At 38.9% G+C, this 223,480-nt stretch overlaps 4 protein-coding genes and 2 long non-coding RNA genes across 14 annotated transcripts; 4 read left to right on the top strand and 2 right to left on the bottom strand.

Moving 5' to 3' along the window:
• Positions 1–3,946: 3,946 nt before the first annotated feature.
• On the top strand, positions 3,947–63,348 carry atr (ATR serine/threonine kinase). Of its 3 annotated transcripts, XM_008106206.3 has the most exons (47): positions 3,959–4,300; positions 6,721–6,812; positions 8,391–8,540; positions 9,045–9,931; positions 11,984–12,168; positions 14,719–14,907; positions 15,356–15,555; positions 16,952–17,104; positions 18,584–18,779; positions 20,179–20,438; positions 21,507–21,697; positions 21,782–21,882; positions 22,101–22,272; positions 24,095–24,265; positions 25,939–26,133; positions 26,690–26,875; positions 28,167–28,259; positions 28,764–28,894; positions 29,084–29,227; positions 30,244–30,337; positions 31,755–31,880; positions 33,976–34,182; positions 34,528–34,641; positions 41,126–41,241; positions 41,783–41,903; positions 42,015–42,152; positions 42,917–43,124; positions 43,560–43,738; positions 44,649–44,813; positions 46,900–46,991; positions 47,583–47,674; positions 48,695–48,872; positions 49,764–49,940; positions 51,499–51,658; positions 53,768–53,947; positions 54,384–54,526; positions 54,734–54,831; positions 55,471–55,703; positions 56,326–56,460; positions 56,686–56,886; positions 57,318–57,461; positions 58,095–58,245; positions 58,497–58,653; positions 58,857–59,010; positions 60,592–60,743; positions 61,513–61,618; positions 62,858–63,348. In XM_008106206.3, the coding sequence occupies exons 1-47, from the start codon at positions 4,242–4,244 to the stop codon at positions 63,029–63,031; spliced, it is 7,950 nt and encodes a 2,649-aa protein (XP_008104413.2). In that variant the 5' UTR covers positions 3,959–4,241; the 3' UTR covers positions 63,032–63,348. The 3 variants fall into 3 exon arrangements, 2 of the variants coding, with proteins under 2 accessions (XP_062832706.1, XP_008104413.2); XR_010004731.1 differs by lacking the exon at positions 62,858–63,348 and having other exon boundaries at positions 3,954–4,300; positions 60,614–60,743; XM_062976636.1 differs by lacking the exons at positions 57,318–57,461; positions 58,095–58,245; positions 58,497–58,653; ... (2 more) ...; positions 61,513–61,618; positions 62,858–63,348 and having other exon boundaries at positions 3,947–4,300; positions 56,670–56,804.
• On the bottom strand, positions 43,725–47,583 carry LOC134297854 (uncharacterized). The gene is made up of 2 exons (XR_010004732.1): positions 47,246–47,583; positions 43,725–45,054 (listed from the first exon to the last, which is right to left on the bottom strand). It is a non-coding gene; the product is annotated as an uncharacterized LOC134297854 (long non-coding RNA).
• A 2,368-nt stretch (positions 63,349–65,716) lies between the features above and the next one.
• xrn1 (5'-3' exoribonuclease 1) lies at positions 65,717–122,512 on the top strand. 3 transcript variants are annotated; one of them, XM_062976632.1, is made up of 43 exons: positions 65,717–65,940; positions 79,850–80,082; positions 80,934–81,031; positions 81,973–82,082; positions 82,166–82,276; positions 82,510–82,592; positions 82,752–82,839; positions 82,926–83,094; positions 83,564–83,631; positions 84,766–84,894; positions 85,742–85,811; positions 86,502–86,607; positions 88,279–88,368; positions 88,620–88,776; positions 89,614–89,733; positions 92,732–92,901; positions 94,560–94,680; positions 94,778–94,876; positions 95,188–95,291; positions 96,530–96,661; positions 97,285–97,447; positions 97,857–97,970; positions 98,225–98,323; positions 102,676–102,791; positions 104,572–104,718; positions 104,949–105,038; positions 105,382–105,517; positions 107,465–107,521; positions 108,128–108,260; positions 110,358–110,427; positions 110,794–111,019; positions 111,402–111,503; positions 112,967–113,056; positions 113,140–113,251; positions 114,980–115,041; positions 116,079–116,186; positions 116,928–117,050; positions 117,206–117,353; positions 117,476–117,657; positions 118,541–118,654; positions 118,759–118,876; positions 119,507–119,667; positions 120,559–122,512. In XM_062976632.1, exons 1-43 carry the CDS (start codon positions 65,866–65,868, stop codon positions 120,601–120,603), a joined length of 5,049 nt encoding a protein of 1,682 aa, XP_062832702.1. In that variant the 5' UTR covers positions 65,717–65,865; the 3' UTR covers positions 120,604–122,512. The 3 variants fall into 3 exon arrangements, with proteins under 3 accessions (XP_062832702.1, XP_008104417.2, XP_008104415.2); XM_008106210.3 differs by having other exon boundaries at positions 65,718–65,940; positions 110,794–110,911; positions 119,758–122,512; XM_008106208.3 differs by having other exon boundaries at positions 65,718–65,940; positions 119,758–122,512.
• LOC134297853 (uncharacterized) lies at positions 103,106–127,200 on the bottom strand. The gene is made up of 3 exons (XR_010004730.1): positions 127,063–127,200; positions 104,925–105,019; positions 103,106–103,529 (listed from the first exon to the last, which is right to left on the bottom strand). It is a non-coding gene; the product is annotated as an uncharacterized LOC134297853 (long non-coding RNA).
• On the top strand, positions 126,921–162,014 carry gk5 (glycerol kinase 5). Of its 3 annotated transcripts, XM_062976634.1 has the most exons (17): positions 126,921–127,280; positions 134,636–134,729; positions 138,532–138,607; positions 142,677–142,770; positions 144,027–144,158; positions 145,834–145,909; positions 146,338–146,399; positions 146,488–146,561; positions 147,832–147,892; positions 149,691–149,817; positions 151,250–151,354; positions 152,409–152,503; positions 152,801–152,904; positions 154,232–154,291; positions 155,630–155,763; positions 157,639–157,771; positions 161,895–162,014. In XM_062976634.1, coding segments are annotated over exons 1-17 (1,773 nt in total). In that variant the 5' UTR covers positions 126,921–126,935; the 3' UTR covers positions 161,896–162,014. The 3 variants fall into 3 exon arrangements, with proteins under 3 accessions (XP_062832704.1, XP_062832703.1, XP_062832705.1); XM_062976633.1 differs by lacking the exon at positions 161,895–162,014 and having other exon boundaries at positions 157,639–160,841; XM_062976635.1 differs by lacking the exons at positions 126,921–127,280; positions 161,895–162,014 and adding an exon at positions 127,538–127,643 and having other exon boundaries at positions 157,639–160,841.
• A 3,372-nt stretch (positions 162,015–165,386) lies between these two features.
• Positions 165,387–212,853, top strand: tfdp2 (transcription factor Dp-2). Of its 3 annotated transcripts, none has more exons than XM_008106215.3 (11): positions 165,387–165,605; positions 173,138–173,227; positions 190,575–190,696; positions 192,342–192,389; positions 195,184–195,346; positions 197,232–197,375; positions 199,184–199,252; positions 200,015–200,166; positions 204,498–204,664; positions 208,430–208,523; positions 209,200–212,853. In XM_008106215.3, the coding sequence occupies exons 1-11, from the start codon at positions 165,402–165,404 to the stop codon at positions 209,363–209,365; spliced, it is 1,419 nt and encodes a 472-aa protein (XP_008104422.2). In that variant the 5' UTR covers positions 165,387–165,401; the 3' UTR covers positions 209,366–212,853. The 3 variants fall into 3 exon arrangements, with proteins under 3 accessions (XP_008104422.2, XP_008104421.2, XP_062832701.1); XM_008106214.3 differs by having other exon boundaries at positions 197,229–197,375; XM_062976631.1 differs by lacking the exon at positions 192,342–192,389 and having other exon boundaries at positions 197,229–197,375.
• Positions 212,854–223,480: the final 10,627 nt, after the last annotated feature.

Below are 223,480 nucleotides of genomic sequence, written 5' to 3'. Positions count from 1 at the left end.
GTCTGTTGGAAACTAGACAAGTGGGGTTTATATATCTGTGGAAGGTCCAGGGTGGGAGAAGGAACTACTATATTGTCTGCCTGAGGCAAGTGTGAATGTTGCAATTGGCCAGCTTTATTATTTATTTATTTATTTATTTAATTTATATGCTGCTCTTCTCCCCCAAGGGGACCCAGAGCGGTCTTACATAATGGCAAGATTACTGCCACATATAATACAAAATATAGTATATATGTACTATATACAGTAGAGTCTCACTTATCCAACACTCGCTTATGCAACGTTCTGGATTATCCAACGCATTTTTGTAGTCAATGTTTTTCAATATATCGTGATATTTTGGTGCTAAATTCATAAATACAGTACATAGCATTACTGTGTATTGAACTACTTTTTCTGTCAAATTTGTTGTATAACATGATGTTTTGGTGCTTAATTTTTAAAATCATAACCTAATTTGATGTTTAATAGGCTTTTCCTTAATCTCTCCTTATTATCCAACATTATCCAATGTTATCCAATGTTCTGCCGGCCCGTTTACATTGGATAAGCGAGACTCTACTATATAGGTAAGGTAAAGGTTTTCCCTGACATTAAGTCCAGTCGTGACCGACTCTGGGGGTTGGTGCTCATCTCCATTTCCAAGCCGAAGAGCCAGCGTTGTCCATAGACACCTCCAAGGTCATGTGGCCGGCATGACTGCATGGAGCGCCGTTACCTTCCCGATGGACCGGTACCTATTGATCTACTCACATTTGCATGTTTTCGAACTGCTAGGTTGGCAGGAGCTGGGGCTAACAGCGGGCACTCATTCTGTTCCCGGGATTTGAACCTGGCACCTTTTGGTCCGCAAGTTCAGCAGCTCAGCGCTTTAACACACTGTGCCACCAGGGGCCTCAAAATATAGTATAGTATAAAATATAGTATAGCACTGAATAGCCTTGCAGCTTCAATTCAAGATATTCAGATTTTCTTAAACTATCGATAATAGTCATTCGCTTATAACTCTCTTAAATACAGTACCCAGAATTTTGTTCCTTTTCAAGGTTTCCTCCTTTCTGTTGAAATTGCCCTCTCTGTTGAAACAAAAAGGGGGAAACCATGAAAATGAACAAAATCTAGTTACCAGTATTTAAAAAACTCTAAAATCAGGACAGTAAATAAAACAAAAACTCTGAAAACAGAGGGGTTCCAGACAGGAAACAAACAGGGACAGCTAACACCTCCCAACCAAGGATTCCCCCAGGAAGGAAGCAGCCAGGCTTTGAAGCTGCAAGGCCATTTGATGCTAATCAAGCTGGCCAATTGCAACATTCACACTGGCCTCAAACAGACAAAAGAGTTCTTTCTCCCACACTGGACATTCCACAAATATATATACCCCACTTGCCTAGTTTCTAATATACAGTACCTCACATGATTAGCTGGCCCTGATAGTTTCCTGTCTAGAATTCCCCTGCTTACTGTTATGGCTGACTTCTCTGGTTGGAAATATATATAATAATAGTGTGTGTTTTGCGTTAGATTCCTAAATTATATTCTGCACAGACTGAGCAAACCCAAAAGCATGCTGTTGAAAATATTGCCAAATAAACACTCTGGGGGTGCATCTACACTGTCAAATTAATGCGGTTTAACACCACTTGAACTGCCACAGCTAAATGCTAAGGAACCGTGGGATTTGTAGTTCAGCGACACACCAGCACTCTTTGACGGAGAAGGCTAAAAAACTTATAAGAACTTCTATAGCTCCCATGCTTCTACAGCACTAAGCCATGGCAGTCAAAGTGGTGTCAAACTGCATTAAATCTACAGTGTGGATGCACCCTTTTCTTCAGCCTTCCTAGATACCACAACATAGTGTATATTGAAGCACAAGCCTGACAGAAATTAATTCATTTTTAGGATGCTGGTTGCTGAATGCAGCTTTCCACCTCAGGCCCCCCATCTACACTGACCTGTTTAATGCAGTATAAAACCAGCATTGAAGAAAATGGTTTCGTTGTGCTCGTGATTACATAGGAATTCCTGGCATCAGTTTGAGGACTGGATGGCGATTACGCAAACCACAGAGTACTGATGCATATTAAAGGCTTTATTTCACAAGGTTTTGTAGGAGTTTCTTTGAAGTTTGAAGCTGGCTTCAAGCTGTATTAAATGGTCAATATAGACGAGACCTCAGCACTCTAGTGTGAAGCAGAAAATCACCCTCCAGATTGACTCTGGAGGGTTTAATCATTCCCATCCTCCTCTTCCTCCTCCACATGATGCGAGTTCAAGGCCTTCTTTTGATACTTTTTTATTTCATAATGTCCAGTGAGAGTCTCTTTCTCTTGTATTTTCTGCTTTGAATTTCGGCAGAGGAAATGGGAAAAGAAGAAGAAAATCCACTTCTCTTAAAGAGATCAGTTTGTACAGAGAAATATGCTAATAATAATAATTAGGGTTTGACTCTTGAGGAGGCAGTACAGATTTATATAGGTGCGATTTGATCTTGGATGTGTCCCCACTGTAAGAATTAATGCAGTTAATTAATGGAGTTGTAGTTTGCTAAGGCACAGACCAGGCCTGTTGGGTTCCAAAGACTTAAAATTCCAAAGCATTGAGCCATGGCTGCTAAAGTGGCATTGAACTGTGCTAATTTGACAATGTAGATCAGGCATAGGCAAACTCTGGCCCTCCGGGTGTTTTGGACTACAACTCCCACAATTCCTAACAGCCGGTAGGCTGTTAGGAATTGTGGGAGTTGTAGTCCAAAACACCCGGAGGGCCAGAGTTTGCCTATGTCTAGTGTAGATGCCCTCTTTGTGTTACGGTTGGCATAGCTTTTGGAAGATGGACTACTGGCGTGTCCACACTGTGGGATTAATGCAGTTTAGCACCACTTTATCTGCAATGGCTCAATGCTATTCAGTCATGGAAGTTATAGTTTTGGAAGGCCTTTAGCCTTTTCTGCCAAAGAGTCTGGGTGCCTCACCAAATAGCCCAGGGTTTCATAGCATTGAGCCAGGGAAGCTAAAGTGGTGCCAAACTGCATTCATGACGAAGTGTAGACACACCCAATGACTCCAGCCTAGGGTTTGAGTTTCCTGCAAGTCTCACTCTCTCAGCCTCATAAGAACCTTGCGTTAAATTCGCCATTAAGTCGGGAATGTCTTGAAGGCACACAACAACAAAGTTAGTAAACGCAGTATGAGTCTATTTCGAAGTATGTCCTATTGAAAAAAAATCCCATATTATCTGCTTTGAACTGGGCTCGGGCTGTGGCGCAGGCTGGAGAGCAGCTGCAATGAATCACTGCAATGAATCACTCTGACCAGGAGGTCATGAGTTCGAGGCCCGCTCGGAGCCTATGTTTGTCTTGTCTTTGTTCTGTTAAAAGGCATTGAATGTTTGCCTATATATGTAATGTGATCCGCCCTGAGTCCCCTTCGGGGTGAGAAGGGCGGGATATAAATGCTGTAAATAAAATAAATAAATAAATAAATTGGAATATATGGCAGTGTGGACTCAGATAACACAGTTCAAAGCAGATATTGTGGGATCTTTTGCCTTGATATTCTGGATTATATGGGTGTGTGGATAGGTCCAGAGTTCAATAGCACCTAGGCCCCTTCCACACAGCTGAAAAAATCCCACATTATCTGCTTTGAATTGGGTTAAATGACAATGTGGACTCAGATAACCCAGTTCAAAGCAGATATTGTGGATTATCTTCCTTGAAACTCTGAATTATATGTCTGTGTGGAAGCACCCCTAATCTTCAGTATAGAGTGACACTGCTATAGCTCTATGTTCCACTTTAGTTGCCACGGCAACATTCTGTGGCATTCTGGGTTTGGTAGTTCAGTGAGGCCCAAGGCCCCTTTGGCTGAGAGGGCTACGTGTCGGTCGCTAAACTCCAAATCCCAGCGTCCCAAGCGATGTTGCCATGGCGATGAATGCGGAAGCTAGCACTGAAACAGCTTAATGGGATAGAAGGGGATCTCCAATGGAATATTGTGTAAAAAAATCAATGAGTGAGATGAGGCGATAGCAGAAACAAGAGGCATAACATCCTCTATTAATATCAATGTAAAACGGTGTCGTCGTGTCTTCTGTGCAATCTCTTTTGAAAGGGAATCGGCTGAGAGGGAGAGAAGCGAAACGCCTTTGTGGGAAGTTTGGCGCCTGTCAGCCCCCGTCCTGTCCTGCCTAGAGGAGGAAAAGGAGGCGGGAAACGGCGCGGAGTCGAAGCGAGGATGGGCGACCAGGGGCTGGAGATGGCTTCGGTGATCCCAGCCCTCCGGGAACTGGGCAGGTAAGTCCCAAACCCTCCAAAGCCGTCCAAAGGGGCGGCTGAGACAGTGGCATCTTTGCTGTTGGGTGGTTCAGTGTACACAAAGTGCGGAAAACTATAACACTGTGTGTCACGGTTTTTGTTCCCGGGTTATAAATGTCATTTCCTAATTTGTTCTATCATAAAAACATAAGAAAAGCTTATTAAACTGCAAGCACTTTGCTTTTGCGGGACATCCTGCAGCACATCTGGGGCCTCTTCCACACAGCTGAATAAAATCCCACATTTTCTGCTATGAACTTGGATATATGGCAGCACGGACTCAGATAACCCATTTCAAAGCAGATATTGTGGGATTTTCTGCCTTGACAGGTAACGGTAAAGGTTTTCCCCTGACATTAAGTTCAGTCGTGTCCGACTCAGGGTGTTGGTGAAAAATTGTTGATAATAGCAAACCTTATTGAAATGAACAGCTTCTGCCAGCAGTTACCATAGGATTACTCTGGAGAAGCTAGAAAATTCCTATAGAGGCATCCTGTCTAGGAATTTGCTAATTCCTCTAGTGTGATTCTGTGATAACTTCAAGAAGAAGCATACCATAGAATAGCCTGGAAGACATAGGCAATGCCATGAACTGATATATATATTGGAGGCAGGTAGGGGAGACGGTGAGTACCTCCGGGGGGGGGGGGGGGTGTCATATTATATATATATATAGTTGGTTTTATAGCTAATAGAAAAAAATTACATATAAGGAATCTGTAGAATATTGTCATCTAGCGATAATAAGTCAATGTAGCTATATGTTTCTTGTTTATATTTTATTATTTGGTTTTATATATATGTTAGGCATTGAATTTTGCCATTATATTGTAAACTGCTTTGAGTCCCCCCTGGGGTGAGAAAAGTGGTATATAAAACAGCAAATTAAATAAATAAATAAATTGGTGTTCATCTCCATTTCTAAACCGATGAACCAGTGCTGTCCATAGACACCTCCAAGGTCATGTGGCCAGCATGATTGCATGGAGCGCTGTTACCTTCCCGCCGGAGCGATACCTATTGATCTACTCACATTTGTATGTTTTCGAACTGCTAGGTTGACAGAAGCTGGGCTTACAGAGGGAGCTCACCCCACTCCGCAGATTCAAACCACTGACAGCAAGCTCAACACCTCAGCAGTTTAACCTGCTGTGCCACTGGAGGCTCCTGCCTTGATATTCTGAGTTATATGGCTGTGTGGAAGGGCCCCTTGCTATAGTTGTTTCAATGAATATTTATTTACTCTATTTATATCCTGCCTTTCTCTACTGCGAAGGGCGGCTTAATCAATGCCTTAAACACATGCAAAACATTAAGCTTAAAATATTAAAATTAATACCTATTAAACATTTAAAAACATTACATTAAAATTTAAAATCACACCATCCAGAAATTATAGTCTAAGGCCATTCCATAGTCATTGTACGTATTCTAAAGCTATTATTGTACTGCAATATTCTCTGAAAACCCCATCCCAGAGCCAGGTTTTTATTTTCCTTCTGAATTCTAGGAGGGAGGGAGTTCCACAGCCGAGGGGCCACCCCGCTAGTTGTGCTTGCAAACTATGTTAATCTCTCCCTCACAGGGGCAACCACTGAGAAGGCCCTGTTCTTCGTCACCACCAACTGCATCTGCAAATAAGGCAGGACCGAGAGCAGGGCCTCCCCAGACGATCTTAACCTTTGTGGTGGTTCATAGGGGGAGATACGTTTGGACAGGTAAGCTGGGCTTTATAGGCTAAAGCCAGCACTTTGAATTGTGCTCGATAACAGACTGGCAGCCAGTGGAGCTGACGTAAGGGGGGTTGTGTGCTTCCTGTACTTCGCACCAGTTATAAATCTAGCTGCAACTTATTGGACTACTTAAAGCTTCTGAACAGTCTTGAAAGGCAGCCTCACATAGAGTGTGTTGTGGTAATCTATTCGGGATGTAACAAGAGCATGAACTACCATGGCCAAGTCTGGCCAAGGTACGGGCGAAACTGGTGCCCAAGTTTTCACTGTGCAAAAGCTCTCCTGGCTACCATCGAGACCTGAGGTTCCAGGCTCAGTAATGAATCCTGGAGAACTCCCAAGCTGCAACCCTATGTCTTCAGGGAAAGTGTAACCCCATCCAGCACAGGCTGTAACCCTAAACCCTAAGCAACAAGGTTAGAGGCAAATCAAATTGTAAAGCTACAAACATAGATGAAATGTAAATTGTTGTTTACAAATTAATTATGATGACATAGACATCCTCACTACATTACTGGTAAGTCAATTCCCACCAACTGTGAAGTGAAACCCAAGTTTTGATTAAAGCCACAATGGATAGAAATGAACTGCTAGATAACTTGTGGCATTCATAATAACGTGTTAAAGTTGAGAGACAATGCTAATTGTTAAATACATTAATTCCAGTGCGACCCCAGAGGAATACAATACTGTTGTGCAGAAACCAAGACAAATTCTCTGCCAGTTCATTGATCGAATTCTAGTGGATGTAGATGTTGGTAAGTAAAACATAACTGTTAAAGAGGCCAACTTTTGAAACGTTACTCTGTTGCCCAGTGTCCAGTCCATGAATTTTGATAAGGGAGCAAATTCTAAATACTAGGTAATATAGAATATCTATATTGAAGAGTAATAATGTGATGGGGAAAAGTAAGAGCAAAGGATATTCAGGAGGAGAATAGAGACAGATTTTCATCCAGTGCAGAAATAGGAATCATGCAGCTCTTAGAGGTTCTTGGGCTACAGTTCTCAGCTTCCACATCATTAGCCATGATGATTGGACCTACTTTGCAATCAAATAATATCTGGAATGATATTATGAAATTACAGATTCTGCTGGATATTATCACAAAATATCTTTGTCTGTGTATTTCAGTCTTTTTCACTGATTACCAAGTGGATGAGAAATTCTAAGTGGAACAGACGCATAGATATGCTTTCAAGTCTGTCACCAGTAGTTTCATTCAGGGAAATGCTATCGTAGTGCACAATATATATTAAGATATATGTTTTCACAAGATTGTGTGTGTGTGTGTGTGTGTGTGTGTGTGTGTGTGTTATCAATTAGTTAAAAATTTTCCTAGAAGAAAACTCTTGGCTTCAGAAGCAACAAACACTTATTTGAAACCATCATTTTCCACACAAAAGGTAATAAATCACCTAGCAGAGATATATGTGAATCAACACATGCTTATCATGCATTGTTTACTTTAATTTATTGCCAGGATGCTTGAATACAGTTGTGATATTTCACATCCAATTTTGCTGAGTCCACCTGTTACCAAAGATATACATTTGTGCCTGTGTGTGTGTGGCTTGAACCTTTATTCCATATGTCTGAAATTGATTGTAATCGACAAAAGCTGATACTGAAATAAATCATCCTGATGCTGAAATAAAGGGTGCATCTATACTTTGGAATCAGTGCAGTTTGATTTTAAATGCCATGGCTCAATGCTTTGGGATCTTGGAAGATGTAGTTTTACAAGGCCTACTTTGACAAAGAGGGCGGATCCCTTACCAAGCTACAATATCCAAGATTCCATAGGGTTGAGCCATGGCTGTTAAAGTGGTGTTAAACTTCATTAATTCTATAGAGTTGATGCATCCAAAGTATGCTCACTGCTGTGTTGTTGAAGGCTTTCATGGCCAGGATCACAGGGTTGTTGTATGTTTTCTGGGCTGTATGGCCATGTTCTAGAAGTATTCTCTCCTGACGTTTCACCCACATCTATGGCAGGCATCCTCAGAGGTTGTGAGGTACTGTACCTCAAAACCTCTGAGGATGCCTGCCATAGATGTGGGCGAAACGTCAGGAGAGAATACTTCTAGAACATGGCCATACAGTCCGGAAAACATACAACAACCCTATGCTCACTGTTCTTTGTTGTTATGGATGAACAGACTAACATAACTACTTCACAAATTGCTGTTAAAAATATGGTGTTTAACATGTATGAAAAGCGTGAATTTTATTTACATTATTTGCACTTTTACTGAACAAATGATATATTTATTTTGAAAAGGAGAATAATATGTGAAATTACCATTAAGAAATATGACTATTTACTTTTCAGTTGCTCTAGAACTTGTTAAGAAAACTGACTCACAGCCAAGTTCTGTAATGTTGCTCGATTTTATACTACATATTATGAAATCATCCCCACTTGTATTTGTAAATGTGACTGGAACTCATCAGCAAAATGAAGCAGAAGCCAGCTGCGTTGGTGAGTTTTCTCAAATGTATCTTTGGCATTTTTGTAAATCAACAAATTAAAAATGATGAGGTAGTAATTTTGTAATGGAATAGGTTTATGGATTAAAGGAAGTAATAGTGCAATTGACACAGAGAAAGAAAATACTGCTACTAGTAATAAGTTTGTATTCTTATTCATATATTATATTATCTGTATTCTTATATTACAAGGATAATGGAGAGATGGCCCTTGCAACCCCTTCTAATGCATTTTATATGATTTTGGAGTGCTTATTAGGTTCATTTCCTTCTTTAGGACCTGCAACCTACTCATATGCAGATTTATTTTAGAAATAGATGGACCTGGGACCCTCCAGATATGACTAGGGTGCAGTTGCCATCAGCCAAAGTCAGTGTAGTCATTAGTCACAGATAGAGATTTTCAATGGTTGGGTATTCAGTGGGACTTACTCAACAGTAAGTTGGTATAGAATTGCAACTATAATACTATACCTCTCTTCTTTTCTCCTCCTAGAATTCAGTAGTTGGATCATTGCAAGACTTCTGAGAGTTGCTGCCACTCCTAACTGCCACGTGTTACATGAGAACATCAGTAATGTCATTTATTCTTTATTATGCCTTCTCAAAGTGAAAAACAGTGCCATATTTAACTTGTTGACAAGAGAATTACTGGATATCCTTCAGGATCTGATTTTACTCCATGAAAGAAGTGCAGAAAGGTGCCCCCAAGGAGATTTACTTAGTTGGCCTGTGACTGTGAGCCGTTTCACGTGCAATCCCAATATAAATCTGGGCTGTTTAAGTTCTGTCCATTTTCAGTTAATGGGCATGAGCAATGTGGAGTGCTTGGAGATAACTTTGATAAGAATTCTCATTGATCTAGTTCCTTATATTTTTTTTAAGCGACAGGACGTTATCCTTTGGGGAATAGGGTGCTCGCTATGGGACTATGGCACTCCTAAAGTTAAAGTTTTGAGCATGACCTTTTTAACAGAATTGGTACAGCTAGGAGGACCTCCAGAAGAACTGGCCAGCAGCTTTTTCTCCATTCTTTTTGGAATCTTGCAGTCCATTCCTAAAATGAGTGCTGAAAAGTTAGAACTCTATGAGGAACCATTGTCGGTACTCGTGAGGACTTTGTTTCCATTTGAAATGCATTCCTGTGAGAATATTGAACCTATTTATCTCAGCATATTATTGGAGAAACTGCATGCGTTGTTTGAAGCCGGCGTCCTCAGAACTCTTCAGTCTGAGGTGATGAAAAGAGTCTTATGTCACATGTTCCAATATTTCATGTGTGTGCCAGCTGGATTTGAATCTGCTGTTCCGGTTAGAAAGACCAGCATTGACAGCATTTGCAGACTGATTGTCTCAATCATTGGAACACAAGTGGAGCAAGAGGTGAGTGCTATAAATTATTTATTTATTTATTGCTTGCCTCTCTTTATGGCTCAAGGCAGGGTACACACGGTTAAAATGCATTATCATTACCCTATTTACTTGAATCTAATGCTCACCTTTTTTGGCTAAATTACCTCTCCAAAGTTAAGGTAAACATTAGATGTGTTTCATACTATAGCCTTAGTGCTGAGCCAAAGCAGAAGGGAAAGGTGCTTCAGGAGCAGCTGGAGCTCCTGTCACCTCTAATTGAATGGCCATGGCTCAATGCTATGCCATCCTGGGATTTGTAGTTTGGTGAGGCGTCAGCATCCTTTGGCAGAGAAGTCTCAAGGCCTTGAAACTACAGCTGCTATGACTATTGCATTGAATCAAGGCTATTAAAGTGGATTCATTCTACAGCAGAGGTGCAGTCCAAGGTTTTGCTTTCCATTTCTGGGAGCTTTAGTGTTCCAAGTGACAAAGACAATACTCGGCAATAAATATTTTTTTGGTTTCAGGGTTCTGAAAATTGAGGTGCGCGTTAGATTAGATGATGCATTAGACTCGAATCAGTACAGTAAAATACATTCAGTGGAAACCTAAATTAAAACATATATCTATAAAAACACATATTAAAATAAATAGAACAATGATTAAAATCTAACAGACATAGAATGTGAATTTATTATTTGCATTGTGGTTGCATCCATGCACATTTAATGCTTATGCTCTTGTCTCATGGATCTCTGAGTAGTAGGAGTATGGTAAAATGTGTGCATTTTTACTATATGCACCTAATATGAACAAGTGTATGTCTGGCACAGTCAAGTACTGTATATATTCATGTATAAGTCTAGAATTTTAGTAAAATCAAACCACAAAATCTGGGTTGACATCCATGATCAAAGTAAGCACTGTACATTAACTCTTACCCCTCTCTGAGTAGAGTGGTGAAATGAAGAGCTTAGTCTGTCCCCTTTAAGAAGAGCCTAAAAAAATACCACCCCCCTCAAATCCTTATACTAGGCATGGGAAAACTTTGGCCCTCCAGGTGTTTTGGACTTCAACTCTCACAATTCCTAACAGCCACCAGCTCTTAGGAATTGTGGGAGTTAAAATCCAAAACACCTGGAAGGCCTTGTACTCTGGCATCAGTTCTGGCTTTTTTTGAATGCCTGGGCAGGAAAGTGGCAGTGGTGGAGGCCAGGGGCAGCTGGCACTTTCCCCTCTCTGGAATGATTCTTGAATGATCCATGGATCATATCAAAATTCACAATTTGTACCCCAGTTGAAGATTATTTAGCCCCTTATTTATGGAATGCCTTGCCAGTTGAAACTTGAACTATCCGAGACCTATTTGCCTTTCGGAAAGCCTGCAAAACCTTTCTCTTCCGACAAGCTTTCGATGGGTGAAAAACTCGGGGCTATGTCTGTTTTTATTATTTTAAAGCTAATTGTATTGTTTTAATCTATTTCTGTAAACCGCTCCGAGCCAAACTGGGAGTAGCGGTATACAAGTCTAATAAATAAATAAATAAATAAATAAATAAAATTAAATTATGAAAACACAAATAATGACCATAGATTTACATAACTTTAGAGTAGAAGATGAAGACATCAAACGAATCCAAAATTTTCCATACTTTGACTCAGTCATTAATCAGAAAGGAGGCTGCAGTCGAGAAATCAGAAGACTCGGACTTCAAAGGGCAGCTATGTAGGAACTAGACAAGATCCTAGAGGGAACTAGACAAGATCCTCGAGTGTAGAAATACATAATTGATACTTAAGTTGAGATTGTGCATTCTTTCATATTTCCAGTTTCTGTGTGAAAGCTGAAAAGTTTTCCCTGTCTATTACAGTCACCTGTGCACCTTAAAACTCTGGTTCCATTGGGGAATTTCATTTCTGATGTCCAGGGGATGTCTGGAAATGGGAAATAACGTAGTATGTTCATATTGATATTTGAACTGTTCAGTTCTCTATAAAGTTTGTGAGACCTTAAATGAATGTATATTTGTTATAGAGAAAGTTGTACAGCATTACTGAAATGTATATCTTTTTTTTTCTTAGTATCTTAAGAGTCCACTTTATGCTTCCTTGAAGACCGAAGTCACGGATATCATTCAGGAGCTGCAGCGTAGTCATAATCCAGAGGACTCTGATACTGATGGGGGAAGCAGCAGTAGTGATGAAGTTCCTGAAAAAAGGCTACGTCTGTCCTTGAAGCAACCCAAAAAGTCCTCTATGCCAGCACAGTATGAGTTTTACTGCAGTTTCTATAGATAAAGCTAACTGCCATAAGTAAATGGTAGAGCTGCTAATTACAGCTGACCATCCACATTTGTGGGTTTGACTTATATAGATTTGATTACAATGTTCTGTCTAGGTCTCCCAGCATGACTTTATGATGACTTACCAAAAGTTACCTAGAGAACTGTTTTCTCTAGGCATTTGTAGGCCTTCCAGTATGATTCTGTGGTTAAATTATAGCGATCTAGTGGAATTCTGTGGTAAACCTCTGGTAGAAGTTGATCATAGAGTTATATTTGAAGACCTATAGGTTTCTAGAAAGATGTTCACTCAGGTTTAAAAAGCGGTATTTTTATTTATGCTGTTTCATTTTCACTGAGGATTCTGTATTACTAATCCCAGCATATGTGGAGGACTTGATCGTTTTAAGGTTTAAAATATAGGGCAACCCAACATTATACAATAGATGAAATTAAATTGATATGGCGCAACAACTTAATTGATATGGCATAACACCCCCCCCCCCCCCCCGTAGCGCAGCGGGGCTGGCGGTTCGAATCCCGCTGTTAGTCCCAGCTTCTGCTAACCTAGTAGTTCGAAAGCATGCAAATGTGAGTAGATCAATAGGTACCACTCTAGCGGGAAGGTAATAACACTGTATGCAGTCATGCTGGCCACATGACCTTTGAGGTGTCTACAGACAACTCCGGCTCTTCAGCTTAGAAGTGGAGATGAGCACCAACCCCCAGGGTCAAACACGACTAGACTTAATGTCAGGGGAAAGCCTTTACCTTAACCGTAACAGCAACTTATTCCACTGCAAAACATCAAAAAAGGAAGTTCTTCAACTTGATCATTTTCTGCTACTGAGTTTTTATATGCAAACCAATCGCCTATCTAATTCTCATGTAGCAGAACATCTTGATGGGGTATTATATGGGATATCTACCTTTTTTCCATCATTAGGTAAAGAGAGGGAAAGAGGTGGATATAAGATGGAGATAGCAATACTCCTTATATTGTGTGCCCTCAGATTGTATCCAGAAGTCTCCATACATACTAAAATCAATGGGAACTCTGTACCCTATGGTATACATTCTATTATGTACAACTGTGTAATAAAGTAGCATTCCTTATATAAAATGGTAAAAATCATGGTTTACATTTTTTCTTTTTTTATTCCAAATATTTTTGAGTTGTAGTTAGTTGGATCTCTGGGTGCAGAATCTGTGAGTAGGGAAGTTTCATGTGTTTGCTAGAAGAGGTGAAAAAAAGATGAAGTGCATTTGTTATGATGTTTGACAGCAGTGATCCAAGGAAGTGTTGGAGAATGTGATCATGTGGCACAACAGCAATGAATGGAAGTTTAGGAGCCACATTTTATCTTCTGTAGATACCTCCTACACAAAGGGTTCTTGGAGACAAGACACTATGAAAGAGCTGTCTTGGAAAATTTGCCTGTATACAAGTGGTTTCCCAAACCCTTAATCTGTAGTGCTTGGTTCATGTAATCCCTCAGACACAAGTGCTGAAGACATAGCTGTCTCTGAACCAACTTTTATTTATTTATTTATTTTATTTATTTACAGTATTTATATTCCGCCCTTCTCACCCCGAAGGGGACTCAGGGCGGATCACATTATACACACATAGGGCAAACATTCAATGCCCATAAACACATCAAACAGAGACCGAGACAGACAGATGCAGAGGCAATTTAACCTTCTTTTGAGGGGATGTTCGATTCTGGCCACAGGGGGGAGCAGCTGCTTCATCATCCACTCTGACGGACTTCCTCATTCCAGGTCGTAAATTAGTTAAACTTGCCTCCCCACTTTTATAAGTGGTACCTTATTTCCTACTTGATAGATGCAACTATCTTTCGGGTTGCTAGGTCAGCAACGAGCAGGGGCTATTTTTTATTTTTAATTGACGGATACTCACCCTGCCACGGGCTGGCCTCGAACTCATGACCTCATGGTCAGAGTGATTTATTGCAGCTGCTCAACAGCCTGCGCCACAGCCCGGCCCCCTTTTAGAATGGGATCTCTCATTTCTATTATCACTCTTCTGTCTACATAACAATATCTTAGGATGCATCTACACTGCACAATTAATGTGGTTTGAAACCATTTTAACTACCATGGCTATGCTATGAGTTGTAGTTTTATAAGGTCTTCAGCCTTCTCTGCTAAATAGTGTTGATGTCTCATCAAACTACAACTTCCATTTTACAGTGTAGATCAGGCATAGGCAAACTTTGGCCCTCCAGGTGGACTTCAACTCCCACAATTCCTGACAGCCACCAGCTCTTAGGAATTGTGGGAGTGAGTTGACGTCCAAAACACCTGAAGGGTCGCAGTTCGCACGTGCCTGGTGTAGATGGACCCCTAAATGCCTCCAAACATGCACACTTAGACTGTAAGTCTGCTTTTGAGAAGGTTGTGGGCTCTTGTGAACAGTTATTTTTGTAGGATACTGACCACAGAGTTTGACTTGCACCGTTACATTTTTTTAAAGGGTTTAACTTTCTAAAATGGTATATCAATTTTTAGCCCCAGTCCTGTGAACATGATAGCGAAGAGTGTGGTGTGGAATTCAATAAACAAGAAAGCAGAATCTCTGGTGTTACTTCTGGAACAAGACATTCTGCCACAGGAAGTTCTGCAAACTGTTGAAGGAATTGCTTTGATATTTCAGCTGGCTGCTCTGTGCACAGTCCACTCCGTGCCAGAATTCAGCAGGTAAAAGAACCCCAAAGTTTCCATTTTGTACTGAACCTATGGAAATGGGCAGGATATATGTGAAATTACTTTTGTTAATGTCCACATGCCATTGTTACAGTCACTGGGTTTTTTTTTTTTTTTTGGTTTTGTTTTTTTAAGAAAAAGACGAAATTGGAATGGCAACAACACACCAAGTCGGAAAATAAAGCATTTTTGGAGATGGATCTTCCTCCTTTTTTAATATCCAGCTCTAGAAGTAGGATTAATGTATTGTTGAATAAGTAGTTTGGTGACAGAGTTTTGGAGATGCTTGTGTTATGCTGCAAAATGAGCCGGATTGTGTCAGGATTGTTTTCTGACCCGAGAAATGGTCCGTCTCTATTTCACATGTGAAAAAATGGTTGTATTGAACTGAAGATCAAGCCATTTCAGTGACCAGATTATTTCTTGTTTTTTTCCCTCACAGCACAGGAAACAAACAAAATAATACTGTTTGTCCTTCGGAATCAGGACAGCGTGTCCGGTTAATCTGGATTTCTTCAGAATTGCTTTTGAGAGGAGTGAAAGTTTGTTGGAAGTTGTTAGATCCTGCTGCAGGCATAATTGAACTTGAACCAGTAATTCAAAGAGTCGTGAAAATAACAGATGCTTTGCTTTATATGCAAGGTGAGATGTTAAAATACCAGCAATTCGCTCTGTCTTGTTTTAAACTTGTTGTAAGTGCCTTCACATCTATGTTTAGGAGGAAAGCAGAAAAAAAATCAATAAATGAAATAATTAAGTTAGCACATGCACTTTAAAGTGTTCCTGGTTGCTAACAATTAATAAATAAAAGGTGTGTTTACATTGAGCCTTCCTGATACATCATTCTTTAGCATTTCACAGTAACCTTTAATTGGACTTCTAGGGTGCTTCTAGGTTTTATTTTGCAATTGCCATGACTTGTCCACAGAATTGTACAGAAAGTCCAGATGTCACCACCATCAGTGGTGGGTCTTTTGCTGTTACTGGAAATAAAATATTAAGAAGGAAAACCAGAACAGCTGCACAAGGCATTCTAATTGCTAACCTGAGGAATCCTTCATTTGGAAACATGTCTGATTATCTAATTCATCACTGTCTGTTGCTGACAAATAACTGTTGTCCAAGAGCTTTAGCAAAGAACTTCCTCGACCTTATTTATTGATAGTATTTCTGTGTTGCCTCTCAACGCATAAGGGCTCTTCAGGCAATGAATAAATAGAAACCAATTAAAACAATAAAAAGATCAAAATGTTTTAAAAACACATTAAAATGCTCTTTTTAGAAACTCCAGAACAGTAGTCTAAAAATCCTAGAATCTAGTTTTGAAAGGGTTGAATTATTATGTTTTCGTTATTATTAGATACACAACAAGATTAATACACAGCAAACAAGATCAATATGCTGGCTTTTGTATTGGATCACACATCAGACACTTCCCAAGTGTCTAGAACAGTGGTTCTCAATCTGTGGATCCCCAGGTGTTTTGTCCTACAATTCCCATAAATACCAGCCAGTTTACCAGCTTTAGGGATTTTTGGGAGTCAAAAGCCAAACATCTGTGGACCTACAGGTTGAGAACCACTGGTCTAGGACGATGTGATGTATTTATAAGTAATGCATGCAGACCTGAAAAGGGTGGCCTTTTGCAGCTAATAGATGGTAATTTTCTCTGCGCTGATTATTTAAGTGCTGACCAAGATCTTTGTGTGACCCAGTGTGCCGATCACCACCTTTACTTGCTTGTGCCAGAGTCTGTGCAGTTCGACCTTTAAATCCTCGTATCATGTCAGCTTTTCCAATTGCTTCTCGTCAATTCTGCTGTTGCCTGGGATAATTATTATTATTATTATTATTATTATTACTATGTTTATTTATATCCTGCTTTTTCTCTCCTTAAGGAAACTCAAAGTGGCTAACATTAAAGGCATTGCAATACAATTTAAAGTGGCTTGGTATTGCTATTTCGTCAGCAAACAGTTTACTGAATATTTAAGCTATCTGAATTAAATTGTTGCAAATGTGTGTTTTCCTCATAAAGCAAACATCCAGTTTAATGATGAGATGATTGAAAACATAATTGGATTGCTCTCTCTGCCATGGGTTTATAGCCTTTCTGATGACCCTTCGTTCAAACTGCCTGCTCTTAATTTGGATCTTTTGGCTTTAAGCCAACATTGTAAAAACCATATTTGTAAGTAAATTGAATTTTATTTTGTTTTTATTGAAATGAAATTGAAATTGTGAATCCTTCTATTCCACTTTTCAGTCTGGACGTTCTCAAAGTGCCCAAAACACTCCCAATTAAAATAAAAGTATTTTTAAAGAGTAATGTCTGCAATATGCTTTGGATAAACTAAACTATAATAAATGCTATACTTGTAACAGGTCTTCACCTTGCACTAAGAAATGTTAAACCTCATATACAAAAGTTAACTGTTTTGCCACAACACCCAGAATCCTCTAGCTAACATAGCCACTATTGGCTAGGGAATTCTGGGAGTTATAGTTCAAAATTAGCTTTTCCAAACTATGATCTGGTGTCATTACATACTTTATTTGTAAAGATGGAGCCCACTGTGGCACAGTGGGTTAAACCCTTGTGCCGGCAGGACTGGTGACTTGAAGGTTGGGTTGCTGACCTGAAGGTTGCCAGTTCGAATCCAACCTGGGGAGGTGAGCTCCCTCTATCAGCTCCAGCTTCGTGCAGGAACATGAGAGAACCCTCCCACAAGGATGGTGAAAACATAAAAAAAAAACATCTGGGCATCCCCTGGACAATGTCCTTGCAGGCGGCCAATTCTCTCACACCAGAATGACTTGCAGTTTCCCAAAAAAAATTTGTGTAAAGATGAGGAATTGAAGAGAGCACATCTGAGGTTTATGCATAAGAACAGAGATGTTTATTGACTTAAAAGTTAGAATCTGCACTTAAAGTTATGCCTCAAAATCTGCTGAAGTCTCTTGGAGTTGTTTTCAAAACTAGTGTGGCCTTTCCATTCTCCCATTCCAATCATTTTTTATTGTATTTTTGACCAACAAAATTTTCCAAACATTCTTCAAAGGCGGTCCAGTGACTGTGCAATTATCCAAACATAATGTTGCCAGAGCAAGGCCATCTGTGGCTATTTATATAACTCATTTTCTCTCTTTTAAAAATTATATTTCCCAACTTCAATATGGTTTAAATAAAATCTTTGAACTACATACACTGGTATAGGATGTTCAGCATAAATAGCCATTTAGTAAAAATTATTATAGATATTATTATTACCTTATCCTGATTTTTCTCTCTAAAAAAGAGCTTCAAAGCGGCTTACAGTAAAACCAATACAAGATGTTATGTTTAAAATGTTGGTAGTGCTCCTGAACTAAGGTGTGGTTTGTATGTGTAGGTGTCACTAAAGGGTGTTTCTGCACTGTGGAAGTAATGCAGTTTGACACAACTTGAACAGCCATTTATCAATGCTATGGAATCTTGGTAGTTTTGTGAAGCATAAGGACTCTTTGACAAGGGAGGCCAAAGATCTTATAAAACAACTACTCCCAGGATTCCATAGGCTTGAGCCATGGCCATTAAAGTGTGATCGAACTGCATTCATTCTACAGAATAGATGCACCCAAAGCATTATAAACTATTAACAGTATGGTCTTTATGTATATTTCCCTTTAGCTCCTGAGACTCAGTCGGATTGTCTATTTCTTCTTTCTTTAATTCCAAAAAGACATCTCAAGTGGAGAAATCATATTTATCAGCATTCCCTGCAAAGTCCCCATGAAGTTATCAGAGCAAACTGTGTTAGAGGATTTCCTATCCTGCTCCACCAGTCAGGTGTAAAATCCTGCACCACTCTGCTGGCACCTCTCCTGTATGTAGTACTCGAGTATTATAAGCAAATTTTGTATAGAGAAGAGTATTTAGCAGTAGTAAATGTCAGAAATTTGTAAAATAAATATTTCAGTATTGGTTATCTCTTACGTGTTTCTGGTTCTGAAGTACAAGGGAGCAACTAATTGGATCTTAGCTCTCTGTTAGGCTTACTGAAACATTTGGGTTCGGTTTATACTAAAATGTCTGTTGAAAATCATATATGTCACTTACTGGTCTTACACTACCTTCTGCCAGAATATCTAGCCTGTCTTCCATTGCTTCTCTCATGCTGGATTATTTGGCATGCGTTATCTGAGAGATAGGGTCCCTTTTTTCACCAATTTCTTACAGCAATGTGGGAAGGACAGGGAAGTCCAGTAAATGTAATTTAACTTAACATTTGTCCTTAGTTTGTATTGCATGGGGGAGATAATATCTGAAGTTGTTCATGGTTTGAAAGTTGGAGAAGGAATGTTCTGGGTCAAATATGAAGAGTTAAAACATATAAAATCCAAGAGTTTTGCTTAACATGAATACATTAGGGAGATATTTAAAAATGCAGCAAGACCCAAATTAATTGTATATTTGAAAGTGCTACATCAGGCGGTACGTACTGGCCTGGTGTGTACTACCAAATCCTGCCTTAAGCAGCCAGGATAGACACTATTTCTATATCCATTTGGGCTCATAGAACAATAGAGTTGGAAGGAACCAACGATCTCCATTTAGGAACCCACAGTTCACTATTTCCCAAGATAGTCCAGTCTATTATTGAACAACTATGACTATCATGAGATGATTAAACGTTTAGTTAGAATTTTCTTTCTGGTGCTTTAAATCTATTGGATTTGGTCTTATCCTCTGGAATAGAAGAGAAATACTTTGCTTTGTCTTCTGCATTACTATGCTTCCAATATTTGAAGATTGCTATCACATCGCTTTTTCTTTTTCACATGCAGCCTCTTTAATTCTTTCCTCCATATCACTGAATAAAGGAGAGATATAGGGTCTCTTTTTTCAAAAACTGCAGTTAATGATAGCTGCCTATTACACCATGTAACACATTTTTTGTTCCTGGGTTAGAAATGTGATTTCCTAATTGGTTCTATCAGAAAAAAAAATATGGAAAAAGTTTATTAAACTGCAAAAACTTTATTTTTGTGGGACATCTTGCAGCACATTTTACTATAGTTTTTCAATGAATATCTCGTAGAGTCTCAACCAATTCAACATAGTTTATGGCAGCCACAAAAAGTTTATGAAGTACAACAACTACTTTCATAGTAATTACTACACTATTAAATAGGAAATAACACTTTCAAACCAGGAACAGAAAAGTACTGTAACTGCAGAAAACTTAAGCCACTAAGTTGTTTGTTTTTTTAAAAAAATTTCAGAAACAACATAAGGGATGAATCTCTGCTAGTCCAGAAAGCTTATGCTGGTATCATTGGAAACTTGGCTTGCTGTCTTTCTGGCAACTTGAATTTAAGGCCTGACGTGATTCAACCTGACATGCAGCCCAAAAGTAATGGCGTCCTCTGTAACAGTCTTACAGTGACTTCTTCTGGTGAGGAAATGCGTGCAGTGAAGGCTGATGTGTTTAAGCCATTTTTATATCTACTTGAAGACAACATAGCAAGTACAGTGAAACTTGGTAAGTCTTAAACCTATATTGGTGGGTTTTTTTACATATCAAGTGGGACCTATAACAAAATGCTACAGTGCTGAGTGTTGATGTTCCGTGTTCCAGCCAACTGTGCTTTCTTTCAGGATAAGTCCCCAACTCTAAGCTTTCACCTTTTTGTGGCCTGTGAGCATGATCATGCCTTAAATAAATAAGTAAATAATAATAATAATAATAATAGGAATGGAATAGGGATTATTCTTTGAGGCATTGGACCAATGTTTATGTAGAGTTTGCTGCTTATAACTGTGTTCGTTCTTCTGGATCAAAACTTGTAATGGTTTGATTCCTACACAGCAAGCAAGGGCAAACTTTGGCCCTCCAGATGTTTTGGACTTCAACTCGTACAATTCCTAACAGCTAGTAGGCTGTTAAGCATTGGAGGAGTTGAAGTCCAAAACACCTGGGAGGCCAAAGTATGCTCATGCCAGCTACATAGATTCCATATGGCATAAATGTTTTATTTTATGTAGCCAGTGTTGTTTTATGTGAGGAAATACATAATTTTGTCCAGAGATATTTTTTGAATGATATATTGTAGAGTTAATAAATTTGAACTTTTCAATAAGACTAGCATCTTTAGGATTTCATAGAGAAAATGTTACTGTCATGATGAAACTATTTTGTTTTTCTCTAATTGTATTTTTGTAGCTATGCCTAACTGTTTGGGGGGAAAATTCAAAAAAGGAAAGAAAAAAAAAAGAATCGTCAGAAAGTACTGACTAGCTATTGGGGCTTCAGGGTTCCTTCGATCCTTTTCCATAATTCATTGTGAGGGAAAATGCATGTTGCTTCCCTGTACATTATAACTGTCCTTTTTCTGAATAAAAAGCCATCAGTTTTGTCCTTCTAAATCTAGCTGGGCAACTAATGGATGCCCACTGGATATTATTTGTCTATACCCGAGTAATGTGAAATGAGCCTGAAGTGTAAAGAAAGATGTTTCAGTTTTATAAATATAGTGTTGCACTGTTTCATATAGATATTGATCGTGCTCCAACAGTTTTGAATATATTGCTGTTGAATCTTCTCTTCCAGTTTTAATAGAGAACATTCCCCTGTTTTGCAAACATCTGGACTTCAAAAAAGATGGGCTAAATGTGAAAGCTGTTGTTGAGGCTTTCTTAAAGCTAATGGAAGATCCAGACAGAGATGTAAGAGTGGCTTTTAGTGCCCGCATCAAGTACATATTGGATTCTTCCGGCTCTGAGGAAGGATTCATTAAAGAGGTGAATTACTTAGCTATCTTGAAATCTGTTTTAAAAAGTGCTGTTTTGGAACATGAATACAATAGTTGCTTTTTTTTGTTTCAGCTACTTGTTTCCAGAATGAAAGAGGCCTATACAAATGCTAAAATATCAAGAAATAATGATCTGAAAGATACGCTGATTCTCACAACGGGGGATATTGGGAGGTATGTTGCTAATAGTACATTCCGGCTTCTGTAAGTCAGCTTCTGGAGCTTTTCATGCAAAATTCCGAATTGTGGAGTTAAGACAATGGAAGTGTAATTGCTGAATAGACTAAATGGGATATAGAGTGGAGGAAATTTTCATATTCTGTCATTTGCATAAATTGTCTTGTGATGTAATACTAATTCTGATAATGTCTGGTCCTTTTTCCCCCCATAAGGGCAGCAAAAGGGGATTTGGTACCCTTTGCACTCTTGCACTTGCTGCATTGCTTACTGTCCAAGTCGGCTTCTGTAGCTGGAGCGGCTCATACAGAAATCAGAGGTCTGGCTGCGTCCAAGTCTTTGAAGCTGCAGGCCTTTTTCAGTCAATACAAGAAACCCATCTGTCAGGTAAGAAGAACTGACAACATTGGGCCTTGATTATTAGGGTGTTGTGGGTCTCCGAAATGTCTCTTTAATAAAGACTTTTGTCTCCCTCTTTTGCAACTTAAAGTGACATTTATTTAGATTTTTCTGGTAATAAAAGCCTGGTATTCTTCATTAGCTTTGTTAATTCTGCAGCTCATCTACCTGTTCCATCTCTTTCTAAGACAGCAGTCCTGAGCTACAGAATTCATTGTGTTTTGTAACTAGAAACATAAGAATTGTTGGCTTCCTCTGAACTGTGTTGCTCCTGGAAATCACATGCTATTTGTCTTTCACTGTATTCCTCCTACTTACTCTCCTAAAATTTCTTGCAGTCTTGAGTAATGATGGGTGAGTTGATAACAGCTGGCAGTTGTGGTTTTAGTTGGCCTGCTTGCCCACTACTCACCAGTAAATTAATCAAATTAACATAAAGACTCATAAAAAATAAATGCTTTGTGGTGAACAGGGCACTATTTTCCATTTTAAAAAATTATCACTCCTAGAATATGAAGCGATTCCTAAGGAGATTCCACCTGAACATTAGGAAGAACTTCCTAACTTTGAAGGCTTTTCAGCAGTGGAACTCTCTGCCCTGAAGTTTGGTGGAGGCTCCTTCTTTGGGGGCTTTTAAACAGAAGCTAGATGGCCATCTGTCAGGGGTGCTTTGAATACAATTTTCCTGCTTCTTGGCAAGGGGTTGGACTGAATGTCCCACGAGGTCTCTTCCAATTCTATAGTTCTATGATTCAAAGAGTAGCAAGTTTGAAGAATCAGTATGGGCATGTTTGTATTATATACTGAGGGGAATATATTTAGTGATCAGTTATAACCATAAGTTGGAAGTCGTCTTTTCCCCTTCTTTTTTGTTTGTATTGTAATGTTGTTATTGTTGTTGTTGTATTTATTTATGCCCCACTTTATCTCTCCTGGAAGGAACTCAAAAAAGCATTAGCACACAATTTAAATTATACAAACATTAAAACAGAATTAAATACAAACAGTATTAAAATTCACAGTTAAAATCCATTCAAACATATTCAATTCATATTCAAAGTTAAAACCACAGCACCCCCTGAATTGATCTTAAAAACCTTATTGTAATCTGTTAGTGTAATTTTTATTAAGTTTTGTAGTTTAGTTACTTTATATTTTGGGGGGGGTTTTGGGGGGTAACTTTCTCTTTATGTGGGATTTTATGATAAAAATGTGTTTAATAAAACAGCTGTCTGAAAACAATAACGACTGTGACAAAAACAGCAGGTGCCAATCAATCTGTGGATGATAATGAAGTTGCCATGTAGAATTTTAGTCTATTAGGGTAAAATTGTCCCTGGTTATAATCCAGATGAACTAGGTTGCCCTTTTTTAAGCTAAAAGACAACCCTGAACTTAACTTTTGAGATCATGAATTTGGGGATTTGTTTCCCTTTCTAGTTGATTTTGGGGTTCCTTCAAATTAGAATAGTACTCTCACTCTTTTTTTTTTTTTTGGTGCTATAATGTGGCAGAATGAAGAGGAGTCCAAGAGGAGATTAGTTTAGGTTTTGATTGGTATGGACTCCTGCCTGACTGGGGGGTAATGCAATATAACTCCTTATGGAGAGAGAAAGTGGAGTATAAATGATGATGATGATAATAATAATAATAATAATAATAATAATAATAATAATAATAATAATGATGATGATGATTTGTAGGGGTCTCCTTTCCTGCAATCCAGAAGGCAAATACCATTTTTTCCCTTCCTTCCTTTCTTTTGGAGTCTGCTTTTTAATGACAGTGAAATGTATTTATCAATCCTTAGTTTTTAGTGGAATCCCTACACTCCAGTCAGTTGGCAATGATTTCTAACACACCATACCAAAGCAGTGAAATGCAGAAACAAGAGATTGCTCATCAAAGGGAGGCAGCTCTGGACATGTTATCTGAAATTGCCAATGTTTTTGATTTTCCAGACCTCAATCGTTTTCTCAATGTAAGTTTGCAATACTATTATTTCAGAGTAACAACAAGTATTTCCATGTCTTTGAGTTTACAACAAATAATTCTTGATTAACAAAGCTTTACGTTTCTAAATTGTTGATTTCTTAAGATCTGTTGGGTTGTTATACCTGTTGGTCTCAATGAGAAAAGAAATCTAAGAGGAGGACTGAGGCCTCTTCTACACTGCCATATAATTCAGATTTTCAAAGTACATAACCCACATTATCTACTTTGAACAGGATTTTATCAGTTTACACTGCCATATAATCCAGTTCAAAGCAGATAATCTGGTTTTTATATGGCAGTGTGGGTATGGCCTGACTTTCCCTTGAGGCCTCTTTCCCTGACAAGCTGGTCTTTCAACCTTCTTCCAGATTTATCTAGAAAGCCTTCTTTCATCTGACATTAAAAGATGTTTTGTGATTTGAAACTTTCAGCCATCAGCTGAATAAGTAATTGGATTTTTTACATAACATTTCATGTAAAACCAATTTTTAAAGTAAAAAAATCAAGCTATATAATACAGGGAGTGGAAAATTTAACATAAAACATATTCACATATTATACTCATTTGCATTCAGGTGAGAAGGATGATTTTTTTAAAAAATTGAAAAGACCTAAGCATTTTTCTACTCCAAACATGCTATGCTGTGTTACATGAAGCACCTAGCCTTCGGTTATTTCTAAAATTAGAGAGAAATGTGTTTGCAGCAAAGGAATGAAGCAAAGTAAACTAAGATACTTACCTCGGTAACATATTTATTTGTCCTCTGTGGAGTAAGATGCTTTGTTGACTGTAGTGTTGCTACTGATAGAGACTCCAAATCACATAGGATTTTATGGAACATCAACTCATTTGAAATTTCCTGGAGGAAAGTTATGAGAGATGTTGCTCAGTAGGAAAAACAATAATGCTTATTTAAGTGAAAAACAGAAAGAAAAAAAGACCACATCGCAAGTAGATTGTTCTCAGACAAGGAAGCCACGATCCTACTTTCACAAATCTGAGCAGGTCTACTGATGATGACTGAGGGTCATAGAAGTTTCCCATTCATGAGTCCCCACATGTCAGCAAAGCTAAGGAAATGTTTCAGAAAGAAAGAAATAGTCTAGATTTGTTGGGTGACTTTTTAGTGGGGAGGCTAAATAGACTAATAAAACTTATTGACTGTAAGGCAGTTTAAAGGCTGGCTCTTCATAGTTTTTTCTGGTTTTGAAAAGTAGTTATCTGAATTAGAGTGTACTTTTTTGTGACCAAAACCTTAGAGCACTTTTTTCTTAGACTAGTATTCTTCAGATGTGCCAGACTACAGCTCCTATAATTACCAACTAGCATGGTCATTGAGCTTGTGTCTCTAGATGATGCAAATTGCTGTACAATATATTGGAGGTTGCCAGGTTAAGGGAAGATTAGATTAGAGCAGGCATGGGAAAACTTTGGCCCTCCAGGTGTTTTGGACTTCAACTCCCACAATTCCTAACAGACTACCAGCTGTTAAGAATTTGTGGGAGTTGAAGTCCAAAAACACCTGGAAGGCCGAAGTTTGCCCATGCCTAGGTTAAAGCCTGCTTTTGTTCATTACAAGGAATAGCCTCACTTTTAAGTGTATTTTACTGCAATGAATTGAAAAAGTTGCTGTTCAAAAAATATCTTTATTTTGCCAGAGGATTCTCCAAGTTCTTTTGCCTGACCTTGCTGCCAAGGCTAGTCCTGCAGCTTCTGTGCTGATCCGAACAATAGCAAAACAGCTAAATGTAAATCGCAGAGAAATTCTCATCAACAACTTCAAATATATCTTCTCTCATTTAGTCTGCTTCTGTAGCAAAGATGAGCTGGAGCGAGCACTTCACTATCTCAAGGTAATTTTGAGCATTGTGCATAATGCTGGGTCGGTGAGATTGCTTGAGTTGTGAGTTGTATTAAAATACAAATAAGTAACATGATATTTTCAAAGATAACCATTCATTTATAAGCATATTGAATCTTTTAGGTGCACCTATAATGTTGTGTTCTCCCTTAATCTGAAAGACAAGCGTAACATTCAGGCCCCCAAAGAATCCACAAGTTGTTTGACTGAAAATGAAAAAAATTACTGACTGCTGTTGGAAACTGATTTTCTTCTGGAACACTAGAATATTCTCATTTGATGGATTAATGGTTTGTTGTTACTCTGTTCCAATTAATGTTTAACATGGGTTGCAGAGTTCTTCTGTTGGTTGACCAGCTTATAGCATTCTCCAGATGTTGAGCTACAGCTACCATGATCTCTCAGCATTGGGAACAATGGGATTGGAGTCCAACAATATCTAAAGAATTGCCCACTCTTGCTCTCCTGCAGTCTCTCTGTGTTGTGCATCTATATAATATGTGTGTATATTGCAAATTAAAAATTTTCCCCACTGATTCTATTCATAGAATGAAACAGAGATAGAATTGGGAAGTTTGCTGAGACAAGACTATCAAGGATTGCATAATGAATTATTGTTGCGTTTGGGAGAACACTATCAACAGGTTTTCAATGGCTTATCAATTCTGGCTTCTTTTGCTTCTAATGATGACCCATATCAAGGACCCAAAGACATCACATCTTCTGAGCGAATGGTAAGTATGAGTAAGATCACAGTTTCCTTTGTACCATTTAGAGAGAGCAAGTGGCTTGTTGAGAAATCGTTTTTATCAATTTCATGAAGAAAATCAATGGAATGAATTAGCTACCAATTGTGCCTCTTCTCTGTATAGGTGACAGGTTTTTCCTTATACCTATATATCGAAGTTGAGGGGGAGCAACTTTGAGATGATAAGGGACTACATGAGTCAACAAGAAGATTTTGGAGGGTTGCATCCTTGCAAAATTATTATGATTATATTTATAGCCCACTTTATCTCCCCCGCAGGGGACTCTAAGTGGCTTACCATAAAAGCATCAGCATAGCCATTTAAAATATACAAATAGACAAACATTAAAACAGGATTAAATATAAATAGTATTTAAAATTACCAGTTAAAATCATTACAACAAATTCAAAGTTAAAGTTAAAACAATACTTTATTTTGCCAAAATAAATGTCTGTTACAGTGGGGGGACATTTTTGCCATGTTTCGAGACCTTCTGGAACATTTTAGTCCTGGGAGAGACCTTTTTATTGCATTCTTTTGCCATTATATATTGATCTTTGTACCCTGTGTTTGGGGTGTGTGTGTTTTTAAAATAATGGTTTGTTTTGATATATGTATTTTATGGTAGGTAATTTATGTTGATATGTTTTGACTTTGTTTTACCCCGCCTTGAGCTATTAGGAGAAATGGGTAACAAATGAAATATATTATTATTGTTGTTATTGTTATTATTCTGAATGAAGAAATTATCACTGGGTGCTTCCTGTTCACTTCCAGAAGTACCTCAAACCTTCCTCTCGTGGTGAAAATGCAATTCACAGCTCCTAAATGGCATTGGTGTGCAAAAGGTTTTTTGTCTTTTAAAAAAAATTAAAATTTGATAGGTAGTGCTGGTGGCCACACTTTGCTTATCTTTCCTATGTATTGTGGTAAAAAGTGATTTTTATTAATGTTTTCACATTTCTTGAGCAGATTATGCTTATAAAATGGAGGATTTTTAAAAGCAATCTTACTGTGATTCAAAGGAGTTAATAGAGAATAGATCAACAATTCAGCAAAACCTTACTTTTTCCAGAGTAAATGCTACAAATATTGTACTTATAGATTGAAGTGCCCCCCATATCCGGTGTTTGCCACCCTTCCCATTGCCTAAATGAGGTGGAGATGAATGTTTTATCTTAAACTGTTTTCTGTTAGTAGAAGCTGAATGCACATTGGAATATTGACAGTATTACCAGAGAGTCTCAGAATATTATTCTTTTAAATAAATACTTAGGCTGATTATCTACAACCAAGATTGCTGGGCATTTTGGCCTTCTTCAATATGCAGTTATTGAGCTCTAGTGTTGGGATTGAAGATAAAAAAATGGTGAGTCAACCTTCTGTCAGAGACACTGAAGCATTCTGAGCTTTTGCTTTTCAGGCTTTTTTCTTTCTGTCTTCTGCTATAAATCAGGATGGGTGGCACTAAACAATTAGTCTAGTGTCAGAAACTTTGTGACACTGAAAGTTGAAATGTAAGACTATCCTAGTTAATACCAAAAAGATATAAGCCCCAAAAATCAGCATAAGTCCCTTTTTACTTAGATTTTCTGTCAATGTGGACTTTGAATGTATAAATATTTATCTTTTTCAGCTTTTAGAAATTTTCTAGAGCAGAGCTTTCTGAACATTTCATGCTGGTGACACAATTTTTAGTGATAGCCATTTAACACAGGAATAATACCTACTATTAAAAAAGTGTTAATTTTTAAGAGCCATATAGAAATAGTTTCCAGCACAGATTTGTTACCCATAAAAATCTGTTAACCATAATAGCTCTGCTATTCAACTTGATGGATGTTTCAAGCAGTTCATGGTTTTTCCATTTTAGGCCTTAAATAGTTTGATGGCTTTAATGACTCTTATGGGTCCAAAACACATAAGTGCTGTAAGAGTGAAGATGATGACAACACTCAGGACTGGACTGAGATACAAAGATGATTTCCCGGAGCTGTGCTGCAAGTAAGAAAATGATTTGTCATCACATTTCTGTGCTGTATGGGGTTGTCTAATGAATCTACACAGTTCCAAAATTAAAATTAAATTATTCTGGTACAGTCATTTTGTGATTAATTTCAAGATGGATGTGTATCATGTTCTGATGTAGCATATGATAAATTATGTGGGGGTTTTTTCTGTTCCATTATTTAGATCTTGGGACTGCTTTGTCCGATGCTTGGACCAGATTCATCTTGGCTCCCTTCTCAGTCATGTGATAGTGGCTCTGTTGCCCCTCATACATCTTCAGCCAAAAGAAACAGCAGCAGTTTTCCATTTTCTTATAGTTGAAAACAGGTATTATAATATGAACTATATTATATTAATGGTTTATGGACTTTTTCTACTGTTTTTCAGACAATAAATAGCAATGTACATAGCAATAACCTTTAAATAGCTGTTTTTTTTTTAAAAAAAAATCAGAATAAGCAGCCATGGGCTTAAAATATAATTTGGTTAGTACAAAAAAATTCTACATAAACTACTATAATGTTAGAAGGATGTGGGGAAAATCTTCTTGGTTAAAACTAGCTTGAAATAAAAGTTCTACTTCTTCTACCGGCTTGGTATATTTTGGTTGAATTTAGCAATTCAAATACAGGGAAAGCTAAAAAATATATGCATTTGGCTGGAGTTATACTTAAAAAATGTCCCTGTTCTGACTTACTTACAAACTCAACTTAAGAACAAACCTACAGAACCTATCTTGTTCGTAACTTGGGGACTGCTTGTCCCCAGACCAATATAAATTATGTAGATTATTTTCTATTGTGCTTTGTATTGTAAACTTTTCTGAGGATTTTTATTAAACAAAAAGGTTAGGTAAACAGTTTCCAAATACTGTTAAATATCTGTATTGCATTTCTCTCCCCCCCACACACACACTTGTTTTCTATCACATGAGCAATCATTTCAAACATTCTTTGAAGAATGATGGAAATATTTGCTATGAAGTTTATGTGGTGTAGACCAATCACAGCAGTTAATTTCTGTTTCATCATAATATTTTAAAAAAGCTTTTTCAGGAAGAAATAAAAACAACACATTGCTCAGTTGTTCATATGAGAAATAAATCCTGTATAATCCTGGCAAGAGCAACAGTGCTCCCTAATTTCAGAATTAATATGGATTTCTGCAGTGGAAACTATTACTGTTCAGGACACAGTTTTAAGTCTTTCCAGCTTCTGAATATGTCATCCTCTGTGCATTTCACTTCCATTTGTTTTTTTTTCTCCATTATTAAACTATACTGAGATTTTAATTTTAAAAAGATGTGTCTGTGTTTGCAAATGTGTTTTTCTTTTGTTGGTTAGAGATGTGGTGCAAGATTTCCTTCATGAAATATATTTTCTACCAAATCATCCTGAGCTGAAAGAAATTCAAATTGTTCTTCAGGAATATAGAAAGGTATCTTTTAAATTTTATTTTTATGTATTTAAAAACTGAAGTTGAAAATGAATGGTTGGGTATGACATTTTGTAAGACTTTTAGTAAAGTATATAAGCTTGCGGCAAGCATTAATGCTCAGATTTGTAATAAAATTATAGGAAAAATATTTTGGTTCTTTCATACTTCATAGGTAAAGGTAAAGGTATTCCCCTGACATTAAGTCTAGTCGTGTCTGACTGGAGGTTGGTGCTCATCTCCGTTTCTAAGCCAAAGAGCGGGCGTTGTCCGTAGACACCTCCAAGGTCATGTGGCCGGCGTGACTGTATTGAGTGCCATTGCCTTCCTGCTGGAGTGGTACCTATTGATCTACTCACATTTGCATGTTTTCGAACTGCTAGGTTGGCAGGAGCTGGAGCTAACAGCAGGAGCTCACCCCATTCCCCGGAGTCAAACCTGGATTAGTAGTAGTCTATGATAGTTTATGTTTATGGATTGTGCAATGTACAATGTCGTGGCTGCTGAAAATACATATTGTGGTATAATTAATAAATTATATTGTGAAAACCAGAGTTACATTTCTGTAAAAGGACTTATTTGGAAACATTGTGTTAATTCCATTTACTCAGTCTCCCTAACATAATGGGGTGGCTTGAAAGATAAAAGGGAAAGTGTATACATAACATCCAAGTTCATAGGAGGAAAGGCAGGATAAAAACTGTAGCAATAACAGAGAGCAAGGAGATACATGTTGTTACTAATACCTAACCCTGATATAAAAAGCTTTTATAAACTATTTGGAAAGATGTTGTATCATCAATTAGATATACACTTCAATTTGAAGTACAGTAGAGTCTCACTTATCCAAGCCTCTGGATTATCCAAGCCATTTTTGTAGTCAATGTTTTCAATATATCGTGATATTTTGCTGCTAAATTTGTAAATACAGTAATTACAACATAACATTACTGCGTATTGAACTACTTTTTCTGTCAAATTTCTTGTATAACATGATGTTTTGGTGCTTAATTTGTAAAATCATAACCTAATTTGATGTTTAATAGGCTTTTCCTTAATCCCTCCTTATTATCCAAGATATTCACTTATCCAAGCTTCTGCCGGCCCGTTTAGCTTGGATAAGTGAGACTCTACTGTATTTGGCAGGGTACTTGGAATAGTGTACATATATTTGGAACTAAGAACAGATATGGTTCTTTGCAAATATAATGTAAATTATCCCCACTCAACCAGTAATATTGAATGAAAACATGCATTGGATTTCTTCTGGCACAATCATGTTTCATAAGTTGTTCAGTTAAGAGCATTCAGCCATCTCTGGAGCAGAGAGATTTCCTTTACACAATCTGCTCTTTTGGTGCATTGAGCAATGAACTGGAGTACCCAGAATGCATTCTCTGTGTGTTCTTGTTCCCCTTAGGAGACATCCAAAAGCACCGACTTGCAGACAGCGCTGCAGCTTTCCATGAAAGCTATTCAACATGAGAATGTAGATGTTCGGATTCATGCTCTCACCAGCCTCAAGGAAACTTTATATAAAAATCAAGTATGTTAAACTGAAGCTCAGAGTTTATATGCAAGGTAGCCTTCATGAAAATGAAAGCAGTTTTAATTCAATTTATATATTTTGTCCCAAGAAGTAACCCAGCAGGAGTAAATGCTACTCTGGTTTTTGATCTTATTTTTTCTCTTACAGTTAGTAGCAACCTACATGAATTAATCTTTGAATTAACAACGTCCCTTTGAATTAAAAAGAAATATGTATAAAATGTTTTCTCCAGAGTGTTAAATATCTGTATTGTGTTTCTGATACCAGCAAGCCCTTTCCCCCTTCCAGCTGATCTTTATCAGAATAGAACTCTGGCGCTCTCAACATGAAAGGAAAGATAGAATTTCTGTTTTATAAAAGGATTCACAGCACTTGTTTCCTTATTCTTGTGCTTTGCTGACTTTTTTCTTCCTTTTCTCTTCTCTGCATTGCTGAGAAAGATGATCCATGCTAGATAAATTATTTGATATTCAGTTACCTATCATGCAGTAAGTGAGCTTGTCGTTTCAATGTCAGCCTGATGAGAGAAGACAGATTTGTATGTGGTGCATTCTTTCTCCCTGCCTTTTAAAAGTATCTGTTTCTTAATTCCACCTTAATGGCACATGTACACTTAATTACAGGGTAATTTGTGGACAATAGGGAACTTCCCCACACACATCCTCTAATGCCCATCATTGTGTTTGGAGTCTGCACTTTTTTTTTAATTGACACTGATTTGCCATGGATAAGAGAGAACTTTTCTAATGTATGAGCCTCTTACACTGCTTGCCTATTCATCCTTGAACTATCTTTTCTTTGTGGCAACTGCTCTCCAAGCTTTCGGGAACATACGTATTTTCCCAGTTTTGTTCATCAGAAGCCCAGGTTTGAGTATGCAAGCCCTGTCTGCAACAGTAATGGTCAAAACATTTGAAATATGTGAATAACTAAATTATACTCCGTCCACAAAAAATGTACAAAGCCTGCAGAGGAAATGTGGCACTTTGGGGTCCTAGAGAGCACCAAGCTCTTTAGAAACTGAAAGTAATGAACATCAGAGGCTGCCTTGTATCTGTTCAGGCTATTTCCCATAGTTCTCCATCATCTGCTGTCTCAAATCTCTTATTTCTATAAGTAAAGCATGTGCGCAACTACAAAGCCACAGTACACTTCTTGCTCACTTACCAGCAAAAAAAACCCAGTGCAGATCATTAGGTGTCCTCCTCCCATAGCATTACAGCCTTTTATATTGCATTCTGTTCTTGGCAACCAATATGATGAAACAAGACAACCCAAAACAGCATGTCACAACATCAGATACATTATAAGGCAGAAATTGAGAACCTTAGATGTTGAACTAAATTTCCATCATTTTAAAAAATGTGATGTGAGCTGATGTGAATTGAACATGTCTGAATGCCCAATCACCATCTCCCAAAGCAGTTACTTTATTCTCAGCTCAAGAACGGAAAATGGAATGTCGGTGGACAACAAAAGAGATTTAAAAATGGACTTAAAGCTAACCTTAAAAAATACGAAATAAACACAGAGAACTGGGAAGCAGTTCTCTGCTTCCATAGCAGTGCTATGGAAATGTGCAGAGTGGAAGGCACATCAAGCAAACCCTTGTCATGATCATCTTCCATGTGGAAATTTGTCTTCATTTTGAAAAACCACATGGATCCAGAATAGGTATCTCTACAGTCACTTACAGGCCCATTGCAAAGACTCTACCCTTGGAAGACAATCGTACTTGGCCATGAGGGATCGCCTCTGGTGATGACAACTGAAAAAAGGGGCAAGCTCCTCACCCACAGAAAAGGAAAGAACTCAGTGGAAAGGGCCGTATCCAATTAATCCTCCTTTCCAGCAGTGAAATAAGTGTGTTTAAGGGATCCTCTGGAAAAGAGGGTGCAGGAACTTAAGGGGGAAAGACTGAGGAAAGAAGGAAAATGTCCTGTTGCACAAAGAGACATCTGCTCATGTCACTTCTGCAATTTATTTTATTGTTATTTTAATTGTGACACTGCACTATACAAAAGGCTGAGATGAATCGTAAAACTGGAATATAAAATATGCTTACTTATCCTTTCTGATTTTCTTTTCTTAGGAGAAACTGATAAAGTATGCAACAGATAGTGAAACAGTTGAGCCAGTTATTTCTCAGCTGGTGACCGTACTTCTGATTGGCTGCCAGGATGTGAATTCTCATGCGCGGCTGCTGTGTGGGGAATGTTTAGGTGAACTGGGAGCCATAGATCCAGGCAGGTTGGATTTCTCAACAAGTGACAGTCAAGGAAAAGGCCTTACATTTGTGGTAAGGAATGTTAATATAATGTATCTAATGCTATATTGACTCATCTTTTTAAAAAACGGAGAATATAAATCTATATAGTAAGGGGAATATAAATGCACATGTTTTTGTCTCACCCACATTCTAATGTTTATGCAACATGTGACTGATCACACAAAGGAGAAGTGGGAAGCTGCTGTCTTGTCATAGTGTGATAATGCTTTGATTGAACACCTTTTCAAACTTTATTGTCTTTTTTAGAAGTCAAACCTTTCTATGCCTGTTTTCCAATTACACTAGGCTTTGATAGTAACAAAGCTGAGAATAGTAACAAAATTGATCTAATGAATTTAACTTGCATTTTATTAGACTGGTGTAGAAGATCCACATTTTGCCCACGGATTATTCATGGAGCTGACAAGAGCATTCCTTGCATATGCTGATAATGTTCGGGCTCAAGATTCTGCTTCATACGCTATTCAGGTAGGATTGGCTTAATCTTTCTACTTCAAGAAAAAGTACTTGAGGTGTGACATAATGATAAATTTTTAAAAATAACAATAATCAAAACAATAAAAACCACATTTTAAATTCCAAACCATTAAAAACAACAGAAGAATGTAACATCTATCTGAACTCTTTTATTGCTCAGTGACGGTCCTGTTGAAATGTTGACTTAATTTTACTGAACAGCTTGCATTGTCTAATCTCTTCTCTGTACATCATAATAATAATAATAATAATAAAACTTTATTTATACCCCGCCACCATCTCCCCAATGGGGACTCGGGGCGGCTAACATGGGGCCATGCCCAGAGCAATACAACATAATAAAATATAAGAACAACATATCATAACACCATTTAAAATACAATAAATAATAATAAACAGAACATCAAGAAATCAAAAAAAAAACAAAAAAACTATAAATCAAGGGCAGGCCGCTTGAACACAAAGATAAAACCCGGAGTGAGAGGGACAGAGAAGTACTCCACTATGGGCAGGGACATTTGGAAGGGGTAATCTAGAGGATAGAAGTTCGGAGGGGAGTAATATGGAGATATATGACAGACATTACTCACCGAAAGCACAATGGAAGAGCCATGTTTTTAATTCTCTCCTAAAAGCTAACAGAGTGGGAGCTTGCCTTATTTCAGTGGGAAGTGAGTTCCACAATCGGGGGGCCACAGCAGAGAAGGCCCTCTCCCTTGTACTTACAAGGCGAGCCTGGGATATAGGCAATGGTGATAACAGGGCCTCTCCGGATGATCGCAAGGAACGGGCAGGTTTATGGAAGGAGATACGATCACGGAGGTAGGTGGGTCCCAAACCGTTCAGGGCTTTATAGATGATGGTCTGCACCTTGAATTGGGACCGGAAGATGAACGGCAGCCAGTGGAGCTCCTTAAACAAGGGAGTGGATCTCTCCCTGTAATTTGCCCCCGTTATTAATCTGGCTGCCGAGCGTTGGACCAGTTGTAATTTCCGGGCCGTCTTCAAGGGAAGCCCCACGTAGAGTGCATTACAGTAGTCCAGTCTGGAGGTAACTAGGGCATGGACCACCGTGGTCAAATCAGACTTCACGAGGTATGGTCGCAGTTGGCGCACAAGTTTGAGTTGTGCGAAGGCCCTCCCGGCCACCGCCGACACCTGAGCCTCAAGCGTCAACGCTGAATCCAGGAGGACCCCCAAACTGCGGACCTGTGATTTCAGGGGGAGTGCAACCCCGTCCAGCACAGGTTGCCACCCAATACCCCGATCCGACGCACGATTGACCAGGAGGGCCTCTGTCTTGTCAGGATTGATCCTCAGCTTGTTCCTCCTCATCCAGTCCGCCACAGCGGCCAGGCACTGGTTCAGCATCCGAGGGGCTTCCTTGGAGTCAGGTGGAAAGGAATAGTGGATTTGCGTGTCATCTGCGTAGAGATGGCAACGCCCTCCAAAACTCCGGATGACCTCTCCCAGCGGTTTCATGTAGATGTTAAATAGCATGGGGGATAAAATAGACCCCTGCGGAACCCCACAGGTCAATGGCCAGGGGTCTGAGCAGGTGTCCCCCAGCTTCACCATCTGGGAACGACCCTCCAGGAAGGACTGGAGCCACAGCAGAACCGTGCCCCCGAGCCCCATCCCGGAGAGCCTCCCCAGAAGGATACCATGGTCGATGGTATCGAAAGCCGCTGAGATATCCAGGAGAACCAGCAGGGTCACACTCCCCCTGTCCAGCTCCCTGCGGAGGTCATCCACCAAGGCGACCAAAGCCGTCTCGGTACTGTGCCCAGGCCTGAAGCCCGACTGCGAGCGGTCCAGAAAATCAGTGTCATCGAGGAACCCCTGGAGCTGCGTGGCAACCACCCGCTCCAGAACCTTGCCCAAAAATGGAAGGTTGGAGATTGGTCTGTAATTGTCACAAACCAATGGGTCTAGCGAGGTCTTTTTTAGCAACGGTTTTACCACCGCTTGCTTAAAACAGGATGGAAATGACCCCTGACCCAAGGAGGCATTTATTATGGCCACAAACCACTCCAACAGCCCATCTTTGGCCAGTTTAACCAACCAAGAGGGACAAGGATCCAGAGCACAAGTGGTCGCCCTCACAGACCCAAGAATCCCCTCCACGTCATCAGGAAGAACAAGCCGGAAAGAATCCCATAAGATGGAACCGACAGGTGCCTCGGTTACCTCCGCTGAAACCACAGTCAAGCTGGAGTCCAACTCATGACGTATCTGAGCAACTTTGCCTGCGAAATGGTGTGCGAAATCGCTACACCGAGTTGCCAAGTCATCGGGAAGCTCCTGGGCCTCAGGAGGCCGCAGGAGCTCTCCAACAACTCGGAACAACTCCGATGGCCTATTGGCTGCAGACGCTATGCGGGCAGTCGTGAAAGCTTTCCTGGCTGCTCGCAGAGCCACGGAGTAAGCCTTAATAGCGGCTTTAGCCCGTGCTTGGTCGGACACATCCTGAGATTTTCTCCAGATGCACTCTAGTCCCCTCCTCGTACGCTTCATCACGGCCAGCTCCTCAGTGAACCAAGGAGTCGACGTGACTCTACGCAGCGAAAGGGGACGTTCGGGAGCGATCGTGTCAAGTGCCCTTGCCAACTCGCTGTTATAACGATCAGCCAGGACATCGACAGGATCGCCAGTCTCCAGAACAGGAAGATCCCCAAGAGACCTCAGAAGTCCATCCGGATCCATCAGCCTCCTGGGGCGGACCATCTTAATGGGTCCACCACCTCTGCGGAGGTTAGAAGCCACGGCGAAACTTAAACAGATCAGATGATGGTCAGACCATGACAATGGAAGAATATTTTGCTCTTCCACTCTGACTGTCCCACTGTCCACAATAAAAACCAGGTCCAACGTGTGTCCCGCCTGATGTGTGGGCCCAGATATAACTTGAGTCAGCCCCATGGTCGTCATGGCAACCATGAAATCCTGAGCTGCACCTGTTAATGTGGTCTCGGCATGGATGTTAAAGTCTCCCAAAACTATGAGTTGTTGGGAGACCAAGGCCGCATTAGAGACCACTTCTGCTAGCTCACGCAGGGAGACTGCTGGGTCGCGGGGTGGACGGTACACCAACAGAATCCCCAAGCTGTCTCGGGCTCCCACCTTCAGCAGGACACATTCAAACCCCATAGATTGTGGAACGGTGCATCTGATCAGGGCGATAGACTGCCGGAAGATCACCGCAACTCCACCTCCCCGCCCCTCCACCCTGGCCTGCTGATGGACCCCGAAACCCGGTGGACACAGCTGGGTGAGATTCACCCCACCCGGTTCATCCAACCAAGTCTCGGTAATACATGCCAGATCCGCCCCCTCATCCAGGATCAAATCCTGGATGATAGCTGTCTTACCATTGACGGATCTGGCATTCAGAAGCAGGACCTTAAGGTTGAGGGGTCTGTCCTGGAGACTACCACACCTATTCCTCTCCAGGGTCGCAATAACTCTGTTGCGCTTCTCCCTGGGTTGTTGGTGACCGTTCTTCCTTCTCCCCCACACCACCTCAATGGGCCCCCCCACGTGAGAACCCTCCTCCTCCTGAGGGATTGGCTTGTTGAGATTGCCAATTGAAGGGGATAGTCAGCTATCCTGGGATGAAAGGCCTCCAAGTGTATTTGATTGTTTAAAAGAGAGGCTTATCTCCGCTGGTATGAGAGAGGAGGAGTCATCTAATATGATAACATCATCTAATGAGGGAGGGGGACTAGGCACAGCTAATGACTGATGACAGGGCTGGGGGGTAGAACAGACATGGCTTGAAATTAGAGACTCTTGTATTTCACGAGTCAGTCCAATGTCTAGGGGGCGGATCACTGGGTCTACTAATACCCTCTTAAGAATGATACCCCATTGTTGGAGTTTAGGCCCGTACAAAAACAGTTCTTCCAGTAACATTCTATCCTCCAGTCCAATGAGAAGACATAAGGAGCGGTTCCAAGATTGATAGTCTCTGCGAAGCCAGTCAATGGTCTTGATCTTCACTTCCGACCGGCTCATAGAAAGAATTTGAGAGAGAGATATATGGACAGCTCGCTTTGATGACCATCTGCCTCTATTTAGCAAAGAGTCTGAGACTTCCACTGCCACCTTGTTGGTTCGCAACAGATTGCAGGAAGTATCTCGAGATTGTCCAAACAGTTCTGGGGACAGTGTGTTGTTTGTCCTTTGGGAGACTCTATTAATTTCCTTCAAGGCCACCCTCCCCTGACCCTCTTTCCCAGATACTAGCCCATCCCCATCCTTGGCCACTTCCAAATCTGATCTATTAACTACTTTCTGCTCCTCTAGCTTTATTTTTCCATGGTCTTCCAGAGCGTTTAGTTCCTCATTGATGTTAGTGGAACTGGTTGGTACAGTTGTTATAATGTCTATAGGAGAAGGGTTTGTCGCAATCAGGGAGATTCCCTTGAAAAGATGATCAATTTTCTTGTTCAGTGTTTCCAGTTGATACAAAACAGTGCTGAACGATTTTCCCAACAAATCACATAGGTGAAGTAGTTCATTTTCCTTCGGAAATTCCTGCCAACTCATTCCTAATACTTCCTCAAAAACCTTCCTATAGTAACCACTCTAATCTTTCAAAATTAACACACCGTTCCTACTGACTCTTTCCACTCAGATGTATATCAACCAACATGCGCACACCATCATTCACATTCTAATACCAACAATATACCAGACAATTAACTTCCTGGAACTCACGAATCCTATGTGATCACTTCCTATGTTTAAGTACCAGATACACAGATCCACTTCCTATCAACAATCAAATCTGTCTTCCTGCATCAAGATAAAATTTTCTCACTCCTATCTAAATACACACACATACACACTCAGAAAGGGGAGGGGAGAAGAGAGAGAGAGAAAATAATAATAATAAAAAAATAATAAAATAAAATAAAATAAAATAAAATAAAATAAAATAAAATGGAATAAAATAGATGGCGGCTTCAGCACTGAGGATCCTGACAACGCCGCTTCATACAATCCCCCTGTTCAGTAGAGCCGATGAAGAGGGCCCAGCTGTCTCTCTTTGAAAACTGAAGGAGAGGGTTGGGAGAACCGCCCGGTCCGGCGCGGCCCCAAAGCTCAACTCTCACCACGAAGAAAGCTGGGGAGGAGGCTGGGAGGCAGCACAACAAGGCAGCGGCAGAAGCAGAAGGAGCACAGGCCGGCGGGAACAACTCAGAGGGCCATCCAACGACGCAAACCACCGCAGGCCCAAATGTCTTCTCTCCACCCAAGCCGCTGGTAAGGCTCAAGGAAGCTGCCCGGATCGGCGCAGCTTCCAGGGGCTCGCGGTAACTTTAAAGGCCCAGGGAGGAGGTTGGAGACGGGGGGGAGGAGGCCGCCCGGTCCGGCGCGGCCTAGATCTTGTTGTGGGGGCCTACCAGGGGTTGCAGGAGGGCCGGTAGGGAGTCGAGAGAGGCCGCCTGGTTCAGCGCGGCCTCCACCGTCGAGGGAAAGCTGAGGACGGAGCTAAGGGTGGTCGCCCGGTTCGGCGCGGCCACCCAAAGACAAAGGTGGGGGTCGAGGGCCGCCCGGTTCGGCGCGGCCTCCGCCATCGAGGAGAAGTTGAGCAAGGACCCAAGAACAGGTCTCGTAAATCGTTGGAGATGTCCGCTGGCGGCCGCCCGGATTCGGCGCGGCCTCAGTTTCCCCAACAAGAGCTGGAAGCAGTCACCAGAAGCCTTCGGAGGCTCTCAGCTCTTAGAGGCTCCCTCGGGCCGAGCAGATAAGATGGCGCCCAGGCTTCTTCTCCACTTCTCCCTCTCGGTCCTCTGAAGCTCCCGTCGGCAGCACTTACGGCCCTCACGTACCATCCAGGACCCCAAGAGTAAGTCAACAATCTCACCCCTCAGGCGATGGGAGCGACGGGGGGTCCACAATAGTATATATAATAATTTTAAATTCCTCGCCAGTGGAGCTGATCATGGGGGCTGTTACTATGCCGCCATCTTTAAAAAAAACAAAAAACTAGTGGGATTAAACCCTTTCTGTGTAGACAAGGTGGGCAGGCCTTCTTTGTGGTAGCATCCTAGTTACACTGACCTCATTTCAATGCCAAGTTAAAACTTAGTTCTTCACTCAAATTACATTAATAACTAAAATTTGTTACTGTTCTATTATCCAGGCAGAGGCCACTGGGGGTCACTAAAGAGAGAAGGATACTTCATTTTATTGGGGCGGGGGGAACTGAAGGAGGAATACATTTTCCCATTTTCGCTGGTTATTCTCCTCCCCCCTTTTCATATAATAAACGAGGGTTGATTCCACGACGAGGACCTGAGTGGGGGAAAAAACAGGAATAACTAATGCTGCACAGTTTCCTTTTTTCTTTAGTGATCCATAGATCTTATTCTTCTACCCCCCGTAGTGATTTTCAGATTTTATTTCAAAAATCTTACTTTTAATGCCATTTAATATCTTTATGTAATCCTTTTTTCTTTTTAAGGAGTTGCTATGCATCTATGGTTGTAGGGAGACAACTACTGACTGCTCAGGCTCCAAACTTTGGAAAATGTTTCCTGATCATATTCAAGAAATATTGGAACCTCATTTAAATACACGGTAGGCAATAGTAAAAAAATAAATGCAGTATTTTAATTGGGCTTAAAATACTTTAATCACTCTGCAAGCTATACATATGCATTTTCTGCTATCTTCCATTGATTGTAATTGTATGAAGCAGAATTTTTTTGACAAGCTATTTTGGTATTTTTACTAAGATGTGTGACAAACCAACAAATCATTCAGAGATAAAGGCTTTCTAATTTTTTAAATTAAAAAAATGGAAGTGTAGTACAGCCACCTTTTTAAATAGTAAATTAAATTGTTTTCTGTACTAATCATTTTATACAAGAGCTATACTCCTTTCTTATGAATGTGTGTGGATACTTGAAACATGGCTTTTATTGTTTGCTGGATCCAGTTCTCTTAGTAGCAAGCAGTATGATGATATAATCTGTAAAGAGAAGTGGTCGTGTAGTTGATGCTATAATGTTGGTTATAATGTTAGTATAGTATAGTTAGTATAGTACTGTTGGTTTACTATACTTATTTTGCTCTTGAAGTAATACATAATAACAATTTTTGAAAATTACATTTACAGATACAAGAGTTATCAAAAGGCTGTAAACTGGTCAAAGGTTAAAAAGCCTATTTACTTGAGTAAATTAGGCAAAAGATTTGCAGAATGGTCAGCAACCTGGGCTGGTTACCTTGCAACTAAGGTAAGAGGAATGATTGCATATTATTGATCAATTCGTTTTCAACACCAATACTAGTTATATCGATTTTGTCTGTCAAAATAAACTTAGATTGACATATAGTTTCTACTACAGGTGCGACATGATCTTGCCAGTAAGGTTTTTAACTGTTGCAGTATTATGATGAAGAATGACTTCAAGGTGACCATCTATCTCCTTCCCCATATTCTCGTTTATGTCCTTTTGGGATGCAGTCAGGAGGATCAGCAAGAGGTGAGAGCCCCTTTCCCTGTTTATTGTCCTAAAAAACAATGTTTGCCTCAGTTGCTGTCTTTGGCCAATACACCATTGTACAAAATCTGTACATTTCTTCTTGCAGTTTCTGTTACAAATCAATTATCTTCTTTGCAGCCCATCTTTTCCCCCTAAGATCAATAACAACTTAGATAACACTTACGTAAATTCCATTGATTCTACTCTAACTATGACTAACAACTAAATTTAGGCCAATGGAACTCTATTAAGAGTTAGCATTTTGGTCAACAACTATGGTTCTTCCTCTTCTCTTCCTCCTGCTCTGTATTGTTAACAGCCATATTGATGGCTAGCTTTCTCTGTGTAGCAAAAATCATGAGTAGAATATATGGGAATGAAGACGAAGGGAAACAATGTACTGTACACATATTTATTCCAGGATGGCAAAGTGAAGACCCATGGGTCCCCCAGAAACCCCTTAAAGCCCATAGATCTCGGTCCAACTGAGATGATTTTTACCAGACTTTTAAAGTAGTTTGTGCAGTCACTCCAGATCTCACAAAATTACTTAAGTGAGTTGATTGATCTCTTAACACTGCATTTTTGAAACAGTTTTGAAACTGTGACTCTGGAGAACAGGGAAATATGTCTTTATATGTTACTGCTATCTGTTCCCTGGAGGTAACATGTAAACTTGTCCTACATCTCTGCTGAAATTTTGTCAGTTTTCACAATAGCAGTAACAATTTTAAGCCCCTTGTGTTTTACTAAACACTATCCAGGTTTATGCAGAAATCATGGCTGTACTTAAAAACGACGATACCATTTCAAGACCATGTGAGGATAGCGCATCAGATCTCAGCCATTTAAGCACACAAACAATTTTCTCCATGCTTGATCATCTGACACAGTGGGCTAGATATAAATTCCAAAAGCTGAGTGCTGATAAGGCTTCTATCAAGCCAAGTAAGGACCTAACAGAACAACAAGGTTAGTGAATCCCTTTTGTTTCAGATGTATTTGCAATGGCACTTTTTATGTATCTGTTCATAAATCCCCATTAAAAGAGAGAAGAAAATAACCTTCTTACTTGGCCAACTGTCAGGGAGCAATGGAAGATGATACATGGAAGAAAATTGCCTTTTAAACTCCACTGGCCTATTTTCATAAGTAAATTTAAATAGAAGTCATCACAGCGGTTGTGAAAATCTCTCAGTCTCAATATCTTTGAGTTGATTAAAAACCCACTTTCATTTTCTTCCTGTTGTTTTTTTAACAAATGAATACTGAGTCTCCATGTTTTCTTCCTACCTTAAACTTTATTTTATTATTATGCATTTTAATTTTGATTTTAAAATTAATTGCAAAATTATAAATGTTTAAAATTAGTATTAATTATATCCTTTAAAAACCTTTGCTTTACAGCACCAAATGAAGAATATAGAGAGTACCAAAGTGTAGTCCGCTTTCTTGACCTCATACCTCAGGACACATTGGCTGCCGCTTCCTTTCGCTCGAAAGCATACACAAGAGCAGTGATGCACTTTGAATCATTCATCATTGAAAAGAAACAAAATATTCAAGAACATCTGGGATTTCTACAGGTTTAATATTTTGTTTGTTATGTAAACAATCCAGACTTCAGGTTCCTCATATTGTTATATTGTGAGTCTCATTTAATAGAGAATTCTTATCTCTTATCAAGTAACATATCCACAGCTTTCTACAAATGTGTTGTTTTAAGTTGCTGTGAAACAACTGGAATCAATGGACACATCTGTGGAAAAAGAATAGGGAATGAGCTTCCACTCCTGAAGCTTTCAAGGCTTCAAGATAGGAGTCCTGGCACTAGTACAGCAATAAATTTAGCCCAAAGCAACCGCTTTCAGTTTTATAAATTGAGACTATTAAGTAAAGTGAAAAATATGTTAGATTACTTAATAAATGCTTAAAATATACTTGAGTTGGCTTATCTGTGAATCTGATTTCAGGTAATTCATGTCATGTTTGCAAGAAAGTCAATAGTAGATAAATTTAATTGTTGATGCATAATGTGTGGCTTCAATTCATTTCAGACTTATGGCAACTCTAAGAAGGATATATCATGGGGTTTTCTTGGCAAGATTTGTTGCCACCTTCTGAGGCTGAGAGTGTGTGACTTTCCCATGGTCACTCAATGACTTTCCATGGCTAACCAAGGATTTGAATGCTGGCCTCCAGAGTTGTAATCCCAATTTAGAACTGTTCTATAGTAAACTAAAAATCCAATCTAATTCAGCGTTTTAAAAATATTTGAAAAGACGATAAAGCAAAGAAAAAGAGATTACTTCTTTCCAGCGAACAGTGAGAAAATGTGATTTTTCTAAATTTTATTGATAAAGTGATGAAATCAAAATCTTTATGACACCCTTTGAATATTACCTGGAGAGATGTTAACAAAATATTAAGCTAAGTGCCTGACAAACATGCCGCCAAATGCTTTTTGTGATATATAGTTTTCTTCCCCCTATAAAGAAACTGTATGCAGCGATGCATGAGGCAGATGGAGTGGAAGGAGTGAGTGCAATACGGAAAGCAGAGCCATCGCTCAAAGAACAGATCCTTGAACATGAAAGCATTGGATTGTTGAGAGATGCCACAGCTTGCTATGACAGGGCGATTCAGCTGGAGCCTGAGCAGGTAACAGTCATAACATTCATACTTTTCTTTGGGGTTTTCTTGAAAGAACCTTGCAGTCAATAAAGTGAGAAAGGAAATTCTGTATCCAACTTCATAGGCACCTGTAAGGTCTAGTTATCCAAGCATTGTCACCAAGTGGCAGGGCTTTCCTTTATCTTCACTTCTGCCAGCAGTGATAAGGCTTTCTCCTGTTCTGTCGTAGTCACCAACTTTACAGATCTCCTACATGCCCTCGTGGTTCCTGTATAAGATATTCAAATAATAATTAATTGATGTTTTAATAATTCATGTTTTAATAATTCATGTTTGAATTTTAGGTTTTAATGTAATTGTTTATTTGATATATGTGTATGGCATCATATTGCTACCTGTTGTGAGGCTGCCTTGAGTCCCAAGGTTGAGAGAGGTGGAATATAAATGTGGTAAATAAATAATAAATACTATATCTCCCCTGGACATCGCTCCTCTTTATTATGCGATTCCACTGCAGATTATGTCTGAGTCAAAGCTTTCTAATATATAATGTTCCTGGAGACCAAAAACATAAAATACCAAAAAAAAAACTTTTGAACAGGACAAAATATAATTACTTAATACTTTTAAAACAAATCTTACACTCTGATCTGCTCACTAACTCTGGCCTTCTCTAACTCTCCTAACTACTCAAACTCTTGAATCTCACTCACTTGCTAGCAAATCAGTCAAATTATTCACTCTAACTAACCTTAAAAGATTACATTCCTCCATTCCTTCTCATCCAGCCTTATTCAAATCTCCCCAATATTCCACCAATCACCATTCACTTCCAACATTCCACCCCTAACATAGGCTACAGTAGGTAGCCTATTGAATTTTATCTATTGAATTTTATCTGTTCAATAGTCACCAGAGAGCTACAATAACAAGGAATAATCTTGGATTAGAAATAAACTTTCCAAACTGCTCTTCTAGCAGGAAATGGAATGTGATTTTGCCTGGTCCAAACTGATGATGTTCGTTATGTTTGTTAAAAAGCTTATCTGGAAATTATCCAAGGACACAAAGAAATACAGAAAGAATGGCAGATAATGAAATTGAAGCATCACTACCTTATGGGAGTCACATAGGTTATTGTAAGAGAAGGAATGGTGACAGTGCACCCCAAAATGCAATACTTTCCAAAGGTGAAGAATCTTTGTTTGACCTCTTCTGGATTGGCCTAGCAAAAAGTTAACACATTTGACATAACTGGATCATGTCTGAAGAGATCAGAAACCTTCAGGTAGGAGCAGATCATTGCTGTGTGCCATTGGGAGCTGGTCCTACCAATGGCAATGTTGAGGTGCCTGTCTCACCAGATGTTTGGGGTGAAGTGGCATAAAGCAGTGACAAGATGTTGGGAAAACAGACTTTCATACTTTAATATACTGCTCTCTGCTGCTCCTCAGAGTAGTAGACAGTAAGCTTGTGCAACCTGGGCAAACCTTGATCAGTTTCAATGTCCCGGATTTCGGTAGAGCCCCCAATCCGTTTTTCAAGAGCCTCTCGAATTCAGGAGGACAGAAACCCGTTTTCGATTCGGGAAGCTGAAAGATTCGTTTTCAGTCTGACCCATTGACAGCAATGGGAGGGTGAGCTTCTCATGTTTAAGACAAGGGCTTAACAAACTCCCCTTCCTGCAATCCCTCCCCTTCTCTCTTTAGAGAAGACCCAGGTTTAAGGCAAGGGCTTAGAAACCCTGGCGGTGGAGCATATGCTGTTAGGGTTGTTCAAACTAGCCGAATACTTTTTTTGAAAAAGGATCTGTGCACAAGCCTAGTGGACAGCACTATAATATTTCTAATAGTGAACTGCTAGTTCACTTCTGTATATGAAGGTAATGTTTTCCTGACTGGCTTTGCAGTGTGATGGTTAAAGAGTACTAGAAATGGCATCTATAAATCTCACTGTGCCATCATGTCTTACCATAAACTGAGGTCAGAACAATAATTCAGAAGACTGCTGTGTGGATATAGTAAGCAGGGAAACAATACACTTGTTTGCTGCTTTGGGTTCATTGGAAGAAAAATTGTATACAATATCTCTCATTTTCTTTTCCTTTTTTTAGATAATTCACTATCATGGTGTGGTGAAATCTATGCTGGGTCTTGGTCAGTTCTCTACTGTAATCACTCAAGTGAATGGAGTACTTGCTAAGCGGTAATTTTGTTCCTCATTTAAAACTGCTTTCTATGCACAGACACACAACCTGTATGAGTCTGGTGCAGATATAATGCTAGCCTTCTGATTAAAACAAAACAAAACAAGTATTTATCACTTTCAGCCCCTTGGGGCTCCCAAGTTGATCTATGAAGGAGAAGGACAGTTAAAAATTTAAATATAAATATTTAAAATGGATTAAAACAACTCTAAAATAGCTTTAAAACCAGAGTCAGATAAAACAGAACACCCACCTCTGGTTTTAAGAACTGAAGGCCTCATCAAACAACACAACGCAAAGGATGGAACCAGCCTGATTTTCCTTGGGAGAGAATTACACAGTTAGAGTGCTGCTATAGACAAAATCTTGTCATGTGAACTAGCCAACATGGTGTGGTGAGACACACAACATAACCATTAACAATTCAGCTTCTCACTCATAAAGTTCTTCTGCCTGTGGACTTTAAAAAATATTTCAAATATAGTGTGTGTTTAGTTTAATTGCTACTTCATTATAAAATTACTCGTAGAAAAAAAATAAGGTTTTTGTCTTCTGTGTATTGACATATGTTTGCTTTCTACCTTTAATAGACCTGAGTGGACTCCTGAATTAAATACCTACAGAGTGGAGGCGGCCTGGAAACTGACCCAGTGGGATTCACTAGAAAACTACCTAGCTGCAGGTTAATGTTTTAGTCATGACTCGTAGTATCTTTGTCTAGAGAAGAGATCAGTAAAAATGTGAAAGGATCAATTTTGGGGCATTAGCCTAACCTGTCATTTTTTGTGCATTTTGGAGAACATTGGAGGAGGAAGATATAGGGAGGAGAAGAAATATCTGGAAATCACTTCCCTTCCATACTTGGTTGGCAGATGCCTTTCATCTGCAGGGAATCATCGATTGGATGTTAACTTTGGTATATAAATTGATGCCAGTTTTACATGTTTTAAAAATTAGCCATCCCTTTTCTCCTGCTTATGTTGTGTTTGGTTTTTTGAAGAGGCCCTAGCTAATATAAAATAATATGAAAATTCAGACATACCTTTTGCAATCTGAAGGACAAAGCATGGCACATCCAGTCCATAGTATCTCTAGCTGGGGCTGGAAACTCCTCTGTTCTGTAATTGCAGAGGGCAGCAGCCAATTCCTGTGGACTGATTGTTTTCAACTTCTCAGAATTTTATCATATGAGTCCTCTCAGGGAGATAGGGCAGGATATAAATAAAGTTTTATTATTATATTATACATATCTAAATGTATACCATATTGAATTCCAGTTGAAGGCAAATGGTGCAAAGCCATGGTTCCCAAACTTTAGATCTCCAGTTATTGTTGATCTGCAGTTTCAAGCGTCTCACCTTTGCCCATGCTGCCTGAGGTTCAGGGATTTGTTGTCCTGCAACAGATTTTGATCCAAGTTTGGAAATCACTGGTATATAAAGTACTGATTTTAGGTATCTGCTTGTCTAGTGAAGTAAACAGAATCTTCAGGCATGTCAATTGTAAAAATAGAAATAGCTAGGCATGTATTCATCAGCAAGATTTTCACTTGCACATATAATACTTAACACTTCTATGGCCTTTTTCCATATCTAAAGACTTCGTTGCAATTCTGACAGAAATGTACACAAGTTATCTTTAACAGGATTATTATCAACTTTAATTTAAACAATCGTTTAAATGTTTCTTCTTGGCCCATTAGATGACAAGTCTAATACTTGGAGCGTTCGACTTGGACAGTTGTTGCTCTTTGCTAAAAAGAAAGAAACTCCCACTTTCTATGAAATGTTGAAAGTTGTCCGAGGAGAGCAGATAGTTCCACTTTCAGCAGCAAGTTTTGAAAGGGGTTCATATCAGCGAGGATATGAATACATTACAAGGTATAGTTTGGCTTTTCTTTCCTTGTTTCCAAATCAGAGCAAGAATTAAAAAGAAAGAAAAATACTATAAAATATTAGTCTTAGATCAACTGGATCACATTTGTGATCAAAAAGGTGCACTTTACTAGTAAATCTATTTGATTCATTTGCTAAATGCTTTGTTTTAAATGTTTGAAATTTCATTTTTATTATTTTTCAATTTGAACGGAATATTTTTTTAATGTCACAGGTATTTGAACTGCATTAATTTCCTTGATCTGTAAAACTGTCTTTGGATGCTTGCAGTTTTTAGATAGTATTTGGGAGGAATGGGTTGGAAATCATGAGATTCCTGATGAAATATTATTTTGTTAGGCCTCCTATGATGTCTACATCAATTTATATTACGCATTTTAAAACATTCAGAATGCTTCAGCCTTATAGCAGTCTTATAAGGAAGGTCAGTGGTATTAATATAAGCTCCTCCACCTGCATTATGTAGAGAGTAATATTATGCAAAGGTCCATCTAGCAAACCCCCATATAGCTGAGATCTGAATTGCCTTTATGTTGGTGATATTATATTTTGCAAGGAATTTCATGACTTTTCAGGCACCCAAAGCACAGCATTGTTCCCTATCTGATGAGAAAAACATATCCAAGACAATGTGTCTTAATCTTCCTGCTGTCCAGAAGGCTGGGATCAAATAATCGTAATTTCAACATTATTGGTTAAAGGTGAAGAAATCTCCAAAACAAAAATGAGATCTCCAGTGGGAATAGAATTGATCGTGTCTACCACTACCAGGATGCTTTCTTGCTTATGTTAAAGAAGAAATTGCTCAGATAGACAGTAAAATGAAAATGCAAGGCACCTGCTAATTTTTAAATTTTCGTTTATTTTTAAATCAAGGTTACACATGCTATGTGAGTTGGAGCATCGTATTGGACCACTGCTTCAACAACCTGGTAATGAGAGCGGAAAAGATTCCTTGAACTGGCACGCGCGAATAGAAATGACCCAAAATTCATACAGAGTTAAAGAGCCCATCCTGGCACTTAGAAGGGCTTTACTCAGCCTCAATAAAAGGTGAAATTATATTTATTTTGCATGTTCTTTCCCCTGAAACTTAAGCTTTCCCTTTTCTTATTCCGTCTACCTTTTAGGCTAAAATTAATTAAATGTCGTAATTAAAAACATCTCATTTCCAAATGCTTCATAAACAGGGTGAACTATGTGTTGAGATAAACTTTGGGGCTAATCCATTTTATTTTTTTCAACAATCTTGTGAAAGAAAGGCTAGCAGGTGGAGAGTCTTCAAGGTGGAATGGCGATTTGGACCTACTTCATATTGAATGTGTTGGCCAGAATTTGCTGATATGCCCAGAACCCAATTTTCCTGTGTAGACATATTGTATTATTTTATATCACCTACAATACACAGATCTATGAGTCTGTTTGTCACCTAAGAGATCTAAAGGCAACTGCCTAGAAGAAAAACAAATCAGAAGTGATTAAGTACTTTCAGAACTATGAATACTTTGACCAAAAGTATAAGCCTGCTAGATCTGGTCAAAAGCTTTAAAATATCTGAATAAAGCACAGGAAGTTATAAATGTTAAAATATACATTCCAATAAAAGGCTTAGCGACACAAGGTTAATTAAAACAATAAAAAATCATTGCCTCCCATTAACTAAGAGATAAACTAATTGAACTTAATCTCTATCTTCTTCTCTCTGTTACTTTTCTTATTACACTTTATTAGGTATATTGTATCCATATTAAGGTAAAGGTTTCCCCTGACATTAAGTCCAGTCATGTCTGACTCTGGGAGTTGGTGCTCATCTCCATTTCTAAGCCGAAGAGCAGGCGTTGTCCGTAGACACCTCCAAGGTCATGTGGCTGGCATGACTGCATGGAGCGCTGTAATCCATATTACAGTACTGATATCATAATTGTGTGCCTTCAAGTCATTTCTTGAATGAAAATTATTATTATTATTATTATTATTATTATTTCTGACATTAAAGTAAACCTATCAAAGGGTTTTCTTGGCAAAATTGTTTGCCCTTGTCTTCCTCAGCCATAATATTGTAGTAAATAGTATATTTTGTGAGAGTGTGTGTGCATGTATCCATATATATTCTTAAACTTTCTATCGCTATATATACACACATGCACACTAGAGAGGGAGTATATTTCATTTAGTCCTTTAAAATTGCTCATAAAGCCATAAAACTAAAAATAATATTTCAAAGAATAAAAGTGTCAAATGAAATGTAGTTACAGTAAAACATCTAAATTACACCAGATGCTTTTGTAAACAAAAAGTGGTGCACCACTTTCTCTATTCTCTTTAATAGTGGGGTTTCTTAATGTCAAGATTGTTGTAAAAAAGGTTAGGTCGCATGCCCCCACATGATAAATAATATCAGAAAAATGTATAGGGGAAGATGCACAGGAACCACATCCTTGTAGAGCCCTCTAATTTTAGACTGGTTGGTTGAAATAGGTCTGGAAGCTAAAAGGTAGTAAGTGCATTTCACTTTAAGGTGACTGTGAATTATAGAAGTAGAATCATATAGGATTTATTCTTTGGTAAAGCTCTTTGTATTTTTGACCATATAAATCACGTCTTCCTACAGTGAGGATTATAGTGAGAGGATGGGAGAGTGCTGGCTCCAAAGCGCTCGAGTTGCCCGTAAAGCTGGCCATCACCAAACGGCATACAATGCTCTCCTCAATGCTGGGGAATCTAAGCTGTCTGAACTCTATGTGGAAAGAGCAAAGTGGCTGTGGTCCAAGGTAAACAAAAGAAAACCTCTATCTTGAGGAGCTACTTCTTGTTGAGAACATGTTAGTAGGTATCATTCATAAATGTGTTAATAAGGATTTTCATGCTGAATCAAATTGCAAGAAAAGATCACTGTGCAGATCCTATCATTAACTGCACATAGAGAAAAATGTTACACCGCCACATTTAATAATGCTTTGCTGAAGCCTTGTTCCCAGACCAGATGGTATTCATTTAAGGGAGTTTTGCTTATTGAACTGTAGAGACTGCTCATATGGAAGTTATTTGTTGTGCTTCATCTAAGTCAGTGATTCCCAAACTTATTTGGCCTGCCGCCCCCTTTCCAGAAAAAATGACTCAGCACCCTCTGGAAAGGGGGGCGTGGCTTAGAGGGGTGGGTGTAGCTCCTGCTCAGGAGGGCAGGGCTGAGCCTCTCCCCTAGTCCAAGATGCAGGGCTGGGAGGGGGAGGTGGCGTGGCCACCAATGGGCGGCCAGGACTGGGGTGGGCGGAGTTACGAGCTTTGAGGCAGGGCAGAGCTGTCCCTGTCCTGCGGCGCCTGCCAGGACACAGGGGGCGGGGCTAGAAGAGGTGGCGGGCCCTCTATACCCCACCCCCGTGTTCTAACAAGCACCTCAGGGGAGGTCTACAGAGGCTCTTGGGAAGAGCCCCCGCCCCTAGTCCCATCCTTTAGTCCTAAAAGGCCTCTCAGGAGAGGTACAGAGGATCAGCCCTGTCTTGGGCTCTTGGAAGGAGGCCCCGCCCCCTTCCCTAGCTCCGCCCTCTGTGTCCCAACAAGTGCCTCAGGAGAGGTATAGAGGCTCAACCCTGTCTCGGGCTCTTGGGAAGAAGCCACGCCCCTCTCCTGGCCCCGCCCCCGTGTCCTAAAAGGTGCCATCACCGCTCCCCTGGATTGCTGCAGCGCCCTCCAGGGGGTGCTGGCGCCCACTTTGGGAATCACTGATCTAAGTGATAAACTAATTCCAATTATGTGATATTTTGCTTTTAAAGCAGGAGTGGGCAACTCATATTCCTCAAGGTATCTTTGGATTCCACTTTCCATGGAGGATCTGTTTAGTGGTGATACAGGCATACCTTAGTTAACAAAGGGTTTTACACAGAAATCCTTTTTTGCAAAGTTTTTATGCCCCTGGTCTTCACTCCTTATCTCCTATCTTGCTCTAAATCTTTTTTAGCAGCATCAGCACTGAGAGGATGGTAAAGGAAGGTTGGAAAAACACTGACTTTCTATGTCAGTTTGTGGGATCATGTCTGAGACAAACAACACGATGCATGAGTTAAGCAAAATGGGGTTCTGTTCTAGCCAATCATATTGTTGCTGTGTGTCCCTGCCTGCAATAGACAAAATAAGCAGCCTACAGAATCCATTACTGAGCCTGGGTGAACAGCAAAAAGGGGATGAATAAGAAATCAGATAAAACAGCCACACCAGCTATCTCTGCACATGAAAGAAACATAAATCTCTAAATGATTTGTTTATTTTTTAAGGGTATCTGACCTGGTTCTTTCATTTCACCTGTCCATATTGTGCGTTTGAATGACAATATTCTTCCTTTTTTTGTGTGTGAAATAGGAAACTATTCTTGCCATGTTTTTTCCGCTCCATTTTGTTAACTGGGGCATGCCTGTACAGTACTGAATAGCTGTTAACAGACAACATCCTTTTAATTTAATTTTATGGTTCTATAATAGATTTTTATAGAACAGCTTGATTTTATATGGCTCCACTACTTTACTTGGAGAAATGTTAGTGAAAGATCCCTTGTGACAAATATGGCAAATATGATTTTCTCCTGGAAGAAAATAAGGGGTGGTCTGCATTTTGTTGAAATAGCTGCCAAACATTTCCATAAACTGCTGAATTTATAGTAAACATTTCTCTTTCTATTTGCATTCATATATACATCATTCAGTGAAGAAAACAACATTTTTAGCACAATACACATGCTGAAAATAAATTTTAAGTAAATGGGCTTTTTACTTGCGCAATAGGTCTTCTCTAACTGAGTTACAGCATATTTGTATGAACATAAAAGTCATAATGTTAATGTTAATAAAAGGAACTACTGAATTGTTGATCTTAATTTCTTCTTAATTTAGGGTGAGGCTCATCAAGGTCTTATCATCCTTCAAAAGGGGGTTGACCTTTGTTTTCCAGATGGCCAGGTACCATCTGGCAGTAAAAGTAAACTAATTCATGGGCAAGCTCTGTTGCTGGTGGGCAGATTTATGGAAGAAACTGCCAACTTTGAAAGTAATGCAGTCATGAAAAAATACAAGGTAAAAACTAAATGTACAGCATTTAAGTCATATGGTTTAACATTCCTGTATACCAATGTACTGAAGTAGATCACTGGCAAATAAACAAAGGTTTTGAATATTTCAGTTATTTTGAAATCTTTATTATTTAGTGTGTACTCAATGTGACCAGTTGTTCTTTACTGGCTGAATGTTTTTCAAAACATGGTCAAGATGTCCCTCTGAGGTTTAACAATGCAGTACTTATTTACTTCATCAAATTACTTGAAAACTTGATATTTGACACCTTCTCGGAGCAGCTTAAGGAGAATCATGCTGGACCCTAATAAAGGCCTTTATAGCCAAGCATTTTTCCATAGTGGGCAATCAAATGCATATGGGAGGTGGACAAGCAGAGCATTGTTCAAGTGCTAGTGATTAGGTTTAAATGTTTTGTTTGCTTTTTTTCTCTCCTCAGGATGTCACTGTGTGCTTGCCAGAATGGGAAAATGGACACTTCTACCTCGCTAAATACTATGATAAACTGATGCCTACGGTGACAGAAAATAAGATGGAAAAACAGGGAGATTTGATTAAATATATCGTTATTCACTTTGGAAGGTTAGAAGACACCATTCCTTTTCAAATATATAAGTAAACAACTGTTGCTGTGTCATGGATGAATAGATTGTGTTCATTACAGGGTGCGGGTTTGGGGAAATTAATGTAATGTCTTAGTCATGATATGTAATTTAAAATAAAATAATCAGAGCAGTAAAGGAATATATATATAGCAGGCAGCTAACAAGTTGGTACTTTTAATTTCAGATCTTTACATTTTGGAAACCAGTTCATCTATCAGTCAATGCCAAGGATGTTATCACTGTGGCTTGACTTTGGAGCAAAAGCATATGAATGTGAGAAAGGTAGTGTACTGAAAAATAATATTAACTGGTTATGTTACCTTGAGGCAATTTCTTTAATTGCCTGCATGTATTAATTTAATGCTTTCCTCTTATATGTCATACATTGATATTGAGCCATGGCAGTTAAAGTGGTGTTGACTGCATTAATTCTGCAGTGTAGATGCAGCTATAGTCTGTTTCACTTACAAACAGCTCTAACTGTGAAGAAGTTAATATTACATAAATTCAATTGATTCAGGACTAATATGGATTTAGACCATGGTATTATTTCAGTTTAATAGTACTGTCACTTCTTGTCAAATGGAGACAAAATTCAGCAATGCCAGGTTCCTGATAATGTTTAGTCCTCCTGGTGAGTCCATTGTGAACCTAAAATTATGAACAGGTTTGACTGACTCGAGTTTAAGACTATAAGAAAAATGCAAAATAGAAAAAATACTTTCTTGATATATTACCCAGAATCAATTTAAATCCCTAAATTTCAGTTGATAATGAATTTAGGATCAGTGAAGATTTTCTCAGAATTTCCATGTATTTTGAATGGAGTGTTGGGTTCATTTGTCTGCTTTTCTTTGGTTTTTTTGTGTGATTTTTTGAGGGGTGAAATAAAATACTGATATTGTGCATTGTATTACCTAGCTGGTCGTCAAGATCGTACTCAAATGAGAAATGACTTGGCTAAGATCAACAAGGCGATTGCAGAGCATACGCAGCTCTTGGCACCATATCAGTTTTTAACAGCTTTCTCTCAACTGATCTCCCGAATTTGCCACTCGCACGATGAAGTCTTTGTGGTCCTTATGGCAATAATTGCTAAGGTTTTCGTAGCATACCCTCAACAAGCAATGTGGATGATGACTGCAGTTTCTAAGGTGATTTCACAAACATTATTGTTTCTTGTTTCAGTATACTTCCCCTCGCCTTTTCAGAATAAAGTCATACTTGCAGAATTTTGCACAAATGTTGCTTCTTCCTTTGATGTATTTCGTGGATCTTCTGGCCTTATCTATGTCCACGGTGGGCCAGAATGAAAAGAATCGGGAAGATGGAACACAGTAATTGCCTATTGCTGTTACAGCTTTCATTTTCATTATCTTTTTGTGATTAATGATAATTGCCATGATTGCAGCATGATTGCATGCAGTCATTGAGTCATTTGTTTTGGTTAGCAGATATCGTTGAGTTACCAATTTCATGTTTCTTGGGATTTAAGCAGCATCTTCCATCTGAACTGGAGTCTTTCTCAGAGGCCTCCATCTGATTTGTGATGGGATACTCAAGGAAAGAAAGCCTTTTTGGTGATGATGCCTTCCTTATCCTTGAGAACAAACATATTTTATTTTCCCAAGATTTTAACTTCTGGGTTAAGTTTTCTTTTGATAGTTTTAGTACTGTTATTTCAATAATTTATGTTGTGTTGCTATTATGTTAGTATCGTCTGCCCATGAAATGTAGAAGAAAGGCATAGAAATCTGGTACATTCTTCTTTTTCAGTCATCTTACCCAATGCGTGTAAACAGATGCAAGGAAATCTTCAACAAAGCTATTCATATGAAGGCATCTTTGGGGAAATTCATTGGAGATGCAGCTCGCTTAACAGATAAACTCCTTGAGCTATGTAACAAACCGGTAATAATCTGTATAAAAGCTATTTTTTCCTATTGGTTGATTCTGTGCCTAATTCTGTAATTCACATTGCACACCCCAATATTTTTTGTGGATGGTGGAGTTCACTTGTGTTTCACAAAAGTGAAGGAATAGCTGGAACCCTTTGTCATTTTCTTTGAAAATGAAACCACAGGAACTCTTTTAAGATGGCAGATTAATTTGAGAAATAGTTTTACACTTTTCCAGGTTGATGGGAGCACCAACACTTTAAGCATGGGAGTTCATTTCAAAAGTCTCAAAAGGCTGATAGAAGACCAGACATTCAGTGAGATCCTTATTCCTTTGCAATCTGTAATGATACCAACTCTCCCTTCGGTTCCTGGAACACATTCAAATCATGATCCGTTTCCTGGATGCTGGGCTTATATTGCTGGCTTTGGTGATACAGTTAGTACTGATTTATTTCTACTTTTATATATATTGACATGAGTTTGATTTAAAAAGTAAGTGCTGTTTGCTTGGCTGCAGATGTGCATAATATGTGAAACAAGCGGGTGCAATATGGCTTTATGCAGCTCCATTGGGTTCTTTTCTAGACAAAAAGGAGTAGCCTGCCTCTCCTCATATAGCCTCCAAGATCTATATTTACATTTTAAATAGGCAGCAGGATCACATTGCACTGTATATATTGGACCCCAGACCTATTGCCCACCAAATACACAATTCAAGGAGAAAAAAGACTTCAGAAATGGAGGAGGTTCATGATGGATCTCTGAGTAGCCCCCTTTAGCCATATGTTAAGATTGTATGAATTATATAGGTGAAACCGTACATTTAAGTATACACACCTAACTAACTATAGCTGTCTTTCTCTCAAGGTTGAAATTCTTCCATCGCTTCAGAAGCCAAAGAAGATTACTTTAAAAGGCTCAGATGGGAAATCCTATATCATGATGTGTAAGCCCAAAGATGATCTGAGAAAGGACTGTCGACTGATGGAATTCAATTCCCTTATTAATAAGGTTCATTTATTTTTAAGTGTATTTTTAAAAAACTGGATATTGGTGGTCTCCATTTGAACTAGCACTGTTTATGGACAATGTTCTTTTTAAAGTACTTATAAAGTGCATGAATGAAATTAAACACTATCTGTGCTTGTATATGCAGATTTGTACATTGTTCCCACTTGTATAAAACGCAAGGTTTCCCCCAACACTTTGGCTGTAGGAACTTCTTTTAGAACTCCTTCTCCTTTATCATTGCACCAATATTATTTTCCTCTCTAGAATAGTACATATACAGCAACTACGCACTGTACATGCATATATGTGCATCTATATATATGTATATATGGATGGTAATTTAAAAAGACTGTTTTTATTCCTTATAGTCATGAAGTATAGGTAGCTTTTGTCAATTTTAAAATGATGCCAGCTATATATCAGTAAAAGGTTTTGGAGAAGTTCCTTTTTACTCCTTGAGTCCTGTTCTGTTGTTTCTCTCTTTGACAAAAATTAATAAAGCAAGTAATATTGGCATACTAAGTTTGTAGACATTCAGGACCTGTTTGAGTTGTAAGAGACAGAACATTGACATAAAAATGAAACTATCTTTTTTATATTGATCTCACGGCTGGTAATACGTTTCTACAATAGTGTCTAAGAAAGGATGCAGAGTCACGGAGACGAGAACTCCACATCCGGACGTATGCTGTTATTCCTTTGAATGAAGAATGTGGAATAATTGAATGGGTGAACAACACTTCTGGCTTAAGAAACATCCTGATCAAGTTATACAAGGAGAAAGGTAACAAACGACTTGTTCTAATTGGTGAAAAATATATCTGCAAAGGAAAACAAGAGTAAGTAGAAAAAAAGAATGGGATGTACAGAAATCCTTCAAAACACAACATTCTAGTCTGCTTTTATTAATTAATTAATTAATTTATAAAATAATGTATACAAGATTAAGTGTATAGAAGTAATGTTGCTTTGCTAGTATAGTTGGCTACCATAGCTGAATGGGGCCAGTTTGACTGATTCTCTCTTTTTGTGTAGGTATCTATATGACTGGAAAGGAACTGCGCCAGTGCATGCTTCCAAAGATAACACCTTTGCCTGAAAAGCTGAAAGTTTACAAAGAGACTCTACTTCCCCGGCACCCTCCAATCTTTCACGAATGGTTTCTGAGAAAATTCCCTGATCCCACTTCGTGGTCAGTTGATAGTTTGTTGCCAGCTGTTGTAATTAGGCTGCTGTAAAGTGAAAAGTTTACAAAGAGGACTAATTTGAATGCAGCACTAGATATAAAGGCAAAGAAATGTAGTTATTTTCTCTATGCACAAACCTTTCTTCTCTATACATTATTTCACCAGTGCCAAAATGACACTAGCATCCCATGGTATTTGTTCTTTCTAGGTACAGCAGCAGATCAGCGTATTGCCGTTCCACTGCAGTGATGTCAATGGTTGGATACATACTGGGCCTTGGAGACCGTCATGGGGAAAATATTCTGTTTGATTCTTTAACCGGTGACTGTGTGCATGTGGATTTCAACTGTCTTTTCAATAAGGTGAGATATTAAATCTGCATCTTACCGTTTCTGTTTCATTTAATTGTTTTGTCTTTCAAATGTTTTACTGCTGGAAGAACTTACACAGACATCATCCATGTTCACAATTAATTGATAAGTGAAACAATTACACTATGTAACTTGATTTTTGTTCCTGGGTTAAAAATACCAGTTCCTAATGGGTTCTATCATAAAAACATGGGAAAAGTTTATTAAACTGTAAAAACTTGGTTTTTGCAGGACATCCTTCAGCACATTTATTTGGAAAATGGAAATCTCCATAATCTTTTTTATGATTTTTGGAGAGACATGAGCTTGTTAGAAGTCGTAACCTTTTGAAAAAAATGCCATTACACAAAAAACACACATATATCTATAGCAGAGTTTCAGAAGTGTTCATTCAGTTGCCCAAAATATCTACTCTCCCTTAAAACATCTTGGTTTAAATCATGATCTCAAGAGACAAAAAGGTAGACTTCTTTAAAAGTAACATAGTTGGTTTACTCACAAACTTCATGTATTCAGCATACAGGTACTTTGTATCTGTAACAGCATACAGTTACAGATAGGAGTTGAAGTAGTTTCTCTATGGAGGTAACACAGGGTATCTTTCTCATAATCAGCAGTCCATAATCTAAAACATCTCTCTGTTCTGTGAGTTTAGTAGAGTATTTGTCTAGTCTGAAAATCCAATGGAGTCTTTAAGCATACAGTTCCTGCTGAAGTCTAAAGCTTACAGTTCCTACTGAAGTCTAAAGCATACAATTCCTGCTGAAGTCTGAAAACAAAACTGTTCCTACAAAGTCTAAAAGCACACATCTCTTTCTAAAATGAAGTCTTGAGTCCTGAACAAGCCTAGATCTGATCACATGGTCTGCAGCCCTCCCACAGCATGGAGTTAAAGAAAACTCCAAACTACAATACAGTAAGCAATCCAAATTATATACATAACAAATAACTAGTGGAGGCTTGAAGAAGGTTGCTATTTCCAAGAACTTTTTGCTATAGTTTTTCAACGAATATCTCACCACGTTTCAACCAATTCAGCATAGTTTGTGGCATGTGTAAAAACAAAATTTCTGGAGTATAACAACTACTTTCAAGATAAATACCACACAATTAAAAGGGTATTTAAACCAGGGTAAATAAAAGGGTATTTATTCAAACCAGGAACAGATTTTTAAAAATTTTGTTACACAGTGTTATCTTTGAACTTACGTTGTATTATGAATGTGGTGGTGTGATTCCTTCTGAAACAAGTTTAATTTTCAGCTATTTCAGTTTCACTCAATGATTTGCCAAAAAGATACACAAGTTTGATTTCTATCCTATTTTCCCCATACACATTATATTTAAAGGCAGTTCACAACAAAATGTGACACACATCAAAAACACCAATAGGATGTCATTATCCATATACATGAAAATTCAGAGCTTCTGTTAATTGTGAATCGGAAATGCTGTGATAGCGTACCATGAATTTTACAAGAGTGCAACTTGAATATACTATAGTAGAATTACTTCCATTATGAGAAAAGACTCATGAAATTCCAGAATAAACTTTTTCTTATTCATTTGAAGGGAGAAACTTTTGATTTTCCAGAGGTTGTCCCATTTCGCCTGACGCATAACATGGTCAATGGGATGGGTCCAATGGGAACTGAAGGTCTTTTCCGAAGGGCTTGTGAAGTTACATTAAGACTTATGCGTGACCAGAGAGAACCACTAATGAGGTATTTTGACAGAGTAGATTATCTCACTGATAACATAAGCTTTTAAAACCAGTGTAATTTTTCTCTATCTAATGAAAAAAAATGTGAGATGCATACAATTAACCCAAGCTTTACCTTGGAATTTACCAATTTGCCACAATGAATTTAATATAGGAGTAATACTGAATGCTTTTCAGGTGTTTTAAAGTTGGTGGGTTTTATTTGAAAGAGCTGATTGTGTGCAGAGTGGGGAATGTCTTACTTCTAGTTGAACCTATGTTGTTCTGAAGGATGTTCATCTCTTTATCTAGGATCAGGGATATGTTTACACTTTTCTCATAATTCTTAAGATCTAATCCTTATTATCAGCTTCATTTTATACACACTGGCTTAGAAGGGAGCTGTTTGTACTTTTGGGTAGTTTTTATATCGTTTTACTGTCAGTGTGTGATAAATTAAAATAAAATAAGTATAACTCTTAAGAGCAAAAATTAGATTTCTAATCTGAATCAAATAAAGTGTCATGGCTTGAAGGGCATGGCAGAGTTCTGCTGCTGGAATTGAACAGAGTTGTCTTATTAGGTGCATAGATAGAGAACCTTTGGGAACAAACAGGTAAGTTACTTAAAGATTTTTGAAGGAACAGTCAAATGTATATTTTACTGAGATATATAATGCAACATAGAGGTTGTGATGTATATATAAAATGTTTTACTTTCATCATAGTAGCAACTGTAATTAAATATATTTTCTCAGACAATTGATTCCCATTTTTCAAAATTTTATCTAGTGTTTTGAAAACTTTTCTCCATGATCCTTTGGTGGAGTGGAGTAAACCAGCAAGAGGCAGTTCAAAAACCTTAGTGAATGAAACTGGAGAAATTGTCAATGAAAAGGTGAGCTGAGTTGGGGTTCAGGTTACCATAGATAAGAATATTGACTGAATAACATTGTTCGGTTTTCCTCCTAAATCCAGTATCTGAAGCTGATAGGCAGAGTGAATTCTTTGACAAGAAGTACATGACTGTCAGCTGTAATATAGATAGAGAGCCATATCAAATGGGTGATGACATCTTTCTGTGCGGACTTTTGTTCTTCTTTGTACAACTATTGCCCATGCAATTATGAGGTTTAATGAAAATCTTTCATTTATCCATTCTATCATTTAGGAATAATGGATAAAACACAGCTGTACTTTAAGTCCTATCATTATGCCATTTAATGTCAAGGAGTATCAGTCTTGTTGACATCAGCTCAGATTTCAGTATGATTGCATTGACCTTCAAATTTCACTGGGACTAAAGCAATTACAATCACTGTTATTGCAAAGGTTTGGACTGATAGGAGCTGTCATGGATAAAATACAGTAACTTTGTCCACAAAGCCACAGAAATATAAATTAATATACAAAGAGCCTTGTGGCACCCTAAAATCTTTAAAATATATTATGGTGTAAGTGTTTTGGAAGGCTATTGAGCTCCACCAAACTTGTTAACTTTTTAACTCTGCTGCAAAAGCAATAAACAATGTAAGACAGTGGAGTAGTTCTATAAAGTCGTAAATTAGAGCTATACTTCACTTCACTTTATTTCTTAATTAGTCGCTCTCCACCAGAGTGCGCCGAGCGACTTACAATTTAAAATATCATTCCACAATATAAAAAACATTCAACATAAAAACATTCAACAGTAACTATTTGGCAAATTAGATCTGATTTACTTAAATGCACAACCAAACAGCAAGTACAAAAATAAAAAAATAAAAAATTAATACTTATAAATAATTGAAAACCCCAGTCTTCCGCTGCTAATTAATACGCTTCTCATTTAACTTCCTAACATTTACTGACAATTCTGATTCTTTCTACTACCAAAATACTAATGTTTCTTTGTAACTCTAATAAAATTCTAAAGCACCACATACCTTTCAAATTTCGTGTATCAAATTAAGTTTTGTTTTAGAATTGAGTTCTTCAACATGACGAATTCACAAATCATGTATTAAACTGGAGTTAGAAATAGGTTAGACCCACTATTTCAGTTTTGCTGGGAAAGGAATGAAGAGACATAGAACTGTCGTTATTGAAAAAATGTGAACATTTTGTTAACAGTTGGCTGCTGTTTGCTTGTTTCTAGGCCAAGACCCACGTCCAGGATATTGATCAGCGACTACAAGGTGTAATTAAAAACAGGAATAGAGTAAAGGGCCTGCCTTTGTCTATTGAAGGACATGTTCACCATCTTATCCAAGATGCAACTGATGAGACCTTGCTGTGCCAGATGTACCTTGGATGGGCTCCATACATGTGAAATGCTGCCATTTGCAAATTAGTTGCAGCAACTGCCATTTTTGAGAGATAGAAAGAGCTGTTTCTACTTCATAAGTTTCTGCCATTGCAAGTCTATTTCATTGCGTACATGGCTTTGTTTATACTGTGTACTTGTATGTTAATATTTTCTACTTGTATATTTGAAAACTCATTTATATATTTGAAACACTGTCTTCTGTTTTGTACCTAAAATCACCTTGTATTAAATACAATATGCACAGTGATATCACAGTGGCTGACATATCGTATTACTGCTTTGCAGAGTAAAAAAAACATGTTAAAGTATGTGCACCAGGATAGTGGTGGTGATGCTTTATTTAAATGTATCATCCTTTTATGGCTGTAAGTTGTGTTTGAAAGTATCATAATGTCTATAGGGAATGCAATACCAAATAGAAATTCTCTCCCAAGTATATATTTCTGTATCTCATCTATAAAAATGTTAATAGGATTCTGGATAGGTAACTAGAGGTAGAGACAGAGTTAGAGATACATGAAAGTTTGTTACCCTTTTGGTGTTCCTGATTGGCTACATTAACTTTACCATGCAGTCAGGAGCGTGCCTTCTAACCAGAATGTCAGATTTGGTCAGATCTTTTGTTTGCGTGGCATTATCAGTAGCTGGACTTGCAGAAATGAATACAGTAGAATCTCACTTATCCAACATAAACAGGCCGGCAGAATGTTGGATAAGCGAATATGTTGCATAATAAGAAGGGATTAAGGAAAAGCCTGTTAAACATTAAATTACATTATGATTTTACAAATTAAGCACCAAAACATCATGTTTTACAACAAATGTGACAGAAAAAGCAGTTCAATATACAGCAATGTTATGTAGTAATTATTGTATTTACAAATTTAGCACCAAAACATCACAATGTTTTGAAAAGATTGACTACAAAAACATTGACTACTATAAAAGGCAGACTGCGTTGGATAATCCAGAACATTGGATAAGCGAATGTTGGATAAGTGTGAGAGACTACTGTATGTGAAGCTTTCCACAACACAAACATAACATCCCATATCTGTTAAAGGGCCTTGAAAATTCTCCAAACCAAGCCTGCAATCACTTGAGTTTCGTTAACCACAATGGCTGATAACTTCGTTCTAGGTATAATACATTGTTGTTGCTGTGTAAATAGCTTTACATTAAAGCCTTGCCAAAGGAAAGGACACAGTGTGTACTCAGTTTCCTACTTCACAGAACAGGAAAGAATAGAAGCTAGACAGCGAGGTCAGTTAAGTACAGCTTTGCCGTTGTTATACCATTGTTTCCATAGAGAAAAAGTGTTAACTTTAAGGCACTTTGAGGGCCCTTCCACACAGCTATATAACCCAGAAAATCCCACAATATCTGCTTTGAACTGGGTTATCTGAGCCCACACTGTCATATTCCAGTTCAAAGCAGAAAATGTGGGATTTTATTCAGCTGTGTGGGAAGGGGCCTCTGATAACCCAGTTCAAAGCAGACATTGTGGGATTCCTGCCTTGATAGTCCAGGTTATATGGCTGTGTAGAAGGACCCATAGTTACAGAAATGCCCCATTCATAGAAAGCCTTTTTCTACAGAGCCTTTTATCTTGAGCCCCTTCCAAACAGCTGAATAAAATCCCACATTTTCTGCTTTGAACTGGAACATATGGCAATGTGGACTCAGATAACGCAGTTCAAAGCAGACATGGGATTTTCTGCCTAGATATTCAAGGCTATATGGCTGTGAAGAAGGGCTCATAGTTAAAGAAATGCCCCGTTCATAGAAAGTCTTTGTGGTAAAGGTTTCCCCTGATGTTAAGTCCAGTCGTGACCGACTCTGGGGGTTGGTGCTCATCTCCATTTCTAAGCTGAAGAGCCGGCGTTTTCCATAGACATCTCCAAGGTCATGTGGCCGGCATGACTGCATGGAGCGCCGTTACCTTCCCGCCGGAGCGGTACCTATTGATCTACTCACATTTGCATGTTTTCGAATGGCTAGGTTGGCAGGAGCTGAGCCTAACGGCGGGTGCTTATTCCGCTCCCGGGATTTGAACCTGGGACCTTTTGGCCCGCAAGTTCAGCAGCTCAGTGCTTTAATACACAGTGCCACAAGGGGCCCACCAGGGTCTTTGTTATACGGAGCCTTTTATCTTAAATATACTTTTGATACTAAGTGAAGTAGTTGTGGCACTGAATGTTCGCCGTTTATATGTATGTTAACCGCCCTGAGTCCCTCTGGGAAGGAAGGGCTGCCTAGAAATAAAGTTTTATTATTTTTATCATCATCATCATCATCTCGGGCTCCTTCCACACAGCTGAATAAAATCCCACATTTTCTGCTTTGAACTGGAATAGATGGCAGTGTGGACTCAGATAACGCAATCCAAAGCAGACATTGTGGGATTTTCTGCCTTGATATTCTGGGATATATGGCTGTGTGGAAGGGCTCTTGGACGTCAAGCAGCAGCAGCAGCTTGCTGGCATCTTTTCTTCCTCCGCTTCCAACAGCAACAGTTTCGTTTCCAGCTGGATTAGTAGTTGTTTTTCTTTCCACCAGCTGGACTTGAGCTCAGTCCTCCCACAAGGCTGCAGTTCCCACAGCCGCCGAGAGGGGGTGCCCGCGAGCGCGCCTTGTTTGTTTTATTTCCGCCGCCATAGCCGTCGCTCATTGGTTGAAGAGGCCTGGGCGGAAGAAAGGAAGAGGAAGCGTCGAGGAGGAAGAGGCTGAGGGAAAGGGGAAAGCCGCTTGGCGTTTGTGGGAGGCGGAAGGGAAGAGTGGAGGAGGGGTCTTCTTCTGGGGTTAATTGAGGCGAAGAAGCCGCTTAGCCGTTCGCCATGGGAGTGCCGAAGTTTTACCGATGGATCTCGGAGCGATATCCCTGCCTCAGCCAGGTGGTGAAGGAGCACCAGGTGAGGAGGAGGAGGCATGGGGGGCCTCTGTCAGCAGCTGCCCTATGTGTGTATATATACACACACATACATACATGGCCCTTAGTTGTACATGTATATCTGGAGTGTTTATGTATATGTGTCAGCATACAGACATACGTGAAACTGATTTTCTCTATTTGTGTATATAGTGTGTGTGTATACCAGGCATGGGCAAACTTGGGCCCTCCAGGTGTTTTGGACTTCAACTCCCACAATTCCTAACAGCCGGTAGGCTGTTAGGAATTGTGGGAGTTGAAGTCCAAAACACCTGGAGGGCCCAAGTTTGCCCATGCCTGGTTGTATGTATATGTGCATATGTATGTATCTATATAGTAGTTGAGTATGTACATGCAGTTCCCATGTTACGAACGTCCCACTTCATAGTTAAGAACTGGAGTGAGACAACAAGTGAGAGGAATCTACCCCTCGGAAGGGAGGGCAATTTACTCCTGGAAAAGTTATTGTCATGGGGGAAAGGTGTCTCCACTGAACAACAAACCAAAATGTTCAAAATGCAATTGTCATAGTGCGGTGAAATCTTCTGAACAGCGGCACAGACAGCAAAACAAACACCATAGGGGGTGTTAAGCCTTCCCTATGCTATCCAAAGCCTGTATGTGTGTGTGCGTCTGACATTCCACTCAAAAGTGTACCAGTTCTGACTTACAAACAAATTCAACTTAAGTTGTGCATTATCTGGGCTATGTGGCCATGTTCCAGAAGCATTCTCTCCTGACGTTTCTTCCACATCTATGGCAGGCATCCTCAGAGGTTGTGCATACTTAAGGACAAGCCTACATGGAGATGGCCTGTATATGTAGGGTTTGTCTGTGTATATATATGTCTATGCACGCAGACCTGAATGTGCATATATATCTGCATATATGTATATATAGAGAGAATGTATATGCATGCAGGCACACCTGTCCCTGAGTTTGAGCGTGTGTGCATGCACATGTATATATCATGGTATACATATACAATGTGTATGTGTGTGTGTGTGTATATATACACATATTGTGCAATTGTGGAGCAGAACAAACAATTCAGCATCTGTATGCTTGCCCACAATGCCCTGCCTCATTCACAGAGGAAGAACTGTTTAAAACTACAGACAATGGCATTGCTGTTGCTTGTTTTTGGCCTAAAATTGTTTATCTGCTTGGGCTCCCTTTATTTCATCGATTTTATACTTATTTATTTGTGCAATGCTTTTGACACTAAATAAATACACACACAGAGAGATACACATACACAGCCCTGACTTTGTATGTGTATATGTATAGTGTGCATGTGTCTGTTCACATAAATATTTACACATATATACATGACGCAGAATTTGTGTATGTATATCTCTCTCTGTGTGTGTGTGTATATATATATATATATATATTGTTTGTATATGATTATGTATATGCACACAGACACACATGGTTCTGAGTTTGTGTATGTTTATCTTTGTGTGTGTGCATATAGTGTTTGTGTTTGTATACGCATATACTCACATACATATAGGGTATATACAAATATATGTATATACCCTAAACAGCTTAAAATTCTGGAAGGCCATTTTTCTAAAGTATATTTGCACTCTTAACAGGACTATTCCAGTCGTTGCATAGTTAGAAGGGAAACCTTTGGTGAGGTTGTGCGAGAAGTGCATGGCTGACAATGTAAACACCTTACCTAAAATAGTAATTTAATGTGGAATTTGTTACTAGTAATTAAATCTTTATTAGAACATTGATTCTTCAACATAAACATATTTCTTTGGCCTTCAAACTCAAACTGAGCAATAGATATTCGCTGTTAAATGTATATTTTCTGGGAACACCTTGTATATGTATATTTAAATACCCAGGTATATACACATACATATATACATTTTATAGGACATATTCTAACACAAGAATTCTTGCTGTGAACATATAACATACGAATATTTTCTGAGGGAGTTTTGAACCAAGGAAAGCTGATCTTTGATAAGGCTATTGATTTCTTTCAGACATCAACTTCTTAGTTTTGAATATGTTTTAATGGATTTTAACTGTGAAGTTTTAATACTGTTATGTTTCATTCTGTTTTAATGTTTGCATATTTGTATATTTTAAATTATGTGATCATACTTTTAATGTAAGCCACTTTGAGTCTCCTTCGGGAGAGATAAAGCGGGGTATAAATAAACATAATGATAATAATAAACAACACTAACTGACCGCTGTAAAGAGCTGAAACATCTGGATCATTTCACTCAGCCCTTTGAAATATTTGACACGATTTCTATATTTCTGCATACTGTTACATTCTGTCCCACTTCCACAACTGTAGAAATATGCTTTGTACCTGAGATCTTGAGAGCACTATACACCACCTGAAGATAAAAGCTCATGCTAAAATAAAAACCAGTTAGTCTTTAAAGTGCTGCAATACTGTATATTTTCTCAGCCTTTCTACCTCCTTTTTTATGTAAAAGAGTAACATTACTTCTTTGGATTCCTCTGGGAAACACTCTGAAAGCCTTGCCTGGATACATCTCAAGCAATAGCGTTTTGCAGGAATCTTCTGTTCATGGCTGGACTTGGTAGATGGTCCTGGTTATCAGCCTAAAACACCCAACACACTTTCAGCACATATGTACTTTCAGCACATATGCATGAAATGATTGGCTGGAAGCTTTGGGCAGTGTCTGTGAACCTCCATAATTGTCTAGAAATACAGCTGTAGCTGCTTAATTCTGTGGCCGCAGAGATCCTTTATTCTGTTTGAGGAAGCAGCATTATAGTATGGGAGGAAAACTTCAGTGCACAGAATTTCTAGTTAGGTAGCTACATAAAGGAGAAGGCAGGGCTTCAGTGCTTTTAACTGATACATAGTAGCAGGCATTGTGGTGTAGCTTGCACGGTCTTCCATGGTGGGCAAAAATTCCTTTTGCACACAGCTATTGTAAAAGCCAGTATGGTGCAGTGGCTTGAATTTTGGACTAGGATTCTCACAGACCAGGGTTTGACTCCACAGTCAGTCATAGAAATTCAGTTGGTGAGGTAGAGCAAATGACAGTCTTGCAGCCTCAATGAAGGCATATTTTGTCCAATCCCCCTGTGTTTGGATTGCCATAAATTAGAAACAACTTGAAACCACACAACAACAACATCACTACTAAAGTTACTCCTTTCCTCTTTCTCACAGGGCCACTGTCCTTGGCATGGATTTGGGTGTATTGGGCCCAATAAAAATATTTCTCTTATTTTTTCAGTTAATCTTGCAAGAATGCAGAAAGCATATGTTGGATTTTTAAAAAAATAATTGTTACGGAATAGTTTAGGACAAGGGTGTTCAACCTTTTGGCTTCCCAGAGCCACACTGGAAGAAGACAAATTGTCTTGGGCCATACACAAAATACACTTACAGCAATGATAGCTGATGATTAAAATGTCATTTTCCTGCTTCTTGGCAGGGGGTTGGACTGAGGTCTCTTCCAGCTCTATGATTTTAAAAAAGGTTGTGCATAATTTTTGTAGTATCCACCACCACAGAAAAGCAGAAAAAGTCCTCGCATTAACAATCCTAATTATGCACTGCCCAGTTTGGAGGTTTTTTTTTTTAATCATTGAGGTCTTCAGGCCAAACTGTTTGCAATTATAATGCAAATACTACGATATTTGTGGATGTAAGATACTCTGATTATTTCATTCTGTTCTGTTGTCATCTACAAGGTTCACACTTGAGAATCGCACAATTGAGCTACCAAAAAAATCACAAAAAACTCATGTTTTAAATAAGTTTACAATTTTACTAGCTATGCCCGGCCACGCGTTGCTGTGGCATTGTCTGGTGGTGTTGGTGAGAACTTGTTGAGGTACTGGTGGTATTGAATGTCTGTTGTATGGCTGTCCTTATGTTTAGTGTGCATTTGGTTGTTTGTGGTCTGTGAAAGTGGTGAGGGTAGAGGGGGTCTATGTCCCTGTGTAGTATTGTATAGTATTTATACGTTGTCCATGTGTTGTGAATGCTTGGATTGTGTCCTGCTGCATAGTAGAAAGGGTTGGGCTGGATGGCCCTTAAGGATCTCTCCAAACTCTTGTGCCTGTCCCCTGGGCTGAGTGGGTTGCTAGGAGACCAAGTGGGTGGAACTTAGCTTTGTAACTGGCAGCAATTGGATAAAAACAATTATTCCTCTCCCTCTAATTAGGACTTTATTTTTCTTTTCTTTTTGTTGTATCAACGTAGAGCCGTGGATGATGGGTTGTGTTGTCAAATTTCGTGGTTGGAGGGCCTGTAGTTTTGTTGTTTTGTCCACTGCCCTGATGCCATCACTCTTTTATATATATAGATATAGATATAGATGTTGGGCAGCATTCATAGGCATCCTAGGCATCCTGTGGCTAATGGGCTACAGGTTGAACAAGCCTAGATTAGAACATTAAGACCTTCATTATGTGTACGTTACTACTGGTAATACCTGACAAGGAAGAGGTTGAAGGGCGGTAGAAGATGTTCCAGTCTTGTTTAACAGGGAGAGACTGGTAACAGCACATTGGGAATGGGTTTGTCAAAAGCCATTAGTAATGCTGGCTTATGCAAATTTACCTGGGAATAAGGCCATACTGAACTATGGCTTCTAAACAGGCATTTATAAGATTACCCTGCGAGTTGCTATTACTTACTATCCTGAGTCTCCTAAATAAAATCTTAGTTAAGCAATTGTGCCTTTAAATTTCATGCATCTGCTTAAGTGGACTTTAGCCCATGAATGCTTATGTCACAGTATGTTTGTTAGCAGTGTAATGAGTATCATATTGCATAATTGGTAGGTTTCTGAAACAATCACTGTAGTTTAAATGTTATTTGTACACTTTCTTTCACTTTATTTTCAAGGAGTGTATTTATTTATGTTTTTAATGATTTAAATGTTTTTATCTATTGTGTATTGTCCCAAGAGCTCTAGCAGGCGTAGATGTGACACATAAATGCTCAAATAAATAAAGCTCAGCAGCTGTCTGATTTATTGATGCTTTTACATCAATTTTATTGTAAAGTAGTATATATACACTAGTATTTACTTTGTTCTTGTGATATGCCTTCAAGCCAACGTTGATTTATGGCAGCACTATCATAAGGTTTTCTTGACAAGAGTTGAGCGAGCTAGTGAGTTTCCGTGGCTGAGCATCTATTAGAACCCACTTCTAGTATAACATTCAAACCACTTCACCATTACTGATAAGTAAATTTCCTACCACTATGCTGTGCAATACTTAAGAGATGTGCTGTTCTGTTTAAGGTACTGGTCTTGTTTGTAAGTTACTGTAATTTAATACACGCATTCCCCAAGTTATGATCAAGATAGGTCCTTAAATTGAATTTGCATGTAAGTCAGAACAGGTTCATTTTAAAGTGTAACTTCAGGCAAAAATAAATATATTTGAACTTTCAATAACATAGAGAAGGATTAACACCACTGTGATGTGTGTTTTGCTGTCTGTGCCCCTATTCTGATTATTTCACCCCACTTTCTGTTCGTGTGATAATTGGATGTTGAAATATTTGGCTTGTTGTGGAAACAAGAATTGGCGATAAAACTTCAGTGGAGACACTTTTTCCGCATGGTAATAACTTTTTCAGGAGTGAATTTCCGTTCCTGAGGCGGAATCTACACTGCCCTATATTCCAGGATCTAATCCCAGGTTATCTGCTTTGAATTGGATTATTTGAGTCTACACTATCAGATAATCTGGGATAAACAAATAATCTGGGATCAAATCCTGGGATGTAGGGCAATGTTGATCCAGCCTGAGAGTAGATTTCTCTCACTTCCTGTTGTCTTATGAGTTGTTTGTAAATCTGATGTTTGTAACTTGGGGACTGCCTGTACTCATAGAATTATAGACTTTATTTTATAATTCTTAGAAAGTATTATGTTATTTCTAATATTATTTTTAAATGGATTTAGGGTGCTATCTTAAAGCCATTCATCTCTAATTTGGATTTACTTCTGAGTGTGTATGTATAGTGAACAAAACTGCATGTGCCAGCTTTTGCATCAATGAGTGAGGTTATCATTTTAGTTCAAACAATTATCGCAGTACTTCTGTGTCATTCTCATCTTTTAAGGATATAAAGAGTTAAGTGAATTATGCTTATGGATGATAATGTATTTAAATCCTCTAAATTTAAACCGTCAAATGATCATTTTAAATAAAATTATAAGAATAATTTTGTGCTGCTTTTCAGTAAATACTGAAAGTAGCAAAAATTGCAAATCAAAAGACTAAAAGTCTTAAAATATTTCACACCAGAAATATTATATCTGCATATTGATACATCATTTGCTGTAAGCAACTTGGAATGTCTGCTTTGGAAATGGAGCAAGTAAATCAGTATCGTTTATAAAACTCTTGTTAAATATGATAATAGGAATGATTCACTACCAGTTATTGCAGGCTCTGCGGCAATCTAACAAGTTACTCACTTGTATAAGTTAGATAGGAAAAGTACAGGTGGATGTTGCAAAATACAGTAGAGTCTCACTTATCCAACGTTCTGGATTATCCAACGCATTTTTGTAGTCAATGTTTTCAATACATTGTGTTATTTTTGTGCTAAATTCATAAATACAGTAATTACTACATAGCATCACTGCGTATTGAATTACTTTTTCTGTCAAATTTGTTGTATAACATGATGTTTTGGTGCTTAATTTGTAAAATCATAACCTAATTTGATGTGTAATTGTTATGATTGAGCCTCATGGCTCTGTTACTGACAGACGTGGGCGTAAGACTCCTCGAGAGTCAGATACTCTCGAGGAGCGAGAGAGAAAAAGACTGCGAGACATATTTGCAGCACCATCTGACGAAGAATCTTTCGAAGGGTTTACGGAGAGAATGGAGGAGGGGCTGGTTAGCTCAGAGGAGGATGAGATGGATTGGACTCGGGTAAGGGAGGAATTGGGTGCCACTGGCCATGATGGGACAGAAGATGAATGGGGACCTTCAGGATTAGACCCATGGCTTAGCTGGAGGGATGGGACGGGATCCACAGCTGGAGATGCTGTTGGGCGTAGTCAGAGGTGTTCCAGCTCTGACGAGGAAAGTGATGAGGAAACGCCCGGGTTAAGGAGGACAGCTGACAGTGATGAAGATTTGTAACTGGCATAAAATGGGGCTTGGGAGCAATTGCAAATTGCGTCGGGCAAGGTAATCTGGGCAAACGCTTGGGATCCGTGTGTGTGTGGGACGCTTCCCTGAAGACTTGTGTGCTTTCCTGTGCTGTGACGTAAGTTGATTGAAATCCAGGGTCAGACGGCGGGAGGGATTGTGTGGGCATTTGTTTGTGCAAACCTGTGCTTACTCTTATTAGCTTGACCTTCCGTCGTCTTTCTGACGGACGCCATCTCCTGCTTTGAGAACCCGGACTGAACTGACCACGGCTTGTCTTCCCCCCTTCTTGGACTTGGAAAAACTACAAACGTCTGCTTCTGGCTTTGATTTACGGAACGGAACTGGTCTACTCTACTTCTACAATCCTTGGCTGAATTGCTCGTGTTGGAGATCCTGTCTACTGTGTGTGTGTGGGAGCGACGCAAGTTACTCTAAGCACAGTGCTGGCAGCAGAGAGGAATCTGCTGCCAATTAGTTGCATTCTTTGTATCTTTTGTTCCTTGGCTTTCGTTCTGTTAATACCTAGGCTGAAGCAAGCAGTTTGTTTTTACCCGGATTAAACTCCGGTTTAATCCGGTTTATCTTTTGAACATTTACTTTTGTCCCTTTTTGCTCCTAAAGGCAAAAACTGCCTGGCCCTTGTGTTTTTACGGGCATTTTTGAGTTCTGTAATCTAATAAACTCTGTTACTTTGAATCTTGTGGCGTTCTGTCCTTGACAGATTGCCCGACGCCCATAAAAAGTTTATTGCAGCAATAAACCCGTCAGGAAGACGATGGATGAGTTAAGAGCCAAAGTAGACCAATTGCAAACGGCCTTAAGCCAAACAGCTTTTGCTGTGAAAGGACATGTTTTGACTCCTGAACGCTTTGACGGAACCAGGTGCAAGTTGCCAACCTTTTTGGCACAAGTGGAGCTTTATTTTTCTCAGCTCAGTGCTCATGCTTTTCCTACTGACACTAGCAAGGTGGCTTTTATTTTGAGTTTGTTGACCGGTCCCGCAGGACAATGGGCCACTAATTTAATTTTGGGAAATGACCCAGTCAAGGACAATTTGAATAATTTCAAAAGGTTGTTAACTGATACTTTTGGGGATCCTCTCCGCACGGAGAACGCTGGGTGGGCTCTGTATCGGTTGAAACAGGGAAAGGGGACTGTTTTGGATTACTTAAATAAGTTTAACCTGTATCGCCACCAGCTGGATTGGGGGGAAAATGCATTCATGCTTTTATTTACTGCCGGGTTAAGTGATATGCTCCAGGATGAATTAGCACGCTTGGAGCCGGCTGAAAGCTGGGACGCCTTAGTAGCTAAGGTGTTGCTTTAGACGCAAGGTTCGAGGCTCGTAAACACTCAAAAGCAATGTGTGCGCCACCTATGCATGTAACCAGGGCACCTGTGGTGATGGGGGAAGAGCCCATGGAGCTTGGGGTCTTTAAAAAACTGTCTACAGAGGAAAAGAGCCGTAGGAGGCAGCTGGGCTTGTGTTTGTACTGTGGGAATGCTGGGCATTTTGCCAAAAATTGTAATGTGAAACCTTCCCAGCTTTCGGGAAAAGGCCAGCCCTAGTGCGACGTGAGTCCAACGCACTAGGGCTCCTCAAGCAGTCAACTGAGGGGAGGAAGCATGTTTTCGTACCCATTACATTATCTGTTGGGGGAAGGGAACTTGTTTCTACTCTGGCACTGCTGGACTCAGGAGCTACGGTCTCCTATGTAGATATTGAGTTTGCTAAGAAGCATGGCATTCCTAGAGTGCGCAAGGCATGCGACGTGTGGGTGGAGGGAGCAGATGGGAGACTGCTGGAGACTGGGGTGGTTAACCAGGAAACCTCAGCAGTAACGTGGGAGGTGCAGGGAGTAACGGGAACGTTTGTGTGGGATATTACGAGCTTGCCTAGATATGATGTGATCCTGGGGATGGATTGGCTAGCTGTAGTAAACCCACAAGTGGATTGGGCAACACGTAAAGTGATCTTAAAGAGGCAGGATTGTTGCACTCTAAACGTTACTCATGCTGATATGGAGGGAGTGCCTGCTGAGTATGGGGAGTTCTCTGATGTATTTTGTAAAAGAGAAGCGGACAAATTACCACCGCACAGGCCATATGATTGCGCCATCAAGTTGGCAGAAGGTGCGAAACTGCCAGCAGGGAGGCTGTATGCCTTGACTGTACCGGAAAGGCAAGCTTTGCGGGAGTTTTTAGATGACAATTTAGCCAAGGGGTTTATTCGCCCATCTAGTTCTCCAACTGCGGCACCAGTATTCTTTGTAGCCAAAAAGACTGGGGAACTTAGGCTGGTCTGCGACTATCGGATCCTAAACAAATACACCATTCGGGATAGGTACCCGCTCCCTTTAATCTCGGAACTGTTATCAAGGGTGCAAGGGGCTAAGGTCTTTACCAAGCTTGACCTGCGGGGGGCCTATAACTTAATCCGTATACGGGAAGGGGATGAATGGAAGACGGCATTTAACACGTGTTTCGGATGCCACGAGTTCCGAGTCATGCCTTTTGGGCTTTGTAATGCTCCTGCGGTCTTCCAGAGGTTCATGAACGATGTGTTCAGGGACCTAATTGACCAATTTTTAGTGATTTATTTGGATGATATCTTGATTTTTTCTAAGGACGAGAAAGAACATCGTCAACATGTCAAGCAGGTTCTGCACCGACTGCGGGCTAATGGGCTTTTCGCCAAGGCTTCCAAATGCGTCTTTCATGTGCCTGAAGTGGAGTTCCTAGGTCATGTAGTGTCAGGTAGGGAACTTAAAATGGACCCACATAAGGTTGACGCCGTCAACTCATGGCAGGAGCTGAAAACTAAGAAGGATGTACAAAGGTTCTTAGGTTTTGCTAATTACTACCGGGAGTTTATTCCGAATTTTGCAAAGCTCACGGTACCTTTGACGCAGCTTCTGCGCAAGAAACAGCCATTTGTGTGGGGGCGGGAAGCTCACGAGGCGTTTCTACAACTTAAGTCTAGTTTTCAATCAGACAACATACTAACCCATCCTGATGTTGACAAACCGTTCGTGGTAGAAGCGGACGCTTCTAGCTACGCGTTGGGGGCTGTATTGTCTCAGAAAGATTCCTCAGAGACCTTGCGTCCCTGTGGATTTTACTCGCGGCAACTAACACCCTTCGAGCAGAACTATACCATATGGGAGAAGGAGTTGTTGGCGATTAAGGTGGCGTTTGAGGTGTGGCGGCACTGGCTTGAAGGGGCACGGCACCAGATCGTGGTCAGATCTGATCACAAGAATTTAGAGCACTTGCAAACAGCAAAGAAGTTAAACCAGCGTCAAATCCGATGGGCTTTGTTTTTCTCCAGGTTTAACTTCAAGGTGCAGTTCGTAGAGGGGAAGGCAAACTTGCGGGCCGATGCTTTATCCCGCAAGCCGGAGTTTAAGACCAATGAGCAGGTTGTATGTCAGACCATCTTGCCTACTGCCTCTCTGTGTGTTGTAGATAATGAGCTCGGGTTACATGACCAGATCCTTGAGGCTCAGAGGGATGATGTGTGGACACAGGAGCAACTGATGCTGCTCTCAGCAGGTAATCGTACCATACTGCCGCATCTACAAGATCAAGACGGAGTATTGGTACGCAGGGGGCAGGTCTACGTACCAGTGGGGGCCCTCAGGTTGGAGGTGATTAGAGCTCACCATGACGAACCCATGGCTGGGCACTTTGGCAGATTCAAGACCGTGCAGCTCATTACCAGGAGCTATTGGTGGCCAAAGATGCGGCAAGACATTCTGCGCTTTTGTGACAGCTGCGCCGTTTGCCAGCAGAGTAAGACGCCTGTTGGGCGCCCTAGAGGGTTGTTGTCGTCTTTACCTGTTCCGGACAGGCCATGGCAAATCATTTCCATGGATTTCATTTCAGATTTGCCTAAGTCTGGGGGTTATACTTGTATTTGGGTGGTGGTGGATTTATTTAGTAAACTGGCTCATTTTATTCCTTGTTCAACCATTCCGGCGGCCCCTACGTTGGCCTTACTATTTACTAAGCACATCTATCGTTTGCACGGAGCACCCGAGGTGATTATTTCAGATAGGGCTCCGCAATTTGTGTCACGCTTTTGGAAACATTTCCATGAGTGCTTGGGGACTAAGTTAAACGTTTCTTCAGCCTTTCATCCGCAAACGGATGGACAGTCGGAACGGGTTAATGGGCTCTTAGAGCAATATCTGCGTTGTTTTTGTTTAGATCAACCCACGGCTTGGGTGAAGTGGCTACCGGTGGCGGAATTTGCTTACAACAATGCGGTGCACACATCTAGTCAGCATACGCCGTTTGAGCTAACTTATGGTTTTCACCCACGGGGAGGTGTGGCGCCGTCGACCAATGTGGTCTCTTCGGACCCTGTGTACCGCTCTACGGAAATGGCTGCATTGCATGATGTTGCCCGTCGCTTACTGCTGGAAGCTAAGGCAACGCAGAAGACTCAGGCTGACCGCCACAGGCAGGCAGGGGAGGAGTTGGAAGAAGGGGATTTGGTGTGGTTATCTTCCAAACATATTAAACAGGCTGGGGGAAAGTTTGCGCCTCGGTATTTGGGTCCCTTTCCTATCGTTAAAAAGATTTCTTCCGTTGCGTTTCGTTTGCGTTTACCGTCTAGTTTAAAGGTCCATCCAGTCTTTCATCGTTCGCTGTTGAAACTTGATACCTCTAGTCGTCGTGATGCTATAGCGGAGGGTATCACTGCCACTTCTCCGCCATCGGGGGAGGAGGCCTTTGTGAGAGGGGATAGTGTTATGATTGAGCCTCATGGCTCTGTTACTGACAGACGTGGGCGTAAGACTCCTCGAGAGTCAGATACTCTCGAGGAGCGAGAGAGAAAAAGACTGCGAGACATATTTGCAGCACCATCTGACGAAGAATCTTTCGAAGGGTTTACGGAGAGAATGGAGGAGGGGCTGGTTAGCTCAGAGGAGGATGAGATGGATTGGACTCGGGTAAGGGAGGAATTGGGTGCCACTGGCCATGATGGGACAGAAGATGAATGGGGACCTTCAGGATTAGACCCATGGCTTAGCTGGAGGGATGGGACGGGATCCACAGCTGGAGATGCTGTTGGGCGTAGTCAGAGGTGTTCCAGCTCTGACGAGGAAAGTGATGAGGAAACGCCCGGGTTAAGGAGGACAGCTGACAGTGATGAAGATTTGTAACTGGCATAAAATGGGGCTTGGGAGCAATTGCAAATTGCGTCGGGCAAGGTAATCTGGGCAAACGCTTGGGATCCGTGTGTGTGTGGGACGCTTCCCTGAAGACTTGTGTGCTTTCCTGTGCTGTGACGTAAGTTGATTGAAATCCAGGGTCAGACGGCGGGAGGGATTGTGTGGGCATTTGTTTGTGCAAACCTGTGCTTACTCTTATTAGCTTGACCTTCCGTCGTCTTTCTGACGGACGCCATCTCCTGCTTTGAGAACCCGGACTGAACTGACCACGGCTTGTCTTCCCCCCTTCTTGGACTTGGAAAAACTACAAACGTCTGCTTCTGGCTTTGATTTACGGAACGGAACTGGTCTACTCTACTTCTACAATCCTTGGCTGAATTGCTCGTGTTGGAGATCCTGTCTACTGTGTGTGTGTGGGAGCGACGCAAGTTACTCTAAGCACAGTGCTGGCAGCAGAGAGGAATCTGCTGCCAATTAGTTGCATTCTTTGTATCTTTTGTTCCTTGGCTTTCGTTCTGTTAATACCTAGGCTGAAGCAAGCAGTTTGTTTTTACCCGGATTAAACTCCGGTTTAATCCGGTTTATCTTTTGAACATTTACTTTTGTCCCTTTTTGCTCCTAAAGGCAAAAACTGCCTGGCCCTTGTGTTTTTACGGGCATTTTTGAGTTCTGTAATCTAATAAACTCTGTTACTTTGAATCTTGTGGCGTTCTGTCCTTGACAGTAATAGGCTTTTCTTAAATCCCTCCTTATTATCCAACATAATTCGCTTATCCAACGTTCTACCGGCCCGTTTATGTTGGATAAGTGAGATTCTACTGTATGAGTTTTGTAAGATAAGGCTGTTTATGTCTTTCTTATCTTAAAACTAAGTAGCTTGGAATGCAGTGTGTAAGAAACTACAGCTACATTTAGAAAGGTTTGGAGTGTAAAAAAATCCCACTGAAATTTCAAGTACGAAAGGTGTACTCTTTAATGTAGTTGTTGTTGTTCCCTTTCAGGCCTCCATTATTAGGCATTGTCTAAATTGGAAAGCAATACTGTGAGATCTTAAGATAAGAAACAGGATTTGATTACAGTTTGTATTGTCCCAGTAATTCAGTTAGAGAGAACACACTGAAAGTCCTATCTTAATCTCACTGAAATATCTAGCATCAAATTACTATGTAAATTCAAGAAAGATAAATGTAAAACTTTTTATAGCTTTACCAACTTAAAGCTAACAACTTAATGCACATCTTGTTAAAATTTTATCCAGGGAGTCTGCTATTGTCTCCTCTCAGGCTGAAAGAATGTAACGTTCCCAGAGTCACCTAGTGAGTTTCCATGGCCAATTGGGGATTCCAGCTCTGGTATCCTTGAGTCCTAGTGCAACACTCAAACCATTATAGCATACCAGCGCTCAAAACGAACTGCAATTAAGTTGGAAGTCCCATTAAGGAAAATGATAGCGGGACAGTCTCACTGAGAAGACACTAGGGGCGGATGGGACATAATAGCTTACCTGACATCTGTCTTGGTTAACAGTCTTAATTTTTTCCCCCCTAGATTCCAGAATTTGATAACTTGTACCTGGACATGAACGGTATCATTCATCAGTGTTCACATCCTAATGATGATGATGTTCACTTCAGAATTTCTGAAGATAAAATATTTGCTGACATATTTCACTATTTGGAAGTATTGTTTCGCATTATTAAACCACGGAAGGTTTTCTTCATGGCAGTCGATGGAGTAGCTCCAAGAGCAAAAATGAACCAGCAGCGTGGGAGGCGTTTTAGGTCTGTGTGCTATTTCTTACTTTTAAACCCTTACTTCCTGCATACAAAAGATTGTGGCCATTGTCTAGTTTCCATAGCTCACTCAATATTGCAAATTCTGTAAATGTTGTGGTTCTTCCAGATATCCAGAATGTTTGGCTGTTTTTACTGCCAAAATTTGTAGTCACCATCTCATGACCCCCCCCCCTCCTTTTTCTTAAATACCAGAAAGCAGTTTTTTGTTTTGGAAATGATATACTACTCTCTCCACCCAGTTCTTCTCAACAAAAAGTGTGGACTGTAAGTTGATGCTTCCCAAATGAATGTGGACCAACTTTGAGTGGTACTCCAACCCACCCAGTCTTTCCAGGGAAAAGGTTGGAGGGAATACAGTGTCACTATATGAGAGATTTGGAGAGCAGTGGTTCTTCTGTCGAACATAGGGAAATCTCTAGTGTATACTACGATTGTGTGCATTCATGTCATTTCTGACTTATGGTGATTCTAAGATGGGCCTATCATGGGATTTTTTTTGGGAAGATTTGTTGGAAACAGGCCCGAACAACAAATGCTGTTGTTCCGAATAATAGCCCAGTACTCAAACCACTGCTCCACAGTGGCTCTGGGTTCATACTTAATATAGATGTATATATTTGAACCTAATGTCTACCTGTACTTGAGGAGTTAGCAAACTACTATTTCTCACCTTCATTCTCCTGCCACCACACCTGTAGTGTGCAGATTGGAAGCCACTTCATTTTATGTTAAAAAGAAAAAAGAGATTTTCATTAACAAATCAAAATAATGTGTCTGAAGCTTTATAAGATTGTGAAATTATTGAAATACTAGATACGAAGTGATTTAACTTCTAGGTCAGCAAAGGAGGCAGAAGACAAAATTAAAAAGGCATTGGAAAAAGGAGAAACTCTTCCTACAGAAGCCAGATTTGATTCCAATTGTATTACCCCAGGTAGGGGAGCCTCTTCAGCTTCTTATTTTGTTGCTTTTAAATACTAAGTAGTCTTTTAGAGTTCTTTCAACCTCTCCAATGACTCACTTGAAATTAAGGTATAATGTTTTTTAAAGTTCCAGAGGGCTAAATTTTCAGACTTTTAATTTACTGGGAAATAATCTGAAATTTACGGTATTGTTAATAGTTCATTGTTTCATTTGAGGCTGTGTTACAGGGAAACACTCTAGAAACTAGATAAGTATGTGCTATACAAGATAATCATATCTGTCATTAATTGGTTGAAGTTTGGCTACTAAACTAAATTGCATCTTTTTCATGTTTCAAATCATAATTTAAAGCAATTTCTAACTTTGCCTCACAAGGTAAAATATGTTGATGCTTTTTAAAAAAAATAATGATGAACATTCTAGTTATACATTATTGTTTATGGTAAATCAGTTAGGTCACTTCACCTTATGGTTTAAAGGTGGTTTCCATGCCCAAAATGAAATAATTCCTCTGCTTGCCACAACGTTGATGATAATTTGTGTAATGCTATTGCTTTGAATAGTCATGTCCCACGAAATATGTTTAGAAGTCTTGCAGAAAAGGTGTTTGGATTGCACTGTTTTGATAGAGACCACATTTACTTAAATGGCATCTTTCGCCCATTTCCCATCTCTGTTTTCTATCATGCTACCTCATGTGCTAATCATACATTTCATGGATCAGGCAAAATTCAATGTAATAGTTTTCTTTGGATATTGAGACCAGTAATTCCTGAGACCGAAGAATAGTTGAAGCATTTTTTTTAAATGACAATTAATTTAATTTTAGCATATCTGTAGTATTGTGTTTTTAAAATATTGAATGAAATATTATTTTATTATTTATGAATATAGTGAAGATTTTTGAAATTTAATTGTATGAAAGTGTAACTTTTAGATTTCTGTTACTAGGGACTGAATTCATGGCCAGGTTACATGAACACCTGAAGTATTTTGTAAATATGAAGATATCTACAGACAAATCCTGGCAAGGCGTGACTGTTTACTTATCGGGCCATGAGGTTACTTCTTTCATTAATAATGACTTCTTAAATTAGTTTTTAACAAATCAGTATTTGCTCATTTTGTTTTACTTTTCATTCAGACACCAGGAGAAGGGGAACATAAAATTATGGAGTTTATCAGATCTGAGAAGACAAAACCCGACCATGATCCGAACACAAGACATTGTCTGTATGGGTTAGATGCTGACCTGGTAAGTTGGGTGAAAATTATGTACATTACTTATTTGGGAATAAATGAGGTTTCTATTGATGTTTTCCAAAGAGTCTTTCCTGGCTGCACTGTTTATTTTCATTTCTGCGCCAAAATTCCCGCTCCCTTTTCATTTTGCTTGGGGTGTAAAAGCAGCTTATTCAGTACTTTGGCATCTAGTTTAGATGTTGTTGAAATGGTTGATTCTAGAAAAGAAAATACTTCTTTCAACAGATTATTCTTGGACTAACAAGTCATGAGCCACATTTCTCGCTTTTAAGAGAAGAGGTCCGATTTGGTGGCAAAAAGTCACAAAGGTAACTTGGTGTCAAATATTTAATTAGTGTAAAATAATAAAATTAAATAAAACCACAGGAAACTATGTACAATTTTGTTCAAATGTTTTATATTGAATGAATTGGTTGGGTATTACCTGCAGGAAAGGAACTTACTGAGTTGTGTTCAATAATTTACAGAGTATGTGCTCCAGAAGAAACCACTTTCCATCTGCTGCACTTATCATTAATGAGAGAATATATTGACTATGAATTTTCCCCAGTTAAAGTAAGTATGAATAGACTACATGCATTCACATGTTGTGATGGCATTCACATATGAAATTTGACATGGGGTTTTCTATTTTTTATCAGACCAAGATTAAATTCCCCTATGAAATTGAAAAGATAATAGATGACTGGATCTTAATGGGATTTCTAGTTGGAAATGATTTTATCCCTCATCTACCTCATTTGCACATTAACCATGATGCACTGCCAATGCTTTATAGAACATACATGGCTGTATTGCCTGAACTCGAAGGTAAGCAATCTGTCACACATTTATCACTACATATATCCTGGAACTACAGCAAAGAAATGACATAATAGAAAAGAAAATGATAGTTTTTATTTCAGTGTTTTGTTGGAAATTTCTTTTTTCTCTTTACGTTGCCCTGGGCATTTTATTTTGGATCCAAATTTATAATATGGGGAAGTCTGCTGACATTAAAATCTTCCCGATACTATCTTCTATACTATTATAAATTGCTGGTGGGGAGAGGGCTGAGGGGCAGCATCAGAATTTGAGGAAATTATGCTAAAAGGCTGCAGGGTCAAGAGTAAATGGGTGGAACTACTGTCCTGACATCTCATTCCATCAAGTAATTCCCACTGGATCCTAGTTCCCTCTGTGAACAAAGGAATTCCTTCATGCAGTTGAATGCAAAAGTCATCTGTAGGAGATGTAGGGTCTTCACAACAAGCATAAATCATAGTCTTCCTTTTGTTAGGTTACATTAATGAAAAGGGGCACCTCAACTTGCCACGCTTTGAGAAATATCTTGCAAAACTGTCTGATGTAAGTATCTGTGCTTTGCACTTCACAGATCTAAAACCACAATTTGTCAGTTCCCTCTAGACTTATGGGAGTCTCAGTTTCTTTCTGTTCTTTTGTCAGATGTCTTGTTTTTTTGAAGATATGCATTTGCAAATATTGAAAGTAGTGACTGAAAACTTCGGAGCAATTCCACAAATTCAGAAAATAGAAATAATCTAATATGAGACATTACATGCAATAGGTACCCTCAAGGTCTAAAAAAGACAAACCGTTATTTCCTATGCTATGGCATATGCTTGTAAAGCAAGAAAAGAAGGGAGATGAAACATAACTGATCTCATAATCATTGAAATGCATAGAGAATATTTTTTCTCTATCAATATGACAATATATTTTATTTACTACAGTTCTACCAAATATCAAGGTGTTATACATAACAGCCTTAACAATTGTATTTATGTTTTATGATACATTTCACTTTCATTCAAAAGGCTGTTGACATAAAATCTTATATACATCATTTTTAAAAAATTAACAATTAACTAATTTTTTAATATTAAAGCCACTGTGCAAGCCACCTCTCATCCCTCCCTCAGACCACATATGTTTTTTAAACTATTTATAGAGAATATGAACTGTTCCACATTTTCTAAAGTATTTCAAATATTATAGACAGCAACTGAAATCCACAGCAGTTACATTAATGTGATGTACTTAAAAGTTGTGGTGGTCAGGTTTTTATTACTTAAAGTACACAATATATACAATCACAAAAGTACATTCCATTTTAAAATTGGAAACCCTTTGTTTTGGTAACTAATTATGACAGGAGAGAGGAGGAGGTGAACATGAAGTTCTAGGCCCATTCTTTAAGCTAAAGGGACAAATCAGTTTGATCTGGGATGAAGTTGCTCGCTATCCTCATAAGTTAAGATAGTGGTGACATTTTGAAGAATATTTTTCCCCAACTAGAAGTTTGAAAGATATGGACTACTATAGTACAAAGCAACCTGTAGAACAGGAATAAGCAATGAAATCAAAATACCTAGTTCAAGAGATTTATCTAAAAATAGAGCTTTTTTAAAAGTCAGGTTCTGTGGAATTTTCATTATCTTGAAACTGATTGTTTTGTTTTTCTTCCATTTGTGTTAACAGTTTGACCGTGAGCACTTCAGTGAAATCTTTGTAGATTTAAAGTGGTTTGAAAGCAAAGTGGGCAATAAATATCTGAATGAGGCAGCTGGTAAGGCAGCTGAAGAATCAAAACAACATAAGAAACACAAGGTTAGTAGTTCAGTTTGTCTCAGTCAATCAGTACAAAACTAATTTCAGAATTGTTAAAATTCAAAAATAGATTTTCGTTTCTTCACAATATGTAAATGTTTTCATTTACCAGCTGAGATTGTATGGATGGATATATGTTTGTGTTTTGAGAAGAAGGTGTCAGGAATTGTTGCTTATAGCATTTGAGAGAGGATTTAATCTGTGCATCATATCACTGTGTTGACCATAAGTGGAAAGCATACAAGTCATCAGGTTTACACTAATAGGGTAGAATCTAAAAAATATAATTGCTTCTAAATCAGGCTTTCTTATTGTTTTGAATAACTAGGAGATGTAGATGGTACTATTTACTTTATTTCTTCTCTGCCTTTCTTCAGCCTGAACTTCAAAAGAGCTAGGATCTGACAGAATGAGTACATCCCTCTAAGACAATAATTTAAATTTGCCTAAAACATAGTTCATACAGAGAACAGATTAATCTCCTTCATTAATGCCTTTTTCTTTTGTGCCTTTTACTAACACATTGTTTAAGGTGGAATTGAATGATTTCTTTCTTTTTGGTCATAAACCAAATTTTTGCCTCTTAGATTATAGCTGAATGTGTGCCCAAGGAAGTGTATTTCAGATTGTAACCCAGATGCTCAAACTATTCATCTGTTTGAAGTCAGTGTCCTCACACTGATAGGTTAGGACTTTTCTAAATGCTTTTTGTGATAAACCACTGCATAAGCACATAGCTCTGGTTTTTATGCCATTGAAGTGGTATTATTAATGTTCACTTTACATTCTTATATAAATGCTTTTATGAGCTTTTTGTTATTTCAAAACTGTTAATTTATTTTAACAGGTTCAGGAAAATTCCTTATATTTGGCAGCTTTAGAGAAACCAGATGGTGGGAATGGAGTCATTTTGAAAAGTGAGTCCAAAATTATTGTGATATGATAGTAGCAACTGATCTGTTTGGATAAAATATTTGTGAGAGTTTGTTGTTATTTGTATATCTTACAGTTTAAGTGAAAGTGGAAAATATTTCCATAGGAATATTTGTACCTGTATTAAGCAGTGAGCAGCAAGGCTAATGCAATATGACTCCTGTTTACATTTATTGCCTCAGAAAATCTGTTGTAGGATAGTAAGGGAAATTGGCAAAAGAAGTTGAACTATACTTGCCTCTGTGAGTATAAGCTATGATCCATTGTTGGGGATAGAACCTCATGAGCGCTCTTTCCAGACAATGGGAAACAAAGTGCCTTAATATTAAAGGCCATTAAACATTAGAAGCCTGACATAACAGGATAACATTTACATTGCAAAAAAAGTGATTTGCTTTTATATATTTCCCTAACTGAATAGTTTGGTCTGGTAGAAAATATTCAGCACGCAAAATAAATGTGATCTAGTCTTCAGCATTCCTAAATGAAAATCACATATGCTGGCTAAACTGATTTAGAACAATGAAAATAGTTCTTGACAGACCACAGCTTGATTTAACTTTAAAATCAGAATACTGACTTCACTTTTCTTAGTGTACAATGGAAGCTTATGTTAAATCTGGAACACATCACAGTTAATGCTCAAAATATTTTCTATTTTAATTTTATTGTAGCTACTTTAGAAGATGAACCAGAAGAGGATGATTTGTTTGAAACAGAGTTTAGACAATACAAAAGAGCCTACTATATGACAAAGATGGGTGTGGAAGTAGTTTCAGAGTAAGTAAGAACCCTAACATATCTTCCATTTTTAAACCACAGATGAGAGAGAAAAATGTACAGAGAACTTATTTACGTATTATTTTAGGTAACTGTAGACACTCTTATTTGTTAAGGTAAAGGTTTTCCCTGATGTTAAGTCCAGTCATGTTTGACTCTGGGGGTTGGTGCTCATCTCCATTTCTAAGCCGAAGAGCCGGCGTTGTCTGTAGACACCTCCAAGGTCATGCGGCCGGCATGACTGAATGGAGCGCCGTTACCTTTCCGCCGGAGCGGTACCTATTGATCTACTCACATTGGCATGTTTTTGAACTGCTAGGTTGGCAGGAGCTGGAGCTAACAGTGGCCGCTCCTGCCGCTCCCGGGGTTTGAACCTGGGACCTTTCGGTCTCCAGCTCAGTGCTTTAACATACTTCACCACCAGAGCTCCTCTCTTATTTGTTAGCAAACTTAAAATGAGTTAAAATGATGTTTTTTCTCTCATTTTTTGGCATAACGCCGCCGCTATTTTAAAAGTGTTTTGAAATAGTTTCATTCTTGATTATTTTTATAAGTAACTAGCTGGGGGACCCGATGGTGCCTGGGTCATTTGAGAAAGGCATTGTTTGCCTATGTTACAAGTGTAGTCTAAATCCAATGTCAGCTGGGTTCAGTGGGTGCGGGTGAACTACAAATCCCATATGGAAGTCCCACCGTCCATGGTCCAAACCCCTCCAAACAGCGCCAGGATGTAGAGTGGGTCATGGGGGCTCTATGTGCCAAGTTTGGAATTGATTCATCATTGGTGGGAGTCGCACTACTCTGAGAAAGTGAGTGCAAGTCCCATTGTCTATGGTCCATCCCCCTCCAAACAGCGCCAGGCTGTAGAGTTGCTCATGGGGGCTCTGTGTGCCAAGTTTGGTCTTGATCACTCATTGGTGGTCGCTGTGGTTTCAGAAAGTGAGTGAAGGTAATGCAAGTCCCATCATCCATGGTCCATCCTCCTTCCAACAGTGCCAGAATGTAGAGTGGGTCATTGAGGGTCTGTGTTCCAAATGTGGTCCAGGTCCATCATTCATGGGGGACATAGTGCCCTGTATGAGGTGAATCAGGGGAAGGTACTGTAAATCCCATAATCCTTGGCCCATCCTCCCCCAAAGTGCCGCAGCATGTAAAGTGTGTCATTTTGGGATATGTGTGCCAAGTTTGGTTCAGTTGTGTCATTCCTGAGAGTTGCAGTGGTCTCAGGAAGTGAGTCAAGGTACTGCAAATCCCATAATCCGTGGTACATCCTCCCTCAAACTGCACCAGGATGTAAAGGGGATAATGGGGGTTCTATCTGCCAAGTTTGGTGCCGTTCTGTCAATGGTGGGCGTCGCAATGGTCTGCGGAAACCGAAGCAATTGAAAGTACTGCAAATCCCATCATCTGTGGTCCATCATCCCCCAAATGGCACCAGGACATAAAATGAGTCATGGGGGTTAAGTGTGCCAAGTTTGGGCCAGGTCCGTCATTCCTGGCGGTCACAGTGGCCTATGGAAGTGGCAGCCATTCAGAAAGCTGCCACATACACAGCCGCAAACATACATACATACACACATACATACATACATACAAACACTGACTTTCTATATATGTAGATAAGAGAAGAATATTTAATATAAAAACATGATCTTTTTATTTTTGCTTCAGTGACTTTCTGGCAGACCAGGCGAAGTGTTATGTTCAGGCAATACAATGGATTTTGCATTACTACTACCATGGAGTTCAGTCATGGAGCTGGTAAGTTGTTGTCAAAGGAGACTCCAGGTCACGTTTGAGGTCAAATGTATTTTGTGTTAAACATTTTGATCCCACATGACATACACAGGAAACTCCAACCAGTGTTTTTGAATGCATCCTGGATAACACTGGTCATTATTTCAGGAGTTTTCACTGCTTCCAGAGTATTAGAATTTATTTGTAATATATATATGTGTGTGTGTGCTTTTGTTTATTTTGAAGAAGTAAAATATCACATTCCCTTCTTATAGGTACTATCCCTACCATTATGCACCTTATCTCTCTGATATTCGCAAAATAGGCGACCTGAAGATTTATTTGGATTTAGAGAAACCGTTCATGCCATTTGAACAACTTCTTGCAGTATTGCCAGCAGCTAGCAAGGATTTACTTCCAAAATGCTACCAGGTAAACTGTGTGATACTTCTAAGAAACATACATATCATTCATACACTATATTTCTGTTGTACAAACTGATTATCAGTCATACTATCCTGCATTGTATGTCCTAGATTCTTTTTGCAGTGAGTGCTTTAACACAATACCTTTGGAGGTAGTTATTTGCCTCATATTTTGAATACAGGTTTCTCTCAACACAGTAAATGTGCTCATGAAGATTACTTTTTTAACAGAAAATTTGATGCTAGAATAAAAAATGAAATATTTGAATAGGGATGGGTTACATTATTGCAAAAATTAAAAGCAGTTCCACAAGCTTTTGTACAGAATTAACAATTTTTACAGGAAAAAATGAAGTCTTCAAAATAACAAAAAAAAATTCTTTCACCAATCTTCACTTTTCTGCTTATTTTCATTTTAGTAGCCAAGCACACACTTTTTTGTTTTTTATTCTATTCTAAAGTTAGCTGGAGACACAAGTTTCTCTGCTATCCTCTTTTCTTTTTGTTTGGCATTCCTTCACGGGTAGTGAGGGATTCTGTGGCGACCTGACATCAAAAAGCTATGTGTTTTCAAGCCCTGCTTTACCACCATTCCAATGCTGATGCTGCTTTAAAAGCTTCTGTTTAGACAAAGGACAAGGAAGAAGGGGAATCTAGGAAAAGACTTTGTAAAAAGGAGCTCCATCAGAGGTTTTGTTAATTGAGGTGTTCATGTATTTCTTCATTTCTATTTTGGTATTTCTGGTGTTTAAGGCTATTTTGCTTCTGTTAGCATTGTTTTCAAGTTTTTAGCTTTCACGTTTTTTTAAAATATCATCTGAATTGTGGCTTTCTTTTTTCTTAGCATTTGATGACCAGTGAAGATTCTCCCATTATTGATTATTATCCAACAGAATTTAAAACAGATTTGAATGGGAAGCAACAAGAATGGGAAGCTGTGGTATTAATTCCATTCATTGATGAGGTAAAAAAATTGTCATTTTTTATCTTGAGATGACTTTTCAGACTGCCACTGTTTTTTTAAAAAAAATGTATATCTGTACCAGTTCTTCCTGCAGGGAAAGATATTTTCTTCACTTGGAATAAGGTCATAGTAGAGCTGGCATTAAATATGTAGACGAAGGGAAGCTGAAATATTTAATGTTACAGATTTATCCCCAAATACTAGTTCATGCTTTTATTTTTATCTTAAATGGTGGAGGAAATACATTTTATATAAAAAACATCTGTCTAGAATTTAATTCTCACAGGTAACACTAAATCCTGTTTTCTATAGGCTAAAAGTTCCCTGAAAAGAAACCAAAAAATAACAAAAATTGGAAATAAACATTAGGAAACTGTTATGCACAAATCTCTAGAAAAGATGACCACATATCCAAATATGTATCCATGTGAATTCTGATATGATACATCTGATACAAAATCAATTGTTTGTTACACAATCAAATGCTTAATATGACATGAGGTCCTCAATCATTGAATATTATTCAGGCACACATACACACACAATATATATTTCTTTTAGCCCCTAAACGATCTTCAAGAATCCATTTCCTTTTATCAAAATTTAAGTTTCAGGGTGTGAGAAAATAATTATAGAATAAAAGTAGGCCTGCAAAATTCAAGGATGATAGTAAAATGAGATTAATTTGAATAGTCACTTCTGTCCAAAAGGAAGCTACCATTGGGCATAAGCAGATAATATTTTTATAGATCTTCATAAGGGGAATTGCCATGCCATGTGCTCAAACTTTGGTTAAGTAAACATTGTAAAATCGAATACAATCAGAACAAGATTTTTTTGCTGGGCAAAGTTTGAAATCCGTAGAAACAGCAGCAATGGGAGCCACTCCCATCTTATTTCTCAAAGCCATGTTAGAGAAATGAGTTGACAAATCAAGAATTAAACAGTCTGATATACTTAACTATATATAATAATCATCATAACTTTATTTTTGTATCCAGCCTCCATCTCCCTGAAAGGACTCGGGGCTGCTCACATGGGGACAAGCCCAATCAAACATAGATTAAAAACAAATCAGTAAAATCAACAACCTTATAACCACATAAAACAACATAAAAACATCAACAATCAAAAGCCTGAACAGTAATAAATACTGGAATTCAGAGGGTACGAGCTTGTGCATAGAACCTCCCGGCAAGGCTAGTTAAAAGGTGCAAGGACAATAATAAAATTAGGGCTAGAGGGCAATGTCAGTTAAAACGCTAAACCTATAGGACAAGTGCAGTCGCTGATAGTGAGTTTTTGGTGGTGCCGAGGAATATATATATATTCCTTTCAGAATATAGTTTTACCTTCTACGGGAAAGAGCAGAGGCTCAAAGGCTGCTAACCTGTATATCTGAGGCCAGTACTGAGCAGAAGACAATATGTCCAAACGGCCTAATTTTGCCTGGGTTTTATCTTTTGCTCTAAACTTATTGGAAATCAGTTAGCTAGGTAAAACTTAGTGTAGAGTAAAAGAAATGTGTTTCATGCAACAACAAATATATAAAGCAAGGTGATTCTCTTTTTTATTCTTGTGTATATATGTGTATGTATATATGTGTGTGTGTGTGTGTGTGTGTATACTAGCTGCGCCCTGCCACGCGTTGCTGTGGCCAATTGGAATTGCACTGAATAACATCACTGCTTCTAAACCTGGGCGCTTTCTATATAGGGGCCTCCTTATTTGGGCTGGTTGAATGGAACGGAATGGCCTGATAGCTTGAAACATGAGCGTTTTTTTATGTAGGGGAATATTGGTTTGACAGGTTGAAGAGGAGTGAGTAGTCTTGGTGGTTTGAAGCCTGGGTGCTTTCCACCTTGTGGAATTGTTGGTTGGCCAGGTCGAATAGGAATGAATAGTCTGAGTCCAGGAAGTATGAATGTTGCAATTAGTTACCTTGATTTGTATTGAATGGTCTTGGAGGTTCGAGGCCTGGCTGTTTAGTGGTTGAGGGAATCCTTTGTTGAGAGGTGTTAGCTGGGCCTGATCGTTTCCTGTCTGGAATTCCCCTGTCTGGAATTTCCCTGTCTTTTGAGTGTTGTTTTGTAGTTTGTGTCCTGAATTTAGAGATTCTATTGTTATGTTTTCTTATTAGACCACAGTAATTATTACATACGATATATAGTAATGTTATGTATTAATTACTGTTTTTACGAATGTAGCACCCAAACATTGCAACATTTAGTTCCAAAACATTGAGTACTAAATGGTAGACTGCCTTGGATAAGTGAACCTTAGCTAAGTGAGAGTGTACTGTGTTATTTGTTTGGAGGGGAAGTGTGAATGTTGCCATTGGCGAGTTTGATTAGCACTGAATGGCCTTGCAGCTTCAGTGCCTGGGTGCTTCTTGCCTGTGAAGGTGTTGATTATTATTTTTGTGGTTGTGATTGTTTTTATTATAAGTGAGGAGTAGAGGAGGAGAAACTGAAAGTAATTGAGGGAGAACTCTTCCTACGTCCCCCTCCTCCTCCTTCTGGCCCCCACCCCTCCATACCTCCGTGGCGTCGGTGTGCCTTTTTGACAGGGCGACGTGGGCCAGGCCCCTCCCTTCCTCCCTCCTGGCTTTGTTTCCCTCATGACAATGAGGAGGAGGAGGCCCCGGAGGAGGGTGGCCGGGGAGGAGGTCTGCCCACCGTGCCCTCTCCTCGCCGCGTCCCTTGGCCTCGGTTCCGGCCAGGCCTTTCCGGAGGGCGGCGGAGGGGGGCTCTGTGCAGGCCTCGCTGTTCCCTCCTCTCTGGTGCCACGTTGAGGGCCGGTGGGTGAGTTTTTTTGGTGGGCGGTGCCTCGGGCATTTGATAAAACACAGTGCACATTAACATACAGGCTTTTTCCATGACATCTGACTTTAAGTAAGGCTGTATCCAGCCCAATATTTATTTTTACACTTTTTTGTAACTCTGTGGTTGTTAAGATATAAAGTGTGCAATGCATCTACTACTATCTTTTAATTTAGAAACAATTGTTAGAGGCAATGGAACCTTGCAACAAGTTATTGACAACAGAAGAAAGACAAAGAAATAGGCACAGTGAATGCATAATGTACTTACATGATAAAGATATAGATTTCCAGTACCTTTCACCATGGCCAGAGAAGTTCCCTTCCATAGAACACTGCCATACCAGGTAAGACTGAAAGGGCATTTATCTACAGCTATGCTTTTTTGGGGTTTTATAAGGAAATGAATTTCAAAGTCGTATTGGTTGAAAGCAATATAAGCTGTTGCTATTTCATATTATCTAGTAAGAAATTGGTTAATATATTTAAGTGTTCAAATAAGAATCTTCAGCATGTACCTGATAGTCTTTTTAGAATTCTGCCTATTGAACTGAACCAGTGCTTGGTAGCTGTGACAGTCTGGATGAGGGCGAACAAATTGAAATTGAATCCAGACAAGACAGAGGTCCTCCTGGTCAGTCGTAAGGCCAAACAGGATATAGGGTTACAGCCTGTGTTGGACATGGTTACACTCACCCTGAAGATGAGTTCTCCTGGATTCATCGCTGAGCCTGGAACCTCAGGTTTTGTCAGTGGCCAGGGGAGCATTTGCACAATTAAAACTTGTGCTCCAATTGCGCCTTGGGAAGTCAAACTTGGCCACAGTAGTCCATGCTCTGGTTACATCCCAAATAGACTACTGCAACACACTCTACGTGGGGTTATCTTTGAAGACTGTTCAGAAGTTTCAATTGGTCCAACGGGCAGCAGCCAGATTTCTCATCAGAGTGACGTACAGGGAGCACACAACCCCCCTGTTACGACAGCTCCACTGGCTGCCAGTCTGCCACCAAGCACAATTCAAAGTGCTGGCTGTAGCCTATAAAGCCCTAAACAGTTCCAGCCCAGTTTACCTATCCAAATAGATCTCCCCCTATGAACCATCTCAGAGTTTAAGATCGTCTGGGGAGTCCCTGCTCTTGATTCCGCCTCCTTCACTGGTGCAACTGGTGGGAATGAGATTCAGGGCCTTCTCAGTGATGGCCCCTCGGATGTGAAATTCCCTCCCTAGGGATATTAGATTAGCCCCCTCCCCCCTGACCTTCTGTAAAAGAGTGAAAACGTGGTTTTATTATCAAGCCTTTGGAGAACTTGTGCAATAGATAGATATGGAATTTGTGCAATTGACTATTGGAACTGCCTGGATTACGATTGTGGGTAGTGTGGTTAGTAGTGAAGGTATTGTTTTAAATATTTTTAAATATTTTAATATATTTTATAATTCCATTTTAAAATGCTTATTTGATTTTTGCATTGTTTTAAGGCATCAAATAGTTGCCTATGTGTAAAGTCACCTTGAGTCCCCTCTGGGGTCGAGAAAGACGGGATAGAAGTGTTGCAAAATAAATAAATAAACAAACAAACAAACATGGACAGTATGCTTCTGTGAGCTTCTGTTAACTGTAATGCACAATGTTTTAAAACATTTATTTTAAAGACAATGTTTACGTTCTCTGGGAAACAGAAGAGCAATTTACACAGAGCAGGTTTGTTTGCCTTTGTATTACCTGGAGTCAAAGACATTAGTCACATAACACCTAGCTCTTTCTTCAGAAATCATTGTCCCCTTCTTTTAGTTAATTTTCTTTCTTGTTCACACAGAATGGATTAATTTCCACAATCCTCTCTCCTTTCCCCCCTGTATCTTGTCTTTTACTTTGAATTTTTGAAATCCAGCCATTTCTTTCCTATATATATTTCCCGTGTTTGATTATTTTCTTTGTTGGTGGTATTGTCATGTCCATGTAAATTGAAAATGTTTTGACCATGTGCTCTTGCTTTGCAGGTATAAAATCTTATCCTTGGATGCTTGGCTTGTAGATATAGCCCATAATGAAATAACCAAATTGGATTTGGAGAAGGTGTATTTCTGTGGTTTTCCTACTTTGAAGCACATTCCCCATAAGGTAAAGTGTTGCTTTTATTAACATGGACACTTTATGTCAAATACTCATTCTGCAGCAGCTATTGATTATGTGTACTGTCTTTCTTCTCCCATCCTAGTTCTATCTTAAGAAATATGGGGTCCAAGTCTTTCAGCAGAGCAGCCATGGAGAAAATATGCTTTTGGAAATTATGGTTAGAGAAGATTCAGAGGAACTGGTTAGTGCCTTTCACTTTCAAGTTTGTTTTGTGTTGTTTTCTTTTTGGAGAGGTGGTAGAATGCCCAGTTCAAACTGATATTTTTTTATCTTTTGCCCACTTCAGTGTCTTTACTAAGTACTTCTAACTTCTTAGTAGTTCAGGAAGCATTTTGAAAATATATTGATCAGGGTCTCTATCCAAGTAGGCTGGTTGATGCCTTAGTTTCAGTTACTATTTAACTGCAGTTAACTTTTTGATGCTGTCTAGCCAAATGCTTTAAAATTTGCCATGTATTTATTTTGAACTGCTTTTTTTGTTTGTTTATTTAGAACATAGAAAATATAGCCAGTTCAGTGCTTGGCAAATCTGTCTTTGTTAACTGGCCACACCTAGAAGAAGCCAGAGTTGTTGTTGTATCAGATGGTGAAACAAAGTAAGAGCCTGCTTTGGAACACTGCTTGCTTTCTTGATTTTGAAGTTGTCTCTTCTTTAAAAAGCAAAACATTATGCGGCATGATCATAGAATAATAATGTCTGCTATAGTAATCTTTCAAATAACCGTATTAAAACCCTGGGAATTGGAACTTTCCCCCCCTTTTTGGAAGAGCAAAAACTTAATTACAAGCATACTTGAGTAAATGCCTCTGATAGTGATGCTTTTTACACTTTTTTTCCTTACACTGGCCCATTCCTCTTTTTTTTCTACTTCTCTTACCTCTAGTTCAAGCATGGGCAAATTTGGGCCCTCCAAGTGTTTTGGACTTCAACTCCTACAATTTCTAACAACCTGGAGAGCCCAAGTTTGCTCATGTCTGCTCTAGCTGGAAGTAGTGTCATCAGCATTATAATAGAACAGTGGTTCTCAACCTGTGGTAAACTGGCTGGGATTTTTGGGAGCTGTAGGCCAAAACACTTGGAGACCCACAGGTTGAGAACCACTATAACAGAACTTGTGTTGAGGAAGCATGGGATTCTTTTCTAGATGATTATACTACTGATTATACTACAGAATTCCTAACAAAATAGAGAGGAGAGAGGAAAGAAGATAAGTCTGCCTCACTAATTACCACCTTAGTGTCATTAAAAAAGCCCAAAACAGATCTAGAAGTTTGTCCACCAAAGTTGAGGCTAGCGAAGGAGTCTTTCAGGTGATCTCTGGAAGCTTCGCAATGTTTTGTTTATGTAGATAGGACTTACTAGACCTTGCTGATTTCATGTGTAAATATTATTAAATTTTGAATAAAAAATTTGGTGAAGCACATTTAACTACTCTTCTTTCATGGTATATAAACTATCCTTGTTCCCCCTACATTATTTCTGCTCCAGTATCAGAATTTATTTTAAAGCTGAAGTGCCCAGGAACCCATCTATGTTGTTAAGTGAGGTACCTGTGTTACTTTCTTCTCTGATAATGGGGAAAAGGCATTTAATCTATATAAAATTGAGGGGGCCTGAAGAATATCTGCTAGTTTCAGTAATAGCAATAGTTATTTGAAATAAATCACATGTTTTTTTTTAAAAAAATAGAAATTTAGAAAGTACATTTCTGATTTTTATATAAATGCGTAAAAAGTCTTGTAAGTCAGTTTCAGAGAAATAATAAAAATCCATTTAAATATTACTGATCTAGAAATAGACACATGTTTAATGTATTTAATGCCTATATTTCAGGTTTAGTTTAGAGGAGCCTCCTGGAACACAGAAGCTCTACATGGGAAATGCTGTGCCACCAACTAAAATAACATATGCTGGAGATAAAGAACAGAATTTATGGAAGAAAGATATCCAGGGAATTTCAGAACAGTAAGTTTCTACCCATGCTAATCTCTCAGTGGGCTACATTGTAAGGGAAGATAGTTTTATGAGTAATTCCTTTAAAAATACATTGTAATTTTATGTGATATATAATCATAGATTCATAGAGTTGGAAGAGGTCACAAGAGCCATCCAGTAATCCCCTGCCATCCAGGGAAAAAAATAATTTGCTTACTTCCCATGCTCGTGTAACACTTGTGCATGTAGTGGACATTAAACTGAAATAGCCATTTTATTCACATGATAGCATCTGTTGTAGTTTTATCCTTATAAATACAGATGAATGAAAATCTGTATATCTGACAGCTGTTTATGTCTTTGTCCAATCCTTTTTATTTTTAAACAGGAGTAAAATACACTGTAATTTAAATAAATAATACCTATCGGATCTTATGGTTTATATGGTGGTGACAGAGACCTAGTATGAAGATTCTTATGTCATTAAGGAATGAGATATTCCCTTGAAAACTAATTGCACAAAACTTAGTTACTTTACTATTATGGAGTAATGACATTAAAATTGGTAGCAAAACTTGAGACAAATTATATTTCCTTTTTAAGAAGAGCACACACCCTTTTAATTTGTTGTGCAATCCTTTTTTTTCTTCCAGCTACCAAAAAAGGAAAGGAATTATCATTAACGAAACATCTGCCATTGTATATGCTCAGTTACTTACTGGACGTAGATACCAATTGAATCAAAGTGGTGAAGTGTACTTGGAGAAGCAATGGTCCAAGCAGGTTCTGCCTTTTGCATACCAAACAGTTGTCAAGGCAAGTTCCTAAAATCGTCTTTTTTCCCCCTAGTTGTTTTCCTTTAGTGTCATTTCTAGTCTAGGATAAAACATCTGTAGTAAAATTCAGATTCAGATATTAAGTTTGAATGTTTGAATACTCTAGGATGCAATTATATGCTTAATGCCAGGAGCTATACATGAAAGTGTGCTGTATCTCTATTACAACATTTCTGGTTCACAATCTGTTGTGGAACTGGGATTGGAAAACAATAGTAAATTCTGTGGTTTGCTAGATCTTTTCAAAATGTGTTTCAGTTTGTGTATTTCCTGGTGAGCAGTCAGATATGAGTGAGTTCTTATTCAGCACAGCATTGTTTTGCATTGGTGCATCTAATTAATAAATATAAATTAACCTTAGATGATAGATTTTCTACTTTTTCACACAGGATATAAAAGCTTTTGATTCCCGCTTTTCCAAGTTGAAAACTTTGGATGATCTTTTCCCTCTTGGATGTACAGTCTTCATGCTGGGAGTACCTTACTATGGCTGCACAGGAGAAGTTAGTTTTTAATCATTGCTATTCCTTCAAAATCCTTCTTCAAGTCCTTTTCCAAAAATCATGTATTTAACCAAACCATAACTAAACCAGACTGGAATTTTGGTACCTAGAGCTATAGGTCCCATCGTAGTTTGCACATATCTTCCATTTGCTAAATTCTATGTTGGATTCATTCTTTTGTATAGGAACATTTCCCTCAGTGAAATGGACTTAAGTCTGTCATTTGAGTAACTTTATAAGTATTCATTTTTAAGGTTCAGGATTCTTCAGATGTCATCTCAGAGGGTCGAATCCGTGTTCTTTTCAACATTCCATGTGAACCTCAGTTAGAAATCTTGATACAGAATCAACATGTAAGTCTTCTTTAGCTTTGTTGCATATTTCACAAAAGACCTGTCGGGAGCATAATTGATAGATTATTGGAACATCTTTAACCACATAGTTGTTTTCTCTGACTGGGTTTATTTGTATTCATAGTTCTTATGTACATGTAAGCTAGAATGCAAAGAATTGTTGGGGTCATGTAAGAGACTTTAGTTTGTGTCAACCCTTTGATTTTTTTTTAAAGCATTAGGTGGTTTTGACCTAGAATTATATATATTTTTTTCTATTATTTGAGAAAAAAGTGGCCAGTGGCTTCATTAGCAGAGCTTGTTCCATCATTCTTTTTATTTTGGCTACAGTTTTCTGACACAGATTTTGTGACTGTAGATTAACTGTTGGGTCTCATTTAAGACTGATGTGATAAAAATTTGAAAAACGTGGAAGTAGCTATGTTGGTCATTGAACAACATGCAAATCAAACATTGCTGTTATCTTTATTATGTCAATATCTTCCCCGTGTCAACAGTCCACCAGAGTGTTACTTTGGATTTTGGAATTTGCTTAATGGTCAATTTCTTAGATTTAAAGGTCACTAACTTAGTTGCAACTAGGAAATTCCAAACAGAAAATACTTACTGTTTATCATTTGGTATGGAGATTTGATTTTCAAGAATAAATGAATAATAAGAATAAGAATCTTTGTCTGATATATAAGGTAATGAATCTCAAATGCTAACAAATTTTTTGCACATCTACAAAAATCCTGATGTGGATTTTGGATTATGAAGATTGATTCAGATCTAGTATTTTGTATTTTACAATATTTAGAAGTTTGATTTGATCTCGCAGTCATACATGAATAACCTATCAGTAGTTGGAACTCACAAATTTCAGTGTCTGTGAATGATAGTGATGTTTATCCCCATTTATTCCCACATTTTAGTGAATGCATATATTTTGACATCAAGTATTTGTATGCAGAAGGCTTATTTGTAATTATGACAAACAACGGGCCCCAGATGTTGCAAATAGAGCTGAGGCTGCATGCTACTTATGCTCTCACACCCAAACTGCTTTAAATGTCTTCAGCGTTAACGTGTCCCAACTTTCTATCAGCTTGGGGTATGCAGGAATGCCTTCTTGTTTTTTTTTTTTATAACTTTTATTTATGCGTTTTACAGTACATGTGATACAGTAAAATAGAAAAAAGACCAGAAGAGAAAGGAAAAAAACAAAACAAAAACCTTGGACAATAAGCAAAATGAAAAAAAAAGAAAAAAAGAAAAAGAAGGAATAAACCATAGTAAAAAGAACCCCCCTAGTTCTCCTTCCGGTCCTTTTGCATGACAATACCCTTTATGTACAAAACATTGTAGCGGCATCCTTAGTAACAGTTAAGTCCTAAGTTAATTACTTACTGTATATTACATTTAGATCATATTTTCTTTATTCATGTATTCTTTATTCATGTATTCATGTATTCACTCAGAAGAGACCAGTTTGTCTCTCTTCCTGTGGCACCATCCTGCTTAAGAGTTTGAGTAAATAAATCCATGTTTTTGATGTCCAAGAGCCTCAAAGTCCAGTTTTCTCTCGATGGTATTTCTTTTGTTTTCCATACTTTGGCCAGGCATATCCTGGCTGCCGTCACCATATATGTAAAGAGTTTTTCTGTGTTGCAGTCCATCTTGAAGTCTAATATCCCTAATAGAAAGTATTCCGGTTTTACATCGAATTTCTTTTGAATTATTTTTTCCATTTCTTTATGTATTGTCTGCCAGAATTTTTTGACTTTCTTGCACTTCCACCACATGTGCATAAAATCTCCTATGTGCTTCCCACATTTCCAGCATTTGCCATCCCCTTTTCCTTTATTCATTTTTGCAAGTTTGTCTGGAGTGAGGTACCACCTATAGAAGGTCTTATACCAGTTTTCCTTTATTTCTACCGCGTATGTATATTTTAAGTTTTTATTCCATACTCTTTCCCATTCTGACATGTTAATCGTGTGGCCTACCTCTCTTGCCCATTTTATAATTACATCTTTGACCTGTTCTTCTTCCGTATCCCACATTAATAGCTGTTGATACAATATTTTTATAGATTTCCTATCCGATTTTAGTATTCTGTCCCAACAGGTCTCATTCTTTTCAAATCCTATTTTTTGGTCCTCTCTAAAGCTTCCATTTATTTGCCAGTAATTTAGCCATGTCATTGATGGCTCCAGTTGTTTTATTTCCTCATATCTTTTCAGGCTATATTCTTGGTTTCCTACATTCAACAACTGTCTGTATGTTAGCCATCTCTTCCTTGGTAATTCCCTCCTATGTTCTGCTTCCATCAGTGAATACCACATCGGGACCTTAGTGTAAAATCTTCTCTTGTACCTATCCCATACTTCTATCAACGCTGCTCTTATATAATGGTGTTTGAAGTTCTTTTCCTTTCTAGTTTCTTCTTTACACAAGTAACTGTGCCACCCTTTATTTAGACCATATCCTTCTAAGTCCAGAATTTTACTCTCTTTTAGATTCGCCCAGTCCCTGACCCAACTTAAGCTCGCTGCCTCATAATACAACAAAAGATCTGGGAGACCCAGGCCACCTCTCCTTACATCATCCTTTAGATATTTAAAGGCAATTCTGGCTTTTTTTCCTTCCCAAAGAAATTTGTTTATTTCTCTCTGCCAGCCTCTTATAGTTCTCAAAATTGGTAAATTCTGGAATAGGAATAATACCTCAGACAAAATCTTCATTTTTACTGCTGCTATTTTCCCTAATAAAGAGAGTTTGAGAAATCCCCATCTTTTCATTTTATCTCTCATCTCCCTCCATTTCTTTTCATAGTTGTTTTTTTGGAGTTGCGCATTACTTGCCGTTAGCTCTATCCCTAGATATCTTGTCTTTTTTACTACTTCTATGCCCGTTACTCTTTGTAGATTCTCTTTGTTCTTTTACGACATATTCTTTGTTAGGATTTTTGTTTTTCCCCGATTGATCTTTAATCCTGCCACCTCCCCAAAGTTCATAATTGTCTCCCACCATAATTCGAACTGTTTTAAGGGGTCCTCTATCAGGCAGACTAAATCATCCGCAAAGGCGCGTGTTTTATAGCAATGACTTCTTATTCTTAATCCTTGGAGGTCCTTGTTCTTTCTAATTGATTCTAGTAGTACCTCTAATGTCATAATGAATAGTAGCGGAGATAATGGGCAGCCTTGTCTTGTGCCTTTTTAAATATTTATACTGCTGGATAATTGTCAATTTGTTATTATTCTCGCGGTTTGTTTGGAATATATTGCTTTAACTGCATTTGTGAAATAAAACCCGGCGTCCATTTCTCTAAGGATCTCCATGATGCAGAACCAGTTAACATTATCGAATGCTTTTTCAGCATCAAGGAATAGAAAAGCTATTTCCTTTTGAGAATTTTTATCGTAATATTCTATTGCGTTCAAAATGGTCCTAATGTTCCCTTTCATGTGTCTACCCGGTAAAAATCCTGCTTGGTCTTCTTTGATCCTGTCCTTTAGTACTTTCTTAAGTCTGGCTGCCAGAATGCTTGTAAAGATTTTATAATCAGCATTCAACAGCAGGATTGCCTTCTTGTTTGAGCAAGGAACCCCACAGAATTAATGTCCACACTATTGCTTTTTAAAAAATGATAACGATTTATTAATTGGTATTGGGCCTATCTCCATCCAGGCACTATCTTGATTTCCCCACAAGAAAGTCCATACTTAAAGTTTGAAGGAAGGTTGGTTTGAATTGGTTGTTCTTAAAGTTGCTGGTTGTGGATGATTCTGTAGACGAAGGACAGATGAAAGTTTCCCTTGCTTACTTTCTCTTGAAAAGGGGCCTCTGGGGCACCCAATGCCCAAGGTGGTCAGGCCGGAGCTAGAGAGAGTAGGTCCTTCCTATTGAGGCCTGGCACCTCACTGAAGGTGCTGGAAATTCCACAGACTGTCACTGACCAGTGGTAGGCCGGTATAGCCGAATGTGTTCCCAGATTACTTAGTTTATTAGTTATTAGTTTGAAATGGCTTGTCCAAGCCTGGATCTCGCTGAGACCAACTGCAGGCATGTCTGGCTTCCAAGATTCCCTGGTGGTAATAACCCTAAACTAAAGATTGCTCTCTTTCCCTGGGCAAAAAAGAGTGGGCAGACTTATTGTTCCAAACCAGGAGGTGTCTCCTTAAGCTCCACCTTCATAAAACTAACAGAAAAGTGACTGTTCTTAAGCTGTGGGTGAGGCAGCCTAACAAGAGAAGCTAGGACTTACAGTTCCATTACACTACTAAATACTATTCATGTGGAATCTTTGCATCCTTTGAAGTTTAAAGAACAACATTTTTTCTACCATAAATTTTTTATTGTTGTAGAAATATTCAGTGAAGTACAATCCCGGATATGTGTTGGCCAGCCGTCTTGGAATAAGTGGCTACCTTGTATCAAGGTTTACAGGAAGCATATTTATTGGAAGAGGATCAAAGAAAAAGTAAGTACTCAGAAGGGAGATATTCAATTCATTAGTGTACTCAGGCCATGTCTACAAAAGTGTTGCTAGTCTGAGTGTATCATTATCATCTTTTAGCCTGTTTTTTTTTTTACTTTTGTCTTTTAGCTTTTTAAAAATTATTTTGAATATTTTATGGCTTTAAATTGGATACATTGCTGTTGTTGTTTGCTACCCTGAGATGTATGGACAAAGGCTGGGATACCTATCTATCTATCTATCTATCTATCTATCTATCTATCTATCTATCTATCTCCCCCAGCATTTATTTATAGGAAATCAGAAATTATCCGCACTCCTGCTGTAGAATTTATTTTCATCAACATTCAGAAAATACAAATACATAATTGTTCCAGGCAATCTTACTGCTTTTCTTTTTTTTTTATAAATGATTTTTATTGAAATTTGATACAATCAATTGGGGACTAAAGGGAAAAAGTAGGGTAGATATGGGTAGGGAAGTAAGTGGGTGGGATGAAATGAGTTAAGGTGGGAAGGGGTTAGGGGGCTCTCATCGGGGGGTATAGAATGGGTGGAGGAGTTATCAGGAAGGAGCGGAAGGGAAAGGAACTGGGAAAAGTTGTCATAATTGTTCCAGGCAATCTTACTGCTTTTCAATACACTTTTGTCCATTTGTCGACAAGCTTTTGTATTAGCTAATTTTGACTTGCCCTCGTATAAAGTTTCTTTTCTGGAGTCCAGGAGGAAATGGATCACACACTAAAAGATGACAAAAGAAACTCTTCAAGTAATTAAGGACAGATGAGAAGTAAAAGCTAAAGGTGAAGGAAGAGGAGTTAGAACTCTGAATGCAACCACAGATTGTAACTGTAGAATACTTGTACAAGATCGTTTAACTGCAATTTTTTCAAATAGGTCTTCTCAAAAAGAAATTAAATCAGAAAACAAGTTTGTAGTTGATAAAACTCACATTATCTGAACAGTGATAAATTACTGAATTGATGACTCCTACTAAAACTGGATTGTATGTCTTTTTATATCATAAAATGCTACAATTCAGCAAATAAACTATCCTTCTAGGCTCAGCATTGAAACATTTACCATAGCAATATGTTCATAAGAATAATTTGTCAGAAATATTAAAAATTAACTAGGTATTTTTAATTACAAGAATGTAAGTCAAGCACTGAAAGGGTTAAATAAGCTAGCATCGCCCTGAGGAGAGTGAGTAGGCTGAAGTTAGAGTTAGTGAGCCAGAGCTAGTGTCCTCCTGAGGAATATGAGAATGCTTCAGTATGGAGAATGCCTAGTGTGAGGTAGGCCTTGTGTGTGAGAAAGTCTGGTGTGTAAAGCTTTATGTGTGAAGCTCCAGTGAGAAGCTGCTGTGTGTAAAGCTCCTGTGTAAGATTGATGTGAGAGGAAGCTCTGAGAGAGCAAAGCTAGAAGCTGTTTTATCTGCATGAGAAAGAAGCCCAGCGTTGAAGCAAAGAAGGAAGTATAAAGAACTTCATTTGTGTTATGGAAACCTTGTTTTTGTAAATAGTGCAACCATATTTTATTACAAAGAAAAGCCTCCTAAGCAAGATATAACATTGGTCTGTGCTTTTTTGTTCTTTTTTTCACTTTTGGCTACTGGTGCTAGGTCACACTGCTGCTAATAAGTTCCTCTGCTATACATTTGTGGGGAGGGCCTTTTGTTAATAAGCTCACTCACTTGCCCAACATAATTGCCAATTAAAGCTTGGTAATTCCTTTGTAAAATATAATCAGCACTTTTTTGAAATCCTAACTTTTTTTTCAGTTCACATGGAGATCACAAAGCAAATGTGGGATTGAACTTAAAGTTCAATAAAAAGAATGAAGAAGTCCCTGGTTATACCAAAAAAGTTGGAAATGAGTGGATGTATTCCTCTGCAGTGGAACAGCTTCTTGCTGAATATTTGGAAAGGTAAGGGCTAAAAGTAAATATTGCCATTGATGTACCTTATATTGTAACAGTTCATACTGTACAAGCTTGAGGTGGGCAACAATAACACACACAGTGGAAAGTGCTGCCTGCAGGCTGACATTATTATTATATTTTGCAACTGAAAAATATCAGTGGGTGATTTTTTTGGAATGTATGTAGAGAGATGACACATCTACTGTACTTACATGTATTTGTTTATTTGTTATCAGGGTTCCAGAACTTTTTAGTTACGTAGCTAAAAACGGTCAAGAAGATATATTCTATGAAGATGACATTTGGCCTGGAGAAGAAGAGAATGGGTAAGAAGATCACAACATTTGAAATAATGTTAGATAAATCCCACAAAATTCAAATCTGTATAAAGACCACTATTTTGGAATAGTACAATGTACTTTACAGTATTTGGGTTGCCCTAGCTGACCCAGAAAGATATATAACACTTGTTTTAAAGGAATTGCTCATTTTAAGCCCCTGGGAAGGACCAGTTTTAATACCCCTACCACATCCATTTCAATAATATTCTTTGCTGCCTACTGTTTATCTTCTAAATGTGAGAATCTTAGAACACGGTTTGGGCTATCAGATACCTGTTCTACAAAGTTTCTGGTGATTTTTATTGACATGAAATCATCTTTAACATAGTGCTGAGAAAGTTCAAGAAATCATTGCATGGCTGAAGGCTCATCCTGTTAGTACCCTGTCACGTTCTTCTTGTGATTTACACATTCTGGATGCTGCTATTGTTGAAAAGATTGAAGAAGAAATAGAAAAGTGCAAGGTACGTCTTTAAAAACTTAAGGGATAACTCACATAATTAAGATTGTAATTTTTTTCTGGATATTCCTATGATGTTCAGTGAACTGACACAATAGTTTCAGCTTCATTTTAGATTTTAACCTGCTTTAAATGTTATTACCAAGGAGTTTATCAGACTTACATGACAGTTTGACATATCTTTTACATAAGTTCTAACATAATACATCTGACGGTTCTTTGGGAAATGAAACACAGTATCTAGTACAGAATGTTGTACTTTATAACAAGGGTGGCTTTTTTAAAGTACTTGTTTTCAGATAGCAGCTCTACCTTGCAACCAATATAACAACACATTCCTTTATTATTGTAATATTTCCTGAGATTTGAAGGGCTCCAAAAAGAGATTTTGAAATTAATGTTGAATATATTGTGTTCTCCCAGAATTAGAGTGCATCCCATGAGCTAGCTAACATAACTCTTTGTCTTTTTAATACATTGCTGTCAAGAGTCAGACGCCAGTTAACAAACAAAACAGAGTTTATTCAGAAGATAAGCCAAAAGTAACATAAACACAGAAGGTATCCTTGAAACACTTTACTTATCAGTGTTTCAAGAGTAGTTTGGACAAAAATAACTCAAAAACAAGCCACGCTATTTTCCCACGCTGGCATTCAATAAAAACTAAAAGACGCTTCAATTCAGCTTTGGAGAACAAATTGAGTTGACTGCTAGAAAATATGCAAAATAAACGAAGGCTTGAAACCTTCCAGAAGCTGCAGAGTATAACTGAAAATGCAAAAGCCTCTTCTGGCTCCAAACCGTTTCTGAAAACAGACAGCCGGCTCTGCGGATTTAAAGGGACAGTTCCCAAAAGAAAAACAGCAAACTGGCTTGAAAACAAACAAACTAGAAGAGCAGTAAACTGCTTCCACGGTGCAGATAAAGCCGAGAGCTTCAAAGGGATGATGAATAGCCGTCGTCAGGAGAATCCAAGGTCAGGTCAGGAGGCAGCAGCAAATTCCGAAAGGCAAACCAGTAGTCAGAAGCCGGGAGTAGTCGTCAGTCAGAGGGCGAAGACAGAAGCCAGGTCAAATTCAATCCAAAGTCCGAAGAGGGTGCAGTCATCCAAACCAGGTCCACGATAAGACACAGAGAGCCAAGCCACGATATATCAGCAGATCCAAATCATAGTTCAAGTCCAGTCTTCACGGAAACACAGAGATCCCAATGGCGCCTCAGCAACACCTTGCCACACGCAAAGTGCAGTGGCCAAACATTCCCATTTTATTCCCCTTCCTCCTGGGTGACCAAACACTCACACCCAAACACCAGGTGTCCCAAATCTACTCAGAGTCCGAACTCCACACAGCTAGAGCTCGTGGATCCGGAGTACCTAGCAATTCGTCGGAGTCCCAATCATCCTGCCCACACTTAGCCCCATGGACACTTAAAGAACCATCCTCCCTTCTCCAAGCATCCCAAGTGGGATCTGCTCCTGCAGAAACCCCAGGTTCAGCAGTATCCATAGGCCCCAAATCCCCAGACATCTCCGGTGGCTGTGCCCATTCAGTGCCCACTTCCCCAGCCACCACCTGTTCCTCAGCATCCATTTCCCCAAACTCCCCATCAGAATCTTCCTCAGAAGATCCCCCATATAGCTCTCTAAGTCGCTTCCTGCGCAACTCCTCCAGTGAACCCTCATCACGAGGGTTTTTTCTTCCTCTTCGAATCCCATCACCATCAACCATAATCCCCGAAGGCGCAGTCACAACAATTGCTCAGGTCATGAATGTGTGAAAGTTAAAGAATATCTTTCCTTAATTAGACTCTATTGAATGTAATGAATATAAATTGCATTGTGTAGAGAGAAAGGGTGAGGATAGAGTTTTGAATGAGAAGGTATGTTCTAAACTTTTGTAAAACTAATAATCCAATAATATTTACCTATTCATTTTTGTATTCCTTATAGCAAAGAAAAAGTAATAAGAAAGTGCGTGTGACAGTGAAACCTCATTTGTTATACAGAGTAAGTTTTGCTTATTTATAAAATACCAAATATAGTTCTTAAATGAAAGTCTGAATAAATTATTCTTGTAAAAGAATTTCCTGCCATTCCTTAGAATAATCAACATTTAAGTTAAAGTCATTATTTGTATAGTCAAGCCTTTCTATCCATAATAATTAAAGATTGAGAATAACAAGTACTTCACTCCAGTTCATACTTAGGTTTCCCCCCCCAACTATACATATATTCTGAAATGGTTACATTAATTATAAGTATGGTGTAGGCAATCTGGTATTCATGGAGTAGCCCAGGTATGAGCAAACTCCGGCCCTCCAGGTGTTTTGGACTTCAACTCCCACAATTCCTAACAGCCAGTAGGCTCTTAGGAATTGTGGGAGTTGAAATCCAAAACACCTGGAGGATCAAAGTTTGCCCATGCCTGGTATAAGATCATGTTTGGCTTTGGTCACTTTGAGCCTTTCATCATTATCAATCTAGTCTCCATATTCTCTGTACTCATGAAACATGTAGGGTTGATATTTCTAGAAATAATAAATCACTGATGTTGTTTCAGTGTCTCACAGTTAAACATATATGAATACATCTATCCCTTAAATCTTATCCTAGTCTTTAGAACAACAGCATGGAATTATACCAGACCGCGATGCAGATTATCGTCTCTTTGACCGTGTTGTTAATGTGAGAGAGAACTTTTCAGTTCCCCTTGGACTTCGTGGGACCATTATAGGAATTAAAGGAGGTTATTACTTGTCTTTGACTTATAGTCTCTTTGTTTTTAAAATACTGTGCAAGTAGCTTAATATGACTGGAACACAAGAATGCTTTATTTTAAAAGTATTTCATCCAGTGTCATGAAGGATGAAATTAATTTGTGCAGCAGGGGTTTTTCAGTTCCTTTTTTTTCCACTGCATGTCATAAGGGCCTTCTGGAGAGTTGAAATAATTCTGAATAAGTATGAGCAGTTATGTATGAGTTTGTACATAGTGATGACTAAAATACAGCCTGCAGGGCCCATGTGATTCTCAGTGCTGCCCCATAGGATCCCTTCCAGTTCCTATTATCTCCCCTCTCCTAAAATGTCTGCCTGCAAAACAGCAAATCACAGCAGAACAAATCTTGGAGGAAAAGGATACATTTGCTCTTAAATTGTAGTACTCCCTGCCAGTATGTTTTAGGCCTTGAAACCATCTGGAATATCTCCTCAAAAGTCCAGAAAAGGCAAAAATGGCTCCTAAATTCTCAGAAACTTTCCTGCCCTACTGTGGAGAGACAGGAGAATTGTCCAAAATCAGGTACATTTTGTTAACATAAAATGTAAAGGTTGCATTCCACAATTGTCATTTTCTTCATGAACCTTGTGATCCAAATAGTTATTATCTTAAACCCATGTTTGCTTATCTTATATGAGTAGCAATGTTAATTTATTTTGTTTTGTCGAAGGCTTTCATGGCCGGGATCACAGGATTGTTGTATGTCTTTCGGGCTGTGTGGCCATGTTCCAGAAGTATTTTGTAGTGCTACTGGCATGTGCCAGTTCTTTTAGGCATCAGAGAATGACGTAGATAGAAAATAAACTATTTTATTCTGGCAAAAGCCATGGCCAATCCAGAAAAAAATGTCATCCCTATGAAGAGCTCCGCCACTAGTCATAGCTTTGCCTTTTAAAACATTTTCCAGCAAACTTCTCCGTTTGCTTCTGATGGCTCTTCAGGAATTTGCTTTGGACCTTTTTTTTTTCTCCTTTTGTCAGCTTGTTGTCTAGTCATGCAGGAGTAAAATCCCCTTTCAATACATTTGTTGAAGGGATCTAGGAATAGTCACATTGGGTATTGTGCATTCCTGTATTTTGAAAATTCTCTCCTAGAAAAAAGGTACTAAAGTTCCCGTGAAACTCCTGATAAGATCTACATCCAGACTTCATCCATTGACCTACTAGATTCTTGCCTACACTTCAGTTAAACCCATCAGCAGCTTAAGTGGTGGTGCATTTGACTTAGTGCTGTACCAAAGCAGGAGCATTCCAGGCCTCCGGATGCCCCTGGGATGAGTGTGCTGATGTCAGTGCTTATGGCAACTTAGCAGGAGCTCAGTCTCAAAAGGCTGCTGTTCCCTGACGTTTTTCTTATTCTTCAACCCATCACCCTCAGGAAACAAGTAGCTACTCTTGAAGTTTATTCAAGGATAGATGGTGAAACAAGGAATGATCTCCATTCAGAAGTATCTATGCATGTTTTTTGGTCCTGAGCAAGTAGTCCAACTCCCAGACCTGAGCTGTGCTTTTGGTTAATTCATTCTCCTGTAAGGTTCAAGAAATTATTTGTTCCAGATTTTTTCCCACTCCCTCTCATCCCAAATTTAAAAGATGTGCAGCAGGCACTATGAACAAGCCCCATGTACATCCAAAGATAGATAAATAGATAGATAGATGTGCTCCAATTGCATTCTATAAGGTGTGAACATAGAAGGAAATGATCCCAGCTGCTGTGTTGATCAGGAGGACCATTAGCTAGCAGTGGTGTCAAATTTGTGGCCCTCCAGGTGTTTTGGATTTCAGCTCTCAGAATTCCTGGCCATTGGGCAACCTGGCTAGGGCTTCTGCGAGTTGGGAGACCCAAACATCTAGGGGGCCACACGTTTGACACCTCTGAGCTAAATAATGTTTGAACTGCAGAATGTGGCAGCTCCTAAATGGCATTTCCAATCCCCTGTGTGTGGCTCTGACTGGCATAAATCCTGCAACTTAATATGTTAGTATTTGGATAAAGAAATGATATTTCTGTGATATCTTCATTTGTGTGAAATAGTGGTTGCTTATTGTCCATATTTCTTTTCCAGCCAGCAGAGAATCTGATGTACTGTATGAAGTCCTGTTTGATGAAGAGTTTCATGGCGGATTGACAATAAGGTTTGTTTGAGAGAGCTACATCATTTCCATCTTTTTTGTACATTTTTGTAGGACCTATAGAAAGTGTAAACATTGGATAAAAAATGTATTGTGAGCAAAGTTATTTACCATTCATAGTTCATTAATCTAGCTACTGCAACACTTTAAAATGATAAATTTTCATTTTATAGATTGGAAATAGAGGTCAAGAGTACCTTCAGTAGGTCAGCCAGTATTCTTCATGAAGATGGGTCTAAGTCAGGTTTCTTGGGTTAAAGTTATGTGTGCATTATTCTCAGGTTCATTTTCTAACATGTTCATGTTTTGCTATTTTGCATCACTGGCATAAATAAACTAACTTTCATCAGCTTTTCTTTCTTCCTGTAGGAGCTCACCTGCCAGAGGTTATCGCATGCCATCAAGTGCCTTAATTAACCTTTCTTATGGCAATCGGTCTGAAACAGGAAATCAGAAGCTAACTGCCATAGTCAAACCTCAGCCAGCTGTGAGTCCCTACAGCTCATATTCACCTGAATCATTTTCTGTATCTTCACAAAAAGCACATCTAGGAGGTCTGAATCATTCCCCTCGTTCCCTCTTTGTTCCAACTCGAGTAAGTTCATATTTAGCTATTCCTGAAATTATGTCACTGAAAATGAAGCTGTTGCTAAAAGTAGATCTCCATGGATGTTAAATACACTTTTTCATGGTAAAGTTTAGACAGGATGAATGCTAATCAACTAAACCACATTTGAGCAGATATGCATTAGAATGTCCCGATATAATTATGGGTGATGAAAGAGAGCATATTGTATATATAGCCAATAGATACTCTTCTCAATAATCCAATTTGATTCAATAAATAATAAATAAACCCTAGCCATGTTTATTTGGCATATTGTTATGTTGGCCAAAAAGGTTCTTAGCTGAGTAAGGAATAATTTAAAGACCAAGAAGAGTGTTGAGAAGTTATTCCATCTTGCTCTGTTATCTAGCAACTGAATGGAAGGCAGCACAACAGTCTCAAGGTTGAAAACCAGGGCGATTCTGGATCCCTCCAGAAAGGAGCATATTTAGGTGGCAATGAAAAATATAAAGTAAGTTGCATGTTGTTTATTTTCTTAGTGTATGGAAGTAGATCTGTATTGCATTTGGGTGAGAAAGAAGTTAGGAGTTTCCTACAGAAAAAAAAACCTTGGTGTGTCTACCTGTATTAAATTGTATTTATTGTTATTATTATAATTTACCTCATTTTTCTGTGCCTTAAAAAGAATAGCGAAAATAGAAAATTGCATGATAAAGTGAAAATGCAACACTGAGATATCTGTAAATATTATTATTACAAACAGAAAAGCATAAAAATCACAACCAGTAACAGTAAGCAAATGTAATACTGAACAAAATCACTTATCCATGTAATAATCAAGGTGGTCTTGATTTCCCCTATGTATAACTGCATATCTATGAAAGATATGAAAGTGCATCTTTCATATTTACTGCTAAGGCTATTATTATTATTATTATTATTATTATTATTATTATTATTATTATTATTATCTTTGTTTATACCCTGCCTTTCTCCCTGTGGGGACTCAAGGTGGCTACCAATGCTAGGGCTATTGTTGTGGTAAATACTTTCAGTCAATTTTATTGGTTAAATTAATGGTAAATATATACCCTGCTTTTCATTGATAGCCTCCCAGGGCAACCTAGCAAAAATCTATTCCAAAGCACATATCATTAAAAAAAGTTATTATTTTGTACCTAAGAGGTTTGTTGTATTGATTGGTCTTGCAGTGGTGACTTAGAACGTAAGGGTTATATCCAGAATATGCTTATATTCTAAGCATACTAATGCTTGGAATAGTTCCACTGAAATCAGTAAGAGTAAAGTTGACCATCACCAACTAAATGTACCAATTAATTTCCCAAGTTTCCTAGTAACTTCATAACCCGAAGAATGGAGTAGGGCCAGTTGAATTTTAAAATAAATCGATTAACCCCATATTGGGTCAATTAAAAATTTGTGGCTACTTCAAAATAGAAGCCAAATGTTCTATGATTGAGAAAATATTTCCCACTCAATTCTAAAAGCTAGAAATGACACAACAACAGTAACAACTAGTTCTAACCCAGCTACTACATGTAACCTTTGGATATTTGAAAAGGAAATAGAGATAGAGGATCTTGTGACTAATAGAGGTTCTTGGGTCTTTAAAAAGAGAGAGAAAGAATAGATAAAAATTCTAAGAGAAGAGTTTGGAATGTCTCGTCAAGTAGATCCTTTTTATGTGACAGTGAATTTAGTTATAGGCCATTGTGGTTCAAAAATAATGAAAGAATGAAAATAATGTGTACTAATACCCCTTGAAAAAGGGTCAGGGTGGAAAAGTTATTAAGCTATCTAAGTGGAAGTTACCTGGCTGGCACTGTGTTAATTCATTTCTGAACGCAGCCTGTTACTACATGAAGCTACAATCTCACTTTTTCTCATTTGGTGGAATTAATACAAAGCAAATTTTGCTTACATTAATCTGTTATTTTTTCCCAACAACCTCAGAATAAACAAGATGATGAATTTTGCAGCATTTGGCAAACTTTGCAGAGCTCTGGGAAGCCTCACCCTACTCAACAAAATAGGCACGAAAAGGTTAGTTTCCATTGGGAGGTGGATGTGAAGTGGAAGTGACACGGAATGTAAGATGTTGTGCTAAAATAAATCTCTTTTCCTAGGGTGGAATGTTACCTCAGTCTATAAAGCTAAATACCAGTGGCCAATGCAAACCAGGCTTTAATGAAAGTAGCTTCAGAGGCCACCAGAGAAAACAAGAATTGTTTAAGACATGTAAGTGTATTTATTCAAATATTTTGATATTCCTTTATTAGTTGGAAGGTTCAGTTTTAGAAAGTATTTAATTTTTGGAGATACATCCCACTGCTATCCCAAGTGATACTTGATGTAAACAGGTGAAATTGCTTATATAGCCCTAACATTACTAATTTTAAGAAACACCTGCCATATTCCCTTTTTGCTCATGTAGTCAGATTGACTTCATGGCTCAACCAAAAAAAAATCCTTGGTGTCTTGGTTGTTAGGCCTGTATGGTTACATGGAGCACTGATTCAGAAAATTCAGGGAAACTGATGCCATTTTTGAAATCAGCAAATCAAATACAGTAGAGTTCCGGTTATTCGACATAAATGGGTGGGCCGAATGTCGAATAACTGGATCTGACAGATAATAGGGAGGCCCTATTATCCAGCAAGCTGGTTGAAGGAAGTGTCCCATGCACGTTGCTAGGTAGATAGCAAGCTACCTAGCAACGTGCAGGAGCGCTCTTCTCCGCCTCTTGGGAGGCGCCCGTGTGCGTTGCTAGGTAGATAACTAGCTACCTAACAACACTCAGCGGTGCTTCCTCCGCCCCTTGGGAAGTGCCCGTGCGCCTTGCTAGGTAGCTTGCTATCTACCTAGCAACGCGCATGGGCGCTTCTCTGCTTGCCGCCCTGCCTCTTGGGAGGTGCCTGTGTGCGTTGCTAGGTAGATAGCAAGCTAGCTAGCAACGTGCATGAGCGCCTCCCAAGGGGCCTGGGACGTCGGATAATACGGAGTGTCGGTTAACCGGAAGTTGGTTAACCGGAACTCTACTGTATATCCAGAAAGAGATCTAGCATTTGAGTCATCAAAATGTATGTTGGCCAGTGCTATTTTTAACTCATCCTGCTTTCTGTGTTTATTGTAGCATTTGTATTCTGACCACTCCCTAGCTCTTCTTGCTCAGAAGTCGCACCTTAGAGCTGGAGTCCTCTGCTATACCTTTGCACCTAGATTTCTTCCTTGTACGTATGTATTTACGTACTTCATTGGTGTGCCACCTTTTCCCCAGAAAGGGACCCAAAGTGGCTTCGAGCAATAGTTAGCTAAAATCATTTACAAAATAACCCTGAAAAAACAATAAAAATCACATTGACATCATTTGACAAACAAAGAGAAATTAAACAATCCCAATACTGCCCCCTCCTCCCTCCATTATGCATTAAAGGTTATTTTAATTATTTGCCTGCCAGAAAAAGGAAAGCAGGGAGGAGACCAGCCTAGCTTTTCTTTACTTTGTTTTATATCCCGCCCTCTCTCCTTCATTGAGGGACGCAGAGTGGCTAATAATCAACAACAATTCAATGCCATTCAAACATAAGGCAATATCAACTCGAAATACATAATGATCACATATACAAAAATTAAAACAACAATACATTGTAAAACAATATTAAAACTGACAGTATTAAAAACCAGCTCCATGGCTTTCAAGAAAGTGGAAGTAAATACTCAAAAGTCTGTCTCTCGTTTCCTTACCAAATCTGTGATGGTGCTTTTACCAAGAGAAAGCCTTCCCCCAAAGATTCCCAATCAATTCAACTATTTTCAAAGCAAGTACTGCTCAATTAAACAGGAAATAACACTTTCAAACCAGGAACAGAATTTTCTTCAGATTTTGTTACATAGTGCTATACGATTGCTTTAGCAGTCTTTTTAACTCTGGTACAATGAATGATATCATGAATTTTGTATTTGTAGCCAAAGAAGAATCTAAAGATCCAAGAAATGAAGGTCAAACCCATAAAATATCAAATAAACAGGTAACTGTAACTGTATGCAAACTCTGATAAATATAGCCCTGTTAATTTCTATCCTGGATCACTTTGTTACTTTTCTGTTAATGGAAGAATGTATTTATTCAAAGCCTTTTGAATACATAATTCTAGTGGTTAGTTTGTTTCTCAGAACCATTTCTTAAATGACTCACAGTGATGTTTCCAGTTCTCATAAATCTTGAAACAAGATGGATCAGTCTCCTTTCTCCAGTTTCATGCCCTGTAGCATTACATTTTTGACAGCAATTTGATAATATGTCATACAGTAAGAAACGATACGAAGAAAACAAAATGACAACAATAGAACTTTGACATAAGAAACCATTTAGCTGTTTTTAAAGTACATCCTTGGATTTGGGATATGGTTTAGATAGGTAGATGGCTTTAAAGATCCCAGCTAGAATGACAGAATGAATGTTTCTGTAATAGGTATACAGTATATTAAAAATTGCAGCTTCGGGGATATGACCTATGTAAATACCTGAAATAGGAGTTGTATAGATCCGGCTAATGAAAATGAACCAAGTGGTGCAGTCCATTGAGGATTGAACTACAACACTGGGGAGATCAGGGTTCGAATCCCCACTTTACTATGGAAACCCACTAGGCCAGTGGTTCTCAACCTGTGAGTCCCCAGGTGTTTTGGCCTGCAACTCCCAGAAATCTCAGCCAGTTTACCAGCTGTTAGGATTTCTGGGAGTTGAAGGTCAAAACATCTGGGGACCCACAGGTTGAGAACCATTGAACTAGGTGATCTTGAGCAAATCACAGTCTTTCAGCCTTAGAATCAACTCCTCTGTGGAATAATCTTGCCAAGAAAACCTTATGAAAACTATTTGAAAGCAGATAACAAAATGGTTTTAAAGTTGGTTCTTCACTTAGCATCTGGTTTATGACTACTTATAATAGTCGTAGCATTAAAACTAACTTGTCATACCTCTCCCCCAACATAATAGAATCAGATTTTAAAAGTCTGTTTGCTTTTTTCTGAATTACATTTAATCTAACCTCATCTGTTTCAGAATGTTGCAGGTGCTAACAAGTATGTGAAGCTTTTGAAGAGGAATGAAAGTACAAATATCCCAGTAGAACAAAAGTTGGATGTTGGTGGTCCCAGTAAAACAGAGAAGGTAGGACACAGCTAACTAAACATTAGCTTGTCCTTCAGGATATTTGGGGGAGGAGGACACAATGCAGTAGGAGTATTACATATTAATCACTGAAAGATTTTGTTTAGTTGCACCTAACTCTGAATTTAACATTTTGTTTATGAGCATAATGTGATGCTTTTGAAAAGGAGTTGGGAAATGTTGTAATGATTGATGACAGGATCTTTTATACAGTTCTAAATGTGATTATGAACCTTCTTCCATGTTTTTCTTCCATGTTTGGCATTAGAATGTCAAAGAAACTTTTAACTGCAAGGCCATGCTGCATTCAATTCCATGATGGGAAAAAGGCAGGATATAAATCAAATACATTAGCAAGTAAATAAATGAATATATTATTGGACATTATATACACACAGACTACACTTTTGTAAATAGGGTTATCTTTGATACTGGCATGGAGAAAGCTGTGCTGATTATGTGCGCACAGTAGAACACATGTAAACCACGTTCAATGTCTTTCCAACAAAGTCAATATTTTGAAGAATTCTCTTGGAGAAAACTGTACTAAAACTGTGATTGGGGAAAACTTTATAAGTAATATGAGCCATATTACTTATGAGTGAATGGATCTTAAGGCCAATCCTCAGTGAATGAGTATCAAGACCACCAGTTCAGTTCTGTTAATTTTTGGTGAAATTTGGTCATATCTTTTCTTGATTGTGTACTTCTGATTAGTATCTTTCATTATGTATTCCTTAGAATGGATCTGAACTTGAAGACATCTTGGCATCTTTGAAAATATTCAAAGAAAAGGAAGTAAAATCATCTTACTCTGAGGAGCCAACAAATGAAGAGCACTTGTCTCCACAGTCTTTTGCTATGGTTTGTATATGATGCTGTATTATTTACATAATTAAGAGTTAGTTTCCTTGGTTTATTTTTAAACTGAAGATAAACATCATGCATAGATAGATTAGAATGATAATGCTCTCAATTTTACAGTGTCTGTAGCTCTTTACTTTCAATTTCTTTTGAAGAAAGGGACACAAATGCTCAAAGAAATTTTGAAGATAGATGCTTCTGATACAACTGAAGGGAAGACTGCAATGAAAGAAGTTTCTGCTGCTCCTAGTAGACAAGATTCTTACGGATCTGCCTCGCAACATAGGCATCCAAAAAAGATGGGTAGGTTCAAACATATTTTTCTATAATTAAAATATTGGAATTACCTGATGTACATACTTAAAAGTAATGTTAACTTTATTATGTAATGTTGTTCATACACTGTTGGTCTTCTTCATTGACAGCCGCTTTCATGAGCAAATCGCCCAGCACAGGAGGGTTTCCAAACACTCAAGGCATGGAAACTGGAGGCCACCCTCCTCTTGGACCACCGAACCCATTGTCCACGCCAGTATCTGAGCTGTCTCGCCTTTGTTCTCTTTTTGGAATGCTGCCCCCAGAGTTTTCATTCCTTAGAACCCCACAGGTAAGCTCAGTTGTAAATTATAGGCTCTGCTGAAAAGTGAAGTGCCAGGACCTGCCATCCAGGGCCTACATGCTGCGCCTACGAGCATCGAGCTCTTGGCACTCGACTGTAGGCCCTACGAGTTGGGCCTAAGAGTGGTGAGCTCTCGACGCTTGGCTATAGGCCCTGCCAGCCAGAGGCTATGGCCAAGCGCCAAATATCAGCCGACTAAAGGGCTACCGTTCCCCCTTTTTTTCCGTTTCACAAGAAGCTGTGAAATGGAAAAAGGGGAACGGTAGCCCTTTGGTCGGCTGATATTTAGCGCTTGGCCGTAGCCCCTGGCTGGCAGGGGCCTACAGCCAAGCGCCAGGAGCTCGCCACTCTTAGGACCGGCTTACAGGGCCTACAGTCAAGCGCCAAGGGTTTGATGCTCGTAGGCCCTGCATGTAGGCCCTGGAGGGGGTTGTACCATTTTGTGCCATCCAAATAGATGGAACAGTACAAAACCACAGAAGAAACAGATGAAACAGGATTGAGGCCCATCTCTACTTATTAAGTCTGCATGGAACTAGGATAGACACTTCTAATAGAAGAGATCCTATCTCACACAAAAACGTGGCCATAGTTCCGTTCTAAAAGGCTGGAGAAGTCTCTTGAGTAGATCTATGATGTGTACATGAAACATAACCAGGGAGCAGGAAAAATGGGGAGTCCCACTACATGAATAATAGTCAATTTTCTCATGACATTAGGTGTAGCCTTTCATATGTAATTTGGTAAACTGCTATTCCTTGAGAAATCTTTGGTAAGAAACAAAGAGATTACTAATGTGTGTGTTTTAAGTATTTTTCTATAGCAATTTGTATAAAAACAGTGTCAACATCAACTTGTTTATATTCCATAGACAATGACAGTTTGTCAAGTAAAATTGTCAAACGGCTTATTAGTACATGGACCTCAGTGCCATTCTGAAAACGAAGCCAAGGAGAATGCTGCATTGTTTGCTTTACAACAGTTGGTGAGTTCAGTCGTCACAGTGCTTTACCAAACCTGGGAATGTCTTTCTTCCTTCATTAGGCGCTTATAATAATAACTTATCAGCAAAATCCTTCTTTTATGCAGAGCACTGTTGGGATGAACTATCCACTGCCACCAGCAGCACATGTATTTCCGAATTATGCACCTGTTGGAGCTCTTGTGCCACCTGGATCTATTCCTCCAGTCTTCACCCAGCACAGTGGTAGATCTTTCATTTTAACTTAGTGTTTATGTGCATTTGGGGAGGGGGGAGCTGCGGTCCCTAGTCCTGTTTGCAGACCTCAGTCTAAAAGCGCTCAATTTGAATCAGTCTGTCCAAAGTTAGATAGCATCTGACTGTACTTGGAGAGAAGAAGAAAAAAGGGGGCTGGCACAGACACATTGCAAGGAAGTGACAGAAAGGGCATGTTTTTCCCAGCAAGAAATATCTAAGAACATGTGGATCTCAACCTAAAGAAGAGTCCTGGTCCCTCTTGTAAATTATAAGAGCATCCATATGTCTCTAATGTTAAATTCACAGCCTCAGGTGTGGTGGAGGCTCCTTATCTGGAGGCTTTTAAACAGAGGCTGGATGGCCATCTGTTGGGGGTGCTTTGATTGTGCTCTTTTTGCATAGCAGAATGGAGTTGAACTAGATGGTCCTTGGGGTCTCTTCCAACTCTTCTGTGATTCTATGAAGACTGCACTGTGCAATCACATTGAAACAAAATGTGTGTATTTTGTGGCAAAGATCAAGTCAGATTCCTCCAGAGCTGAATCTGAGAGGGTGGGTGAAGAGAGCTACTTTGTCAAGTTAGTATCATAATCTAAAACAAGCAAATTGTTTTCACAGCTAATATGTTCCCTTCACCAGCTCATGCATTTGGCTCCATGCCATGGGGAACTCCACTGCCCGTTCATGGCAAACCTTATTATGCCAGTCCGTATCCTGGAAACATGCCTTTAATGACTGGTATAGCAATTGAAACACACAACCAGTTTATACCTTTGCAGGTAAGTTTCGCGATGCCCACACCCCGCTATATACAAAATTTTCCACACTTCTCACATGTTAGAAAGGTAAATGTAATTCTTTTTTAAAAGGTAACTAAAAAAAGGGCTGCAAACAAGATGAACTCTGAATCCAAGGAGTTCCCAGTTTCTCCTCAAGACCCACAGTTAAAGAATGAGCATCTAGTATCTGACACCACAAAACTGCATCTCCAGGATGGTTTTTCAGATTCTTTAAGATCTCCGACGCAAACTGCTCTGTCAGGGATGTCATTTCAAGAGAAAATTGCTTCTTCAAACACAGTTGCATCTCGTAAAAAATCAACACCAAATGTTTCTACCAAGAGAAAGCCAAGAAAATTAGCTGTGAATTTTGGTGTACCCAAACCTTCAGAATAAGCATGGTATCCTGGTGACTTTATTTTTTCATTATGTTGAAAGACAATATTAAAAATTTAAGCATAATGAGGCAAAACATGTTTTGAATTGTGAATATCTCCTTTTACTTTTAATTATTTTCAATAAGTATTTATGTCCATTGAACAGAGTGGTTTAACCTGTTTAATATCCATGAAATATTGAGTTAAAGAAATTATTCTTCTCTATTGTGCCTGTCTCGGACAAGTGGTTTTATGGATCTGCCCCAGGAGATGAGCAATAATATTAAGATGGCAGTTCTAATTGATAATTGCTTGGTTTAAATGGAGAATTTGAAAGCATGATTGTTGATGTTTTGTCTCCCTGTTAGTGTTGCTATAACTTCTTTAAGTGGTTTATTTATGGCACCTAACATTTTATCTCTATTTTTCAGATCCTTCTGATCAATTACAGTATGATTAGATTTTCACTGTTGTGACACTGACAGCTTTGTTTTTGTGTAAAATTTGTTTCTAGGAATTATGCCAAAGCAGCTTAAGGACTGGGAAATTGTCTGACTAAAATTATTGTAATAAACTGTCTTTAACAAACTGGCACCATTAACAAGCAACTGATGAGGAAACCAGAGTAGATATCCTTCAGGAATGTGCAAGTATGTCCCATGCTTTTTGGAAGAAGTAATGTGAATGAATGACTTCGATACCTTTTACTGTAGTTCTGGTCTTATCCCAATAACCAAAATGAACACATCCCTCTTGAGGATCTTTTAGTACATTTTTAATCTCTAAAAGCATATACAGTATTATTTGACCTGGTATGTAAAAAGCATGAATACTGAATAGTTTGCTTTAATTAATAATAAGTAACCTTGTCAATTAAGTTTCTATGTAAGTTTTACATTATTAGTTTGGAAGATGCTGCAGCACAGTTTCATACTAAATAAAAAACCCTGTCCTGTTTGAGTGTTTAACCTTCAGCTCAAATATGTGACATATTTAGAAACTGAAATAATGCTATTCTATTACCAGCATTAAAAATGTCACAATTGTATTTTTTCACCCACAACGATCTTGGTGTGTCGGTTGTCAGCGCCTCACACATTGCTTTTTCTAAATTAACGTCCATGTAAGAAAATAATGTCTGGAGAGTACCATCCTGAGTCTCGGTGTATGCATCACAAAGTTTTCTAAATTTAAGTTTGTGAATGTAAGAACGTATGTATACACCCAGGCGTTATTACCACTCTTCAAGTATGGTCCTTTCCCCACATTTAAATTGATGTTCATGTGCAAGCAGTAGAATATTCCTTACTTTAAGGAGATTGCCACCTTGTGAGGTAGAAAATGAGCATATGTCACAAAATCATAGGCACAGTCCATCAGTAAGAAATGTTTTCCTCAGTACAGAGATCAGTGGGTTTTAAAAGGTAGTTTAACTTGAGGCACAGTCAAATGTAATTCCACTTATAGGGTCTGATAATGTAGTTTCATTTCTGTGTCACCAGTTAAGTTCTCTAGTACTTTCATCTCTAGGCTATCCATGTGGTTACAGATTTTTATGAAACTCATTAAATGTGCCAATGTATCTACATACATTACTAAATATTTTACTGCTGTCCCTCCACATTTGCAGTTTAGACATTTGGGGATTTCATTATTAATAGATTTCATATGTTGTCTCTAGTCATCTCTGGGTCTGCTCTGTTTAATCCACTCTTAATCCAGATACTAGCATTTACTTTTCCAATTTCACAAGGTTTACATTGATTTCTGTATACTAGAACTAATCCTATGGATAGAATTGTGAAAAAGCTGTTTTTTTCAATCAGAACCAGCAGAACTATCAGTTTATATGGTTATTTTATACATAGGGATTTGTGATCTCAGTAAAACTGCCAGTCAAGTTTTCATCAGCTTGGTTCTCATCCCTATGATGTATTGTATCTCTTTCACTGTGTCTTGCTTTAATTTGTTAATTTGAAGGATCAGATTGGCATTCATTTCCTGTATCCTAGGTGCCCAGTTTCTAAACGTGTATTTTCTGAGATATAAACAATTGGTTTAACACATTTTATTCATAATTTCATTCTGTTTTTTATATAAAAATAATATGGCTCATTTCTCTCAAAAATGTATTTTGTAAATGCTGGATTTTTTCACTAAGACCTTGTATAGAATAGTATTTTATTATGATCTGAAAGGGAAGACTTTTATGTGCACATTTTATAGTTTCTTTAAAAATGAAAAAGAACTTTTGTCTATCTGCCAAAAGAAATATTTAAACCTGGCATGAATAGACTACATCGTTGTGTATATTGTTGAGCATTTCAGAATTCTAGAATTAGTTGTGCAAAAGTATTTTAAATTTGAATGTAAAATAAACCAGAAAAAAATCCTATCTGGAGAGCTTTAATACAATAATTTTATAAAGACTTGCCCATGTCTGCTTGCATTAAAAATGTATACAAACATTTTGTGTCCAACAAACTTGTGTTTTCATTGCTAGTGGACTTGTCTTGTGGGTTTTTTTTAATTGTTACTTTTCTTTTTAAAAATTACAATGTTATGATAGGACTTGTTATTGTGTATTTCCAAATAGTTTCTCACTCATGGTGGCCCTAAAGCAAACCAATCATGGGGCTTTTCTTGGCAAGATTTTGATCAAATGAAGTTTGCCTTTCCCACAGTTTAATGCTCAAACCATGATATACTGCTGGCTCTCTGTGTCTTATTTAAGCACATTTACATAATCCAAAGATCTGAAGCAGACACCCCCATTATCTGTGGGGGAGCTAGACTTGAATTGGAACCCCAGTTTTGTAAAAAGGTGACAGGTCACAAGGCCTCTTCATTTCCAACACTTTGCCACCATCGCTCAAGTGTAACAAGATGGAAGAAGTGGCTGCAATCATCAATGTGTACAACTGGTACTTTCTGCCGCATACAAAAATTATTTTTTAGAAGTTAGACTACTCAGCTGTAAGAGATTCAACTCTGCAGTCCATGCAAGATGCAAACTAATATAGGAGCTGTGATATACTGGGAAATGTGTTGTCAAAGGTTTGCATGGTCGGAATCACAGGAGAGAATGCTTCTGAAACTTGGCCATACAGCCCGGAAAACTCACAGCAACCCATACTGGGAAACATCTCATCCAGCAGTTAGATTTGCCAAAATGTAAGTCTTTGCACTGATTATTGGGAAATTGCTATTTGAAAAACTCTCTGTATGAAATACAATAGGAACATTTCCTCCTGTTTCTTTTCATTTCCCACCTACTAAAATTATTTTTAAAAACAGCATAGATAGATGATAATAAAAATAATCTTTATATTCTGCTCTATCTCTCCGGGGGGACTCAAAGCGGATTACAGGTACATATATGGCAAACATTCAATGCCATTATACAATTGACAAAGACACACAGTACAACAGAGGCAAGGCTTCCCTCTTTTCCTCTCTGGCATCCAGCTGTGCTCGACTCGGCCATGGGGAGGTGCTGTTTCATTTTCCACGCCAAGGAGCATGTCATCCATGGACGCCGCCTTAGTTGGATTTTGCTTCATCGTTTTTCAGGGCACCTTTTACCTCCCTGCCAAAGCAGTACCTATTTATTTACTTATATTGTTTCTGAACTGCTAGGTAAACAGAAGTTAGGCGTCTCGAGCTCACCCCGACCTGGGCTTGAACTGCCAACCTTCCGGTCAGCAGGATCTTCTATAGCTGGCGGTTTAACCTGCTATGCTAGCCTAGCTCAGTTGACTCTGTTAACCGGAACTCAAGCAACCAACAAAAAAAGAAGAAATAATACTGTAAATGAAAATTACGATAAAAATATTTTTTCATAATATAGTAAAACTGTGTGGCATTAAGTTTGTCTTTATTTGTTTTTAATATTAATATCAAGTCAATACAGAATTTATGGTATGGTATAGTATAGGCTATAACAAATATTGAAACATTTTCTGTTCCTTGTCTTAAACTGTTATTTTTGTTTAATTGTGTGGTACTTACTTTGAAAGTAGTTGTTATACTCCAGAAACTTTGTGTTTGTGGCTGCCAAAAACTACGTTTGAGACTGATATTCATTGAAAAACTATAGCAAAATGTGCTATAGGATGTCCTGCAAAAACATTTTAGCAGTTTAAAAAACCTTTTCTATGTTTTTATGATAGAACCAATTGGGAAATGACATATATAACCGAGGAAAAAAAATCGTGTTACATAGTGTTATTTACAAGGACAAAGCAGACACAAGCAGTAATAGCGAGGAAATAGGCAGCCCCTGGCTTTCAGAATAATCTTATACATACGTTCACACATACATGTGCTCTCAGTGGTAACAAACTTAATCCTACAGTATAGATGCCCCTGCTGAGGCCTTGCATGCATAGCACAGACCAGTCATGAGATTTATTTTCCCAAAGTGTTCATCACGACACTGTCGAATTCATAGTTTGGACAATGTCAGTCCAGGTTGACGTGACAAGAGTGCTTACTGTGTTGTCGAAGGCTTTCATGGCCGGGATCACAGGGTTGTTGTATGTCTTTTGGGCTGTGTGGCCATGTTCCAGAAGTATTCTCTCCTGACGTTTCGCCCACATCTATGGCAGGCATCCTCAGAGTGGCAACTACCCGCTTCGGCTGATATGCCAGCTGTGTGGCAACTACCGCTTCGGCTGATATGCCAGCTGTGCCCCTTCCTAGATTTGGAGGACCTGAAGATGGTAGTGCACGTGCTGGTAACCTCAAGGTTGGATTTCTGCAATGCACTCTACAATGGGCTACCCTTGTACCAAGTTCAGAAACTCCAGCTGGTTCAAAATACAGCAGCTGGCCTGGTTAAGGTAACATCTAGAAGTTACACCGATCCTAAAGTCACTCCACTGGCTGTCAATTAGTTTCCAGGCATAGTACAAGGTGTTGGTTTTTACTTTTAAAGTCCTACATGGTTTGAGTTAGGTTACATAAAGGATCACCTCCTGTACAATCCGCCCCGAGCACTTAGGTCCTCTGGGGGCAGTTACTCCAACTAGCCAAAACCTGACTGGCAACCACCACCCTAAGGACCTTTTCATCGGTCGCTCCATGACCTGCAGTTGAGCTCCGACAGTTTGAGCAGACATCAGAACTTGAGATATAAGTGAAGACCTATCTCTTCCAGCAGGCTTATCCAGACAGTTTTAATTATGGATTTTAAACTTCCGCTGTATGCCTCATTTTTTTGTGTATTTTAATACAGTAGTCTCGCTCATTCAACATAAACGGGCCAGCAGAACGTTGGATAAGCAAAAATGTTGGATAATGAGGGATTAAGAAAAAGCCTATTAAACGTCAAATTACGTTATGATTTTACAAAGTATGCACCAAAACATGATGTTTTACAACAAACTAACAGAAAAAGCAGTTCAATACGTGATAACGTTATGTAGTCATTACTGTATTTACGAATTTAGCACCAAAACATCGCAATGTATTGAAAAAGTTGGTTGCAAAAACATTACTATAAGGCAAACTGTGTTGGATAACACCAAAGGTTTGATAAGCGAGACTCTATGTATTTTATGGAAGTATGTATTAATATATGTATTTTTACGGAGTGTTTTAAAATTATTATGTGTTTGTTTATGTTTTAATAATGCTGTAACCCGCCTTGAGCCGTGAGGAGAGGCGGGCAAGAAATACAGCCACTATTAATAACAATAATAGTAATACAGTAGTCTCACTTATCCAACATTCGCTTATCCAACGTTCTGGATTATCCAACGCAGTCGGCCTTTTAGTAGTCAATGTTTTTGTAATCAGTCTTTTCAATACATTGGTGCTAAATTCGTAAACACAGTAATTATTACATAACATTGTTGTGTATTGAACTGCTTTTTCTGTCAAATTTGTTGTGAAACATGTTTTGGTGCTTAATTTGTAAAATCATAATGTAATTTGATGTTTAATATGCTTTTCCTTAATCCCTCCTTATTGTCCAACATATTCGCTTATCCAACTGCCCGTTCTGCTGCCCGTTTATGTTGGATAAGTGAGACATCTTTAAGTGGGTTTCCTTTTAATTCTGAGATACGGCAGAATAATAATAATAAGGCAGGTTGCTGTGAGTTTTCTGGGCTGTATGGCCATGTTCCAGAAGCATTCTCTCCTGAAGTTTCGCCCACATCTATGGCAGGCATCCTCAGAGGTTGTGAAGTCTCAGGGTTGTTGTATGTTTTCCGGGCTGTATGGCCATGTCCCAGAAGCATTCTCTCCTGACGTTTCGCCCACATCTATGGCAGGCATCCTCAGAGGTACAACAACCCTGTGATCCCGGCCATGAAAGCCTTCGACAACACGTTGTGAGGTCTATTAGGAGACTAGGAAAGTGAGGCCCAGGGTGGGAGAAAGAACTCTTTGTCTGTTGGAGGCAGTAAATAAATAACAAAGATCTGAAAAACGGGGGAATTCCAGGCATGAAACAATCAGGGCCAGCTTTTTTTTTCCTTGTCAGGAGCAACCTGAGTTGCTTCTGGAGTGAGAGAATTGGCCGTCTGCAAGGACGTTGCCCAGGGGACGCCCGGATGTTTTTGATGTTTTTCCATCCTTGTGAGAGGCTTCTCTCATGTCCCCGCATGGTGCTGGAGCTAATAGAGGGAGTTCATCCGCGCTCTCCCCGGGTGGGATTCGAACCTGGCAGCCTTCAGGTCAGCAACCCAACCTTCAAGTCACAAGGCTTTTATCCCCTAGGCCACCGGAGGCTCCATCAGGGCCAGCTAACACCTCCCAACAACGGATTTCCCCAGGCATTGAAGCTGCAAGGCTTTTCAATGCTAATTGCAACAGTCACACTGGCCTCCAACAGACAAGAGTTCTTTCTCCCACCCTAGACCTTCCGGGAGGCTGTTAGGAATGGTGGGAGTTGAAGTCCAGAACACTTGGAGGGCCCAAGTTGGCCTATGCCTGCTCCATAGCATTGCAAGCGGTGTAGCGGCGCGGGCTCCTCCTCCACCTCCTCCTTCTCCTCAGCTCAGCCTACCTTCCGGGGCCCGCCCTTCGTGGAGGCTCAGCCTGCCTGCCTTCCTTTCCTGGGCCCTTTCCTTCGCCTCCATGGAGGGGGCGGCGGGGCCCGGCGGGGCCTCTTCTCCCTCTCCTTCCCCGGCGGGGCTCGTCCTGGGCGTCGACGTGGGCAGCACCGTCCTCCGCTGCCATGTCTACGACGCCGCGGCCGCGCTCAAGGGGTCCAGCGCCAAGCCGGTGGGTGAGCCTCCTCCACACACACTCCAGAGTCATCGCAGCCGGACTCAGTGCTTATGGGATCCTGGGAGAGCCAGGTAGTGGTTAGGAAACTACACCACTACAACTCTCGCGATTCCATAGCTGGCTTGGGCCAACTTGGGCCCTCCCTCAGGTGTTTTGGACTCCAACTCCCACAATTCCTAACAGCCGTTAGGCTGTTAGGAATTGTGGGAGTTGGAGTCCAAAACACCTGAGGGAGGGCCCAAGTTGGCCCATGCCTGATCCACAATACTGAGCAGGCATGGGCAAAGCTACACAGCAGATGTATTAATTCCTTCAAAGGATCGTGGAGAAAGTAATGCTGGGAAGATTGTAGAAAAGGTAATTCAGGAATTATTATTATTATACAGAAACTCTCTCACACACACACCAAATGTATACATTCGTTAACAGAATAGTGGAGAAAGTAATTCTGGAATTATTATTATTTCTATTATACTGAAACTCTCTCACACACACACCAAATGTATACATTCGTTAACAGAATAGTGGAGAAAGTAATTCTGGAATTATTATTATATTATATTGCATACACACTCACCAAATGTATACAGTCCATATCTTAACAGGATAGCGGAGAAGATAAATCTGGAATTATTATTTATATTATTACTAGCTGTGCCCGGCCACGCGTTGCTGTGGCTTAGTCTGGTGGTGTTGGTCAGTCTACATTAGGTTGTATTGATGCTGTGACCTCCACCTTCTTTATACTCACATTAGTAGTAGTATTTGAAGTCTGTTACCTTGTTCAATTTTTGTGTTGATTGATAATTGCTTGAGATCCCTGTTGTCTTTGGTTTGTTGTTAATTGTAATGTCTGATTCTGCTGAGTGCGGTTTATATTTTTATTGTGGTACAATAGTCCTTTTTTTGTTTTGCCTGTGTAGGTGTTTATTATTGTTGTTGTTGTTGTAGTGGTCATGAAGGTTGGATAAGTTAGATGCTACTGTATTGTTTTTTGGAGGCCCAGTGTAGCACTGACTGGCCTCTCAGCCTCAGTGCCTGGCTGTTTCTTGCCTGTGATGGTGTTGATTCTTATTGTTGTCGTTGTTGTTGTCATTGTTATTATTGTAATTGTTTTTTTGGAGGCCAAGTGTGAATGTAGGGATTGGGGAGGTGGATGAGTTGTGTTGTTAAATTTTGTATTTGTTATAGTCACAATGTGTTGTTGTGAGTTTTGTGGGTCCGGATTATGGTTTTGTGGTGTGGTTGTGTTGTTACAACTGAGAGGCAAGGCTTTTGTGTTGTGTTGCCAAGTTTTGTACTTCTGGGGCATTTAGTTGTGTGCCAAGTTTTGTATTTCTGTGTTGTTATAGTCACGATGCATTGTTGTGAGTTTTGTGGGTCTGGATTGTGGTTTTGTGGTGTGGTTGTGTTGTTACAATCGGGAGGGAAGGCTTTTGTGTTGTGTTGCCAAGTTTCGTATTTCTGGGGCGTTTAGTTGTGTTGTTATAGTCATGATGCGTTGTTGTGAGTTTTGTGGGTCCGGATTGTGGTTTTGTGTTGTGGTTGTGTTCTTACAACTGGGAGGCAAGGCTTTTGCGTTGTGTTGTCAAATTTTGTATTTCTGGGGCGTTTAGTTGTGTTATAGTCACGATGCATTGTTGTGAGGTTTGTGGGTCCGGATTGTGGTTTTGTGGTGTGGTTGTGTTGTTACAACCGGGAGGCAAGGTTTTTGTGTTGTGTTGTCAAGTTTTATATTTCTGGGGCGTTTAGTTGTGTGCCAAGTTTCGTATTTCTGGGACGTTTCGTTGTGTTGTTATAGTCACGATGCGTTGTTGTGAGTTTTATGGGTCCGGATTGTGGTTTTGTGGTGTGGTTGTGTTGTTACAACCTGGAGGGAAGGCTTTTGCATTGTGTTGCCAAGTTTCGTATTTCTGGGGCATTTAGTTTTGTTGTTACAGTCACAATGCGTTGTTGTGAGTTTTGTGGGTCCTGTGTGGTTTTGTGGTGTGGTTGTGTTGTTACAACTGGGAGGCAAGGCTTTTGCATTGTGTTGCCAAGTTTTGTATTTCTGGGGCGTTTAGTTGTGTTGTTATCGCATGATGCGTTGTTGTGAGTTTTGTGGGTCTGGATTGTGGTTTTGTGGTGTGGTTGTGTTGTAACCTGGAGGCAAGCCTTTTGCATTGTGGGGTTGTTGTATGTCTTTCGGGCTGTGTGGCCATGTTCCAGAAGCATTCTCTCCTGACGTTTCGCCCACATCTATGGCAGGCATCCTCAGAGGTTGTGAGGATACCTCACAACCTCTGAGGATGCCTGCCATAGATGTGGGCGAAACGTCAGGAGAGAATGCTTCTGGAACATGGCCACACAGCCCGAAAGACATACAACAACCCTGTGATCCCGGCCATGAAAGCCTTCGACAACACATTGAACATCTCTACGGGGAGAAATTGTTCCAAGACTTTTGCATTGTGTTGCCAAATTTCGTATTTCTGGGATGTTTAGTTTTGTTGTTATAGTCACTACGCAAACAACTTCATCATTTTATATATATAGATATTGCACACACACACCCCCCCCCCTCAAATGTGCACATTTCTTAACAGGATGGTGGAGAACGTAATTCTGGAATTATTAGTACAGGATAGCAGAGAAGATAAATCTGGAATTATTATTTATATTATTATATTGCACCCCCTCCCCAAAAGGTGTACATTTCTTAACAGGATGGTGGAGAACGTAATTTTGGAATTATTAGTACAGGATAACGAAGAAGATAAATCTGGAATTATTATTTATATTATTATATTGCACCCCCCCCCCCCCAAATGTGCACATTTCTTAACAGGATGGTGGAGAACGTAATTCTGGAATTATTAGTACAGTAGAGTCTCACTTATTCAACGTTCTGGATTATCCAACGCATTTTTGTAGTCAATGTTTTCAATACATCGTGATATTTTGGTGCCAAATTCATAAATACAGTAGAGTCTCACTTATCCAAGCCTCGCTTATCCAAGCCTCTGGATAATCCAAGCCATTTTTGTAGTCAATGTTTTCAATATATCATGATATTTTGGTGCTAAATTCATAAATACAGTAATTACAACATAACATTACTGCGTATTGAACTACTTTTTCTGTCAAATTTGTTGTATAACATGAAGTTTTGGTGCTTAATTTGTAACCTAATTTGATGTTTCATAGGCTTTTCCTTAATCCCTCCTTATTATCCAATATATTCACTTATCCAAGCTTCTGCCGGCCAGTTTAGCTTGGATAAGTGAGACTCTACTGTACAGTCATTACTACATAGCATTACTGCGTATTGAATTACCTTTTCTGTCAAATTTGTTGTATAACATGATGTTTTGGTGCTTAATTAGTAAAATCATAACCTGATTTTATGTTTAATAGGCTCTTCCTTTATCCTTCCTTATTATCCAATATATTCACTTATCCAACGTTCTGCTGTCCTGTTTATGTTGGATAAGTGAGACTCTACTGTATTAGCATTATATTGCACACACATACACCAAATGTGTACATTCCTTAACAGGATCATAGAAAGAGTAATTCTGGAATTATTATTATATATTTTTATCGTGTCAAAAGTGACTTGAGAACATACTGCAAATTGCTTCTGGTGTAAGAGAATTGGCTATCTACAAAGGCGTTACCCAGGGGATGCCTGGATATGTTACCATCCTGCTGGGAGGCTTCTTTCATGTCCCCACAAGTTTGAGCTGACAGACAGGAGCTCACCCCGTCTCATGGATTTGAACCAGCAACCTTCAGGTTAGCAACCCAATCTTTGCATCAGCAGTTCAGCTGGCACAAGGGTTTTTTTAAAAAAATTATATTGAAACTCACCCACCTCCCATCCAGTTTTTGTTTCCATTATATAGAAAGTCTCAAGCTTCATTATCACAGGCTTTTCTAAAAACCAAACATAAATTATGAAAACTGTAAGACAGAGCCAACCATGCAAATGTATTACAATATGTTTGGGTGTTTGTACCCTACCTTGAGCCACAAGGAGAGGCAGGTAATAAATTATTATTGTATTAATAATAATAATAATAATAATAATAATAATAATAATAATAATAATAATAATAATTATAATGGTATGGGTTCAGGAGGTGACTAAAGTCTCAGTTTTATAGAACCATTGCTTATGAAATCATCTTTGGTTTTGGAAGATTGTAATGGCTATTGCCCACCTTGGGAACAAAAAATTCAGAAGATTAGTAGCAGAGTGCAGCTCTTGGCATTTTCTGATAGAATGGTGTATCTGCACTTTTAAAAATACAAGATGATCCCCTTATCCACAAGGGATACATTTCTGATCCTACTGTGGAAATTTGAAATTGTCTAATAGCAAACCCTACTGAAATGAACTACTTTGACTGGAAGTTACCACGAGATCGTGCTGGAAGATTTAGAAATGCAACGTTATTTTACTGTCCAATAGAAGTATGCCACAGTATTGCCTAGAGGAGGGCTTCTTAAAAATTTCCCACTGTGACCCCTTTCTGCCAAGGAAATGTTTAGGAAACCACAAGTATATAGGTATATAAAATTGGAATAAAAATAAAATATTTGCTGATAATAAATCAGTAATTGCAGGGCTTGCTAAACAGGCTGATTTTTATGAAGTACAGCTGAAGCATTTTCTTCAGAGTCCATTATAAACATTGCAAGTTCATGCTAACAGAGTTGTGTAAATGTCTAAAACAGTAACTAGCTTTACTGTTGCCAAATTTTTGCAACCTTAATATTGAGCCAACGGGATTGCGTTTGGGCTTGGGTTTAAGAAGCAGTGGCTTACGTAGAAGACCTAGAAAATTCCAAGAGAAGACATATCTTGCAGGTAGGTGAGACTGTAGGTATTGATCCCATGAGCCTGGGTGTTGTACTACCAGTTGTAAGGTAAAGGTTTCCCCTGACATTAAGTCCAGTCATGTCTGATTCTGGGGGTTGGTGCTCATCTCCATTTCTAAGCCGAAGAGCCAGCGTTGTCCATAGACACCTCCAAGGTCATGTGGCCGGCATGACTACATGGAGCGCCGTTACCTTCCCGCCGGAGCGGTACCTATTGATCTACTCACATTGGCATGTTTTCGAACTGCTAGGTTGGCAGAAGCTGGAGCTAACATCGGCCGCTCATGCCGCTCCGGGGTTTGAACCTGGCACCTTTCAGTCTGCAAGTTCAGCAGCAAGTTGTAAGCCACTTTAATTCCTTTAAAGGGAGAGGAGGCACGATATCTATACATGAGTAATCCATTATACCATGTCATCACAAAGAACCGCGCTATCTCAGTGTTAAAGCTAGCACCCAGCGTTAAACTGACTACTCAAAACCAGGTGCACTTTTGATTACATTTCAAGGTTCAGATTTTTTATAATTTGTTTAAGTGTTTTAGTTTGTCTAATCTCTCAGCCTGTTTCATTTCATTTCATGTTTGTTAGCTTTGTGTTGCATTTTATTTGATTCTTAATAATGTGTTAGCTACACTGTTGTAGGCTGTGCTGGAATGTGATTTGATGATAGTATGGAAATGTCTTAATACGGATGATGACAGAGAATGTTTGTTGGTTACTAAAGCATTCCTCATTGGCATGTTTGCATTTTGCCTGTGCTTTCCAATGCACTTTTTGGGACCACAGCAAGTTTTACCTTCTTTAGCTTCGGTACAATGGTTGCATAATTGTACTTTGTGTAGTAAGAAAGCCTAAACTTTAACTGAAAGCAAGATCTTGTATTCTTTCAGTTATTTGTCCTCTGTTCTGAGCCAAAACAAAAGAGCATTGTAAATAGTGAGAACTTAATCGGATCCAGATGTTATTCCATCATCAATGGATATGTCACAGGACTTCATTCTGGCTTTTCATATTTTACAAAATGAGTATGATGACATTTTGTACCTTTAAAAGGCTAAAATAGAATTAAAAGTTTAACATTAAACTACAGTAGCTTTATTCTTTATTAAATTGTCAGCTACTTTGACTGTAAAAGAGTACAGCTATTCCAGATAACTACACAGACATAATTATTTCATCAGTGACAGTGGGGAATTTCCACCTCCTCCATGATTACATTTGGACCTATGGAGATATGTGTTAGTACATTTATTGTTAATTTCTTACGTTGCGAATTTATGAACCAAAGATTTCATATAAACCTTGAAAATGTTACTTTTTCGGAAAAATAGCATACAGTGCCTTGTGAGTTTTCTATTTGTTGCCTTGCAATATTGTTACATTGTACTTCTGCTTTGCATTGTGAATAACATCTAAAAAAAACACCTATACAGACATATCTGTTAGCATAGCCTCTCACAAATACACAGCTCTTTATAAAATAGTCTTTTTATGCCCCTTGGCTACCCTTTTTCTCTTAACTAATTGGAAGAATTAAAAAAACGATCAGAAGCATTGGGAGAATGCTGAAGGAGAGACATTGGGTACTAGGATTGCAGTAAACAATGCAATAAATCTTGAGTTGGGATTCACCAAACCTGTTCTAGGCATGTAGATTTGCCAACAACAGAAAAGGTAAACGGCAGCTGCCTGCAGAATCGCTTACTGGGTATGGGCACGTCTACACAGAGCTATTTCCAGAAGGAGGGGGTGAATCAGTCTGTGATGGCTGCATGACTCATACATCTGATTCAGATTAAGGTGGATCTGAACTGCATTAACAAAAGTTTTGGGTTGCTACAAATTTTCCCTACGAACCCAGAGCAAACCGTGACTTCAGGTTCATATAAAACAGTTGGGCTGGATCTGAGATTGAACCAGCCTCAACTGTTTACACAACCACCATGTTCCAGGGACACAGGATGACATGTATCAGCCCAACCCCTGGTCTTTGTCATAGCAGCAATTTCCAGGAATATCAACAATTTAAGATATGCAGATGACAACGTACTACTAGCAGAAGATAGCAAAGACTTAGAATGATTACTGAAGAAAGTGCAAAGGCAGGTTTACAGCTGAACATTAAAAAAACAAAAGTCATGGCCATTGCTGGTTATATTGCAGATGGATAGATTCAATCAAGGAAGCCACAACACTGAATCAGCAAGGTTGGATAACAGAGTGACTTGGAGGTCTCTCATTGATAGAGTTGTCAAAAGTTGAAGTTGAGTTAATGGCAGTTAACAATACATCAGTAATTTGTGATGTTGTTAATAGAATGTGAGTTACAAGTATACGAACTAAGTACATAAAAGAGCAGGCAGTATACAAATTTTGCAACATGTGAAGTGGTGCTTTTTGGCGGGTAAAGTCATCAAGAATGCTAAGATGGTTTGGATCTCCTTGTTTAGTAACTGTCTGGGTTTGTTTTGTTTTCTTCATAGGTAGAAGTTCTTCGTCCTCAGCCAGGCTGGGTTGAATTGAACCCTGACAGTCTATGGACACTGTTTGTTGACGTGGTGAAAGAGGCAGTTCAAGGTAAACATGAAATTAAATGGCTATTGCGAAACAGAATTTTCGGCATTGCTGTTGCATTTATTTTACTGTGTCTTATCAGCATCTAGATTGTTGTGATATAGCTCACAAGGTATAAAAAAACAATACAGTAAAATACATTAAATAATAATAAGTCAGGGGGAACCTAAATAAACAAAAATATGATGCCCATCATAATCCAAACCTAGGCAAGGTGCTTGGTTTGTCATTATGTTCTGAACGTAACCCATAACACCTTCAGGTGTTTGGCTTTTGGAATCAGATGAGATCCAGTGTCTTTAGAATATTTACTTGTAGACAACATTCCTTGAGGAATGGGACAGACCTTCAAAAGGGAGTGTTGCTTCATCTTGTTGCAAATAGTAATAAATTGTCTACTTCCTACTCACTGTCCTCAACTTCTTGTGAACAGGACTGTGGATACACAATCAGAATCAATATCCTTTTGTCCAATCCTTCAATTTTGTGTCAGGCCACGATCAGCCAGCTAGTTGTTCATCTGTTTTCTTGAAAGATTGGAGAAACGAGAGAAGCTAAGGGTTGTATTAGAGTGAATTAGGATGGTCAGGAGGAGGGAAAATAAACTGGTTTCAAACAATAATCATGGTGTTATTTTATGTCTGTTTTTAAATAGCTCCCACTCTGTTTGGAGCTTATTGTTAGGAAATTGTATAGAGTTGTACTTCCATAGATAAATGACACGTCTTTAAGTGCCAGGTGGCTGTTTTTTTCTTTCCTCCCACTCTTTCCTTTTTCTTTAATTACTGTCCATGTTCCTTACTTGTGCGAGATACAATCTTTGAGAGGCAAGATGATGACTTTTCTAAAGTTTACTAGTTCCTTTAATTGATTTTTTTTCTGTAGTGGAGTGAAAACATCCATAAAAGAGGTAGTCTCAATTGATTGTAAGAGTATATGCTTGTTTGCTTCATGTTCTTCTTCCTGGGCTGCTCTTTGGCGGTGGTTGAAGGAACCATCAGAATGTCATATTTCATGAACAGTTCCTTGGATTGCCCTTTCCAGTGAGACTGAATGTTCCACAAGTGCTTTTCTCATGGATCTGTCTGTTCGTTCATCTATCTCTCTCTTCATAGAGCAGGGATAGATAAAGTGTGGACTGTGAACTGCATGTGATCGTCTACGTCCTTTTTGTGCCCCCGAAGCCTTTCCAACCCAAAGGATGCAAAATAACTGCTGACAAAATTCAAGAGCACATATCCCCCTTGAAAAGATTCCTCTGTCTCTTTCTCACTCACTTTCTGTGTCTTGTTCCTGCTGGACGTTACAAAGCTAGCTTGGATACTGTATATACCAGGCATGGGCAAACCTCGGCCCTCCAGGTGTTTTGGACTTCAACTCCCACATTCCGGCTGTTAGAAATTGTAGGAGTTGAAGTCCTAAACACTTGGAGAGCTGAAGTTTACCCATGCCTGGTATATACTCATGTATAAGCCTAGACATTTTTAAAATTTATCCCAAAACTTGAGTAGATTTATTCATGGGTTAATGTAGATATGTAAATATTATACTTTCACTTTTATCAAAAAAGGAACCATTCCCTTCTACTGAGAGAAATAAATGATTCATTTTTTTAATAAGAGTTATTGCTGCACCTTAAGTTTTATCCAAAAGGGAATATCCCCTTCTTATGAGTAGTGTGACAAAAGGCAGCTTTAAATGCAAAGTACAGTAGAGTCTTGCTTATCCAACATAAACGGGCCTGCAGAACATTGGATAAGCAAAAATGTTGACTAATAAGGAGGGATTAAGGAAAAGCCTATTAAACATCAAATTATGTTATGATTTAACAAATTAAGCATCAAAACATGTTTTATAAATAGTCTGCCACTTGTTTGGGAGCATGTCTACACATTGTTGGCCCACTGCGCATTGCTGCCTAGAGAAACAGCTGTAGATCCAGGTGGGGGGCAAACTGCGTTGGATAATACAGAACGTTGGATGAGTGAAGGTTGGATAAGCAAGACTCTACTGTATTACCGGTATGGGTTTTCGGTCTTGTTACATTTTCTTTGCAAAATTCTCAAACAACTGCATGGCTTTTTTCCACTTGAAACGGCCTAGTGATCTTTGTTCTCCACTTAATGCTTTTTTCCCAGATAATTTTACTTACAGCCTTCTAAGCTTTTTGCAAACATAGCCCTTCATACTGAAGCTCTTGTCTTCTTCATCCTTTGTGTTTTGGCATGCAAGTTTGCTTTAGCTAAGCTTTCTTAGTCTTGAAGTGATTGCATTCCAGAACAAAGTATGCATTTTTTTTCTTTTCTTAAACTTTGAAGAAATACATTTCTTGGTTCAGTTCTTGATAGACTCACTGAATTGCAATAAAACTACTATCACTGTCACCAATATAAAGCCAGCCATTCCTCCCCTCTTTCTCTAACTTCACTTCTTCTTCATACAGTCAGATAATGACAGCACTGGATCAGGCCACGGTGGCACAATGGGTTAAACCCTTGTGCCGGCTGAACTATTGACCTGAAGGTTGAAGGTTCGAATCTGCAAGACAGGGCGAGCTCCTGTCTGGCAGCCCCAGCTTACCATGCGGAGACATGAGAGAAGTCTCCCAGCAGGATGGTAACACATCCGGGCGTCCCCTGGGCAACGTCTTTGTAGATGGCCGATTCTTTCACAGCAGAGAAACACTTCAAACAGATGTTGTTGTTTGTTTTGCTAAAATGTGAGTCTAACTAGCCTAGTAAATTATATATGTAGCTTTGAATTGAATCAAGACTGAGAGTTTTCCTTCCAGAAGGTACTGGTAATCTGTCCTGTTACTGTTTAACCTGTGTTATTCAGAGCTCTCTTTTGCTTCACGAATGTTCCATTGTGGGACGCAAAGCTGTCTACTGAGATCATATGTTTATAAATCAATTTTATAAAATGGGTCATAGTCAATGTCTGCCTCCATAATTAAGGAGCCAAGCCTTGCAAAAACTAAACAACTTATTGACTTGGGCGGGAGAACTTTTAGCTGATGAAATGTTATTCGATTTGGAAAGAGATTGTATATTTTTATGCTTGACCTAAATCATTTAATAAGTTATTTGTAATATCTGAGTACCTCACTCTTGTATATCATTTTTAAGCCATTCTGCTAATATTTAAAAGCACAGGAGCATTTTTGGCTGTCAAATAACTATGCCAGTTGATACCAAAAAATGAGCTTTGTTATTGTTTTCGTAATAATAATAATAACATTAATTTTATACTCCGCCACCATCTCCCTGAAGGGACTCGGGGCGGCTTACATATAGGACAGAAAGTCCAACATACATACATACATACATACATACATAAAAGCAGCAATCCATTAAAACAAAGCCGCCAATAAAATAAAAGAATCATAAAATACACAATCAGTTTATTGCATATAATATAATCCGTTTATTGCATATAAGAGAAAAACAGCAGCATTGAGACTCCATCAGACCGTGTTCAACAAGAACCAATGACCATAATTATAATAATGGACGTGACCAGGCTATAAATGGGTCAGGCATGGGATAGTGCAAAACAACGTACGATAGGGCCGAGGAATGAATAAACTGCAGAGAACAGAGTAGTATCTGGTGACCTAGGGACTGGGCATTTATATCTAGGGACTAATCATTCTCAAATGCTTGTTGGAACATCCAGGTTTTCAAATCCCTGTAGTCATACTGTTCTTCTGAATTAACAAACAGCTTTTATTAAGGTGTTGAATTAACTTTAATGTTATTCTATCTATTTTTTCAGTGACTTAGTGTTCAAACATTTCTTTTAGTTGCAGGAATTCAAATGCATCAGATTGCTGCTCTTGGACTCTCAACGCAGCGATCAACTTTCATTACATGGAACAAGTATGTAGCATACGATGGATATGCAGATTGATCTTTGTTTCTGTTTTGTTGTAAATATATGTTTTCTGAAAGAAGTAACATATAAGATTCTCTATTTGGCCTAAGAATATTTGATTAGTCATCTAGCTAGATGCTGAACAACAGTAAAATATTTGAGTATTTCTTTATTTATTGTGTCAGAAGCAAACCAAGGGTACAGTTGTAATGTATTTTTTAAAAACACAAACAAAGTTAAAAACTTGGCATTATACTAAATGTCCTTTGACCAGTAGCTGGCCACTTGGAGTGCTTCTGGTATTGCTATAAGATGGTCTTCCGTTGTGCATGTAGCAGGGCTCAGACTGCATTGTAATAGGTGGTCTATGGTTTGCTCCTCTCCACACTCGAATGTCGTGAATTCCACTTTGTGGCCCCATTTCTTCAGGTTGTCTCTGCATCTCGTGGTGCCAGAGTGCAGTCTGCTCAGAGCGCAGTTTGAGTATTAATGTAATGAAACAGTAACCACAAAAAAGTCATGCCCAAAGTTCCTTTGGGGAAATGGGGTGGGATATAAAAATACTATTATTATTATTAATAATAATAATAATAATAATAATAATAATAATAATAGGCGGCTGAGGGGGAAAGAAATGGCCTGAGGCTGTTAGGAATTGTGGGAGTTGAAGTCCAAAACACCTGGAAGACTGAAGTTTGCCCATGTCTGGTTTACACTGATGATATATTGCTGTTCAATTTTCATTATAATGGGGCTTCAGTTTTCCATCAACTGGATTCCCTCGAATCTTTCATTAGTTCACAAGTTCATCTACGCGCATGGATTTCTTTTAGGGGTAACAAGGAAGCCATTGTTTCTTTTGCAGTGTGATATAGCAACAATCAAGGCTGGCAAGGGTTTCGCTTCTTTGCTTGTTGTTGCAGCACATAATGAGCATCCACTGTTTCTTTCTTGGAAAGGGGAAAGAAGAATGCTCCTCTTTAACTATGTGAACTTGCTGGAGGAAGTATTCTTTATTTCTTTTTTTACATTTTGAAACAGATCTCGTAAGTCAATTGACAAGAATCCCCAAACTGTATTGCCACTAAAAAAAACAACAACTTTTCTTTAAACATAAGCAAAAATGAAATGGAAGTAAAATGTATGCTGCTACATAAACTTCACAATTACCATTCATATTAAGGATATGAATATGGCTATTTCTTCGGTTCTCAGTGAAGAAATTTTCTGATTACAATCTCAACCATTATAGATTTTTTGGGAAAAAAATAGATTAATAAACTGTATCTTTGGATGAGTTTTGGCAATACATAGTAGACTTAAGATCAGCCTGACTAAAACACCTAGCTCTTTAAGAACTTTTGTAGTACAATTATACTGCTCAAGTCAATTGCAATCCTCTTCGGAAGTGATCGTGTAAATAATAGCCCTGCTCCCTGAACAGACTAAATGTCAAGTGGTGGAACGGGTTCTTCTATAGAAAGACGAATTGCTTAACGTTAAGACTAGTGTGTTGCCAAAGGCTTTCATGGCCAGAATCATTGGGTTGCTGTGAGTTTTCCGGGCGGTATGGCCATGTTCCAGAAGCATTATCTCCTGACGTTTTGCCCACATCTATGGCAGGTGTTCTCAGAGATTGTGAGGTCTGTTGGAAACTAGGCAAGTGGGGTTTATATATCTGGAATGTTCAGGGTGGGGAAAATAACTCTTGTCTGCCTGAGGCAAGTGTGAATGTTGCCACCTTGATTAGCATTGAATAGCTTTGCAGCTTCAAAGCCCGGGTGCTTCCTGTCTGGGAGAATCTTTTGTTGGGAGGCCTTAGCTGGCCCTGATTGTTTCATGTCTGGAATTCTCCTGTTTTCTGAGTGTTGTTCTTTATTTGCTGTCCTGATTTTAGAGGGTTTTTTTTTTAAATACTGGTAGCCAGATTTTGTTCATTTTCATGTTTTCTTCCTTTCTATTGAAATTGTCCACATGCTTGTGGATTTCAATGGCTTCTCTGTGTAGTCTGACATGATAGTTGTTAGAGTGGTCCAGTATTTCTGTGTTCTCAAATAATATGCTGTGTCCAGGTTGGTTCATTAAGTGCTCTGCTATGGCTGACTTCTCTGGTTGGATTGGTCTGCAGTGCCTTTCATGTTCGTTGATTTGTGTTCAGGCACTGCGTTACGTGGTCCCTATGTAGTCTTGTCCACAGCTGCATGGCATATGGTAGACTCCTGCAGAGGTGAGAGGATCCCTCTTGTCCTTTGCTGAATGCAGCATCTGTTGAATATTCTTAGTGGATCGTTTGTACGTTGTGTTTCTTCATCTGCTTCCCTATACGGTTAGTGGTTCCCTTGATGTATGGCCAATTGCAACATTCACACTTGTTTCAAGCAGACAAGAGTTCTTTCTCCCACCCTGGACATTCCACAGATATATAAACTTCAGTTGCCTAGTTTCCAACAGACCTCACAACCTCTGGGAATGCCTGCCATAGATGTGGGCGGAGAGAATGCTTCTGGAACATGGCCATACAGCCCGGAAAACTCACAGCAACCCAATGATTCTGGCCATGAAAGCCTTCGGCAACACATTAAAATTTGTGTTTGTTACTTCAGTGGAGCTTTGTTGGTTCTTCACTGAGAAAATAAGTAGCATGGGCTTTCATTATATCTGTAAACACTATGCATAGCAGTGAGGCTTGTTCATAGATAAGTGTAGGGAGACATGCCTTCAAGTCTCCTGTTAACTTAATGTGCACGTTGGATGATCCCCACTGGGCTGCAGAGGAACAAAGCAAGTTACAGTGATCCAGACAGAAGTTTTCTTCAGGATTATGTTCATTGATGGGAAATCAGAAATTTATTTATTTATTTATTTATTTACAGTATTTATATTCTCCCTTTCTCATCCTGAAGGGGACTCAGGGCGGAAAACAATGTAGCTATACATGGCAAAAATTCAATGCCATTAGACATACGACATACAGACAGAGACAAGGACACAGAGGCAATTTAACATTTCCAGCTTCATGAGGGTATGCTCGATTCCACAGGGGAGCTGCTGCTTCATCATCCACTGTTACACAGATTCCTTGATGGATAACTTCCTCATTCTTCCGTACGCTGCTAAACGATTTTTTTATGGTGTCATTAGTTAAATTAGCCTCCCCACATGGGCGGTACCTAAATTTCCTACTTGATAAATGCAACTATCTTCTGTCAACAATGAGCTAGGCTATTTTTAATGGTAGGGCGCTCAATCCGACCCGGGCTTCGAACTCATGACTTCTCGGTCAGTAGTGATTTATTGCAGCTGGCTACTAACCAACTGGCTACTAGCCGCAGCCTGGCGCATGATACAAAGCCATTTAAACTTCAAAAGCAAAGCAACAGAGCTGTGTTTCACTTGTTGCCTGAAGCTCTATTGAAGTAAGAGACCCAATTTCATTCAAGAGGGATGGGAGTTATTAAATATGAGCTGGGACTCAACCTTTCAGATTGAATACCAGCTAGGAGGACATGTACTGTATAAGGAAACAGGAGTTTACCATTATCATGTCTGTGAGTGCATCTACACTATATAGAATAAATACAGCTTGACACTAATTTAACTCCCAGGGCTCAATATTATGGAATCTCGGGAGTTGTGCTTTTACAAGGTCATTAGCCTTCCCTGTGAAGAGTGCTGGTGCCTCACAAACTACAGCTCCCCAGATTCCATGGTATTGTTCGATGCCAGTTAAAGTGATGTCAAACTGCATTAACTCTGCATTGTTAGATGCACCTTGTCATGGTGCTATGAATTTGTTTGCCGGGGTTTCAGCAAGTTAATATTCTAACGCGGCCTCCAGTTCACTTTCAGTCCTAATTTCTATAAAATGGGGCAATTACACTATTCTGTTATAGAGATAAATACACCTAGTACACTTACCATCCATTGTAAAATTCAAATGTATAGCCATGTTAATTTAGAATAACCTTAGAAACAGAATGAAGTTGACAGCTTACGTTTTTGTAGACTGCTTCCTCAGATGCCAGATCCCTTTTGCACAATACTGTAAGGTTATCTATCTCTTTGTTATTTCAGGAAGACAGGAAAACCTTTCCATAACTTCATCAGTTGGCAAGATGTGAGAGCTGGGGAACTTACAAAAATCTGGAACAGATCTTTTTTAATGAAAGTAAGTTCTATTTCCAAAAACTAAGGAGGGGTAAAAGTATGTGTGTGGATGTGTACAGTTGCTTGAAATAACCAAAAGAACAAGTGTGATTTATTGTAGTGTTCCAAAGAAGCATGTTAAGTATGCCCAGCACAATAATTTACTACTATTACGTCTTTTTTAAAAAAAGGCTTATACTAAATGAACATTGGACGATTTATACTGACCATTCATTATTGCTTTCATTTTCCTTCTTCTGGGCAGTGAAAATTCTTGCCTCTTACCAGAGAAATTCCCAATCAACTTTGCTTCTCAGTGAGTAGCGTAAGAATAGTTGATTGACCAATTTTCTGCAAAGCAAAATATCTTTGAGTGTAGTGTGGCAAATAATTGTTTTGAGGGCCCAAGTTGCCTACAGATTCCTTGAAAAGTGTTCCATATGCTTTTTGCCAATCCATGCGGAAATTGCATAAGCATAAATGCTTTTGGGTTGCTGTGAGTTTTCCAGGCTGTATGGCCATATTCCAGAAGCATTCTCTCCTGACGTTTTGCCCACATCTATGGCAGGCACCCTCAGAGGCTGTGAGGTATGTTGGAAACTAAGCAAGTTGAGTTTATATATCTGTGTAATGTTCAGGGTGGGAGAAAGAACTCTTGTCTGTTTGAGGCAAGTGTGAATGTTGCAACTGATTAGCACTGAATAGCTTGGCAGCATCAAAGCCTGACTGCTTTCTGCCTCGGGGAATCCTTTGTTGGGAGGTGTTAACTGGCCCTGATTGTTTCTTGTCTAGAATTCCCCTGTCTTCTGAGTGTTGTTCCTTATTTACTGTCCTGATTTTAGAGTTTTTTTAATCTTGGGATTCCCTCAGGCAGGAGGCAGGCAGGCTTTGAAGCTAAAAGGCTATTCATTGCTAATCAAGCTGGCCAATTGTAACATTCACACTTGCCTCAGGCAGAAAAGCGTTCTTTCTCCCACCCTGGACATTCAACAGATATATAAACTTGGCTAGTTTCCAACAGACCTCACAACCTCTGAGGATGCCTGCCATAGATGTGGGCGAAACGTCAGGAGAGAATTCTTTTGGAATATGTCCATACAGCCTGGAAAACTCACAGCAACCCAGTGATGAAAACCTTCAACAACACATAAATGCTTTTATTTAACTAGGTTACTTTGTCGATTGCATCTATGGTTATCATACTTCTTTTTAAAATGAATCCCTGTGGAAAAGTAATTCTAATATTTACCCAACTAATCTCTATTTTTTTGGGAACAGACAGTTCGTGGCATTTCTTCACTGCTGCACTTTTTCACACGGAGCAGTCAGTTTTTGTTAGCAAGTTATTTATCGTTTACAACACAGCACATCTCTTTAAGACTGGCTTGGATTTTACAACATATAACTGAGGTAAGACTTAGTAGTATCTGTACTTTGGTACTTTTAAATTTATACTTTGTTTTGATGCATTGTGGATTGCCTTGGGCCCCGTTCCAGGAAAAGGAAGGTTATTAACTAATTAACTATGTCTCTATTGAGCTTTTCATTTGCATATTTATTCTGTCAAAGAGTCCTCTTTGCATAATTAGCATACGCGTAAAGTGCAACTTGTCTAAATGCATGCATAAAGTTTATTTCCTTATCAAAGGTGACGACCAATTACATTATTAGCATTCAAGTGTTGGCTTGCTTGTTTAGTCTTCTTGCCAATTTCAATATACTCGAAAATGTTTTTTCTAACCTATTGAGAGAATTTCAGGTTCTGTGTCTTGTATCTTGTACTGAATTTCATCAACATAGAATAGTTTACTTATTGAAAAAGTTATTCTATGGGAATATACTTTGCAAACAGCTTCCAAGATAGATATCTTGTCTTTCAATGTGATAGCATCAAACCTGGCATGATTTAGCACAAGAAGCATTCTTTTGGGTTTTGGGTGGATGGAGGGAAAAATTAGAACTAATGTGTGGGTTGGACTAGGAGTCTCCGATCCTGAAAGCTCTTTGAGCACATTTGTCATTTTATGGAAATGTCAGGGTATCAACATAACATGGATGTCATGGAGAAGTGGCTAGTCATAAAACCTACATTTCCCAAAATGCAAACTGGTTAACATTCATGATACCTTGGTTTTTAGGCGTGTTTCTGGGAGTATTTGGGGCATTGATTGAGAAAATGGCATTGGATACATCATATCAGCTTTAGTTTCTCAGATATGTTAATAATGATTTTCTGTGGGTGAGCAGATGGCGACTAGTAGATGGCATATGTTGTGCTTCTCAAAAACTAGAGTTGGCAGGAGAAAACTAGTGCCATTTTTGGAATCAGCAAGTCAACTATACCCAGAAAGAGAACTAACATTTGAGGCACCAAAATGTGTTTTGTCCAGTGAATTATTCTAGGATTCTACTAACAGAGTGGTGTCTGACCATACGCACAAAGCCACTACTTTCACCGCCACATCCCACCCTCATCTCACTTCAAATATTCCTCTGCATAACAGGTTTTCTCATTTTGTTATTACCAAGTACACATCCCACATCTTTTCTTTCCCCATGCTTGTATTCTCTGTCATACACACATACGTATATCTCTCTTCTTTTTTCATCCAATTTGTTCCTGGCTCTTATTTTTCACCTCCTCCAGTGAATGAAATAGTAGGGAGGTCTCATCTCTTTTCATTTAAAGCATTTTTAGTGAGTAGTAAAGATTCCAATCAGCTGCCATCTCATTTCATTAAAGGGCATGTGAGTTCATGTGGCATTCTTGGCAAATAAATCTAGTGGGTGGCCGGTGTGCAATGCTTAATTGTATGGTGTAATTTTTTAAAGTGTGTGAGTTTTATGCAATGCATCGATGCTGGCGAAGGCAGATGCTATATCATTAACTCTCCATAAAACTATCTCCCTTCTCCTATTTTCTTTCTTTTCTCCATATATACATTTACACACAACATGAACACAGTATAAACAAGGCAGCTTGGTAGAAATGTTGCAGTCTCCTGAATTCCCTTTTAGCTATTATTATGCAGTTACTTTAAGCTTGCATTGTTCTTATTATTATTACCATTGTGTTTATCTTTAGGTAGAACAAGCTATTAAAGAAGATAATTGTTGCTTTGGAACAATTGACACATGGCTACTATATAAGCTCACCAAAGGTAATTAAAAAAGAAAAAAAATGCTATATGTGTGGTTGGAGCCAAATGCTAACAAGGGTTTTTCAACCATCTGATTAAGGTGCGTTTATACTGTAGAATTTATACTGTTTGACATCACTTTAATTGCTATAGCGCCATGGTATCGAATTGCGAGGTTAGTACTTTTACAAGGCCTTTAACCTTCTCTGCCAAAGAGTGCTGGTGACTCACCAAACTACAAACTCCAGGATGCCATAGCATTGACCCATGGTAATTAAAGCGGAGTAAAACTGCATTCAATCTTCAGTGCAGATGCTGTTATAGACCCAGCTAGCAATATTTCTGCAGTTTTTCAGAGGCCTTTGTTGAAACAACTGTGATTCGCATAATTATTTTTCCACAAACCACTCATCCACATCCAGTTGTATATGTTCCTTTCTAATACCCAGGTTCAGTATATGCTACAGAATATTCAAATGCAAGCTCCACTGGATTTTTTGATCCTACAAAGGTATGATTCTTTTTCTGTAGAAAACTATTGCAGTGTTTACACTGAATTTGCTTTTAACAGTGTTTCTCGTATATGTATGTGGTTTTAGATGCAGTGGAGCATGTTCCTTAGCAAGTTACTTTCCATTCCAGTATCAATTTTCCCACCAGTACAGGACACAAGGTAAGACTCGCCCCTAATGAATAAATAACTCTGTGCATACATGTGGTTTTCTGAATGAAGGCATAGGTAACTGAATTTATATACCGTGTTTCTCTGAAAATAAGATATCCCCAGAAAATAAGACCTAGTATAGGTTTGGGGGAATTGCCAAATCTAAGACATCCCCCGAAAGTAAGACCTAGGAGGAGGGAGCTGCTGCTGATGATGAAGGCGCTCCCTCCTCCTCCGCTTCTAACTAAACTATGGCCGAGTGCGAGAATCACTGCCGCTGCCGCCGCTTGCAAGTGTCTGCTTTTGGGCAGCAATAGGGAAGCTCTGCGCTTGCTGACGAGGAGAAGCCGAGCCCTGGGCTCCTCCTCCCCCTCTTTGTTACAGGGGACTTCCACACTCGCCAGTTAGACCAGGTGAGAGGGACGGCAGCAGCGGAGACTCCTCGCTGAAAAGTTCTTCAAAATCGCCATGGCTCCGGCGGTGGGAGCCCCGCACTGGCTGCTGCTGCTGCTCTTGGCCTCCTCCTTCGCCCCTTTGGTGGCCCTCCTCGGAGTGGCCCGGGGACAGTTCTCAGCAGAGGAAGAGGCAGGAGTTTGGGCTCAGCCCTGGCTGGAAGCCGCTGGAGAAGAGGAGCCCCTGGCGCAAAGCCTAGCCTCCCACCTTGGTGCCTGCCTCTCTTCTCGGGTGGCGCTTGTGGCCCCAGAGCTGGGCAGCAACCCCTTTGGCCCCTTCTCGCTTGCATGCTGTTGAGATGATGCATGGCCCTCGATAGGCAGGGAGCCCTTTCCTTCGATGGGAGGAAATTAATCGATGGCCCAATCCTGATCCCAGATGCCCCAAAGAACGCTGGGCCAACAGATAGGAGGCCCCTGACCCCAAATGAGGGCCTTCATTGATGGCGGAGGCTTCTCAGGGTGAAAGGCAGAGCCTGGCCGAAGTCAAGAAAACACTTGTCAATGGGAGGAAACACTTCCCCTGTACAGTATATAATAAATGTTCATTTTTTGTTCAACAATACATGTGAATTCTTCTTCTTAAAAAAATAAGACATCCCCTGAAAATAAGACCTAGCACATCTTTGGGAGCAAAAATTAACATAAGACACTGTCTTATTTTCGGGGAAACAGGGTAGGAAGCATATAGTAAAATATATCACAGTCAAATTCTGTTTAGAATAGAAGTGAGGCATGTTCGCATTGCTGTATATCTAAGATGTCAACAGCTGAGTTCTAGCTTTACTAATTGACTTTAAAGATACCAATTTTACATTTCTTTTAAGTCACAACTTCGGATCCGTTGATGCTGAAATATTTGGAGCACCTATTAAAATAACAGCTTTGGTAAGTAATCCCCTCTCTCCTTTTCTCTTACCATAGAGATAGCAGCATGTGGGGGATCCATACATTGCCCCCTCCTGCCTTTGATAGATAGATAGATAGATAGATAGATAGATAGATAGATAGATAGATAGATAGATATGTCTGATATATGCTACAAAACATTTTCCTTTTCCACTGAGATTTTATGTAATAGATATTCCTAGCATTTGAGCTGCCCATTAAAAGCTCCTGGGTTACATCTAATTTTAGTCATATCTAGAGCAGGCCCATTACAATCAATGGGGCCAGCCAAATGTTTAGATGTTTGGTGATTCAAGACTGAGGGTCAACCCTAATCTAATGAAGTTTCTCTGGACTTTATTTTTAACCTTGGCTACTTAGGTGTGTTTTATCATACACACTGTTTGAATAAGACGTTGTATATTTGTCAGGACCCTGGCTGCAGAGCACCAATAACCTTACACAGAGGCCAGTCTCTATCTAATATCTTTATTAAAGACATATATAAAATCAATAAAAACAAGTGAAGAATATAGTTCAGAAGCAGACCTTTCCCTAGAGAACGAGAAGCGAAACCCAACTCTGTCCAGATGTGTGACTCCTTAGAATTTCCCAAGGGAAGCAAGCCTAATCAGCTTGATTTCTGGCAGCAATGCGTAAACTCCTCCGTTGAGCTTCTCTGTTTCCCCTTTCTCTGGAATAAGATTCTTTTCTGGGAAACGGGGGGGAGTTCTGCCCAAGGCCTGTTTGGCTGAATTCTTGAGGACAAACATCAACATCCTGCAGGTGAAGAGACTCCGGCTCTTGCTGAACCGGCGAAAACCCCATGTTTTCCTCATCGTCTGCCACAATAGTACTAGGAACAGGACTACAAGGCCCATGAGTCATCACAATATTGTAGAAATTAGATTAACCTGATCCTGTGTACTTTTGTACTGGAAATACATTTGATCCCTTGAACGTATTTTGAATCTAAACTCCATTCCAGATGTTAATCCTAACATTATTATACTAGACATTGTACAAGAGATTTTCATCTGTTCTTGACATTGTGGTGCAAATCCCACCAACTTCAGCTGTCATAGGCAATGCTATGCAATTTAACAATTCCTACTCATAGTTTAGAGCCTTGCTCAAAGTGCAGGAGAAGATTAGGAGAGTCTTTCTATCCCTGTGACCTTGTAAATTAAATATATGCAGGTAAAAGTTGTGCAGCCAATGGTTTTATGGTCTTCTTTGTCAACAGTGTCCAGCCTAATTGATTCGCCTAGCATTTTTAGTGAATTAGTTTTCCTGGTGACGTGTAAATGGTCTGGCGTTATACTAAAAGGAAGAAATAATTAGCTGTGTGGTGTGATTAATTCATCAGTTCCACAATTATTTTTATTTTTCAATAATACATAGTGGAAACATAAGACAATCAGCTCTAAGATTTCTTGTGTCCTTGTTGTGCTCTCCAAATATACAATGCTAGCCTATACACTGAGTTCAGTAAATGTGGATCAGTATAGTAATATGCTGGGCTAGTTAAGGGAGCCCTATGTAAAGTCTATTCTGAAGGTCCCCTTCTTTCTTAAAACAAAAGATTAATGTATTAGTTTCTCAAAGGCAACAGAATGATCATGGGCTTTAGAAAGGCTAAAAGGGGTGCTTTGAATGCGATTTCCTGCTTCTTGGCAGGGGGTTGGATGGCCCATGAGGTCTCTTCCAACTCTACTATTCTATGATTCTATGGCTATCTGTTATCTGGGGCAGCCAGTGACCTTGATCTTCTTTTGCCTGTGTTTGTATTCTGTAGGTGGCAGACCAACAAGCAGCCATGTTTGGAGAATGTTGTTTTGATGTTGGTGATCTTAAGGTCACCATGGGAACTGGTTCATTTTGGGATGTTAACACTGGAAGCAAAGTTCATACATCGAGGAAAGGTAAAGTCATGTGTTTAAATTCTGAAATGTTGGCTAACAGAAATCACTGTGGGCAAAAGGTGGTTTCCAGTGATATTTAAAATAAATGTAATAAAATATTTCAGATTAAATCATATAGATATGATTGTATGGGTCAGTCCAGCAATCTCCTTTCAGAGCAAAATGCAGACTGATAATGGGTTACCTGTGGTAGTAGCAGATACAGGATGGAAACATCAGATAAGTAACTAGACTTTAGAGAAGAGGACAAACTTATGAGCAGTCTCATTTGTCGTCAAAACTTCTGAAAACTGTTAAATTTAAATAATTTACTTACTAGTATGTATGTATAGGAATCCAGTATTAGATACCGTATTTGATAGCAATTTTTAACATGCATTTATTTTTAAAAGTACTGGAAAATCACTTACATGCAGAAACTAGCAGTTTGCTCTACCAGAAAGGTGGTTATATTGATGTGTGTGGTTGAGTCATTTTTGGAAGTAAACTCTTAAATGCTGGATGGTGTGTGTGCTTTTGTTTTGAAAAGAGTTCAGAAGCCAGAAAGGCCTGTAGTTTTACCATTCCAATGGATGCATGTAGGGAAATACTGATTACATTGAATTTAATGGTAAGATTAAATAGCTGTCTGCAGGCTGTGGAACTCCCTAAGTAATCTGATGAGCCCTCACTGGCAAATTGAGACTTTTACTTAGGCAAGCATTTGATAAGTTTTTAAGTAATAAGGTGGAACTGTGTTGAAAGTGATGTGTTTTAATCCTATTTGTTTTTAATTGTGTTTTAAATGTATTTCTTGTGATAGGATCAAAATAAGTCAGAAAGGACTTGAAGGCATGTAACAAAAAAACTGTTTTTATTCATCTGTTTGCAATTGTATTAATTTTTAGCCAGTCTCTGATGTAGGTTTTGTAGCCATTTTGTGTCCTTTGGTGGGAGAACAACAGGGCATAAATAGAATAAATAAGAATGCTTTGGTATTTATCAATCCAAAACATTTTCTCTGTATATTTTAAAATGCTATAAATGTCATCAAGGAATTAGAGTGGAGATATAGAAATGAGAGACCTGTACATACCACACTGAACTCTTTGGTTGAGTGCTGGAATAAAAATATAGGACTCTTTCTAAAGTGCAGAATGTACTCTTGAACCTACCTATTTGGCAAAGGTCTTTGAAGTAGCAGAAGCATTTTTATGACAGAAGAGAAGGAAGGGGATTTTTGGTGATTCTCCGCTTTTCTGCAGCCAGCCTTATAACATGTGTGATTTTCTGGAAGCTTTCCTAGCCATTCAGAGATGATGTTCAGCTTGCAAAAACAAAGGAAAGCTGATGAAAATTGCCTTCTCTTTCCTAGAGTCCTTTGCTGGATCAAAAGCTCTTTCAGGAGTAATGACATTCATTAATAAACAAATATATATCTTATTACTTTAAGGTTTATATCCATTGGTTGGTTGGAAGATTGGAAAAGAGGTGATCTACTTAGCTGAAGGCAATGCCTCTGATACTGGGAACGCTATAAAATGGGCTCAGAGTTTAGGTGAGTAGCTTGAATATCTGAGTATTTGAAACAAGAGAAGGAACCTTTGGATTGCAAGCCTAACAATGTACTCTGGCACATGAAAAATCAGGTGGAGACCAGCCCACCCTTGAAAAAGGAGTCACCGAATTATGCCCAATCAATTGATTTTAATCTGTCTGCTCTAAATAGGATTAAAATTGGATCCAAAATACAGTATTTTTGATAAGCAACACTGTTAAATTGTTTTTATCAGTGTTTTATCTTTTCCTTCCACATATTTTGGACTATGGCCCTAATTAGCTCCAGACAGCATGTGTGTTGGTTAAGGATTATAGGAGTTGTGGTTCAAACTCTTTTTCTCCTTATGAGAGCCAGCTGGTATAGTGAACATTTGAACATTGGTCTATGACTCTGGAGACCAGGGTTCGGATCTTTGCTTAGCCATAGAAACCTGTTGGATGGAGAAGTCACACACTCAGCCTCAGAGGAATTCAGAAGATAAACCCACTTTGAACAAGTCATGCCAAGAAAAGTTCATTTTAGGATCACCATGAGTCAGAAATGACTTGAAGTTACACAACAAGTCCAAAAATACAGAGGGTGCTATGTTGATAAACTTACTTTCAATTGTAGTTTACTGGTGAGTGTCCCTTGTTAGGTCATGCGCTCACACCCTCTCCCCCTGCTCTCCTAGTCCTCCAAAATGAGAACAAAGAGAAACTGACTGGCCATATTGCTCTGCATCTTGGCTGTTGCATGTAAGCAGGGCTAAGAGCATTTTCTGTTTGGATGCTCCTTTTGGACAGGTCTATAGATTTTCCCCAGAGGAAGTAGAGGAAGTAGACAAGCAAAGTGATATCAGTATCAATGTGAAAAGAAGCCCCTTCCAACCTAGGCTATTCTGACCATGGGATTAGCACTGTCAGGAAGCTTAGCTGAAAGTTGCAAGAAGGATTCTTATTAGTCTGGGAGATCATAAAAGTGTTTTTTTTAAAAAAATTATTCCTGAAAGTGTATGAGCTTTCAATATTACTCTATGAAAAAGGTTAAAGCATTTTTTTTTCTTTCACAGATCTTTTTACCAGTGCTGATGAGACATCAAAAATGGCACACAGCCTAGTAAATTCAGGAGGAGTTTGTTTTGTTCCATCATTTAGTGGGTTACAGGTAAAAGTACTGTCTTTGATTGCTGAAGTGACCGTTTTCTTCCTCCCCTTCAAGTAAGATAATTTGTCATAAACACATGTGCCATTCAATATAAAGTTCGAATGTATTGTATTTTGTATAATTACATTCAAGACAAATACCTATATGCTGCTTATTTCTGTCTTAATTTTCTTCTTCTTACTATGCTGCCTGTTATTATCATCTGTAAGTTACTTTTTCCTTAAATTTCAGTCCATTCTTTGACCTCTGCCGGCAGAACATATTCTTGCATCTTATTTTGCTATATTTTTGTTTTAGATTCCAGTAAATGACCCCTATGCATGTACTTCTTTTATGGGGATCACACCTTCCACCACCAAAAACCATCTTGTTCGAGCTATGCTGGAATCTATCGCTTTCAGGTACTTAGTTAGGCACTTGTAGCTAAAATGACACATTGCTTACTGTTGGAGCAGGCTCTTGCTGATGCTGTCACCTTAGCAGAATTAATGTTCACCCCCAACCTATAATTGTGTTACCAACCCACGCAAGCAAACTGAACCTATACTAACCCACTTTTTAAACTTGGACACGTACTTGATTACTATGTTGTTCAGAAGTAGCAGAGATGCTAAAGAATTTGCATCAGGATCAATGTGCCATACTCCAGTGTGTGACCACTATTTTTCAGTGCATTAGAAAACAAATAAGAAAAAATATAAAATCCAGATGGTATGGACAACAACACATATAGCATGAAAGCAAATTCTCATGTATAGAGGATAATGTTCCAAAAATGGTCCCATCTACACTGCTACATAATGCAGGATTGAAACTGCATTATATGGTCAATGCAGACACATATAATGCAGTGTAAATGGAGCCTTTCTGTTGATTCATTTCCATGTGGTTCTTCATTTGTAGTCTTCCCCACAATCCCTGTTACCTTTTCTCTGTATATAGATACTGTAATGTATACCTTTTTCAGTCATAAATTTGCACCTTTGTTTTGAGACTCTACTGGCATTTAAAAACTCAGACCAGATCCAGAAGAATGGGTCTGAAATTACAAGCATAGCTTTCTCCTGAGATAGTCTTGTTGGAGAAGATTGAGGAAATTTTATTTTCTCAATTCCTCCTTGTCCTCTTGCCTCATATATTCTTTTAAACTCTCTGGGGCATTAGTTGCTGCTCAAACCATATTGAAGATGGATCTAAAAGAGCTGTTAATTGATGAACAAATCTGGAACAAGACCTATATCCCTGGCATCCGAATGATCTCCATTCTTGTCTGGGATCCATTCTATATTCTTAATTTGTGTTCTGTTAATCTCTCATTTCCTCTTGAGCCTTCAAAATAGCTGATAAAATTTCTCTGAAGGGAAGAGCTATGTTATTTCATATTTAATTTTAAAATTCTTGTTGAAGAGCTAGAATTTTCATTCTCCACAAACAGGGAAATAATGATTTCTACACATTCTAGCATTACGGCAAATACCTCAATGATTTATTATTTAGCGGAATAAGTGATCACTTCCTTACACTCACTAGCATACCTGCTCTTTTTAACAGAAGAGGTAGCAGATGAATCTTGATTGTGATCTCTGTCTCTTGCTTTATCAGGCGCTTTATGCACTAATAATAATTTAGAAAACATTTAGCTGTAGAATCTTGTTCACAGTGCATTGCACTTTAAAAGTTAAGGTAATATTTGTGTACATATTTTCATTTCTGCTTATTTTTTTGAAGAAACAAACAGCTCTATGATACCATCACAAGAGATGTGGGCATAGAACCTACCTCCATCCGGTATGTTTATGTTATGTCCAAAATGTCAATACATTTGTACATCTTTATGTGAATTCCTTTAATAAATAGGAGTCTTCTTTCTAAAAGTTTTATTGAAATTCTTTCTTTTGTGCATACCTGTTGATTTAAGCTTCAAAATCGATATTTATTTATTGTGTCAGAAGCAAATTGGGGATACAGTTATAATGTATTTAAAAACACAAACAAAGTTAAAAGCTTGGCATTATACTAGATTTTCTTTCATCAGAAGCTGGCCACTTGGAGTGCCTAGGGTGTCACTGTGAGAAGGTCCTCTATTGTGCATGTGTCAGGGCTCAGGTTGCATTGTAGCAAGTGGTCTGTGGTTTTCTCTTCTCCACACTCACATGTCATGGACTCCACTTTTTAGCCCTATTTCCTAAGATTGAATCTGCATCTCGTGGTGCCAGAGAGCAGTCTGTTCAGCACCTTCCAAGTCACCCAGTCTTCTGTATGCCCAGGGGGGAGTTTCTCATTTGGCATCAGCCATGGATTGAGGTGTCGGGTTTTAACCTGTCACTTTTGGACTCTCACTTGCTGAGGTGTTCCTGAAAGTATCCCTGTGGATCTTAGGAAGCTGTTTCTTGATTTAAGGCAGTGGTTCCCAACCTTTGGGCCTCCAGAAATCCCAACCGCCTTCCAGCTGTTAGGAACTGTTGAAGCTGAAGTCCAAAACCCCTGGAGACCCAAAGATTGGGAACCACTGGTTTTAAGGCGTTGACATGCTGGCTGATATCCGAATAGAAGATGGGCTGGAGATGTCAATGCCTTAGTCCTTTCATTGCTGGCTACTACTTCCCAACGGATATCAGGTGGTGCAATACTGGCTAAACAGTATAATTTCTCTAGTGGTGTAGGATGTAGACATCCTGTGATAATGTGGCATGTCTCATTAAGAGCCATATCTATTCTTTTAACGTGGTGAGATATATCCCATACTGGGCATACGTATTCAGCATCAGAGTAACAAAGTACAAGGGCAGATGTTTTCACTGTATCTAGTTGTGATCCCCAGGTTATGCCAGTCAGCTTTCATATAATATTATTTCTAACCCACTTTTTGCTTGATATTCAAGCAAAACATACACTGTAGAAAAGCTTCCTAATTGTCTCTATGTTGTCACCATCAAAGCTATTAACAGCAGCTTATTTACCCCTATTGTACTTTTGCAAATATGCAATCACACTTTTGGAAGTCAACAACATGTTTAGCCTGGCGGTCCTTTTGTGGAGACATATTATGTAATAACTTTTAGACGAAGGTTCCTCACATGTAACTTAATCACTACAAGTTTGTTTTGCTTTTTTCCCTTCTCACAGAGCTGATGGTGGAGTCAGTAAAAATAATTTTGTGATGCAGATGACTTCTGATTTAACTAATAAAACAATAAGTAGACCTGCAAGTACAGACATGTCTTGTCTTGGAGCAGCTTTTCTAGCAGGCCTTGCTGTAGGTATGTGCAATTCAAAAATTAAGGGGTAATCTGTTTTAAAAGGAAAAGAAAAAGTGGAAGCTGTGCAAACAGAGCATGATAGTATAAAGATGTGAGGCTAGCTTAAAGTAACATGATTTCTAACTAATAGTGAATTAAACACCTAAAAATTCAATTTCAATTACCTTTTCAAAAAACAGCATAAAATTGGCAGGTATCTGTAGTAGAATATGATCCCTGTAATTGTCATATATGTCTAAAGAAACTGAGGAAAATCTACCTCATTGTGGTAGTTCTGATTCATCAATAGCTGTTTTCACTCAGTTCTTTTTCAATCAGTAGAATTTAAGATAAATGCAACTATTTATTTATTTCTCTTTTGCGCGTTAAAATGTTCTTGCCTGGTTTCCTGTAGTGAAAATTATTAAAGAGGAATATAATCATTTTAAATGGAAGTTTAAATTCAAATGTTTGAATATGTCTGTTTGTCTTATTAATAGTTTTCATGAGAAAAGTTACAATTCTTGTCAGTCTTAGTGTTAATACACATCAGAACATTAATTTAAGTCATTTAGATATATCATTGCTAGTTGACCTGATAATTCTAGAGTACATCATTTTGTAGTTAGGTAAAGACAAGGTAAAGGTTTTCCCGACAATAAGTCTAGTCATGTTTGACTCTGGGGGTTGGTGCTCATCTCCATTTATAAGCCGAAGAGCCAGCGTTGTCCGTAAATGGCTCCAAGGTCATGTGACCAGCATGACTGCATGGAGCGCTGTTACCTTTCCGCTGGAGTGGTACCTATTGATCTACTCAAACTTGCATGTTTTCAAACTGCTAGGTTGGCAGAAGCTGAGACTGACAGCGGGAGCTCACCCTGTTCCCCAGATTCGAACCGCCAACCTTTCGGTCAGCAAGTTCAGCAGCTCAGCTGTTTAATCCTCTGCACCACCAGGGGCTGTGCTTCCAGGGCCTCCATCATTTTATCATATACTAGTACTACTACTAATAACAGTAGTAGTACTAGTAGTTTTATTTCTTGCCTGCCTCTCCTCATGGCTCGAGGCAGTTTACAGTATTACTAAAAACATAATCAACCACATAATCATTTTAAAACATTTATAAAATATATATATTAAAACATACCTCTATAAAATAATCATCAAAATACACAAAACAAAAATCAAGCATACAGTAGAGTTTAAAATTCACCATTAAAACTGTCTAGGTAGGCCTGCAAGAAGGATAGATCTTCACTTGTATCTTAACTTTCGACAGCTCATCCAGCTGTTGGAGCCATACTGGCAAGTCGTTCCACAGTTGTGGAGTGGCTGATGAAAAGGTCCTCTGGGTGGTGGCTGCCAGTCGGGTTTTGGCTAGTTGGAGTAACTGGCCCCCAGGGGACCTAAGTGTACAGATTGTACAGGAGAAGGAGATACTGTAGGTAACCTGGACCCAAACTATGTTGGACTTTAAAGATCAATACCAACACCTTTTACATTGCCTGGAAACTAATTGGCAGCCAGTGGAGTGACTTTAGGATTGTTGTAATATACTCACTCCAAAATGAGTATACTCACAACCTCTGAGGATGCCTGCCATAGATGTGGGCGAAACGTCAGGAAAGAATACTTCTGGAACATGGCCATAACACAACAACCCTGTGATCCTGGCCATGAAAGCCTTCGACAACTCACTCCAAAATGTTCACATAACCAGTCTGGCTGCCGTATTTTGAACCTAGCTCTAGAACGTTTAGCTTTTTGTAAATTATTGGCTGGACTAATTCCTTTCTTGGCTCTATTAGTTCTCAAACTTGATTTATGTATTTTTTGTTACCTGTTCCTGACCACACTCCTGGACCTTAGAGAATATGATTTGTATGTTGTTCATAGGATTCTGGAATGACAAAGAACAGCTGAAGAAGTTAATACGACCGGATATGGTTTTCAAACCACAAAAGGAGCCAGAGGAATATGAACCTGCCATGAGTAACTGGATAAAAGCTGTTCAGCGCTCTCTCTCGTGGTATAGCCAGACATCACCTTAATGAGATCAATATAAAAACTATAGATGAATATATATCTGAAAGGCTGGTTTGAAGAGCAAGCTCCAACACTAATGCTGATTCTGACTTGACTGTTTAGCATTTGCTCTTCTGTAAAGTTACTCAAAATGTACTAGCTGTTTTTCTGGAATAGTAGTGACTATGATTCAGTTGTCCAGAAATTGAATGCTGGTGTTTCATGTATACCAAAGGGGTGGTTTTGTGTACAGACTAGATGTGATGACAAAGATATGTGATTTCTGCTCGTTATTTTTTTAAAAGCAAGCAAAACCTCAACTCATTGAAATCGAACTGTATCAGTTTGCTTCTCCATGAAAAACTTACGTATTGGCATCTGAGGGAGAAAACCTAAGCCGAGGTGCTTTCACACACCACGTTTGACCAAAGCATCAAAATTTTAAATTGTTAAAGAAGATTTATTAGTTGATGATAATCATTTATCAGAAATTCTTAAATTAATTTATGTTAATTGCTGTTGTAGGATATAAACATTTTAATCCAGAAATCAATTAAAACACCAAAACGAGACAAATATGGCAGCACATTTCTCAGAATTACTTCAGAAGTAAAAAATTTAACCAATATTTTTAAAAGGTCTATATTGTTGATGTTAATTACAATAAAAATATTAAAATCACTGTAATGAAAGAGGTAATTAAGTAGTAACTAACTAATTTTAACTATTTGTTTCAACTTCTTTAAGTTTGATCATGAATCAAGAAATTATCTAGTTAGAAAGAACATGGAAAAAATAATGTAGCTTTTTGTCTCTCTCAAGATTTCATCTAATATAAAATGACCTCTGACTGACATAGCCATATTTTGTACTAGTTTATGCTTATTTCCCCACAGAGTGTATTTAACAGAAGGAAAACCCCTAAGTCCATGTGGATTAACCTCTTTAAGCTAAACAAATGGAGATATAAGCAGACTGTTACTTCTCAAGCGGTGATTGTCACTGTTTCCAAACTGAAGGTGTTCAAGCTGACCATGTACATTTCTTATCTCAGGTCTCTATACAAAATAAGCAAGTATATTGGAAATAGTATTTGTGCCTAAAATTGTATCTTTATTTAGAGTATTTATACCTCACTCCTTGGCCACAAAGGACCTCAGAGCAGTTTACAAAAATATTAATTTGACACTATAAAATGAAGTGGGGCTGAAGAGGAAGTGAAGGTGGCTGCTGCTCTCTAACATTTGCTAACTGGGGCAGTCTGTTTAATTGTAGGGCTGGCTATGAGTGCAATAGCACACAACTTAAATGGATAGTAAAAAGATTAGAATATCAACATTGGGAAATGTATTTTTCTTCTTCTACATAGTTATTTTACAGCTGTGCTAAGTAGCTGTGAAATGGCATAGATATTTGGTCTCTGGTGTGAAGTTATATATTCCATCGACCTTTGGCCTTCCAGGTTGGTTAGTAGGGGTTTTTTGCCCTGCATCTTCCATTATCCCTTGCCATTTTATCCAGTGGTGATAGAGTATGGGAGCTGACCCAAAATCATATGGAGGGCCATAGATGCCCATCCTTACTCTTGAAACACAACACTGCCTTATATAGAAACAGCAAATCTAACTCAATATTGACTTATATTGACAGTGGCTTAGGAATTTCAGCCATGGGCTTCCCCCAGCATTGTATGGACAGGTAGAGGACCTTTCCTTAATTTGTCTATATGTTGGGGAAGGAATTGGGCAGCTTTGTAGGATAAGACAATATTTTAGCAAAAATCGCCTTCAGGCCATAGCAGGCATGGGCAAACTTTGGCCCCCCAGGTGTTTTGGACTTCAACTCCCACAATTCCTAACAGCCTTATGTCCTCCCCCCCCCCTGCTTTGGAGAATAGGCATTCCTTGGCTACAGGTCACTTCCTTCTGTTAATGGTGCAATCTGTGAAACTGATATTTTGCTGAAGAGATAGGGTGGGAGGCTCCAGGTTAGGATCAATGAGAAAATGTGGGTGGAGTATATGTTACATCATGTAGATAAAACCTCAATAAACTTCCAGGTCATTATTATAAACCTCTAGTCCACAATCAAAAGATGCAGCCACAATTAAGCATAATTAAATGATGTTGTTCTAGTACTAAAATTTTAGATTCTAGCAAAAATTTAAATACACAATTCTGATTTATGCTGCCATATATTACCATAGCAGTGATCCTCAAGGGTCTAGTTGGGGAGAGAGTTCAAAATTAATTTTTTCCATGACAATGTATATTTACTTCATTTGGCTAAAGCCTGAACATAATTGAGGGATCTAGTGAACGGTGTTTTCTTTTTGCAATCACTGTTATTCTCATATTGGTCTGTTAAGGATGTTTACATGTTTCTTATAATGGAGTATTGTTGTTTCAAATTTGTCTATATATATTTCAGAAAGACAAGAGCATACTGTTTGTGCAAAACAGAACTATGACAGTCTGAGTAACTTCTTTTTTAATGCAGTCAGCCTATGACAGAATGTGTCTTGTAAATGTTACTTAGCTCTATAAGCTACAGCAGGCATGGGCAAACTTTGGCACTCTAGGTGTTTTGGACTACAACTCCCACAATTCCTAGCAGCCTCAGACCATTTCCTTTCCCCCCTCAGCTGCTAAGCATGAGGCTGTTAGGAACTGTGGGAGTTGTAGTCCAAAACACCTGGAGGGCCAAAGTTTGCCCATGGCTGAACTACAGCCAAACACATTTTTAAATTCCGTTTAAAATCTTACTGGACTTTTTTCAATGAAAGGAAATAGTGATAACCATATTTCTGTTAGAGTTGCAACGTTATGCAGTATTTTGGACATTATGAACTAGCTAAGAACTGTATCAGACACTACATTTTGGAGGCACATGTTCTATAGACTGAAACAAGAAGATGAAATGCTAAACTGAAGTTGTTTTGTATTCAACTTGTAATTTCCTGTTATATGTATATATTGATACCTAATCAGAGACATAAATACTAAGCTTGAAATAACTTTAGATTATATAGTGTGTGGCTTTTTCTGTGTAATAAATTGTTGCTGTCAGGCTTACTTATTTTGTGTATTCACTGTTAGGATTTTCTGGGTTGGGTTAGGTTAGGGAAAATTACCCCAAAACAGCAGAGCATCCAAAATATAAAAACAGGATACCTATAGTTGAGCATTCAGCTCACAGCAAGCAGAGCGTGAAGTGCCATATGGCTGCAAAGAATTTAGAGCTTAGGAGGCAAAAAATCCAGAGCTCTGTCTTTAAAATCACAAAAGGTGTATTTACAAAAATAATATCTACATGTCTTAATAGTAAATAACTGGGTCTGAGCTACTCTAATCCTAATCTCTTCCAAAGTTTCAGGAGGGGGAAAAAACACCAATCGTTCCATCTCTCCTGACACACACGCAGACAGAGATCTCAAAACACACAGCACCCACCAAAATGAAAAACAGAAGTCAGAAGCTTGCAGTAGAAAAGTATACATTCTACACAACCAATCAGAATGAGAATAGAAACATTGAGGAGAGAACAAATACAGTAGAGTTTCACTTATCCAACACTCGCTTATCCAACGTTCTGGATTATCCAACGCATTTTTGTAGTCAATGTTTTCAATACATTGTGATATTTTGGTGCTACATTCGTAAATACAGTAATTACTACATAGCATTACTGCGTATTGAACTACTTTTTCTGTCAAATTTGTTGAATAACAATGTTTTGATGCTTAATTTATAAAATCATAACCTAATTTGATGTTTAATAGGCTTTTCCTTAATCCCTCCTTATTATCCAACATATCCGCTTAACCAACGTTCTGCCGGCCCGTTTATGTTTGATAAGTGAAACCCTACGGTAGTTACATTGCAACTGTCATACAGAAGACATGGGTGAAGGGAAACCCTCAGCCTATTTTAAAACTTGCTTACTCTTCCTCAGTGAGGACTGCAGACTTGGTCACTTGGTTCTGGGAAACTATCTGTTAGGGCAAGGTGTTCTCCTGGATCACAAAAAGGCAGTTACAAATGGGAATTGGTTAAATCTGACAGGGGATAAAGCATAATGTTGAATATAGCAAGATTTCCTGATGGAAATATTATTTTCAATTGCAGATGTCCGCACAGACAACGAGCACCAAGAGGTAGTGAGATCACAGTGAAACAATATGCAAGAAGTACAGGTGCAGACAATTAGACCTTAAATATTGGCCAAATAAAGATAGAAAGAATATATATGTGTGTGTGTGTGTGTGTTTATGTATAGCACCTTGTCACTACTAGGATGATGGATTATGACCTGTTAGGATCACAACCCAATGGGGATTAGATTATGACCTGTTAGGATCACAATCTAATGGGTAGCAGAGTTTATTCCTTGAGTTTATTGGGTTATGGATAATCACTCGGCATATTTCTATTCTATGCTTTCAGCAGACAAAGATTCAAGCAGACTTCTATTAAAGTCACATGTTTATTTACTAATTTCATGTATTTAAAGATACAGGGACATTTCCTGTCAGGTTAAACTCTAAAACGTTTCAGTTTGTTTCTTTAACTTACAATCTTTAACAGTCTCTTCAAAAACAGCTCTCTTTAATAACAGTCTACTTCCTAAGAAAACACAAGCCTCAACAGTTTTCTAACTTTCTACACTGGCATCTGACTTCTGACATTGGCACCTGCACTCTAACAGACTCAGGCATCAACTGACTTCAAGCTGACTCAAGGCTCAACTGAACTTTTCTAACTGTCATCCTTTTAAAACTGAACATTCTAAACTGTCACAGAGCCGGTCACATGGCCTGCAGCCCCTCCCACTGCTTTAAGGTACATAGAGATAAGGCAAAGCCAAGTAAGACAAACACTTCAGGATATAACGCGGTATATTATAAAACAGACAAACATCAAACAGAGAAGGCTTGAGAAGGTTGCTATTTCCAAGCTGAAGTCCAAAGCACCTGGAGGGCTGAAGTTGCCCATGCCTGTTTCAACTGGTGTCTCTCCATCTCTTTTTTTGCAAAAGGAAGTGGAATTCCTTATGACACTGTAAATCATCGCCTTCTCCTGAGAAAAACATCTAATATCACAAAGAACTACCGCTTCACCTGCTTCATAGGAAATCTGCTACAAAACAAGCTTTTTTGTTGAATTCCAGGGCTAGAGAAGCAGATGGTGAAAACAGAAAAACGGTCTGCCTCAGGAAAGCGTGCTTGCTCCATCTGTGTTTAACATTTACACAAATGATCAGCCACTGCCAGAAGGGACAGAGAGTTTCACCTATGCTGACGATTGTGCCATCACCACCCAAGCAGGGAGCTGTGAAATGGTTGAACAGAAGCTCTCCAAAGCATTAGGTCAGTGGTTCTCAAACTGTGGGTCCCCAGATGTTTTGGCCTTCAGCTCCCAGAAATCCTAACAGCTGGTAAACTGGCTGGGATTTCTGGGAGTTGTAGGCCAAAACACTTGGGGACCCACATGTTGAGAACCACTGCTTTGTTCTTACTGTCTATTACAGGGAAAACCAGCTGATTCCCAATCCATCAAAAACACACGTGTGCTTTTCACCTTAAGAACAGACAAGCATCTCAAGTACTGAGTATTACCTGGGAAGGAATCCCACTGGAGCATTGCAGCACACCAAAATGCTTGGGAGTTACCCTTGACCAAGCTCTGACTTACAAGAAGCATTGCTTGACTATCAAGCAAAAAGTGGGCACTAGAAATATTATATTTATTTATTTTATTTACAGTATTTATATTCTGCCCTTCTCACTCCGAAGGGGACTCAGGGCGGATCACATTGTACACATATAAGGCAAACATTCAATGCCATAACATAGAACAGAGACAGATGCAGGCACGGACAGGCCTCAAACTCATGACCTCTTGGTAGGAGTGATTTGTTGCAGCTGGCTCCTAACCAGCCTGCGCCACAGCCTGGCCTGAAAGCTGACTGGCACAACCTGGGGATCACAACCAGACACAGTGATGACAACTGCCCCAGCACTTTGTTACTCTGCTGCTGAATACGCACGCCCAGTGTGGAATATATCTCACTACGTTAAACCTGTGGATGTGGCTTTTAATGAAACATGCCGCATTATCACAGGATGTCTATGCTCTAAAGGTAAAGGTAAAGGTTTTTCTCTGACATTAAGTCCAGTCATGCCAGACTCTGGCGGTTGGTGCTTATCTCCATTTCTAAGCTGAAGAGCCGGCGTTATCTGTAGATGCCTCCAAGTTCATGTGGCCAGCATGACTGCATGGTGTCCTGTTACCTTCCCGCCAGAACAGTACCTATTGACCTACTCACATTTGCATGCTTTTGAACTGCTAGGCTGGCAGCAGTTGGGGCTGAGAGCGGGACCTCACCTCGCTCCCCGGATTCGAACCGCCGACCTTTCGGTCAGCAAGTTCAGCAGCTCAGTGATTTAACCCGCTGTGCCACCGGGGCCTCCTGCGTGTATGCCCTACACCACTAGATAAATTATACTGTTTAGCCAGCATTGCACCACCTGACATCCACCGGGAAGTAGCAGTCAGCAATGAAAGGACCAAGGCAGTGACATCCCCGGCCCATCCCGTTCGAGTATCAGCCAGCACGCCAACGCCTTAAATCAAGAAAGTTTTCTAAGATCTACAGAGATACTTGCAGGTACCTCAGCAAGTAAGAGTCCAAAAGTGGCAGGTTAGAATGCGGAACCTCAATCCATGGCTAATACCAAATGAGACGCTCCCTCCTGGGCGACTTGGAAGACTCTGAACAGGCTGTGCCCTGATACCACGAGATGCAGAACCAGCCTTAAGAAATTGGGCCACAAAGTGAAGTCTACAGCATGTGAATGCGGAGAAGAGCAAACCACAGACCACCTATTACAATGCAGCCTGAGCCCTGGCACGTGCACCATCTTATTGCAACACCAGGGGCACCCCAAATTTTGTATATTGTTATTTCGTTTAACTGCTTTTAATTATTTGATTGTTTTATTTTATTGTACTGTGGTGTATTGGCATCGAATTCTGCCAGATCTGTAAGCTGCCCTGAGTCCCCTCGGGTGAGAAGGGCGGGATAGAAATGATGGAAATAAATAAATAAATAAGACCCCTTCCACACAGCTGAATAAAATCCCATTATCTGCTTTGAACTGGGATAAATGGCAGTGTAGACTCAGATAACCCAGTTCAAAGCAGATGTTGTGGGATTTTCTGTCTTGATATTCTGGCCAGCTTCTGGTCAAAGGAAATTAAGTATCATGCCAGTTCCCAACCTCTGAGGATGCCTACCATAGATGTGGGCGAAACGTCAGAAGAGAGTGCTTCTGGAACATGACCATACAGCTCGGAAAACACAACAACCCTCTTAACTTTTGTGTTTTCAAATACATTACAACAACTGTACCCTCGGTTCGCTTCTGACACGATAAATAAAAGATCCCCTTTTCTGAGCCAAAGAGACGCTGATTGGTAGCTGAGGGCTCTTCACAAAGGGGCGGGGCGAAGCTAAGAGACCTCATTGGCCACGCCCCCTTTCCCCAGGCCTTTCCCCCCCCCCCCCCCTCCTCTGAGCGGCAAGCAAGGCCGCCCGACCAATGGGTGGCGTCCTGGCGAGGGCAGGGGCCAATGGGCGCGCTCGCTTTGCTGCGTACACACACAGCGCGCCCGGCCAATGAGAAGCTGGGGCCGCCGGCTTCCTCGCGAGCGCACGGGCCAATGGGCGCGCCGGGTTGTCAGGCGCCGCCAAGCTTGTGTGGGGGACGGGGACAGAGGCGCGCGCGGGCGAGAGACAAGAGGGAGCGCGAGAGGAGTTGGGAGCTGCGCGCGCAGGTCTGTATTCCTCGAGTCCGAGATGTATACCAGGCCTGAGCCAACTTCGGCCTTCCTTCCCTCCAGGTGTTTTGGACTTCAACTCCCACAATTCCTCACAGCCTCAGGCCCCTTCCTTTTCCCTCCTCAGCCGCTTAAGCGGAAAGGAAGGGACCCGAGGCTGTGAGGAATTGTGGGAGTTGAAGTCCAAAACACCTGGAGGGAAGGAGAGACGAAGTTTTCCCGCAGTCGAGACTCCCAGTTCTGTTGTTTACCAGGATCCCCCAACTTCCTTTGCTTCTCCCTGTGCCAACTCGCAGCGGAAGTTGTTGTAATACGGGCCGCGACCTTAACTGCTTACAGCCCGGTTCTGTACATATTTTCCGCAGTTGAGAGGAGCAGAAACAGGGTCGGGGTGGCATTCACGCAGTACAGTATAGGCTTTGCTCTGAAGTAAAGCCTATAGGGGTTGATGAGGCCCAGCCTCCGGATTTCTGATTTTTAGGTAAGAGGTCCTCAATCTGTTTATATATTATGTGAGTTACAGCCAAGGATTATTATGTTCCATGATGTTCTGTAAGTGCGTTTTAAGCATATTAGTTAGTGTAAACTACATGGTCTGTTGGGAGTGGGAGAGCACTTGGAATATTGGAAAAGAATGATAATTGGCTCAGAATCATTGAACTAATGGGTGGCAGTTGAGAGTTAGAATTGTAGACTCATTGAGTTTGAAGAGACCTCATTGGCCATCCAGCCCAACCACCTGCCAAAAAGCAGGAAATCCCATTCAAAGCACCCCCGACAGATGGCCATCCAGCCTCTGCTTAAAAGCCTTCAAAGAAGGAGCCTCCACCATACTCCAGGGGAGAGAGTTCCATGGCCGAACAGCTCTCACGGTGATGAAGTTCTTTCTCATGTTCAGGTGGAATCTCCTTTCCTGTAGTTGAAAACCATTGTTCCGCATCCTAGTCTCCAAGTCAGCAGAAAACAAGCTTGCTCCCCCCTCCTTATGACTTCCCCTCACATATTGATACATGGCCCTCATCATGTCTCCTCTCAGCCTTCTCGTCTGCAAGCTAAACATGCCCAGCTCTTTCAGCCGCTCCTTGTAGGGCTTATTTTCCAGACCCTTGATAATTTTAGTTGCCCTCCTCTGAACACCTTCCAGCTTGTCTCCTCTGGACACCTTCCAGTTACAGTTGGACTGTGTTGTAGGGTGTAGAAAGTAGAAAGCAGTGTAAGCATTTTTTGTTTGTTTAGATGGAGAGGATGTTGATTAGGCAAGTGGCTTGTATGAGCAGCAGTAACATAGAAGGAAATGCTTCCCTGCAATCATATGCTATTGTTCACTGAATAATTTCAATACTTTTTTCACTGTTATTAATGATAAAATGTGTTTTGGTACACACATACCTCACTATTTGCTGTATTAGCACTAAAGCTGAATCCCCAGGTGTTTTTGGCCTACGACTCCCAGAAACCCCAGTCAGTGTACCAACTTTTAGGATTTCTGAGAGTTGAAGGACAAAACATCTGGGAACCCACAGGTTGAGAGCCACTGCACTAAAGGGTTTAAGATATATTTGTATCTGTGGCAAAAGTGATACAGCTGTTGTTTCATCACTTCTGTCCTCCTAGCGCAGTGGTTCCCAACCATTTTTTGACCAGGGACCACTCTCCAACATTGGTACCAAAAGGGTTATGATTCAGTTTTTGGTCAAGTTTAGATTTGGTGTGGTTATTTGGGGTGCTGATTAATAAAATTGCATTGGATAGGTTGCATCAGCTCTAGTTTCTGATACAGAACATATGCCATCAAGTAGTTGCCATCTGCTCACCCACAAAAAACAATATTTAGTTATCTAGAACTGATGTGGTCTATCCAATGGAATTTTCTGAATCGGCACCCCAAAGAACTCCAGGAACAGACCTTAAATGAAGACACCAAGATGCCCCTGCTTCCAGGTGCCCCATAGAACGGCTCTATGTAGGAGGGAGGGAGGGGGAGGAGAAGCAGCAGTCAGGAAGCTTGTTGTCCCCTCCAGACATCCCCATTGCCTCAGCACTATAAATTCCTACAACTGTGTTTTCTTGGTAAGATTTGCTCAGGGGGGATTGTTATGTGCAAATCATAAAACAGGATTCCAATTCATAGCACTAATTTCTAAGAGCAATCAAGTGTTTCGTGGGAACTGAGAGTAGTCCTGAGATTTGTATCAGATTACCACATAATTAAAGAGGAATTCAGGTAGTTCTGTGATTTGTTGGCTGACAGAAGTAAAAGAAATAAAATAATGTTAAAAGTATAAATTTAACATCCTCCTTCTCCCACCCCCATTAATGGGTCTCTATCTCTGCTGAGAGGAACAGATCTGTTGGCAAGGGGTGGCTGTTGTAACACAGTATTTTGCAATCTGTAGTTTGAATGTCTCTTGCTATTGCAAGAACATAGGATGTAAGAATCTATCAGTGCCTTTGATACCAGCAGCTAGGATTCTTGATTCCCATCCTCATCTTTTTATATTTCAATAGCAGTTAAAGCACATTAAAATATGGTGCAAAGATAACAACACAATGCCCCTCCCATTAGAAAGATTCATCTGCCACAGGAAGTTAAAAACCAAAGGTCTGCCTAAATGAAAATAATTTTGCCAGCTGTTGGAAAGAGATTAGATAGGGCCAACTGAGCCTTCCTAGGGAGGAAACTGTAGAAGTTGAAAACAGCCACTGAGAAGGGTCTTTCCCCTATCCTTGCTAAATGTATCTGTGATAGTGGCAGGCCAGAGAAAAAGCCTTCCCCAAAAGAGCTTGAAAGTTGGGCAGCATCACAGAAAGACGTATGGTCTTTCCAATAGTCTGGACTCAAGGTATATATAGGAAATGACTAGCACTTTGAACTCTGCCTAGAAACAAATCAATATCCAGTGAAGGTATTGCAATATGGGAGTAATGTTTTCCCTGTAATCCGCTCTGATCAACAATTTGGTTGGCCACAGCATTTTGGACTTGCAGTTTCTAAACAGTTTCCAAAGGCAACCCTGCATAGAGTGTCTTACAATATTCCAAATGGGGTGTAATCAAGGAATGTGTCACCATAACCAGATCTGACCTCCAGGGAGGTGCACTACTGTTCTCTGCTGAAACCTGAGCATCCAGGCTCGGATCTCTGAGTCTTGAAGTACATTCAAGTTGTGAACTTCAGATTTCTGGTAGAATGAAACTCCATTCAGCACAGGTTGAATCCCTATTCTCTGATCTGCCTTCTGACTGACCAGGAGCACATCTGTCTTGTCTGGCTTAAGATTCAGTTTGTTGGCTCCCATCCAATCCACTATTCCTTTGGATTTGATGGTAAGGAGATTTAACGTAGGGTGTCATCAGCATACTGGTGGCATTAAACCTCAAAACTCTAGCTAAGCTCTCTCAGCAATTTCATGGAAATATTTAATAACATGTGAAACAGAACTAATAGGAGGGAGTTGAATAAGAACCCACACAACTATTTCTGAGTTCTTCTCTCAGCTGCAAAACAGTTGTTCCCCATCCCAGGGAAGCAACACAGAAGGATACCGTTGTATTGAAAACTGCTGAAGAGCCCAGCGAAATGAATAGGGACAAATTCCCCCAGTCCAATGCTCTGCATTAGTCATTCACCAAGATGATCAAAATTGTTTCTGTCCCACAACCAGACCAGAAGTCAGATTGAAATGTACCGGTAGTTTGTCTCATCCTAGAATCTCTGGAACGTAGAAGCTGCATAAGTTTGTCCAAGAAATGGTTCTTGAAGACTGAACAGTAATTCTCCAAGATGGTAGGGTCTTGTTTTACAGTAATGGCTTTACCCCACCTCTTTAAAGCAGGCTGTGGCACTGCCTTGCCATAATGAGGAAATTAGCTATGCCTCTTACCCAATCATCTAGTCCCCGCTGGCCACTTTTATGAACCAGGAAGAACATGGTCCAGTAGTGGCATCACTAAGGTTGGTGTCACCTAGTGGGTAACTTGAGGTATCACTCCTTGGACCTCAGTCATACCCTGGAAAAAATCCTTACAAGACACTTTAAAAAACAGAATTATTTATTTAACAAAATAATCTTCAGTGGGTTTACTAAGAGATTTGCACAATCATGAGATCTCCCTATTAATCACATATTTATATGTAGTTTTTCTTAGGTTTCTGAAATGTACTGGAACTGCTCTCTCCCATAGAAGAGAATAAAATATGTTCATTGTTGCTTCTTCAAAGGACGTGTTGGCTTAACTTCCATCATTAAATTAGATAGAGATTAAATGATCTATGTGTTCAGGATGCAAGGACCACCCAGGTCACAGCAGCACAGTTACATAGGGATGGAAGGACCAACTGAATTCCTCCACAAAGCAAAGGTCAGCTCTAATCACATGAGATCAGGCAGTCCCGTTCTCCCCAAGTACGTGACAGGGGAAATGCTTAAAGCATATAAGCAGGTTAGCCCCCTGCCCTCCTTCTTTGCCCTTTGCTTGACCAACCCTCCTGCCTCACCGCATAATGGGCCAAATAGGAACCCCCCCTTTTGACAAGAGTTTTTTGCCTACTCACACTGCATCTCGATGGAATGGGAAAATTGGCTTTGCATGGTGTCCTAAATAGGCCTATCCATTTCAATGACAGATAATGATTTGTGGGAGGAAATTTAATTGGTGTACACCTTGGCACCCCCCCCCTCCCCCCTGTTTTTGTTGGAATGGCCTCACTAGGTTCTGAGGCTTGTGGGAGGTCTGGGAAAGAGATCATCCTTAGGGTTGGCTAGGACAACAACAACAATGACTTACTCTCCATTATAAAAACTCTGAGGCTTTGGGGAGAGGGATCCTGGGCTTGACTTCCAGAATATGATTGACCAATAAAGACAGCCTGTGGTATTGGACTGTCCCTTGAGATGAGGAAATTGTCACAGAACTGATACCTGTCCCTTGGTTGAGACTCACATCAAATTGCTCTCCATCTGGTGCCTTTAGATATCAACTTTTAAAATGGCATAGCTCTGCATTTGATTTGTTATGTCTTGCACCAGCTCAAGTTTCCTTTGAATGGCTACAAAGGCTGATGTGTTGCTAATGCAGTAAGAGGCATTCTTCTTTAGATCAGAGAAAAGACCAGTTTGGGTTTTCTTTGCAACGTAAGTATTTTACAAAACAGACTGGAGACCTTTTAGTTACAACAGCTTAGAACAGAACATAATGTAATGTTTGCAAAATAAATTGTTCCTGTAATGTTGTTTATGTGGAAACGGTAGTATATTTGGGACAGGAACAGGGATGAAGTTACTATGAGTTGTCACATGAATAGAAGTTCCAAACTGAACTACATTCACTGTTTTCCTTTCCAGATAGCTTAGGGTGTTGGGTCTGAATGAAAGGTACTATACTGACTATGGCTCAGTGAAGTGAAAATAAAATAGTTAAAGCCAGAATTTTAAAGCTGACAAAGCATTTTGTCACATAACATTGCTAATTGAGAAGGAAACGGGGAAAAAACATCACTAGCAATCAGTGTGTGTAGAAGAAACAGTTTACCGGGTGGTGTTGAGCATCTTAATTCTGCAGGTTTTTTTTCTTGGCTATTTGTGATTTGAAAGTGTTGGTTCTGTCCTAGGAGTATGGTTACTGTTGGCTCATAAACACAGCAGAGCATTCCATTGCCTTATGGGTTATTATGATTCAGTGTGGGTGGCACCATTTGGTGCCTGAATCATTTTGGCTGTAACTGCCATTAAGCTGGCTTACTTTTATGGGCAAAAAAATAACCTTCTTTTCTCTTCAGAAATGTACACTTGGTCTAATGTACACTTACAGGAAACAAGCCAATTGTGCTTAGATCCATAAAGTATTTACTTGATTTATCAATTAAGTGCATACATTTAATTACATGCCATTTCTGATACAAAGTTTATGTAAGATGTTGCAAATATAAGTTCTTAAATTGAGTAGTATTTCTCATATATTCTTACATTTTTTAATTTAAAGATGCCATAGCTAACTGCTACTTTTTATTTGTTCAGATGGATAAGTTACCACAGGATGTCAAATGGTAAAAAAAAATCATGTCTTATCAGTTAATCAAGTCTCTATGGGGAGAAAAGCGGGATAAAATAAAGTAAATAATAACAAATAATAACATACATTATTTTTATTTTAAAATAGTAAGTATCCTGAGCAGCAGAGTTCTTACACTAAATGAGTTAACTAAATTGTTTCAAAGTAACACTTCACTTTTTAATTTTTAATTGGGTCCAATATCAAAGCTTTTACTGGAGCATGCATTTGGAAGCATTGACAGATATTTCATGTAACAACAAAGATGGAATGAAACTTTTTCTAAAGCAGTGAACATTGTCACTGATGTTCAGTTGTATTTCCATTTTAGATGAGCTGGAGGCTGTCAGGCAAAATGTATTTATTGTACTGCTAGTTTTTGCCCTGACAACACTTGTGTCTGTTTGAAAGAGAGGGAGGGAGATCAGACACCACTCCTACTATGCTAACGAAGTACATGATACAGGAATAGAAAAGGTATCCTCCAGGAAATTTGAACAGGCAGTTCCCACTGCAAGAAATTTGACCAGATTTCACAAAGTTATATAATGTATAATAAATAAGCCTCCTGTTGTTGCTTTCTGACAGCCACCTATTCAGAAAAAGGCAGCTGGTCAGAGGTAAAATAAAAATGCTAACTGAAAATGCTTTATCACATCACTGTGCCTACAAGCATTGAGTATATCAACTTTTAAAAGCAGAAAAGCTGGCACAAGAATTGAATGTGTGTTCCTCCATGTCAGGGAGTGGACTACATGGCCCTTGTGGTCTCTTCTAACAAATGTTACATGTGTGGTTAAAAAAACAGTACTCAACATTGTCATGTTGTGTGTGGGGGAACCTACTGATGATTGCATACTGTAAATCAAGACTCACTATAAATCAACCATCACCACCAAAATGTTGTAACTCACAGTGTAATTCCAGGGGGGGGGGGAGATTACAAGTTTAATTCTGAGGGACATACAGTCTTTCCAACAGGGCTATGTTTCTAATAGAAATACATAGTGATCCAGTTGTGCTTGACAAAAAACACCATTTAAATCTACTTTGACACTGTATGGCTTTAATGTTAGAGGACAATACAATTCTTACATTTAGCGCCATCCTCTGAATTCCAGACCTAACCCCTGGGAATTGGATAACTGCCACTAGATTCGATTTATCACTCACATTTCAACAGACGTTATTGAGAAAGTAGAAGCCAACATCATTATGCAATATTTTCAGTCATTGAATTAAATCTAATTCAGACAGTTTCTACCTGATAATTTGCTTTTTTCAATGCCAGGTCAGTTTTCCTAAGTATTTGAAGGAGGAAAACTGAGATATAAATTAAATAAATAATTTGTTTCTTATTTGCCGTGTTAGTCTTTTGAATAATATAGCTACTGGTATATCTATAAGACAAAATATTTGTGTAGTTATGTGGTTTTGCGTATAAGAAAATAAGGTTCATGTTTTGTTTTGTTTTTTAGAAAATACGTTCCTGCCAGTGTCTACCACCAACTAGGATTTTGCCCAAAACATTATCATCAGTAAATGTAATAAATGTCAGACCACAAATGGTAAGTACTGTTGCTCTTTTAACAGCTTTTAATTGGTAGAAACATACAGAATAGCAGTTCTGTTTGATAACCAGTAAAAGGGTTGCCAGTATGCATGCTTAGCTACAAATGTTCAGACATTGTGTTATCGAAGGCTTTAATGGCCGGAATAACTGGGTTACTGTGAGTTTTCTGGGCTGTATGGCCATGTTCCAGAAGCATTCTCTCGTGACGTTTTGCCCACATCTATGGCAGGGATCCTCAGAGGTTGTGAGATTTACAGTATGCAAACATCAGTACGTTCCCTCTCCCCCACATGACAAGTTTGGGTACTGTTTTTTAATCACATATGTAACATTTGTTAAAAGAGACCACAAGGGCCGTCTAGTCCACTCACAACCTCTGAGGATACCTATCACAGATATGAGTGAAACGTCAGGTGAGAATGCTTCTGGAGCATGGCCATACAGCCTGGAAAACTCACAGCAACCCAGTGTTCACAAACCTTTTCATAGGTTTCTTCACTATGAAAATATATTGATGGACTTGTGTATTTACTGGGGATAAATAATTGCCATATATTAGTGTGTTGTGCTGAGAAGGGTAGTCATAGATGCTAGTACATAGGGGCTTCTGAAGAAAACATCAGAATGGGTACTTGATGAAATGCACATTTCTAAATATGCTGTATAGAATAATATATTTGAAATAATCAATGCAAGTACTGTTCCAAATACATGCAATTTTGTAATAGAACTGCCTTGTGCAGCTGTACTAATTGGTTAAACTAAGAACAGTTTCACAATGTTTCCTGTTTTCCCCTTGCAGTAGCTTCTTTGCTTAGCATAAACAGATTCCCGCTGTATACTTGATTCTTGGCAAAAATCACATTTCTGACAAATGCAGGTCATTGGTTTATATCCACCAGTAGTAGAAGAACAAAATAGTAATTCACAGACATTTTGCTGTGTCTATTTTACTCAATGTACACTATACATTACACAAGAGAACCGTACAATGTCGTATATGCACACTGTTATTTCTGATCAATTAGCTGAAAAAACTTTTTTCGTAATGGAAACAACTTGCCTCTACCATTTTTAGCGCATGCGCACACACGCTCTTGGGTTTTGCATCCATAGATTTAGCCAACCATGGCTCAAAAATATAGGGGAAAAAATTCCCAAAGCCAACTTTGTTTTTTGCCACCAAGCATTATGGTGATGTGTAGCCATACCTTGCTGTAGTCTCCTGCCATTTCACATATCCTCTTTGGTACATGTTTGAGTTCTTCATTGTTTTATATAAGGATATATAGCATATATACCATTATGTACCAAAATATGGGGATGCACAAGTCCCATTATATACAATAGAATACAGAGTGCTTAAAAATGATGCCCCCAATTTCAAAGCAGTGTATTTCACTATTACGCAAACAGTTACAAACAGTAACTGTTGTCAAGTTGTCATGTTTTACTGACCATTTTGTAAAAGCTCTATGTGCCAACCATGTGCTTTATGGACAGTGTCATGCCCCAGAGCATGGTATATCAATCTGCCATACTGTGTTTGCTTTGTAGTTTGGCCCTCTTGAACTTCTGTACCCCTAGTTATGATGCAGTAGCTACTACCTTCTCTCTCAAGCCTGTACTTCTTCTGAAGAGAGAACATGGCTGTCCAGCTCCTAGGAAACTATCATTTTTTTCACCTACTGTTGCATTATTCTTTACAAGATTTACCCAGATTAAAGCATCTGGAATCTTGTCTGCGTCTCCTCAGTTGAGTTGAACACTGTCTGACAACAGACTTGTCCACAGCTGCATAGTATGTGGTAGACTGTTGTAGAGGTTAGAGAATCCCTCTTGTCCTTCACGAAACATAACATTTGTTGGATTTTCTTAGTAGGTCTGTAGATAGTTTGTAGGTTGTGTTTCTTCATCAGCTTGCCTATGCGGTAAGTGGTTCCTTGATAAGCAAGCTGATGAAGGTTTTAGCCTGCTGCCAGAAAGACATCAGGGAGGGGACCATTCTGACTTCCCTGGGCAGGGAGTTCCAGAGTGGGAGGCCAATGAAAAGGCCCGGTTTCACATTCCCACCAACCATGTTTAAGATGGAGGTGGGACTGAGAGAAGGGCCTCTCCTGAAGATCTCAGGTCCCAGGCAGGTTTCTACAAGGGGGTGCGGTCAGCCAGATAGCCTGGACCTGAACCGTCTCGAGCTTGTTCCTGAAAACAGACTGGCAGCCAATGGAGCTACTGCAACAGGCAGGTCACCCACTCCTGTTGTCAACCCCAATTAGCAACCTGCGGCTCTTTGGACCAGTTGAAGTTTCTGAGCACTCTTCAGAGGCAGTTCCATGTTGAGTGCATTACAGTAATTCAGACAGGATGTAACTAAGGCATGTACCACTGTGGCGAGATCTAGCTTTTCAAGGGAACAGGCACAGCTGACACACCAGTTTTAATTGTGCAAAGGCCGTCTTGGCCACTGCTGATACTTGGGCCTCCAGTTCAATGCCGAGTCCTGGAGGACCCCCAAACTGCGGACCTTTGTGTTAAGGGGAGTGTGATCTCTTCCAGCACTGGCTGGATTCCTATTCCCTGGTCTTCCTTCCGACTGACCAGAAGTACCTCTGTCTTGTCTGGATTTAGTTTCAATTTGTTTGCTCTCAACCAGTCCAATACTGATGACAGGCACTGGTTTAGGGTCAGAACAGCTTTCTTGGCATTAAGTGGAAAGGAGTAGTAGAGCTGGATGACATCTGCATATAGGAGGCACCGTACTCCAAAACTTTGGATGATCACTCCCAGCGGTTTCATGTATATGTTAAACAGCATGGGGGGGGGGGGGGGCAAAATGGAATCCCGAGGAACCCCACAGGTCAATGGTTGGGGGTTCCAACAAGAGTTCCCCAACAGCACCTTCTGGGTACAGCCCTCCATGAAGGATCGGAGCCACTGTAAGACAGTGCCTGTGATGACCCATGGGCCTTGTAGTCCTGCTCAGGACATTGTAATCCCTGATGAAGAAGAAAACTTGGGTTTTTTACCTTCCCAGTCAGAATTGGAATCTTCTCAGCCAGATCTTTCCCAGGCAGATCTGGGAACCTTGCACCTGCAAGAAAGTTGTGTCCCAGAAGTATGTCAAACAAACCCAGAGCCCACATCTCCCGTGTTCTTGCGCCGTGAGTTTTGTAAACAACAGAGGGGTTTGGAAGCAGCTTCGCGCAGGAGTGCTAGAATTGCAGCTAAGAATGTAGCCAATTAAGACTGCTTTCCGTGAGAATCTTTAGGGAGTCAAACATCTGGTCCCAGAATTTAGCTTTCGTTTCTGGTTCCCAGAGAACTGCTTCGGCGAGAAAGTTAGACTCTATATAGGTGTTTTACCCGCGTAGTAACTTCGCGGAGTCAATTCGTCAGCCTCCGGAGCGAGTTGTGTCTGGACAGCGCGCTCCGTTTCAAGCCTCGTTCCTGCTCAAGCCTTGCCCTGCTTTCCAGCCTTCGCTCCAGTTTCCAGCCTTTGTTTACCTACGGACCTTGCTTGTTTTCCAGGACTATACCTTGCCTTGTATCACGGATTTTACCAAGTTATTCCACGGACCTTGTTCTTGTTCCTTGTTACCTTGTTCCACGTTTTAAGCCTTGCTTCAAGTATCAAGTTATTTCCTAGCCTTGCTCAAGTTTATGGACTAAAGGACCTTGTCATCTCCCCTCACTTTGCCTGGCAAAGTGAGTGTTTCGGTTATTGGATTACAACTTTGGAACATAATATTTCATATTGGACATTGCTTTTTTGGACTAATTTTGACCTTTCCTGAAAGGTCTGCTTCTGAACTAACTTTTACATTTATTTTTATTAATCTTATATATTTCCTTAATAAAGATATTAGATAGAATCTGGCCTCTGCGTATGGTTATTGGTGCTCTGTAGCCTGGGTCGTGACAGTTTGACTCCGCCTCCCTAAGCACCAATTAACCTCGGCCAGAATGTCTACCGGAACCGTACCTGGGCCGAGCGGCCAGCCGATTACCTACACCATCGACAAGGATGAGGTGGATCGAATCCGTGATAAGCTCAATGCCCAGGATGGAGAAATAAAAGGTTTGAAGGAACGCGGAATCCGTCTACCGGCCATGGCGTTGCCAACCAAGTTTACTGGAGAAGCTTCTAAGGTTCATGTTTTCCGTCGCCAATGCCAAGCTTATCTAGAGGCCCGTGCTGCCGAATTTCCCCAAGAAGACATCAAGGTGGCATGGGTTTACAGTCTTCTAGACGGGCCAGCGGCCAACTGGGCGACGGCACTGTTCGACCAAGCCTCTCCACACCTAAGATCCGCGCAACGCTTCTTGGACCACCTTAAAGAGACTTGGGGAATCGAGGACAATTTGGAGGCAGCCGGTCACAAACTCCGTCGCCTCTTCCAAGGAGACAGACCTATGTCTCAGTACATAGCCGAGTTCCGAGTGCTGGCCCACAACACCGGCTGGAATGATGTAGCCCTCAGAGGACAATTCCGGGAGGGTCTCAACATCGAAATGCTGGAGGAAATCTCCAAGGTGGATCCTCCCCAGACCCTCGAAGCACTCATTGATCAATGTTTACGGGCTGAAGTCATGATTGCCAACAGGAAACAGTGGGTTCGAGGCCAGAGCGGTAGAGCTGGGGCAAAACCCCCCGCTCCCGCCAGCGTTCAGCCACGTCCAGTGTGGAGACCCCCACCACCAACCCCATACCCCAGAGGAAGCGAGGAGGTGCCGATGCAGTTGGGCAACGTGCGTCCCAGATTAGATGCCGCCGAGAAGGCCCGTCGTCAACGCTTAAACCTCTGTTGGTACTGCGGGAACGGGGGCCACTTCGCCAGAGAGTGCCCAGCCAAAGGGAAGCCCGCCGCCCGTCTTGCGGCGGCGTCCTCCACGGAGACGAAGGCGTCTGAGCCGGCTGGCACACAGCCGGCGGGGGAAGCCAACGACCGGGCGTAGAGAGGCTCGCCAACCCGGTCAAAAAACCCGTTCAAGAGCCGCCAACCGGGGTCCTGTTCCTTCTCGTGGTCACCTTATGGTCAGCAAAAAGGGGACCCGTCATGATCCACGCCATGATAGACTCCGGAGCCACCAACAATTTCATTGATAGAGAGTATGCCGACTCTCTGGGATTACAATATCATGATTTCAAGAATGCCCGTGTGGTGCAAGCCATAGACGGCCGCCCCCTCAAGACGGGCCCCGTAAGTCAGTGGTCGGAACCCACCAGGATGTGGATAAGGGAACATATGGAAGAGATTTCCTTCTTTGTTACCGAGGTTCCCCATTTCCCTGTGATTTTGGGAATTCCATGGCTGACTCTCCACGACCCAAGCATCTCCTGGTCCAACAGAGAACTGCAGTTTGCTTCACAGTACTGCCAAAACCATTGCCTTGTAGCCAAGGTCTGCCATGCCACAGACACCGAGCCCATCATCACCCTGCCCAAGAAGTACTCCGAGTATTGGGATGTATTCAATGAAAAGGAAGCCGAGAAATTACCCCCACATAGACCTTATGACTGTGCCATTGACCTGGTGGAGGGGGCCCCGATCCCGCGAGGGCACCTATACTCCCTGACTGAACCAGAGCAAGAAGCTCTCAGGGAATTCATAGAGACAAACCTTCGTAAGGGATTCATTAGACCCTCTCAATCCCCAGCCGCCTCCCCAGTGATGTTTGTGAAGAAGAAGTCAGGGGAACTACGCTTGGTGGTGGACTACAGAGCATTGAACAATATCACCAAGCGGAACAGCTATCCCCTACCCTTAATCTCGGATCTACTGGATCGGCTTCGAGGAGCCAAGGTTTACACCAAGCTGGATCTTCGGGGGGCTTACAACTTAGTTCGCATCAGAGAAGGGGACGAGTGGAAGACCGCCTTCCAGACCAAATTCGGATTATTCGAGTCCCGAGTTATGAATTTTGGATTATGCGGAGCTCCCGCAACGTTCCAGCATTTTGTCAATGACATTTTTCAGGACTATCTAGATAGGTTCTTGATAATCTACCTGGACGATTTTTTGGTGTTTTCTAGATCACAATCAGAACATGAGAACCACGTCAAAATGGTGTTACAACGATTGCGGGATCATGGACTTTATGTCAAGTTGGAAAAATGCGCTTTTGATCTACAAGAGGTAGATTTCCTTGGTTACCGTATCTCACCTCTAGGGCTCTCCATGGATCCAGCCAAGGTTTCAGCAGTATTGGAATGGCGGGCGCCAACTAACAAGAAAGAGGTGCAGCGTTTCTTGGGGTTCGCGAACTATTACCGCAAGTTCATTCCAGATTTTGCCCGCTGGTCTGACCCAATCACTAGCTGCATCCGTGGAAAACAGCCCTTCCGCTGGACTGATCAAGCAGAGAAAGGGTTCCAGCAACTAAAGAAATTATTCACGTCCCAGCCAATTCTACAGCACCCAGATCCTGGAACCCCTTTTGTTGTGCAAGCGGACGCCTCTGATGTGGCAATTGGGGCTGTACTCTTACAACCGGTGGGAGACCACCTTCATCCCTGTGCCTTTTACTCCCGTCAACTAACCACACCAGAGAGAAATTACACCATTTGGGAAAAGGAACTACTGGCCATAAAGGCAGCTTTTGAAACTTGGAGACATTGGCTAGAAGGGGCCAAATTTCCCATTGAAGTCCACACTGATCATCGAAATCTAGAACATCTAAGAACTGCCCGCAAACTAAATCAGAGGCAGCAACGTTGGGCTTTGTTCTTTGAACGTTTTAACTTCCAGATTCATTATGTGACCCCAGCCCAAACCAAGCAAGCAGACGCCCTGTCACGTAAACCGGAATACGCTGCAGGACGCAAGGAGACCTTTGAATCCCAATTACTACAACCCGAGAACTTTGCCACGCTCACAGTGGGGAACACCAAATCCACTCCCATTGGTTCAACTTCCTCTACTCCAGGACCCATCTGTGCTCAAGAAATCAGGGCTAGTCAGCAAGCAGATGCCTGGGCGCAGGACCAACTTCGCCAAGGTCTGCATTTTCCCTTTTCGCTTAAAGATGGACTGCTATGCTATAGAAATCATGTTTATATCCCACCCGGACCGGGCAGGGAGAAAGCGCTTCGTCTGTGTCACGACTGCAAACCAGCAGGGCATTTCGGACTATTTAAAACCATGCATCTGATCCTAAGGGATTTTTGGTGGCCCAAGATCCGCAAAGATGTGGAAAAATATGTCAACACCTGCCCAGTATGCCAGCGCTCCAAGATAAGAAGGGAGAAGCCCTCAGGGCTTCTGCATCCCCTTCCTACCCCATCTCGGCCATGGGAAATAATTTCTGCGGATTTCATCACTGACCTACCACCTTCCTGTGGATTCACCACGATCCTAGTGGTGGTGGACCTTTTCACCAAGTTAGCCCATTTCATTCCCTGTGAAGGTCTTCCCACGGCCAAAGAGACTGCAGATCTATTCCTTCAACATGTTTTCAGACTACATGGATTGCCCAAGAGTTTAGTCACAGACCGTGGATCTCAATTCACCTCTCGTTTTTGGAAGGCACTACAAAAACTATTGGGCATAGACTCTCGCTTATCTTCAGCTCATCATCCCCAAACAGATGGGCAAACGGAGCGCACCAATGCCACTTTGGAGCAGTATCTTCGCTGTTATGTAAACTACCAACAGGACAATTGGGCTTCTCTGTTACCACTGTCAGAGTTTGCCTATAACAATGGAGTTCAAGCTTCTACAAAAGAAACGCCGTTCTTTGCAAACTACGGCTTCCATCCACGTTTCTTTCCCCCTGTCATTGAAACTTCAGAAGTTCCCGCAGCAGAGGATTGGCTGCAGGAACTCACAGCGGTACAACAACTTTTGCTCCAGCAACTAGACCAAGCCAAGGAGGACTATAAACGCCACGCTGACAAACATCGCCAGCCGGGCCCCGAAATCAAGGTAGGAGATCGGGTTTTTCTGTCCACTCGCTTTCTGCCCTCCCACCGCCCTTGCCGGAAGTTAGATGCCCGTTTCATTGGCCCCTATCCAGTGGTGGCGCAATTAAACCCCGTGACTTTCAAACTCCAACTTCCGCGTTCAATGCGCATCCACCCAGTGTTTCACCGGTCCCTGCTCCTTCCGGCGGATGGTGTGCGTCCTGATACAGACCAACCGGCCCCCCCTCCTGTTTTGATGAATGGGGAGGAGGAGTTCGAGGTTGAGGACATTTTGGATTCTCGCTTTCACCGCCGCCGCCTACAATATCTCATTGACTGGGTGGGTTTTGGCCCTGAGGAACGCTCTTGGGAAGACGCCTCCACAGTCCATGCTCCTGATCTAACCCGTCGCTTTCATCAGACCTATCCCGCCAAGCCGCGACCTCGCGCCTCGGGGAGAGGGCCCCAGTTTGGGAGGGGCCTTGAGGAGGGGGATAGTGTGATGACCCATGGGCCTTGTAGTCCTGCTCAGGACATTGTAATCCCTGATGAAGAAGAAAACTTGGGTTTTTTACCTTCCCAGTCAGAATTGGAATCTTCTCAGCCAGATCTTTCCCAGGCAGATCTGGGAACCTTGCACCTGCAAGAAAGTTGTGTCCCAGAAGTATGTCAAACAAACCCAGAGCCCACATCTCCCGTGTTCTTGCGCCGTGAGTTTTGTAAACAACAGAGGGGTTTGGAAGCAGCTTCGCGCAGGAGTGCTAGAATTGCAGCTAAGAATGTAGCCAATTAAGACTGCTTTCCGTGAGAATCTTTAGGGAGTCAAACATCTGGTCCCAGAATTTAGCTTTCGTTTCTGGTTCCCAGAGAACTGCTTCGGCGAGAAAGTTAGACTCTATATAGGTGTTTTACCCGCGTAGTAACTTCGCGGAGTCAATTCGTCAGCCTCCGGAGCGAGTTGTGTCTGGACAGCGCGCTCCGTTTCAAGCCTCGTTCCTGCTCAAGCCTTGCCCTGCTTTCCAGCCTTCGCTCCAGTTTCCAGCCTTTGTTTACCTACGGACCTTGCTTGTTTTCCAGGACTATACCTTGCCTTGTATCACGGATTTTACCAAGTTATTCCACGGACCTTGTTCTTGTTCCTTGTTACCTTGTTCCACGTTTTAAGCCTTGCTTCAAGTATCAAGTTATTTCCTAGCCTTGCTCAAGTTTATGGACTAAAGGACCTTGTCATCTCCCCTCACTTTGCCTGGCAAAGTGAGTGTTTCGGTTATTGGATTACAACTTTGGAACATAATATTTCATATTGGACATTGCTTTTTTGGACTAATTTTGACCTTTCCTGAAAGGTCTGCTTCTGAACTAACTTTTACATTTATTTTTATTAATCTTATATATTTCCTTAATAAAGATATTAGATAGAATCTGGCCTCTGCGTATGGTTATTGGTGCTCTGTAGCCTGGGTCGTGACAGTGCCTCCCAGTCCAATCCTGGTGAGATGACACAGAAGGACCATCTCCTGAGAGATCTAGGAGAACCAACAGGGATACACTCCCCGTCTAGTTCTCTTCGTATGTCATCCACCAAGGCAACTGAAGTTGTCGCTGTTCCATAACCAGGCCTGAAACCAGATTGAAATGGATCAAGATAATCTGTTTCATCCAGAAATCCCTGGAGTTGGGAAGCCACCATTTCCCCGTTCCAGAGGTCAGACAGAGCTCCACTATATTGCTGTAACAAAGTCTTTAAACATGCTAAGAGATTGAGACAGTAGGCCTATACAGGTAGCATTATTGCAGTGGAGCATTGCCTGAGCAAAACTGCAAGCTTTGGAATGGGCTCTTTCAAAGAATCTTTAATCTGCTTTGTTTTTTTCCCTCACAGCAGATGGCAGTAGAGTAGAAGAATACTTTGTCCAGAAGTTAGTCCCTGTTCCTGTCTTTAAATGTAGCTTAAAATACTGTTTTTCAGAACCAACTAATTTACAAAGAATGTAGTGGTTGCATAATATTAATGATTTTGTACTAAATATTTTAACAGGAACTATTCACTTTAACACAGTCTTCAAATGGAAAAGTTTGGGTTCTTAATTGCAGACATTAATGTTATTAAAATGGTCAAAAGTAATACAACTTCTTAACCATAATCCTCTTTCCTTGTTTAAAGAGCAGAATGTATAGCTTACAAATATAATGTAAGAAACTATACTTACATGTTCAATTCTGAACATATTAAATGTACAGATATGTATTATTGTACCAGAGTGCTTATTTTCACATCCAAGGATGGTATTATAGAATTGAATCAGACTCATTAGTTGAGACACACTTTTATAGATTGAAGATATTATTCATCATAAAATCAAGATGGTTTTTTGTATTAAAATCAAATTTGGCAGAGAATCTGCATGGTGAGGTATACAGTCTTCAGAGGAATCTAGTGCATATTAAATTCTATTTTTTAAAGTTTTGCTTTGAATGAATGTTAGCTTCAAACCTAGTATTTACTGCTATGCAGTTTTTATGCTTATTGGTCCAGAAGTGAATTTGTAAGAGCTCCAATTGTTCAGATTGAAAGTCCAAATACTATTGCCCTATTTCAAATTAAGCAATAACATCCTATGGTTTACTATACGAGCTACTATGGGTAAAGTCTAACCTCAGTTCAAAAACATGTCTCCCATGACCTCCCATAATTTCAGTTTAAAAATGTGTATCTGGGCAAAACACTTAATAAACTCTGATCTCTTCTGATGATCAGTATACTTACAATACATTTTTCATAAATGCTATGCATGGTACTTACATGAAATAATTTCACATCCTTATATTGGGCCTGTACAGACAGTTCTTGCCCCCAAGATTCCAGCTTTGTTTGAACAGGCTTACTGAGAAGAACTGTATTTTTACACAATTTTTGTATTTTCTTTGTGTTTTGTGTTATGAAAAATTGGGAACTCATGCCCAATATGGCTTTTTCAGGACTTTATAATTGAGTAATAAAGGACCTGAATGTACACAGAAAATTTTAAGTTTTCATACTACTAATTAACATGCAGTTGACTTTTATTTAAATGATTTAGAAAAATTATGAATAATTTAACTTCATAGTTTGTGTGCTGACATGAAGGTTGGAATGAATTAGTGCATAGATGGGGATTGTTTGCGTGTGTGTGTGTGTGTGTGTGTGTGTGTGTGTATGGGGGTGTGGGAGAGAGAATGCCCTCTTTCTCCCCAATATATTGATTTTGAAAGAAGGAAGCACATGTAAATCAGAGAGGATCTTCTGACACCTGTTTCCTTTCCCTTCACACGTATTTTAAATCAGCACCATTTCCTTTTTAAATGAATTTTAGTGCTGGTTCACATTTTAAAATTATAGAGTTGGAATAGTTGGATGACCATCCAGTCCAATCCCCCTTGATATGCAGGAACACACAACGAAAGTATTTCTAACACAAGACTATCTACCCTCTTTTTAAAAACCCCCAGAGAGGAAACTCCACCACATTCCAAGGCAGCATAACCCATTGGTGATAACTTTTATTGTCAGGAAGTTTTTCCTAATGATTTGGTGAAATCTCTTTTCCTGTCATGTGAATCTATTCTTCCGTGTCTTAGTCTCTGTAACTGCAGAAAACAAACTTGCTCCCTCCTCAATATGACATTCTTTAAATATTTAAAGTGGCTATCATGCCACCTCTTGACTTTCTCTTCTCTAGATTAAACATAACCAGCTCCTAAAGCTACCCCTCATAGTGTATGTCTTCCAGATCTTTATCATTTTGGCTATTCTTCCATGCATATGCTCCAGCTTTTCAACATCCTTCTTGGATTGTGGTGCCCAGAACTGGATATAATGCTCCAGGTGAAGTTTGACCAAAGCAAAATAGAGTGCTATTATTACTTCACTCGGTCTAGATAGACACTATACTACTATTGATTCAGTCTAGAATCATATTGGTGATTTGATTATATTTTATACTTTCTGCTTTGCATACCATCTTGAAGACTGTTATACAAATATTTTTAATTTATTCAAAGTAAATTATGCATGTTCAGCAAAAAGAAAACTGATTATTTTTAAAATGTTTGTTCACTTTAGGAAATAGGATTTTTTCTAGATATATTAGAATAATTTTCACAATTTGGGGTAAATGGATTTTGCTATAATTTATGTTATGATTGAAGTGAATGCAGTGTCCCAAACCAATAAGAATATTCTTTGCTATCAAGGAAGTATGCATGTTTTGATTGGCAGTTTCACAAAGAGAAGGTGACCTCTCAACAGAACAGCATCTGGTTGATATCATACTTGCATCATGCTGACCTTGTTGCAAAAAAGCTTCTCAAGGGTGTAGCCAGCACTGCAAGAGCATGCTGTTTTTGTAGACCTTCTGACATGGGTAGAGATACAAATAAATGGTAGACTGGGGGTTTAATTATGAAACCTTAAGGCAGGTTTGCCCCTTTTTGCAAATCAAGGAAATGGAAAATGGACAGAGAAAGTCAAGGGATATTAGTTGAAAGCCATGGAAATTATGATTAAGATGTGTAAAGGATTTTTTTTGAAATGTCTCAATAATGGAACAGTAACACTAAAGTCAATAAAAACTGGCTTGCTAAATTTTGTAGTCAGTGATTATTTCTCCTAATCAGGCACAAAGTGCAGCCCTTATTTTTATTTATTTATTTACAATATTTATATTCCGCCCTTCTCACCCTGAAGGGGACTCAGGGTGGATCACATTGTATACATATAAGGCAAACATTCAATTCCATATAACATAGAATAAAGACAGAGACAGACGCAGAGGCAATTTAAACCACCTCCAGCTTCCTGAGGGTATGCTTGATTCCGGCCACAGGGGGAGCAGCTGCCTCATCATCCACTGCAACGGCACTTCCTCATTCCAACGGCAGCTGGATGATTTTTATGGTGTCATAAATTAGCCTTCCCACATATAAGTGGTACCTAAATTTCCTACTTGATAGATGCAACTATCTTTCAGGTTGCATAGGTCAGCAGCGAGCAGGGGCTATATTTTATTTTTAATTGTTAGGTGTTCACCCCAACACGGACTGGCCTCGAACTCATGAGTGAATCAGAGTGATTTATTGCAGCTGGCTACTAACCAGCCTGCGCCACAACCCGGCCCTTCTTCTGAAGAAGCCCTTCTTCAATAGCACCATACTCTCAAAAATAAAAATGAGATGGGATTAAAATTGTACTTTATAAACAGGACTATTGTAATTAAAAGAAAAAGACAATACTTGTTTTATCTTTTAAAATATTTATATTGCACATTATATAAAAACCTTCAACAAGGTATAGACAAAAAGTACTAGTCTAAAATGTACCATAGAAAACTGTTGAAGCAGTTTAAAACAATATGCTTATACAGAATCAAGCTTGAAGCCTTAGCCCCAAATGGTGCCAAAATGAATTTAACTTGGCTATCATATGGGCTCCAACAGGAGGTGTCACTACAAACAAGTCCTTTTCCTGTTTCTTGCTGCCACTAGTGGAACTCAGAGAAAGGTTCTTCAACAGATCCCAGTGTTCAGGCAGCTATATACAGGCAGTCCCCAAGTTACAAATATCCAACTTACAAATGACTCATAGTTAAAATTGGGGACCAGTCAACAGGAAGCCAGATAAATCTACCCTAGTAAGTGAAATTCACTTCTGAAAAAGTTATCATGGGGAAAAGGTGTTTCCACTGAATCTTTCCCACCAATCCTAGTTTCCACAACAAGCCAATTTTTTTTCAAAATCCAATGATCACAAGGACAGAAAGCGAGGTGACATTTTCTGAACAGGGGCTCCACAGAAACAAGCTCCACAGGGATGTTAACCCTTCCCTATGCTATCCAATATATCTCAGGTTTGGATAGCATAGAGAAAGGTTGTGTGAGTGAGTGTGTGTGTGTGTGTGTTTGGCTGGAGCTACACCTAAAATGGGTCTGTTCTAACTTACAAACAAATTCAATTTAAGAACAAATCTGCAGAACCTATCTTGTTCGTAACTTGGGGGCTGCCTGTACAGGTAGAGGCAATCTGTTAAGTACCAAGCTTCTAGACTAGCATCAGTTTAGCATCCAGACCCTTCTTCTACAATAGAAAATTACAGTATATTTCTCTTGAAACAAACACTTTAAGCTTTAAAAAAGAGAAGAAAGTTAATCAATATAAGAAAAAGCTCAAATCATTTTCCAAAGATATTTTTAAAACCATACTTTTTATTTAATTCAGTAATCACTGTGTTGTAGGCCACTTGAGTGTCTTCAACCTAAACTGATGGAAATCTTTTAGGTTTATATATTATTTATTACATCTACCAGAAAGACTGGAGAATTGGCTTCCCTCAGATATGGCAAGCTTTTTCACCCAGAGAAAGTCATTCTATGCAAAGGTGGTGTCTAATCTACTTTGATAGATGTTTCTTACGTAAAGTCATAATTTGAACTACACCCAGGATGTTTTCCTCCATGCTTAAGATGTCAAGAGAGCACTTGCCTTTTGTCCAAACAGAACCCATCTTTAGGATCTGTATCTTATTTGTTCATTTGTTTTGTTGGCAAGAAGGCACAAGTAGTAACCAGATTACATCTTCTGATTTAGCAAAAGAATGGCCATCATCAAAATTCAGCACTCATTCAACAAGGATGGTGTCGACATATATTGCTTTTCTCAGTAATTTCTTACTCCTTGATATTTGCAAGTAGCAACATGGCCACAGTATCTGATTTTCATTCATCACTCTAGTCTGGAGGTCCAAGTCAGGGAAGATACAGCCTTTGGTGCAACAGTACTTTCTTCTGTGATACTTATCCACCTCTGGTGAGTTAGTTAAATGATCACCCACATGTGTGAGTCACATAGACCACAAAGAAGAAGAATGGATTGCTTACCTGTAATTGTGGTTCTTTGAGTGGTCATCTGTAAACTCACACAACCTGTCCTATTCCCTGCATTATGTCACTGTCCTCACTGTGATTCTGTAAAAAGTAGAAGTAGCGGGAAGTCCACTTTTTGTTTTTTTTTAAAAAATGTTTTTTGTGTGTTAAGTTCTGCAGGAGGACTTTGAAACTTATTTAGAAGGTGCATTGCAGACCCGGGAGTTTTCCAGAAGGAACAACATTGCTTTTGGCAGGAAATGGTGGTACAGTGAAGTCTAAATGGAATTAGGGGCTACAAACAAAATTTATCTTCCCTTAGTTTAAGACATTAAATGTGGTGATTATATGTGTAGTTAAGGTAAAGGTTTTCCTCTTGACAAGCAGATAGGTATTTGTGGAAAAGAAGATTTTTGGGACTCTATACTACAAACAGAAAAGAAATTGATAACTAAAATCTATAACAAATTGATCGAATGGGCAACTGAAACAGAAGAAGTAAAAACTTTGATGTTAAACTGGGCAAAGAAATATAGGAAGATCAATACAGATGACAGAATGGGAAGAAATTTGGTCAAGAAGGTTGAAATTCACCTATGCAATGGACTTAAAGGAAAATTGGTTAAAAATGCTCCACAGGTGGTACATAACTCCCAAGAAATTAAGTTTGATGTATAAACAAGCAGACGATAAATGTTGGAAATGCAAGATAAAGGAGGGAACCTTCTATCCTTGTTGGCGGGCTTGTGAAAAGACATGGGTTTTCTGAAAGATGATTAATAAAGAATGTCAAAATATTAAAAGTGGAATACATAATGAGACCAGAAATCTACTTACTAAGCATGTTCAAGTCAGAAGTTTTTGCTGACCTTAACAAAGAAAAATTACTTATCTTTCTAACAACTGTAGCGAGAATGGTCTTTGCCAAGATGTGGAAATTAGAAAAGACACCAGATAAAGAATTTTGGTTAAATAAAGTAATGGAGATAAAGGACATGGATCGACTAACATATTTGTTAAAAAAAGAATACATGCAGAGGACTAAAAATGACCAATTGGTCAATATTTGAGGACTATATTAAATTGAATTACCAACTATAAGAAGAAGAAGAGGGAATACTTAAAGAAAGTGAATAAACGGGAGAGAAAATCCAAGAAATTTTAAAAGACTTAAGAGATATGAACAGAAGGAAGAACAGAAGTCCAATACATGCATACATACATACATACATACACACACACACATATTTTAAATTTTTTTTTTCACTTTTTTCTTTTTTTCTCTCCTTTTTTCCTCTCTTTTTTTCCTCTGGCAGGTGTGTTTGAGGTGATTTTTCTATTCTTTCTACCGTTTCTCCTACTTTCTATATTAAATTTGTTCTCACTCTTTCGTTGTACATAATATGGAAAACTTTAATAAACATATAAAAAAGGTAACATTAAGTCTAGTCATCTCTGTCTCTGGTGGTTGGTGCTCATCTCTATTTCTATGCTAAAGAGTTGGTGTTGTCTGTAGACACCTCCAAGATCATGTGGCCAGCATGACTGCATGGAGCGCCGTTACCTTCCCGCTGGAGCGGTACCTGTTGATCTACTCACATTTGCATGTTTTTGAACTGCTAGGTTGGCAGAAGCTCCCCCCCCCCCCCCGCTTCCTGGATTCTAACGGCCAACCTTAGCAAGTTCAGGAGTTTGACCTGCTGCACCTCCAGGTGTTGTCGAAGGCTTTCAAGGTCGGAATCAAAGGGTGGTTGTGTGTTTTCTGGACTGTATGGCCATGTTCCTGACGTTTCATCCACATCTATGGCAGGCATCCTCAGAGGTTTTGAGGTATATTAGAAAAAGCTGGGCAAGGAAGGTTTATATATCTGTGGAAGGTCCAGGGTGGGAAAAGGAACTCTTGTCTGTTGGAGGCCAGTGTGAATGTTGTGATTAATCACCTTGATTAGCATTAATGGCTTTGCCAGATTCATTTCCTGGTTTCTTACTGCCTGGGGGAATTTTTTTGTTCAGAGGTGTTAGCTGCCCCTGACTGATTCCGGTATTTTAGTTATTTGTATTGTTTTAACAGGCTTAATTAAACCCCCTTTTAATGTAATGGTGGCAATCCTCTAAAGTTTATTTCTTGGGATTCTTACACTCTTCTTTCTTGAGCATGATATTAATTTAGAAAGCAACAGAGAAATATAATGAAAGGCTACAGTGTATACTGTGTATTCTGCATTGAGATAAAAAAATAGTTGGCCCAACTTGAGCACACTTGTTGAATTAATAGAGGTTTGAACAATAGACTCCTGTGAGATATCACAAGATGCCTTTCCAAGTCCCTTTGTTTTGGCTTGTTTCTAAAATAAAATGAGGTTGTTCATTAGTTGCTATCATTACAAGATCATGTATCCCTTCAGAAATACTACTTTCTTTTCTCATCTTCCTTTTAGCAGACACTGGTATTACGATACAAGATCTGAATAATTCAAATAGTATTTTATGTCTTACAGTATTCTTTTGCAGAGTTTATTTTTTCTGTGTCTAATTTTTATAGATTCTAAGTACATCACAAAGACTGACCAATTCAGGGAATGTTCTGATTGGAAGTCCATACAGTACAGCACCAGCCATGGTCATGCAGACACGCATCACAGAAGCTACAGGTTGGATCCCAGGGTAAATACGCCATATGATTTTCCTTATTCTTGCGTGTTCATATCATGTTCAACAGTATCTTCATAACTCTGGGAGTGCTATCATCAATATGTTACTCACTGTGTGACTGTTGTGTGCATACATGTTTCTGCTTCAATTTGGTCAAAGCTTAATTCACTATTTAGGAGCCCCGGTGGCGAAGTGTGTTAAAGCACTTAGCTGCTGAACTTGCAGACCAAAAGGTCCCAGGTTCAAACCCCGGGAGCAGAGTGAGCTCCCGCTGTTAGCTCCAGCTTCTGCCAACTTAGCAGTTCGAAAACATGCCAATGTGAGTAGATCAATAGGTACCGCTCCGGCGGGAAGGTAACGGCGCTCCATGCAGTCATTCCAGCCACATGACCTTGGAGGTGTCTACAGACAACGCCGGCTCTTCGGCTTAGAAATGGAGATGAGCACCAACCCCCAGAATCAGACATGACTGGACTTAACGTCAGGGGAAACCTTTACCTTACTTTAATTCACTATTAAGAAATGGATGGTATGAACTGGTTTTGTAATTGCAGAATGCCTTAACTAAAACCACTGTATTATAATATTAAACAGCAGACAGTGTTTGGATAACAGTAAAACACTGCTTATGCTGTGCTTGGGAAATGATAATAGGTTGCTTGTTAATTCTTCTTAGTCTTTCTCAACCAAAGAATCACGAACAAGAATTGACTTTAGAATATTAAGCATTAAGGGTATGGAGTGATGCCACATAAATTCTAGCCTACACACAGCCGAAACAAGCAGCCATGAATCAAAATTAATTTTTACAGGAACAGTCAAGGGAACAATGAACATGATTTGTAAAGGAAAAATTAATTGATGATTGAGGTGTTGTGCAAACAAAAGAAAAAGATGGTAGGAATCAAGAAAGAGAACACAAACGTGCAAGCATTGTGCATAATATAGGAATTGGAGGGTCCCTGCTAAAATATACCCTATTGTTTAAAAATTTAATGTGTAAATATAAACAACACATTGGTGAACAATAAAATGGATTGTTATTGCATAGTGTTTTTGTACTTTAAAGTAGTTTTATTCATATATTCCTTTTGGTCTGTATCTTTTCAACGTTTTCAAAGTACACAATGCACTTTTATATTTTGCATTACTTGTTCTTTTCTTTAAAATGTGTAAGACCTGTATTAGTTTAGTACAGCAATTGTTCTTACAGTTTCAATTGCAGCCATTTACATTTCCTTTTCCTTTGTTCTTATCACTCAAGATTTCTTGAGTTCCACATAATTATAAGCCAAATAATTGCTTATAAGCCAAATAATACAGAATATGGAAGTAGACGCTCTTGATATTATTTAGGAAAGCATTCCTTATCCCTCAGCTTGATACTCTTACCCAAATAAGTGGCAGGATCAGCTATATATCACTTTCTTCTAGTGAAGGAGTTCTGCTGACGGCTAAACCTGATTTCAGAATAAAGTTACAATTAGTTGATCACTGATCACAAGTAACTTTCAAGTTATGATCAATTGGAATGTATAAAATTGAAGTTATTACAACATTTAGAGTGAGTATACCTTAAGTTACAAAACCCATAATGCAATGCAACAATAAATATTTTGATGTCTGATTTTTTTAAAAAAACAAACCATATTTACAGGGACCGAAAAAGAGGTCGAGACTTCATGGAATCAGATTTTTCAGAAAGGTATGTGATGTTACATTTTATCTAAATGTAGCTTCCGAGTTAAATACGCCAACTGTTTCGGTCTGGTAGCAATTTTTCATTTTTCATTTTTGTGTTTTCTACAATAACTTACTAGTAATTTCTGTATTAGAACAAATGCTTTTCACCATTGCACTCATCGGCTACACAGGTGCGGTTGGCGGGGACGAGGGACAGGGTCTTTTCAGTGGTGGCCCCCCGTCTATGGAACGCCCTCCCAAATGAAATTAGACAGGCTCCCTCCCTCCTATCTTTCCGAAAAAGAACGAAAACGTGGTTATGGGACCAAGCCTTTGAATAAGAGTAGCAGTAGAAATGAGATACGATAATTATACGACTCACTGATTGCCCCCACTTGTACTTGAAATGCACCTGAATGTATATTTATATGTATAACTATGTAGGTTTTTTAATGTAAGCTCTCAATTTTAATGTAATTTTTAATTTAAATGGATTTTTTAATGTGATATAAATTGTTTTGATGTGTATGTTCATGTTGTAAGCCGCCCTGAGTCCCCTGAGGGGTGAGAAGGGTGGGGTAGAAATGATGTAATAAATAAATAAATAAATTCTAAACAAATTATGCAGGTCAGGATTAGGAATAAGTGATTTTCCTGATAGTATTGACCTAGAAGCGACTTACAGTAGAACAACACCTGGAAATCCATGTGATTCCCACCTGTCATATATTGCTAATAAGTATGTGTGCAAAGGAGAAAGAAAGAGAAATAATGCAGCTAGTGATGGCAGAGGTGGCAATGAAAACAGCAAGATGTGAAAGATCCTAGTGTCAGCTGCAATGAAAGAAAGATGACATAGTTGGCAGCTGCATCCATGGAAGTAGGCAGCTACCAGCAGTGAGCTGCATAGCACAACACCAGAATTTCACAGAATGTACCTGTGGCAGAAAATTTGTGGAGAGATTTCACAATGCATTTGTTATAAATAAAATGTTGGCTGAATGAACTGGTGCTTTCTGCAGGTTCAGTTCTGGACCGCTGTGCATGACTAAAATGATCGGTTGCAGCTACAGGAACTATACTGTAACCTGTTTGTAGAAAGTTGTATAAGCTTAAAGGGTAAATATTTATAATGGTGTTAATGTGCACTTGTCATTTTCTGGTCACAGTCAGTTTAAACTAGAAATATAAAACTTTGTGCTTTCATCATTAGTTTTAAGATTCTCCATGAAATATTTTGAGTTGTATTTAATAACTTTAAAATATGTCTACAAAATACAGTAATACCATAAGTGTAATACTGTGTTTATAGACATATTTTAAAGTCATTAAATACTACAGTGAAGGGGAATTGATGTGGCCCTAGCCAGTTCTGAGCTATGCTGGTGGTTGTAATATCTGGAAAGCTGCGTGATTCACACCCCAGTTGCATGGGTTCAATCTATACTCTCAGTAGATCCGTTTAAATTCATGCTACTTCTTGGTGTCAAAGGTCTACTCTTGCTCAATATTCATAGGGAATGCTGATGGTATTAGAATAATCATATCTAAGTTTATTAAGCAGAAATATGTACATAATTTTTGCTTCTACGGGCAGTCACTTTGCTCCTCCTTTATACACATTAAAGGATAAATTATCTAACCACAGTTTCTCATGTGTTCAAAACAGTAGCTAGAGGATAAGCAATATCTTAAAACATTGTTTGATGCATATCTAAGATATTTGCTTTTTTGAAAGTAGCAACCATTATTTTCTGATTCAGACAAAACTGGAAAAATTGTTTGATGCATATCTAAAATATTTGCTTTTTTGAAGCTAGCAACCATTATTTCCTGATTCAGACAAAACTGGAAACTTTTTAATTGGGAACTTCCAAAGGATCTTGAGTCAAATTTCTATCATCTTGCTTAGGGTAGCAGTGAAGTAACTGGGATGTGAATGTTTTTAGTACAACTATTATCACTGAAATATTTGTGTACATTTAATCAGTCTTCCATTATTTAAATTTACTAAGAGGAAATGCCAAATCATACTCTCTTGAAGAAAAACATTTTGACCATGAAATGCCTTGGGATAAATTATTTTCATATGAAACATATCTCACTTATTTATTTTCTTGGAAAATATTACAAATTGGACCCTTTGGACATTCACTCAAGTCACATATATATCATGCAAGGGTGTTTTTTGTTTTGTTTTGTTTTGTTGCAAAACTCATTCATAACATAAGCACTAAAAAGTGTTAATGGTGTTTTGTAAGAAAGATTTTAAATTAAAACATGCTTGGTTTCAGCACATTGTTTCCATTCAGCTGGTTTGCATGGGTTTATCAGAATTGGCTGTTAAAATTTATAAGAGAAGTAGAAACTGAGAAACTTAAAAGGAGAACCAGGATTAATGAGGAGGAAGAGAGTGAAACTGGTAAAAAAAAAAAACAGAGTTTAGAGCATAAGATGAGAGGAAAGGACAGGGCCCTCTTGAGTCTGGAGCCGTGGGGGGAGCTATGACCAGTGTGGTGGCTACTAAGGGGCTGAAAGAAATATCAGTCAGATGCAGAGTTGGGGGATCAACATTGCCAGCTTCTGAGATTCCAGCAATGAGGCAGCATCCCCAAATGAAAGGAGATGTCACACATTTACACTTGTAGCCAAACCAGATAGAACCAGAGGTTATTTTGAATAACACTATTTCAGCATTACGTGTTCATTTCTTTTCCTCAGAGGGAAAAGAATTTTCAAATGCTTCTACAAGCAATTTGACTTAGTGAAGTTATTAATTGCTCTTACCAAGATATGATTTTTTTTCTTCCTTACAGTAAAAGAAGCAAAAAAGAAGATAAAAATGGGAAAGGTCTAAGACATTTTTCAATGAAAGTATGTGAAAAGGTGCAGTGTAAAGGAACAACATCTTATAATGAAGTTGCAGATGAATTAGTATCAGAGTTCACAAATCCTAATAATCACATAGCTACAGATTCAGTAAGTAGAAAATTAAGTAGTTTGCTTGTGTTTATATATGTGTGTGTGTGTGCGTGCGTGCGCGTGTGTGTGATCTTAATCTGTTTTGACTTTTTGATGTCAACATTTCATTATAATAAAACGCATTTTGAGTTGTATCTAGTGATGCCTTGACACTAGCAGAATATGCTTATCAAGTGGTTCTGTTTTTAAGTGATTTCCTTCCTAGAGTCTCCTGTTCCTGTAGTTAAGCTTTTTCAAAGATAGTGGATTTGTAGTGGTTAGATCGACTGGTCCAAACTGAATGCTTATTTCATTAGTGAAGTACTTTATATGGGGGGGATACTGTCAGAATACTGTCAGTTTTACAGAATTGTCAGCTGCAGTCCCATATAACTAGTGGGTAAAATGGATTTTGCAATATCTGAAATTCCAGATGTGTTGTTCAATCTGTATTATAAAATGTACTTCATAATAAATATGAAAATATGAATTATGTCCCTTAGTTTATGAGACAGAAATTATTAAGCAATGTACTGTGAGACCCAGACATTTCTAAGAGTAGTAGAAAATGAATAATTGCTGCTTTAGGGCATTTATATTAATAAGTCTGTCATTTTGGCTCCACAGAATCACTTCAAATGTATCATTTTTCTCAACAAGCACACTGAAAAGCAAGTTATATGAAATTTGCCTCTTTCACTGCACACTGTCATTTATAAAAGGTCTCTGTTTTGTTTAAGATTTGAACAGAGACCAAGAATGGTTCATTTACTGCAAAAATGATTATTCCAGTGAAAGTATTTGCAAATATTGGAATCATAAGAGGACTAAATCTTAGAAAATTTCACACACATCCACACTTAGACATATAATTACATATTTTATTAATAGTTGAGCTAATGAAAAAAAAAGCATGTACCTTTATATGTTTTTACTATAAACTATGAGATTCTCAGAAGGCTCAACTAATTACATACTGGTTGATATTTGATGTTAAAACTCAGCTGAAGCCAGAAAAGTTATCTGTGTAGGTATATGCTTTCTTGCTGGAGAAATACAAAATTGTCCGCATGGGTGCCTGAGATAGTGACACTTTTGCCCTTCAATGGTTCAGTGTACACAAACTTTGTTTCATGCACAAAAGTATTTATATAAAATTATTTTCTGGCTAAGTGTATATGAAACATAAGTGAATGGGTGGCATCTCCAAGATATTTCATTATCAGTATTTGCAAATACAAGTACTGTATTCAAATATTTTTTAAAAAGCTATTTCTTCCCCAGCCTTTTTGATGAAGGATACTCAGCTTGTGTTCTGTCTTAATATTTTTCTTCAGCATTGGTAGCCTTTGTCAGTGCCTATGCTGTCATCTGAATATTATAAGCCTTGCATCAGATCATTAAAAAGGCTTATTGAGCTGATAAGCTGTTAATAGAAAAAATACTGTAGACTGCACCTGCATCATGTTACAATTATGGCTCTGGATCGCTGATGGCGAGTTAACCTGTTTGATAATCAGGTTCTGAAAAATCTATCATTGAATAAAATGCTGACTTCCTTGATTGTTGCACGGTCTTAACCAAACAACAGAGTGCAAACCTCTGTCTTGCAATAAAACAAAGAGACAAAATTTTAAAACTCACATTTCAAATAATTGAAAAATCCATATGTATATCACAGTTTGTTTGCAGGCTAAATAAGACTGTGATGTGTGTGGGAGGGAACAACAGCTACTGTTATTTTAATGTTCCCTGTATCTTCATTTTCCATGACATTGGTTTTAAAGAGCAGTTCTAGCTTTCACAATAATATCATACTTTAAGTGAAAAACTTAATCCATGTTTTGTTAGTGACTTCCCTAATTGGCTGACAATATATTTAACAAGATTTCATTTTAAGCAGGCTTATGATCAGAAGAATATTAGACGGAGAGTTTATGATGCACTCAATGTGTTGATGGCAATGAACATTATTTCAAAAGAGAAAAAAGAAATCAAATGGATAGGTCTTCCTACAAATTCAGCTCAGGAATGTCAAAACCTAGAGGTGAGTAAAGGGAGGAAAGTGTTTATTGATGTCTATCTCATTCTCTGTTTATCAAAATGGGATTTGCATTCTTTTGTTTTTATGTTACTTTATATTAATGTAGACCTATTTAGAATAATTTGTATAATGTTGTATTTATATATAATAGAAGGAAAGGTGCTGTGAGAAATTGTATTACTAGTTGCTATTATAAATTAATGAAGGAAATTGTAGTAGTAACAACTACAATCCATAAAAATATTTTACACCTGTTTCCATAATAAATGTTTCTGAAATGGCAGTTTTTTTAAAGTGGCAAAGTTTGCTTTTTTATGCATACAGCACCACTGATGTACCTGCTTCTATCCAAAAAATAAAAAATAAAACAATTGTGCTAAAGTAGTAAAATCTGATTTAAATATCTAACATGTTTGTTCAAAAGAAGTCCAAATTTAATTCTGATCTTCATTTTGGTCCCATAAGATAATGCACAAAGTTTGGTGAGTTCTGTTGGTTGAGCATGTGGATTAGCAAGCGTAATAAATGAAGGCTAATACTTTAAGATATAATATAGATTTACAGTAGAGTCTCACTTATCCAAGCTGAATGGGCCGGCAGAAGCTTGGATAAGCGAATATCTTGGATAATAAGGAGGGATTAAGGAAAAGCCTAATAAACATCATTAGGTTATGATTTTACAAATTAAGCACCAAAACAACATGTTATACAACAAATTTGACAGAAAAAGTAGTTTAATACGCAGTAATGTTATGTTGTAATTACTGTACAGTAGAGTCTCACTTATCCAACATTCGCTTATCCAATGTTCTGGATTATCCAACGCATTTTTGTAGTCAATGTTTTCAATACATCTTGATATTTTGGTGCTAAATTCGTAAATACAGTAATTGCTACGTAGCATTACTGCATATTGAACTACTTTTTCTGTCAAATTTGTTGTATAACATGATGTTTTAGTGCTTAATTTGTAAAATCGTGACCTAATTTGATGTTTAATAGGCTTCTCCTTAATCTCTCCTTATTATCCAACATATTCACTTGTCCAACATTCTGCCGGCCCGTTTATGTTGGATAAGTGAGACTCTACTGTATTTACGAATTTAGCACCAAAATATCACGATATATTGAAAACATTGACACCAAAAATGAGTTGGATTATCCAGAACCTTGGATAAGCGAGGCTTGGATAAGTGATACTCTTCTGAATTAATATATAGCCAGTTTAAGCCTGAGAATCACTCTGTAGACTGTTAGATAGTTACTTTTGCCTTATGTTAAAATACAGTAGAGTCTCACTAATCCAAGACTCGCTTATCCAAGCCTCTGGATAATCCAAGCCATTTTGGTAGTCAATGTTTTCAATGTAGCATGATATTTTGGTGCTAAATTTGTAAATACAGTAATTACAACATAACATTACTGCGTATTGAACTACTTTTTCTGTCAAATTTGTTGCATAACATGATGTTTTGGTGTTTAATTTGTAAAATCATAACCTAATTTGATGTTTAATAGGCTTTTCCTTAATCCCTCCTTATTATCCAAGTTATTCGCTTATCCAAGCTTCTGCCGGCCCGTTTAGCTTGGATGAGTGAGACTCTACTGTACTACTTAACTTCTCAATTGTTAATTCACACAGTTATTTGCTCAGACACACAAAAGGCAAAATGTTATTGTAGCATTCTGAATATGTCTGAGAATTATGTTTTGTGTTCAGGTTGACTAAAATAGTTGCTTTCACACATAATGTGAGCTTTGCCAAGAGAAAGACACATTTTGCTACATATATTTGTTATATTCATTTTAAGATGGAAAAGCAACAACGTATAGAACGAATAAGAGAAAAGAGAATTCAGCTGCAAGAACTTCTATTACAGGTATTTTTTTCTAACTAGACAGCCCACTTCTATACAAATCCATTGTGTTATGCATAAATGGTCTTATATTAGCAGAGAACATGCTGCAATTTCATTGTTTAAGTTGTATACTGTAATTTTGCTGCCTATTTGAAATACAGGAGTGATGGGCAAAGTGTAGGCCATGGATTGAACGTGGTCTTTTGAATATCTTGGTGTAGCACCTCAAGTTCCTTGATTCCATAAATTTTTGTTTTCATTGCAATTTTTTGTCTGTAAAACACCCAAAAGCTGTAAACATGGTGCTTTGCTTCCCCTAGCCCTAAAACAAACAAAAAACGGCCCCAAAACTTGGACAGAATAACAGTTGTAAGTAATGTAATATCGCTTAGTATGTGCCAAAATACATTAGTGTTGTCTGCCCAACATGATGGGGTAAATGGCCACCACTCCCTGCACTGTTTCCCACTCCTAAAATATGCCCTAATTCCTAATATACTCTGTAAGAATTCATACTGTTTTGTTGAACATAAAAGTGAGGAATGAGTCCTGTGTCATGCTCTGCCTTACCTCTGCTAAGGAACATTTTCTAAATTAATTTGGGTTTAGTTGGTCATTCTACAATTCAAAAACAACTGTTGCTGGAATACAGTATTAAAACGTCAACTTTTCTAGTATCCAGTGCTGCTACTAGTACTGACATTGTTATCCAGTTCTGAGGCCATAATGTAGGTAAAGAATTATTTTGTGTTTAAGTCTAATCATTTAAACTTTTATCTACAGCAAATTGCTTTCAAAAACTTAGTACAACGAAATCGGCACAGTGAACAACATACCCGGGGCCCTCCAGCAGTGAATTCTACAATTCAACTACCTTTTCTCATATTAAACACCAGCAAAAGAACAGTTATAGATTGCAGCATCTCCTCTGACAAGTGAGTGTTTTATACAAGCACATGTTGGAGTTTTTAGTCTATTTTGCAATGAACCTGACTTTTCTTTTTTATATAAAAAAGAAAAGAATAAAATCTGTGCACTACAGTATGAATTCTAGTGGAATACAGCCCCTGGGTTATTTTGTTAACAAGAGAATATGGGGAATCAAAACAACATTGTTTTTCCATTTCTTCATTACTCTGTAATATAAAATTATACCTTTAGGTGCTGTTTTCACTGCTGTCACTATTTACAAGAACGAACTTGTACTATCCATCCTTATTGCTTCAAAGAATTAGCCCATTTCATTGTTTTAGTAATCTGATTTACATTGATGATAGCTATGAGAGGAATATATTTTAGCAAACTGAAATGTGTAGTCACATTTTGTAAGCTTCCTCAGCTGTGTATGCATAGTTCCTATTGTGAAGTATCCAAAGATTTGATTGTAGTGCTTAGGATTTCAGAATTTATAATCGGCTTTGTTGAAGGCTTTCACTGTTAAATGGTTTTATAATGCAAGATTACCTAAATATATATGTATTATGTCGCCATATTTGTTTTCCATCTTGGCTACATTGTAAACTGTACATCATTTTCCTGAGAGGTTCCTCTTTGGCTCACAATGCAAATAGAATTTCTGAGTATGTACAGATTCCCGAGAAGATGTATAACTCAATAAACAAAATAGAAGTCCTTCTTACCATTTCTTCTTTAGCATAAAACTTGGTACCAGAGTTTGAAATGACATGGACAGGGGTAGGTTCCCTTCAAAAAAGACAAAGTCCTACACATTTCAGCAAACTTTATTTAGAACTATCAAGATGAACACCTTGGTCAGATAAGCGTTCCATAAATGAATAAGAAACATTTCAAACGTTTAGAAGCCACTTGAAGACGTCTTAGAAAATGCATGCAGGGTTGATTTTTGATTTCACCGGTGTCTACTTTTATTAAGATTTTCCTTTTGGTGGTAAAACACATGGACCTATGTTTGTTTGTTTTTTAGTAAAACATAGATAGCTCATGAGACAGGTTTACTTCTTCCTGCTTTTTGTGTTCACACATGCTCAATAAAGGATTCTAGAAACAGCTGCTGTTTATAATGCCTGTTATAGAAAGGCACACACAGCTATGGTAGGATGAGCAACAGTAGAATATTACACTGATAACTGCAAACAGTGCTAAAATCCGATATCTCTCCAGCCCCCCTCAATGTCTTTCCAGTGTTAGTGTTTTAATTTAAATATAGGAATATAAAAAGGAAGAAGGAACATGGATGTCATTAAAAGTGTTTGCAAAAAGGGGCTTCTTTGTTAGAGGCTTTGTTAACAGAGCTATGCTTATGTGTAGTTGTCCAAGGGGTGTGCTGTACATTGCAGAAGGAAAGGTGGATACATATTAAACCTGAAACAACACAAGAGTGTACAAGCTACATAAAACATCTGTGGTCATTATTTTTGTTTTGTTAATATTCAGCTGTAAACTTGTTTTTGCACTTTCTTCCAATTGTTTTGCTATTTTTTGCTATGTGTATGGAGTATCTGCATATCTTAAATTGTAAAGTTCGTTCCTCCAATTTTCACACCTCCTTCCTCAGAGTCTAATCCAGCTCACAGAGAAATGCTACTCAACAGCAGTTTGTATCAGTATACTTATAAGCTGCCCAAATAACATTGCCAAGTTAAAATCATGTAACTAAAGAGAACCTTATAAAACTTGTGCTTCAGACGTTTTAGCAAACTAAAACATACTGAAGGCTCAATGTGATATAGGTCCAAAATGAATATACTGTACTATGAAAAATACTAGGTCAGTTTCATTATTCTCCCACAGAAGCATTTGGAACATTACTAACCTGATACCGCAGTGAAAAGTACTAGCAAAAGGAAAACTCTTGATATTGTCTCATGTGCTGAACAACTGTTTGAAGGAAGTATAGATTGAATCAGCATTTTTGTAATCTATGAGATTTTTTTAAAGAGCAATAATACTTTCCTGAGACCTATAATGTTTATGCATAGGTTCCCTGAAACTTTAACATTATTTAAGGGGTTCTTCCAGGGATAAAATGTCTAATAACATTGTTAAAGAACATGCAGAGGAGCAATCTGTGAAAAACTGGGTTATTTGTAATAGAAAGAGCTATTTGCATTAAGTGTCAAAGTACCGAGCACTGTTCAGAGCACTGGTAGAGAATGTACCACTCTTACATGGGATAAAGTGAGTACCTGTTATGAACCTATCCATTGATACTTCTGAAAACATTTTGGCTTCTGCAGGATGTGGGTGGCATCTAGTTATTCTTTCTTAAATTTCCAGTGCCTTGAGACATGTCAGACAGATGTGAAAGCCACTAGAGATATGAACAAATTCTTGCTATTAGATCTTGCACCTGCTTGTGTTCTATGTGTAGTTTTTGCAATTATGAAATAATTGCAAAACCTGTTTTTCTATTTGCACTGTTGACTGTTTTCAAGGATCTCTTCATTCTGTCTGTCACATCTTATATGGATGTAGATGTAGTAATAAATCTTAGGACAGGATTTATTTTCTTTTAGAAGTTGACCAGCCAGGACTTTGGAATTGAAAGCTTTTTAGGTTTCTAGCTAATTTAAATACCACTGAAGATATCTTTATGATGTCAAGTACAATGCAGTCTTCATACCTGATTGAAATAATATATCTTATATGATGACCAAATGGTGTATTTGGGTTTCTTAGTGTCTGTGCCTTTTCCTCTGTGCTTCTGTTCAAACTGAAAGAAAAGAATCTGTTTCCTCTGCCTTCTAAATACACTTGCAATCCATTTTAATTGATTCTGTTCCTCTCCAAAGGAAATTAATCAATATTGTACTGTGTTTTCAAGATACTTAAAAATAGCGAGAACTTCTTGCCACTTTTGAGTGTTTCCCACTCTGATACAACGTTGTTCCCTCCTTGGTGATGGAAGGGCTGTTAAAACTGTCAGAATTGATTAGAATCTATCTTCACATCAGAATATGTTCTGATCCAGCGTGAAAGTGGGAGGCTTTCCCACCTTTCTAGGGGGCTGGAATAACAGCATATTCCAGCCACAAAGGGAAAACCTGAGTTCCTCTTCCCTCCACAGGAGAATGGATATGGCTGAAAGATAGGAGATTGGCAACTACAAATAATGGGAAAGATATTTCAGCTTCTGGGCTTCCTTTAGTACATATCAGTGGTAGTTTAGTCGCAACAGGGAATATTATTGTTGTTCTGATTATAATCATTGTAATTATTTTTTTATATATTGCCATCATTATACTATACATGGCGCTTTACAAATAAAAGAACAAGAAAACAGCCTTATGATCTAATTAAGACATGACACAAAAAGAAAAGACAGTATGGGATGTAGTGGGGTGGGGGGTTGCACTAGCATCTGCTTCTGGGAGTATGTTTTCAACAGGAATGTCAGAAAAGCTAAAATGGATAATATTTGGGGTTGACTAATTGTATTTAAACAACGGCTTTCTAAAAGTCGGTTGTAGAGAATTTTGGAAACGTTTCATACATGAGTACATACATTGCCTTGTAAAACTATTCAGCAATTGTTGCTGCCTGTAATATGTTTACTTTTGTCTCATCACTTAACTTCAGTGAAAATGCATTGGTTGTTTTGCAACATAAGTTGAAATAATATGGAAAAATAACAATTAACATTCCATTGCTTATATTAAGCAAACTGCTCTCGCTACCCTGAGGAAAATAAGAAAAAGAGGGTAAGACTTACCCATCTACAGATATACTATGTTTCATTGTTTGTTTCCTATAATGTTTTATATAAAAAAGTAATAGCCATTTTTAATAATAAGAATTGTTTCAAGGATAGTGTTTCAGAAAATAGTACGTCACCCTAAAGAGTAAGTCGTTTTTATTCTAATCAGTTTATATAGGTCTTTCCAAAATATAAAATATTCTTAAACTGAAATAAAGATGGGAGGGAAGTTCTGTGTTTTGATGTAGAGCAGGTTAGATGACCTTTAAAATCCACTACATTTAGTACAAGAACAAGTTCCGGCTTAAACAACATTTTTCCTTAACTTTGAATCTGTTTAATGAGGGAGAAAAATTATGGACTCCTAGTGCCTTGAATGGAAAAAGTATTTTTAATTAGGAAATATTTGATCCTGCTGAGATGGCAGTTATACAAATACAATCAAGAGCTTTTAGTGAACTTAGTTGTGTTTTAAATATATCCTTGGATATATTTTGCTTTGTCATTACTTAATGTATACAGCAATTCGGAAAATTCAGATAGCTTTTTGTAGGAAATAACCTTGCTTCTGTTTTCTTCCTCCTATAGATTTGAGTACCTTTTTAATTTTGATAATATGTTTGAAATCCATAATGACACTGAAATATTGAAGCGAATGGGAATGTCATTTGGCCTAGAGGCAGGCAAATGCTCATCAAAAGACCTAAGAACAGCTAAATCACTAGTGCCTAAAGCTTTAGAAAAATATCTCACAGGTAAGGTAATTGTGGTTTTTGTATATTCCTGGTTAAATGAAAAGCCTCATTAACAAATTGTTGTTTTTATGATGTTAGACTGAGGATGGCGTTGTTGTGTGATTTATGAAAGTTGGCAGAATCACTTGACTAAGTAGTAGCTTTAACATTAAGCTGCTAGAGCAAGAAATTCCAGAATGAATCAAGGTGCTTGAATAGTCTACTATTCAAAATAGTGCCATTGATAATTCAGAATAATTCTCTTCATGGAAACTTTCTCAATCTGATGACAGGTTCTTGTAACACAGTAATGCTCACTGAACTCCATTTTACCACATTACCAAAATGATTTCATGCACCAAAACCAAGCTCAGGATGCCTATGAATTAGAATAGTAATGCCATTTAAAGGGATCAGGTCGTGCACAACTATTTTTCATTAGTCATCATGAATGAATTCTGTTATTCCATTCTCATTTGAAACTGCAAGACTATTTATTGTTAGTTGTAAAACTGAATTTGTATGAATTCCATAGTGTGGTGGTTCCATTGTGTTGTTGCTGTTGGAACTTAAGAATGGCTGGATGTTTTAAGGCTAAAAACAATTGCTTTTTCAGGAATATAAAAGGGGCAATGCCTACAGTGATTTACTATACTGAACTCACTTCTGTACTTGGCTTAACTTCCATAACAGTCCTGCATTATTGACAAAGGGATTGTTGACTCAGTCCTATCCAGATTGTTCAACAGCATTAAGATTTGTGGGCTGCTCTGTGTCTCATATTTCTGTCCCTGCATCTAGATGCCCTAAACATACTGGGATTTTGTCCTTCATTGTTGTTTTTTTCTGGCAGGAAGTGTGATGTAGGTGGGGTTTCTGCTTAAACATGTAATGAGGGAACTGTAGTCAGAGGAGAACCTCTGTGGGAAATGCCAAGCTCCCATTCATTAGAGCTATCACCCAGGGTTTCAAAAAAGTACCAAGACAACGGAATCAGACATGAAATTTAACCCAGCCTGTTTTGGAATCTCTTAGGAGTAAAAGAAAAATGCTTGCACTGGATTTAAAAAGTCATGTCTTGTTCCTGAAATTTGCCCACATGGCAAGAGATACTTCATACGGGCATTTTTACAAAACAAATCCTGATCAAGACAGGAACAACTCTCACCAAATTCCAAGTCTTTGGGCTAGTCTCACCTCAAGTTTGTATGAGTATTTCTGTAGCTCATTACAGAGTGCATTGGAACCAACCTACAATATCTTGTAACATATATTAAACAGTGTTGCCCTACACCACCTGAACTAGATCTAGACCCTTAGCAGTTGTTGTCATCCTTCAGTGGTACTAAGCCATGTGAACTGATCATATATGGTATATTAAAATTTAATAAGTTATCAAATTTTACTAACCATTTTATAAATGCTCCAAGTTCGCTCCACCTGCTGTACGGATATTGAGAGTCTTACTGAACTGCAGAACACAGACCGCCTTATGTAATCGAATCGCCATCTTGAGAATGACTGAGGCCAGGGGTTGTTTATGTGTTGGGGGAGGCATCTAGTGCTTATCATTTGAAACTCTCTGCACCATTCTTCCAACTTTCTTAGGAGTTTCATTCATGGGCAGTTCATAGTTGCAGAGGTATAGCGATTTCAAATTGCGTCAATTTTTTGGAAATAGTCACAGATTTTGACATTTTCAAACAAGCACTGACTATACATGCTCAATTTAATGTTGATTTGTTTTATGTTTAATAATAGTTTCACTACAACTAGAGTGACTTTGTTTTGCTCGAAGAACAAGGAAATGGAAGAGGTTTATTGATCTATCTTATGCACACTATTTCAGAGATTATCTGTTCTCATAATAATAACTGTAAAAATAATAATAGTAATGGTAATATGAAGATAAGGCTAAATTGATCTAGTCTGCATTGTCTCAGTAATCAGGCACCTGTGACGGTGTAGTGTAAATGTTTCTAGGAAGAGGATAGATGGCTGTTAACTGCTTTTGGAAATCTCTAGTTTCTCTCTGTTTCTTTGACATAATATTTATTTCACATTTTCACGGCTGGTTAGTTTTTTAAAATTGTTGCTCATGTGCATGACATTTTAACAGCTGTCCAAGAATAACACCATGTTTTTAACCTATGGCTTAAGTGAGGTGCTGATAGCCCTTGTCTGAACCTGCAAGGGATTTATCTCTGAATCTAGGCAGTCCATTTTTAAACACTAATGAGTAAACAGGCTTCCAATTTTGATCTCTGTCTGAGTAAAGCTGCCCATGTGGCACAGCACAAGGCCTGTCAGAAGTGAACAGTAATTGCATAGAGTGAACAGCTAAACTGTAAAAATTGAAAGCTGGCTTGTGATGTTTTCTTATGGAGATGCCACACAAGTAGAGAAACATATTGGAATGAACTCATGCTGTAATTTGATTTTGTTTGGATCTGACTATGATCTGAATAGCTAAAATATGCAATAAATTTCTAAGGTGTGTGGAACAAATCTTCAATATCTTGAATACTGGGTGCGTGCCTTATGTATAAGAACAGTCCTCTTTTGGATGGACTTCTTCAGTGTGTTGTTGTGAAAGGGTTAATGAGCCAGTACAGCCATAATATTTTTTGTATGTACTGAATACATCTTGTCTCCTATTCATGCTACTAAATTCCCCTGTGCAAGAAAATTGAAGATCTAGTTTGTAAAATAAGATACCTTAAAGCTGATAGTTCCTCCTCACAAAACAGCCAAACTGGATTAGACCTGTGCAAATAGTCCATTGTGCAAGATTTCAAAATTTTCCATTTCCATTACTTCCATTTTATCATGTTGTATAGCAGGGATCAGGAATACAATAAGTGAACTTTTAATTTCTATTTCATAAGGGTGAAGCTACGTCTTCTCCTAATCTCATTTATCTTTTGATGGGGAATGCCCTATATATCTACACATGATAAGGAAGATTTATATAAATAGAGATCAACAAACTGCTATTTATGAGAGGAAGCAGTAATTGGTGCTCAATTGTAAAGAGAAACTGGAGCCAATATACTACTGCAGAATGGCAGGATATCACAATATAAATTATTTAATGTATCAATAATTACTTTCATGTGAGAGATTAATTTTCGTACAATTAATCATTGTTTTGTATAAAGGTGATGCGCAAGGACCTGTACTACTCAATTTTTCTGAACTTGGAAGTGATAGTCTTGAAAAAGGATATTTCAGTCCCTCAGAAAATGCGCTCCCTTCTCCGATTGCTTTAAAATAGATTAATCTGTCTCTTGGAGGCATGTGAGAATGCAGTTCTTCATTTTGGAACCACAGGCTGTAATGTAATGTAATGCTATGTAATGACCATTTCTGTTTTAGACAGATTTGCCTTTGTTTAATCCAGATAACATATCAAGCTCAAGAAGATGGAGATGATACAGTCCCAGTTTACAATGTAAATACCCAGGTTTGTAGTGTGTTGCCAAAGGACATGAAAGGGAAAAAAGAGTAGAAAACGACATAGAGCAACAGAGACTGCTGCAGTTTCAAAAGTGTTGGCAGAAAGAACTTCCTCCATCCTTAGAGTGTCAAATAAAAGCAGGGTTTTTAGCACATGAAACTTGTTACATGGGCTCTTGAAAGAAAAAAAAAGATTGTGTATATGTTTCAAATCAGAAAGAATACTAACCTTTGCTATTGTGTTTTTACGCCGTAATAATTTAAGTGGCAGATACGGTGTGTTAGATTGTGAATTGACTTCATGCTTTCTTTTAAATATGTCCGCAGGAATTTGTTGGGTGAACCAGGAATTTGTTTTAGATTCAGCTCAATCAGGTTCTACTTTGGACACAGCTGGGGATTCTGCAGTTTTAAAGTCAAGGTAAATAAATGTTGAAAAGATTATTTCTATCTAAAAAATCTGAAATGTCCTTGCGGAAAAGCCACCCAGGCACTATTTTTCTTACTAAACCCTGAAATGTCAGCATTGAGCTGCTACTGTACAAAACCAGAGCTGAAGTTGCAAAAATTATCTTTTGAACTACAGAATACTCCATCCAATTCTGCTGCTGAAGAGAGTCTGGGAGTTGTAGTAATTCAAAAAGCAACATTTCCAAACTCTTGAATAAGACATTATCATACTAATTGCCTTGTGGCAATCTCCAGACTGAATTTAATGTTCATGAATTTTCAAGCAAGCATGTTTCAGATTGGTGGGAATGGAAATATTTATAGCCATCTCTTCTAACTCAATAAAATGTTTACTGATATTTTTAGGAGTATCTCTTGGTTGTATCTATCCAATGATTTTTTTCAGCATTTAATGAGGCTCCAGAATATGGTAACTTCCATTTCCACAGATAAAGGGAAAGGCTACCTTCCTTTGAACAAATCTTAGCAAGAAAGTCCCATGATAGGTTAACCTTCGCCATACTATATGTCAGAAATTATTTGAAGGCACATTGGAACAGCACAATTTAAAAAATAAGCCTAAATATATAGATATCTATTCACAAATAAATGTTTTCTCTCTCTCTCTCATGTTATTTTTTCCGTAGTGCAAATCCAGGGCTATGTCTGGATGCTGAAGTGGGCTTAGCAGCAGAACAACTTCTAATTCACAGCAGCCAACAGTCCAGCAGTGCAACGTCCCATTACTCAGAATCATGTGGTGAAACTCCCTGCTCATTCAGTGACGAGGATGACTCATCTTCACCACAATAAAGACGCACCAGCCAAAGGAAATGTGCTCTTGTGCACTAGTCGTGTGAGCTTACATTCTGTATGTAGCCCTCTTCTAAAGTTTGTCATTGCCCTATGTACTTTGGTGAAGTTTGGAAAAGGTTTATGCATAGAGACTAGAGAACTGTAGGAGCAGTGTAGTGTTACAGGGCAAGTAAAGAACATGATTGCATGTTCTAACCTGTGCATATATGGGAGAATATGGGTGACGCTAAATAAGTTAATGGATTATCTTGCGTTAATGCTGTTTGTACCTGTATCCAGTCTAAAAGGGTAATATGGAGTTCCTCCTCTCCAATTTGTTGGGTGTAGAGGTACATCAGACTAAGGTTCAACAATGACATGCTTTCTTTATTTGCCACCAGGACATCCAATTACAAGGTGAACCTATGTGCATGCACTGCTGCTTATATTAAATAGAGAGCCAATAGCTAGGCGCTTACATCTCCGTGATGTAATCCTGGTTCAGAGTCTGTCTATTGAGGAAGGAGCTTCTTATAAGGTCTGGCATGGGAAGGCGAGTCCAGAGGGAGGAAGGGCACAATTCTGCTTGTTGTATTGAATGACAGTTCTTTGACATACTCACTGCGTCTAATTTCAGAAGTAGTCTTTTTCTTCTGGAAAGCAGCGTATTTAAAGCCACCATGTTTAATGAAATTATAGCAAAGGTGTAGGTTTTGGTCTAAGCCAGGCATGGGCAAACTTCAGCCCTCCAGATCTTTTGGACTTCCAACTCCCACAATTCTCTTAGAAATTGTGGGAGTTGCAAAACCCCTGGAGGGCTGAAGTTTGCCCATGCCTGGTCTAAGCTGCTTGCTGAATACAGATAAGATATAAACTCATAGTGGCAAAAGGTTTAAGTTTAAAGTCCTCCATTTTAACGTTTCTAAATTTAGCACTTGTTTTTTCTCCAAGTTACCTTTCCCCCTTCTACAATCTATGATTGAACATTGGGATACTGTATTTTCTGAAGTTGATAGTTTGTAAAGTGAAAAGTAAAAGTATTAAGAACATTTTGTAAAAAAAAATAGAAATACTAAATAGTAATTTTAATTGATCTAGATGATTTCCAATATTTATGAACTAAAAAGAGGAATGGGAAAAAGTCTAAATTGTAATCTTTTTTCCACAGAAGACCTTTTTACATAAACTCTAAGATTTCAATCAAATTCATGTAGTTTTAGTTAACAGAAAAGGAAATGTAAAATAGTTGTTTTTGCTTTGTAATAATGTTAGGCTGCACTCATGGAATATTCCAGATATTTAAATAGAACAACTCTCTTCAGAGGACTAAAAGGGAAAAAATGGAAACCCTTTAATCTCAGGTTTTTAAAAACTATAAAGCCATAATAGTTTACTGATAAATGCTAATCTTGCAGTGCTGTTATGGAAGGAAACTCGTGTATTAATAGTAGCATGGATAGAAAAAAAAACACCACTGTTTACTATAATAAATACTATTAACAAGGAACAATTTTACTTTACTATACTTTATTTAAATTAAGCAAGTTTAAGTGTTAGGATATAGTTTGGGGTATGTTAAAGCAATATCTTACTCTTGGGATGAGCATCTAGAGCAGTGGTTCTCTACTGTGGGTCCCCAAGTGTTTTGGCCTTCAACTCCCAGAAATCCCAGCCAGTTTACCAGCTGTTAGAATTTCTGGGAGTTGAAGGCCAAAACATTTGGGGACCCACAGGTTGATAACTACTGATCTAGAGTTTCAATTGATTGGGCCTTACTGTGATAGAATACTGGCCAATAAGCAGGAATAAATGGTTCAGTAAAGCCCAGTCGCTTTCATCTTCCTTCTGCCTTTTTAATTTACTTTTAATTTGTTGTTTTGAAAATCTGCTAAATAGGGTAATATGCTCAGGAATATTTGTAACTTTGGTGGTTCTGAAGTAGAAACATTAGGTATGACAAATTATCTTATAATACTCTTTTTAAAACTATAGAATAATTAAGAGCAGATGGCTCTGCTGACTCTGTACTATGCTGTGAATCTTGTTTTAATACCGTCGAGTTGGAAATGAGATTCAGTTTTGATTTTAAGAAATCTCCACTGCCAATTACCTGATTCTTTAGCATTGTATGAGTATTTTTACAGACAGTGGTGGGTGTATAAACAATATCAGGCCTTGGAATGTGTACTTTAACAATGATAAAGTAACATTTATTTTTGAATATATTCCTTTTGAATTCTAGTACGGGAAAGTGGTTGAATTTACTGGAAATTTCAAACATTTAAAAATGAAATAGGACAATCATATCAGTATAGTTGCTCACAAGTTGTTCCCTGCCTGTGGTCTTTGTGATCTTTTTCTATATGGCCCCAGAAAATAAGAACAATTACTCTTAATGGGGCTTTTAACTTGGGCCATTATTAGGTATATTTGTTTTGCTTTTATGGGAAATTTTAATTATTATTTTTCTCAAAGGCTTTGATTCAGACAGTCTTACTAATATGATTGTAACCCAGTATTGTCTCTACAACTAAACGTGTAAGTCATGAATTATTGACAGAGAATTAGGAAGAATTCTTGGTATTCATTCTACAAACCACACTGTTATGTCAAATAATAATTTTCTATGTTCACATTAAAAAAATTGCTTAAGAGTTATGATCTATTTTTTCTATCATAAAAAATACTTTATGGTCCCTTCCCTGTAATAGGTTTGATACAAACCAATCTTGTGTTTTTCAGACACAGAAGCATCCATGTCTTTACCACAACCTTGATAGTGTAATTTTCCCATATTAAATGACCTAAAGGTTTGTGTATATGTCACATAAACACTCCTGGGAATTCTGGAAATAATTGTGACAAGTCGTATCAGTAGCTGCTGCATACTGCAGGCATGATATCTCAAGTGATCTTTGTATGATGCTGAAGACATGTAACCAACCTCTACAGTATGACACTTTTATTCTGTAAGCCAGAAATCAGAAGATGTAATGTTCCATGAAGTAACTAGCTATTTTTAGATATTGCTTTAATGTTATGTTTTAGAAGAGGATGCTGGATTGATTTTTATTTTATGATTTGGGGATAATTTTAATACTACATATTATATGCAGTTTGTCTGGCGAGTTAAAGTGTGATTGTATTCCATATAAAGACAGAAATCAGACAAAACTTGCATAAACTTTTATGTTGAAGCTATTGCTATTAAAAATAAAATGTCTTTGATTAAAGAAGAAAATGTTACTTTGTAGTATTATACATTTTATAAATAAATACCTGTTATTTTTAATGGAAATTTTATATAAGAACCTATTTCTGTATATTTAAAGTGATCCAGTATTTTATTAAAATCCTACAAGTGAGGATTGTGCAGAATAAAGCAAGTATTTGCATTTGATTGAATCAAAAAAGCATGCATACTCTCAAGAAAAATAACATCCAGCTGTTTGTGACCTGAAAAGTAAAGCTAAACTGTAGAACAGAATAAAATCATTTCAAGGCGACTGGGGTTACTTTTGTTTTCAAGCAAAATACTGTGGCAGAGGAAAGCTGTCAAAGGTTAGTGTTCATTGCATGTGTCCTCCATTTCAGAAAATGTATCTTACAGAGTAAACTGCAGGGGAAACAGGGTCAAGTCAAGCTGATGTTTTCAAAATAAATATAAAACATGACTAATTTCAACGCTTGGTAGGATTTAGCACAATATCCAGTTGATCTTTTTTTTTCTTAACTACATTGTGTTTCTTCCCTGTCCTCCTGCAGACCATTTTACATATTGCTGGCGATTCAAATACTGCAATTGTATTTTTTACAGCATAGTCATAGTGTTGTTTACTTGGAAGCTGAGTCCCACAGAGATCAATGGGATTTGCTCCCAAATTAATGTGAATGGAATTTCAGCCAACATAACCTTATCAAATATTATAAAACTATCCAATTATATCTTAAGCAAGGTTATGAATAATTGTGTGTGCCCCTTCAAATTCATTGTCAATTTATGGTGACCCCATGAATTTCATAGTGTTTTTCTTAGGCAAGGAATATTCAGAGGTGCCTTTGCTCTTAGTTACAAATAAAACCATTAATTAGAGTTATTTACCTTTGGTGAGAAGGGTGAAACAAAGTTACATTTCAAAAATAATGTAAGTAGGAGTACGTTATTGTAAAGTAAGGTGTTTATTTCAACATGTTGATTTTCCTTTTGTAAACTTTGCTGTTTTGAAAACAGCATGAACGTGTAACATACATCTCGGAGATTTTTGCATCTTATGCTAAAATGTACTGAAATGGCTACAGATCTGAATCTTTTATCTGCCTCATGCATACTGATGGGATGGCGTTATCTTTATTTTTAAAACAATGGTGTGGAAACAATAACAAATATGACAGCATGGTTTTGTTGTCTTGTTCTCCTTAACTTTACGAACGTTGCTTTCAATGTGCGAATGCATCATATTGCTTTATCACTGAAGTAGAATGCAGCCAGATGGGTAGACAGACATCAACAAACCTGGTATTTAAAAGGCAGGCAATTGAGTCCTGCCCAGTGTCTTGATCCTTGGCAGACAAGAAAAAGGAGTACGTCCTTGGAAATAAGGTGTACTTTTCTCTTCAGCCTCTTCTTGTCTTGCTACAGCTCTCAGCCTCAAAGAAAGGCAAAGTCAACTCCCTTCTGGACAAATCTTGCCAAGAAAACCCTGTGATAGGGTTGCCTTAGAGTCACCTTAAGTCAGAAATGACATGAATGCTTACAACAACAACAACAACAACAACAAAACGGCATCCTACAGGAAGCTGAAAATACAGGATTTAGTCCATTTTCCCTCACTTTTCATGTGCATTTGTTTTGACTTCACTGGTTCTGAAAAATGTTGTTGTCTCTTTGAGAGTTTGAGTAGGATTTTTCTAATTAGGATTGCCCACAATAGTTAGATTCTGGCCTGCTTCATTGACCATCAGATGTTGTAGTACAATAAGAGCTCAGAGGAAGTTTACTTGGTGTAGAAAGAAACTGATTTAAATCCTATGGATTGAATAGGCCCTGGTCTTTATCTGATCTTGATTTAGATGGCTAGAAGGATGTACCAGAGCTGTGATAGAAGGGTTTCTATTCATGAGAAGCCTGAGAGTCTAATCTTGACTGACAAATTAGTAACGCTCTTTATATAAAGTATTTGTCCAAATACCCTGTGTTTTCTTTATTAATTTTTAGTAATAGATTCAATATAACGTATTTGTTTCGTCGATATTATTACTAGTTAGAAGAAGCTTCATTTTGCAAGAGGAGTAGAGATTAGTTTTGTCATTCAAAGAAAAGTGAAGTCAGAAAAAGTCAAAAAGGGAAAAATGGCATTATTCATTAAACTCTGCTTCAACCCTACATATTGGATAAAGGGCCATATTTGAACAATGTCTTCTTTGTAAGTATTGTTGAAGCCAAGCACTGGGAAAGGCTGTGTTAATTAAAAATACCAGTGTTTGTTCAACCGCCGAAATACTGAGCATGATATGTGTAGGTTGCTCCTCAGGACATGCTCCTAACTCCCATGCTCTAACTTGTGAAACATTCTTTTAATTCTTATGTTGTAAAGAAAGCTATTTGCCTATTCCTGCTTAGACTTCTATGACACATTGTTTTATTAGACTACCTCTCTACCTAGGTTAGGTTTACAGATTTTATAAGCCACCCATTTCCTCCTCTCCTGCCTGGCATTCTCTAATAAGTTGCTCTTGTTTTTTCACCCATTATTTTGTTCTCTCGTGTACTGTTTTTGTAGCCTCACTGAACAAGAATACAATTCAAGTGACCTTGAAAATCTTTGCCAAACTCTCAGAAGCACCCCAAATTAATTGTAGTAATCACTCATTCTTCATATATCTCATTACACATGATCTCAGAGCAGATCCTGAATTCAGAACTGAAGCATTTTGGCAACCAATGCAGTTGCTTTTTGACCGTTCTATGCTGAACCATCTTAAGAGCAATCCTTGAAGTGCTTTGCAAGATTCTTACCAAGAAATTGCTGTTGTAAATACTAACAGTACTTGGTTGTCCATATCCAGGAAAGACTATTGCTGTAAACAAGTTGAGACAGCAGACCTCGGTTCCAAGGACAAAGATGGATCCAGATGTACTCACAGGCCAAACGCCTGCTGTTTCTCTCCATGTATAGTCCAACAACATCTGGAATGGTCATGTCTTCTGCACTGTGGCTATAATGGCAATGAGTGTGTAAGCTATCTGTTTCAAACAACTGAAAGTCCTGGTTATGATCAAAGCAGCTTTTATAAAGCCAGAGTTCAGCAATAATATTTTTATGCAACTAAATGCATTCTGATCCAGAAATAGTTCATGGCTTCTGGGAACAAATTAGTTGTATTTCCTTGCCTTAAGGAATGGCAAAGATATCTTAACCAAGCAATACTATACCAGCTTTGCTTTTAAAAGCCTTCTACATTTTGCTGTTTTTTTTAAAAAGGGAATATTTTCAAGCAGTAAGCATATATACCAGATAGTCCTAAAAATCAGTTATCCTGTTCAGATTACAATCCAAGAAAGTAAAAACACAGGATATGAGTCAGAAGATCTAGTTCTAACTATCTGTTTTTGAAATCTTTTGCCACTTATTTGAATACCACCACTCAACAATACATAGGTGCAGGCAGGTTGGGACAGTTACTGTAGCCTCTAGCATGGGCAAGATAATTATATGTGGATAAATTGGTACAGTAAAGTGTGTGTTTCCTGGAACGTTCTGAAGTCAGTACTAGTTTAAGGCTTGCTTTAAGCCTTGATGCCAGAGAACAGTGCCCCAACGTGTAGACATTGTTTTGGCTTGTAGTACTCTACAATTACTCAAGTATACTCTAATTAAGAAGTCAAAATGATTGCCTTGAGAGGTATTTATTACAGTAATCATACAGAAACGGTGTTAATTTTTTGATATAAGAAAATGTACTGCTAAGAGTACATATTGGTTTTGTAAATACATATCATTTTCATCCTTCCTGCCTAAATAAAAATATGCAACGATCAAATTATCTTTCCACAAACCACAGTAGTTATGGTTGTTATATGGACTTCCTTAGTTTTTAACTCCTAGTTTTGTCTGGTTTGGTTTTTAGCTTTGTAGCTCCAGTTTTGTCTACCTTTCCATCCTGATAGGACTGTGTGCGTCTATGAGCCAAGGAGCTATGCTATCAGTAGCATTGCTGCTGGTAGTGCGTCTTCTGTCAGATAAGCTTTTCAGAGGAGCCAGACTAAGTGTGTCAAACAGCGACCTGAGAGTTGCAGTGGTGACACTGATAAAGGATCTCTCACCGGCAACAGCCATGGTACTTTTGTGATTGTGTGCCTTCAAATCATTTCCAATGGTGGGGGTTTTGTGCCAAGATTAGTTCTGAAGTGATTTGCCTTTGTCTTCCTCTTAAACTGAGACTTTGACTTGCCCAAGGTCTCAGCCAGGGGCTGAATGGGGATTTGAACCGTCACACTCCAATGCTGAAACTACTCCACCATGTTGGCTCTTTAGCTAAAAGAGTTAATACTACATAGAAGGCACTAATTAATCACTTCTGAATATCCTTCACCATGAAAACCCAATTTTGAGACAATCCAAAGTTAATTAAGAGACTGGTGGAAGATGAGACTCCCAGGTCAGAAGGCACTCAACCAGCTGCTGGAGGACGAGTATGAGGACATAGCATTGTGCCTAATGACACAACTAGACTCAAACCCAAAGGATTTGTAGTTGCAGATGTGCTCAGATGTGAAACAGACGTCCAAAGTTGCCAAACGTAGATAACATGGAATATGAAGAGCTTGAATTCAAACCAGAGGAAAGTTGGCATTATAAAACAAGAAATGGAACATGGAAACATTGTAGTATCTGATGTGAGCAAGTTCAAGTGGCCAGGAATGGGATGTTTTCGATCAGATAATTACTCAGGAAATGTAAATTCACAAAAAAACAAGGTGACATTACTAATGGGAGAGTTTAAAAGGGCAATCAAAAAATATAATGCAAAGTTCAATCAAATATCGGTAGGAGTGCAGGAAAAATCCATCATGCATATGTGAGAAACAGAGCAGAACCAAACATTGTTGGAGCATTTGGCCTAGAACGAAGAAACAAAGCAGGAAAGTGATTTTTTTTGGATATTGAGAGGTTAGCAATTTGAGGCTTGTGTGTAGGGACAAAGAACTCTTGTAATGATCAGTGCAAAGAAAAAACAAAACAAGGTAGAAAAACCTCTTGCAAAAGATTTCAGAAACAAAGTTAAGAGCGGGGATGCTTAAGAGGTACTTCAAGGTATATGGCTAAATGGAAACTGTGGCAAAAAGACATCTCATGGCTGCTTGATGGCAGTAGAAGTAAAAAGCCAGGTAACTGTTGAAACTTTTAGAACTACGAATCAAGGCAGTGCATCATATCATGGAGTCAAAATGCCATGGTTTCAGTTTTCAAATCAGCACTCGTTTTTTTCTTTTATTATGCTGGAATTATTAACTGAAATGTCCATTGCTGCCAGATGTAGGGAAGGAGGATGCCTTTTTTTGCTTCATAGTTCCTTTAATAAGGAGGTTTATAGGAATGATGAGTCACTGACATAGTCTTTATGCTCCAAGCTGAAATTTGGCAGTAGCCTAAGAGAAGAAGCAGAGCTTTTTTATACTTACAATTACTTTCTTGTCTGATTAGCGTTACTGGGATATGAGAACCACAATCATTAAGGCTTTCAGAGAAAACAGGAATAATTTTTTTGCTTTTAATGTGTGCTAGCTGTGTGGTGCTTTGAAAGAAAGACTGGATATAAGTATTTTAAATAAGCTTTTGCTAATGCAGTTATGTCAGAGAATTATCTCTCCTTTCCAGTTCTTGACTGCATTTAGGTCAGATCCAACTTATGGCAACCCTGTCATGAGGACAGTGATTCAGAGGAAGATTGCCATTGCCTTCTAAGGCTGAGAGTACGAGTTTTCAAGGCAACTAAAGGGATATTCAGACTTCCCAAAATCCTAAGCCCATCACCCAAAACTACTACACTTCGCAAGCTCTAGTGCTTCAACTTGCCTAGAGTGTCCAGAATTCATCTGAAAGGTATTTGTGTAGAAGTGTTTACAGTAGCTGAGCCTGCCTCTTAGCAGAGTACAGATCACAGTGGCTAGTACCTGTGAAACAAGCAACAGGCATGACTTTGCTGTTATTCTTTGGCTTTAAATGAACTCCAACTTGGAGTATCCTAAGGTTATCTTGAAAAGATTTCTTCACAAGTTTGCTATTGGTTCCCTCTAAGACTGAGAATGTGACCTAGGCAGGGATTTGAACTGTGATCTGTACTCTGCTAAGTCTTCCAGAAGTTTAGTTTACTTCTCAAACTATTATATTATGCATAATTGATAACAAGAACTTTTCAGCACCTGTTTCTCCAGGAGTCTCCCTCCTTTATTTAGAAAATACATCACCTAGAATCTTGACTTTGGAAGAATCCATACTGCAATGAAAAGGAAGGACAAGAGAATTAAATAACATTTTTTACCAGGCAGACAAATAAGAGCAGATCCATAACCATGTAGGAGAATGTGGGATAAGGGGCTGTTTCGGTCCAGTTCTGGGTTGTGCAAGCCACTAATACTGTGCAAATCAGTTCAGTCAACAAGGTTGCAGTGCCCCTCAGAAAAGGATAGATTGAAAGCCTGTCATAAATTGAGTCTTGCTAGGGTAAATCAAGGCAAGGGCCTTTAATTACACCAAGTAGGGCTTATAGCCTTAGAGTGGATTCTGTTCTGCTTTAGCTGCGATTGCATTTGTATTTGTCAAAATACATCTGTCACATGCATAAAAAGGCCCATGGCAGTTTCAAGCAATGGCACACATTATGTAACTTTTAACCTGGATTTCATTGCCCTGCTACTCAAGAGTTTTTTTTTTATTTGGGAGGGAGGGGTTGGTTACAAATTAGGTTGTACTAAACTGCTACACTTCATGTGACATATTGTTCAATATGGAATAAATACAATAAAGATGCACATATTAAACTTGATTTTTCATAGGTTTTATTGAACTTGATAAAGAATTGAAATCCTTTTGTAACACTGAGTAAAAATATTCTTAAGAAGTTTGTCTTCTCAGCAAACATCTTAAACCTTCACCACCAAGACCTCTGATGAAACAAAATCTCATCAGAGCCACTGAAGACAGGAAAAGGCAGGCGAAAAGTAGCAAGCCCACTTTTTCCTTTGCACAGATCTACTTATTTCATAGAGGTACAATATTCAGTGTTCAGTTCCTACAGGAGAAGTACAGATAGGGAGGTTCTGCAGACTGAATCACTCTGTGGCAGAAGACTCAAAGAGACAGACTCTAATACAAGAATGTACAACTCTTTTTTGCTTTGGCACGACTCCCAGTCTATGCTCTGCAAGACTGAATAGGCCATAAGAACAAAGCTTGGTCATGCTTTCACGCTTTCTTGTTTGCAGTGATTAGTTTGGATTGAAAGATGCAAGGATGGAGACAAGCAAAAAACTATGTATTAGTTATCATTTGGAGCAAGCACAGATTCCAGATAAAAAGGGTAGAAAAAGGAAGAGTGAATCTTGACAGCTTTGGATCTCATTATTTGGTAGCATTCAGAAGGTAGCTGTGTGTCCTTATTTTAAAAAGCATGGACAGACTTCAGATTTGTAGGTTCTAGTTTGTTGGTCTATATCAGGCCTACGGGCCGAATGTGGCCCTCCAGTCCTTTACCTGGCTCCTGCCCTAAACTTTAGACTTAGGAACACCCTCAGTCTGAAAGGATTTGAAGACACACAACAACAATCCTAATTAACCTGGCAATCTCATCAGCCAAAAGCAGGCCCCCACTGGTATGTTGGTTAAAGTTGTTCTTTATTTTAAATATTGTATCTTTTTCATGTTTTTGAACTACAAATAATGTATGTGCAATGTTGCATAGGAATTTGTTCATTAAAAAAAACCCATAGTCCAGCCTCCCAAAAGTCTTGAGGGACCATGAACCGGCCCTCAGCTTTAAACGTTTGAGGACCCATGGTCTATACTTATAAAAACCCAAGATCCACCACTCTAAATCCAGTGCTAAATAGCAGCCATGGGGGAAATCACTGTACAGATTAAGGAACTATTAAGAACATGTAAAGCCCAGAAATCTGAGTGATCCTCGCTAGTATTTTTATGCACAAATGTCACTAGTGGAGGCTGAGCGGTGGCCTAAGACAATTTGCTACCTGCGGCACAACATCAAATGCCACCTGTTTTCCCCACTTGAAAGTGTGTAGTACACAAGGTAGGTCAGGTTATTCTGCATTTGAGGCACATGTCTCACAAGTGTTAGGCTCCCCATTCCTGGGATTGTGGGAGTGGTGATAAATGACCCATTAACCAAGTCAGCATACCTTCATGACATCCACATTCATTTGCCTGAAATGGCAGCTCCATTCTGTCTAAAGAAGGGGTGCCGCAGAAATGGTTTAAACCATAATTGACGAAGACACGTTCACAGAAAACAATACAAATATCATTGGCATGAATCTGGATTTAATATTTAGAACATAGAAGTCAATGTGATAGGGATTACTAGAACTCAAAAGTACTGGATGTGAAATTGAGTCACAGTGTATCCTCCAGTACTGGATGTAGTATTAGTATAGATTTTTAAAATATAAACATTACTGTCAGCAGTAGGCAAAGTGCAGCCTGCAGGCCTCATGCAGAACCATTTTCTGCCCTCGAGTTAAACGTTTATTTACCTTCCCCCTACAAGCCCCCCCCCCCCCCCCCGCCTGTAAAACATTTTGCCCTTTGTGGTCTTCTGGGGGGTCTAACAGCTTTCTACAATTAACCACTCCTGCCCTAAGTAAATGTCTGGATAAGAAAAGCTTCTCTACCCCAAATATAATACTCGGCACATATTCCTCAGAAGTTTCTGCATGATGCTACATTACGGATATCAACATGATTTCCACATATTTATTTCCAAATTTAGTCGCTTATAGGCATTTCTCAAAAAACTGAGGAACTGTCCATTCTTTAGAAACAACAACATTCAAAGCAAACAATTCCCATCCAAGTAATTAACATGAATTTAGAAGACAAGGCAAATTCACTCTTTTTAAAACATCCCTTTGCTATGGATCCAACAGGATGGTAAAGGGGTGAGTAAACAAGCGTCTCAGGAAGGTAGGTACTGAAGTGTTTCCTGATATATTGTACCAACAACCAAATAACCAGTGCCATCCAAAACAGATCCGGCAAGTTGTGTTTCTCACATATCTATAAATCGCATTCCACTACATCTATGCTTCTAGGATGCATGCTCCATACCTTATTCCTGCCCAGTCAAGTTACTACACCATATGTTGTTTCCCTCTTTGACTCCTGATCTTCCTGTTCCAAAAAAGAAATGGCTAAAGGGCACTTGGGGGAGTTTTGATTTTGTACTTTAAAGTACAGCCATACTGCATAAACACCCTGCTATCCTCCGTTTAGTCACCTGCCCTTCATTCTATATGCCACCTACATTCTGTTGTTCCTCAATTCCACTTGTCACCCACAGGAACCAACTACTGCCTGTTCTCTCGTGTCCAGACAATCTTTTCCCTACACTGTCTTACCTTCCCATGGGTACCATAGTAGAAATCACATTATCCTTGGCAGGCACCTTCCTACTAATATCCCATGGAGAGAAGGGGCATAGTCTTCTGAAATTCTTTTCCCTTCCCCATTCTCTACTATTTTATTCCTTGTTGTTATTCTGCATCTTCCTGTTACTATTGACTTATGGCAAACCTATCACAGGCAGAATTTATTCAGAGGGGGTTTGCTGTTGTCTTGCTCTAAGACTGAGGAACTGACTTGCCAAAGACACTCTGTAGGTATCCAAGGCAAAGTGGGAATTTGAACCCAGGTCTCCTAGTGTCCTTCTCCAACACTTAAACCACTACAGCACACATACTCTCCTCTACTCACACCCCCTTGACAAATCACTGCAGGTTCCTCTGGATACAGCCCCCACCTACTTCATCCAAAGGTTTTACTTGTATCCTTCAGTATTTGTTTGAGCCCGAGGCCTTTAATGCTGCCGTTGCCTCTCTTCTGCCACAGAGCATCCCAACAGCGCATCCCATGTTGCTGTGCCACTGCTTCTGCCGCATGGGACTCTGCCACTTCCCCAAGAAGACTGCCCTCCAGACAAATTTCAGCTGGCAATTTCAGCCTGATTACACCTCAAAAACCTGATAAAACCTACAGATTGTATAACGCAGAGCATAAAATCAGTGTCAGACAACTTAATGTCTTAGAATAAAAGGAAAAAAAACTTTAGATTTCAAGTCTGGGAACACTGCCAGATGTTCCTTTAAAATATATGAACGTAAATCACAAAGGCTAACCCAAGTTAACCCTAGCAGCCAGTGCATTAGTGACACCTGAAGAACAGGTAGTGTGGAGAATTTCTGAAAGCATGGTGTGCACTAGGCAGAGATCTCCAGTATATCAAACATAAAGAGAAGATCTAGGCTACTGACTGAATGAAGGACGGATTGTGTGCGTGACAGGAAAGAATAAAAGAGCTAAGTCAGAGCAACAAAAATCAGGCTGCTTTTTAGCATGTCTTAAATGCTACAATTCCTGACAGCAATGACATGTCCCCTTTCTAAAATGCTGATTTATGATGATAAAGATAGGCTAGATATATGCCTAGATATTATTAATATATTTAAGATTTGTTGGAGAGCTGCTTAAGGAGATTAATCCTTGAAATATGAGATGGCATTTTGTCATGGATAAGGGGTTATGTATTACAGTGGAATGTCCCAATGAACCTCTTGATGCATATGTGACATAATATAATATACCTTTACTTACGTATGTTATGGAATGCAGCTAAACTGAAGTGCTCAGACCTTACTATGTTTGTGTTTCTCCCTAAGGGGAATGCATATGTGCATCTATAATTTATTCATAATTTTAATAAATACTCTAAAATAGTAACAAAATAATTTGTTCATTCCCATGTAAATATCCTGAAACTCCAAGATTTGAAAATGTTTAACTGAAGTGTTGATGTTAACCTGGCCTCACTGGTTTAACCAGTATTGTAAATTAAGTA

This window comes from Anolis carolinensis, chromosome 3, assembly GCF_035594765.1.
Source record: "Anolis carolinensis isolate JA03-04 chromosome 3, rAnoCar3.1.pri, whole genome shotgun sequence".
NCBI classification, from domain to species: Eukaryota; Metazoa; Chordata; class Lepidosauria; order Squamata; family Dactyloidae; genus Anolis; species Anolis carolinensis.
This window is presented reverse-complemented; position numbering and strand designations above follow the sequence as displayed.

Excerpts from the sequence above, each read along its gene's own strand:
- atr (XM_008106206.3), top strand. The coding sequence starts at position 4,242 with ATGGGCGACCAGGGGCTGGAGATGGCTTCGGTGATCCCAGCCCTCCGG. Across the intron at positions 9,932-11,983 it reads GAACACAAGTGGAGCAAGAG|TATCTTAAGAGTCCACTTTA; the intron begins GTGAGTGCTATA and ends TTTTTTTCTTAG. Across the intron at positions 28,895-29,083 it reads TTCCCGGAGCTGTGCTGCAA|ATCTTGGGACTGCTTTGTCC; the intron begins GTAAGAAAATGA and ends TCCATTATTTAG.
- xrn1 (XM_008106208.3), top strand. The coding sequence starts at position 65,866 with ATGGGAGTGCCGAAGTTTTACCGATGGATCTCGGAGCGATATCCCTGC. Across the intron at positions 86,608-88,278 it reads GGTGTGGAAGTAGTTTCAGA|TGACTTTCTGGCAGACCAGG; the intron begins GTAAGTAAGAAC and ends TTTTTGCTTCAG. Across the intron at positions 97,448-97,856 it reads CATACCAAACAGTTGTCAAG|GATATAAAAGCTTTTGATTC; the intron begins GCAAGTTCCTAA and ends TTTTTCACACAG.
- gk5 (XM_062976633.1), top strand. The coding sequence starts at position 126,936 with ATGGTGGGAGTTGAAGTCCAGAACACTTGGAGGGCCCAAGTTGGCCTA. Across the intron at positions 138,608-142,676 it reads ACTTTCATTACATGGAACAA|GAAGACAGGAAAACCTTTCC; the intron begins GTATGTAGCATA and ends TTGTTATTTCAG. Across the intron at positions 152,504-152,800 it reads CATCATTTAGTGGGTTACAG|ATTCCAGTAAATGACCCCTA; the intron begins GTAAAAGTACTG and ends TTTTTGTTTTAG.
- tfdp2 (XM_008106214.3), top strand. The coding sequence starts at position 165,402 with ATGGGCGCGCTCGCTTTGCTGCGTACACACACAGCGCGCCCGGCCAAT. Across the intron at positions 195,347-197,228 it reads ATCACATAGCTACAGATTCA|CAGGCTTATGATCAGAAGAA; the intron begins GTAAGTAGAAAA and ends TTTCATTTTAAG. Across the intron at positions 200,167-204,497 it reads TGCAGCATCTCCTCTGACAA|ATTTGAGTACCTTTTTAATT; the intron begins GTGAGTGTTTTA and ends TTCCTCCTATAG.